This window comes from Ylistrum balloti, unplaced genomic scaffold (genome assembly GCF_031769215.1).
Source record: "Ylistrum balloti isolate Yb309-2 unplaced genomic scaffold, AGI_CSIRO_Ybal_v1 Utg370298, whole genome shotgun sequence".
Taxonomy (NCBI): Eukaryota; Metazoa; Mollusca; class Bivalvia; order Pectinida; family Pectinidae; genus Ylistrum; species Ylistrum balloti.
Window position 1 is genome coordinate 538,399 of NW_026782224.1, and position 284,102 is coordinate 822,500.

General features: G+C 36.6%; 5 protein-coding genes across 5 annotated transcripts; 4 read left to right on the plus strand and 1 right to left on the minus strand.

The window, feature by feature from the left end:
• Positions 1–131,530: 131,530 nt before the first annotated feature.
• LOC132553094 (uncharacterized) lies at positions 131,531–133,285 on the plus strand. The gene has a single exon (XM_060217304.1). It carries the CDS (start codon positions 131,531–131,533, stop codon positions 133,283–133,285), a length of 1,755 nt encoding a protein of 584 aa, XP_060073287.1.
• Positions 133,286–149,717: 16,432 nt separating this feature from the next.
• LOC132553136 (uncharacterized) lies at positions 149,718–154,242 on the minus strand. Its single transcript, XM_060217350.1, has one exon. It carries the CDS (start codon positions 154,127–154,129, stop codon positions 152,354–152,356), a length of 1,776 nt encoding a protein of 591 aa, XP_060073333.1. The 5' UTR covers positions 154,130–154,242; the 3' UTR covers positions 149,718–152,353.
• Positions 154,243–155,787: 1,545 nt separating this feature from the next.
• LOC132553097 (malignant T-cell-amplified sequence 1 homolog) lies at positions 155,788–162,340 on the plus strand. The gene is made up of 5 exons (XM_060217309.1): positions 155,788–155,877; positions 156,780–156,932; positions 158,067–158,167; positions 158,598–158,799; positions 159,540–162,340. The coding sequence occupies exons 1-5, from the start codon at positions 155,867–155,869 to the stop codon at positions 159,619–159,621; spliced, it is 549 nt and encodes a 182-aa protein (XP_060073292.1). The 5' UTR covers positions 155,788–155,866; the 3' UTR covers positions 159,622–162,340.
• Positions 162,341–166,878: 4,538 nt separating this feature from the next.
• LOC132553111 (uncharacterized) lies at positions 166,879–203,842 on the plus strand. The gene is made up of 25 exons (XM_060217323.1): positions 166,879–167,015; positions 168,625–168,803; positions 170,404–170,538; positions 170,790–170,911; positions 171,493–171,551; positions 171,774–171,860; positions 172,597–172,635; positions 173,473–173,560; positions 175,555–175,656; positions 176,187–176,372; positions 176,786–176,906; positions 177,818–177,855; positions 178,288–178,371; positions 182,668–182,706; positions 183,917–183,979; positions 185,431–185,570; positions 186,683–186,768; positions 187,122–187,335; positions 187,608–187,612; positions 193,088–193,147; positions 193,692–193,798; positions 195,105–195,173; positions 195,658–195,742; positions 200,102–200,220; positions 202,732–203,842. The coding sequence occupies exons 1-25, from the start codon at positions 166,879–166,881 to the stop codon at positions 202,759–202,761; spliced, it is 2,394 nt and encodes a 797-aa protein (XP_060073306.1). The 3' UTR covers positions 202,762–203,842.
• A 2,129-nt stretch (positions 203,843–205,971) lies between these two features.
• On the plus strand, positions 205,972–238,518 carry LOC132553113 (transmembrane protein 144-like). Its single transcript, XM_060217324.1, has 11 exons — positions 205,972–206,119; positions 208,196–208,315; positions 224,159–224,258; positions 224,820–224,900; positions 227,136–227,229; positions 228,053–228,136; positions 229,156–229,244; positions 234,259–234,356; positions 234,522–234,573; positions 237,335–237,443; positions 238,405–238,518. Exons 1-11 carry the CDS (start codon positions 205,972–205,974, stop codon positions 238,516–238,518), a joined length of 1,089 nt encoding a protein of 362 aa, XP_060073307.1.
• The last annotated feature ends 45,584 nt before the right edge of the window (positions 238,519–284,102 follow it).

A 284,102-nucleotide genomic window follows, 5' to 3' on the forward strand; every position in this document is an offset into this window, starting at 1 on the left:
TCAAAATAAAACAGGACCAATAATGAATCAAAACAGAAGCAAAAACGATGTTTGTCATTGCTGATTACTATGTACATCAGTTTGTAGGTAAGCTACCTTATCTATTCACTGGTAATATCTCTACTGTAGTTAAAACAGAGACTACCGAATCATATCTACTTTGGTCAAATTGACCTGTCGACTTCATTAATGATTGCTAACATCAAACTTTAGTTACACTGCAAAAATATTGACGGTAAGTTTCAATTTCCCGTTTAAAGAATAATGTCTAGATAACTGGAACATTTATCAATATTTTGTCAGATGTCTTTTCCAAAAATATGATCGAAGCACTGAATGACAATAATAAGGAACTATAGATACTGCCTTCAGGTCACATAAATGTTGAACCGTGACCGAGTCAAGTACTTGTTAAACTCTGATCAAATTCACATGCGTGTCGAATCATGACCAGAGTTACATATGTGTTGGACCATGACAGGGTCATGGACGTGTTGAACCTTGATCAAAGTCTAGACCAGCGTCATTCGTGTTGGACTATGTACAGAGTCGCAGACACGTTGGGCCGTATACACCCTAGACTGTGACACATGTAATAGTATTTGATCTGGTGTTATTTCTTTTACGTGGAAATATAAAAACTTGCCGTCCGCAACGAATGATTTTCACGCATGTAAATGATTTTTAAAGCTAAACGTGAAATTGTGGTTTGCTATTTGATGAAACGTATCATGCCACAATTAATTTGAGTTGCTGCATAACGTAGTATGTAGAATACACTTTGAAGTCCGTTATTCAGTGAAGAATGAATTTCCTTATAGCAAATGATAAAAGTACATATAAGGGAAATCGATTTGGCAAATATTTCTGATGCGTTTATACATGTGATGTATGCTACATATCATTTCCTTTCAAACTCATACAAACCATCGAATCGGATTGACAACAATCCAAAGGACTCGCAACATATGACGGATATAGACGATCCCAGCGCTTTTCAGCTCTAAACATTACTTTTTCATCCCTTTTTGGGGTCAGCAGACTCTCACTTACAGAGCATCCAAAAATGTGGTTTGAAATATTAATGGGGATTGTAATAAACGTTTGAGAAATGTCCTGAATGCAGATAGAAATGTTCGCTCTTATGATGAAGTTATAGTCGGTGACCTAAAGCGACAGATGACCTAAAGCGGTATTAAGTATATCACTTGAAGTATAAAATCTGTCACAGTCTATCGAATTGCTGTAAGCTATCAGTTGTATCAAACAGCAATTTCTTAACCATAGTTTAAAAATGTTGGTCCATTCTCAAGAAACAATATTTTCGAGTTTCGGGTATATCTCTCATATCAAAAGTCAATACATCCGGTATTTTATAGTTTTGTTTCTCTGAACCAATACATTTTCATTGTTATGATGGTGTCTCATGGAGTTGTCCTAGATATTGCTTCACAACGAGTTATACATTTTATAATGTTAATGGTGGTCAACTACTGAAAAACGATAGCGACAATAAAACTTTCCCAATTATTTCATCAACCTCCATATTATGAAACCCTGTGTTACAAGTTTGTCTTTGAGTTGACAACTTCTCTGCATATCATAAAGAATATTTAAATATTTTTCATATGTTTGTACTTGATCGTTAATTTAAGTTTATCCGTTTCTCAGTCTGTTAGAATTGCTTTCGTATGAAACAGATCAATTACAATTGGTCTTTAGCATATGATTTCAGAATGACACTCGAGCTCTCCCCTGGTAAATGTTATGTAACGGTATCTAGTATATATCCGAGGCAATTACGCCATTTACATGTGTGTGTTTCTGTATACCGGAAATTGTTTACTTATATTTCCAGTTTTCCTTACCTTTGCTACTGATGCCTTTTTGTGTCATTAATCTCTATTATTTACCTGTCTACATGTCAGTTTGGACAATGGTCAGCTCCGTTTTATATATTCGTTTTAGAGACCAATCTGGCAGTTGGATTATCAACCATCAAGAAGACAACACTACAGATTACCGAATGTGATTAGAATTCTGCCATAGGACTTATGAATTTTACATATTTGGACTTCCGTCTATAAATCTTATATATATATATAGTTTGAAATACCATTCTATCCAGACTTTATTATCATCACTCTCCAAACTGTCATCATATTGTGATTACAAAATTTAAAACAAATGCTTTGAAGAATAACAACCATCATCACACACGAATTTTGAAGTCCTTGTTTTGTGTCTCATCACACAATATACCAGACAAATCATAACAAGCGGAAACGAAAAGATGTATATAAAACACGTAACAATGGGGATAGGTGCTAAAAGAAGGGCAAAATATTAAATGCAAGAAAGATTTACACGGAGACTCCAAGATGTTACTGTAAACGGAAAACAGATGATAGAGTAGAAGAAATGATGAATGACAGAGGACGGAGATGGACAATGATTATCTCAGCATCGCTTCGTGTCTTCGCTTGTTTGCGACTGCCTCTTTCATGCTTAGTTGTATAAACCTTATCTCATCATGTAACAGACCATACAATATACACAATCATGGCCGTAAAGTACTATTTCATGGAAGTTGAGGTAATATATGTCTATTTTTACTGTTGACAGTGTTATTTGTACCTGTCGGGTAAAGATCACTACATTCATGTGCAAATTACACTAATAATTACAGTAATAAAACACATACATAATAAATTTTGAACCGTTATTTCTATCTCATATCTATGTATGACTAAAGCACAGACCATGTTAGAACAGTGGCTCATTTGATATTGTGATGTAGTGGGACATTATGGCCTAGTGGCATTATTTGATGGTTCCAGTGAGAGAGAATAGAACCATTACGTAGCATAATTATGTACTTTCACATGTGTGGATTCTGTAAACGTTAAATGTTGACAAAGTAAAACAAATACCTAAGCATATAATGACAGCATATTAAAACCTAAGGACGCGATAGAGCAAGGCACGTCTTTAACTATGCAGTATCATTGCCTCCTTATATAGACAAATTTATAAAAAAAATACCAAGCCTTTTGAAAATAAAACAAATTATAGGGACAGAATAAAAGAAGAGTTTTTATAACTCGACCAGCAGTAGGTTAGAGTGTGACGTTTCGGTAACTACACGGTCACCTTCATCAGACAAATAATCAATGTGGAAGGTACTAGAATTGATGTACGTAGTGTAAGGAATCAACCAACCTTTTCGGCTGCACTATAATCCTATGTATGTTAAGGTTGAAAACAGTGTGACGAGATGGTAAACAGATTACAGACCAAAGTGATATAGCAGATGGTAACAATGTACCGTAGACAATTCGGCTACGCTTTCTTTAACACTTGGTCATTGGTGTTCAGATTTATTGATCTGGAACTGTGAATGTTTTCGCTCTGATCTAGTGATTTTTTTCCTTCTTGGGATTCCGCGTCTTTTTGATGTTCATTGAGTCGGACCCCTAATCCCCCTGTCTGTTTCCCTGATATATGATATCTGTTTTTCAGAGGTTTCCTGGCCGCTGCAATGCCATAGCCCGGATCAATCCTCTGAATGGTTTCTGACAGATGCCTGTGATATAAAGAATGACAACTTGTTCTTTCGTTTTGTTTTTTCCTTGGTGTTTCGTCTCTTAGTCTTTTTGGTTACATCAGAGTCATTGCTAACATTCTTAATTGCCCAATCAAGGTACCCAGATGTTTTCATGGCGCTATGAATGTGGTTTTGGTCTTGCTTCTTGTCTTGTTCTTCTGTGATCAAGGTTCTTATAAAGACCAACTTCTGGTATAAGGGGTGGTGAGATCTGAAGTTGAGATAATGGTCCGTGTGCATCTTTTCCCTACAGACTAATACTTTGATAGTACCGTCATCTTTCTTTACTATGCGGGTGTCAAGGAATGACATAACGCCATTGATTCTTCCGCACAGGTGGATTTGTTGCTTTTGATGGTATCTACGGTATTCATATACTTAGTCAAATATTTCTGTGATCCTTTTTTAATGTTTCCAATATACCATCAACATACCGTTATAGCCTCTTTCTCCATGTGTTCCATGAACAAGTCCGCCACAATTGGAGACACGGGGATAGCTATAGCTTTGCCAAACCGTTGCTGATAGATGGTTATTTCGGAAGGCAAATTATATTGTTGTAACTACAAATTCTATAAAGTCTTGGATAAGAAGTTTGATCATTTGTCTGAGCATATGACCATGTGTTCATCGAAACATCACACTCTAATCTTCTACTGGCTGTGTTATAAGATGAAAGTGACCATGTTGTCATCGAAACATTACACTCTAATCTACTGGCTGTGTTATAAGAACTTCTATTCTATTGACATGTCCAACCAGAATAAAATGTTCCAATATATATATAGGTCGTACTTGACTGTTACAAACTCCTCAAATAATTACAATATTAGAAACACGTTTCCTCCGAAATGCACTCTAAGAAGCACTTTATACATCCTAACACATGATGGCCAACATTTGGATGTGTCAGTAAGTCTGGAAGTTAATGTTTTTATATATCTGTGCAAGGCATTTAAGAGTACAGGTTGTTTACGAGATCAGGCAGCAGAAAGGACAGTCCAATTCTCCTTATACATACCGAGTTCACTGTCTTCGTTGGGGAAAATAGCGTTAATGGTTGATTTTATATCAGAAGATATAATTTAATAGCTGTACCCGCACCTTAGCAAGTGTCCATAAATAACTTACGTAATTTATTTCATAAATAGCTTCCCCGGGGACTGTCACGTGAAATAATCCAATGTGTATTTATACAGGTCTTATACTGGGCTTTGTGATATTGAATAGTTGTCATTATTGCAGTAATGCGATCACAAATTGGCGTCCCCGTGACATTGACTGAAATTGCTTGCAGTGCGGCGAATTATAGTGACTTGCTCGTTAGCTAAGGGCCGAAGTTCTTAAACATTTGATATCTGTATTGATTCAATCATTTTAAAGGAGACGACCTGATGTCTGAACTATGTGCACACCATAAACAGATATGTGTACGATATGCTAGATGTATAGGAGCTGCAAGCCAGCTGGACCATATTATGATAGTGCGACAGTCCTACAGACCTTCACAACCATGTTATGGTAATGCGGAGTACCTGTAGGGCCACCTCATGGTAATGTGAAGGACCTGTAGACCAGCAGGACCATATGAGTGTAATGTGAAGGACATGTAGACCAGCAGGACCAGATGAGTGTAATTTGGAGGACCTGTAGGACCATATGAGGGTAATGTGAAGCACCTGAAGGACCTGTAGGACGATATGAGGGTAATGTGAAGCACCTGAAGGACCTGTAGGACGATATGAGGGTAATGTGAAGCACCTGAAGGACCTGTAGGTTCATATGAGGGTAATGTGTAGGCCCTGCAGACCAGCAGGACAATATAAGGGTAATGAGAAGAACCTGAAGGACCTGTAGGTTCATATGAGGGTAATGTGTAGGCCCTGCAGACCAGCAGGACAATATAAGGGTAATGAGAAGAACCTGAAGGACCTGTAGGTTCATATGAGGGTAATGTGTAGGCCCTGCAGACCAGCATGACCATATGAGTGTAATGTAAAGGACCTGAAGGATCTGTAGTACCATATGAGGGTAATGTGTAATCCCTGCAGACAAGCAGGACCATGTGATGGTAATGTGAAGGACCTACAGATCAGAAGGACAATATGAGGGCAATGTGATAGACCTTTTGAATCGTTCCTCTCACCTTTGGAATATTTCATGCCATTTGATTATTTTTGAGCGGGTTTCAGGATGACAAAAAAGACCAATCACAGGCTGGTACACTCTTTGTAAAATAACAAGGGACACCCGACTGCAAAATCTGTACAACAAACCGTTGTGTAACCTCGAGATTTGGTTGATGAACGTTAAAATATCAAACCATTTTTCTCGTTGTATCTACGTGACACATGGAACCTTCAATTTCGTCATGAAATGTTCCAGGGGTGAAGAGGGCGATAGTGAGCAAGATCCCTGAAGTATCAAGGATAATGTGACGACATAGAAAACCTTCTTTGCAACATTGAATTCACGCAATTGTCATCAAACTAAAAACGCATTCGAGTTAATCCTTAACGTGGACAGCTAAGTATGATAATGATGATGAGGAGGAGAGGATGATGTCGAAGATTGCACAGTGTATGATTACAAATAATCTTGTTTTGTAAGACATGCAATGACCAAATACATATGTGCACCGGTGTGTTGATGTGTGAGGGTGTGTTTGTGTGTGTGTGTGTGTGAGGGTTTGTATATAATATCCACCATGTAAAAATCTTGGAAAAATACAACATTATAAAAAAAACAAATGGATCTCTCTCTCTCTCTCTCTCTCTCTTCTTCTTCTTCTTCTTCTTCTTCTTTTCTCTTCTTTTCTCTCTCTCTCTCTCTCTCTCTCTCTCTCTCTCTCTCTCTCTCTCTCTCTCTCTCTCTCTCTCTCTCTCTCTCTCTCTCTCTCTCTCTCTCTCTCTCTCTCTCTCTCTCTCTCTCTCTCTCTCTCTCTCTCTCCTCTCTCTGGTTTTGTTTCCTTACGTTACTTTGAAGGCTTCATAAACAATACCTCTCATAACACTAATTGATGTCTGCCATTATAATTTTGGTTATCACTACGCACGCGTTGGCACTTCCGGTGTCTGAGAGCATGTTGAAAATTATGTACTTGCGTTGGTTCTGTTTATTGCACCCTTCTTCGTAGATACAATTCAAGATTTACACATAAATTTTCTAAGGATATCGGTTATCAAACCTGGGACACATTATTGCTCTGTCTTCAACAGCGTTTCTGAAGAATTTCCTCTGAATGAATAAGATAACGTGTGACAATGGTATGGCCATTGTTATAGCCCTCAAAAGAGAAATGCATCCTATCTTTCCTAACGGGAGACTTCCTTGCACAACGATTCTGTAAATTTACAGATAATTAAATTGCGTATTTCCAACAGAGGCTATTGAACATGTAATGGTGGGTGTGGGTATTTAGGTTAGAATACTTTTCCGAAATTTGATATCATTATATTTAAAGGGGGGGGGGGGTCTGAAAGAAGTAGAAGAAACCTGCTGTGGTAGGGGAATAAAAGTCACTTTCAGTGTCTAGAATATCTGACCTGATCAAATGAAAACATAACATTTGGAAAACAGGGTCCATACTGGAAAGGAAATTTTGTATCATGAACACATTTTTCATTTGACTATTGGGACATGGCGGTAATTGCTGATGGGGCCGATGGACAACGTTTGATTTGTTCTATAAAAAAGCCTCTAAGTGACGCTCGGGGATTATTTGGTAACAAATAGAGATAAACGTCACGATTAAGCAGTTTCTAATACATCTCCACGAAATACTGGATTGGGCATTGCTGAACAAAAAGAAAAAATCGACAGGTCAACAGAATCTCCATGAAACTTGATGATGATGAAACTAGGACAAAATAACGACAGAAAAAAAAAGATTTTTAAGGAAACCCACGACAAAGTTTAGGAAGATAAAAAGGTTTTCTGTTTAATCAACAACACTTAAAAAGGGGTGATTCAATGTTGCCATTTCGTTCCCATGTTAGGTTTCTAGTATTTGCTGATGTAGATATGTCCGTTTAAACTCAGATATGATTAATTATCAAATGTATTGCTAGATCGCACACCTCAATGTTTCGTGTCGCTACATTTAATGTTGTATACAAACTGTAGACGAGATTACTGTTAATTGCAATGATTTGATCTACGAGTGAGTAGAGATAGATACCTTCCTAGTCAACAAAAACTTCCAGCAGTCACAATTAGTATCTATATACAGACATATCAGAAGTTGGAGGATTTAAGTAATTTTTGTAAACGTCGTTTGCTAGGTATCGAACCGACAATTCACACATTCCGTTATAAACAAAATGTCCTTGGGATCGTTATCACTTACTGACAGAAACTACTTCATTTGCTGATTTCCATACGCCATTTCATTCTGATGAACATCACATTAATTCACTCCATGACATGGAAACGACAATAATTCCCGAGACTGTGCATGTCGCTCTATGAAATCTGATTGAAAGCCACTTCACACCTTATCTGATATCAGCAACATTTTATGACATTTTAATGAAATTTATAATTGTGGACGTTCTTTTATTTGAACTTGCTGATGTCAGTAATTGGCTAAAAAGATAAAAAGTTAAACGCATTATTTGTTTCTGTTGACGCATATGAAAGAGATGAACGTTAAAATGAAATATTACCGTATAGCAGTACACAGTCTACATAAAAAATCTTAAGGAGGAATATTAATGGAATTCCCCACATGATAATCTGTAATAACCCACATTACCTGTGCTGCATTCCATGAAAGGCGACTTTCGGGTTTTTTCTTCTCCAAATCCCTATGTGATATTTTTACTACTAAAACTGTTAGTATTTATCAATATTATTCAGTTTGTATCAAATCATCTGTGGTACACCAATACCCTTTACTTTATTCCTTCATTATCTAACTGATGTTTATATATGTTATATTAAAGAGATGGCTATGCCTGATGTCCGTTTACTTTTGTCGGTACAATCAGGACAATACTAGTATCTTCTTACTATTTATTGACAAAATGAAGCAACATTTAAGTGTGCAAGCCGATTGTTGTGATCTAATAGTTATGATACTATATTAGATGTAAAATGCTGGCTAATAGCAAATAAAGCTGTCCCAAGGAAATATCAACAGATTTTCTACAACTATAAGCATGCTTATGGTTGTAGGCAGGTTCCATTTCTCAAGAGACTGCCGAAGTTTTAAGATATCGAACTCAATGGCAGCTATAATTGTAAAAGTGTCTAAGTCACTGCAAACCAGAAACTGAACTGCGAGCTCAGGACTCGTATTTATGAAACCATTCTCATACTCAAGCATAGTTTTGTGCTCAAGCAAGCTTTTCTAAAATTCACCTAAATCATATAAAATAATACAAATGTCAAATATAATCATTGAATATAACTTTGACTTGAAGTCCTTTTAATTAGTTTTTAATCTTTGGCAAAATCAGCCTTATCTATTAATTTTTAATTTAAACAAGACATAAGGCTTGAGCATAAAATTCCTGCTTGAGCATGAGAACGGTTTCATGAATACGGAGTCAGATCTGTTTTAAAGCTGGTATAGGGTATCGTAGGATACTTTGATTCCATGAATATCTTTATGGCACATCCCTTCACCTGGTGAGTGGAGTGTGACCTTATGGAGAGTATTACATGTTACTACAAATTGGCAGTTAGAACGTTAGATGATAGCAAGCTGTCAAACTGAACTAATTACAGCGACATTGTCGTTATGACCAGGCTCGTCAATATTAATTTAACTCTGTAATTTTCCTGCAGTAACACATTAAGTTAAAACAAATTGAAATTTCTTTTTTCCATAATCATTAGAATATTCAAATATAAATAAAGAGTGTTAATTGTACCATAACTATTTTTGGGGGCCAGCTGTAATAAACGTTTATTCACATTTGTAAGGACGTCAGCGATGTTACGCCAACTACTGTATACAGGCAACAGCCATATTCAGCGTCAGTCATACACCGAAAATACATAAAACTCAGCGGTATCAGGACAATTTTATATGACAGTTAGGCATGTTTAGATCAGCATTAACCAAATATTTACTGTTACACCGACTGTAAACTGTAAAAGATTCCTTGACGCTGATCATCATTCACATGAACTATCAATCTCCTTCCAGTATAAATCTTATATTTTGGAAAGTTTTCTTCTGATTGCTTATATCAAAAAATTAGAAGTTCTTATAACACAACCAGTAAAGGATTAAAGTGTGATTTTTCGATGACAACATGGTCACCTTCATCTTATAACACAACCAGTAAAGGATTAGAGTGTGATGTTTCGATGACAACATGGTCACCTTCATCTTATAACACAACCAGTAAAGGATTAGAGTGTGATGTTTCGATGACAACATGGTCACCTTCATCTTATAACACAACCAGTAAAGGATTAGAGTGTGATGTTTCGATGACAACATGGTCACCTTCATCTTATAACACAACCAGTAGAGGATTAGAGTGTGATGTTCCGATGACAACATGGTCACCTTCATCTTATAACACAACCAGTAGAGGATAAGAGTGTGATGTTCCGATGACAACATGGTCACCTTCATCTTATAACACAACCAGTAGAGGATAAGAGTGTGATGTTCCGATGACAACATGGTCACCTTCATCTTATAACACAACCAGTAGAAGATTAGAGTGTGATGTTTTGATGACTACACGGTCACCTTCATCTTATAACACAACCAGTAGAAGATTAGAGTGTGATGTTTCGATGACAACATGGTCACCTTCCTCTTAAAACACAGCCAGTAGAGGATTAGAGTGTGATGTTTCGATGACAACACGGTCACCTTCATCAGACAAATGACGTACATAGTGTACGATATGGGAAGGAATCGACCAATTTTTTTGGCTGTACTATAATGAACACATGTTATAGACAAAAAATTACACAAGGTGGTTACAATGTACTGTTGTCAATCCAGCTACATTTTGTTTAATACTTGATCACCAATAAATCAAATACACTGTACTAAAGTTTGTCACACGCAGCATTACACGAGCCGTCATCAAAGCTTCGTCAAAAATATTAATTTGCGTGATACGTAAACTTAATCAATATCGAAAAGATTGATATAGGTTTTTTGACGTGATTATCGCATTTTCTCTGACAGCCTATTTCTTTGATAACGATTGACGACGAAAGGTGTTATGATCGTTCAAATGAAAACCACGAAATGAAGCAATATGGCGGCTTCTGACTTATGTCTCACAAGACTCCATACTCTTCTGCATTGGCTAATTGGCTTCTTCAGTCAATTTGTAAAAGTCTCCTGTAGTTTTGTTTGGAAAGAGAGAAGAAATAAAAATAATAAGAAATTAAAATTGATAGGAAAACAGGGTATCAAGTCATACTTAGCAGGCAATATGTGTATTCATCAAAATTACCAGTCGTTTGCCGATAGCATCGGCTCAATTGTTGCGATTCGCAGTGAGCACGGACGTACATCTGGGAATGGAGTGATACCGGAATTTAAGATATTTTAAAACATAAAATGTATATTAAAGAGCCTTAGTTTGTAGGCGTATTATGAAATATCTGCGCTGCATAATGGAAATAATCTTAATCTATAATCAAATGACCCATTAGATCGCCATCACGAAAATCAAAAAAGCATTTTTAGCTATACACACGATACTGATGCATCATTTAGCATTCACCAATTTTGAGAACGTGGTTACAGCATCTCGAATTCCTAAAAGAATACAGGAGTGGATGTATAAGTACCCTATTAGTATATTGGTCCCTCCAACACACAGCGCTGTGGAAACTTAAGGAAACAACCAGGATCGTTTTATTGTTTCTATATAAAAGGTTTTCCTAAAATAATATTCTTTACCAAAAACCCTGTCTAAATCAATATTCATCATGTCGCGTATTCTACATCGCTTATATACGTCCGTAGGGAAAGTTATATTTAGTATTACCAAACTATAGCTGGTCTTGAAATCTCCCCCGACGAACGATTGACGCAAGCTTCTTTCAGAAATTAACTGCCTGGGGAATTTAAATGCGATTAAACCGTAAATCCGTTAGAGCCAACCGTGTTTTCTCCCAGATCAGGTGAACACACCTTCCAACAACACGTCTTTTGGATTCTAACACAACAATATCCAGCCAGTGTTGATTTCCAGGAATTGCACGACACGTCCATACCAAAAGCAGTACCAAAAATAGTCAATCATCATCTGTTACGCATGTTTCATGCTTAAAATTAAAAAAAGAAAACGAAAACAAAAACATCAGAACTACCTTTAACTGAGACATATAAATGAGAGAAATAGCGTATGGGGGTGAACATTGGGTTAATGATAATGTACTTGTTAAATATGTCATTTTCTGCTTTGTGCTATGTTGGCACTGAGTTGTGCTCCATCACGATATCTATACTTTTGCTTATTTTTCGTTCTGTCTATAGTTTTGTTACGTGAAGACGATATTGAAAGGTAAGGTTGACACTGTCCTGTGTCGATATTCCTCGATTAAAGTCATAAAGTAGGATGGATTCGTTTTTCGACCGACATTAAGAAAACAGTTTGTATCTATCTGGAGTGTGTGTGTGAAACAGTTGTGTTCGCTTTAGAATAATAACATTTCTGGAGTGTGAGAAACAGTTGTGTTCGCTTTAGAATAATAACATTTCTGGTGTGTGTGTGAAACAGTTGTGTTCGCTTTAGAATAATAACATTTCTGGTGTGTGTGTGAAACAGTTGTGTTCGCTTTAGAATAATAACATTTCTGGTGTGTGTGTGAAACAGTTGTGTTCGCTTTAGAATAATAACATTTCTGGAGTGTGTGTGTGAAACAGTTGTGTTCTCTATAGATTAATAACATTTCTGGTGTGTGTGTGTGTGAAACAGTTGTGTTCGCTTTAGAATAATAACATTTCTGGAGTGTGTGTGTGTGAAACAGTTGTGTTCTCTTTAGAATGATAACATTTCTGGAGTGTGTGTGAAACAGTTGTGTTCGCTTTAGAATAATAACATTTCTGGTGTGTGTGTGAAACAGTTGTGTTCGCTTTAGAATAATAACATTTCTGGTGTGTGTGAAACAGTTGTGTTCTCTTTAGAATAATAACATTTCTGGTGTGTGTGTGAAACAGTTGTGTTCGCTTTAGAATAATAACATTTCTGGAGTGTGTGTGTGTGAAACAGTTGTGTTCGCTTTAGAATAATAACATTTCTGGAGTGTGTGAAACAGTTGTGTTCGCTTTAGAATAATAACATTTCTGGAGTGTGTGTGTGAAACAGTTGTGTTCTCTTTAGAATAATAACATTTCTGGTGTGTGTGTGAAACAGTTGTGTTCGCTTTAGAATAATAACATTTCTGGTGTGTGTGTGTGTGAAACAGTTGTGTTCGCTTTAGAATAATAACATTTCTGGAGTGTGTGTGTGTGAAACAGTTGTGTTCGCTTTAGAATAATAACATTTCTGGTGTGTGTGTGAAACAGTTGTGTTCGCTTTAGAATGATAACATTTTTGGTGTGTGTGTGTGAAACAGTTGTGTTCGCTTTAGAATAATAACATTTCTGGTGTGTGTGTGAAACAGTTGTGTTCGCTTTAGAATAATAACATTTCTGGTGTGTGTGTGAAACAGTTGTGTTCGCTTTAGAATAATAACATTTCTGGTGTGTGTGTGTGAAACAGTTGTGTTCGCTTTAGAATAATAACATTTCTGGTGTGTGTGTGTGTGTGAAACATTTCTGGTGTGTGTTGTGTTCGCTTTAGAATAATAACATTTCTGTGTGTGTGTGAAACAGTTGTGTTCGCTTTAGAATAATAACATTTCTGGTGTGTGTGTGAAACAGTTGTGTTCGCTTTAGAATAATAACATTTCTGGAGTGTGAGAAACAGTTGTGTTCGCTTTAGAATAATAACATTTCTGGTGTGTGTGTGTGTGTGAAACAGTTGTGTTCGCTTTAGAATAATAACATTTCTGGAGTGTGTGAAACAGTTGTGTTCGCTTTAGAATAATAACATTTCTGGTGTGTGTGTGTGTGTGAAACAGTTGTGTTCGCTTTAGAATAATAACATTTCTGGTGTGTGTGTGAAACAGTTGTGTTCGCTTTAGAATAATAACATTTCTGGAGTGTGTGAAACAGTTGTGTTCGCTTTAGAATAATAACATTTCTGTGTGTGTGTGTGTGTGTGTGAAACAGTTGTGTTGTGAAACAGTTGTGCTTTAGAATAATAACATTTCTGGTGTGTGTGTGAAACAGTTGTGTTCGCTTTAGAATAATAACATTTCTGGTGTGTGTGTGAAACAGTTGTGTTCGCTTTAGAATAATAACATTTCTGGTGTGTGTGAGAAACAGTTGTGTTCGCTTTAGAATGATAACATTTCTGGTGTGTGTGTGAAACAGTTGTGTTCTCTTTAGTGTGTGTGAAACAGTTGTGTTTGCTTTAGAATAATAACATTTCTGGTGTGTGTGTGAAACAGTTGTGTTCGCTTTAGAATGATAACATTTCTGGAGTGTGTGTGTGTGAAACAGTTGTGTTCGCTTTAGAATGATAACATTTCTGGAGTGTGTGTGTGTGAAACAGTTGTGTTCGCTTTAGAATAATAACATTTCTGGAGTGTGTGTGTGTGTGAAACAGTTGTGTTTGCTTTAGAAACAGTTGTGTTCGCTTTAGAATAATAACATTTCTGGTGTGTGTGTGTGTGTGAAACAGTTGTGTTCGCTTTAGAATAATAACATTTCTGGTGTGTGTGTGAAACAGTTGTGTTCGCTTTAGAATAATAACATGTGTGTGTGTGAAACAGTTGTGTTCGCTTTAGAATAATAACATTTCTGGTGTGTGTGTGAAACAGTTGTGTTCGCTTTAGAATGATAACATTTCTGGTGTGTGTGTGAAACAGTTGTGTTCTCTTTAGAATGATAACATTTCTGGAGTGTGTGTGTGTGAAACAGTTGTGTTCGCTTTAGAATAATAACATTTCTGGAGTGTGTGTGTGAAACAGTTGTGTTCTCTTTAGAATAATAACATTTCTGGTGTGTGTGAAACAGTTGTGTTCTCTTTAGAATAATAACATTTCTGGTGTGTGTGTGAAACAGTTGTGTTCGCTTTAGAATGATAACATTTCTGGAGTGTGTGTGTGTGAAACAGTTGTGTTCGCTTTAGAATAATAACATTTCTGGTGAGTGTGTGTGAAACAGTTGTGTTCGCTTTAGAATAATAACATTTCTGGTGTGTGTGTGTGTGTGTGTGATAACATTTCTGGTGTGTGTGTAGAAATAACATTTCTGTGTGTGTGTGTGAAACAGTTGTGTTCGCTTTAGAATAATAACATTTCTGTGTGTGTGTGTGAAACAGTTGTGTTCGCTTTAGAATAATAACATTTCTGTGGTGTGTGTGTGAAACAGTTGTGTTCGCTTTAGAATAATAACATTTCTGTGTTCGCTTTAGTGTGTGTGTGTGAAACAGTTGTGTTCGCTTTAGATTAATAAAATTTGGAGGTGTGTGTGTGTGAAACAGTTGTGTTCGCTTTAGAATAATAACAACATGTTTGGATAACATTTGTGTGTGTGTGAAACAGTTGTGTTCGCTTTAGAATAATAACATTTCTGGTGTGTGTGTGAAACAGTTGTGTTCGCTTTAGAATAATAACATTTCTGGTGTGTGTGTGAAACAGTTGTGTTCGCTTTAGAATAATAACATTTTCTGGAGTGTGTGTGTGTGTGAAACAGTTGTGTTCGCTTTAGAATAATAACATTTCTGGAGTGTGTGTGTGTGAAACAGTTGTGTTCGCTTTAGAATAATAACATTTCTGGAGTGTGTGTGTGTGTGAAACAGTTGTGTTCGCTTTAGAATAATAACATTTCTGGTGTGTGTGTGAAACAGTTGTGTTCTCTTTAGAATAATAACATTTCTGGTGTGTGTGTGTGAGAAACAGTTGTGTTCGCTTTAGAATAATAACATTTCTGGAGTGTGTGTGTGAGTGTGTGTGTAACAGTTGTATCTGCACATGAATTGTGTGTGTAAAGTTGTGTTCTTTAGAAGGATAACATTTCAAAGTATATGTGTGAAACAGAGACGTGGACGGTGTGTGTGTGTCACAAGACAACCATTAGAAAGACATAACGTAATTATACAGTTTACAGTACACTGAATATCGGTAGGAAATCTGCGTGCTGAAGAAGATCGGAAAACTGTTTATTTCTCGAACACACGCGCGAATAAATGTTGTTGGCTATAACTGCTTCGTTTAAAGCAATATTTAAACTTCAGTTTGCTAAAAGTCCAATGGCGTGTTTTCCTGTCATGTAATGTACGACATTTCAATAACAGACAAACGCCGTAGCCGAGTGATGTCTAGACAAGATCCCAATAGTTCACTTCCGATATCCATCTGCCGCGGTTTATCACCTGATGCACGTACTGTCGATTGAAATATACAACTGAGCAGTGGTTGTTCACCTTCTGTGGTAAAACAATTAACAACCTATTAACACAGTCGTGTAGAACTCTCCCAAAGTACAAGTAATATAAACCCTTTAACAACACCGTCAGTATAGTCATTTTACCAATATTTAGCTCTGTACATTTTACTTACATTACTTCCTTAATATTTGTTGTATGATGGTCCAGTTGTTTAATCTAACTTGTACAAAGAGCCGCCATTAATTTCCCGAATTGATCGTACGCCCGTGTAAAACAAGTAACCTCCAGGAAAAGTAAGATTATTATCCTGTCTGATAATGAATCTCTTGGTTTCTAACCGTGATACGGGGTTGATATAAACCTGCATGCACTGCATACCACAGTTGCCAATTCTTCGACAGGTCACGTGAACCTTATCCGTATTTCACAAAAAAAAAAAAAAAAAAAAAAGCAAGGAAATATTTACATCTCAACATTCAAAATTCAATCAAAGTCAATAAAACTGGGGCAAACTATGAATAAAAGAAGCTTTAAGCGGAGACTCCAGTTCAAGTACAAGGAGAATACGACTAGGTGTTCCGGAAGAATAAGCGACTTCTGCATCACCGAAGACAACCCCCATGTAAACCTTGGTTAATCCAAGTAAGTAATGTCACGTTCTCAAACGTGAACATGTTAAAAAAAACAACGGAACCAACCGGCATACGGACGAGCATCAAATACATACAGCTTCATATCGTGCTCAATGATACCACAATGACAACCGTTACACTTCCTCATAATTCTTATCAACCTGCATCTTTTGAAACCTTGTATTACGAGTTTATCTGTTAGTTGACGACTCCTTGCACGAAATTCGTGATAAAGGGAACAGGCCCTACAATGTCGAATAAATTGCGACAGGTAAATACCATATGTTGGCGATGCATCATTCCTCTTTGCTTTGTAATCCTCCGCCATATGTGAGAGTACCAGTAATTCGCTGTAGTAATCTGTAATATAATCACACACGCAAATATTCGGAAAAGGTGTTGCCTCAATTTCTGGGCTGGGTGAATGCTTCTTTATGATTATGAAGTTCTTTTTTGCTTTTGATGGATTGCATAACAACCAATATACATTTCCGAAATGAACACCAATATGTTTTATATATTTTGTATTTCTCACGTATGATAGATAACGAAAGTCTAGTTACAAGTTATCCTTTCACATAAAAAAAACAACAACTTGCAAAACAATATCACCGACAATGCCATGGTTGGCTTGATCGACTAGCACTCGTAAGGCTGAATTGGAGTTCTGGATTGATCTAACGACTGACTTTTGGAGGAGATGGTCGAGATGGGAGAACACACTGGAGTTTAGTGGCGACATTGGTGTTTTGACTCGGCTGTAAGCGCTTAGTCTTCCGACATTGATATATTCCGGGATGGAATCTACCAACAGAATCTGACTCTTCTATATCCTAGGCGGAAATATCGCGAGAGTTCCTTTTCGTTATACGATGTGACGAATGATAAAAAAAACAGCAACGACTTTCACCCTTTATTGTTTATGGTGACTGAAAAAAACATAGCATTGATAGATCAGTCTACCTGCAGTGGAAAGCGTTGAAGGAAGAGTAAAGATGAAAACACGTACATGGAAAGGAAACAGACTTGTGTATATTCTTGAGATTGCAGGGGCTATAATCGTGCTTGTAACCTGCATGCCATGTTATAATTTATTCAAACAGAGGCACAGTTCAGAATATACAAATGCACATGATGGTCTTTTGAAATTATCAAATGTATAAAATTAAAATCCGAAAGGTGGGTTTTCCAGCATTGCTAATTATCCCTAGAAGTCAGCCTAAAGATGTTTTGACCACTCACCGATACATTGCTGTGTGCTATCAAAGTCGGTTCCCTTGACATTTCATTAATTCGGTAATGGACTTGCCTAATTAACCAAATTACTACACAATGAATTTTAAGTTTCACAAACGAAATAGGAAAGTTCTTACCATAAACTAAATACCAAACTAATAAAACAGTAAGTATGCCGCCGATATTTTTTTATTGTTTAAACATTTAATGAGAAAAACATAAAATTAACAACTGATATTTTGACTGTCGTCCATATTCAGACCATTCAAAGAAATTCAGTTTACAGATCGTTTTATCGCTTGTTGTTTTTGGCTGTAAGTCTGCTAGATATATACTCCCCTGCACAGTTGGTTGTTTGATGTTTTCAAAGCAGATAACTTTACTCATGGTTAAGAAATCTGTATGTGTGCTATATGTTTCAAGAATGATCAGAAATTATCAGAGCCACAACCGGAAGGTCAAAACGTTGGTGTTGATGATAATACGTGGCGAAACTACACACTATTATCCATGGAGGATCTATTTTGTGGCCAGCCTTTCCACGCAAAATACACAGTATGTATAAAGAGTTTCAATCCAAACTCGACCATATTGCCCAAGCATGCTAGAAACCAACTTTGCTTTCATCACAACCTGTGTTGTCCATGGTCCTCACTTACCCTAACGTTGAAATGAACACTGATGAAAGAGAAATGTTGACTTTCCAGCTACCTCCCATATGAAAGGAAATCATCAATGATCTTTTAGAGACATCAAATATGCTATCAAAGCAGGAGTCTCGCTTTGCTATGCGTTTCTCCTCTCTGGATAATACAGTTTGCACAGTCTGGACTGGTTGGACAAGAACACGGTTTCTAAATATTGTCTTCGCATTGTCTTCCCTGATGCTTACATCCTGGACACAGTAAGACCTTTTCCTGGAACGATAATGGTTCGAAGATTACAAAAGTCATCATAAATAGTCTCTTCTGGCTGGAAAAAAATGACAATGTGGTTTTTGATCAAGGGTTTAGGGATTACTCAACATGACTACTGACAAGCTAACCTTGATAGATCCATAACTAAATCCAGATGGATAGTCGAGCCATATCATGGACAATACAAACAATGACTGTTTTTCAAAACACAATTTGCCTCCAACTACGCCATTGATGTCAATGAGACACTCGTTAGAATAGTGACAACCTGTCTCTAGAATCCGGGGACCCATAAATGTTAAAACATAAGATTGAGACGTCAATGAAGTCACTATTTGTCATACTAGATGCTACTGCAGATAATTGTGACCTTCCAAGGTTAGACTTGGAATACCTTCGGACAATATCCTGTGGCACATCCCAAATAGCATAAGCATCTCGGTGATGATGGTGACTACGAGATCTGGATCTATCGGCACTCACGAGACATTGTACGATGTCGGATCTACTCGAGGCATGATAGCAGTGTAAAGTACGATATTTTGATCCAGAATGACAGCTCCGACGCAATTAATCCCATAAAGGAATATTATTGCCAGTGCCCTACTGGACAGAGAACCATGGGGTTATGTGTCCACGCACAGTATCCTATACGGTTTAGGATACTACAAGCATTTGGAAACCAGTAAGCCTTTGCATCCAAAAGTCAAAAAGTTTAAGACGAACTTAAGTAATGTAGAATTCGCTGCTAACCGTCATCTTTAAGGCATTAGGTATAGTCGATTTGGGCAATTAGAACTATAAATCTGTACGTTGTAGACAAACACTGGCATGGCCAATAAGATTCTAGGACAGAAATGCCTTGTTGTATTCCAGATTAAGTAGTTTAATGTGGAAACCAACTTATATCTATCATTTTGCTTTCTTGTTAGAATATTGATTCAGCAGTTGTTAGAACGTTGAATTTTTATTGTTAGCAAGGGAACATGACGACCATTTTGAAGACTGAACTTTCACTTCAGTGAGTTATAAGAGGAGGTGACAGTCCCTTGGTCCTGATAATACCAAGTGTAAACATTTTATTTCAGCTCCCTTTACCATACTTCTTTGCTTGTTTCTCATTTAAAATACATAGCAATATTGTCAATCAATTTTAACTCCTTTGCATGAAAATTCTTACTTAATGTTAATGGGTAATTTATTTTATATTGTTTGAAGATGTGTTGAGCATATAGGAAGTAGTATTTTTCACCTTCAGATAATTTTGCATAACGTAAAAAGAGCATGTTCTTTCTCAAATATATCAATTTTTTATCTTCTGTTTCAAGAGTACATTCAAAACTGTGACTTCTTGCTTTGCATGTATGATATCTAACAAGTCATTATCAGAATGTTATTCTTAACAAAGTGAAGAAATTCTATTTTAGTATTTTCCCCCTAAAGATGCCTTAAATACCTATTTGTAAACGTGCGAATACAGTGACTACCAATAGCTGTTGTATTCCCTTTTTAGGCCATATTTAGACCCCATCTTTATAGAATTATGAGGCTAGAGCACCTCGCCATCTAAATTTTTACACATTTTTCGATTTCCTCAGTCGCCTTCTAAATTGTGAGATACGAAATTTAAGGCCTTCAACATACCTGACGAGTCCTAGATGGACAAAGAATGATGCAGTTCAAGAAATTATTTAGCTCAGCTTTATCTTACTTGTAAACTGTATTAAGATGCTATTCAATAGTGTGTCTTTTGTACAGTCATTGAAAAATGGTGCAATTCCCCGATTAGACATTTCATTTTTTGCTTTTCCTAAGAAACCTCCTTTTTCACCACTGACGAGTTCTAAACGAAACACATCAAGGAAACACCAACATGTCGACATTATCACAATCCAATATCAGATTCTATAAAATAGGTCAAAATATGACCAAAAGAAAGATTTACACAAAAACACCCCTGTACATACAAGGAGAAGAGGACGAAACAGCTGTATGGTGTCTTTCATTTATCATATGTGTCACGCTGTATTTAATTCAAAAGTACTAAAAGGTGCTATACACGTGTGTGTCTTTTGTAAGTTTGTTGTATGAAGGTGATATTTAGCCATCACAAGAAATCTTGTTGCCCTTCTGTATTACCTAATTCTGGATTTGTGCGTCGGGGATTTTTGTTCTCAGAAGTTCGCTTTTTTTCCACATGTGACGCAAATCTAATATTATTTAGGCTGTAAAATAACGTTCTTCACCATCGCGTCATACTTGTGTCTACACAGATTCGCCCACTGATTTAGTTACGTTGTTTACTGAGTAACAGTTCCAGACTGGGTTGTTCTACATAATTCTACAAGCCTTCCACACTGATCCAATAGCCCACACTTAACTAACGTTCACCAGGTTTACATTTAACGACGTTCGATAAAGTCGTGTCTACGCGGCCATGGGTCGGACCGTGGGTGTTTAGCTGATATAGACTGTTGATAAGGCCCAAACAGGAAGTGACGACCACCTGAACAGGAAGTGACGATCACATACTAAAATCCGCCTACGTTTGTTCCGAACCAACTTTATTACTAATCTATTTCTGTTGAAATGTGAGGATTAATCCTGCTATATATGTATGTGTAATTCATCAATATCCGGCATCGAGATAGGAGATAACGAGATCCAGGCTCGTACTTTTAAATCTATTAACAAGAAGGCACTTTTATGCCGATTTTAGACGATGGAATCATAAGGGAATAGGAACCTTCTAAACTGCGTAAGACATATCTTCATGGATCTTAAAAGCGCTAATATTTATAAGTTATAAATTCTGATATCATTATGATACCATTACTTGTTGAAAGGTTATGCTTTTGACAATGGTTATTGTTTTCCCATTTGCGATGTGCAATTTACCTGTATAGGGAATTAACAAGGCTTGTTAATCAAATGAGGAACACCTTTGCCTGGTCATAAATCTGCGTCTTAGAAATCAAAAGCTTTACAGGAATTTATCTCTCATTTCATGAGTTCGGGGAATAACTCAGTTTATCAAGCAGACATTATTTTCGCCATATCATACGCACTACTTTGACCGTATTCCTATGTTGAAAAGTACGCTGTATGTTGTTGACCACTGGAAATGACCATACAGTCATCAAATGATGACACATATTCATGTGACAATTCGTTATAAATTTACGTTTTGTAAATTTGAAAACATTGTCTCGACATATTGTGTAGGACTGTGGCTTGATTCGTTAAATACACATTTTGATTAAAGGTTCCCTTGATAAATGTGTGATTCAATTGGTTTTTTTTTATTCCAGTGTGGTTATTGGACCATTAATCTGCCCTATAAAATCGCTGATAGCATTCAGTAAACTTTTATCCTGGAGACAGCGATGACTGTATAACAGACACGATCGAAAATAAACCTTTAATACAAATCTAGATGATGTAACAAATTTAAAAAAAACGGATTGCATCATATGATTGCTTCGTCTTTCTAGGACTCACCAATGAGGACACGGACCTTAGTTGTCACGGAGCTATATGATCCATAAATACATATATACATTTGTATGTGCATCGGCCTCAATCGCAGCCAGCAATTCTTGATTTTTTTTCCAAATTGTATTGATTGTCATTACCAAAGCATCTCTACGTAAATCAAAACCAACTGTACACATTAAGCATTATCGCGTGTACGATTTAACCTTGGAAAATACCAATAACAGGGAACTTAAAATCCAAACATTTGTTGTTTTTTTTCTTTATTTGTTATTAACTTGATATATTTTAATAGACTGTCGACAGCAAGGGTCTACGATATGATAACATAATGTGCACTAAAATATCAAGACATTGAATACGCATCTTCCGTTAGATAACACATAAATAGGTATTACAAAATATTCCCATTGGTACAAGGATAAATTTCTCCGACATAATTTAATACGCTTTCCTGTTCCACTAATTAAATGGTTACACAACTTAAAAATGTTCACTGCAAATATGTGAACAATCTGAGTATTCCATCAGCATTAAGCATGGGGTTACATTACAACATCCTCTCCACTGTTTGTCCGTTGACGCCTGTGTTTCCTATTCTATCCTCTCCGTTGTTTCTCCGTTGACGCATGCGTGTTCCTTTAATATCCTCTCCATTGTGTTTTCCGTTGACGCATGCGTGGTCATTTAATATACTCTCCACTGTTAGCCGTTGACGCACTTATGTTCCTATAGCATCCTCTCCATTGTTTTTTTCGTTAACGCATGCGTGGTCCGTTAATATCCTCTCCGTTGTTACTCATTGCCGCCTGCGTGTTCCTATTCTGTCCTCTCCGTTGTTTCTCCGTTGACGCATGTGGTCCTTTAATATCCTCTCCAGTGTGTTTTCCGTTGACGCATGCGTGGTCCTTTAATATCCTCTCCATTGTTAGCCGTTGACGCACTTTTGTTCCTTTAACTTCCTCTCCATTTTTTTTTTTTTTTTGCGTTGACGCAAGCGTGGTCCTTTAATCCTCCACACTGAATCTGCGTTGACGCATGCGTGGTCCGTTAATATCCTGTCCGTTGTTAGGTAAGCCGTTGACGCACTTATGTTCCTATAACATCCTCTCTATTGTTTCTGCGTTGACGCACGCGTGTTCCTATATATGTCTACACCTCGTTTGATTTATCAGTAGTCTCATAAGACCCACTGTTGTGCCAATCCTCTTTGTTACAGAAGTAATGGTCGGTTTATGGTCATTATTTTGCAGTTAAATGTCAGACTGTAACAGATTTAGAGCGTTTTAGTTGCTCTATCGTTCCCAAGGTTTCCAAAGTGTCCTGGAATTTTCAGATGAACGTTATCCGATTTGTTTGGAAATACGATGACTGTATTCCGAGTAACAAATTCTTATCCAAAGCATTTTATGGCAATGTCTCTTAAATGGTTTGGTATTGATAAGGTTGTCTGACGTACATGTAATCTGGACAAATCTATCATAGAATATCTAATGATGTAATGTTTGGAAATCGAAAATGAATTTGTATCAGTTGGAAGTAATTTATTGTTTCAATTCATTGCATGAAAATTGCTCGAGCATTTATTGGAATAGTGGCTAATGTCCTTTTTTTACTCATTACATTAACACGGGTGTACATATAATGTCTTATTTCAATGGTTGGTGTACTGGCGTACGAAAGAAATAATGAAGAAAGGGACCCCTCCCCCCACCCCACCCCACCCCCAACCTTAAGGTAGCACTTAGGATCTTTGTGATTTTCTACTATTCAGTCCCCTCTTGTTATCTGTGCCCAACTTACATTTCTTTGATCCGTTTTTCATACTCGTCTTCCTTTGACTCTTACTTTAGTTAGGACGTCCAACATCGTTAAACAGAAAACAAACAAGATTACTCAATCGCTCTTTTGAGTTCTCAAGACTTATAACATAAATGTAACATTACTTTGGTAGCACTAACAGAATTAGTAATAGACCTGGACAAAGCCTTGACATGCAAAGTTTATTCATGTGAGATCTAGACGTTAGAGTGAGCATGGGCGATCAATATTCTTTTTACGAATTGGCAATCCGAATAATTGAAAAAAAATGAAGCATGCTTTACTATAATGTCGTCCTTGAAAAGATAAGACAATGTGTATGTATGATTACTTTGTTTATCTCGAAAGCCTTATTCGTTTCATTTACTACCTTGTTGGCATGGTGATAAGGAACTGGTGCTTTGAACTGTCGTGTTCAAACTTATTGCAATGTTTACCGTTGTATGTGGTGACGTATTGATATGTTATATAAATAGATGAGTTTGAATATTTGAGACCTGTTCTGAAGTAGGGTAATGTTTAAAAGACAACAGCTGATTTTGTTGTTATCGTTAATAGAAAAATTGATAAATTGTGCTGAATTTTGGCTTGTCGTACAAGGATTTCATTTTTTTAACAAATGTGCGATTTGCAAATGCAAAAACTTGATTTCTGCTTATATTTACGCTCATAACATTCTAACTGTATAGACCTCCCCACCCCCACCCACCCACCCCTCCCCGCACAAATCCATGACACGCGTATATTTACGAGATGCTGTTTTTGAAATCCCCCCATCTTTAAAACTGTGAGATTCTATTAAACAGTGTGTCTCTCAATCCATATAACTTATTTACGTTGATGACCGCCTTGGTTTGAAGAATTTTGAATCGCTCGAATGATCGATGAATGAGGGCGACACATCTGTATGATACAATTTGATGTATTATTAGGTATTCAGTATTTAAAATAAGAAACAGGAAGACAAACGTTACGATGATAATTACAATCGGGAAATCCGAGTTTAATCAGAACAATCAGAACAATCTTGTCTCGCGACTCGAGGACAGTTTGGCTGATAGCCACAATGTAATGACTATCACATTGAGATAGATCTGAAACTGACCGAGACGAATTAAGCATATATCGACCTTCATAAGACAAATTCGTGTGTGGAATAGTTCAATAGATATGTTTTATTAGAATGTTCGAGTTGTATTTTTAAGAGATGAGGGGGGATATGCATTCTCAATGTTAACGAATGCATCTGCGGAGAAATCTCGTTGTGCACGACACCAAATTAACTGAACAAGAATCGGGAACGTAACTTTAATGTTACTGCTCACTCAATATCATGAAATTGAGTTAATCTCACAGGCGCTCATGTAGTTGAAAGTCAGACAAACTTCGTCACCACATTGATCTGTATGCATAGCACACATATTTCGGGGCCTTCGAGAAACCCTAATGATACTTTAGCATGGGCACAATCATTATTCTCTCCGGGGAGGTTTAGATCGCCATTAAGTGATTGATAATAATTTAGAGTACGTGATTTCTTCCATAAATCATCGTGAGACTTAGCCGGTAATAGTGGTCTTTATATGGTAACATAACACATCTCTGTTGCTGTTTAAAGCGTTTTATAGAGACATAAATTTAAACCAGAAAGCTCATGTTGTCATAATATTACGATATCCGTAATCGATAACGATTTCAGTTCAATACTAGATTGTTTATGACATGCTTTCTCGGCGACATGCTCTACAACTAAACTGGAACCAATTGAATAACTTGCTCAAGCTTATACAGTGAAAAAGATCGTTTACATAACAGGGATAACATTTACAGTCACGCATTGTAAAAGCAAAGTCTAAACGTTCGTTATCTCTTTTGTGTATGTTATGGCGTTTAGTACAATCAAGATTTCGAATTTTGGAACTATATTAGAATAGGATAATTCATCCTCTCACTTCATTGAAATATGTGTATTACTGTCACTTCAGTGAAAGACGTGTACTGCTGTCACTTCATTGAAAGACGTGTACTGCTGTCACTTCATTGAAAGACGTGTACTGCTGTGACTTTATTGAAATATGTGTACTGCTGTCACTTCATTGAAATATGTGTATTACTGTCACTTCATTGAAAGACGTGTACTGCTGTCACTTCATTGAAATATGTGTACTGCTGTCACTTCATTGAAAGATGTGTACTACTGTCACTTCATTGAAAGATGTGTATTACTGTCACTTCATTGAAATATGTGTATTACTGTCACTTCATTGAAATATGTGTACTGCTGTCACTTCATTGAAAGATGTGTACTGCTGTCACTTCATTGAAATATGTGTATTACTGTCACTTCATTGAAATATGTGTATTACTGTCTCTTCATTGAAAGACGTGTATTACTGTCACTTCATTGAAATATGTGTACTGCTGTCACTTCATTGAAATATGTGTATTACTGTCACTTCATTGAAAGATGTGTATTACTGTCACTTCATTGAAAGACGTGTACTGCTGTCACTTCATTGAAATATGTGTACTGCTGTCACTTCATTGAAAGACGTGTATTACTGTCACTTCATTGAAAGACATGTACTGCTGTCACTTCCTTGAAAGACGTGTACTGCTGTCACTTAATTGAAAGGCATGTACTGGTGTCACTTCATTGAAAGACGTGTATTACTGTCACTTCATTGAAAGACATGTACTGCTGTCACTTCATTGAAAGGCGTGATATAATATTATATTACTGATGTGTAACACCGTGATACAATATTATATTACTGACGTGTAACACCGTGATACAATATTATATTTATATTTACATGACAGTATCCTGATATTCCGTGTTATGATACTCGCCTGGGTATCAGTAATGGAAATTACACCAAGGCGAGAGAAACAGATAACAACAAAGATCCAGAATTGCCCTCTCTTTTGTATTTTTCAATTCGCGAGGACGTTAGTCATTTTTTTTTTTTCAAAGTACACATTACAATTTTTATCTCATGAGGAATTTTTGTTTTGTTTTATTGACAACGGAACGTAACGTTACTGTTCCTGTTTATTAATTCGATTGACCTTCAACGACAAAATGAGTTGTAGGATTCTTTCATGATTATTGTCTGGTATAATCTTCATAAAAGTATACAAAATTTTTGATCACAAATCATCATTTTAATGCGCTGTATGTATTTTTCATTAATCTTGTATCAACATCTACGACAATTTTTCTGACAAATAGCTGTTACGTTTTAATCCATTCGAATGGTGGAACAATTTATAATATACATTTATTGACGTTCTTCTAATATTACTAAATATTTTTAAAAAATCCTTATTTTATTGAATAATGAGGCTAGTGTCCCCCCCCCCCCCCCCCCCGCCATCTTTTCTTTGGATCACTTCCGGTTTTCCTCAACCACGTCCTAAGCTTCAATATTTAGGCCCTAAGGATCGCTGACGAGTCCTATATGGATGAAACAGCTGTGTGTTGCAATTCAATTCATTATTTGGCGCTACTGGATCTTACTCTGGATTAGTAATCGAATGTGCTTTTTAGTTGCGTTTCAGTTGTACAATCATCGTCAACTTGTTCGTTCGTATTATAAATATATATATCGTTATTGCTTTCTTAGATTTTACATGATGATACATATATAAAAAAACATGTTACACAACCAGAAACACAAATAGAGATAAACAAGAAGAAAGCCAGCTGTAACTCAGGGACCTGTACACCCAACCCATGAAATATTACAAAAATCACAGAGCTGCAGGTAACGAGAAAACTTCCTTGAATTCATGCATCACTCCTAATTAGTATTGACTCCTTGTCGACATTCCTTCTCTGTGGGACTGCTACCACTGCCACAGAAACAAGGTATCGGTATTTAATTTAGAGCTCTTATCTGGCAGCCCGCTTAGGACATGATGGCAAACTATGTAATGTTCATTAATCTACACTGCAGGTAACCTATTTCTGGTCGATGTTCTAACGGATCTACAGTTTTGGTTGTTTTACATGTATACACGTAGCTTCCAGAAGAAGGACAGTCATAACCTCTAGTTTTATGTTTCTCTTCCGTTTTGAGAATGGCTGGTGAAATGATCACGTTCTAATAAATACTGCAATCTAGGTTTACTAATTATAGGGAAAGCATGCTGTAAGTGATCACGGGCAGACCGAACGAAGCGAACATGACAATATCATATATGTCTAGCTTCATGGCGGTACCATATAAAAATCAAGCTATGGACAGACAAAGGTTCGTTTTACAAACATCGCATGACATAACACTTGACACAAATTAATTGAAATAAAACATTGGTAATTTGCAAGACAATGTGCATGATGCAGGCTGACAGATGCGAGCAGCAGAGTTTGTTCTTTAATGAAGCTTGCTGAATATCGTGTGTTTGCTACATTTTGATGACTGCTGATTCCAATAATTACTATTATAATACATGATATTAGAATTAGCTTATTATGGTACCGTTTCATTTTTCATGGAGACTATTTTGAGACAAGAACAAAGCAGAACAGGTCCTTACTATTAATAGTGCTGTCACACTGCATTCGTTGTCATGGAAGCTATGACGTCATTGCCATGAAGTCTCTCTTGGAAGACGTGAAACGTCTCTCCTTGTGGAATTACATTGCCGCTCCCCTCCCGTAATCGCATTGTCAAGTACAAGGTATATGCCGCATTTCTCTACATGCCGCGTGTAATTAATTGGGATTGGATGTGAATGAGATATATTTAGCCACGGGAAAAAAATGAAGTCAATCATTGAAATGATTCGGAATGCTTTTCATAAGCTTCTTTAGCAGTATTTGTGGCATTAGCGTTTAGTACATAGCTTGTACATAAACCTCGCCGTTTGCGTGTGGCTTTAGTGGGTAAACAACCCTTGTCGTAGATTTAGAAATAAAAGACAACGTGAATATTTCATACATCTCTGCGAATTAAAGATGTTTATCAGAGAGAAACAAAATAGTAATTGCAGTGTGTTTTTACATTTAATGTTGTTGTTACGGCGATGCTTTCCAAACGGCTTGTTTTATCATTTGTTACTTTCCTCCAGAAAAGTGTTTTATGAAGAAAATATTACTGATTAATTTCCAAGTTTATGCGTAGTGAAGTATCTCACTGCGAGAAAAGGTATTGAATTTGATTTCATGGAAACGAAATATGGACAAATAAGTAAACTTATTTGGTAGAAAACTGCTATTTCTCTGTAAAGCTCTGGTAGGCGAATTGTCAATGGTCATCACAAACGGAGAAGAGAAAATTTCACTTTTTACAATTAGATTGGCAAGAGTAAAATTTATTGCGTGTTAACTTTTCAGGATAAACTTAATTATTAATGTTTCTTTTTTTCCAATTCAGACAAGTCTGAAACAATTCTGACAACACATCCTTGTCTTTTAGAAATGTTTGAATTATCTACGAGAACTGTGGCATAGTTCATTCAACAAACGCGGCAACAAGAACACGTGTGAGTGTTAGATGTAAAAGGCGAAAAATAGATATAATCTATGTGAGAATGCATATATGTTTAAAAAATATGTAACATAATACATTTGTAAATACTTTGATATTCCTCTATTGTGACGTACAAAAATTGTCTCAAACGTTGTCACTATTAAGGCAATACGTGACACTAAAACGTTCGGTATTTACCATAAAACCGAAAAAATAACAGATGACCACAAACAAGCATGCAAACTTTAACAGGTGTAAGATTACGGAAAATCATCAAACACGTATAGAACAGAAGAAAGTATATAAAAATTAAGAAAACAAAATGAAAAATGCGTAACAAGAGACATAAAAGGGGATATGTTTTTGATGAAAAGTCAATGTGTGTTTTAGGTATAGAACAAGTATTTCTCTCAACAATCTGCAGACTTTGTAAAACTAGTAAATTACACGTGGTAGTAATTGTTATTTCAGCAGTCACGTTTGTTTTAAATATAGGATACGTCTTCACAATGTGAAGTAAGTTCTGCTCAAAGTTTCCTTGATCATCATGTAGGAGCCAAACTGCCTCGGTACAGCTAGGGGTATTATATTGAAGTGTTAAAGTACATGTATAATACCAACACTTCCGGTTGTGGTCAAGTCTTCAAGTCAGAGTGTCTCAGGTGTAGCTATTGTTTACAATTACAATTAAAACAAGCTAAAACTGTGATATATACACCCTTCTATGGGCTTATTGTTCTCCGAGCGGAGATAAATACAGGTATACACACCTGAGCAGGCTGTCTTTCTATATTTAAACACCATGCAGTGTAGAATTAACGACATGTCTAGGAATTACCAAACAGCAAGCATATGACCTAAGACACATTTTAATAGACGTACATATGTACATGTGCATAAAGGCCATCATGTACACAAAAGTGTATGTTAAAATGTAAATCGTAAAGAAAGAAGAAGATTGATTACTTGGTTCCACTTGACAAATATTTAAACAGAACGAACATCTTTACGATCAGGGAGACAACCTAATAGAGAGGTTTACCACTACAAGTGACCTTTCAGCGTGTGTCATAGATAGCGAAGGTCAAACTTGTTGTCACAAGAAGTCAGATTACTTGTTGTGTTAGAGACAGATTTATAGTTTTGCAGTCAAAGTTGTTTTCCGTTATCGTAAAGATCTAGATTTAGTATTATTTCAAACGCAGAGGACATTCACGACAAACTCAGCAGGTCTGTTAAACACAATCATTGTACAGTTATGTTATCTAGAAAAAATCTCAATGTTTTTATTCATTAGACCTACACTAGCGGTAAAAATATTAATTATCATATGTCTTGTGACGTCACAAAATACAAACACTATCCACACATGACGTCACACACTGGTGATATCACACAATACAAACACTACCCAACCATGACGTCATACACTGGTGATATCACACAATACAAACACAACCCACACATGTCGTCACACACTGGTGATATCACACTATACAAACACTGCCCACACATGTCGTCACACACTGGTGATATCACACTATACAAACACTGCTCACACATGTCGTCACACACTGGTGATATCACACAATACAAACACAACCCACACATGTCGTCACACACTGGTGATATCACACAATACAAACACTACCCAACCATGACGTCACACACTGGTGATATCACACAATACAAACACTACCCACACATGTCGTCACACACTGGTGATATCACACCATACAAACACTGCCCACACATGTCGTCACACACTGGTGATATCACACAATACAAACACTGCCCACACATGTCGTCACACAATGGTGATATCACACCATACAAACACTACCCAAACATGACGTCACACACTGGTGATATCACATAATACAAACACTGCCCACACATGTCGTCACACACTGGTGATATCACATAATACAAACACTACCCAAACATGACGTCACACACGGGTGATATCACACAATACAAACACTACCCACACATGTCATGATATCTGATATCTGATGATGTCTGACGACATGTTAGAGTAGTGTTTCTACTACGTCATGTTACCAGTGTGTGACGACATGTTGGAGTCATGTTTCTGTCGCGTAAGATATAAATCAATGCTACTTCAGTGATAAAAACGTCTGCCGTTGACTGGTGTCTGTTGATTATACATTACCATTGGGACAGACTATAGATTCTAAATGAAAGGCAGCCATTTAAGCTGAATCCAGTATTTTTCCTAAATGTTTCTATTGCTGAAACGCCATCTGTAAGAAAAACTCCTTACTTTGTTTACACATGTGACATGATGTAGGTCGAAAATGTGTCTCCACACCCCGGTGTTAACATGTGATATAATGTATGCCGAGAGTGTGCCTCCACCCCCCGGTGTTAACATGTGATATAATGTATGCCGAGAGTGTGCCTCCACCCCCCGGTGTTAACATGTGATATAATGTATGCCGAGAGTGTGCCTCCACCCCACGGTGTTAACATGTGATATAATGTATGCCGAGAGTGTGCCTCCATCCCCTGGTGTTAACATGTGATATAATGTATGCCGAGAGTGTGCCTCCACCCCACGTGTTAACATGTGATATAATGTATATAATGTTAACATGTGATATAATGTATGTGTGTCCACCCCACGGTGTTAACATGTGATATAATGTATGCCGAGAGTGTGACTACACCCCACCGAGGTAAAAAAACGGTGTTAACATGTGATATAATGTATGCCGAGAGTGTGCCTCCACCCCACGTGTTAACATGTGATATAATGTTGGTATAGTGTGCCTCCACCCCACGTGTTAACATGTGATATAATGTTGGTATAGTGTGTCTCCACCCCACGTGTTAACATGTGATATAATGTTGGTATAGTGTGTCTCCACCCCACGTGTTAACATGTGATATAATGTTGGTATAGTGTGTCTCCACCCCACGTGTTAACATGTGATATAATGTTGGTATAGTGTGTGTCCACCCCACGTGTTAACATGTGATATAATGTTGGTATAGTGTGTGTCCACCCCACGTGTTAACATGTGATATAATGTTGGTATAGTGTGTCTCCACCCCTCGTGTTAACATGTGATATAATGTATGCCGAGAGTGTGCCTCCATCCCCCGGTGTTAACATGTGATATAATGTTGGTATAGTGTGTCTCCACCCCCCGGTGTTAACATGTGATATAATGTTGGTATAGTGTGTCTCCACCCCACGTGTTAACATGTGATATAATGTTGGTATAGTGTGTCTCCACCCCACGTGTTAACATGTGATATAATGTTGGTATAGTGTGCCTCCACCCCACGTGTTAACATGTGATATAAGTTACTGAAGAAGTTGAACCAGGAAATATACAGTTAGAATTTTTTACGTTATGAAATAAATAACTTAACTATGTGGTATCGAAATATCTAAGAGATTTCGAAACTGATACGTGCAGTTATATCAAGTAAGATTCTATTCAAACAACACTGAATCATAGGTATATTGATTTTCCTGTTTTATATGCTGAAAGCATTGTTGTTTGTGGTTGATAATAGACTGTTGTTGTTCCGATGCAAGGGATGTGTGACGACAACTTCCGGTCCAAGATTAATCCACGCTGTAACCTTCCAAAGATGAAGTGCAACGTTGAACACAAGTCGCTGAAGATTTCAATGTTTCATCAAATATTAGTTTATATATATTAATTAAAAATAAAATGCTTAATCAATTAACGATTGTAAAACGATTGCCTTTTGCAGCATTAATGATTCGTAGTTGTTCAGCAAAGTTGTAAAATATGTCATTATATGACAATTCACATCATCACGTACTAAAATTGTTTTGAACGGTGACCTGTACTTTCAGGAGAAACTTGATACATATAATTTAATCGTGATTATACAGTTTACCGCATGGCGAGGTTCAAAGGTCCTCTGAGCGACGACAGATATCTCAAACGGCATTGCCTTAACATAGAATTAGCTTTATAGATAATGGCTTAATATGGTTAAGACTTCTTTGTTCTTTTTTTTCTGTTCCGTTTTATATATACACTGTATATATATATATATATAATACGTATTAATATCTTTCATTATCTCCATTGTTTTCAATGGGTTCGGAAATAAATAGATATAGTGCATTTTACTTTGTAATATTTTATGGTGTTAAAATGAGTTGTTACATAAGCATTGATCAATTCCCCATTGTCATAGTTATTCTCAAATAACGAAATCCTTTGGAAAAGAACCCGTTAAGACCGTTGTAGAATGTGGAGAATTTCCCCCGACTTATGTTAGTGCCCGTTCATTCCACAGCCGATTATAAGGATAATGTGACCCGGTGGACTATTTCGTGTGCATGTCCAGGTCCTGACATTTAAGTGAGATGGTACTTAAATGTGGCAGGACTGACAAAAAAGGACTCTACATACATGTGAATTATCTTACAATGTAGTAAGCAGAAGTTTCCGATGCTAATACGTGTGTAATAGGCTGCCTCATGCTGAGTATTATAGTAGTATCGGCAGACACTTTAATTGAGGGACAGGAAATTGGTTTACTTTTTCTTGAGACATTCTGAAATTTACAGCCAGGTCACCGGTGAGTACACTTGTTTCTATCAACCGTTCAGAAATCACACCATGTAATGTGTAGTCTGCTGAATTCGTAACGTAGAGTCCAGAGGTTAAACAGAGGCTTGGTATCCTACCCTCTGCGCGTGGAAGACCTCTTGTCAACCTTTGATCACTTCAAATTAAACTTGGTACCTTACATGTACTTCTAAGTGTTTGGGTCTGCTTCCACTATGGACTTAGCTAATTGCTTCGCGCATGCGTAGCGTCTTTTTACGTCGCTAAGTAGACTTTGGACGAACCATTTAATAACACTGTAAATTAAATTGCTGTTAGTTTTCATCGTAAAGATTCACCAATGAAAGGTATCATTTCTGATTTCAAACCTTTCGAAGCATATTTAAGAATTCCATTCATATCAGAACTCTCATTTCCAACTAACGAATGGTGTAATTGGAGAAAAATGATTCCTAAATAGAGTTATGTAGAGCACATCTGGGTATTCATACATGTAATTGATCCCCTATTATAAAAATTACTTTCTGTAATACCGTACCATACAATCTATGCATTGATCTCGTAACTCTTGTTTTGTCTGGGTTACCTAAACGCTCTTACTCAATGCCCTCGAAGTACTTGATCCCTTTACACTTGTTTTGTTTGGGTTACCGAAACGCTCTGACTCAATGTACTCGAAGTACTTGATCACTTTACACTTGTTTTGTCTGGGTAACCGAAACGCTCTGACTCATATCTTCGTAGTACCTGGTCACTTTACACTTGTTTTGTCTGGGTTACCGCAACGTTATCGTATCGGGAGAAAAATCTTGTTTCGAGATAATACTTGTGTGTTTATACATCCTCTATAATCTGTTCTTCCCTCATGTTTTTGTTGCTCGTTTGAACCAGTGGTATATGTGACACCTTAATCGGTTATAGTTATAGATACAAATATTAAAAGGCGTTTCATTAATTGAAGCAGATAACTAATGTTTAGATTTCCGACATTTACTCTAGCATATTTATATCTCAGAATGTCAACGCCACTGTGCAATAATCTTACATTAATGTCACACTGAAAACTAATGTAAAATAAAGCTGAACTAATTGCATGCATGAGTTTACAAATAAACAAGCTCAATCGATCCTGTCGATATTCCTCAGAAGAATCAAATAAATTGTACCATTATAAGTTGAACAAAGACACGGGCCTTGTTACTGAATCAAAATAGCGATAAACATTTTTATTCCACAAAAACATTCCTACATTGTAATCGATTTTCGTTTGGATTCGAAAAAATGTTATCAAGGCTTGAGTTATTATGAGTAATTATATAAAAAAAATTGTAATCAAGAATGGAGTTATTTTGAGTAATTATATAAAAAAATGTTATCAAGGTTTGAGTTATTATGAGTAATTATATAAAAAAAAATATTATCAAGGATGGAGTTATTTTGAGTAATTATATAAAAAAAATGTTATCAAGGATGGAGTTATTATGGGTAATTATATAAGAAAATTGGTATCAAGGCTTGAGTTATCATACGTAATCATATTTTAAAACATGTTATCAAGGAGGGAATTATTGTAAGTTATTATATAAAAAATTGTATAAAAGACCCTGAAGTAAGAAAAACTTTTCAATACAAATGTATCATACGATACAATAGAACAAAATAGCCAGTAAGACTGCATCATACAGCAAACTCATCGTAACACGGTTAGAGCTATACGCTTTAATTGTACCTGTATCTAGTGCTATGGATCTCGCAACGTAACGCTGGGTAAAATCCTAGAACAATACAATGTTCACCCTGACAATAGCCTGCGAGAGCCGTTTGTCAAATGATACATCTGGTAGAGAGAGGTAGGCTAATTATTACAGTAGACAAGATCACATAACAGATCATCGGGAGTATGTTGATAATGCTACCGATCATTGTTCAAACGACCAGTCCCTTATATGTCTAACAGCAAGAGGAATGTGATGGGGAGGATCGCCGCAAGGATGCACAAAGGCGCGCGCAGTACGTCAATTACAATTTGACTTGTCAAGCGTTAAAGCGACTAATCACAAATATGTATTGTGCTAGTCAATAAATCGTTGTGTGTGCACTGAATAATCCCTCCCTAAACAGGCAGATTATAACAGAAATACATGTATATTTGGCTTATCTAATGCTACCGAATAGAATCTCAAATGAAAGGACGAAATCTTCCCGGAATGAATACTTGATCTAAACAGTTCCCGGGACGCGATGTCGAAGCTACAACAGTCTGTTCAATGACAGACTATACGTGATCAAAGGAGATGCAGATGCAAATTCGTTGTAGCACGTGCGAAAATTGCATTTTGTTTTTTTTAAACAAACACATTAACGAAAAAAAAACTGTCAAAAACTTCTAATGAGCTGAATGCACTTTCGCATGCTATTTTTCCATGCTGTGTCATTATCCCGACGTACAGACCCCTGGGTACTTAAATGTCAAAGCTAAGATTGCTCCTACTCTAAGAAAGAGCATGTAACAAAGGCAGCCAATCTGTTGTCGGTGCCTCCCGGTATAAACAGACAGCTCAGGATCGCAGTCAATGCGACAAGAATGTGCTCTGTTGTCCTTAAGGTAGATGCCAATAGATTCTCAAACTCGGATATGGAAAGTCTTTGACTGTGTTGTATTTACAAATTGTAGCGCTATATTGAGTATAAATGTATGTAAAGCGATCAGCAGTTTTGAAGTTTCAAATACCGTGTTCATCTATCATCAATTTTGGGCTGCTGGAGATGATGTTTCGTAGGTTCATTTCTTCCTTATTAAATATCTTAATAAATCAGTCAGCTTCGTAAGTAATTTTGGTCTATTGGGTGAAATTTCGGAATATGATGTTACATGAAATTTTTCTAATGACTCACGGTCTCCACTATACCGTAATGACACCGACTAAACTGACATTCTGTAATACACCATGTCTCATCTTAACTGTCATGGTATTTATTTAAGTTCATAATTTTTTTTACGTTAGTGAGTTCAATTATAATCATACAGTTTATTGCATCCTAGAATCAGAACGAAATTTACTCGTGGAAAGTATCCTGCGAGAAAATTTCTAGTAAATTATTATCCTATGTAATTAAACCTGTACCTAGGGCTTCTGTAGAATCAGCGCAGGGAGATACATGATACACATAGGTGAATTACAATATAGAGTCACAACCATATACAGTGAAGCAGAGGAAGAAGTCATCGTTATTGTTCTTGAGATCGTTAGCATAACTGAGAGGCCATCGAAAGGTTCAACATCTTTTTTGATTAAGTTGAAAATTAAGCAAATAATATATCTATTACTCATTGATATAAAAAAATTAAAGTTGTTGTGATTAATAAACAATTTAGGCAACGTTTTGTATATCGAGGGAAAATTGGAAAAAAACAATCCCGACAGAAAAAGTTCTGTTATCAAATCTGGCATGTTTGTTTACGTTGCGCTGCTGATCAGCTGTTTGTAGAAAAATGTTTTCATTTGAGGAAATGACAGCAATCCGTAACATGAGATATAGGTTTGGCCATGGAAAAGCAAACGTTATGTATTTTCTGACAAAACACTGGCTGTACATAGAACAGACTGATGGCGATGCAAGTCCTTATCTCACGTACACTTACACCTGTATGCTTTGGATACAAACACGGAAAGAATCTCACAGCAATCAAACGTATTTAATTTTGTCGAATCCAAACACTCCACAACTACCTAATATTGCTAACTAGAGATGACTTATTGGTAAAACTCTCGTGATTTCAGGACTCGTGCAACGGAATCAATCAATTATTTCTTTAATATCTTAATCTCATGATTACTGACAATTGTCTAGATTCAAACAAACATTTCTGGCCAATGCTGCAAATTTGAAATAGCAGAAACTATTTATTGGGTCACTTTATATCAATTTGAATTTAATATTGTTTCAAAATTATACAAATCTGTAATCTGTAACTGGTTACATATACGCTAGAGCAAATTTGATTGGTCAGTCTTTTCACGGTTACTAAGATTTTTGATATTACTACGCATTGAAATACTATTCGCTTCGTAGTAAACATGGACGACACGATATTGTTTCCGGCGAGCACATCCGTTTAAATTGATGACAATTAATGTTGACAGTGGACACTTCATTATTTACGATAAATATGATAACTTACCTCCATGACCACTTAAACGTCGGATTTAGACAGCAAGTAAATTTCAAACAACTTTAGCTTACGTCACGGTCACAACATTAAATGTTATGACGTCACAAACTGGATCAAACTTTTGATCAGGGTACTGAGATATCAAATATTTGTTCAACATATTAAATGTGATGACGCATTCAAGCTCACGCATACCTCAACGGAATTGGGTGATGCTGTTTGTTCGATGTTTAGACAGAAATTGTTGTATTTTCATTATGTGAAAGAAAGTATTTGAAATTCGTTTACATTTCATTTTATTTACGTTATAGGATTTTAAATCACTCGTCCCGAAGTTATTTTTACATATATAGACTTGAGGTAGATCCTTTCTACACCCACCAGTATTGTAAAACCCGAAGGGAAAGACAAAGTTTTAGAAACATATGGAGTCAAAGATAGATAAAACATTCCGCAGGACCACGTGCGGGAATCGTCAAGAGGTATCTCGAGAGGTTTTCTTTTTATTATTGAAACTGTGTTACAAGTTGACAGCATGTGAATTACTTCAATAGAAATGGGTACTGTGCGTGTCACACAGACAAAGGGAACTTTTTATTCCGGTCTTGAACCCAAGGAAACGCGTCCAGATAGTTATAGGTTTGACGTAGAGATAAAGACCAGATATGTGCTAAAGACGTCAGCAGAAACTGTCGCACGGAATAAAGCTATATATACTCTGAACCAATATCAAATACGACGACAGTTTATTGCAACAAACAATAACAAGTAAACACAAACATATCAACATAATTATAATCCAAACTCAAATTCAGTCAAACTAGGGCGAAATATGAACAAAAGAATTATCTATACGGAGACTCATGAAAAAAGTTAATTGAGAGAAAGACCATTCAAGAAAGGATACACACCACTGCCTTCCCATGCGTTGTTTTGTGTCCTGGCTCTATGAAGCTGGGATTAAAACCTGCCGGTAGCAGTGCATCACGATTGTCACGGGCATTTTGTATCTACGATAAGGTCAAATGTATCATTAAATCACCAAGACAACTGCCATTAAAATTGACAAGAGTAAAGCGCAGAAAGCCTTTATAATAGCATCATTTGCAAATCTGTACTTGCAAACAACATTAAAAAAATCTAAGAAACTTGTTTTAGAACTATGGTACGAAAATTGTGCCTAATATTTTTCAAATGACTGCATTTTGAAAACGGTCTAATCCTTTCATCGACTTTGAGCTTGAATTAAGATTATGATAATATGTCGGTATCTTCTCCGTTTTTTCTTATATCTAGAACTCCATATTAACGAACAATAGAGCCTGTAGTCGGCATCGTAAATATCCTTCGTTGGTCCCATCATACATACAGAAACAAAATAATGTTGCACTGCCCCAATCCAATATCACACATACTTACATGCTGGCTATTGACACATGAGAGATGAGAGCTAAACTGGTCGTCACTAGCCATATCAACCGAGATCTCAATCCTCTCTTATCAAAAGCAAATAACGGAGCAATGTAGAAATTGATCCGGAGCAAAACGTTTGTCACACATGTTGGTTCCGTCGGTTTGTCACTGTACGTGAGGCCATTTAATCGACCCTCTCTGCTTTCATACCAGACATATAGTCAATAATGATGTAACGTTTTAAATGTGATCGAGTACATCGTCAATTCTCAAGATAAAAACAAAAAATAGGTGATGAATTTAAAATTTCCACGAACCCAGAGGAAATGCTAAAAAGCGGCGTTTGAACTGGTGAATTGTATTAACCGCAGTTAAGTGAGTGTTGTACTAACTGGATTATTGCCAAAGTTAAGCTAACTGAATTGTTGTAAACACTAAATGGATTATTGTAAACGTTTCACTTACTTGGGTGTTGTAAACGGTACACTAACTGGTTTGTTGTAAACGTTACCCTAACCTGGATGTTGTAAACGTTATCTTAACTTGGATGTTGTAAACATTACCGTAACCTGGATGTTGTAAACGTTACACTGACTTGGATGTTGTTAATGTTACCCTACCCTCGATGTTGTAAACGTTACACTGACTTGGATGTTGCAAACGTTACACTAACCTGGATGTTGTAAACGTTACCTTAACCTGGATATTGTAAACATTACCCTAACCTGGACGTTGTAAACGTTACCCTAACCTGGATGTTGTAAACATTACACTAACTGGATATTATAAACGATACACTGACTTGGATGTTGTAAACATTACACTAACTGGATATTGTAAACATTACACTAACCTGGATGTTGTAAACGTTACACTAACCTGGATGTTGTAAACGTTACCCTAACCTGAATGTTGTAAACGTTCCACTAACCTTGATGTTGTAAACATTACACTAACTGGATATTGTAAACGTTACACTGACTTGGATATCGTAAACGTTACATAAACGGGGGTGCTGCAATTGTCGCATAAACTTAAATGATCGCAGTTCAATGATAGTTGCAAAAAAAGAGTGGTAAGATTCGTTAACCGGGTTGTGAAGAATTATTGACCAGAGGTTATGTTGATAATTGTAGTGATCAGAGAGTGGTGAGAGATACAGTGTTATATACAGTTGGGCCAAGTTTCTTGATGAGGTGATTGGCCATGAAGGGAGCTGTATTCTTCTGTGAAGCTGAGTTTAACGTTGGTAGCAATCTAGTATTACAATCTCCACTGAAAGACGAGGATAATAAAATTTTATACCTGTTATTACCTAAAGCGACTTCTTGAGGCAAGCGTCAGAAATCTCAATCAACCGATTGCAGTTATGTGGCTTTCATTGTGTGTCATCTCAAGGAGAACACAGAAACTACATAAATCAGATTGATACGCCCATTGCAACTTTCAGTATCGGTACGAGTTCACTACATCCCGTGCATTTTCCTTGAAGCGCCTTGAGATAAATATCATAAGGTCTAAAACGCCTCAGATACGGCTACATTGTGAATTGTTCGCTATGCTACATACGTCAATTACCTTAATTTTTGCATCATTTTTACCTCCTAGTGAATTGCCAACATAAGGGATCGTTTCAATGCCTATCGTGTCCAGTTAATGACACTACAATAAGATACAAAATGCAACCTCAAACACAAAAACAAATAAATAAGTATATTGACGTCCCAAATCCCTTTGCATAAGCATTTCGAATGTTGAAATTTGAAAGGTAACTGAGGAAAATCCAAATTTGTAAAAATAAATATCAAACTTCCAAGGAGAAAATTAATAACTTTTAATGTTCTTTTATATGATAATTTCAAAAGAGCATTATACACATTTTAAACCGTACTGAATTAAAACATGTCTCGCAAGTTTCGGCATCTCTCAAAGATATAAAAAAAAAATCACCACCAGTGTCCACCACCAGCAAGCTCAAATGCACAAAAGACGCGCAAGTGAATAGCACCTTTCATTACAAAGTTTGAAACAGGTGCGTTAGATACAAGTAATATACTGCGTCATGTGGCAGTTTCGCCATTCATTCGATAAGCCAGGGAGGCAAATTCAGATTGATCGAGACAGAAACCAAAATCAAAGTTAGGACGTCAATCACAAATTTATGAATTTCTATTAAATCTTAATATTGAATTATTTGAAAAGAATGTCAAGTAACAGTGTTACTTTTAAAATAAAATGAAAACGTGGGATGCGTACTATTTGTTATCAGATGTCATAAAGATTTAAATTTCTCTAGATGAAGCTTACCTACCACAACGTTTGTATAAGTTGATGTCAAGGAATGGCGATAAGAGCTGGACAGGAGTACACGTGTATGTCCACGAGATGTTTGTTTACAACCCAACATTCTATGACAGTATGGTTCAAATGTGAAGAGATAAAACATCTAGATGTAATGTTACATCATACATGCATATTCAAAAATAATAACGGACAAAAATGATATAAAAACAAACTTTAAACTTATTCATTTATTCTTGGGTTTTCCGCTGTTTGCAACCGCAATGATGTGGATGTGGCGCCACCTACTGTCTCCGGTATAATATGGCTTTGTATTAAACTCTTCAGTGATGGTCTAACAATGTATTTGCGCTTATTTGGTTTTAATGTTAAATGAACAATCTTATTTATTTTCAAATGATATATACTTTTGGGTACATACTTATCTGATGTTCTAACGCATACCAAGCGATTTGTCGTTACCCAAACTGCAATGCAGGTACAGAAAATGAAACAATATAATTTTCCTTGAGAATATTATCACCATTACTGTTTCATTTATGTTTGAGCGTGTATAATCAACATGCACAACCACCTGTTACAAACCTTGCAGTGACACGTGCTCTCATTATGCTCTAGTATATGTGACGTTGACATGGATACCCATGTGTGTTATTTCCAAGTATTGTATTTACACGTGATGTCACCTCTATAGCTTCCTGTCACAATATTTACATGCAGTGCCACCTGTATTGTCGCCTGCCAAAGTGCGTCATTATAAAACGAGGTTGAATGCCAATACCGGCACGGTACACCGGTCGCAGCTACAGTCTGAACCAGGTGTGTTGTACACACTCATTCTTTCTTGTATCGGCATTGCCAATGGAAAACGTTGCTTAGGTGAAAAAGTGTCCATATCTTGGATGTGAGATTTTGCTGTACTGAGTATATAACGCGGGAACTAGGAGTGTCGTGGTACATAGTGTCGCCAGAGAAAAGACATCGGATTGCTGGCGAGCGTCGGCGTGGGTGCGAGATTTCATCGGAATCGTTACAACAGCAGGAATCACGGACAGAGCTGATTAAATGGTTGATATCTAATGTGTCACAATTATCTGGGAAATATATTACGCACTGTTCCAAACCCATTACAGGATCATAACATTATGGATTACAAAAACCCAACACGGTTATATATGTAATGGAAGTCTTCTGTGTGTCTTTGGACGTGTAAAAGGTGAGTAAATTACTGACGACAAGAAATGTCCGTAGTTTACAACAATATCAATGCAATATGCAAGTACATATTTATACAATTTGATGTTTTTGTTGTAGTGTCTTTATACATGAAGCATGCAGCTAGTTTGTCACTTAATTTCAGGTAGTTCACCGTTGATCAGGGATAAGCTTATACCATCCCATTATGATTGCTATTTGGTAACAGCGGTGTGTGGAGAGGGAGCGAATCAACACGTGTTCATTAAAGCAATATATACGAATAGAATCGTTTATAAGTTTATGTTAATGAGCCTTTGCCTAAAGTCTTCAGAAGAATATCGAGAGTATGCACGCCAGATCCTTTTGAGGAGTCCTTGGTTAAATAGACACATTTGTGGTAAAAGGAAGCCAATATTGGTATTTTATATCCTAGCCATATATTTCGGAACATTTTAGTCATGTTGGAAATGTCTATATTAATAGAATTGAAGTTCTTAAAACACAACCAGTAGAAGAGTTTATTGTGACATTTCGATTACCTATATCCTAGCCGATTAGGTTTTTGATTCCGTAATGGTTTACCAAAAATCCACTTTTACTAATAACAGTTGTCCTATCTTGGCCCATACGGCTGGAACAGTCATAGATACTTGAAACAGGCCCTCGATCGCTCTCTTTGTGCAGATGTCATAGCAGAAGAAAGACTTTATTATTCGCAATACAGCTGTTTTTGTTTTTGTTTTTGTTTTTTTTTTAATTTTTTTTTTTTTTTTTTTGGGGGGGGGGGGGGGGGCTGGGGGGCTGGGGGGGGGGGGGAGGAGGAGAAAGCGAGAGATATTCTGAGTAAACTAATAATACTTGTTCATTATTTATATGTAAATTTCAGACCAACAACTCGTATGTTTTTCTGCGTCAATTTCGGTTTGTATCTTGTCTGTTTGCGACAACGCCAGCTTTTTAAATTTCCTCGTGACATTAACAATTATATATATATATAAGATACTTAAAACTAAACCTGCCCTCATTATGTACAATTATGTACAATGTAACATGCGACATACAAACCAATGCATGTTTAATATATATTAAATCATTGCTGATTATTTACGAGCCTTTCTACAAAAGCTTGTTGTTACGCCAGTTTTGACCATCAGGCCGACAGGACAAAGTTGATGCGTGACGTGATTTTGCTCCCGTGCCTTCGTGTGCGAGATAGAATTAATACCACATCGGGAATCAAAGAACGGCTGGAATACAATGCCCACAGATAAAACACACATTACTTATAAAATCGATGGTCGTGATTGGATCGTACGAGTATATCCAATACAGAGTAGCTAGAGGTGCACTACCGACCCCCGGACGTCTAGCGGGACAAATCCCCCAGTGGACACGTAGCATTGCTTTTCTTATTACTCCGTACAGACCTAAATTAAACCCATAGCAACGCTTTCGCTCAAAATTTCCATTTCCGATAGTGTACATGTACAAATATTGTTCGCTTAATTTCGCACGTTGAATATTTTGGATCAGCTTGACGGACCTTTCCTTTCATCACGATTAAACGTTCTCCAAAGCGAAACGAATTTATCGAAATTCGAGTAAAAAAAAAACATTAAATCGCACGTTTTGATGTCTTTGCCATAATTATAATAATTAAAATGGGAAAATGTTTTTAAAAGGGTTAACATATTACCCGTCCTAGGATCCGGAACAAGAAAATACATGTGTAAAGCCTAATGAGTTCCATTGTAACAGAACATACAGGAAGTGAAGTCGCCGCGATGGATTCGTTATTAAGACTGGCAACCCTAGCATCCATTGGCAGCCAAGTAATGTCTTCATCAGCTCTCACGCCGACATATTGTAATGGCGATTCTTCTGGAAATCATTTATGTTACTCAATTAAGATAAATGGAGTACCGGCTATCACCTGGTCCTCACAAATTGATAACGACATCCAAGTGTGATTATATAGCGTTGTGCATCACACCGTTGATTTCATTGTCATGCGTTATATAAGGTGGTATGAAAACACTCCCTAATGACTGAGGTCGCGTTTCACGCTAAAAAAAGGCGACTTTAAAATTGCACTGCCTTACTAAATATAACATTCAACTGTCCATATGGAACCTAAACCAGCTTCATCAGTATGTATCCTAACCAGGAGATGTTAGGGTTATGGTAATATGTTGAATCAATATATTTTGTCGATATCATTATTCTCAGTAATACTTACAACATGGGATTTCGAGGAATGCATGGTATTTGAAATTTGGACAACACTTAGGTCGTGTTTATCCCATGTTGATCCCAATTCCCGTGTGCAATATGGCGTTCAGCGACATGGCCAAAAGATCGGCATTCCATATTTATGTCTGAGGGTTTTGCAGTGACATCTAGAACGTGACCTTACGCTGGAATTGGCCTACATGCTGCAGGTTGTCAGCCTAATTGAAGACGTGATATCTCTGATTGCCTTAATTATCCCCAAATAACGTTTTTGTGTAGTCACCTTACGTCTCTTGCACGGCATCATGTTGCTGATTGTTGACAATTTGTACCCATGCAATTAATACATACAATGATACATACACAACACTATAGTCTACACATGTTCCAGACTAATACAGTAAGTATCTTGCTCATCAACCAGCGCACAGTACGGTTTTCCAATTTTAGGGTTTTGGAAAATTTTCTATGTTTTTCCTGTTCACCTGAGATACCCCTCGTGCTCAAATATACCGTGTCTACGTTTTACCTGCGCGATACGAAATATGTTCTGTAATTATCATGTCAAGGTCCCATCATCCCTGACAGAATTCACCTTGATGTGAAAAAATCTCTTATAATTAAATATATATTAGTATTGGAAGTGATATGTTTCGAAGTATAGGTGTGTTTTTTTTAAAACTCAATAAGGACTTCAGTGGACCGTGCCATTGCTAGATTTTATATGTTACAGTACTGGGCTTCTCTGGTAATTACTATTATACAGTGTGATTGATCCAGACTGGAGGTTCAATGTATTCCATTGTGTCCTAGTTTCATATTGAACGAGCACGTTATTGCTCTTTCTATTTCCATAAATGAATAATTAGTGGTATCAGACATCAATGGAATTTGTATGGTTATCAGTGCCAAGCGTCAACGCCAAAAGAAAGCAGAGAGTTCCATTACTTTTTTGTCATAAAAATGATATGAGATGAAATATTGTGATATCACGTTAACGTTTACATTTGTCAAGTGACAAAGTATAAAATAGTTATGTCGGGCAATCGTTATTACATTAATCTTTTTCTTGTTTGTACGACTTCCTATCACTGTGAGGGTTTATATTTGATGTTATGACATTGAGGTGCGCTATAAGGCAGTATTTTATAAGGGTTGAATTGTAGAGGGGATGGTATAGACCGTGTAGCCACATACACGAGGGTTTTTTGAGAAGGGGTCACTCGCCCCCGGAACAACTCCAGACACTGATATCAGATTAGACATCAGACATTAGGCTAAGTTGTCACAAATTCCCTCATCATTGTGTCTGTTTATTCTCGAGATGATATCTCAGAGAACGCTGGGACATTTTTATCCATCCCAAATATCGAACGTAATTGCCCATTATATAATAGTGCCCTGATGGATATTTTGATTTGATTTGGGACGATTTGTCTATGTGAATGGACAATAAATAGGTTTGCACTTTAACGTCCGTTTTGCAAATGATTCAGTCTCGTTTTTGTTTCCTTCAGAGATCGGCGTATTCGCTTTTGTAGGACGATGTATGTTTTTCATCTGGAAATATATTCCTTGTGAAACAACAATTTTATGGTTTCAATTTCATATTCACACAACGCTATTAGGTCACTGTTTCCTCTCTCTGAAAGCATTAATGAATGCTATATCGACATCTCGTTGTTGTTTCAGTTGGCCTTCCACGACCTAATCATGGACGTGCCAACCAATTCAACTCGAATATCTTACTGTTATCGAGTTTCTGATTTTTTATCGAGTTTGGTGGACTGACCTTCCAACAGACTATTGGCATACCTATGGGAAACAATTGCGCCCCTCCGATGGCTGACTTGTTTTTGTTTTCATATGAGGCTAAACTTATTGAAGAGCTTATCAAAATTGGTCAAAAAGACCTTTCACAATCGTTTGATTTCACTTTCAGATATGTTGATGACGTCTTGTACTTCAATAACATGAAATTTGCCAACAAACTCCATCGTATAAACAGAAATCACACACAGACAGACCCTCCTACATTAGCCGCCTACCTCATCTTGTCTTACAACGAGATCGACATGGACTAGTTCCACCAAAATTATGAATATTCCCTTTCTTGATAGCAACGTCCCTGCATTCCCAAATTACACGTATGATGTATACATGTCGCAATTGATTCGATAATCAAGAGTCTGTCCCCATTATCTCGATCTCCGTACGAGAAAATTATGATTTTATGGTCGTCATAGTGATCTCATTGAGAAATATATTTTTTGCTGTGCGATATCTGATTTAGGGTGCCCGTGGGTTCCGTTGTTGTATACTTTTTCTCATTTGAAAACGTGACATTACTTTCTTGGATTGACCATGGTTTACAAGCAAAAGACGCTTACTTTTCTGGAATACTTGGTTTTATTCTCATTGCACTTTTTTAGGAGTCTCCGTTTTGTTAATATTTTGCTTCAATTTTATTGAATTTTTAGAGTTTGATTCTGTTGACATGTTGGTATATATTTACTTCTTTTTTTCTTTGGGTCACATCACAATGTTAAATATAGGAATTTCTATCTCACTCAATTACTATTAATTAAATTAGACTTTCTTTCCAGTCTTTTTAATCTCTCAATAGTAGTTGAAATCGTCCAGATCGAGTGGTGTGCTGGAAGTGACACAGTCCCCGAGGTAACGCGCTATTCAGTGATGAACAAATCCAACTGTGGCGATGATGTTCATCACGATTGTATTAACTCTACCTGAAGCCAGATCCTAAGATTGTTAATCATTGCAATGTTTGACCATGGGATACGAGACATTCTATTGGTTTATTGATGTGGGCAGTCCTACTGGGTGCTGCTTAGATTGTTTTAGTATCAGTCTATATGGACAACACCGCTGGCTGTGGAGTAGATTTTGTTTAATGCAGACCTGTATGGGCAGCAGGATAAATGCTGATGAATGTCTCTGTGGTGAATATATACTTTTTTCAACATGAAATCGTTTACTTTTTGCATTAGATTGATAAGGCGAAAACATATCACCAAAGAATGGTCCCAAAAAGCAATCTGTATCAAATGAGACTCTTTTTGTATAACCAAGTTAGTAAGAACAAGTAGACAAAGAATATTCACACACAGCGATTTGTAATAAGATTAAACTCTCTCAATAAAACTAGGTTTGTGAGAATGAAATCGTTGACAAAGAATATCTACACACAGCAATCTGTATTAAAATTAGACTCTCTCAGTAAAACTAGGTTTGTGAAAATGAAATCGTTGACAAAGAATATTCATACACAGCAATCTGTATCAAATGAGACTCTTTTTGTATAACCAAGTTAGTAAGAACAAGTAGACAAAGAATATTCACACACAGCGATCTGTAATAAGATTAAACTCTCTCAATAAAACTAGGTTTGTGAGAATGAAATCGTTGACAAAGAATATCTACACACAGCAATCTGTATTAAAATTAGACTCTCTCAGTAAAACTTGGTTTGTGAAAATGAAATCGTTGACAAAGAATATTCACACACAGCAATCTGTATCAAATGAGACTCTTTTTGTATAACCAAGTTAGTAAGAACAAGTAGACAAAGAATATCCACACACAGCGATTTGTAATAAGATTAAACTCTCTCAATAAAACTAGGTTTGTGAGAATGAAATCGTTGACAAAGAATATCTACACACAGCAATCTGTATCAAAATTAGACTCTCTCAGTAAAACTAGGTTTGTGAAAATGAAATCGTTGACAAAGAATATCTACACACAGCAATCTGTATTAAAATTAGACTCTCTCAGTAAAACTAGGTTTGTGAAAATGAAATCGTTGACAAAGAATATTCACACACAGCAATCTGTATTAAAATTAGACTCTCTCAGTAAAACTAGGTTTGTGAAAATGAAATCGTTGACAAAGAATATCTACACACAGCAATCTGTATTAAAATTAGACTCTCTCAGTAAAACTAGGTTTGTGAAAATGAAATCGTTGACAAAGAATATTCACACACAGCAATCTGTATCAAATGAGACTCTTTTTGTATAAAATTAGACTCTTTTTGTATAACCAAGTTAGTAAGAACAAGTAGACAAAGAATATCCACACACAGCGATTTGTAATAAGATTAAACTCTCTCAATAAAACTAGGTTTGTGAGAATGAAATCGTTGACAAAGAATATCTACACACAGCAATCTGTATTAAAATTAGACTCTCTCAGTAAAACTAGGTTTGTGAAAATGAAATCGTTGACAAAGAATATCCACACACAGCAATCTGTATTAAAATTAGACTCTCTCAGTAAAACTAGGTTTGTGAAAATGAAATCGTTGACAAAGAATATCTACACACAGCAATCTGTATCAAAATTAGACTCTCTCAGTAAAACTAGGTTAGTAAGAACGAAATCGTAGACAAAGAATATCCACACACAGCAATTTGTATTAAAATTAAACTCTCTCAATAAAACTAGGTTTGTGAGAATGAAATCGTTGACAAAGAATATCTACACACAGCAATCTGTATTAAAATTAGACTCTCTCAGTAAAACTAGGTTTGTGAAAATGAAATCGTTGACAAAGAATATCCACACACAGCAATTTGTATCAAAATTAGACTCTCTCAGTAAAACTAGGTTAGTAAGAACGAAATCGTAGACAAAGAATATCTACACACAGCAATCTGTATTAAAATTAGACTCTCTCAGTAAAACTAGGTTTGTGAAAATGAAATCGTTGACAAAGAATATCCACACACAGCAATTTGTATTAAAATTAGACTCTCTCAGTAAAACTAGGTTAGTAAGAACGAAATCGTTGACAAAGAATATCTACACACAGCAATCTGTATTAAAATTAGACTCTCTCAGTAAAACTAGGTTTGTGAAAATGAAATCGTTGACAAAGAATATCCACACACAGCAATTTGTATTAAAATTAGACTCTCTCAGTAAAACTAGGTTAGTAAGAACGAAATCGTAGACAAAGAATATCTACACACAGCAATCTGTATTAAAATTAGACTCTCTCAGTAAAACTAGGTTTGTGAAAATGAAATCGTTGACAAAGAATATCCACACACAGCAATTTGTATTAAAATTAGACTCTCTCAGTAAAACTAGGTTAGTAAGAACGAAATCGTTGACAAAGAATATCTACACACAGCAATCTGTATTAAAATTAGACTCTCTCAGTAAAACTAGGTTTGTGAAAATGAAATCGTTGACAAAGAATATCCACACACAGCAATTTGTATTAAAATTAAACTCTCTCAATAAAACTAGGTTTGTGAGAATGAAATCGTTGACAAAGAATATCTACACACAGCAATCTGTATCAAAATTAGACTCTCTCAGTAAAACTAGGTTAGTAAGAACGAAATCGTAGACAAAGAATATCTACACACAGCGATTTGTATTAAAATTAGACTCTCTCAGTAAAACTAGGTTAGTAAGAACGAAATCGTAGACAAAGAATATCTACACACAGCGATTTGTATTAAAATTAGACTCTCTCAGTAAAACTAGGTTAGTAAGAACGAAATCGTAGACAAAGAATATCTACACACAGCGATTGGTATTAAAATTAGACTCTCTCAGTAAAACTAGGTTAGTAAGAACGAAATCATAGACAAAGAATATCCACACACAGCAATCTGTATTAAAATTAGACTCTCTCAGTAAAACTAGGTTTGTGAGAATGAAATCGTAGACAAAGAATATCCACACACAGCAATTTGTATTAAAATTAGACTCTCTCAGTAAAACTAGGTTAGTAAAAATGAAATCATAGACAAAGAATATCCACACACAGCAATCTGTATTAAAATTAGACTCTCTCAGTAAAACTAGGTTTGTGAGAATGAAATCGTAGACAAAGAATATCCACACACAGCAATCTGTATTAAAATTAGACTCTCTCAGTAAAATTAGGTTTGTGAGAATGAAATCGTAGACAAAGAATATCCACACACAGCAATTTGTATTAAAATTAGACTCTGTCAGTAAAACTAGGTTAGTAAAAATGAAATCGTTGACAAAGAATATCTACACACAGCGATCTGTATTAAAATTAAACTCTTTTTGTAAAAATAGATTAGTAAAAACGAAATTGTAGATAAAGAATATCTACAGACAGCAATCTGTATTAAAATTAGACTCTCTCAGTAAAACTAGGTTTGTGAAAATGAAATCGTTGACAACGAATATCCACACGCATAAAGCTATAGTAATATTAGACTATGTGTGTGTAAAATTATGTTAATAAAAACAAAATCGTTGACAAATAATGTCTTCACATATCAATATATCGTTATATTAGGTCTCGAAAACTAGGTTAGAAAGTAGGAAATCCCAAGATAAAGAGAGAGCAGGAAAACGTAGATATTAACGGTGAAATTATTACTCGTCTGAATCAGGGTATTGACAATCAAATGTCACATTGTCCATCTAACCGCATCTCCAACATCCTGAGGTGTAAATTATTCAACAGTCGAAACGTAATAAGTTTGTCACTGAAACGTATAGATGTAGTTTGATGGTATGGTAAAGTTTTTTTGATTGGTAGATGAATATAAATATGTGATGTTACGATATGAAATTATATTGTTGATGGATCGAGATATACATGTAATTTCACAGTATTGAATAATCTTTCTTATTAATGTTTCGAGATATGTGATTTTCATTATGTTATAATCTTGTGTTTGTATCGAGCTGACGAGAGGATACGTTAACACTATACTAATCTCCACTTTTATCATATCGTTCAATTTAAGAAGTAGATTAGTCATTGGGATCGGATTCAGTGAAATAAGAATATAAATTCCTCATTATTTAATGAAGATATTAAATTGATATATCTAACAAGGAAATGGTAGCACTTGTTATAGTAGTCGTTATCGTTCACGTTCATGCTTGTTATTAACTCTTCTTTGTGACAAGAAAACAGGTCAGCCTTGAAATCGATAAACCGATAGTGTATTGAAAAATCTAGAACAAAACACACAAAAAAGTCAGGTAGAGAGTCGATAATATTAATGAATAATTTTCAGCTTATATGCTGATGTTAGCTAACTTGGATATTCAACATGTACGTATGAAGTCGTCCTTATGTATTAATGGGGTGACATTTAACTGCTTGACATGTAATCGGAGCGAATAATTTATTAGGAAGTTGATTATGTTAAGATGGTAACATGATTTCCGACATCAGATGATATACAGTTACCGTTGTAACTGACTCTACAATCTAAGCTTTGCTTTAACACTATTCCACTCGAGAGTACGAAATGATATAACGTTATGAATGAAGGACTTTGGCGTGACGTTATCGCACACTGGGGTTGAATTTCACGCGTTTTAAAATGCCGCCATGAAATGAAGTCCGTTAGAAATATGGTCCTTATGCCAACTATTGGAGGTTTTCTTTAATAGATTAATTGTTGGAATTGTCATTTTAGCAGATGAGTTGTGAATATACGTGGAATACTAAGAACAATGATGTTGGTTTGTTTTACGGTGGTATGAGGAAAACAGAAATTAACAAATTTTCTGTCATCTTGTAATCATACTCTTCATAACAACCTGAAGATCAAGGCTGATGGCATAATGCCTTTAAAGTGGTAGATGTAAATTTGTTTTCCGTGTAAATCTATTTTTTGCTAATATTTTGCTAATATTTTGCATATTTTGTTTATCATAGTTTAGGTTTGATTAGGATTATGTTAATATGTTGGCATTTTCTGGATTTTTTTTTGTAAGGCGTTTACAGAATTGCGTCTTTAGAATTAAGGAATATGATATAGTCGGCCATTCAGGTTTTACATTACAAGATGTTGTATTAACTATCACCATAATGTTACTGTTTTAATGCTTGATCAGTAACTACCATAATATTATTAAGTTAATCCACTTCTAGTATCTGTTGTATTCGTTGATTTATCATATGTTATCCTGTGAAAACCCTGATAATTTTGCCATCATATACATTAATCTTCTCTGGTGAATGTTGTTCTATAATAATGTACACTACCTTAGTAATTCAAATAAATTGTTAAGTAATGAGGAACAAAGGTATGTGATTCCCGCAGCACATGTGACATGATGTCAAAAAAAATTGATCTTACCGAGTTTTAGTTAAGTATTGAATGACAGATAATGACATTTTGTACAGAAAATGTTCACATATTTACTTACTCCATACATTCACCACGATCTGTACAGCTCACAAAAAATATGATCATATAACAAGTTCCCTGACGTAGGCTTTCGTAAATGGATTCAATCAGCGTTTACTTCAATTTACATAATTGAGGATCAAAGTGAAAGGCCTACTTCAGAAGCTGCATACATCGGTGTTTAGCGCCTGGAATAGAACGTCTGGCCATGTTGTACATCTATAATGCAGTGTCTGTGCAGGTTACCATGTATTATGTCTGCGTAGTTAGAACACCGAACAATTCAAATGATTTTGATAACAGAATTCATGGAACGCGAAGGAATCAAATCCGTTATTTAACACTGGTAGACTTGAACGTTCAAATGTCGGCTTCCTGATATTGGTTTTTGTATCGATGTGTAAATGGCAGATACTGACTGAAACGTAACGCAATGGTTTTGAATATATGTTTCATGAATAAGAGGCCTACATCCAGCTTTGCTGTAAAACGTGTGTATTTGTCACATACTGATTCATTTAAAAATTGCATTTTTTTCAAGTCCTTTAGAAACTACCTTTTACTGTAACTGTTGAGAGTTTGTGTTTAAAACGTCAAATGGATATGACCTTTTTATAAGAGTCAAAATCTTTCTTAAAAGCAATGCCGTTTACATATCATCTACATATACCTTTAAGTTACCGACATCGTGGTACCTTTCTGATATAGAGACAACTAGTGACATTACATTGTCGTGCATTTGTCTCGTCTGTGTCCCCAATATTGATTCATTGCAGCCTACTCTGCAATATTTCTGTCTCTGATTAACATGTAACCGCTGTTATAATGTCCGCTGGTATATCATATGTCGATCTTAAGGCGGGAGACCTCAGTAATATTGTATAGAGTAGCCAACGGGAGAATTCAATCTTGTTGCAATAATAGAATGTGTGATTGTAGATTTTCGAACGAGAATATCTTCTAATTGAGATATTACAGTATCACAGAGAGCTGATCTACTTTATTTGCCCTTACGAACTTCATCAGAGATCTTCTAAACAAAATGGTCCAATGAATGCCTCAGGAAGTACTATGCTATTCAAAAAAATTGTGCTGTCAAATCTATCTGTAAGATGACGATATTTGTTTCGCGGGAATCTCAGTACTTGGAACAAGTTTGATACATTGAATTAGCTCTTACATTATAACACCAGAGGTTGCGAAAGCAGATGGTTGTTCCTATCTAGAAATGGAAAATTCACAGCAGGGAAAATTAAAGTCAACTTTTTTCGAATTTGTCACTTAAATACCAGAGGAACATTTATTCTTTGTATGTATAAACTGACGCCATTTTATGAACTTAATATCGTGTTGAATTATCTCAATCATTCATCAGCTCATGAGGATCATTAACTAATAATAGTTTTGCTTGTTTGTTTAATATCACTATGAGGGAATTCGGTATATTTCTGGTATAGAATAATGACATATTATTTTACATATTGTGTGCATATTCTTCGGGAGTAACGTGCTTGGTTATATGCATACACTGTAGATAAGATCATGATTCTTTTTTGACACAAGCATACTATATCCATCCTGAAACTACTAGCTTCGTACAATGATAAAAAGTCGCACTATCACATAAAACAAAAACCGACATCTACAAAATCCTCTAAATAATATTCACATGTATTTGTGGATTCTTGATGTACATATTTGAATTTAAATTCAGTGGTAACGACTCTGATATAACAACAAATTGACCAGCCTCTTTCAACGAGTTCTTAGACTTGAGACGGAAATCAGAACATGTAAGACAGATCTTAATCCTCGTTCTCTCCTTCTAGTTATTCGATGTAATGTCGTCATCATGAATTTCGTCAATACTAACATCGATCATCTGTCTTAACCTGATATATGGTCATCATGTTTTGCCTAGCGTCAGAATACTTGCCATGACAACGTATTGGCAATTCGTGTATAAATCGGTGATAAGATCATTGCGATACAGAAATGTTTGATGTCAGCTTCATTTTAGAATGTATCTTTAGGAATCGAAAAATCGTGTGATTATCTTACCAAAGTAGTTATATTCTGTAAACATATCAGGTTTTGTAAACATGATATGATTTATGTTATCTGTGTAATGAATGACTTTGTGAGATGGTTTATAAAAAGTTCTGATGTGTGTTAGATGTAAACGTCATCTCTATGTGAATGTAATGTTACCTTGTTTCAGCAGACGCCGTAATGATACCCTGTACATATCGACGTTAAGATCCTTCAATAGCAACAACTCCCATCGTTAGCGGTAGTGAAAGACAACATATAATTGAATGGTGATCTTATACTACTCTCCTATACAAAATTCTGGAGACTTAGGAATATGATCTTATACTACTCTCCTATACAAAATTCTGGAGACTTAGGAATATAGATTTTTGTCAAGTGTACTAAGGTTTAATGTGCATTAATATTCGTGTAAGTATCATGATGATAGGGTAAATACAAAGAAACAAACGTGTTATTCCCCAGACCGTTACAAACTAATATCACCCTGATAAACACAGTCACGTTCAACCTCGAGTCATTACAACATAACTCACAAACAAAACACGAAGTAACAGAAATGTTTTCTTTAGGGCATTAAAAATATGATACCCAAATAAGTACAAATCACCCCTGGGTCATTACATAATATTTCATTCCAATAAACACAGATTATCTAAAGTGTTCACCCTGGGTTCATTATATACTAATTCACTGAAATAAACACAAATTAACGAAAGTGTTCATCCGGGGTCATTACATACTAATTCACTGAAATAAACACAAATTAACAAAAGTGTTCACCCTGGGGTCATTACATACTAATTCACTGAAATAAACACAAATTAACGAAAGTGTTCATCCGGGGTCATTACATACTAATTCACTGAAATAAATACAAATTAACGAAAGTGTTCATCCGGGGTCATTACATACTAATTCACTGAAATAAATACAAATTAACGAAAGTGTTCATCCGGGGTCATTGTATACTAATTAACTGAAATAAACACAAATTAACGAAAGTGTTCACCCTAGGGTCATTACATACTAATTCACTGAAATAAATACAAATTAACGAAAGTGTTCTCCCTGGGTCATTACATACTCATATTAATACAAAGCAACAAATTTACATTTTTTAAATGTAAATAATTTTGTAATAACAGTACCCACTAAATCTCATCAGTAGAAACATGATGATGTTCGTGATATGTAATTCATCATATATGATATTAAGTTTCATCACAATCTATATTATATATGACCTAGATTCTAGACCTGCTGTGATCATAATTCTTCTGTTTATAATCCAGGATCTAGCGCAATGCTTAGCAGCGCTCTGTTTACAGGCAACGTCAACATAATCGTATTAGAATTGTCTTAATAATATTGATACAAAAAATTGATGATAAATCATTATATTACAGCTGTATATAACGCATTCTGTTGTCATATTTTAATATATTCCTGTTATATTCATACATATATCTGTACTTTTGTATGACTATTTAATCAATTTCAGCACGTTCTATATTAAGATAAAATGCAATAGATATCAATATCTATATCAATATAAATGTTTACCAAAGTTCTAACCGAGATGTTATATCATATATCATTGATGTAAATAACAAGACAATTGCTCATCCTATCTATCGGATACACTCTCAGAAATGACATCGTAAACACAGCAGATTCATTTATAACGACCAATAACTGTGATTGTTACTTAGAACGTGGCCAACAGAAGATCTTTTTTTCATTTTAGGATACTTGAAATCAACTTCCAAGCTCTATTGTTTTAACATGTCATAATGGATTTAATATGCAAGTGAATGATCCCTTTATAAAAGTTTTCCACAATGTTGGGTTTTTAAACGATGCAGATTGTATAAAGACTATGGGATCACTGCATCATCGCTATCACTTAGAGATATTATTTTGATTAATAGTGTCCTATTAATATCACGGATGCGTGCGGGAAACTAGTAAATATTTTTATTACATTTTTAAAGGGAAAAGCGAATGAAAACAACTGGAGATAAATATACAACAAACGAGTGTTCAAAAAAGCAAAAATTGTAATAAAGAGTTAGATGATTTCATTTTTAATAAGTATGTGGTGTTAGTGTTGTAAGCTAGGGTTATTGAATAGCTATTTTTATGACAAACAACTTCAACACATCATCAGTCAAATGAATGACAACTGAGTGATTTAACGATAAAATGTTTGGCAGGTGTATAGATTTCGTTAGACTGGAACGTGTAAATAAGTGTGTAGATTTCGTTAATCTGGAATGTGTAAATAAGTGTGTAGATTTCGTTAGACTGGAACGTGTAAATAAATGTATAGATTTCGTTAGACTGGAACGTGTAAATAAGTGTGTAGATTTTGTTAGACTGGAACGTGTAAATAGGTGTGTAGATTTCGTTAGACTGGAACGTGTAAATAAGTGTGTAGATTTCGTTAGACTGGAACGTGTAAATAAGTGTGTAGATTTCGTTAGACTGGAACTTGTAAATAAGTGTGTAGATTTCGTTAGACTGGAACGTGTAAATAAGTGTGTAGATTTCGTTAGACTGGAACTTGTAAATAAGTGTGTAGATTTCGTTAGACTTGAACGTGTAAATAAGTGTGTAGATTTCGTTAGACTGGAACGTGTAAATAAGTGTGTAGATTTCGTTAGACTGGAACTTGTAAATAAGTGTGTAGATTTCGTTAGACTGGAACGTGTAAATAAGTGTGTAGATTTCGTTAGACTTGAACGTGTAAATAAGTGTGTAGATTTCGTTAGACTGGAACGTGTAAATAAGTGTGTAGATTTCGTTAGACTGGAACGTGTAAATAAGTGTGTAGATTTCGTTAGACTGGAACGTGTAAATAATCATGATTTAATAACCCCTATTGATATTTATCATTGTTTACATCTAATTGTGTCGTTTGCTTCCCTGGAGACGGTGCGATCTATCACTCCTGCTTAAGGCACTGATCTTGTGATAGTCTTGTACCTCTATGTATAGTGGTATGTGTAATTTTATCTGCACATCTAGTCAGCCTCGTGTTATATCCAGATAGGTACCCATGTGAAATCTACGGTAATTTTAAATCGATGCGAGATTAAAGTGTGATTTTAGGCCGCATATTGAAGTGAGAGACTAACATGACTAGCCCAGTCACTTGGGTAACATATGTGGTTCACGGATTATCTCACCCTAAGGATGTCATACATGTTGTTTAGAAATTGTTGACGAATCGATTCCGTAGCATTAAAAACATATTACTGCACTTTTCAGTCTGTATAAATTCTATACACTGGTATTTTCAATAATTATCATTTTGCACATGTTAACTCATTGTTGAAAGCTTCCTCATGTGCAATAAATACGCATTTTGTTACAAAAGTAAATACAACCTTATCTTTAATAAACATAATATGCACATTTGTTTACCAAATATTAAACTGTCATTAAAAACAAAGTGCAATGTGTTTACCAATTCTGTTGATAAGTGTAAATTGTTAATATATACAAGTTTGCTTAAAATTACTGAACAAGGAAGGACTTTATCTCTCTTCTTCCTATCTTTTTCTTCTTCATTGCATCACTTAAGACACCTTGGCCTTGGTGTTAAGTGTTCTAGGAGAAAGGTATGGGCTCAACATTCTGGCCAATACAACCAATGGTTCTTGCTGTCCTCTGCGTGATGTTCAGCTTAAAGTGAATTAGTGGCAAGCACTGATGTTTAACGTGTTAAGATGATGGCATTTCGGTTTGATTTAGGTGTATAGCGTCTATGAGTGGTCCTATCATCAGAAGACATCTTGTAACTTAGGCCTGTACCTCGGATACAAAACCATCCAGCATTATAACAACTCTCATTTAGATATGTTACATTGCCTATTTACATACACCAGGCTTTGAATGACAGTCACGTATCGTTGATGAAGCAGAAAAGACTTATCGTTCCGGAACAGCTGGTCGTATTCTCCTTGTCTATTTTCAAGGGGTCCGTATGCGTTTTCTTTTTGTTTATGTTTTGTCCCAGTTTCATCGAATTTAAGAATTAATAGACTGTTGGTATTTCTGTGTTATCTTTGTTGTTGTAGTATTTACACGGTTGCTTTATGTACTTGACATCTGATCAAGTAACAACAGTTTCTATTACAAAGTAACAGAAACATATGTTTCTGATCAGCTCTAGTGTTTACATATTGTAGTATTCATGTAGTGTATACTCATATGAAATGGGCAACTGTGTGTATTATTGATGACTTGGAAACGTTCAATAATTGATTTGATATTACTTGTCACAGGACATTTGCTTAAACAAATCGAAATATATAAACGTGTTATATCCTGTTATCGGCTATTCAGTGGATTTATTCCCAAGGTGCCCAGGAAAGAAAGAAAATGATAAAACCTGTATGTTTCATTTACTGGCAGTGTTACCTTTATTGATTTTAATTGATATTCCCGAGTTTAAACGGAATAGAATTAAATAACAAAAAGACGACGAATGATTAATTTAAGAACGCTTTAATGCATATGCCCAATTACCTTAAAGTTAATTGCCATAAAATGCGATTGAAGCAGAAAATAACCCCCAATCAAATCAATAATTAGCAAATTTCATTACCAACCGGGATGCCCAACTAATTTTCCTTACTTCCTGTAATACGGTTTCAAGTATCCCGCCATGTTGTGACTTAGATGTGACAGTAAATTGGATAATATTAGTGATAAGTTATTCACTACATATAATGAAATATGTAGTGTAGATAATAATTTCCCATGATTAGCCTTGCAGCTTAGATGGAAAGAAATCTCCCAGACCATGAAATTGAATAGAGTAGTTAGTTATTTGCTGAATTTCAAACCCGTGTTAGAATTAAGAAAATCAAAGGTACATCTCAAATCAATGGCAGAACAGGGTTCACTTACTCATTAGCAAATGAAGTCGACATATTTCAACACGAAAAGAAGTCATTCGTTGTTGTATGTTTGCGTGTGACAGGTTAACATTAGGTCGGCCGTTCATTAACGGTAGTCGTTTATGTCTTTGTAGCTTTGTTGTCAGGAAAAAAGAGAAAATTAAAAGGTTAAGAGTCTATATCTGCTACAGCGTCATTCTCGTTAAGTCGGACCTAACAACACAGGCACTTTCTATTTCTTAACAGTAGCATCCCCGCTTCCACACCCTCCGTTATTCACTAGAATATCAGCTAACCCGTTTATTTGCAATGACCATACCTACTTATCATGTAACACCTGTTAGGTCTGTAGGAACCAGATTCTGGATACTTACTTAAATAAGAGTGTTTTCGACGGGAAATAAAACAGTAACAAAGCATCGTATCACAAATATGGGACATTAAACAGCAAGTTTGGTTGTTCATCCATATCAAATAGAGGTAACTCTTCCAGGTATACATACTCTTTATTCTATACAAGGTATAACATTAAAATTAATATTTCGCCTTTCGTAAAATCGTACATTTTTCATTTCTTAATTTATTTATTTTTTCGCCAGACAAGATCAATAGTAGACTAATTTCCTACGAATTCCTGCTCGTTGGCGGTGATATCTCGGGAGGGGACTAGGGGCATGACAATCACGGCCGTTCATGCCAGTGGTTATCAACGATTATGTCGACCTTATCAAAGTAATACAGTTACAGAAACCAAGCTGCACCTCTGATATATCATTCTGGCGGGACTATCGATAACGCAATAATCATCATCATCTGTAATCATGGTCTTGCTTTCTGTCGTGCTTTGTGGTAGAAGAGTTAACGTAGAACTATACTTCACCTTGGTTTAAAAAAAAAAAAAAACGCTTCAGTATCGGTACGATAAGGCTCTAACATGAGTCAAAACTTTAACACAGAATAATGATTGCAACAGAAAACTTAGGCACTATCAAAACAAATTAAGGTCACGTAAGCGTTATAGAAAGTGAGAAAATGGCAAAACAACATAACAAAAGTATAAGACAAGCGAAAAAGAGGAGATTGAAGCGTAACGGGAGGAGAAGACAGCGGAACTGAGAGGTAAACAAAACAGAAAGAGGAACTGGAGAGAGAGGTAAACAAAATAGAAAGAGGAACTGGAGAGAGAGGTAAACAAAACAGAAAGAGGAACTGAAGAGAGAGGTAAACAAACAAGCTTGTTAGAGAACTGAAGAGAGAGGTAAACAAAAAAGTATGTTAGAGAATTGAAGAGAGAGGTAAACAAACAAGCTTGTTAGAGAATTGAAGAGAGAGGTAAACAAAAAAGTATGTTAGAGAACTGAAGAGAGAGGTAAACAAACAAGCTTGTTAGAGAACTGAAGAGAGAGGTAAACAAAAAAGTATGTTAGAGAATTGAAGAGAGAGGTAAACAAAAAAGTATGTTAGAGAACTGAAGAGAGAGGTAAACAAACAAGCTTGTTAGAGAACTGAAGAGAGAGGTAAACAAAAAAGTATGTTAGAGAATTGAAGAGAGAGGTAAACAAACAAGCTTGTTAGAGAATTGAAGAGAGAGGTAAACAAACAAGCTTGTTAGAGAATTGAAGAGAGAGGTAAACAAAACAGAAAGAGGAACTGGAGAGAGAGGTAAACAAAAAAGTATGTTAGAGAATTGAAGAGAGAGGTAAACAAAAAAGTATGTTAGAGAACTGAAGAGAGAGGTAAACAAAAAAGTATGTTAGAGAATTGAAGAGAGAGGTAAACAAACAAGCTTGTTAGAGAATTGAAGAGAGAGGTAAACAAACAAGCTTGTTAGAGAATTGAAGAGAGAGGTAAACAAAAAAGTATGTTAGAGAATTGAAGAGAGAGGTAAACAAAAAAGTATGTTAGAGAACTGAAGAGAGAGGTAAACAAAAAAGTATGTTAGAGAACTGAAGAGAGAGGTAAACAAACAAGCTTGTTAGAGAATTGAAGAGAGAGATAAACAAAAAAGTATGTTAGAGAATTGAAGAGAGAGGTAAACAAACAAGCTTGTTAGAGAATTGAAGAGAGAGGTAAAAAAAAAATATGTTAGAGAATTGAAGAGAGAGGTAAACAAAAAAGTATGTTAGAGAATTGAAGAGAGAGGTAAACAAAAAAGTATGTTAGAGAACTGAAGAGAGAGGTAAACAAAAAAGTATGTTAGAGAATTGAAGAGAGAGGTAAACAAACAAGCTTGTTAGAGAATTGAAGAGAGAGGTAAACAAAAAAGTATGTTAGAGAACTGAAGAGAGAGGTAAACAAAAAAGTATGTTAGAGAATTGAAGAGAGAGCTAAACAAACAAGCTTGTTAGAGAATTGAAGAGAGAGGTAAACAAACAAGCTTGTTAGAGAATTGAAGAGAGAGGTAAACAAAAAAGTATGTTAGAGAATTGAAGAGAGAGGTAAACAAACAATCTTGTTAGAGAACTGAAGAGAGAGGTAAACAAAAAAGTATGTTAGAGAACTGAAGAGAGAGGTAAACAAACAAGCTTGTTAGAGAATTGAAGAGAGAGATAAACAAAAAAGTATGTTAGAGAATTGAAGAGAGAGGTAAACAAACAAGCTTGTTAGAGAATTGAAGAGAGAGGTAAAAAAAAATATGTTAGAGAATTGAAGAGAGAGGTAAACAAAAAAGTATGTTAGAAGAGAATTGAAGAGAGAGGTAAACAAAAAAGTATGTTAGAGAATTGAAGAGAGAGGTAAACAAACAAGCTTGTTACAGAATTGAAGAGAGAGGTAAACAAAAAAGTATGTTAGAGAATTGAAGAGAGAGGTAAACAAACAAGCTTGTTAGAGAATTGAAGAGAGAGATAAACAAAAAAGTATGTTAGAGAATTGAAGAGAGAGGTAAACAAAAAAGTATGTTAGAGAATTGAAGAGAGAGGTAAACAAACAATCTTGTTAGAGAACTGAAGAGAGAGGTAAACAAACAATCTTGTTAGAGAATTGAAGAGAGAGGTAAACAAAAACGTATGTTAAAGAACTGAAGAGAGAGGTAAACAAAAAAGTATGTTAGAGAATTGAAGAGAGATGTAAACTTAAAAGCCTGTTAAACAAAAAAAGCCTGATGGAGGACTGAGGAGAAAGGCAAACAAAGCAGTCTGATAGAGAACTGAAGAGAGAGGTAACAAAAAAGTCTGTTAGAGAACTGAGGAGAGAGGTAAGCAAAAAAAGTCTGTTTCAGAACTGAGGAGAGAGGTAAGCAAAAAAGCCTGTTAGAGAATTGAAGAGAGAGGTAAGCAAAAAAGCAGCTTAGTGAACTAAGGAGAGAGGTAAGCAAAAAAGACTGTTGGAGAATTGAAGAGAGGCGTAAGCAAAAAAACCGATAAGAGAACTGAAGAGAGATCTAGGAAAAGACAGGCATTAAGAGAAACTGAATCAAACAGTTAGATGAACCAGAGAGAGTTTTACGAACAGCAAGAGCACGAAAACCTTGTGGAGAACTGCGCAGAGAACCGGACAAAAATGATCATCATAGGGACTGTGGAAATGGTCAACCGAAAATAAACATTAACATGAAGTGAGCAGAGAGGCAAACAAGAATGACAACTAGAAGAATTGAGAGAGTGAAGTGAAAACTGATAGCCCGATACCCAAATAAACAATTCCAATTTTTACGAACATGTACTAAACTAAGGCGTTTTTAAATGACAACCCACAACGTTACTTTTAGAAAAAATGTGTTTTAAAGATAAAATATTCAAAATTGATGATATCACTGGTATTCAATTCTAGTATTGTATGATAATGATCGTCAGTTAACTCGAGATGGGCTTTATAAGGCGTTGTATGAAAATGCCCCTTTGCTTGTCTTCAAACACACCATCAAATTAAAGAACATCTCAGTTGCTTTCAGCACATGTAAAAGGTTCATTTATGACGAGCATTTCTTGAAAAATGACAAGTTCATTAGTTGTGACTATAATGGTGTAAAGGTCATTAGTTGTGACTATAATGGTGTAAAGGTGTAAGAGAGAGAAATGTTTCTAAGGTTGTGGTGATTTAGCTGTCACGTTTGATATCGTCGGTGTTTGTGTTGAACAATTTGTTATTGTGACATGTTCTGTTTATCATTGCAGATTTCCACTTGCAAAACTATAGATATCTATAATATTTTCGATACATGTAAGTACAACTGGTCACGTGTTTGTCATGGTATATATACATACAACTTGTCATTTATGCGTCATAACAAACAATTTATTACGCATTCGCCATGATACATAACTGACAACTTGCCCTGTAGTTTAAATGTACATCTACAAACATTTTGTCTAGTATTATATGTCATGTTTGATAAAATCATTGCTCATTTGACAAATGTGTATCGTTTTTATAAGTTATAAGACATCTGTGGCCTCTTACCGAGAATAGCTTACCTATTTATATGGTATAAAACGATTACATTAGCATCTGTCTCGTAACTCTGTAATAGACAGGGATTCCGAGATAACAAAATATCTATCAACTACGTTGTTTTTAGCTCAATCATATCTCAAAATAAAATTTCAATCAAATTTTATGAACCAGATGGATTGCAACAGATGGGTCATGTTCTCTTATGTTACAAGGTATATAGAGGTGGAAAGGCTTTTAAGTGTTACACACATAAAGTATAATGTTTCTTTCTGCCCATTTATTGATCATTTTATATAGTCTATGATACGGATTCAAGTGTATGATATTGTGTGGAGGAAATTCTGTGTCGCTGTCTTATAGTATCAATCATTTCGTCGTGTTGAAAATTCCAAACATTTTAATGTTGTCTTTGGTACAATCACCTTGGTCGTTGACCGATTGAAGTGTCAGACAACGGTTTGTAAATTAGGACATCCAATGTTTGAAAGTGAAACTTAAATGACCAGCCAATCTATGTAAAGGTTGTTTTTTTTTTATTAGAGAATAGACGATGTCTCGAGAATTCTCGACACAGTCACCTGGTCACAACAAACCGGATAAAGGCTGACAATACAGAATGATACCCTGCATCACGCCTAGACATTAAACAAATGGACTTCCTTTAACTGTCACTTAGCGACACCCTTTTCAGGACTGCCCGACATCGCGTAAACAAGAAATAGCCATTCGTCCTCTGTCAATTAGAATTCCTCGGCTCATGGCTGTCTGGTCAGTCATTTTCGTATTCTTGTCCAGTCCGATCTTGTTAGTTACACATCTAGATAAACAAGGCTATTAAAACAACAGTTTATGTATAAACGTATAATGGTTAAGTATATCATTATAGCGTTGGTAGTAATTACGTGTTTACAATGTAGATAGTTGGACACTCACAGCTTGGTCAGATAAACCGATTAAACATCATCACATTAAAAAACCATTAAATACACGAGGTTGGTAAATTACCCTACCCATACTGGTAAGTTTCGAGAAATTGTAACAGTTCTTGAGATGAATGGAAAACATTTAGTATATCAATACCATAACACATTTATGTGCATGTTTATCAAATGGCATGTGCCCTACCAGACACAAAATCTCAATATTTAAAAAATATAAGACATTTCCTTTATATTTCATTACATTTCAAAGGAAATACTTGGTACCTGGATGAATGTTTCAACATACTCCTATTGTGTATTCAAGGTTAAGTGTTAAATATCTATCGATGTTTTTTTACTACATCATCTATCACTTGTTTTCCTACAACATCGCAAACATTCTGTAAATAACTATGACCTGAAATAGGCTGTACTCTACAAGACAACAATGTTTGTGAGTGGCCTCATTCACTCTAAATTTGAGAGTCCATCAATTTGAAACCATCAGAAACACAATTGTTTGTCTGTTCACTTTATCATCGTGACAGGCCAATAATATCACCCGGCTCGGAGGCGTTAGCCAATAGGGCAGACACATAAACGTACAGTTTACAGACGCAGATAATACGACAGACCAGTCACAACGATGTCATGTTAAAACCAATTCAATGGCATTTATAACAGGGTGTCGCTTAATCACATATATACCGTGGCATGTATCATCAAAAAAGGAAGTGATGCTGTTCATCATACTTTGTCAGTATGGACATGTTAAGAAATTATTCTTTAGTATACCGTTAAGTCGAAAAGCACAATTCTCGAATAGTCTAACTTCACTTCAGTGTTGAGCGTTGCGAGCAATGGCTTAATTCGATGTTTAAACCCGAAAGTGTGCGTACACTTCTAATTTCTAGTTATTTATTTTTACTTGTAACAATGTAGAGAATAACAGTCAAAGAAGTGTACTTCGACAAAATTTCTGAAATTGTTGATGGTCGGAAAAATGCACAATCCAAGATATGGCCTGGGTGCCTTGTTGATTTTGGTAGCACCATTGAATTTAGGTCAAAAAATTATAATTGCAACAGTTTACAGACCAGAAACGGGGAGGGGCGTGGAAAATAGATAGTTCAAATCAGTCTGAAGCTTCCTCTCTTGTAAATGGCTGTATCATTGCAACATTTTACTCCTTTCGTGTCATACTGATCATGATGAATCTGTTCATGATGCAATGTGATGTACGAAGACCTTAGCTTTACCTTAGGCTATACTGAAATACATCGAGGACGAAATCTTTGCACTGATTGGATGTTGAGTCGATAACATCTTTGTCGAGCATTGTCACAAAATCCAACAAGTAATTGACATGCCTTTGGGAGCAAGCTATCACATTCTTTTAACCAGTGAACGTGTATTTGATTTTGTATGCGGCTAAATTGAAATCTTTTAAGGAAATTAACTTTTGCATATCAGAATATCAATTGCTTCGATACAGTATTGTACATGTTCAAACTGCGTCCAACAATGTCAAACAGGCTGACTCTGTCATCAGCTTGTAATCAATAGCTAATCACTAAACTTCTCCTAAACCATATGGTTCATTTCTAATGATAAATATGTTCCTTGTGTTGATTGTAATTTTTTTTATAATGTTACAACTTATTATTATTTTTTTATTTTTTATTTTCCAAGAGAGAGTTTTAACAATGTAAAAACAATAATATTATCGAAACATCATACAGTACATTCCTCGCAAATTTCCATCCATACACCATAACTTCATATTCAAAACTTATGAACATTTTTTTTTACAACTGATTTTAATTTCTGGAACTAGTTCCTGATATCACGCTGACCGTGAGAGATATGAAGAGCTGACGACGAGAAAATTCAATTATGAGGCATGTAGATGAATGAAATGTACGTTATAGTTTTAAGGTCGTTACAGACTTTTTTTTATTGTCCTATATCAACATCAAACTTTTCTTTACTTCTATTCAAAGTTCAGTTATCATTGCCCCAGTTTACCTGTTGACCATATATGGACTTGTTTTAATTGTTATTATAGTGGTAATGGTTTGTGACATAGAAAATGATTTGACCTCCGAAATTCATCTTATCTTAATAACTAAAACAACATATTCTGTGTAATTTGTTTTGGTTATATATATTTACTCGAGCTGTTTGTTTGTTTGTTTGCTTTTCTTTCTTCGTTTTTTATAAAATTAAACTAAGATTTTTCTTATATATTCGTATTTTTAGTTGTTTTGAAGGGAAAGACAGCTTGAACATCAACACCATATTAAATGTACTTGCATGTGACGTCATTAGAGAAATGAATGTTAATGTATTGTTGACAATCGTATCTATTTGTATATTACGCAGTGTTGTAGAACCGTCACACATGTGTTTTTTTGGAAATGTATTTCATTCTAATATCTTAGATTAGAAGGTTCAGTCGTCAGGAAATTTGCAGACTTGGCAAAAAAGTTTTCCAATACAAGATAAATTTTGACCATAAATGTTTTCGTAACTAAATAAATCACTTCTGACACTGAATGAACGAGTTGTAAACTGAAACACAAAAGTTGACGATTGTGGTCAGTAGATCGGACTCCAGATTCTGTATCGGCGATTCAAATTTCTGACCATTTTTGGGTAACAATAAGGACTGCATAAATTTAATGCACTGTATACCTGGAAAGGATTATAAAACCTTTACACTATTGTATATTGTGATGTTGTAAGGATGGTTGATACAAAATCCTTCACAGAATTAACGCTGGTAGGTGGTAACGGTATTGTCAGTGTACACCGGTATACGATCGCTGTCTGACAACATCTCCAGGTCCGGCGGAGTCGACACTTTAAAGACTGGGCCAGTGATTAGATTCTCGGACCAGAGTTAATTAGATTCCAAGACTCGGATTTAATTGGTAGCCTTAACAGTGGTATAGAGGATCAGTGACATGTCCCCGGAGTGGTTGGTAGGTTTATATCTATCACGGTGAGACGGCAAGGACAGTCAATACACGCTTTGTCTACTGTTTAGATTGCTCATTAATTCTACAAGCAGAACATCGAAGATGGCAGTTATTGGCGCTAGAGGTAACATTTGCATATCCATTATCGATGCTGCTGTACACAGAATACAATTATTTTTTTATCTAAGGAAAAGAAGGGATTTTTTTAATGGCGTACGTGTAACTGCGGTTAACACATCTAATCTATCAAAGGGTCATTGGAGGTCAGGTACTGAAGCTGGACTTCTCTGGACATCGCATTGACTAAACTGAAACAAGAGTTCGGGACCTTTACCGCATACTCTCTACTGAATCTTAAACAGAGGTCAGAGGGTAACGGAGGACATCACTGAATACCGAATGTTCTAGACTTAATAGAACACAAAAAATATGGACGCAAACATGACAATTCCGTACACCGCATAAGCTAGCCTGATTTGAAAGACTAAGACTATATACCGCACGTGTCGATTTAATCAAAGGAGGGAACTATACGCCATGTTGTCGACTTAACAGAGTAGAGACCTACACACCATGGTGTCGACTTAATCAGAGGAGAGACCTACACACCATGGTGTCGACTTAATCAGAGGAGGGACCTACACACCATGCTGTCGACTAAATCGGAAGAGGGAATTATACACAATGCTGTTGACTAAATGGAGGAGGGAACTATACACCATGGTGTCGACTTAATCAGAGGAGAAAAATACACACCATGGTGTCGACTTCATCAGAGGAGAGAACTTCACACCATGGTGTCGACTTAATCAGAGGAGAGAACTATACACCATAGTGTCGACTTAATCAGAGGAGAGAACTATACACCATGGTGTCGACTTCATCAGAGGAGGGAACTACACACCATGGTGTCGACTTAATCAGAGGAGAGAACTATACACCATGGTTTCGACTTAATCAGAGGAGAGAACTATACACCATGGTGTCGATTTAATCAGAGGAGGGAACTACACACCATGGTGTCGACTTAATCAGAGGAGGGACCTACACACCATGGTGTCGACTAAATCGGAAGAGGGAATTATACACAATGCTGTTGACTAAATGGAGGAGGGAACTACACACCATGGTGTCGACTTCATCAGAGGTGGGAACTACACACCATGGTGTCGACTTCATCAGAGGTGGGAACTACACACCATGGTGTCGACTTCATCAGAGGTGGGAACTACACACCATGGTGTCGACTTCATCAGAGGTGGGGAAGGTGGGAACACACCATGGTGTCGACTTCATCAGAGGAGAGAACTACACACCATGGTGTCGACTTCATCAGAGGTGAGAACTACACACCATGGTGTCGACTTCATCAGAGGTGAACTACACACCATGGTGTCGACTTCATCAGAGAACTACACACCTGCATACCATGGTGGCGACTTAATCAGAGGTGGGAACTACACACCATGGTGTCGACTAAATCAGAGAAGAGACCTACACACCATGGTGTCGACTTCATCAGAGAAGAGACCTACACACCATGGTGTCGACTTAATCAGAGAAGAGACCTACACACCATGCTTTCGACTTAATCAGAGGTGGGAACTACACACCATAGTGTCGACTTAATCAGAGGAGAGACCTACACACCATGGTGTCGACCTAATCAGAGGAGAGACCTACACACCATGGTGTCGACTCAATCAGAGGAGAGACCTACACACCATGGTGGCGACTTATTAAGAGGAGAGACTACACACCATGGTGTCGACTTCATCAGAGAAGAGACCTACATACCATGGTGTCGACTTAATCAGAGGAGAGACCTACACACCATGGTGGCGACTTACTTAGAGGAGAGACCTACACACCATGGTGGCGACTTATTAAGAGGAGAGACCTACACACCATGGTGGCGACTTAATCAGAGGAGAAAAATACACACCATGGTGTCGACTTCATCAGAGGAGAGAACTTCACACCATGGTGTCGACTTAATCAGAGGAGAGAACAGAGGTGGGAACTACACACCATGGTGTCGACTTCATCAGAGAAGAGACCTACATACCATAGTGTCGACTTAATCAGAGGAGAGAACTATACACCATGGTGTCGATTTCATCAGAGGAGGGAACTACACACCATGGTGTCGACTTAATCAGAGGAGAGAACTATACACCATAGTGTCGACTTAATCAGAGGAGAGAACTACACACCATGGTGTCGACTTCATCAGAGAAGAGACCTACACACCATGGTGGCGACTTATTAATAGTTGAGACCTGCATACCATGGTGGCGACTTAATCAGAGGTGGGAACTACACACCATGGTGTCGACTTCATCAGAGGTGGGAACTACACACCATGGTGTCGACTTCATCAGAGAAGAGACCTACACACCATGGTGTCGACTTAATCAGAGGAGAGACCTACACACCATGGTGTCGACTCAATCAGAGGAGAGACCTACACACCATGGTGGCGACTTATTAAGAGGAGAGACCTACACACCATGGTGTCGACTTAATAAGAGGAGAGGCCTACACACCATGGTGTCGACTTAATCAGAGGAGAGACCTACACACCATGGTGTCGACTTAATCAGAGGAGAGACTACACACCATGGTGTCGACTTAATCAGAGGAGAGACCTACACACCATGGTGTCGACTTAATCGAATACCGTATTAAGATACGGTATTAAGATATCGTATTAAGATATCGTATTAAGATAACGTATTAAGATATCGTATTAAGATACGGTATTAAGATACGGTATTAAGATAACGTATTAAGATATCGTATTAAAGATATCGTATTAAGATATCGTATTTAGATACGGTATTAAGATACGGTATTAAGATATCGTATTAAGATACCGTATTAAGACACGGCATTAAGATATCGTATTAAGATACCGTATTAAGACACGGTATTAAGACATCGTATTAAGATATCGTATTAAGATACCGTATTAAGACACGGCATTAAGATATCGTATTAAGATACCGTATTAAGACACGGTATTAAGACATCGTATTAAGATATCGTATTAAGATACGTATTAAGATAAGTATTAAGATATCGTTTAAGATATCGTATTAACGGACACGGTATTAAGATACCGTATTAAGATATCGTATTAAGATACGGTATTAAGATATCGTTTAAGATATCGTATTAAGACACGGTATTAAGACATCGTATTAAGATACCGTATTAAGATATCGTATTAAGATACGGTATTAAGATATCGTTTAAGATATCGTATTAAGATACGGTATTAAGATATCGTATTAAGATATCGTATTTAGATATCGTGTTTAGATATTGTATACAGATATTATATTTAGATATCGTTTCCAGATATCGTATTTAGGTACCGCAGTTTCCCAACAGATATGTGATAAAGCAGCACTAAAGATCAGATTTTCAAAATTGTGTAATAAAATCCTCCGGATTAGGTAACAGCAACGGTACAGTAATACCACCTAACTCAATATAAACGAAACTACCAGCATCATATCAGTACTCGACAAGTATTTTGTTACGTACAGATATTTGTGGTAGGTGTACCTAATTACCGCTGTGTGTTACGTACAGATATTTGTGGTAGGTGTACCTAATTACCGCTACGTGTTACGTACAGATATTTGTGGTAGGTGTACCTAATTACCGCTTTGTGTTACGTACAGATATTTGTGGTAGGTTTACTTAATTACCGCTGTGTGTTACGTACATATATTTGTGGTAGGTTTACTTAATTACCGCTGTGTGTTACGCTTACGATAAAGTACCAGACAGTCTCGTTACCTGCCCTTCATGTCTTCACGGTTTGTGCAGTTTACATAGGAGCTGTGTTGACAGACGTCTACCGTTTCTTCATCCCATGCATCGCATACGCACAGGTGTTTTTTAGATCGGATGCCACGATTTTTAGATTGCATATCCGGCTGCTACGGAAGACTGTTGGTGTTATCCTAAATGAAATAATCTGCAATAAAACCTATCTAAGTTTACAAACGACGCCGTAAAAAGTCCTTTTTACGACGAAAAACCTATCTTAATATTCAATAAATAATATTAGCGGTAGACATTCTCTAATCTGTGGATATGTTTCCGGTTTGGTTTCGCAAAAAAGGCAGGATGTTTTTTGAAAGTCTATAGGATTTATATTTCAAACCCTACATGAGCACACAATAAATGTCGCGTGCATGCTGGTTTGTGTAATCGTGAATAATCGCATCAATCAAACATGCACGTGACTTGGTTAATATCGTCACTATGACCTACTTACCTGTATATAAATACTAATTACTTAACGTAGTACACAGCACGTGTGGATGTAGAAAACACAATACAATGTGTACTACTGAATACTGGTTATTGTTTCAAACACATCAGATAGTTGTTTTTTTTTTAATTTCGGTTATTGTCGATGAAGATATAATATGTTTTAGATTATGTTCTAACTTTACAGATTATAATGTATGTAGATAACACTGAGAGTATATTCCAATTCTAAAACTCACGTCTTCTGGTTTGAATATTGTACGATCTACAAATCCGATCACATACACTCGGATGAATAATAATACCTTCGGTCATTTAAACAAATTGTACTGGTCCTAATGCTGAATCTCTGACTGTAGGTCAACGAATTTGTTTCATCCAATGTCCAATCTCTCTGACCAACACTTCACCCTGACCAACACTTCACCCTGACCAACATCTCATTCTGACCAACATCTCTCTCTGACCAACACTTCACCCTGACCAACACTTCACCCTGACCAACACTTCGCCCTGACCAACACTTCGCGCTGACCAACACTTCACCCTGACCAACACTTCAACCTGACCAACACTTCACCCTGACCAACACTTCACCCTGACCAACACTTCTCTCTGACCAACACTTCACCCTGACCAACACTTCACCCTGACCAACACTTCACCCCGACCAACATCTCTCTCTGACCAACACTTCATCCTGACCAACACTTCACCCTGACCAACATCTCATTCTGACCAACATCTCTCTCTGACCAACACTTCACCCTGACCAACACTTCACCCTGACCAACATCTCATTCTGACCAACATTTCTCTCTGACCAACACTTCACCCTGACCACCATCTCATTCTGACCAACATTTCTCTCTGACCAACACTTCACCCTGACCAACACTTCGCCCTGACCAACATCTTATTCATTGTCTCTCTCTGTCTCTGTGTCTCTGTGTCTCTCTCTGTCTCTGTGTCTCTCTCTGTCTCTCTCTGTCTCTCTTTCTGTCTCTGTCTCTCTTTCTGTCTCTGTCTGTCTGTCTCTCTCTTTCTCTGTCTCTCTCTGTCTCTGTCTCTCTCTGTCTCTGTTTCTCTCTGTCTGTCTGTCTCTCTTTCTCTCTGACCAACACCTTTCTGACGAACACCTCACTTTGAACAATATCTCACACTAACATTTCTGTCTAGTAAATTAGAAACTAAGAAACGACATTCGATATCTTGATCTAATTCATATATCATCTCCCAGGAGAAACCGATGCTACATATTGGTTACATCAGGCCTAAACCGTTCTTTATCACATATCCGTCAGGTGGACAAAGGACACAAGTATACGGTGATATCATTACCACATTAAATGATGAGAACCGTTACGTTTCAGTATACGAACCAAACAAGTTTTCATTTCTTATGTTCATTGACCATTCTAATACGTCATAGTAGTTATATTACCTATATGCTTCCTATAATATGTATGCTAGTTGAGGTTTACGTCGAAAGCCAGTCCTGTGATCTATTTTTGTATAAAACGATCCTTAGATTTGCCAAAAAAGCATATTTCTGAACTGACAATCTATAGCTGATGCGTTTAATGTAGATATATCTCGATATCGTCGTTACGTCTTTCTACTGAAGATAACATTATTGTATTCATTGTGCCACTTATTCACTTCCTGTGTCTATATACTAAACTTTTTGAGAAGGGAAATAACTCTGACGAGATGTGGTCAAAGACGCGGTCAGTTTAGATTCAATTTTATTTCTACCCAATCTTCCACTTTCCGCTTTCTGGAAATTTCAGTCAGTTTCTACTCAGTTATGCTTTCCGTGTTTGAGAGTTCCTTGGAGGGGATGCGGTGGTATTTCTGGAGAGTAATGATACCGATATCCATTTCTAGGCAGTGATCAGCTGGCATGGCTTTACCTTCATAGTAACTGTACAACCCTACTGCTTACATCTCTCAGCAGTGATCTGCTGGCATGGCTTTACCTTCATAGTAACTGTACAACCCTACTGCTTACATCTCTCAGCAGTGATCTGCTGGCATGGCTTTACCTCCGTAGTACAACCCTACTACTCACATCTGTCAGCAGTGATCTGCTGGCACGGCTTTACCTCCATAGTAATTGTACAACCCTACTACTCACATCTGTCAGCAGTGATCTGCTGGCATGGCTTTACCTCCGTAGTACAACCCTACTACTCACATCTGTCAGCAGTGATCTGCTGGCACGGCTTTACCTCCATAGTAATTGTACAACCCTACTACTCACATCTGTCAGCAGTGATCTGCTGGCACGGCTTTACCTCCATAGTAATTGTACAACCCTACTACTCACATCTGTCAGCAGTGATCTGCTGGCACGGCTTTACCTCCATAGTAATTGTACAACCCTACTACTCACATCTGTCAGCAGTGATCTGCTGGCACGGCTTTACCTCCATAGTAATTGTACAACCCTACTACTCACATCTGTCAGCAGTGATCAGCTGGCACGGCTTTACCTCTTTAGTAATTGTACAACCCTACTACTCACATCTGTCAGCAGTGATCTGCTGGCACGGCTTTACCTCCATAGTAATTGTACAACCCTACTACTCACATCTGTCAGCAGTGATCTGCTGGCACGGCTTTACCTCCATAGTAATTGTACAACCCTACTACTCACATCTGTCAGCAGTGATCTGCTGGCACGGCTTTACCTCCATAGTAATTGTACAACCCTACTACTCACATCTGTCAGCAGTGATCTGCTGGCACGGCTTTACCTCCATAGTAATTGTACAACCCTACTACTCACATCTGTCAGCAGTGATCTGCTGGCACGGCTTTACCTCCATAGTAATTGTACAACCCTACTACTCACATCTGTCAGCATGATCACCAGTAACTCATGTTTTCTGATTTATCACCATCAAGTACTCCAACAATTAAACGTTTTAGTCTTGTTTTCAAACCACAAACAGTTGTTTCACAGCAGGTTTAGTAGTTAATCTTTCCACTGTTTTTTAATGCTGGTGTAGCATATAGATTGATGAATGCTTGAGTTCTCTGACGTACGATCACTTCAACAAACCTGTTTTACTGGTCGTTTACAAGTTCCATTCTCAATAATGTTTTAGTTGAAGTAGAATTCATATTTTGAATTATTTTCAATATGAAAAACGTAGCTTCACCGATGACAATATAATAATACCCATGTTTTAATTGGCAATCATTGAATGAATACTGGAATGCTATATCTTAATCATTCAATTAGACCCACATTTATAGCTAGTGTTTGAATGTTTTGATAGCGCCTGATGTTAGGTACACGGATTCTATGAAAACTACATGCCACGTTATGTTATTGAGGCGTTTAGATCAGACTTTTAAGAAAGTGCATCCCTTGAAACCTTAAATTGTGTATTTCACTGAGTCAGATTATAAGGGGCTAGGCATTGTGTCGACATCTGTGTAAGGAGGAAGTTGATGTGTCGCAATCAGTGTATGGAGGAAGTTGATGTGTCGCAATCAGTGTATGGAGGTAGTTGATGTGTCAAAATCTGTATACGGAGTTAGTTGGTGTGTCAACCACTGTATAAGGAGTTAGTTGGTGTGTCAACCACTGTATAAGGAGTTAGTTGGTGTGTCAACCACTGTATAAGGAGTTAGTTGGTGTGTCAACCACTGTATAAGGAGGTAGTTGGTGTGTCAACCTCTGTATAAGGAGGTAGTTGATGTGTCAAAATCTGTATACGGAGTTAGTTGGTGTGTCAACCTCTGTATAAGGAGTTAGTTGATGTGTCAATCTCTGTATAAGGAGGTAGTTGGTGTGTCCACCTCTGTATAAGGAGGTAGTTGATGTGCTGACATCTGTTTAAGGAGGTAGTTGATGCGTTGACATCTGTTTAAGAAGGTAGTTGGTGTGTCAACCTCTGTATAAGGAGTTAGTTGGTGTGTCAACCACTGTATAAGGAGGTAGTTGGTGTGTCAACCTCTGTATAAGGAGGTAGTTGATGTGTCAAAATCTGTATACGGAGTTAGTTGGTGTGTCAACCTCTGTATAAGGAGTTAGTTGATGTATCAATCTCTGTATAAGGAGGTAGTTGGTGTGTCAACCCCTGTATAAGGAGGTAGTTGATGTGCTGACATCTGTTTAAGGAGGTAGTTGATGTGTTGACATCTGTTTAAGGAGGTAGTTGATGTGCTGACATCTATTTAAGGAGGTAGTTGATGTGCTGACATCTATTTAAGGAGGTAGTTGATGTGTTGACATCTGTTTAAGGAGGTAGTTGATGTGCTGACCTCTATTTAAGGAGGTAGTTGATGTGTTGACATCTATTTAAGGAGGTAGTTGATATGTTGACATCTGTTTAGGGAGGTATTCGATGTGTTGACATCTGTATAAGGAGGTAGTTGATGTGCTGACATCTGTATAAGGAGGTAGTTCATGTGCTGACATCTGTATAAGGAGGTATTCGATGTGTTGACATCTGTTTAAGGAGGTATTCGATGTGTTGACATCTGTTTAAAGAGGTAGTTGATGTGTTGACATCTGTTTATGGAGGTAGTTGATGTGCTGACATCTGTATAAGGAGGTATTCGATGTGTTGACATCTGTTTAAGGAGGTATTCGATGTGTTGACATCTGTTTAAGGAGGTAGTTGATGTGCTGACATCTGTATAAGGCGGTAGTTGATGTGCTGACATCTGTTTAAGGAGGTAGTTGATGTGCTGACATCTGTATAAGGAGGTATTCGATGTGTTGACATCTGTTTAAGGAGGTATTCGATGTGTTGACATCTGTTTAAAGAGGTAGTTGATGTGTTGACATCTGTTTAAGGAGGTAGTTGATGTGCTGACATCTGTATAAGGAGGTAGTTGATGTGCTGACATCTGTATAAGGAGGTAGTTGATGTGCTGACATCTATTTAAGGAGGTAGTTGATGTGTTGACATATGTTTAAGGAGGTAGTCGATGTGTTGACATCTGTATAAGGAGGTAGTTGATGTGCTGACATCTGTATAAGGAGGTAGTTGATGTGCTGACATCTGTATAAGGAGGTAGTTGATGTGCTGACATCTATTTAAGGAGGTAGTTGATGTGCTGACATCTGTATAAGGAGGTATTCGATGTGTTGACATCTGTATAAGGAGGTAGTTGATGTGTTGACATCTGTTTAAGGAGGTAGTTGATGTGTTGACATCTGTTTAAGGAGGTATTCGATGTGTTGACATCTGTTTAAGGAGGTATTCGATGTGTTGACATCTGTTTAAAGAGGTAGTTGATGTGTTGACATCTGTTTATGGAGGTAGTTGATGTGCTGACATCTGTATAAGGAGGTATTCGATGTGTTGACATCTGTTTAAGGAGGTATTCGATGTGTTGACATCTGTTTAAGGAGGTAGTTGATGTGCTGACATCTGTATAAGGAGGTAGTTGATGTGCTGACATCTATTTAAGGAGGTAGTTGATGTGCTGACATCTGTTGACATCTGTTTAAGGAGGTATTCGATGTGTTGACATCTGTGTAAGGAGGTAGTTGATGTGTTGACATCTGTTTAAGGAGGTAGTTGATGTGCTGACATCTGTATAAGGAGGTAGTTGATGTGCTGACATCTGTATTTATCCGAAAATCTGATAAGGAGGTAGTTGATGTGCTGACATCTATTTAAGGAGGTAGTTGATGTGTTGACATATGTTTAAGGAGGTAGTCGATGTGTTGACATCTGTATAAGGAGGTAGTTGATGTGCTGACATCTGTATAAGGAGGTAGTTGATGTGCTGACATCTGTATAAGGAGGTAGTTGATGTGCTGACATCTATTTAAGGAGGTAGTTGATGTGCTGACATCTGTATAAGGAGGTATTCGATGTGTTGACATCTGTATAAGGAGGTAGTTGATGTGTTGACATCTGTTTAAGGAGGTAGTTGATGTGTTGACATCTGTTTAAGGAGGTAGTTGATGTGCTGACATCTATTTAAGGAGGTAGTTGATGTGCTGACATCTGTATAAGGAGGTATTCGATGTGTTGATATCTGTATAAGGAGGTAGTTGATGTGCTGACATCTGTGTAAGAAGGTAGTTGATGTGTCGACCAAAGCTCTGTATATGGGGTTAGTTTGAATATCAACCACTTTATAAGGGGTGAGTTTGAGCGTCGACCACTTCATAAGAGGTTAGATATTGTGTCGACCGCTATATAAGGAGGTAGTTGATGTGTCGACCTCTGTTTGTTTTCCTTATAAACTTGTATTCTGTGTTATCTTCTATGTATGTCTTGTAATTTTTGTAATATGTGTTTTTGTCTTGATATAGGGGCAACTTGCCCCGAAAATTTGACAATTCACTTGTCAGTACTGTCGTTATTACTTCATTGAATATATATATACATATATATGAGATACTTTTGTTAAGTAGATAGACTTCATACTAATATGATATTGATTAGCATCGGGCATTTTTATAATGATTTAAAATCTGAAAAATCAATGGTATAATTTCTAAACATATTTTTTTTACAAAATGCGTTATAAACTTTCAAAGTAGAAAATAAAAGATGCAAGTAAAATGAGATGTTGAGGACCAACAGGTAATTTTTACAGGTAGATTTACCTGTTGAAACTGACATTTCTTTAAAGGAAAAGACTATAATCACCATCAAAACAAATTGCCCTGTTGGGAAATGAAAAATGTTCAGAGATACATCTATTTGATAAGTACATCAAATGACAAATTAAATGATTCGTTTGACATCACGCAATTTCAATCACATTAGATGAGTTTTTTATCAGCAGCTTCAACTACATAGCTTATCAATGTGTTCAGCATTAACACTGTTGTACAGGTAGTTTTCAATCCTCGAGCACCTGTGCCGTGTCTTATTTATATATAATGACGAAAATGAAGAAGAAATGTAATGTTATAAAGGATGTTCTATGTTAATTTATGATTCCGAGTTTGAAAAAAAAACTATTTACAGAAGCAAAAGATTTATCCGAAATTATCTTAATAGTATACCACGATGTATATTGTATATACGTTATGTCACTATAAGACAAGGTAAAATCTACTTCATTTGTAAAATAAGTTCAGTCCCAGACATTTGGTCCTGTATGTTTCACTGTTAAGACGACCCCAACATGAACGATTCCCATTTACCGCTAGTACTAGTTACTACTACATAGAATTAAGACAGTATATCAAGTTTAACACTGATTGATTTTACCTTTCAGGACGTATAATTCACCGAGTACATCTGGTGTTAGATCGATAATATCGATATGTCAGACTGGCTTGTGTATTAGTGTAATTGTCATTGTATCACATAAGAAAGTAATTTGATAAAAATAATAGCCCTGCCTGTAAGGACCATTTTAGCCTTGTCTGTAAGGACCACTTTAACTCTGTCTATACGGACCACTTTGACCCTGTCTATAAGGACCACTTTGACCCTGTCTATAAAGACCATTTTAACCCTGACTATAAGGACCATGTTTATCCTGCATATAAGGACCACTTTAGCCCTGCCTATCAGGACCACTGTAACCCTGTCTATAAGGACCACTTCAACCCTGCCTACAGAACCACGTAATCGTACTATGACCTTGGTCCTAGTTCTACGTTCTGGCTAGATACTAGCGGCCATCGATGATGTCTCTCTATAACCGATATTGACACAAAAAATGACAGTTCACTCGTCTGATAAAGCCAAGCATACTAGGTAGATGACCGGTCACTCGGCAGTTAATAATGACCAGTGATAATGTGTTACATTGTACTTAAAAACTAAAATCGACCATAAATGACAAGCTACGAGACAGATTCTATCCAAACTACTGAATACCTGTCATCAAAGATGAAGACCAGATCAATCCGACCAATGGCGTGAGGAGCAATTTAATAGCTCATCTCGACAATTATTGAAGATCTATTCAACAAGTCATATCGTTAAATGTTGAGGGGATAATTAATTGCTAATACTGACCAATGATAAGGGGACATTCAACAACAAATACTGACCAATGATGAGGGGACATTCAACAACTAATACTGACCAATGATGAGACATTCAACAACTAATACTGACCAATGATGAGGAGACATTCAACAACTAATACTGACCAATGATGAGGAGACATTCAACAACTAATACTGACCAATGATGAGGAGACATTCAACAACTAATACTGACCAATGATGAGGAGACATTCAACAACTAATACTGACCAATGATGAGGAGACATTCAACAACTAATACTGACCAATGATGAGGAGTCGTTCAACAACTAATACTGACCAATGATGAGGAGACATTCAACAACTAATACTGACCAATGATGAGGAGACATTCAACAACTAATACTGACCAATGATGAGGAGACATTCAACAACTAATACTGACCAATGATGAGGAGACATTCAACAACTAATACTGACCAATGATGAGGAGACATTCAACAACTAATACTGACCAATGATGAGGAGACATTCAACAACTAATACTGACCAATGATGAGGAGACATTCAACAACTAATACTGACCAATGATGAGGAGACATTCAACAACTAATACTGACCAATGATGAGGAGACATTCAGCAGCTAGCACCGACCAATGATGAGGAGACATACAACAACTAATACTGACCAATGAGGAGACATACAACAACTAATACTGACAAATAATCTCAGCTATCATCAAGAAATAATGATAGATAGACAATCTTACAGTTAAAAATACCGACCAAATATTAGATAATACCGACCAAATATTAGAAAATACCGACCAAATATTAGAAAATACCGACCTAATATTGGATAATACCGACCAAATATTAGATAATACCGACCAAATATTGGATAATACCGACCAAATATTAGAAAATACCGACCAAATATTGGATAATACCGACCTAATATTAGATAATACCGACCAAATATTGGATATCACCTACCAAATATTGGATAATACCGACCAAATATTGGATATCACCTACCAAATATTAGATAATACCGACCAAATATTAGATAATACCGACCAAATATTGGATAATACCGACCAAATATTGGATATCACCTACCAAATATTGGATAATACCGACCAAATATTGGATAATACCGACCAAATATTGGATAATACCGACCAAATATTGGATAATACCGACCAAATATTGGATATCACCTACCAAATATTAGATAATACCGACCAAATATTAGATAATACCGACCAAATATTGGATAATACCGACCAAATATTGGATATCACCGACCAAATATTTGATAATACCGACCAAATATTAGATAATACCGACCAAATATTGGATAATACCGACCAAATATTGGATATCACCTACCAAATATTGGATATCACCTACCAAATATTGGATATCACCTACCAAATATTGGATATCACCTACCAAATATTGGATATCACCTACCAAATATTGGATATCACCTACCAAATATTGGATTTCACCTCCCAAATATTGGATATCACCTACCAAATATTAGTTAATACCGACCAAATATTAGATAATACCGACCAAATATTGGATATCACCTACCAAATATTGGATATCACCTACCAAATATTAGAAAATACCGACCAAATATTAGATAATACCGACCAAATATTGGATAATACCGACCAAATATTAGATAATACCGACCAAATATTGGATATCACCTACCAAATATTGGATATCACCTACCAAATATTGGATATCACCTACCAAATATTAGAAAATACCGACCAAATATTGGATATCACCTACCAAATATTAGTTAATACCGACCAAATATTAGATAATACCGACCAAATATTGGATAATACCGACCAAATATTAGATAATACCGACCTAATATTAGAAAATACCGACCAAATATTAGTTAATACCGACCTGATATTAGATAACACCTACCAAATATTGGATAATACCGACCAAATATTAGATAATACCGACCAAATATTAGATAATACCGACCAAATATTAGATAATACCGACCAAATATTAGATAATACCGACCAAATATTGGATATCACCTACCAAATATTGGATATCACCTACCAAATATTGGATATCACCTACCAAATATTGGATATCACCTACCAAATATTGGATAATACCGACCAAATATTAGAAAATACCGACCAAATATTGGATATCACCTACCAAATATTAGTTAATACCGACCAAATATTAGATAATACCGACCAAATATTAGAAAATACCGACCAAATATTAGTTAATACCTACCAAATATTAGATAATACCGACCTGATATTAGATAATACCGACCTAATATTAGATAATACCTACCAAATATTGGATAATACCGACCAAATATTAGATAATACCGACCTAATATTAGAAAATACCGACCAAATATTAGATAATACCGACCAAATATTGGATAATACCGACCAAATATTGGATATCACCTACCAAATATTAGAAAATACCGACCAAATTTTAGATAATACCGACCTAATATTAGAAAATACCGACCAAATATTAGTTAATACCGACCAAATATTAGAAAATACCGACTACAGTGCAATGATAGTGCATTCGTTGTTACTAAAAATCTACATAGAATACAGCTATAATGGTGGATAATATGAGAGATTATTTCAATAGTATACAGACACGAGCGTAATATCATTACCGATTTTTAAATATGTCCCTTTACACTTCCATTCTTTAGGAGTATCACTATATATCGATTTATCGCCGTTTGTCTACATGATACTGTTGAACAGGATTACTTCAAAGTTCAGTAACATAATTGACCGGAAATAATTTACCAGTTACATGATTAACTGCATGCTCATGTTCAACGTTATTAAATTTACCTATTAATATACTCTTCAAAGCAACTGTTACCAGTTTTAATCGAAACTGCAACTGAAACCAATTATTTTCATATACAGTGAACTCCTGTTACAATGTGTCGTCACTGAGCTGAGAGACACAGATTTCCCTACATTTGAATAAAAAAGAAATGTTACAATACAGGAACCGTAATGTCATTTGTTATTGTTGTAAATGCCATTCATAAAAGTGGAAAACTACACTCAACAAAAATAGAAACGCACAAATTTCTCACTGCAGTACACTTTAGCTGTAAGGAAATAATGGAATATTTGGTCAGGTATTACATCAAGAATATCTCCCTTCTCGACAATATATCCTAAAATCAGCCAAGCGTGACAATATCATTGTCTGACTATGTGAGCTTCTTTAGTACAAATCATGCGGCGTGATCAAGCCATGCCGGATTTTTCAAACGAATACTATCATGGGATACCCCAAGTTCAGCCACATTAATATTCCCCGTTGGCATTTTGATTTCGCCATTGACCGATATGCCAGTTCAGAGGGGTAGAGCAGTTGCGGTGTTTAAGGATGGTCATAGCCAGTCTGTCTATATACATTGTCTTGCTACTGGGTTGGTTTCCGATCGTCCCAGGTGCGGTCTTCCGACATGGCCCGAATAGGTTTGGGATTCGTCGGTGGAGGCGTTTGATGTTCACCGACGCGACGAGTCTAGATTCTGTCTGTATCGTTCAAAGGGAAAAGAATATATCACAGACGTTGCGCCGCCGACACATGCGTTGTTAAACGCGATAGATTCTAAAATGTTTTTGGGAGGAATCTCCCATGTAGTAAAATCCCCCTGATTGGTTCTTGATCAAAACATCAAAGCCGTTCGATACAGAGACCAGATCCTCCAACCACATGTCCTTCGACTTCTCAGACCTCATAACCAAATTTTTCATCAAGACTATGCTCGACCGAATTTTGCCAGAGTCTGTCGTGATTTTGTCATGGCAAACAACTTTCAGCCTCTAAAATGGCCCGCATGTAGCCCAACATGTCTCCCATTGAGCATCTTAGGGATGAGCAGGAGAGGCGTATTAGAAAACGTCAAAAACCCCAAACTAACCGCGCCCAGTTTGTCGTAGCATTAACACTAGAATGTAACAACATTCCTTTAAGTCGAATTAATGTTCTCATGAATTCAAATCCGTGAAGTCATTCGTGCATGAGGTGCCCACACTAGGTACTAAAGTGTCATTATGATTTTCGCGTGTATCCCACTTTGAGTAACAATTAACGACACGTTTGACGTCACACAGACTTTCGGTATTGTAAAGAATAGACTTCACATTGATATAAAATTTTGTACAAACTATCACATTGATATAAAAGTGTGTTTTTTTGTACAATTTTCCTAGCATTGAATATCATTGTGACACCACCATAATCATTGGAAAACATAAACATAACTTAAGTGTGTTTTTTTTATGGTATAGAAAAATTCCAACATGTCAACATCATAACTCGAAACTCAAATTCAATGAATGGACGATTCACACGACAACTCTTGAAAAAAAAATATAAGGAGATTAAGACCAGGTGTTCCGGAAGTGTAAACGTCTTCTGCTTCATCGACGCCATCAGCCAATGGTCAATCCAAGTAATTAATGTCACGTTCTCAAATGAGAACAAGGTAAACAACAACCGAACCGAGCATAAAATACGTCCTTCATATCGTACAAATAAATAGAATATTTGTCAGTGAGATCACTATGACGACCGTAAAACTTCCCCATAATTATCCTCAACTTGCATCTGTTGAACCCCTGTGTTATGAAATTGTTAGTCAGTTGACGAGCTGTTGTGTATATATAAACGTTTAATGTAAAGGCAGTTATCTAACGTAGAACGTTTATTGTAATAATACTCCGTGTCATAAAAACTGAATATTGTGAACTTTATTTTCTGAACGCATATGATTCGTCAAGGAAAATAATTTCCGACAGTATCACCACGATTTCTTTTTTAATTCAGTCGCCTGGTAGCAAGTGTTGGCCTAAAAATATACCGCATTGGACAAAAATTAACAAATGCCTTATCACAAAGTATGATGTTCCAGCTGAAATGTCTTTGTATGTAAGATACTGGTAAGCGAACACATACATCAGTCTATATCAACTACGAGGTTTATAAAGGAGGCACAAACAAACAGATGATTCACCATTCATCCAACTAATTCTAATGCTTATGGGATATCTTCACTATTTTTTTCGTACTAAGGTTTTGAATAAAATACATAATATAAACAGAATCACTTTGTAACAGATATTATATTAACTGGTAGTTTGGAATTTAATCATTCTAGATTATATTTCTCAGCCAATTTAAGAATATACTACTTTTAGAATTGAAAAATTGAGAAAAAAAAAATTGAAAATCATTTTTTTAAAAAATTACAATTTTAGGTTTTCTCGATGACAATGAACAATTTAAATATATATGGTATGATGTTTGAATATCGTAGGAATGGATTTACATATAGATGTATCACCTTCATGTTTTTGTTTACATGTACCAATGTCAATATAATCATAATCCAAACTCAAATTTAATAGAATAATGGTAGAATATTAACAAAAGAAAGATTTACACAGAGGCTCATGCAAAAGTATTCTACACAACTTCTCTAAACTAGAATCTTACTCTGTCTGGTATTCTACACAACCTCTCTAAACTAGAGTCTCACACTGTCTGATATTCTACACAACCTCTCTAAACTAGAATCGTACACTGTCTGGTATTCCACACAACCGCTCTACACTAGAATCGTACACATTCGGACAATCTACATAATTACTGACTACCGTGACATAATCTTGACTTCCCTATATAAATATAAACTAGAATCGTACACTGTCGGGTATTCCACACAACCTCTCTAAACTAGAATCGTACACTGTCGGGTATTCCACACAACCTCTCTAAACTAGAATCGTACACTGTCGGGTATTCCACACAACCTCTCTAAACTAGAATCCACGTATTCCACACAACCTCTCACTGTACACTGTTATTCCACACAACCTCTCTAAACTAGAATCGTACACTGTCTGTTATTCCACACAACCTCTCTAAACTAGAATCGTACACTGTCGGGTATTCCACACAACCTCTCTAAACTAGAATCGTACACTGTCTGGTATTCCACACAACCGCTCTACACTAGAATCGTACACTGTCTGGTATTCTACACAACCGCTCTATACTAGAATCGTACACATTCGGACTATCTGCATAATTACTGACTATCGTGACATAGTCTTGACTACCCTATATAAATATAGATTAAAATCCTTCCAATACCTGTCATGTAGTTATTGATCCAGTAATGCCAATGTTCTAAATGATAAAATTGTTAAAAACGAAACCATCAGTCATGTTAACAGCAACAAACATGTCAAACCTAATATCCATCCAAATATCGAATATTTCTCAATGAGATCATTAGGACGACCAACCTAATCTTCATCAGCCTGCAGTTCTATGTTGTTTGTCAGACACGTTCCACGACATGATGATATTGTGAACAAACCCTTGTATATCCGATCGACGTGTAAACACCAGATATAAGGGATTCACGTATCTTGCTGTCCACAAACGGAAAGTTCACAAACAGGGAATATGATTTATCCTATTTATCTCTTAGCTTGATTGAAAACTGTCCTTGTTGGTTTTGTTGTAATAAAGATCAAAATAAGAGGCTGATATTGAAGAATCGTCCGTGTCCTTGATTTCTAATTATTGTGGAAATGTATCCTCGTGTCATTGATTTCTAATCATTGTGGAAATGTATCCTCGTGTCCTTGATTTCTAATCATTGTGGAAATGTATCCTCGTGTCCTTGATTTCTAATTATTGCGGAAATGTATCCTCGTGTCCTTGATTTCTAATCATTGTGGAAATGTATCCTCGTGTCCTTGATTTCTAATTATTGTGGAAATGTATCCCCGTGTCCTTGATTTCTAATTATGGTGGAAATGTATCCCTGTGTCCTTGATTTCTAATTATGGTGGAAATGTATCCTCGTGTCCTTGATTTCTAATTATTGTGGAAATGTATACCCATGTCCTTGATTTCTAATTATTGTGGAAATGTATCCCTGTGTCCTTGATTTCTAATTATGGTGGAAATGTATCCCCGTGTCCTTGATTTCTAATTATTGTGGAAATGTATCCCCGTGTCCTTGATTTCTAATTATTGTGGAAATGTCTCCCTGTGTCCTTGATTTCTAATTATGGTGGAAATGTATCCTCGTGTCCTTGATTTCTAATTATTGCGGAAATGTATCCTCGTGTCCTTGATTTCTAATTATTGTGGAAATGTATCCCTGTGTCGATTTCTAATTATGGTGGAAATGTATCCCCGTGTCCTTGATTTCTAATTATTGTGGAAATGTTTACCCATGTCCTTGATTTCTAATTATTGTGGAAATGTATCCCTGTGTCCTTGATTTCTAATTATGGTGGAAATGTATCCTCATGTCCTTGATTTCTAATTATTGTGGAAATGTATCCTCGTGTCCTTGATTTCTAATTATTGCGGAAATGTATCCTCGTGTCCTTGATTTCTAATCATTGTGGAAATGTATCCTCGTGTCCTTGATTTCTAATTATTGTAGAAAATGTATCCTCGTGTCCTTGATTTCTAATTATTGTGGGAATTAATTCTATACAGCACGATATCGCCATTAACATAACGCCTATACAATGATAATGACTATTATGACAATAGATATTACCTTTAATTATTAAAATTAGTTCGCCTCATACTTTTACACCTACAAAGAGATCCAATAAAACAGCTACAAAAAGTAGTACCCAGTATTAAGACATACAATAAGGCTGAGTCATGTTTTTAGATTTACGGCTGTTATACAAACTGGTTTAATAAAACAGCTACAAAAAGGGAAGGGGAGACGAGTTAGATGATAACAAGATCGGGATTACATCTTCGTGTGATTTGTGTGGGAGATAGATGATAACAAGATCGGGATTACATCTTCGTGTGATTTGTGTGGGAGATAGATGATAACAAGATCGGGACTTTGTATTCGTCTTCAATGTTGGTTAGTATATCTGGTGGTTTGTTTGTACAACATTAACCTTAATGTCCCTCAATGCTGGTTAGTATATCTGGTGGTTTGTTTGTACAACATTAACCTCGATGTCCCTCGATGCTTGTTAGTATCCGAAGTCTTTTACATCACAAACGAGTCCTCGAGGGCAAATCTTCAATCATTGTTTTTACAATATTGAAAAGCGCTATATAACTTAATGTAGTAACCGCCGTGTTTTTAGAAACTATGTGATCTATCAGCTTTCTTTGTAATTAGCGTTCACCAACCTCACAATGTGTATTCATCATCACATCACGTGTTTTTATAATCACACTCATGATATTTTCGCTGTGATGTGTTTTTGTCAGTACAGTAAATTATCGTTTTACAATCGTCCCCATCGTCCAACAGTTGCAGATTCAGCAGAAATTGATATTTGTAAAAATGCGCGATGCATGCGATATATTAAGAGACCGTATTGCCGTGTTGGGTTTTGTCTATGACTAACCTGAAGACTTTCACTCCCTGAACCCGGACGTCTACAGTACATTGCCTCTACGTGGGGGGATGGTAAACTTTTGTTACTTACATGGATGAGTCATGTAGGTTTTAAAACAGACGGAACATCAAAATTATCAGCAGGCGAAAGTAAGATTTCCCAGGCGGAGATGTGATAGAGGAGCTAAGTATCGCTCAATTGATCATTTCTGTTGTTTTAATCTGAGGATTTCGTCTGGAGATGGACTCCAAGATACAATTAAATCATGGTCGTGCACGTGGACTATGCACGTGGTTTGACATCACTGGTACGTGCTATATGGTATAATCAAACACTGTTAATCAATTTTGCTCATATCGATTACAATTGTTATGCTGTGGCTTAAGAGTCGAGAGATAATATAGAAATATTTGTTATATAGTGTAACACTGATCAAAATGCAATATCGGTAAAGTCAGAGAGGAATTTGGTTGAAATAGTCCAGAAACAAAACGACAGCCGATAGGAAAATTACTTCATATATAACATTTCATCAATATATCCTAACAAGCATTTATCCTTGTATAGCACAAAATGATACTATACAAAAATGTTGTAACTCAGCTGTTCGTGTTACTAAAGTTGTGGTACAGAAATGTTTTAAAGAATCTCTTCGTGTTACCGAGATTACGATTGAGAAACGTTATAAGTGAACATTTCGAGTTGCTGAAGTTACGACAGAGAAATGTTGAAAGTGAAATCTATCGGTTACTGAGATTATGATGCAGAAATAAGGTAACTAAAACGTTCGTGTTACCGAGGTTACGATAAAGAAACGTTATAAATGAACATTTCGAGTTGCCGAAGTTACGACAGAGAAATGTTGAAAGTGAACTCTTCGTGTTAATGAGGTTACGATATAGAGATGTTGTAAATACTTCGAATTACTAACACTTTGATATTATAAACACTTTAAGCAACTAAAGCTCAGATAATGAGGTTTCCGACTAAAGTTAACTAACGAGAAACTTAATTAACTAAAACTGAAATTTTAGTCTAGCTTAAGTGTTTTACATGAAAGACGGTGAAGAGATCTTTTATCGGACAATAATTGCGCCCATGCTGTTGACTAATATAAAAAAGAAAGCCCCGAGGAACAAGATGGCTGATAACCAAGCACTTGAAAACACGACCCTGACTGTGCAGCGGTAACGACGTACTGGATCCGAGCCACGTGGTCAGGTTTAGCACCAGTACTTGGCAATAGAAACGAGAATCACCCACAGTGTTCGGTCACATTATGCTTAAAATCACACGTAGGGAATGTCACACAGGTACTTGATGTTCATTGCATGTCTATAGGTATATCATGTGTTAACGTTAAGGTAAGACGTCCCCGTGGCCGGTAGGAAACATTTACCCTAGCAGTAACACACACATGCCATGCTCCTGGCTGTTGACGATATATATATGTGATAATTGTCCCTGAATCATTTTCTGTAATTGGAATACGCCACTGGAGTGCTGTGATCGTGCTTCGTTTTGCCGCGATTATAGATGATATTGATGTGTGTGGGTTGTGATTCTGCATTGAATGTAAGTAACGACCTTTGGGTATCATACTAAAAAATGTACCGAATGTATGTATCTGATGAAATACAATCGCGCGCGCATGCTCGCCATCATGGACTCTTTTAAGATATGTATATTTCATTTGTGCTTTAAACATAAAAAAATGAACGGAACAGAATTTCGATGTTTATCTTGTAATGGATTTTTGTTTTTGTGTTGATAAACTGTTCTGCATTTAAATACAGGTGTATATAGAAACATGTCTGCTGCATTATAGGAACCAAACATTCAAAACAATTTTATGTTAGTAAAAAAAACATACTTAGATAGACATGTCATTGTTTTTTTCTCCGTTTCAGATAAGTTGCTCGGATTGGGCTGATGTTTCTTTTCTCGGATACCAGACCTAAATGAACGACTTAGTTTGTGGGTAAGTTATCAGGATAAGTGAATGCATGTGTGTCTATTCTATAGGTTGTATCTATAACATCTATTAAGTGTTCAAGAAGGGCTGCTGTGAGGAATTGGTTTATGGTAATGTCAGAAAACGGATTCCTGGACATCAACTCATCGATGATAAATGGAATTCCGTCAGAGTTGTGAGAAGTATAGGGTTGTAAATTGATGAAATTCTTTTCAGTAATATTAAAAGAATTTTCATTGATAATAAATTTAAGTAAATTCTTTGAATATTCAAAGCTTTCTGTTTCGGGATTAAAAATTATGGCACAAAGAAGAACAGATCTCGTCAATGACCGTTATGTACTTACATACGTTCAAAGTTTTAATTTTAAAAAAGTTGTTGATATGATGAAGTATACGTATGATGTACTCCCTTGAATCTTGGAGTAGCGGTTGGTACGATAATAGAACGGTAATCCTTAGTTTAATTTACTGTTCATTAAACCCTACCCTGCTGCGATCTGAATCAGATGTAGGTACATTTCATCAGGGCTGATATCCTCTCTGTGTAGTTCTCTCAGCGTTACGGCCACAGTACTCAGAAGTCATCCACAGGATCGTAATATGAGGACATTGATTGGGAAACTCATGCTGCCATGTTCGAAAATATGGCATTCCCTCATGAAAATCAATTAAATAGGCGCAAACTACGAACCCCCCTCCCTCCACTATTCATCCAATAAACAAATACACCTTAAACGATATCCTTGAAAAGTGATGTCCAGTTCTCAAAATAGAACAAGGTGATGAATCCAACACATTTAACTTGGATCGTTCAAAGAAAATAAAGCATCCCAGTAAGATTATGACAATGACCATAAATTGGTTTCCGTTAAAACTGTGTTGTAACGCGCTCAGCTGTCGACAACTTTTATGATTTTTTATAGGCCATCTATACAATTGTGATACATAGAAGTAAGTTATTCCTGTTGGTTGCGTGGTAAGGTTGAGGTAAGCGGCTGGTGTGTCAGATTTGTTATACAAGTAAGTTATTCCTGTTGGTTGCGTGGTAAGGTTGAGGTAAGCGACTGGTGTGTCAGACTTGTTATAGAAGTAAGTTATTCCTGTTGGTTGCGTGGTAAGGTTGAGGTAAGCGGCTGGTGTGTCAGACTTGTTATACAAGTAAGTTATTCCTGTTGGTTGCGTGGTAAGGTTGAGGTAAGCGGCTGGTGTGTCAGATTTGTTATACAAGTAAGTTATTCCTGTTGGTTGCGTGGTAAGGTTGAGGTAAGCGACTGGTGTGTCAGACTTGTTATAGAAGTAAGTTATTCCTGTTGGTTGCGTGGTAAGGTTGAGGTAAGCGGCTGGTGTGTCAGATTTGTTATACAAGTAAGTTATTCCTGTTGGTTGCGTGGTAAGGTTGAGGTAAGCGACTGGTGTGTCAGACTTGTTATAGAAGTAAGTTATTCCTGTTGGTTGCGTGGTAAGGTTGAGGTAAGCGGCTGGTGTGTCAGATTTGTTATACAAGTAAGTTATTCCTGTTGGTTGCGTGGTAAGGTTGAGGTAAGCGGCTGGTGTGTCAGATTTGTTATACAAGTGAGTTATTCCTGTTGGTTGCGTGGTAAGGTTGAGGTAAGCGGCTGGTGTGTCAGACTTGTTATAGAAGTAAGTTATTCCTGTTGGTTGCGTGGTAAGGTTGAGGTAAGCGGCTGGTGTGTCAGACATGTGGTTTATTGCCTATTCTGTAAAGTAAATACACAACAAGATACCGGCGGTATACCTTAAGGTGACACGTAACAGCATGACGAGGCCCTTCTTCCCTGTTAAAAGCCCATCAAGAAACCTCGTATGAAAATAAGATTACAAGACCTCATCAGTATATCTTAAAGTGAAATGAGAGGACATAACGAGGTCTTCATGTTTGAGAGATGTACGGTTGTTTCCCACGGGATCGCATTGAAGACTTTACCACCAAACTAAATGGAAATATTATCAATGAGAGATATTTTTACAATTTCATCAACTGACGGACAAACACGTATCACAGGGAATCAAAAGATGCCGTTTGATGGAGAAGTTTTACGTCTTCATAGTGATATCATTGAGAATTATTCTATTTTGTGCGATCTGAAGCAGGACGTGTTTCATGCCTGTTAGTTTCCTTGTTGTATTTTTTGGTCTCGTTTGTTTGAGAACTTGACATAATTTACATAGCGGGTGTTGTCGATGAAGCGGAAGACACTTACTCTTCCGAAACACCTGGTCTCATTCTCCCTTTGTGAGGTTTGATTACAGACCAGCATTCCGAGATTAGGTTATGTAAATTCGCTTTTAAATTCACACGTATTCATCATTTCAAAATGTAGTTTACAACATTGTCTCTCTGCTACAGTATATTGAATTACTCACATTTACCACCAGTCGGCTATGTAAAATCATTTAATTTATAAATGATTAACGACCAGTTATAATTCCACGTGAATATACGTCCCTTTTAACTCGTGCACGTATAATACCTTTCTGAAAATCAGCTCAACAAATTGAAAGTTTAAACAAGTTAGCAACATGCAAGTGATCTTATCGTAGACTTCTGGGTGTAGTGTATAAGGAATCACGTGACTTGATATTATCCGTCAGGTTGTCATTTTGTGACCTAGGCGGAGAGGAAAAGCACGGTCAAATATGTTTATGTGTTTATAGCTCTTGTCAGAGTAATTATTTTTAAGCTTCGTTCGATTTTATTCTAACTTTTTTTTTTTGTCCGCGTTATGTTTTTCAGGTCCGTTGATGTTTCTAAAATAATGTGAGTAAAGTTAGATTAGTATAAGGCAGACCTTCAGTACGTGTAATTAAATACCGTTAATATAAAATGTAAATAAACACGTTAACTGCCTGAAACGTTTAGTGATACAGCCAAAATGTCAAGGTAGAATGTCGGCTCTGTAACACAGCAGAAATATTTCATTACTGTCTGAAGATCCCAACATCCATTATTAATAAGGACATATTGATCAAAGTGTTCAACATATTCTGCTTAGTTACATCTTTTTTATTTATTTTTATTTATTTATTTATTCATTTTTTTTGCTTGTTTTTTTTTTCGTCATCATATCAATAATTGTATTGCCTACCGTTAGGACAAGACCTTTACCTAGAGTACACCACATGCATCTATTATCTAACGCTAACTGTGTACTGTCTTAGACTTAAAAATAATACGCCTTACTCAGATCTAAATTCTTTTAATTATATTTTAATGAGGAATTTATGATGTCTAAGGATTTTTTTTTAATTTAATACCATATACCCTCAGATATACACAGCTGAATGATGGAACATTCTAATAAATGACAATTCATTTTAAGTGGAGTGGAGGTAGAACCAATGTCAGATAATATATATACATATGTCGGGGACAACTACATCACCTACAACTTTCCTTGTGTATTTAGTTGCATCGTGAAACTCGAGAAACATGTGTTTTGATAAAAAAAAAAAGAGCTTGAGTCGGTAACTTTATATGCTGTCTGATGATAGGGGCAGGTTGAAAAGCCATGGTGGTGCTGGAACCATATTGATCATAAAGACCGCTTACAACAATGATAAAAGACGTGACATCACTCTATAAAGAGTACTAGTGCGCTTAAATACCAATTGTATAGTCCTAAAACAAGTGGTTCCTTGATGCAGCCCTGATCCCTCTGATCAATGGTACGTGTGTCTGTGAATACTCCGTCTGTTAGGGAACCTAGGTCGCTGTGGTCTGTTTAACAATATATCATAGAATAGAAAACCAGGGTCACGTGGTACCATTGTTTCAGAATACATTGATAGGGTAGTGAAAAGGGTCACATGGTACAATTGTTAAACGACATATCGATAGGATGGTAAATTAGGACCACAGGTCATCTAGATTGATTGATTGACAGGTTTTCCGCCTCCGTGACTCCCCACGTGTCCGCGTATTGTCTCACGTGACGTGGAGCACTCTTAGTGTTGAAACTTAAACATTATTCGGTTGTGATAAGTAAAACTGGCCTGTTCTTGGGAACCGTATTAAACTTCTCTCCAATCATTTCTGTTGCTATTAAAGCTTTCTCTCCAAATTTACTGCTTTTGCATTCATATCGTTAAGCTACAGACGGAGAGGTAAAACTATCGGAATGTGGATTCACAAGTTTTTTTATAAACTGATATATTTAAATATAGTGTCTTCCGTCATAACAGTTTTCTCTTTCTGCAACACTGTCCTCTTGTTAACATATATTTCGGATTGTAAATATTCAGATATGGAAATTTCACACGTTTACCATACAGCTTGGTGGACAGCTGTTCATGTTGGTTTCGTTGAAGGAAAATATCGAGATGGGCAGCTGATAGCAAAGAGTATGTCGTATCCATGATTTCCAATCCTGATAGGTATACATATTTATACGGTGGACTTGGTCATTTTTTTTTTAATTTACAGACAAGGCATCTATCTCCAAAAGAAATGAAAGGACTTTGCAAGGTTTTCTGAGCTGTTGTGATAATTTGTACAACAGATTCAGTCTGATATGAAATATAAAAAATGTCACCCAAAAGAGTAGCATGGGTCAAAATTTGTCAAAATCTTAGGAAACAGCTTCAGGTATGTCTTTTCATAATAGTCGTAAGACATTCACATTCATCGCAGAACAGATTTATATTATATAGCATATGTTCAGGATATACTAAGGTTTTATAGTTGGTTGTGATAATGAATATTCCAGCAGACAATAACGAAAACATACATGTAGCTGTCGTTGAACCGTGACACTTTTTGGCTACCATAACCTTGATCTTAGTCATAACGACACATATGAACACATTATCGTTACTTTAAATCTGTCATCTGCCCAAATGTTGGCTGGAGTTAATAGAAGATCGTAAGATGGTAAACATTTACTTGTACTTAAATATGATGTCGAACATGTAGGATTCATCTCAGAAATTGGTTTGGTAGAGATAAAGTTTCACATAATTACAAAACCTGGGATATATACAACTTAAAACATTCATAAAAACGATGGTTTAAAAAAGATGTCCATGTTGAAATGCAAACCAGAATAGAACAAATAGGTAAAACATCACAAACTAAATTTGGATACCTCGACGTTTTAGTCCGAGGAATGACGTCAACAAGTCCACTATTTTAGGATCTCTTAGTGTCTGTAGGAAAAGAAATACCTGTTAATTTGCACATAATTACATCATCGATTGTGACCAGACAAACTATATATCTGTTTCTGGAACAGTTCATCACGATCCTTATGTATATTTCAACCAGACAAACGGTATGTCTGGTCATCAGCGTCGACAAACTCTAAAAAGGCCATCAGTGTTATAAAACTTATTCTCTATTACAAATCCAATTTTAACAATATACGTTTGATACAGTGAAAATTATTAAATTTGCTATTTCACACCCCCCATCTCTTTCTTTCTCTCTCTCTCTCTCTCTCTCTCTCTCTCTCTCTCTCTCTCTCTCTCTCTCTCTCTCTCTCTCTCTCTCTCTCTCTCTCTCTCTCTCTCTCTCTCTCTCTCTCTCTCTGTCTGTCTGTCTGTCTGTCTGTCTTCTCTCTCTCTCTCTCTCTCTCTCTCTCTCTCTCTCTCTCTCTCTCTCTCTCTCTCTCTCTCTCTCTCTCTCTCTCTCTCTCTCTCTCTCTCTCTCTCTCTCTCTCTCTCTCTCTCTCTCCCTCTCTCTCTCCCTCCCTCCCTCCCCCTCTCTGTCTCTCTCCATTTCGTTTGATATTATGATCATTCAGCGGTTGTAAACATCACAAACGAAAAATATTTTAGTACGAATTTGTGATAACAACATCAAAGAACTGTTTCGTCTTTCTAGATAAAATATCACAATACGTTCTCTTTGATACTGCCTTGATCACTTTCTGCTAACTTAACCTGGTGAGTTTTCTAAAGTGTCAGTACATTCGTTATTTGTTGTTTGTAATCTTTGAATATTAAAAGAAATAAAATATTGGTAGTATTGCATTTTTATCCACAAGGCCTCGCAGTATTTATTGTTATCAAAGAATGAATCTGTGCTGAGAAATCATGAATTGTGGTCGAATTTTTATATCTGATTCAGCTGTGTCAAGTGACAAACGATTACACGATATTGCAAGGATTTGTTCGAACTAATTGAGAAACATACGGAGGACGAAATCATAAAATCATTCGCTGGCCGAGTTTTTTTTATACGATGAAGACTTTGTCGAAGGGCTTATCGCAACAAGTGACAAAGACCTTGCTAAGTCGTTTAATTTCACATTCAGATATATTGATGACGTCTTGCTTTCAGGTAACAAGAAATTTATTGACTATCGTATATACATGTACCCTCCTGAGTTTGAAATCGAAGACACGACAGACTCTTCTATACCACTCGCTTATCTCCATCTTTTCTTTCCACCAAATAAAGATCGACATCTTCCTATTAAGCTGTACAATAAGCGTAATGATTTCAGTATTCCTACTTTGAATGTTCCATTTCTGGATTGCAACATCTCTGCATTCCCAACCTATATTAATTACATGTTGATTCGGTATTCATGGACTTGTTTTGAATGCCAACACATTTTCGTGCAAAATATCGACAGCTGGCAGAAAAACTCACAACACATGGTTTCACCAGAATTCAGATCGATGAAAGTTATATGGAAGTTTCATGGTCTCATTGAGAAACATTATTTTTCTTTGTGCAATATGAAGATGCATTTGTGGAACCCTCGTTAGATGGCTTGTACTCGTTTTGGAATGTGATATTGCCTATTTGGATTGGCTATGATTTACTTGATGCGTGTCGTCGATGGGGCAGAAGACACTTACTCTTCCGGAACACTTTACTTTGTTCGTACTTTTTTTGCGTCTCTGTGTAATATCTTTTATTCATTTATCATTATTATCCGAGTTTGGGTTATGATTCTGTTAACAGGTTGATCAATTCTGATTCAATAAATTTTGTGCTTAAAACACGAAAAAATGCGTAATACACTTGCAATGACATAAATGGTAATCAATACTTAACAACATTGAGCCTAATCATATTTCAAACTCAAATTCAATAAAACTTGGGCCAGATATGAACAAAAAGATTTTCGTGGAAACTCCTGATAAAATACAAGAGATGCATTCTAATTGTTTCAACATCTACTTACGCTCCGACAAGCCATTAAAAAACTTTCCCCATACATGTATGCCCTTCCCGTACTAACAGGAGTCATTTCCTCCCTATCACGAATCTTTTCCGCCCCGAGACATTTCCATTCAGCTACGTGCAGCTCCCAGTATTGTTCCAATGTCACCGTCAGACCGTTGTTTCGAATGTCTGCTTTCTGTCCAATCTATCGTTTGACTTGGCTGACCTATATATTTGTTATGTTACCAGCAGGAATGAGACCTCTAGTATGGTGTTATCTAATTACGGTAGGTGTTATATTTGTTTGGAAGATCACCATAGACCAGTCACCTACAGTCACCCAGACAGTCATACGCAGTGCCTGAAAACACAATAGCGTCTAGTACACTCGATACTATCGCAACAAAAAAATAAAATAAAACAAAACAAACGAAAAACAATGTAATTTGGACCTAGATTCCTGACAAGTTGGATTTATATTTCTTCTGTAATTTCGTTTATTTTGTTTGTTTAATTGTCTTCCAAACGAATCGCTTTCTTTCATTGATGTAACAGTGGTTAACGCCTTTTGATCTGAGATATGTTGTAAACCACGGCTGGATGACTAATTTTACCTTCTGAATTATTGGTGAGACAAGAAGACCACCAAGATGTGTTCTGTACAGAAAGGTAACTATCACTATTGCTAAAACCGTTAGTGATGACTTTCGCTAAAAGTTCGAATAAATTCTGTACCTGGAGGCTTCCTTACATACAACAGACATTGACACAGTTTGAATAAATTCTGTACCTGGGGGCTTCCTTACATACAACAGACATTGACACAGTTTGAATAAATTCTGTACCTGGAGGCTTCCTTACATACAACAGACATTGACACAGTTTGAATAAATTCTGTACCTGAAGGCTTCCTTACATACAACAGACATTGACACAGTTTGAATAAATTCTGTACCTGGGGGCTTCCTTACATACAACTGACATTGACACAGTTTGAATAAATTCTGTACCTGGAGGCTTCCTTACATACAACAGACATTGACACAGTTTGAATAAATTCTGTACCTGGGGGCTTCCTTACATACAACAGACATTGACACAGTTTGAATAAATTCTGTACCTGGGGGCTTCCTTACATACAACAGACATTGACACAGTTTGAATAAATTCTGTACCTGGAGGCTTCCTTACATACAACAGACATTGACACAGTTTGAATAAATTCTGTACCTGGGGGCTTCCTTACATACCACAGACATTGACACAGTTTGCTAAAGATGGTTTGCAATATCAATTTGGTCTTTGGTGTAGGGTGTTTATATTATGGGTACGTTATTTGGTGTAGGGTGTTTACATTATGGGTACGTTATTTAGTGTAGGGTGTTTATATTATGGGTACGTTATTTAGTGTAGGGTGTTTATATTATGGGTACGGTATTTAGTGTAGGGTGTTTATATTATGGGTACGTTATTTGGTGTAGGGTGTTTATATTATGGGTACGTTATTTAGTGTAGGGTGTTTATATTATGGGTACGTTATTTGGTGTAGGGTGTTTACATTATGGGTACGTTATTTGATGTAGGGTGTTTATATTATGGGTACGTTATTTAATGTTGAGTGTTTATATTATGGGTACGTTACTTAGTGTAGGGTGTTTATATTATGGGTTTAAATTATGGGTACGTTATTTGATGTAGGGTGTTTATATTATGGGTACGTGTAGGGTGTTTGATGTTATTTGGTGTAGGGTGTTTATATTTACGTTATTTGTGTAGGGTGTTTACATTATATTATAGGGTGTTTATATTACGTTATTTGATGTAGGGTGTTTATATTATGGGTACGTTATTTAATGTTGAGTGTTTATATTATGGGTACGTTACTTAGTGTAGGGTGTTTATATTATGGGTACGGTATTTGGTGTAGGGTGTTTACATTATGGGTACGTTATTTGGTGTAGGGTGTTTACATTATGGGTACGTTATTTGGTGTAGGGTGTTTATATTATGGGTACGTTATTTGGTGTAGGGTGTTTATATTATGGGTACGTTATTTGGTGTAGGGTGTTTACATTATGGGTACGTTATTTGGTGTAGGGTGTTTATATTATGGGTACGGTATTTGGTGTAGGGTGTTTATATTATGGGTACGTTATTTGATGTAGGGTGTTTATATTATGGGTACGTTATTTAGTGTAGGGTGTTTATATTATGGGTACGTTATTTGGTGTAGGGTGTTTATATTATGGGTACGTTATTTGGTGTAGGGTGTTTCCATTATGGGTACGTTATTTAGTGTAGGGTGTTTATATTATGGGTACGTTATTTGGTGTAGGGTGTTTACATTATGGGTACGTTATTTAGTGTAGGGTGTTTATATTATGGGTACGTTATTTGGTGTAGGGTGTTTACATTATGGGTACGTTATTTAGTGTAGGGTGTTTATATTATGGGTACGTTATTTGATGTAGGTTGTTTATATTATGGGTACGTTATTTGGTGTAGGGTGTTTATATTATGGGTACGTTATTTGGTGTAGGGTGTTTATATTATGGGTACGTTATTTGGTGTAGGGTGTTTCCATTATGGGTACGTTATTTAGTGTAGGGTGTTTATATTATGGGTACGTTATTTGGTGTAGGGTGTTTATATTATGGGTACGTTATTTGGTGTAGGGTGTTTATATTATGGGTACGTTATTTGATGTATGGTGTTTATATTATGGGTACGTTATTTGGTGTAGGGTGTTTATATTATGGGTACGTTATTTGGTGTAGGGTGTTTATATTATGGGTACGTTATTTGGTGTAGGGTGTTTATATTATGGGTACGTTATTTGGTGTAGGGTGTTTATATTATGGGTACGTTATTTGGTGTAGGGTGTTTATATTATGGGTACGTTATTTAGTGTAGGGTGTTTATATTATGGGTACGTTATTTGGTGTAGGGTGTTTATATTATGGGTACGTTATTTAGTGTAGGGTGTTTATATTATGGGTACGTTATTTAGTGTAGGGTGTTTATATTATGGGTACGTTATTTGGTGTAGGGTGTTTATATTATGGGTACGTTATTTAGTGTAGGGTGTTTATATTATGGGTACGTTATTTGGTGTAGGGTGTTTATATTATGGTACGTTATTTAGTGTAGGGTGTTTATATTATGGGTACGTTATTTAGTGTAGGGTGTTTATATTATGGGTACGTTATTTGGTGTAGGGTGTTTATATTATGGGTACGTTATTTGGTGTAGGGTGTTTACATTATGGGTACGTTATTTGGTGTAGGGTGTTTACAATATGGGTACGTTATTTGGTGTAGGGTGTTTATATTATGGGTACGTTATTTAGTGTAGGGTGTTTATATTATGGGTACCATTATGGGTACGTTATTTAGTGTAGGGTGTTTATATTATGGGTACGTTAACTTCTGGAAGCTCAGAGTCCCTGCTGGCCTTGGCTAGAGGGAAAGGCTTGATAAATCACAGCTGTGTCGTCACAACCTACTATCATCTTGAATAAATGCAATATCATAACTTTTATGACTTTGTCGAGAGCACTATCAATATTTAATCACATGTCTTGCTAGAAATCAATATGACTTAGACGGATAATTGGTCATTTACTGACAGCTGTCCGCGGAAGATCAATACGATAATATCCCCCTTCACCAAGAAAGCCATTGTATAATCGTCCTGGAATTTGTTAAAACACTGATTTTCTCGGTGATGAATTTGAGTTCTGTTGGAAAATTATTTTTTTCGGTGATAATTTCAAAGTCTACTCGGACATTAATTGTTCGGTGGTTAATTCGACGTCCGTTAGAACATTGATTTTTCTGTGGTTATTTTGAAGTCCGTTAGAACATTGATTTGTTTGGTGATAGTTTCAATGTCTGTTAAGACATTGATTTTCCTGTGATCATTTCGAGGACTGTTAAGACAATGATTTTCGTTGATAGTCATGAGGTCTGTTAAGAACACTGATTTTTTCGGTGATAATTTTGAGGACTGTTAAGACAATGATTTTCGTTGATAGTCATGAGGAGTGTTAATAACACTGATTTTTTCGGTGATAATTTTGAGGACTGTTAAGACAATGATTTTCGTTGATAGTCATGAGGAGTGTTAATAACTCTGATTTTTTCGGTGATCATTTCGAGGACTGTTAAGACAATGATTTTCGTTGATAGTCATGAGGTGTGTTAAGAACACTGATTGTTCTGTTAAAATTTTAAAGTCTTTTATGACACTGAATACCCGTTAAAGTCTGGTGACGAAAATGAAAAACATATAGATCATACTTGAAATGTCAGCTTTAACCAGATGTTTGCGGCGATTTAAGATTGATCTATCATCTCCCAGGTGTATACCGTGGCTCTCAAATCCAATCTGCTATTTACTTGGGTTGAAACTGTGTTTTTCCTTACCATGAAAACTTCGTAATTAATCATTACCTAAAAACAATTAAATACAAAGAGAGATACCGCAGCTAAGTTGACGACCATTACACATGTACCCATATGATTACAATATGATAGCTTCCGAATTTCCAATTGCTTTCCCAACCAAAAGTGTAACATACCGTAGTGTATTTGTTACATAAGGCCCCGTCGTAAGTATCACAGTATCCGTTGAATGTATTGATAGCTGATGTGAAATCGAGCAGCATCGTTATTTCGAGTGTAGACTGCGAGATAACAGGGAAAATATATACGCCGTCATAATCTCATTTCGAAACACTCAATGTGCAGTATGAGATAATGGACAGTTGTTAACTTGATGGTTTCTGTGTCTCTTCCCCGACACACATTTTGAGGTCATGAAAATACTCAGATTGATCAAGATTTATACTGATCGATGAAGCAGAACATGTGGTATAGTATTTAGTGCCTCTGATGATGAGAAATGTTTAGTTATAATACATTTTATAACTTTTTAGTTGGTATATAAACACACAAACTAAAAGACAGCGCTTGGGATATCTTACATGAATCTGGTTAGTCACCACAAAACCGTAAATTGTCAAAATGACCTTATCTAAACACATAATTACACACACAGTACAGATAGATGTTCTGGATCTCAATCAGCGATCAAACAGGACACGTTAACATCATCTTTGTGTTTTACTGCCGTGTGAACTTCCTGAGATACCACCGATCTGATAATTACTATTGACGGTGTGGCTTTATATTAAACCGTAATAGTGAAGATTTCTGTCGGAATTAACGGGTGTGCTTGTCTTATCGATTTTACTGATGTAAACAGTGAGTAAAGGTTTATCTTGATCATTTCTGCCGCACTAGAACATTGCATACATCGTATCTAATTAAAAAGTGGCTTTTCAGAAAATGTGGTAAGTCTTCTTGAAATGAAACCTCTATAATTCGATGTCTAGTTCACCTGTAGTTTGATATCTAGTCCACCTGTAGTTCAATATCTAGTTCACCTGTAGTTCAATATCAAGTTCACCTGTAGTTCAATATCTAGTTCATCTGTAGTTTGATATCTAGTTCACCTGTAGTTTGATATCTAGTTCACCTGTAGTTTGATATCTAGTTCACCTGTAGTTTGATATCTAGTTCACCTGTAATTTGATATCTGGTTCAGCTGTAGTTTGATATATAGTCTACTTGTAGTTTCATATCTAGTTCACTTGTAGTTTGATATCTAGTTCACCTGTAGTTTGATATCTAGTCCACCTGTAGTTTGATATCTAGTCCACCTGTAGTTTGATATCTAGTCCACCTGTAGTTTGATGTATAGTCCGCCTGTAGTTTGATATCTAGTTTACCTGTAGTTTGATATCTAGTTCACCTGTAGTTTGATATCTGGTTCACCTGTAGTTTGATATATAGTCTACTTGTAGTTTTATATCTAGTTCACTTGTAGTTTGATATCTAGTTCACCTGTAGTTTGATATCTAGTCTACCTGTAGTTTGATATCTAGTTCACCTGTAGTTTGATATCTAGTCCACCTGTAGTTCAATATCTAGTTCACCTGTAGTTCAATATCAAGTTCACCTGTAGTTCAATATCTAGTTCATCTGTAGTTTGATATCTAGTTCACCTGTAGTTTGATATCTAGTTCACCTGTATTTTGATATCTGGTTCACCTGTAGTTTGATATATAGTCTACTTGTAGTTTCATATCTAGTTCACTTGTAGTTTGATATCTAGTTCACCTGTAGTTTGATATGTATAGTCCGCCTGTAGTTTGATATCTAGTCCACCTGTAGTTCAATATCTAGTTCACCTGTAGTTCAATATCAAGTTCACCTGTAGTTCAATATCTAGTTCATCTGTAGTTTGATATCTAGTTCACCTGTAGTTTGATATCTAGTTCACCTGTTGTTTGATATCTGGTTCACTTGTAGTTTGATATATAGTCTACTTGTAGTTTTATATCTAGTTCACTTGTAGTTTGATATCTAGTTCACCTGTAGTTTGATATCTAGTCTACCTGTAGTTTGATATCTAGTTCACCTGTAGTTTGATATATAGTCCACCTGTAGTTTGATATCTAGTCCACCTGTAGTTTGATATCTAGTCCACCTGTAGTTTGATATTTTGTTCACGTATTACAGTTTGAATGCAGAACAAATAATTATTACATCTATTGTCGACCTTGACGAACCATGTTGTGAATTGAGTTCTTTACAGGTTTTAAGAGTCTGATATCACAAAACATCAATTCACTTTTGTGCAAATTTTATACTGATATCAATTCTCAGATTACACAGCTGCACAGTGTCTGGCTGACGCAGCCAAACGTCTGTTGTGTGTTGACATATAACTCACTTATTTATCTGTTGTCTGTCGACTCCACAGATACAATATTGTTTTATCTTGTTCAAGCCGACCTGTAATATCTATTGTATGCAACGATCAACATCACTTTAGTTTAATGTCATCATGGCCGCGTCGTCTTTCCTCCGACGTCGTGTGCCATCCGCCGTGCAAAAACGTTTACATATTCAAATTCCATAAGTAGGATTGAGCTTGTCTGAAATGATCCTAGGATAGTCCTGAGTGTTGTGATATTTTGGGTCAATCCGAAAACCAATATGGCCTCAATCTTAAACGATTATAACATTGTTAGCGTTGAATTGATAGGGGCTGTTAAAGAAAGGGAGGCCATTAAAAGCTATTAGTTTTCGGTCTCATTAACAACATGCCTTTTTGTAACAATCATTGCTTCCGTGCACATGACATATTTTAAACATCTTCTGAAGTTCAACACATTGAAATTAGCTGAAACTTGCCTGAAATGACCCTGAGATGGTCCTGACCAAGAATTGGTGTTTTTTCGCTTCAATTTAAAATACAATATGGCTGCTGTTGTCTCAAGATTAAAACACATTTGACTACAAGTACCGCTGACGCAAATGTGCTAAATTTTGTGAGGATGAATCTCCAATAAAAAGTGCTATTCTGCTGAGTATTCCGAACTGTTTTCAACATTCATAAAATGTTCCTACCACTATTGCTGATGGTACATCCTATGTAGGTCTTTAAAGTGCAATAACCGTTAAGGCCCATGGAACTATGTTTCTATTCTTTGTAAAGCTCAATTCGATACCTTATAACGAAGGAAATTAACTATAAAATGTGACAACTGTGACTTCCTTCAAAACAATCGTGACCAATTTCTGAAGTCAGCTAGTGCTGAAGTTCTGCGGTGGAGTTCAAGTGGTTCGTGTTGCTACAGTTTGTACTGCTGCGCTAGCCAGGGCCATGAAAGGCCATATTTTAGCTCAACCATTCTCACGGTGACTAATAAATTACAAGTTGATCAAATTAGGGTACTTAAACGGGCCCGACGAGAAATTCCAACAGATATTATGTCCGACCCAGACATAATAGGTTCTCGATGGCCCATCCGCAAATATTTTTGCATGATTAATAAAACCTCAAAGATCAAGTCAGTGTATTCATTCTCGGGCCATGTTGCAGAAGTCTTTCAACGACATTTTGGGGTTGGCAAGGAGATTTGGCCGATTTAACTGACCTCTGATGCGATAACCTTGTAGTTCTAATTTACATCCGATCTCATTTCACGTGAACATTAATTATTTATATTTCATTTAAGAGTAACCTGATTACCTCTCACGTTGTTGACTTACACGGGATCTTCATGGAGGTAATGCCTTTGTTTGAAGAACCAGAACATAAAGATTCCGTTCCATACTATGCACAACGGACAGTCATACCGAAATATCGAAATTCGTTTTGAAAACGTAATAGTTTTTGTGTGTCTGGATGCAGTAATATTAATGTTCAGCAAGACTCTTCCTTTAAACTATACCTAATATTAGCCAGCTAAATAGAAATGTTATACAGGGAAACAAAAAAATCATAGACAAGCTTTGTCGTCACCCGTCCTAACAGTGAAAAACAACATAGAGTAGATATTGAATAGTCTTATCTATTAGAAATATATGTATCGCAATAGGGATAGATATTGCGCGTGATTATGACGGATCTATCGAAGTGAAATCGTCTCATGTGTGTACATGATGTGTATTTACAATATCTTTAACAGTGTAGGGCGTTTTTATAAATTATAACCGTACTTTTAAACATACGTTTATGATGTTGTATTTATAGACAGAAGAAAAATATTTCAGATCTTATATTTGGAAAATAAGAGAAAAATGTAGACTTGTATGAATATATATGATCATCGGTGACTTTATCAGTATAATTATAGATTACTTAATATAACAAGGGTGTAGATTATCTTTATTTATTGAAATACGTTTTGTTATGATACTGTCATATTCACCGTAACCCTAACAGTCCGTGTTTTGTTCCCTTAAATTGAATAATATAAGATTTGCTTGTTATCATATCCCAGTTAATATAATGCATAGATAATTGATGTGGACTTCCGAACGTCTGACTAGTCTTAGTCTTCCAAACGTCTGATCAGTCTTAGCCTTGCGAACGTCTGTCTAGTCTTAGCCTTCCGAACGTCTGACTAGTCTTAGCCTTCCGAACGTCTGACTAGTCTTAGTCTTCCAAACGTCTGATCAGTCTTAGTCTTCCAAACGTCTGATCAGTCTTAGTCTTCCAAACGTCTGACTAGTCTTAGCCTTCCGAACGTCTGATCAGTCTTAGCCTTCCGAACGTCTGACTAGTCTTAGCTTTCCGAACGTCTGATCAGTCTTAGCCTTCCGAACGTCTGATCAGTCTTAGCTTTCCGAACGTCTGACTAGTCTTAGCCTTCCGAACGTCTAACTTGTCTTAGTCTTCCGAATGTCTAACCAGTCTTAGCCTTCCGAACGTCTGAATTATAGCCCTTTCAACATCAATAGAGCTAATTACAGCTTTCCGCAAAAATACCACTTTATATGACCGGTAGTTGAGAATATAATAAACAATTAGTCGAATCTATTGGATAACAACGACATGGTTTTACACGAACATGATGACGTGTAATGGTTTATAACATTAGAGTTTAAAGATAAAACATTTCTAAATACCTACAAACTCACTCTATTTGTAGTATAATCTTAGAAATGGCCAATTTTAGAATTTCTAAACTATGTTTAAATGGAAAGTATTATCGGAAGCAATTGGAAAATGGAGAGCAGTTGGTCATGTTGCAGCTTGTATTCTGAGTTGAAATGATGTGTATACTGATTACAGATAAAGAACTCAGATACTCTAAAAGTGTAGGGAGTCGAATGAAAGTTTTGGCTGATTAAAAAACATTCAAGCGTATCTATTCATGTCATATTCATTTATCGATATATTGATTGATTTTTTTTTATATTTGAATTATTCTGTTGGTTGGTCAATCGAAAACAACAGGAATATACCGACATGTTAATATAGTCATAATCTAAGATCATGTAGAAAGATGATAAGATAAGGTTTACCGTTATCTGTTTCACTGACGGTACCTGTCGTGTAAATCATGGTCAATCTTAGAAGTGATATCACGGCCTACCTAGACATACTAAGAGGCACCTAGCACATCTACCTTCATATTACATTGATATTAACACGATGTGACTTATTTCTCATCGGCAACATTCTTACTTTTTAATCTACCTTCAACAACAGAGTGAACCACTTTAAGCCGTTTTAATTAATTGGCTGGTGTTTCCAGCAGCCAGGTTACAAAGATTTCTACTTCGAACAATCGATTGCCTTGGACTGGTTTCCCATGCAATTCGCTCGTTCACAAATATCGTTTGATACCAGCACAGCGTTAATCATTTTCGGCCAATGAACCAAAATATCCCATCGGGAAAAGTCATATTTGAGAAAAAGATAAATATTTTCAAGATATTCCCTTTATCGGTATAACTGTAACAACATTGAACACATCTGTCTTTATATTACACAATGAAATACATTGCTTCTCAATGAAATGATGATGACGACCCTACGGAATTAACCTTATATCTATCCATCTCTACGAGGAGTTTAAACAATTTATCAAAGAGCTAATATTTAACTATCAGCCAGTCCAGTAAATTAAATTGTCATTACGACGACCATGCAATATCCATGCAAAGAAACTTTCTTTGAACATCAGGAAAGCCGACTTTCATAGGTCACAGCTTGGAGCCTTAAACTAGGACATGACTGGTAGAAAGTCTCCGAGACTGTTATACAGGGACGCAAACACATACTCTTTTGCTATCGATTTTTGGTTTTCAACATAAAATTCACCTCTGCCACTAATTAGACTGAAGGATTAGGTCTCCGATGGGAGTTTATGTTGTAGTGCCTAAATTTTGTTTGTTGAAGTCAAGGTTACTAAATTTATAGTGAAAAGCACTAAATGTAAATCATCCCAATAATCTTGATCACCGTATCATAAATCAGTAATAGTCGCGCCTCGACAGTACTCGTCAAATAGTCACACTCTTTCTCAAAAGTTGTCATATTGTTCTAAAATGCTTTCAATCAGCTGTTATCTTCATCAAACCTCCAAACTGTTTTCCTTGTCAAACGACAAAACTGATCTCCTGTCTGCTCATTTGCCCCACACTTGTCCTCTTGACAAATCCTCACACATATCTCCTCTCGATTGTCTCCGTCTTTTCCCCCTGCCAAACCTTTACACTGTTTCTAACCCTTAAACATATCACGCTCCGTGGCCTTACACTTTTCTGCTTGTCACACTGGTACCCTTATTAAAACATCACTTGCTTAACCCTGGAATATACTCCGTCGCATGTCCTCGTACTTCTCTCTTTGTCAAACCAGTACTTTGTACATGTATCTTCTCTCCATACCTTCCGTTTTCCTTATAACCCTGGCATTTGCCTCAAAGCCTCAACACACATTGTCTCTCTTATCAATACCCTGACATTGTTCTCCTTTCCGAACCCTGACACTTTTCGCCTTGTCCAAAACTCAATACATATCTCTTCTCTCCTTACCCTCACACTGATCTCGCTAAGCCATGCCATTTTCTCCTTGTCTAAATCTCAACACATCTCTTCTTTTCTTCTCCCCTCTCCATACCCTTCCTCTCTTCTCCAAACCCTGACTCTTTTCTCATAGTCCTCAACACATTCCATCTCCTATACACACTCTTTACGCTAATCTATGTGCTTAGCCAGGACATGTTTCTCCTTGTCCAAAAATCAACACATATTACCTCTCCACACCCTTACACTTTCTTCATTGTCAAACCTTATTACCATGTCTCTGATTAAATCATTGATACCAGGAGTGCAATCTTGGATGACTGTTTTATTGGTGAAAACAAACCCTATACACAATTATACGTTTTTGTTGCTGATACAGGAAAAGATGTTACATCTGAAAATGTCAAAATGTTATCAAAAAAAAAAAGTAGAAAGCTCTAGGCTTTGTTTTTCCGAAAGGTTACAATCTACAATATCAGAATGTCTGTATCCAAGAGGACAGTTTGTTACATAGGACAACAGCACTGTAAGAAGTTTGCCTCAAGGATCATGCTAGTCTCGCCGATTGGTCTGCAATACTTTCTATCTAGGGGTTTGTGGCTGTTGGTTATGAACACAGACCGAATGATGACGCCTGGATTATATGCTATCTTTAGGAACAGAAGTTTCAAATAATGCATGACAACGCTTGTACTAAGACTGTCGGGTTAAGATAATTGTCAATTTTAACTATTAAAAAGACCAATCATGTTAGGCCGGAAGTTCATGCTCTTGAAATACAATTATAGCTTGTACAAATTTGTATTTTTTTTCTTTCTATTAATCATTGAGTCCGTGCAAAAACAAATGTACATTTACGTAAACCATGAAAGAAGCTGTTTACTGTGATTTATTTACAAATTTATATATTGGATTATAAACAGATATCGTTGGAACAAGGAGCATATACATGTAGATAAAGACAAAAGGCACGATCATGACATATTCAATATAGAATTTGATTCAAGAGAGGAAAATGATGTAGTCGTAGTCAGTGATACAGTGGGCCGCATCTACTGAAGACAAAGTCAGTCTAGAGATCGCACAAAAGACACAAAAATGAATAAGTTCTTTCAGACGTCAAATTTTTTATCATCAATAATTATCAATACATTTAATCAAAGTTGTGGATTATGAGAGACAAGCAACGTTACCGAAAATGTGCCGAAAACGACGGAAAGTCAGTTATTACTATCTAAATAAGAAACAAAAAAACATATAGTAAATGTGTTTCTGAAATAGTGTGCGTTAAATAAACAACCTTTACATGTCATCAAGACACTCAAGACCTGAGAACTCATTAGCATATATCGCAATCAAAACCGATGTTAATAACCAACTTGAACATCGGGACAATCATATTCTCGGATGTTCTTATTTCCTAGCGTAGACTGTGAACAAGGAGACAGTGTTATCCTCGGTTATCCCTGGTGATGTATTACGTAGTGTTAACTGTGAACAAGGGGACAGTGTCATCCTCGATTATCCCTGGTGATATATTACGTAGTGTTGGCTGTGAACAAGGAGACAGTGTGATCCTCGGCGATGTATAACGTAGTGCTGACTGTGAACAAGGAGACAGTGTCATCCTCGATTATCCCTGGTGATATATTACGTAGTGTTGGCTGTGAACAAGGAGACAGTGTGATCCTCGGCGATATATAACGTAGTTTTGACTGTGAACAAGGAGACAGCGTCATCCTCGATTATCCTCGACGATATATTACCTAGCGTTGGCTGTGAACAAGGAGACAGTGTGATCCTCGGTGATATATAACGTAGTTTTGACTGTGAACAAGGAGACAGTGTCATCCTCGATTATCCCTGACGATATATAACATAGTTTTGACTGTGAACAAGGAGACAGTGTCATCCTCGATTATCCCTGGTGATATATTACGTGGTGTTGGCTGTGAACAAGGAGACAGTGTGATCCTCGGCGATATATAACGTAGTTTTGACTGTGAACAAGGGGACAGTGTCATCCTCGATTATCCCTGACGATATATAACGTGGTGTTGGCTGTGAACAAGGAGACAGTGTGATCCTCGGCGATATATAACGTAGTTTTGACTGTGAACAAGGAGACAGTGTCATCCTCGATTATCCCTGACGATATATAACGTGGTGTTGGCTGTGAACAAGGAGACAGTGTGATCCTCGGCGATATATAACGTAGTGTTGGCTGTGAACAAGGAGACAGTGTCATCCTCGATTATCCCTGACGATATATAACATAGTGTTGGCTGTGAACAAGGAGACAGTGTCATCCTCGATTATTCCTGGTGATATATTACGTAGTGTTGGCTATGAACAAGGAGACAGTGTCATCCTCGATTATCCATGGTGATATATAACGTAGTGTTGGCTGTGAACAAGGAGACAGTGTCATCCTCGATTATCCTCGGCGATGTATAACGTAGTGTTGGCTGTGAACAAGGAGACAGTGTCATCCTCGATTATTCCTGGTGATATATAACGTAGTGTTGACTGTGAACAAGGAGACAGTGTCATCCTCGATTATCCATGGTGATATATAACGTAGTGTTGGCTGTGAACAAGGAGACAGTGTCATCCTCGATTATCCATGGTGATATATTACGTAGTGTTGACTGTGAACAAGGAGACAGTGTCATCCTCGATTATTCCTGGTGATATATTACGTAGTGTTGACTGTGAACAAGGAGACAGTGTCATCCTCGATTATCCCCGGCGATATATTACGTAGTGTTGGCTGTGAACAAGGAGACAGTGTCATCCTCGGTAATTTCTGTTTTGTAGTCTTGACGTAACTTGTAATTGGATTTCTTATTAAGATCGTATATAAATCGCAAATCTCTGAAATAGACCACAATTCAATAAGTGTGTTACTTGTAACGAAAACGACCCTTATTCAGATTCAAATACATTTGCAAACAAACACAACTTACGGATAAATAAAGAATAAATAGGGTAGATTGTATCACTAACCAGGGCCGTCATCTTGTTGCATTGTATGTAGACTGTTTTCAATTGATCCTCTACAAAACGTGACAATGTCACTCAGAGGAATGATTATCGATAGATATGTGTGGGGTTGGTATGAAATTGTGGCGAAAAGCTTTCTCTATATAGATCATTTAAAGTTGTTTTGGTCAGAAAATTTCACTAGCATATTTATAAGGTATAACCGGTTTCTATCTGTTTGGTCGTCCTCGATACTCCAGGGGTAACAGTCACTTTCGCTCTCCGCACCCCTGGAACCATCCTCGACACTCCAGGGGTTACAGTCACTTTCGCTCTCCGCGCCCCTGGAACCATCCTCGATACTCCAGGGGTTACTGTCACTTTCGCTCTCCGCGCCCCTGGAACCATCCTCGACACTCCAGGGGTTAGTCACTTTCGCTCTCCGCACCCCTGGAACCATCCTCGACACTCCAGGGGTTACAGTCACTTTCGCTCTCCGCACCCCTGGAACCATCCTCGACACTCCAGGGGTTACAGTCACTTTCGCTCTCCGCACCCCTGGAACCATCACCGATACTCCAGAGTTACGATCACTTTCGCTCTCCGCACCCCTGGAACCATCCTCGACACTCCTCGACACCCCTGGAACATGTCATGGAAAAATTGGAAGTGTGCAATACCTTGTGGACAAAATGAAAAGACTAGTTTGATCATGTGATGTTTATTATTGTGTAATCTTCAAAAGGAGCATATCACCATGTGATTGGTCAGTTTTTTTCTCCTTGAACCAATGAAGTTACTTCGCTCCTGCCTTCAACTTTGTCATGACAAATCTCAGGGATGCAGGATGCGAAAGTGATAATAGCCATTAGAGTATAGAAAATGCGGTTTGATGAGAGACACGAAATGAGTCTAGTACCATCAAGAGCTCTTTGGTAGTAACTGCAACCCCGTCTAGTAAAATCCAGGGGGCTTGAAAACACTCTCCAGATCCTAAAATGAGAAAAAAACCTACTGCAACATATTTGAGAAGTCGTTATGAAGTGACACATGTTGTGTTCGTTCAACATGTCGTTACGATATTAGTATTACATGGGGTGGGGTTACCACATCACACTGCCTACACAGATCTAAATAATTGGTCTCATTCTCAATAAATAAGGGCTAAAGAGATTCTAGCCCTGGTTGTTCAAAGGCTGGTTTGGGATAACAAGTGGTTGTTCAAAGGCTGGTTTGGGATAACAAGTGGTTATTGAAAAGGCTGGTTTAGTATAACCAGTGTTTAGTGAAAAGGCTGGTTTAGTATAACCAGTGTTTAGTGAAAAGGCTGGTTTAGGATAACCAGTGTTTAGTGAAAAGGCTGGTTTAGTATAACCAGTGGTTAATGAAACAGCTGGTTTAGTTTAACCAGTGGTTAGCGTAAAGGCTGGTTTAGTTTAACCAGTGGTTAGCGAAAAGGCTGGTTTAGTATAACCAGTGGTTAGCGAAAAGGCTGGTTTAGTTTAACCAGTGGTTAGCGAAAAGGCTGGTTTAGTTTAACCAGTGGTTAGCGTAAAGGCTGGTTTAGGATAACAAGTGGTTAGTGAAACAGCTGGTTTAGGTTAACCAATGGTTAGTGAAACCCTGAAGCAAACAAATTTTCATTAGACTGTCTTTATCATTTCACAGTTGCAGATTTGTCAGGTCAGATTGATATATATCTAGTCATACTTTTTCGCTCTTGTTTTTCAGTAGTAATATTTTTTTTCATTAACCACTGGTTAACTTAATATGAGGTACCAGGCCTTGCAGGTTAACCATCCGGGTCAGCAACTCTGCCAGATATTTCCTTCCACCTAGGTTTTGCCAACTCTCGCCGAAAATAATCCCCGGAAAATAACGATATAGTTAACCCACACCACGGAAGTATTGTAACATAATACTGAAATATTTAATACGTTTATAAATACTTATGGTAGAAATTGATACATAGTCTCCTTCAGTTGTCACAATTCAAAAAATCTGGGACAATGCAGTCAGCAACAGCCACGACTTTCCGTCTAATATCATACATGTCATTTCAGTATATCACTTATCGATGTCTGCAATACATCTAAGCGTCTGACTATTAAGGTGCACCTTTTATGTTCCAGTTCGAAAATTACGTGTAATTATCGAAGCTAGTTACAATTTTGTAGGAAATTAATATATTCATATTGTTAGCTGTCTATCTTCATCGACAGTAACGAGGTCTCTTACTGAGCGTGTTCACATTTCGTCCAGAGTTTGCCGGGGTACATTAAAGCTGTCGCTACTTGTACAGACTCTAACAGACGCACATTAATGTCGCTCCTAGAGAGTGGTGTCTGTAACACACCACGCTCCGTAGATCACCATAAAAACTCTAAATTATACTTACATAGGTAGATGATGATATATATCATATCGTGATGAAACAATCCAGCTTGGTCCGTATTCATGAAACCATTCTCATGCCCATGCATAGATTTTGTGCTCAAGCAAACTTTTTTTTAATAATTCGCTTAAATAATATGAAATAATACATATATTAAATATAAACATTGAATATAACTTTGATTTGAAGTCCTTTCAATTTTTTTTTTTAAATCTTTGGCAAAAATCAGCCTTATCTATAATGTTTTAAATTAACCAAGACATAAGGCTTGAGCACAAAATTCATGCTTGAGCATGAGAACGGTTTCATGAAAACGGTCCCAGGTAGGATTTGGAAGACACGTTTGGTGTTATTGGAATGGAGGCTTGGTGAGGATATTTAGGCACCAAATTATCATAACAAGACGCTCTTTAAAATATACCTTTATACAAGCAATGAGCCATCAGTGTCCATTTTTTAGAATCAACTTATGAACATAACACTGCCCGAATTTTTTAAAAATCCTAATCATATTGATCGGGAGCGCCTAAAATATTAAAATCTTATTGATTTAGTAATTAAATGTACATCCCAATCAGCATTTGCAATTGTATAATTAAGCTTCAAGGGGAAAAGGACGAGCTCTATTTACCATGTTGTTTTAAAGGTCATTAGGTCATCTCGTGTAATCCAATTAAATAAGATACAGTAAACCTCGGATAAGTCGAAGTCGATGGGACCAAGTAATATATTCGACTTATCCGATGGTTCGACTCAACCGTGGTTTTGTCTATCGCCTGTAATAATAATAAGATGTATGTGGATGTCAGTACTTAGTTACAATTGAAACGTGATATAAGATGTGACATCTTTTATATCAGTTCCTTTATCTATATCCAACCCTGGTCCCTGAACTTCAGAATATCACAAGAAAGTGATGAACTTACATATGTAGTTAGTTTCTATCTAATCTAAGAGAACTCCTTAACACACTCGCAGAATATGATTCTAAATTTTATAATTTACATGCCAATTCCAATTACTTAATTTCCACCTGAATTTACAGGTATAAAGATCTTATCCTCCTTCTGTGTGATGCGCCGGTGATTGATTAACTCCCACAGGTGAATTACATTGAGATACATATCGGAACATTTGTTTTTCAAGTATGTTTACTTTTCACTGCACGTATGAACTATTTTGTGTTTGATATCTTCATGGTATGCTAGTTGAGACTCATGCTCCATTAATTTCCTGATATATTTATTTATTCATTTATCTAATCATGGGGATGCTGAACATCCCAAACTAGATTTTTACTCTTCTTCCGATTACATTGGACTTTCCTTTGTCTCCTGGGCTTCAAACTTGCGGCCCCTAGCATCACGGATGATCCCTTTGATGACGAAACAGTTGTAGATGCAGTTAAATTCATCGTTTAGCCCTGCTTTATTTAGCTCTAAATTATCAAAAGGTGCTATTCACTTGTGTGTCTTTAGGACAATCTTTAATCAATAACATAATAGGTGTTCAGAATGTCACGTCGTGTTGATTTAACAAGATATTGTACAATACATCTTAATAAAACCCCAATTTCTTAATAGAATCCAGTATCAAACTCGGAAAAACGATAGGGAACGTTAAACAAGTTGACTTTGTTTTATTCGCAGAAGAGACGTGTCTTACAACGTGATACCCCATGTCTACCACGTCTTTTAATCAGAGTAATGAACATTAATTCCCTCGGGAACATTTTGTAACATTACAAAATGTCGATATGGTCCGGATGATGTACGAGGCTAACATTAAACCTTGCACCGCCTTCATTATTTCTCGTCCCTTGACGTTCTGTGTGGGATGATTTTTTTCCATCAACATGAAATATCGCAATAAATGACAACCCTATATCCGGCAAGCAGGATAGATACTATCAAGAAAGGGTGGTCTGGTGGCGCAGTGGTAACGCACTCGCCTTTCATCTAGCCGTCCGGGGTTCGACTCCTGGAACAAACGTGAAAAGGTTAGGGGTCACATGCCCGACCGCGTAGGTTTTTCCCGGTTACTCCGGTTTCATACCACAATAAGACCCATCGCGCGCTTACATCCGGACAGTTGTTGTAAAATAAGTAAAGTTTATAGTTTATAGTAGGAAAGGGATCTTTCAGGACCATTGTTGTAATCGCCATCTTAGTAATCAGGCAGACTGTATGAAAAGTTTAAATGATTACTTCAACTTCTGGATCAAGTCACGCAGGACAATGATTTGAGTGTCAAATTTTGATCTTCATAGCGTACACTTGTGTTCCAGTTTAAAACTCCCTAACCTCTACTTGAGAAAGGAAAGTAAGAAATAATTTTTTTCCTGTCACATTTTTAAAATGTTCAGATATAGAAAACGTGAATATTAACAACTCAGTGAGATTGGCCTTCGTGTTTACCTCGTTACTTTACATTGAACTGACCCATCAGATATGTTCCGAAGGTGTTTTATCTCGTTACTTTACATTGAACTGACCCATCAGATATATTCCGAATGTAATAATTTAGGTTCGTTGATAATGGCACGTCTCGTTCCTCTGTTGATGAGAGGTATTCCGAAAACGATGACAAGTTATCAATGATTTTTGTGTGAACAGAAAGAATCCTGATCGACATTTTTATTACAACATGCTGTCAGTATATATGTCGAGTTGAGCCTTTCCATGTCATCACCCATCTTACTTGATTAAGCCTTGGCAAAGTTTGTGAAAATCTCTCATTTTTTGATAAATTGATATCGGTTCGCAAATCATTTCCTATCATACTTGGTCGTTGTGGTGCGAGTGGATGATGTATCTCAAGCTCAGATCTTGAAGTGTTTGTTTGTGCCTGTAAATAAACCATGAACTGTTATAAGTGGGCTCCTTTAGTCCCCGAGGTTTGTCGTAACCCTGATGACTATTTGTCATCTTCAGAAGAAGAACCAGTTTTAATTTTACACAAAAACTTAACGTATTTAAAAAATCATCAGTTATTTTACGAATTATTTCATTAACATTAAATTATATGATTGTTGCACATCCTCTGCTCTACGTGTATTTCCAATTTGATAATACCTAAAATTTTCTTAAATTGCACTCTGGATTTCGACACTTTTGGCCCTGAATCACTCAGTCGCCATCAACCTGAATCTAAAGAAATCCCGATACTGTCCTCTCAGCAGTTGGAAAATTCCCTAGTTATCAAGCAAGACTTTGATTTTTATACAAGAAAGAAGTGTGTTGAGTGCGTATACTTATATATATATTCAGCATACAGTTAGCCGTCAACACAAAACAAAGCCCCTGTCAAATCAACATCTTACTGAGTAGATCAATATGTTTATCACAAACACCTGCTTTTATTCTCCTTGTACATTTTCAGGAGTTTCCGTACATTTTTTTTTGTCATTTTTGACATAAGTTTTATTGAATTTGAGTTTAGACTATGATTATGTTGACATATTGATATTTTATTGTTGTTTTTGTTGTGACATTCCGAAATGAAATATATTGATGGACGCCGATACGGACTTACACATTGACATCTTAAATAAGATATATTCTGCAGAAATTAATTCTCATAGGTCTTATCATTAAGTATAACTCAATAGAAACTCGCTGAAATACTAGAAAAAAATTCTCAAGACTAGTGTCATCATCTCCCCCCCCCCATCCCCCTTTAACACTAACCCTAAACATATCCATAATTTCCTATTGAACCAAGTGATCTGCAGACTACCACAACCCCTCCCCCCACCCCACCCACACCCCTCTCCTAAATAAAATCGAAGAAAATGTATGGATTATTATTAGAGTCCTGGTCTACTTCCGTGGTGGCCATCGGCACGAGGACGATGACCGCTAGTTTTTCTACTTTCAGTTTTAAAAGGAGTCTGTACGGTCAACATCAATATATCAATACTTATGATATTATATTGATCTTTCATCAGCGTTAGTTTTACATAATGTACATGTCATTTTTTCCAACATAATATTTGGGTATGCCTACACCACGACCCCTGACACGGCGCCCTTAAGACCATACGTTGTTATGGTGTAGCCTCTTAATGTGGCTGCAATACTTTATAAATATTATCGAAACTTATACACAAACAGCGATACCCACTTATGAACTTTGTATATGTGTGAAAGGTCGGCTGTGTTATGGTATCATGGTAATGTACCCCATCGCTTACTAAGGCTACACAGACTCTCGAACAGCGAGGTGGGGAGTGGTTCTTTGAGGCCAATAACCATCATATAAACAAACAAGACGGTGTCTGCTGACGTCCGATTACCTTGTAACTAAAACTTGTGCCAAAAGACGGCACCAAGTAAGCGTTCGTGGTCAGTCACGCCTACAGAGGAACTCAGGCATAACGGGTCAATCAAAATGTACTTCACAACTAAAACGTGCATGCAGTGATTAGTGTTTGTGAAATGGATTAGCGCGGTTGACATCTAACATTGTGTGTACGTTATCTAAGTCAGTCCTGATTAGCTGATTAATGAAACGCGGGCTGAGGTGTAATCCCTTAATCTAGATCCAATTATAAGTGGAAAATGACAAACGTATAAATCCCGGTGTAGACTTTATGGACAAAGCGTGAGTGGTTATCCCGGAAAAATCAAACAAAAAAACCTCATTGACGCATCTAGTGGCATGGTAACCGGGACACTCGAGACTTCCGGTTTAGTTTCCCGCCAGCTCGTGTCGGTTTGACGTCCGCCATGTGTCTCGACAATTAAGCCCTATTTAGAAAGTGACACGGGTCATTCGTCTCACTAAACAAAACGGGTGAAGACGGGTGTAAATTATGTTCTAGGCTTAATTGGTGTTGAGAGTATTTCCAGCTGCACCTGATCTCGATGTCTGACGTCTACACCAGCATTTATATCCTGAAATGACGAAAAGAATGATGTCTCTGGAAATATGAGCGATTTACAAACAACGGCAGTGAACTAACATTATATATATCTCTGTTATCGTTGTGTGATAGGTCATTCACCTCTACTCGAACGTGTTAAATGTGCAGGACACTGACCTATGAGCAACTTGAACAAAAATAGCTTTTACCTCTTAAAAATCATTGAATCCCGTTATTTCTACAGAGTAGTTACCAGTGAAAATATTAAGCACGGAAAAAGTCAATGTTCCTGTCTATTTCTGACTAACTAATTATGGTTAATGACAGAAGATGTTTGCTGGCGTGCCTTAAACACTGGCCTTGTGTAATTATGCCAGAAAAAATTAGGTAATCGTGATATTGTGTGTGTATCAATGCAGTCAACAAACCTATATCAACTTGGTGTGTTGATAAAGCTTACCTGTCTAATTGTCTCTATATGGTAGGTCGGTTGAAAAGTGTTACATTTACAAGCTGATTTAAAACATGTTATATTGTATCAAACAATCGGATTCGGTTCAATTTATTATAAATCATACTGACACACACAGAGGCGATCAATTCGAACAATTTCTGTTTTGTCTGTAAAATAAAACCTGTTGACGGATTTTATAAAATTGATCAAACCATTTCTTCTGTGTCTACAAACGGATGTTCTTTGTTAACTTTATAAGTATATACAAAACCAAGATTTAGAAAGAGCAAGCGTCTCTTTAGTTCAATTGGGGGAAAATTGTGAAAGACATTTCCCTAAGTGTTTCCACGGCTATGGGTATGGCCTCTTTAATCGGAACTCCGCGAAGACTTGTGTTAATGCAACTAATGAAATACAATATCGGACAAATATTAGTTCAAAAAATATATTTTCTAGCTATTAAAGATCTGGAGAAAATTTAACCGGAAGTATGTACAGAGCGTCCTATGGCGCTATAATGAAGCGGACGCGTGTTTCAGCTGTGTCCTGTGAGCCGTACAGCCCTTCTTTAATTACATGAAAATCGATTTCATAATTGCTCACATACAGTAAACAGTAAATATTTATGTCTTGCAAATAATTCGATTAGGCTCGTGATGGTTTTATACCGGCACCAGCACACTCTCCCGATATCGTTAGGCTACCAGGCGGACAGGCGCTGAAGCAGTGCGCGAGGCTCGCTTGATCTCTGGAGGAGTGTTCGATATATGATAGATGATGGTTAACGTGCTGTTTACACGGAAATAACATTAAGATGATTCATTATTGGGACATATCGCAAAGGTAAGGTTATGTCTTTTAAGGTCTTTCGCTACATAAGTGTTGAGACCATAATTCGATAAAGTAGTGACTGTTTTTTTTTCTTTATAAAAATCGTGATTATATAATATTCAGAATCGCGGAATTTCGAACAAAAATGCCGTAGGGTTCTGGTAGAGTTTGAGTGTCCGCCTGTTCAGTCGTTCATTTCTTACCTTTGTTTAGTGTCACACAACATTTTACTACTTTTCCCACAGTGATGATCAGTAAAAACTTCAGCATTGTGTCATAGAACTACTTCAGTTCTACACGTGGCTAAGACAGACGTTAAGCAACAGACTTCACATAACGCTGTGCAGTGAATTGTGTCTATATATAACACATTATAACCATTGTAATTATATTTTCGCGTTTACGTTGTGTCTTTAGGGATTTTTCATATATTCTACGACTCGTTTGCACGTCTTCTTTTCTGAAAACTAAATTTCCCTCGTCTACACTTGGTGAAAGAGTTTTTCGTTTCCCACTAAAACGTGCATTGATAAGGCTGTCTGTTAGTGTGGAAAATAGGTAAGTGTGTGTTACATTAATATAAATTAACCAGTCGTCTCCCAGTACTGGGTAACTCTATAGATGTTGTTTGTGTAACTTTGTACATGAGTACGCGCCAGTAAACATCTGTTTTAATTATTGATCTGTAATCTTAGAAACAGATCGATGTGTGTTCAAGGGTCATGTCCAAGCGTGATTAATTCGGCAGCTACATGTACATTGTATACACTGTAGAACGAAGTGGCAAGTAAGCACATTTACATATTGCATGAGCATGTAATTTTTCTATCATTCGAACAAAAACTCTATATCATCAGCGATCTATGATAATTTGTGTTAGTCACAACATGGTCGCGTCCGTAGTAATACAAATTAAGGAGGAAAATGAATACTTTTGATCGGCGCGTTCGTCAAATCGCTCAAGCTTACACCACTTGAATTGTAACCAAGGCCACTGTTATTTAGTGATACTGTGTGATGTCGACACATTTTGGGATCAATTAATAGGAATAAATGCTAAAATTATTACCAACAGAATGTTGTTAAAAACGTAAAATACATTGACCTTTTATGAAATCTAGCCAGTTGACGTATAGTGAGTTATAATTAACAAGTTGAATATTGTGACGTCATCAAATGATACGGAAATGACGCCACATTCTTGCATATATGTATATAATTATATATACTGCTTCTGTCATGACTTTGTCATCAACAGAATATGAAATAGGCACTGCCTAAAACCAAGCACAATTTGGTCAACAAGATGCACATTTTGAACTGCCTGATCCATGTCTGCGCTGAAGCGTGTTTTTAAAATTTGTTTTATATTTTTTATTTTTGATAAAACATCGGTACATACATATGTACCGTGCACCGATGTATCATCATCATCATCATCATCATCATCATCATCATCATCATCATCATCATCATCATCATCATCATCATCATCATTTGTCATCGTCATCGTCGTCGTCGTCGTCGTCATCGTCGTCGTCGTCGCCGTCGCCGTCGCCGTCGCCGCCGCCGCCATCTTCTTCTTCTTCTTCTTCTTCTTCTAGAAAACAATGCATCGTCATGATCAGGCGGTGGTTTGGTGGCATAGTTTTAACACACTTGTCTTTCCCAGCCGTCCGAGGTTCGATTCCCAGAAGGGATACGGGTTTCCTCCCATAGTCAGACCCCTCGCTTGCTTACAACAAGTGTGATTGGTTTAAGTTAAAATAATTAAGTTTCCATATGTAAATAAGTCATACCCATACAATCATGAAGACAGACAAAGAAGAACAAAACAAAAGACTCCATGAAGACAGACAAAGAAGAACAAAACAAAAGACGACAAGATAACGCAAAGCGTGGCATTATCCCCGCGTACCGCTGTTTAAAAGAAAGACACACAATCATATACATATATATAATACTACAACAAGTTTAATTTCTATTTGTTATCTTAAATTGTTCCATAAGAAGTACAAATGTATTGAAATTGAGAAGTTCTGCTAGAGCATTAGCATGATGTCTGTACAAAGTTTTGAGTTACGGGTAAAAACCTTGAATGATTGAAGAGAACTAGTCTGAAAAAAAAACCCTGAACTTTGTAATTTGGCTTATCTGTTTCCATGATAACAGAAACAGTATTAAAATGGTGAACTTCCCCATAGCAAAAGATACTACTATCTTAATAAGTATAAAAAGTTTTGGGCAATTATCTTGAATGGTTTCAGAGCATTGGGTCAGAAAAACTGGAATTTGTGAAGAGGGTTATCTGTTTCCATGGTAACGGAATATGTATGAATAAAGTCTTTGACAACATATCTAGACAACAAAAATTGTTAAAAATAATATTCAAAATAAATGTACTTTAACAGTTACAGAGATTGCAAGGACGACTATCTATCTTCTTTGATTTAAAAAAGAAATGAGTTTGTAGTCAAAATATGTAGAAAGACAATATAGTTTTAGTCGGATTTGTAAAGGCGGTGTTATATGCTTAATCAGTTTTCATCATTAAAATCAGAATGCTCTGACCTACCGTTTTCTTTTCTCTTTGCTATTGAGAGTTTCGTTCTGTTAATTAACAAATCATAAAATGGTTTAGAAGCTCAGTTTTTTAAAGCAATGTTGACTTGTCTTGAAATAAAAAAGAGGGTAAAGTTGTAAACACTGTTGAGACTATTCAGTTATACATTGTAATTCAGAAAATTAATATAAATATATGTATTTAAATGAAATTCTTATTAAAGTCACAATATATTACATAATCTGCCTTTTTCTGTTTAAAAACCTCACCACTAATAATTATCATTGAGCCTTAAAAGATTTTGCTGAAAATTTTCTAAACATTCAAATAATTGATCATAATTAATTTCAAACAGTTATCGAAAGAACATGCACGTCTTGCAGTTTGAATGTAGTTTGGAGACGGAACAGATTTTACGCCAAATCGGGACCTTTCGGCTGCTTCCGTGTAAGAGACGATGTATTGCTCGATCACGGAAAGTGACGAAAGTACAGGAAAGTTAAACCGGAAATCAGGTACATCGGAGAACAAACGTGCTGTAATCTTGAATGGTTAAAATTGTAATTTTTCAACGAGATATTTGTTATATGCGTTCCAAACCATTAAAGTACATGTTTGTTAAATTAATTTGAATTATTTAAAACTTTTAGTATGATTTCATTTCCACATGAAAGCTTAAAAAAATATTTTGCAGGTCGAAATAATTTTTAATCCATTCAACTGGTCAGCAGTTCTTATTGCGTTATGCGGTAAGTGTATTGTGGGTAATTAAGTTCCAGCCACACTTCCATTTTAAGTTGATCGTATGGGCAGGTTGTTGGAGGTGAATTAGCGCACACAAATCCATAAAGCGCTCGCTGCGCTCGCTAATATATAGAGAATCGCATATGAGGTTCCATGAGATTTACGAACAGAGCCTAAGATATGCTTCCTTTTACCGGGTCATATAAATTGGAATAAAAGATTCTGATAATGATATAACTTTAATACTTTTTGGAAGCATTCTTGAAATTGAAATTTTACAAGACGGAAAAAGATCTAAACTACTGTATATTTATGATGTCACAATGGGAGTCTTCATGCAATCACAGCTCCGCTTAGTATTATCGCACATGTGTTCTTACCAAAATCATATGTAGTTTATAACTGTCAGGGTAGTAATGCAATGGTTTTTTTTTCAAATTCACGTCAGAAGAAAATCTTACCATCCCATTGGTACGATGGCTTATTCGGGACATTGTAATATCCCGAAGCGAGACCATGATACCGCGAAGCGAGTAGGGTTAGAGGGTTAGGGAAAGGGTCTCGCTTTACGGTATTACTGTCTTGCTTCGTCATATCGTGGTCTCGCAACATCACGTTCCCTAAAAGTGATATTACGTTGTCCCGAATCAGCCACCATACATCGGAGACCATTTTTGATACATGGCAGCGCCCAATGTAAAACTATTACTTTGCAATCTTTCCTCTAATGTTCAATATTTTTTACCTAGAAACCAAGCTACATACTCCCGGTAAAGGGATATAACATGCATTCTTCAGATTGCTCCAAATATAGACGAATTCACTACCTTCATGTCGAGAATGTTTATTAATGGAATATACATTTATGTGGTCAGTTACTATTGGCCAAAGGTATGTCGACAGTAATGGTGGAGCCTCATTCCGAGTGCATTGTTTTCAGTCTTGCTTATCCGTGCCGTCCCCGTTGGTTCCCCTCCTCGTCACATGGGTTTCGTGAAAGGCACATAAATCGACCCCATGTAGGCTACCTTAATATTATGTAATATTACCGACTTTGTATAATTCACTGCATGATAAGATCAAAGTATAATTATCTCTGTTATATAATCTAAACAAGCCAAGGGATATACCGTTACATCGCTGTGTTCCGAGTTGCTGAATCAATCGTGGTGAGTGAGAAGAGTGACAACTCTGCGTAACGGATTACGTACATACACCTAACGATATCTAGTACAGTGCATCAGAGAGAGAGCGATCTTATCACTTTGTATTTTAGGTATACGTCAGAAAAATATTGGAAAGTGACCACCAGATTCACAGACACATGTTAAGCAAAGGCTACAATTTAATATTAGTGGATTAAATAACATTTCAGACTTGAAGTTTTCAAATCACTTTCTACATTTCAATTTTTGTAAAATAATGAAAATATTTACGATGGTAATCTTTATATTTGATCATTTTTTGTGCAAATGGTACCGATCTGGCCCCGGAGTTTCAAAGCTTAATCTGTGTTAACCATCGGTTAGTGAAAAATTCACTAATTGATGCCACGTAAAGGGCTTTAAAAAGCAAACTTGAAACTCAAAAACATCAGTTTAACCTGTCTCAACAAATTTATAGCCGTGCGATGAAAAGATGAAAAAATGTTTTGGCAATTAAGTTTAACCATGTTTGAAAGAGTTTAATAACTACTGTTTAGTTCTAACTAGTCTTTGAACAAATAGGGTCAGAGGTCAACCGGATGTTAACAGTAAAAACTAACTACCCTTTTAGGGAAACACGTACATTTCACTAAATCCTCACACATATATTAAAATGTGCTATAACTAAACATTTAATAGAGGCCAATTACTTCCATAAGAAAATCTGTCACCATTTAGGAATCGAACCTTCCTGGGGCAACATGTTTTACGGAATCTAGATTCAGGTTGGGACATAATTGGTATGATTGCGTGGGTCCTGGAGCTTACCAGTTTTGACCTCACTCTGATAATCTGTGGTCTTTTCCCGTCATGTCAGTCTTATTAAGAAAACATCAATTAAAAGATTTATCTTACTTGTGATTCCATTTGATGATTGTAAGCAGGTAGCTGGTGGTGATATCTGTCGGTATTGACCAGTCGCCAGAATTTGGTGACACCGATTGCATGCCGGGAGTTTTCGTAATCATTAGTTGTGCCTATGTGTTGATATGATTGTTTCACGCTGTGCGTATTTCTATGCTTTTAAAAAACACATCATCGCAGTCATCATGTTTGATATAGTAGCAGGTACATAGCTAATATTTAGTAGGCGACCATTCAAATGTTGGAAGCCTAAGATTATAGCGGACCCTGAGTAAGTCACACAGTCGACATAACCCAGTCACACAGTCGACATAACCATGAGTAAGTCACACAGTCGACATAACCCTGAGTAAGTCACACAGTCGACATAACCCAGTCACTCAGTCGACATAACCCAGTCACACAGTCTACATAACCCTAAGTAAGTCACACAGTCGACATAACCCAGTCACACAGTCTACATAACCATGAGTAAGTCACACAGTCGACATAACCCTGAGTAAGTCACACAATCGACATAACCCTAGGTAAGTCACACAGTCGACATAACCCTGAGTAAGTCACACAGTTGATATAACCCTGAGTAAGTCATACAGTTGATATAACCCTGAGTAAGTCACACAATCGACATAAACCTTAGTAAGTCACACAGTCGACATAACCCTAGGTAAGTCGCACAGTCGACATAACCCTAGGTAAGTCACACAGTCGACATAACCCTGAGTAAGTCACACAGTCGACATAACCCTAGGTAGGTCACACAGTCGACATAACCCTGAGTAAGTCACACAGTTGATATAACCCTGAGTAAGTCACACAGTCGACATAACCCTGAGTAAGTCACACAGTCGACATAACGCTGAGTAAGTCACACAGTTGATATAACCCTTAGTAAGTCACACAGTCGACATAACCCTAGGTAAGTCGCACAGTAGAGATAACCCTGAGTAAGTCACACAGTCGACATAAACCTGAGTAAGTCACACAGTCGACATAACCCTAGGTAAGTCACACAGTCGACATAACCCTAGGTAAGTCACACAGTCGACATAACCCTAAGTAAGTCACACAGTCGACATAACGCTGAGTAAGTCACACAGTTGATATAACCCTGAGTAAGTCACACAGTCGACATAACCCTTAGTAAGTCACACAGTCGACATAACCCTAGGTAAGTCGCACAGTTGATATAACCCTGAGTAAGTCACACAGTCGACATAACCCTGAGTAAGTCACACAGTCGACATATCCCTAGGTAAGTCTCACAGTCGACATAACCCTAGGTAAGTCACACAGTCGACATAACCCTAAGTAAGTCACACAGTCGACATAACGCTGAGTAAGTCACACAGTTGATATAACCCTGAGTAAGTCACACAGTCGACATAACCCTTAGTAAGTCACACAGTCGACATAACCCTAGGTAAGTCGCACAGTTGATATAACCCTGAGTAAGTCACACAGTCGACATAACCCTGAGTAAGTCACACAGTCGACATAACGCTGAGTTAGTCACACAGTTGATATAACCCTGAGTAAGTCACACAGTCGACATAACCCTTAGTAAGTCACACAGTCGACATAACCCTAGGTAAGTCGCACAGTCGACATAACCCTAGGTAAGTCACACAGTTGATATAACCCTGAGTAAGTCACACAGTCGACATAACCCAGTCACTCAGTCGACATAACCCAGTCACACAGTCTACATAACCCTAAGTAAGTCACACAGTCGACATAACCCAGTCACACAGTCGACATAACCCAGTCACACAGTCTACATAACCATGAGTAAGTCACACAGTCGACATAACCCTGAGTAAGTCACACAGTCGACATAACCCTAGGTAAGTCACACAGTCGACATAACCCTGAGTAAGTCACACAGTTGATATAACCCTGAGTAAGTCATACAGTTGATATAACCCTGAGTAAGTCACACAGTCGACATAACCCTTAGTAAGTCACACAGTCGACATAACCCTAGGTAAGTCGCACAGTCGACATAACCCTAGGTAAGTCACACAGTCGACATAACCCTGAGTAAGTCACACAGTCGACATAACCCTAGGTAGGTCACACAGTCGACATAACCCTAGGTAAGTCACACAGTTGATATAACCCTGAGTAAGTCACACAGTCGACATAACCCTGAGTAAGTCACACAGTCGACATAACGCTGAGTAAGTCACACAGTTGATATAACCCTTAGTAAGTCACACAGTCGACATAACCTTAGGTAAGTCGCACAGTTGATATAACCCTGAGTAGGTCACACAGTCGACATAACCCTGAGTAAGTCACACAGTCGACATAAGCCTTCTAAAGTCCCACAGTCGACATAACCCTAGGTAAGTCACACAGTCGACATAACCCTAAGTAAGTCACACAGTCGACATAACGCTGAGTAAGTCACACAGTTGATATAACCCTGAGTAAGTCACACAGTCGACATAACCCTTAGTAAGTCACACAGTCGACATAACCCTAGGTAAGTCGCACAGTTGATATAACCCTGAGTAGGTCACACAGTCGACATAACCCTGAGTAAGTCACACAGTCGACATAACCCTAGGTAAGTCGCACAGTCGACATAACCCTAGGTAAGTCACACAGTCGACATAACCCTAAGTAAGTCACACAGTCGACATAACGCTGAGTAAGTCACACAGTTGATATAACCCTGAGTAAGTCACACAGTCGACATAACCCTTAGTAAGTCACACAGTCGACATAACCCTAGGTAAGTCGCACAGTTGATATAACCCTGAATAAGTCACACAGTCGACATAACGCTGAGTAAGTCACACAGTTGATATAACCCTGAGTAAGTCACACAGTCGACATAACCCTTAGTAAGTCACACAGTCGACATAACCCTAGGTAAGTCGCACAGTCGACATAACCCTAGGTAAGTCACACAGTTGATATAACCCTGAGTAAGTCACACAGTCGACATAACCCTAAGTAAGTCACACAGTTGATATAACCCTAAGGTAAGTCACACAGTTGATATAACCCTAGGTAAGTCACACAATTGATATAACCCTTAGTAAGTCACACAGTTGATATAACCCTTAGTAAGTCACACAGTCGACATAACCCTAAGTAAGTCACACAGTTGATATAACCCTAAGGTAAGTCACACAGTTGATATAACCCTTAGTAAGTCACACAGTTGATATAATCCTTAGTAAGTCACACAGTTGATATAATCCTTAGTAAGTCACACAGTCGACATAACCCTTAGTAAGTCACACAGTCGACATAGCCTAAGGTAAGTCAAACAGTGGACATATATAGACGATCATCAATCGGTGATTACAGAAACAGCTTGAACAGGACATCAGATCGTCGTGTCGTCATCAGCTGACTCTCAGCTCTCATTCAGCAATCGCCGTCACCACTGTAGTGATCGTACGACTGATAGGACTATTCAAGATGGCGGACCAACGTAACACCGGAAGGTAAGCTCTGCTTTCAAAAAGTAATATCCATAATTTATATACTCACTATGATCGTGACACATATTGTATCTGATTCGCAAATAGTGCTAATATTGTTGTACGTATCTATTTGGATGATGATAAACTTAAAATGCAATGAAATCTGCATGTAGACTTTGTCAGTATGCCGATTTGTTAGATCCAAACGGATGTGAGCTTAACTTTTGGCCCTAGCTAAAAGTATTAAATACATCCAGTCAGACTTTTAATGTTAAATTAAAGATTAGATAAGCCTCTATTAGAATGACAATCTTCTCTTGCGGAATCGGAAGCGTGATTGGAGAGAAAAAACACAGGAAATTTTGACCATGAGATGGCTCGGTCTCCGTACATTTTGAGATGAGACCGAGCCTTGCATGGTCAAAATTTCCTGTGTTTTTTTCTTCAATCACGCTTCCCATTCAGTCACAGGAGATTGTCCTTCGATTAGAGGCTTATCAAATCTTCAACTTGAAATTAAAACTCTGACTGAATTTGTTCAAGTGTTTTAGCTAGGGCTGATAGTTGAGCTCACACCCGCTCGGATCCAACAGATCGGCATGTTGGCGAGGTTTACACGCAGATTGCACTACATTTTAAGTCTATCATCATCCAGATAGATACGTACAACAATATTAGCTCTATTTGAGAATCAGATACAATGTGTGTCATGATCATAGTGAGTATATAAATTATGGATATTACCGTTTGAAAGCAGAGCTTACCTTCCGGTGTTACGTTGGTCCGCCATCTTGAATAGTCCTATGCATCGCACGATCACGACAGTGGTCACATCTCCTTTTATTTATTTTTTTAGTAACATTTTCTAAATAGCCATTTTTATAATCTGGTCTCATATTTGGTAACGTTGAAACAGTATGATAAATACAGAGAAAAGTGATAACAATGTTTTAATTCAATGTTATTATACTTACAGCCTCATGACGAAATGATAAGAGATGATTTGCATACTGGAGCAACCGGAAGCTATCAAAATGCCTCTAATTTGGGAATGTACCACGTGACTGTCAACTTAACGACGACGAACAGCAACAATGATACGTTAAGGCTCTCTACCGGAAAGTCAAGCAACGCCTCAGCTCCTGTACTTTTTGGTTCGGAAGAATGGTATCGCCAACAGCAAGCACAGTTCTATCAATCTTACGATCCTAGTGTCGGTTACAACACCGCAGCAGTTCTCGGTGGCATGTTAGTACTACTAGTTATATATGTATTCTACCGGACTAAAGTTAGAAAGCATTTAATAAATCTGGTCAGACACATCAAGGCACAGTACAAACTAAAACACCAAGCCGAATACGGTGCTCCGGAGTCTGCCGAACAAATGACATATTCATTCGGAAACGGACCTCCAACCTCAGACGGAAATGACAACTGCGATGGTAACAACGCCGCTCAAAGTGAGATTAAATCGAAAGGTTCCAACATCCCGGTTCAGTTTCTCAGTTTTGACAGTGGTACGTTATCCGAGCATGCCAACACCGTCGGTGCTTGTAACAGGGATGAGATATTGAGGAGAGTTCGGCCTACCATATCATTTGACCGACAGCATTCTGAGGATGAATCGAAACAACTTCCCGTTGTTGTCATGGACATGGAAATAGCCACAGCTGACTGGGTACAAAAACAACATCAATTACAACATCAGTTTCTTAGTCCGGGTGGAATCATTTTGAAAGTGAAATCAGACACCATATGTCCACCCAACAACGATAGCTACCCATCCGCCCAAACGTTACATCCTAATGCTAAGTGTTGTGCTAACCGTCAGTGCTTAAATGCCAGGCGACGACAATACAGTTGTGGTGCCCGTTCACATTATTCTTTGGATCTTAATAAAAGCATGCCGTTTTTGGAAGTTAGTGATCCTACTTTGAAAGGGATAGAGCCATGTCTCCATGGTAACCGTAGGAAAGTACAACTTAAAGCCACAAAATTTCCAAGTGTTTCATCGGAACCAAAAACTCCTCTATTGATTAAATGTACAAAATTTTCAAGTTTGTCATCCGAACCAGTGCGGTCGGGGCGACCATCAGATCTCACGTCACAGCCTAGCCAAGACAGTGGACAACGCACGCCCATATGTCGCACCCCTCAACCGCAGACACCTGTACCACGCTCGCCCCTACCGCAACGACCACATACATTAGTGAAACAGCATACATTGACACTTCCGGTACAGCAGCACACTTTAACAGTGCCGTCACAAAAACTTAACCCGCCATCACCTCATCTCTTACGACCACCACCTCTACAGCACCGATCCCTACAGGCACCGTGTCATAAAATGACGCCATCATCTCAAAAACACACTACCCCTCAACACATTACGCCAATTATAAAGATTCAGAATTATGATAAATCACAACGAAGAACGAACTCAGTGTCGAGAAACGAAAGTGTTGACCATGATTCGGTAAGCTCTAGTTCGTCAGAGGACGCCCAAATCTACCGTATACCGGCCGAACAGTGGCAGTCCCCTAGACCTCCTCGAAGGGGCATACTCGTACGGGAAAACGCCGTGACGAGTCTAAGTGCCTGTCCTGTTTGTGATAAGATTCAAAGTTCCCGATCTCCACGGAAACAAGTTAGCCTGGACACAGGTTTCCACCAACTTCGCCTCCCCTCTCCCACACCAGGGTCGAACTCGCATCATGTGTCCAACATGGAGACTCCATTATAACAGTGCGTGTCTATCATATTCCACACGTGCTTGGTTTCATAAGCATAACAACTACCAGAGCCCCGATCCCGATTATTGGAATATACATGCATTAATGTATATTAACACAGTTTTTCAGCATGTTCACGAACGTCAAGCCTTTTTTCCAAATTGTACCGAACGTCAATATTTCAGGTAGCTGAAACTTTTACTTAAATAACATTTTCCGGATTATATAAGACGTTTTTATTCCACTGGTTCGCATCGATTACAATTTAAGAAAACTACAATTGAAATGCAAAGATAAATTCAAAAAATAAATATGTCATTTTCTGTGTTTCCACCTCGGTATTTAATCAGGGATTTATGGTAATCGTGACACTGATAATTGTATACTTCCATTTAATTTGGTGATTGAAATCGGGAATGCAGCATTAATTTTATCCGCTTATGAAACCCAAACACTGTCCCCATGGTCCCTAAATGGTCCCTGTTGGTCGCGGACGGTTATACATTGTATAAATCAGGCGGACTGACTTGTTGGTAATTCACTAGAATGGTTCCTTGTGATCAGTGTTTTGATATTTTTGTATACCAGAGATGAGTTACATGTGTTGTAAGTGTTTATACGTCATTGTATGTTTTAAGACACAAATGCGACTGTTCTCCTTGAGATCGATATCTTATAGATTTCATTTTTATTGCTTGTAGATTTTAAGTTTGTTTGATTTGTATACGATTGTCTACAAGTAATAATTTAAATTATTTTAACTGGAGACATACAGTAGTCGTTCAGAAAGAGAAGTGACCGTTGAGATAACGAAGTGACCGTTGAGATAAGGAAGTGACCGTTGAGATAATGAAATGACCGTTGAGATAACGAAGTGACCGTTGAGATAGGAAAGTGACCGTTGAGATAGGAAAGTGACCATTGAGATAATGAAGTGACCGTTGAGATAACGAAGTGACCGTTGAGATAGGAAAGTGACCGTTGAGATAGGAAAGTGACCGTTGAGATAATGAAGTGACCGTTGAGATAACGAAGTGACCGTTGAGATAGGAAAGTGACCGTTGAGATAGGAAAGTGACCGTTGAGATAAGGAACTGACCATTGAGATAGGGAAGTGACCGTTGAAATAAGGAAGTGACCGTTGAGATAAGGAAGTGACCGTTGATATAGGGAAGTGACCGTTGAGATAGGGAAGTGGCCGTTGAGATAAGGAAGTGACCGTTGAGATAGGGAATTGACCGTTGAGAGAGGGAAGTGACCGTGAAGATAGGAAAGTGACCATTGAGATAATGAAGTGACCGTTGAGATAACGAAGTGACCGTTGAGATAGGAAAGTGACCATTGAGATAAGGAACTGACCATTGAGATAGGGAAGTGTCCGTCGAAATCAGGAAGTGACCGTTGAGATAAGGAAGTGACCGTTGATATGGGGAAGTGACCGTTGAGATAAGGAAGTGACCGTTGAGATAAGGAAGTGACCGTTGAGATAGGGAATTGACCGTTGAGATAGAAAAGTGACCGTGGAGATAGGAAAGTTACCGTTGAGATAAGGAAATAAACGTTGAGATAAGGAAGTGACTTTGAGATAAGGAAGTGACCGTTGAGATAAGGAAGCGACCGTTGAGATAACGAAATGACCGTTGAGATAACGAAGTGACCGATGAGATAGAGAAGTGACCGTTGAGATAACTAAGTGACCGTTGAGAAGGAAGTGACCGATGAGATAACGACGTGAACGATGAGATAAAGAAGGACTTTTGAGATAGGGAAGTGACCGCTGAGATAGGGAAGTGGTCGTTGAGATAAGAAAGTGACCGTTGAGATAAGGAAGTGACCGTTGATATAGGGAAGTGACCGTTGAGATAGGGAAGTAGCCGTTGAGATAAGGAAGTGACCGTTGAGATAGGGAAGTGACCGTTGAGAGAGGAAAGTGACCGTGGAGATAGGAAAGTGACCATTGAGATAATGAAGTGACCGTTGAGATAACGAAGTGACCGTTGAGATAGGAAAGTGACCGTTGAGATAAGGAACTGACCATTGAGATAGGGAAGTGACCGTTGAAATAAGGAAGTGACCGTTGAGATAAGGAAGTGACCGTTGATATGGGGAAGTGACCGTTGAGATAGGGAAGTGGCCGTTGAGATAAGGAAGTGACCGTTGAGATAAGGAAGTGACCGTTGAGATAGGGAATTGACCGTTGAGATAGGAAAGTGACCGTGGAGATAGGAAAGTTACCGTTGAGATAAGGAAATAAACGTTGAGATAAGGAAGTGACTTTGAGATAAGGAAGTGACCGTTGAGATAAGGAAGCGACCGTTGAGATAACGAAATGACCGTTGAGATAACGAAGTGACCGATGAGATAGAGAAGTGACCGTTGAGATAACTAAGTGACCGTTGAGATAAGGAAGTGACCGATGAGATAACGAAGTGAACGATGAGATAAAGAAGGACTGTTGAGATAAGGAAGTGACCGTTGAGATAGGGAAGTGGCCGTTGATATGGGGAAGTGACCGTTGAGATAAGGAAGTGACCGTTGAGATAAGGAAGTGACCGTTGAGATAGGGAAGTGACCGTTGAGATAAGGAAGTGACCGTTGAGATAAGGAAGCGACCGTGGAGATAACGAAATGACCGTTGAGATAACGAAATGACCGTTGAGATAACGAAATGACCGTTGAGATAAGGAAGTGACCGTTGAGATAAGGAAGTGACCGTTGAGATAGGGAAGTGGCCGTTGAGATAAGGAAGTGACCGTTGAGATAGGGAAGTGACCGTTGAGATAAGGAAGTGACCGTTGAGATAAGGAAGCGACCGTGGAGATAACGAAATGACCGTTGAGATAACGAAATGACCGTTGAGATAACGAAATGACCGTTGAGATAACGAAGTGACCGATGAGATAGGGAAGCTACCGTTGAGATAGTGAAGTGACCTTTGAGATAGGGAAGTGACCTTTGAAATAGGGAAGCTACCATTGTGATAGGGAAGTGACCTTTGAGACAGGGAAGTGACCTTTGAGATAGGGAAGCTACCGTTGAGACAGGGAGGTGACCTTTGAGATAAGGAAGCTATCGTTGAGATACGAAAGTGACCGTTGAGATAAGGAATGAACTACTGACTCTTGAAACCTTAATATGTAAATTATAGGTTTAGTGATTATTGTCTTAGTATCAGTTGAAATTAATATTAGTACCTTGCGCTAAATAATGTGTACGCAATCAGTATGCTATATTGTCCTCAATAAAAGATGTCTTATTATGTTAGAGACTGATGTGGAGACTAAAGGACGGGATAATTTACAATAAGCTGTATCCTGCTTGGGATTCTGTGAACATGGTAGGTAATTAGTAGTATAAAGATGAATAAGGAACTCCCGACCAAATCTTAAACCTAGTCAAGATATTGTTTGTCTCGAACTATTAGTCCAGCTGGTACACGTTTTTATTGGAATAAAGTATTAATGTCCTTGACGATTTGTTGTACATTGTACAATGTATACAAACTTACAGTAAACATTATGTCCATCCGTTGGCTTTTAAACAAAGCAATTAAATGATATCTCCTCATTCAGGTATACGGTCCCCCATGTTTTTTTTATTGTTTGGCTATTTTCAATCCTTTTCTTATCGATTTATTTATTGGTAGATATTGTTCAACCATATCTTCGTTCAACAATCCTCATTATTGTGTTTTTTTCTGAGCTGATAGGTACTCGTTTGACCAGCAATTAGACACTATGTATTGTGTTAACGGAATCTTTCTCTGTAGCGTTTATAAACCTGGGACTATTTAAGATCTGCATTTTCTCTTTAGTGTTGCCTGCTTACGCTTAAGACATATATTGCGGCAAGGTATGAATTGGTCACGATTTCGAACCCTTGAGTGTTACCGCTTTTAAACATTTCCGTTTTCAAAATTTTGTAGTGTAGTGTCCCTCTAATTTGATAATTTGATGGACGAAACCTTCAATGATTTAAATTCTGCAGGAGGGTCATTGTAGTTCTATGGCAGGAAGATTCACCGAAGGTACATTGTACCAGAATCTTGTTGACAGAAACAGGCCTTTTAATACAAATTAACACATATAATCATTTTTCCCTCCAGACAGTAGTTATCATGCATGAAACTCAAGCCATTATAACTAATATATTTTCAGAGACATCTGTCGTAAATAACTTCCGATCAAAAAAAAAATTTAATTCAATTCAAAGATGTATTTTGGACAGATATTATGTTTTTGATGTTAACCTACCGTCTCACATGGAGAAATACTTGGTCAGTATATCAAGGGAGGTTTCTTCGTTGTTAAATAATCCGAGATCATTCCGTTGGCATGAAGTATAAATGAAGCATATACATTGGCAAAATTGAATAAGAAAAAACTACATATATAAAGATTTCATTAAAAACTTCGGGACAAAACCGTTTAATGTTTAAAAGGAGCTCACAAACACAGCTATAGCTAAAACACACGCTACATAAATGACATGTTCCAGTGCTGATGGATTGAATGACGTGTCTAACATTCATGTTACCTCTCCGTTTGTCGGCTACCTCATTTCTCCTACAGTTTTAACAAAATTATGTATTTAGGGCAGATATTTGCTAACGATATCAGCTAAAGAGCCAGTTTTTTTTATTGAAAAGTCTATTAGTTTGTTGTGCTGTATAATGTTCTATGATATTTATGTATGTGTCTTATCCATATGCCAGAAGAACGTACATGTTCTAGATTTCCACTCAATTTAACGTTTTGAAATATAATTTGTGAAACTGCAGGAGATATGGATTACAACTTCAATCTATTGATTGGTGTTATAGATGTTATTGCCAATGTTAAGTGATGGTTTACTGATGTTAGTAAGGTTAACAATTGTTTTGTATAAACCGTACTTATCATCGTCAAAGATTATGTTTATATATAAACTCTTTTTAACTATTGTTTATGTTACCGTTTCCATGAAACCATCGATGTTGCTAACTGTGGTTAGGTTTTCTTTATGTTATCGTTTCTATGGTAACTATAAACAACGTTTAAATTATTTTGTTATTATTTGTATGGTTACCATAGACGACGATGTTAATAACTTCCGTGTGGTTAACTATTCTTTGCGTTAACGTTCCTGTAGTTATCATGGTCACTGATGTTACTAACTATCGTTAACTGTTCTTTACGTTATCGTTTCTATAGTTACCATGGTCACTGATGTTACTAACTATCGTTAACTGTTCTTTACGTTATCGTTTCTATAGTTACCATGGTCACTGATGTTACTAACTATCGTTTACTATTCTTTGTGTTATCGTTCCTATAGTTACCATTATCGATAATGTTAATAACTATGGTTAACTATTGGTTCCGTTATCGTTTCTCTGGTAACCATTATCGATGATGTTACGTACAGTGGATAACTATTGTTTACATTATCGTTTCTATGGTTATCGTAAACAATGGTACTAACTGTGTTATTGTTTGTGTTTATCTGTTTTGTGTTAAACTGTACAGTGGTCACTCAGTAACCATTGGTAAATGATGACGAGATGGATCTGTGTGTCTATAAACATTGGTAAATGATGGTGAGATAGGTCTGTGTGTCTATAAATATTGGTAAATGATGGTGAGATGGGTCGGTGTGTTTATAAACATTGGTAAATGATGGTGAGATGGGTCGGTGTGTCTATAAACAATGGTAAATGATGGTGAGATGGATCTGTGTGTCTATAAACAATGGTAAATGATGGTGAGATGGGTCTGTGTGTCTATAAACATTGGTAAATGATGGTGAGATGGATCTGTCTGTCTATAAACATTGGTAAATGATGGTGAGATGGGTCTGTGTGTCTATAAACATTGGTAAATGATGGTGAGATGGGTCTGTGTGTCTATAAACATTGGTAAATGATGGTGAGATGGTTCTGTGTGTCTATAACCATTGGTAAATGATGGTGATATGGATCTGTGTGTCTATAAACATTGGTAAATGATGGTGAGATGGATCTGTGTGTCTATAACCATTGGTAAATGATGACGAGATGGATGTGTGTCTATAAACATTGGTAAATGATGGTGAGATGGGTCTGTCTGTCTATAAACATTGGTTAATGATGGTGAGATTGGTGTGTGTGTCTATAAACATTGGTAAATGATGGTGAGGTGGGTCGGTGTGTCTATAAACATTGGTAAATGATGGTGAGATGGGTCTGTGTGTCTATAAACATTGGTAAATGATGGTGAGGTGGGTCTATGTGTCTATACCATTGGTAAATGATGACGATATGGGTCTGTGTGTCTATAAATATTGGTAAATAATGACGAGATGGGTCGGTGTGTCTATAAACATTGGTAAATGATGGTGACATGGGTCTGTGTGTCTATAAACATTGGTAAATGATGGTGAGATGGATCTGTGTGTCTATAAACATTGGTAAATGATGGTGAGATGAGTCTGTGTGTCTATAAACATTGGTAAATGATGGTGAGATGGATCTGTCTGTCTATAAACATTGGTAAATGATGGTGAGATGGATCTGTCTGTCTATAAACATTGGTAAATGATGGTGAGATGGATCTGTGTGTCTGTAAACATTGGTAAATGATGGTGAGGTGGGTCTGTGTGTCTGTAAACATTGGTAAATGATGGTGAGGTGGATCTGTCTGTCTCTAAACATTGGTAAATGATGGCGAAATGAGTCTGTGTGTCTGTAAACATTGGTAAATGATGGTGAGGTGGGTCTGTGTGTCTATAAACATTGGTAAATGATGGCGAGATGGGTCTGTGTGTCTATAAATATTGGTAAATAATGACGAGATGGGTCGGTGTGTCTATAAACATTGGTAAATGATGGTGAGATGGATCTGTCTGTCTATAAACATTGGTAAATGATGGCGAGATGAGTCTGTGTGTCTGTAAACATTGGTAAATGATGGTGAGGTGGGTCTGTGTGTCTATAAACATTGGTAAATGATGGCGAGATAGGTCTGTGTGTCTATAAACATTGGTAAATGATGGTGAGATGGGTCTGTGTGTCTATAAATATTGGTAAATAATGACGAGATGGGTCTGTGTGTCTATAAACATTGGTAAATGATGGTGAGATTGGTGTGTGTGTCTATAAACATTGGTAAATGATGGTGAGATGGATCTGTGTGTCTATAAACATTGGTAAATGATGACGAGATGGGTCGGTGTGTCTATAAACATTGGTAAATGATGGTGAGATGGGTCTGTGTGTCTATAAATATTGGTAAATAATGACGAGATGGGTCGGTGTGTTTATAAACATTGGTAAATGATGGTGAGATTGGTGTGTGTGTCTATAAACATTGGTAAATGATGGTGAGATGGATCTGTGTGTCTATAAACATTGGTGTGTGTGTCTATAAACATTGGTAAATGATGGTGAGATGGATCTGTGTGTCTATAAACATTGGTAAATGATGGTGAGATGGGTCTGTGTGTCTATAAATATTGGTAAATAATGACGAGATGGGTCGGTGTGTTTATAAACATTGGTTAGTAATGGTAAGATTGGTCTGTGTGTCTGTAAACATTGGTAAATGATGGTGAGATGATTCGGTGTGTCTATAAACATTGGTAAATGATTGTGAGATGAGTCTGTGTGTCTGTAAACATTGGTAAATGATGGCGAGATGAGTCTGTGTGTCTATAAACATTGGTAAATGATGGTGAAATGGGTCTGTGTGTCTGTAAACATTGGTAAATAATGGTGAGATGGATCTGTGTGTCTGTAAACAATGGTAAATGATGGTGAGATGTATCTGTGTGTCTATAAACATTGGTTAATAATGGTAAGATGGGTGTGTGTGTCTGTAAACATTGGTAAATGATGGTGAGATGGATCTGTGTGTCTATAAACATTGGTAAATGATGGTGTGTGTGTCTGTAAACATTGGTAAATGATGGTGAGATGGATATGTGTGTCTAAAAACATTGGTAAATGATGATGAGATGAGTCTGTGTGTCTATAAACATTGGTTAATAATGGTAAGATGGGTGTGTGTGTCTGTAAACATTGGTAAATGATGGTGAGATGGATCTGTGTGTCTAAAAACATTGGTAAATGATGATGAGATGAGTCTGTGTGTCTGTAAACATTGGTAAAAGATGGTGAGATGGATCGTGTTTAAATATATACGCTTCTCTGGTTGACCACTGTCAGAATGAAGTGTTTCATTGTCAATTCTACTCTGGTTACTCATTTTTTCTCTGTCTACTTTTATAATTACGTTAACAATACTTTCTGTTTCATTGCTGTACGTATCATTTAATGCCGCTTGTCTAGAATCATAACAACTTAATATACTCAGAATCCTGGCGTGTTGTATTTGATAATGGTAACACCTTAACGACCCTGCCAATAATACAACAAACTCTCTAATACGGATACAAACATACGGTTATTCGGAATTCCGAATTGTTCAGAATGCCATATCCTTTTACAGACTATCGAATCCTTGTCCAAAGTAATGAGACATTTTCTAGGGCAGCAACTCATAGTTCGGAACACCATTATTGTCTGGACTAGCAAGATCTAACTCATTGGGAGATAATCTCCACTTAATTGGTTATTTTTTTTTCAGTCAGAACAGAAGAGAAATAAGAACCAGCCTTGTTCAGTTCATTTGAAACTGCAGGATATACACTAAGTAAAAACGATTTGTGACGAAGACGCTGGTTTTAATTAATTCACAGCGTTGGAGCGAGTGAGTGTGGGAACAAGACATCTCTAAAGTGTTCGAGGTTATTTTCCCTATTATTTACAAATATAAGTTTGTCAAACAATGAAAATTAAAAGCGCCTGATTGTAAAACTGATATTGTGTCTTTCAGGATCTGTATGAATAAAACAAATGGCGATGATTATCGTGGATCTGCTCTTATGTTGTCATTCGATATTGGTATTATTACAATCATTATCTACATGTAGATACCAAAAGTCTTGAAATATCTGAAAAAAATCCATAATGCTGATAACCACATAAACTAATGAAGCCATCTTTTAGATGAACAAACGTGTATTTTGCAAAAAAAAAAAATGATACAAATTTTAAAATAGAAAAATGATCAAATACTTTATCATTGAGCACAATAATCTTGAACTGTTCTGAGCTGTTTAAAGGTGTTACTAGGTTACCGCAATGCACTGTGGGAGATATTGACATCGGTGCACGTTAGCGGCAAATGACAGGTGTACTTATGTCAGTTCAGACTTCCGACATCAGCCGAGAGGTAACCTAAAGTCAGGTCAGACCTCCGACATCAGTCGAGAGGTGTACTAATGTCAGTTCAGACCTCCGACGTCAGTCGATAGGTATACTAATGTCAGTTCTGACCTCCGACATCAGCCGAGAGGTGTGCCAATGTCAGTTCAGACCTCCGACATCAGTCGAGAGGTGTACTAATGTCAGTTCAGACCTCCGACGTCAGTCGATAGGTATACTAATGTCAGTTCAGACCTCCGACATCAGCCGAGAGGAGTACTAATGTCAGTTCAGACCTCCGACATCAGTCGAGAGGTATACTAATGTCAGTTCAGACCTCCGACATCAGTCGAGAGGTAACCTAAAGTCAGTTCAGACCTCCGACATCAGCCGAGAGGTATACTAATGTCAATTCAGACCTCCGACATCAGTCGAGAGGTATACTAATGTCAGTTCAGACCTCCGACATCAGTCGAGAGGTATACTAATGTCAGTTCAGACCTCCGACATCAGTCGAGAGGTAACCTAAAGTCAGTTCAGACCTCCGACATCAGCCGAGAGGTATACTAATGTCAGTTCAGACCTTCGACATCAGTCGAGAGGTATACTAATGTCAGTTCAGACCTCCGACATCAGTCGAGAGGTGTACTAATGTCAGTTCAGACCTCCGACATCAGTCGAGAGGTGTGCCAATGTCAGTTCAGACCTCCGACATCAGTCGAGAGTTAACCTAAAGTCAGTTCAGACCTCCGACATTAGTCGAGAGGTGTACTAATGTCAGTTCAGACCTCCTACATCAGTCGTGAGGTGTACTAATGTCAGGTCAGACCTCCGACGTCAGTCGAGAGGTATACTAATGTCAGTTCAGACCTTCGACATCAGTCGAGAGGTAACCTAAAGTCAGGTCAGACCTCCGACATCAGTCGAGAGGTGTACTAATGTCAGTTCAGACCTCCGACATCAGCCGAGAGATAAACTAATGTCAGGTCAGACCTCCGACATCAGCCGAGAGGTGTACCAATGTCAGTTCAGACCTCTGACATCAGTAGAAAGGTGTACTAATGTCAGTTCAGACCTCCGACGTCAGTCGAGAGGTGTACTAATGTCAGTTCAGACCTCCGACATCAGTCGAGAGGTATACTAAAGTCAGTTCAGACCTCCGACATCAGTCGAGAGGTATACTAATGTCAGTTCAGACCTCCGACATCAGTCGAGAGGTGTACTAATGTCAGTTCAGACCTCCGACATCAGTCAAGAGGTGTACTAATGTCAGTTCAGACCTCCGACATCAGTCGAGAGGTGCTCTAATGTCAGTTCAGACCTCCGACATCAGTCGAGAGGTGTACCAATGTCAGTTCAGATCTCCGACATCAGTCGAGAGGTAACCTTAAGTCAGTTCAGACCTCCGACATCGAGGTGAATTGCTGATGTGTCCCTGTTTATATATGACATCGTAACAACGTAGCAATACCTTGTGGCTGTTTAAATTGGAGAGAAAAATAAAGTAAAACCTCGTTACTCTATATATAGCATATGTAAACAAAGTAAAGAGATAATCCCGCTGCAAGAGCCAAGAAGCATATATTTATTTTAATATCCCCCGTAAAATTATGAAAACAGACTCACGAGGAATTGACTCTTGGCCGACGATATACTCCCGTTGCTCTTAAAACATGTTCGAAGGGATACAACTCGTGCAACTTACGATGTATGGCCAGCGCTATTCCACATCAAATCGCAATCTCAAGGACTGGCGCAAAGGTTTTGGTTTCAACATAAAATGGATTTCGTCCAAGTAGGTTAGCTATAGGTAGCAGGCATTTTTGAGTCAGAGGCTAGCATGAATCTCGGTGATTGGCCGCCATGTCCTCTGTGTTTTGCTAGTCTGACACAAGAAGCACAGCCTTGACTTCACATTCTGAGATATTGTAATTCGTTTCACTCTGTAGCGATAAGCCTGACAGCTGATGGGATTTGAAAATGAGGTTTCAAGTGTGTCTCATTAACTGATATGTAGGTTTTGATAAATTTCCTCTCACTGGCAACATACACTGATTTGTTGAAGTTGTCTGTCTCGAAAGGACAAGGGAATGTTCCCTAGAATCTCTACTTTGTCTCTGTTTATTTTGTTTGCTCGTAATCGTGATTGTCATACTATAATCCAAAACAGACGTGATATCAGGGTAAAAAACACACACCCCACAAAAAAAAAAAAAAACAACGAAAATCTAGTATATAAATATTTCAAATATTTTTACAGACACCTCTTCCAAACTTGTTAGAGGCCTTCCTAAGTGTAAATACTAACACCAAACTTGTCAGAGGCCTTCCTCAGTGTAAATACTTATACCAAACTTGTCAGAGGCCTTCCTCAGTGTAAATACTTATACCAAACTTGTCGGAGGCCTTCCTCAGCGTAAAGACTTATACCAAACTTGTCAGAGGCCTTCCTCAGTGTATAGACTTATACCAAACTTGTCGGAGGCCTTCCTCAGTGTAAAGACTTATACCAAACTTGTCAGAGGCCTTCCTCAGTGTAAAGACTTATACCAAACTTGTCGGAGGCCTTCCTCAGTGTAAATACTTACACCAAACTTGTTAGAGGCCTTCCTCAGTGTAAAGACTTATACCAAACTTGTCGGAGGCCTTCCTCAGTGTAAAGACTTATACCAAACTTGTCGGAGGCCTTCCTCAGTGTATAGACTTATACCAAACTTGTCGGAGGCCTCCCTCAGTGTAAAGACTTATACCAAACTTGTCGGAGGCCTCCCTCAGTGTAAAGACTGATACCAAACTTGTCAGAGGCCTTCCTCAGTGTAAATACTTACACCAAACTTGTCGGAGGCCTTCCTCAGTGTAAAGACTTACACCAAACTTGTCAGAGGCCTTCCTCAGTGTAAATACTTATGCCAAACTTGTCGGAGGCCTTCCTCAGTGTAAAAACTTATACCAAACTTGTCAGAGGCCTTCCTCAGTGTAAATACTTACACCAAACTTGTCAGAGGCCTTCCTCAGTGTAAATACTTATACCAAACTTGTCGGAGGCCTCCCTCAGTGTAAAGACTTATACCAAACTTGTCAGAGGCCTTCCTCAGTGTAAATACTTACACCAAACTTGTCGGAGGCCTTCCTCAGTGTAAAGACTTATACCAAACTTGTCGGAGGCCTTCCTCAGTGTAAATACTTACACCAAACTTGTCGGAGGCCTTCCTCAGTGTAAAGACTGATACCAAACTTGTCGGAGGCCTCCCTCAGTGTAAAGACTTATACCAAACTTGTCAGAGGCCTTCCTCAGTGTAAAGACTTATACCAAACTTGTCGGAGGCCTTCCTCAGTGTAAAGACTTATACCAAACTTGTCGGAGGCCTTCCTCAGTGTAAATACTTACACCAAACTTGTCAGAGGCCTTCCTCAGTGTAAAGACTTATGCCAAACTTGTCGGAGGCCTTCCTCAGTGTAAAGACTTATACCAAACTTGTCAGAGGCCTTCCTCAGTGTAAATACTTACACCAAACTTGTCAGAGGCCTTCCTCAGTGTAAATACTTATACCAAACTTGTCGGAGGCCTCCCTCAGTGTAAAGACTTATACCAAACTTGTCAGAGGCCTTCCTCAGTGTAAAGACTTATGCCAAACTTGGTATGGAAAACATAATCGACCGTTGAATCAGAAAAAGCTTATAATCACGGACAAAGTCAATAGGTTAATTTCTAGTCTTTACAAAATCCACATGTACTTTATTCAGTACAGCTCAATAGCTACTATTAGTTCAGGAGTGAGAGTCCAGACAAAATATGCATGTACTTTATTCAGTACAGCTCAATAGCTACTCTTCAGAAAGAATAATCTAAACACCATCATATGATAATTTATTTAAAGAAAATGCATACAAAACATACAATCATACTCTGACCCATTCTATTGTAATATATTTTAATTTTTAAACACAGTTTAAACTGTGGAGATTTGTTGAAAAGATTTTGGAATTATTTATGTACAAGTACATGATGTCAACGATTCTCTGCTGTACATATTTAATATAGAAAGGTCAATCGCTCCAACATTCATTGTGCATTAATTGTATGTTCAGAACCTGTTGACAAGTATCTACTGTTCATATATTGTCACCAATCATGTAAATATTACCTGTGTTTTTCAGAAATCCCTACTGTAAATATTACCTGTGTTTTGAAAAAATCTCTATTGTAAAGTTTACCTGTGCTTTGAAGAAATATCTACTGTAAAGTTTACCTGTGCTTTGAAGAAATATCTACTGTAAAGTTTACCTGTGCTTTGAAGAAATATCTATTGTAAAGTTTACCTGTGTTTTGAAGAAATATCTACTGTAAAGTTTACCTGTGCTTTGAAGAAATATCTATTGTAAAGTTTACCTGTGTTTTGAAGAAATCTCTACTGTAAACATTATACACAAATCTAAAATGTCAAATTAAAATTTTGCCATCAATGAATCTTTATTGTTCAATGCAAATGCATTGTCAAAAATTATCTACTGAAAATTAAGATGTCTGCGTATATTTCTCTTGCCTAGCAGTCTTTAATGAATGGTGTACAATTGTTGTATCTACCTGTACTGTTAATGAATTGTCATTGAGATTCAATGTCTACCTGTACTGTTAATAAATTGTCAATGAGACTCAGTGTCTACCTGTACTGTTAATGTATTGTCAATGAGACTCAATATCTATCTGTACTGTTAATGAATTGTCAATGAGACTCAGTGTCTACCTGTACTGTTAATAAATTGTCAATGAGACTCAGTGTCTATCTGTACTGTTAATGAATTGTCAATGAGACTCAGTGTCTACCTGTACTATTAATAAATTGTCAATGAGACTCAGTGTCTATCTGTACTGTTAATGAATTGTCAATGAGACTCAATGTCTACTTGTACTGTTAATGAATTGTCAATGAGACTCAATATCTTCCTGTACTGTTAATGAATTGTCAATGAGACTCAATATCTACCTGTACTGTTAATGTATTGTCAATGAGATTCAATATCTACCTGTACTGTTAATGTATTGGCAATGAGACTCAATGTCTACCTGTACTGTTAATGTATTGTCAATGAGACTCTATATCTACCTGTACTGTTAATGTATTGTCAATGAGACTCAATATCTACCTGTACTGTTAATGTATTGGCAATGAGACTCAATGTCTACCTGTACTGTTAATGTATTGTCAATGAGACTCTATATCTATACTGTTAATGTATTGTCAATGAGACTCAATATCTATCTGTACTGTTTATGAATTGTCAATGAGACTCAGTGTCTACCTGTACTGTTAATAAATTGTCAATGAGACTCAGTGTCTATCTGTACTGTTTATGAATTGTCAATGAGACTCAATGTCTACCTGTACTGTTAATGAATTGTCAATGAGATCTTCCTGTACTGTTAATGAATCTTCTCAATATCTACTGTTAATGAATTGTCAATGAGACTCAATATCTACCTGTACTGTTAATGAATTGTCTACCTGTACTGTTAATGAATTATCAATAACTCAGTGTCTACTTGTACTGTTAATGAATTGTCAATGAGACTCAATGTCTACCTGTACTGTTAATGAATTGTCAATGAGACTCAATGTCTGCCTGTGCTGTTAATGAATTGTCAATGAGACTCAGTGTCTACCTGTACTGTTAATGAATTGTCAATGAGACTCAATGTCTACCTGTACTGTTAATGAATTGTCAATGAGACTCAGTGTCTACCTGTACTGTTAATGAATTGTCAATGAGACTCAATATCTACCTGTACTGTTAATGAATTGTCAATGAGACTCAATGTCTACCTGTACTGTTAATGAATTGTCAATGAGACTCAATGTCTACCTGTACTGTTAATGAATTGTCAATGAGACTCAATGTCTACCTGTACTGTTAATGAATTGTCAATGAGACTCAATGTCTACCTGTACTGTTAATGAATTGTCAATGTCAATGAGACTCAATATCTACCTGTACTGTTAATGAATTGTCAATGAACTCAATGTCTACCTGTACTGTTAATGTATTGTCAATGAGACTCAATATCTACCTGTACTGTTAATGTATTGGCAATGAGACTCAATGTCTACCTGTACTGTTAATGTATTGTCAATGAGACTCAATATCTACCTGTACTGTTAATTGTCAATGAATATCTACCTGTACTGTTAATGTATTGGCAATGACTCAATGTCTACCTGTACTGTTAATGTATTGTCAATGAGACTCTATATCTACCTGTCTGTTAAATGTCTACCTGTACTGTTAATGAATTGTCAATGAGACTCAATGTCTGCCTGTACTGTTAATGAATTGTCAATGAGACTCAATGTCTACCTGTACTGTTAATGAATTGTCAATGAGACTGTTAATGAATTGTCAATGAGACTCAATATCTACCTGTACTGTTAATGTATTGTCAATGAGACTCAATGTCTACCTGTACTGTTAATGAATTATCAATAACTCAGTGTCTACTTGTACTGTTAATGAATTGTCAATGAGACTCAATATCTACCTGTACTGTTAATGAATTGTCAATGAGACTCAATGTCTACCTGTACTGTTAATGAATTGTCAATGAGACTCAGTGTCTACCTGTACTGTTAATGAATTGTCAATGAGACTCAGTGTCTAACTGTACTGTTAATGAATTGTCAATGAGACTCAATGTCTACCTGTACTGTTAATGAATTGTCAATGAGACTCAGTGTCTACCTGTATTTTTAATGAATTGTCAATGAGACTCAATATCTACCTGTACTGTTAATGAATTGTCAATGAGACTCAATATCTACCTGTGCTGTTAATGTATTGTCAATGAGACTCAATATCTACCTGTACTGTTAATGAATTGTCAATGAGACTCAATGTCTACCTGTACTGTTAATGTATTGTCAATGAGACTCAATATCTACCTGTACTGTTAATGTATTGGCAATGAGACTCAATGTCTACCTGTACTGTTAATGTATTGTCAATGAGACTCTATATCTACCTGTACTGTTAATGTATTGTCAATGAGACTCAATATCTACCTGTACTGTTAATGTATTGGCAATGAGACTCAATGTCTACCTGTACTGTTAATGTATTGTCAATGAGACTCTATATCTACCTGTACTGTTAATGTATTGTCAATGAGACTCAATATCTATCTGTACTGTTTATGAATTGTCAATGAGACTCAGTGTCTGCCTGTACTGTTAATAAATTGTCAATGAGACTCAGTGTCTATCTGTACTGTTTATGAATTGTCAATGAGACTCAATGTCTACCTGTACTGTTAATGAATTGTCAATGAGACTCAATATCTTCCTGTACTGTTAATGAATTGTCAATGAGACTCAATATCTACCTGTACTGTTAATGAATTGTCAATGAGACTCAATATCTACCTGTACTGTTAATGTATTGTCAATGAGACTCAATGTCTACCTGTACTGTTAATGAATTATCAATAACTCAGTGTCTACTTGTACTGTTAATGAATTGTCAATGAGACTCAATGTCTACCTGTACTGTTAATGAATTGTCAATGAGACTCAATGTCTGCCTGTGCTGTTAATGAATTGTCAATGAGACTCAGTGTCTACCTGTACTGTTAATGAATTGTCAATGAGACTCAATGTCTACCTGTACTGTTAATGAATTGTCAATGAGACTCAATGTCTGCCTGTACTGTTAATGAATTGTCAATGAGACTCAGTGTCTACCTGTACTGTTAATGAATTGTCAATGAGACTCAATATCTACCTGTACTGTTAATGAATTGTCAATGAGACTCAATGTCTACCTGTACTGTTAATGAATTGTCAATGAGACTCAGTGTCTACCTGTATTTTTAATGAATTGTCAATGAGACTCAATATCTACCTGTACTGTTAATGAATTGTCAATGAGACTCAGTGTCTCCTTGTACTATAAATGAATTTTCAACGTACTATTTATATTTCACACTATAACAAATGAAGACTCATTTAAAAAGACAATATTACTATAAGGCACTTACATTAAATGTTTCCTGCTTTATCAACAGATTTGTAAACATGTTATTTACTTTCTATTTTCACACACATCAACAAGCACTACTACAAAGTGATCATTACATGGCATGTGGTTGTGTCAAAAAAAATCCTAGATATTAGATGATAATAACTCATTATGATCTGAATCCATTCAAAGATCACACTGGTACACCTATTCCAGCTTCAGGGTTAAAGGTCACACTGGTACATCCATTCAAACTTTATGGTTAAAGGTCACACTGATACATCCATTCAAGCTTTAGTGTTATAGGTCACACTGGGAGATCTATTCCAGCTTCAGGGTTAAAGGTCACACTGGTACATCCATTCAAGCTTTAGGGTTAAAAGAAACAATGGGAAAGCTATTCCAGCTTTAGGGTTCAAGGTCACACTGGGAGATCTATTCCAGCTTCAGGGTTAACGGTCACACTGGCACACCCATTCCAGCTTTAGGGTTAAAGGTCACAATGGTACATGACGTCAAAACAGAGATCCTGACATATTCAATATGGTAAAATACACGTCTCTTTGACTTCAATTTTTATAAAAACCACTGAATTTTTACTTGATTTTATGAGATAAATAGGACATGTTCCAATATGAAAAAAGCTTTATATTTATCTAACTTGAATTTGTTAAGATTTTGACACTTAAAAGTCTTATTTCACATATACTTCACAAGGTGATACCATAGTCTTTAGGAACAACTCTATCTTACATACTTCACAGGGTGATAGGGTTACTAGGGATACCTCTATCTTACATACTTCACATATTGATACCATGGTTACTAGGGATACCTCTATCTCACATACTTCACAGGGTGATACCATAGTCTTTAGGAACAACTCTATCTTACATACCTCACAGGATGATACCATGGTTACTAGGGATAATTATCTCACATACTTCACATATTGATACCATGGTTACTAGGGATACATCTAACTCACATACTTCACAGGGTGATACCATGGTTACTAGGGATACCTCTATCTCACATACTTCACAGGGTGATACAGTGGTTACTGGGGATAAATCTTAATTTGTAGCATAACCATGTCGCAAACTGCTGAAACCAACTTTGATGTAATTTCATGATACATTTATGAGGGAAGTATGAAACTTTTTTTTATTGTTTGTGAGAAAAATAATCAAACATGGGTTTATTTCTTGGACAGGGATATTTCTACTTTACTGTTCACACACAGGTTTAAATGTCCCTGTCCGTGGAGCTGATCCATATTCAATTTGTCTATGGCTGTAAAAAATTACTCATAGTTCTCAATGATCAATTTCCAAGTATATAATTATACATATAATTAGCCTTTCTAACCTTTAAGCAACATATACCTCACACCAACAACAACAGACATAGCAATCCTTAAAATAATCAAATGTTCTACTTGTATCAAAATTCTTGATTGTCATTTTTATGGTAATATCTAAAACTATTCATGTCTACCTTTGTAAGATGTCGATCGATTAGCCAAACCAAAAGTGAAAATGAATGGTTAACAAACACTGTATGAAAGATTTTGCACAGAATTTAACAATGTCATTTTACAAACATTGAACATGTACACGTACAATGTAAATATTTTTACTCTATACACATTATATACAATACACCTTTACAACCAATTACTGTATCACAAGTAACCTTAATCTCAACAAAATAACACTTCAAATTTAACATTATTTTGTCAGCTCAAATGACCACTTTATCAGTACTTCAAAACAAATAAATAAAAAAGCAAGAAAAGGTAAAAAAACATCTGTATTCTTTCTGAGGAGCTTATGGTGCTGTATTAGGACTGGACACCATGAGCTTTAAACATGTGCCTATATCTACTGTCAGATCTTGTAAACGACTTTGGACAGAGTTCACATCTATATGAACCTGCTCCTGCTGGGGAGCAGATTGTCTTCTCATGTCGACTTCTTGTACATTTCATGGTAAATCCTTTCCCACAATATCTACAGAAAAACAGTTTATCGTGCCCAGCTCGTGCTTCCTGACTCGTGTCCAACAGCCCAACCTTGTACTTACTATTACCGGTGCTCGGAATGAAACTGTCGGAAGGTGGGCAGTTAAAGTGTGTTTTAGAGTCAATGCTAGACACCAACGACTTCTGATTCTTCTTCGTGTGTTTTGAAGAAAAATTTGCACTTCTGGGCATCACGACTGAAGTCGCACGCTTGGCATGTGATAAGGCACTGGTTCTTCCTTTGTTATTGTAATTACTGTGAGGTCTAATGGACGAAGAGAGTCTTGATTTTGAACCAAGCAACTGACTACTAGCACTTGACACACAAAAGCTGCTTGAGTAGGAATTACTGTTGTAATTATAATACGGTGATGACAGACTTGACTGTGTGTCGGAACTGAAGCCACTCCCTACACTTGTTGATGACAATCCAACAGGATGAGGAACAGGCATAGGATCCAGTGGAGCCAAAGGTAAACTGAAATTTTGAAAGACATTTGGATCGAAATCCTCAGTATTTGGTTTTATTGACCCAGAGCTTCGTCTCTTTGACTTTTTGTTTGTCAATTTTGTACAACTGGGATCTAGGACAACAGAATCCTGAGAATAACGGTCTTCTGTAAGATCATAATTCACATCTGTATGATGATTCAGATCAGTTACATCCTGTGTGGATGGCATGTGATGACTGTCAACAGAACGTGCCATAGAATCTCTTTGGGAAAAACTGCTTCTATCCCCAGGCTTACAGTTATTGATAGATGGTTGGTAAGGATATGTTTCAGTACAGCTAGTGCTGGGGTGAAAATCTGTAGTAACCATGTACATTGTGTCATTGCTATCATCTACAACAGACAACTTCTCCACAGAATCCTGACGAATATAGCTGCCGCTCTTTGGAGAGAAAGATGCTGTCTTTAAAGTTTGGCTACAACAACTTTGAACAATATTGTTGTCCTTTAAGTTTGCCTGCTCTTCAGCATCCAAATCCTCTGGCTCCACTTTAACTATCACATAATTTCCTTCCACAGATTCTACAAATTGTTTCTTTCTTTTGTTTGTACCTGCACCAGATTGGGGAGATTCCTTTTTAAGTTTGGTACCATTCTCCATTACTTCACACAATGTTTCATTTTGGGCTACATTTTCCTCAATATTTTCATCACTAAACCTTTCTACATGTCTATTGGAATCAAACTGAATAGTGATATTTTCCTGTTCATTGTAAGATGAAACATCAATGTCATCTTGAGAAGCAGAAACCACACTTTTATCAGAAATTCTGTTGTAATTTCTACATGGAGATTGGGTTTTTTCTTCATTTCCTTTGTCTATATCAGTATTCAAACAATCACTGTGATTCTCTCTCCTAGCAGTGGATTCCTCCCTTCCTTTTCCTAACCTCTCGTGTATTTTAACAACATGTTGGTCATAGGAATTGGAAAAGGAAATACAGATGATGCCATCCACTTCCATGTTGCTGTGAGTGATTCCTGCATATGTCTGCTCACAGAATTGGACGACTGCTCTTTGAAGCTGTCCACAAACATCTGCCTTCTTTTTCAAGATCTCATCTGTATACACCATCTCCATCATTGATATGTCACATAAATGTCCGAGATATGTCCTATTTGGATAATCTAATAATAGTATGTTTCATGTTAAGCTTTCTGTATTGGATGCAAAGGTATCAATGGTCATAATCAATGGGACGTAACTCCACAGTTCACAGTTTCTGGCTGCAACAAAGGCAAAAATAAGCAATGAATAACTCAATGATAGCAGATTACATTGTTAATATACATGTACATTGTCATACAACAAATTCTGTAATAGTATAATCATTTATTCCACTTTAACTTGATTACTACTAGTTAGGACTTCATTCATTAATACCAGGATATATACTTTTGTACATTTTAAACAATATGGTTTGCAGATTATATATTAATTTAGAATCAAATGATTTGACTTTGCAGATATTCTCAAACTTGATGAGCAGTTTTGGATATAACTATATAATAGAACTTCAGGTCATGTACATCTTGACTTTTGTCTGGAAAAAATAAAATCTTTCGACAAACACCATTTGAATGCTGACCCAGAAGTTAGATCTTTTGCCTTGTTTTCTCTTCTCTGTTTTAGCTATCAATGAAAAGAAATTTGAACACTCCTTTGCAGAAATAGTGATAATCTCTACCAACCAAATCCCAAATGGTCACTTGGAAGCTATTCTGTTTCTACTGGTCAGTCACAAAATCAGTCGGGCAGAAGTAGAGACCGAAGAGAATATATATATGAAATTTGAGAGAGATCCATTCACTACTTCAAAAGAAATATGGATAACAATCTTTACTCAGCGAAATCCAAGATGGCTACCTGTCGGCCATTTTGTTTTTCAGATAATGGTGGGCTAAAAAGTTGATAGAATATCATAATAATTATGACTATCTCTCCTTTTACATGTACATCTATGCCTTGTTTCAGTCCGATGCATCTGGTTCAGTTATTGTAAACACGTATGCAGTAAGTTAGAAAATGCTATGCTCTTTATTGGTTTTTCATTTTTCATCTAATTCAATCAAAATTTGATAATTTTACGAACTTTCGGTGGTATTGAGCAATAGTTCATCACAAAATCAAATTTTCTGAGAAATGCAATTCACCTAATTAAGACATTTCACAATTTTCAATTATTAGTTGATAATAGAGTCTTATTAACTAATATAATAATGGGTTATTAGCAGGTTATATTCCACTACTGTAAGCAGGTCTTTTGCAGCCGTGTATTGGTTCAGTACGTATTCACTATCTAGTAATATAACTTTAGTTACAGAAACGAATCATTAGTAGATCATCAACACGTTACAGTTTTTTGGCGTAAAAATATAATGCAGATACATATATAATGTATATACCACAACTTACACAAATGAAGTACTTAAAACTCACCCTGGAAATATCCTCCATTGACGTCGAGAACCGGAACTTGTCTTCGAGTTCTAAAGTTCGGAAAGTTCAGCCGATGACAGACATCCGGGGAAATATGAACGGGAAAAGAAATATTTACATAATTATTGATAAATAACCAATATTTCATTTGGTTTAAAGTTTTCCTAACCGACATCTTATTGATAATGTGGACGCATGTGTGATGGGAATGATTTTGCTAAAAGATATATATATGGATATTCCGTCCGGTTTCTATTCTTTATTAGTTTCTTCATTTTCCGGAAGTTGCATGCTTCTAAGCTCGACAGACTGGCATAGCTTCGGATTTGACCAATTGTTGAAAAAGCGCTGTTAATAAGTGTGTTGAAATCAAATCTTAATATGTTCAAAAAGTAAGTATCACTTATACAATGGTGTACTTTAAGCCAAAAGGGGAGAAATCACAGAACATTTTAATTATGTCACACGGACAGGAGTTCTTACAAGAGTATTTGGAAAAACCCCGGCGTTTTACAATACCGTACAGTTTCCATAATTGGTTCAAATGACGTACCAAGAGCCTCGATACCGTATATGTAACAGGAACGATAGGGGCCCAGTTGTTTTATTAAGCCACTCCCTGAGTAACTTGAACTGTTGCAGATGGAAAGCAAACGGCTTGAATATATATTTATAATTAGAAGTTTACTACATAGAACACGGATATTTACAACAAACTGCACAGTAGACAGTGACAGTAACACCACATAAGGGTAATTCTAGAGTACATTCCAAACTTACTAAGTCCCATACTAATGTTACATATCTGATACAGTATATGTGTAAATGATCATTGTCATTATTCATATGCATTATGCTGTTGTTAAACGGCATTTTCACTGATTATGTTCATTTTAAAGCATAACCAGTAATAGTATGAATATCAATAACTAATTTACTCATTTAAAACTCTGTAGTGTCAATGGTATCAAGATTGTTCTTTAAACAGGAAACACATGATTCAAGAAACTAAGAAATACACAGCTCACAGGATTAATTATGTGCTCTACCTAAGCATTGGAATAGCTGATTTTGAGTAGGAAATGTTTCCAAAATTTATTTTTTCACACATTTCTGAGTATCTTTTGAGGATAAACAGCTTAATCATTTAAAGGATATCTACATCAATCAATGTGAATGGTAAAAACCTGTGTTATTTGTCATTAAAAGTTAAATGCAAATTACCTAGACAAGTTTTTATTGTAGCTTAATATATGTGGTTATGTACTTATAATAATTATTGCATTCATTTCAGATTTGAGGACAAGGAGTGTGTAACAGGGGTGAATCAGGCGAAATCTACAGTACAGAAAGGAATCCGTGCTTCTCTGCTTGAAATTTACCCTCATATTAAAGATTACATCGACCAGATCATACCGAAAAAGGGAGATCTCAAAGTTGTTAAATGGTACAATTATAATCTTGCTTTTCAGGGATCTGGTTTTTTCTCTGTATTCTCTAAATTATATTTATGTTTGCTCAGAATACTTAGTGTATTTGAGGAAAAACATTTATTGGAAAGTATATCAAGATAATAAGTTTACCTGTCAATTAAAATTTGAAAATGCATCTAAAAGTAAATAGAAACTACATCAATATTTTCAGCCCACCATCATCAGTTGATTGGCTGTTTATCTGTCTATGGTTTGTTTGCCTGTCCTTAAACAATGCTTGTTATTGCTATTACTAGAAAAGTACTGGGTCGATTATGCTCAAATTTTGTGTGCACTCCTGGTATGACCCCTTTTTTTTAATTATTGAGCCCTAGTTGTGCATTGTGTAATATTTTGATTGATTAGAAAGCCTAGTGAGGTTCCCTTTGATCCCTGGTTCTGCATTGTCCATACTAGACCTGATCAATATTAACACCATGGCCAACAGGCAACCATCATGGATTTTAATAGTTTCTGTTTGTTTTCACTAAGGACTATTTCAGTAGAACATCTATCCCACCCCAGGACTGCAGATTTTCTAAGGGCTACCATTCATAGAATTGAATTCATAATTTGCTCCGAATTAAATGCAGGAAACTGAACCTTGTTGAAATAAGAGATTTATTTTGGAGACTGGGGTCTAGTACCAGGTAGATGTGTTTACGGGAAGTCCTAAGAACTACTGGGTATGTCATTCTCAAATATATTATAAAGATTCCTCTTATCCATAGTTGAGAATTGTCTATTTCTGGGATTTATCAGAAATCTAAAGTGACAGACAGGTGGCCATTTGATAGTTGTTGTTTTTTTTTATTTTATCACTACTTCCTGAAAAGTGCTGAAGGGATCTTTTTCAGATTTCATGTATAGATTTTCCATGATCCATATTTATGCAATGTCAAATTTCATATTCAATGTTCCCCTTGGTCGGTGATAGTAGTTGTGCGTTTTAAATTTTGGAACCAAGTATAAGGACACCTCTCATTCTTTAAATTCATTTGTCATTTTCTCTTGTTTAATATTGTTGCAGTATGATTAATTCACTTTGCAATATAACATGGCAAACATCATGATTCCTCTGAGATTTTTTGTTTCCTGTTTTCTTCTAGTCGTGATCACATAGAAATACTGGCCAGCTCTAAAGGAGAACCATTGTTTTTTCGTCATAGAGAAGATAAATATGTTCCAGCATTAAAGCTGCTTCACAAATGTAAGTCTAGCTATCCATTAAAAAATCACTATTGTTCTTCTCTGTGGAATCTGCTGAAAAATCTAAAGAATGGCAATTTTTTAGTAAAAATTATAAAAGCACATGATATGTGTAGGGCTGTATTGGTATGAATTACATAATGAATTTAATTTGTTGTGAAACATTTTGTAAATACCTTTTGTGGTTAATGATAGTATTTTATTTTTTGATACACGTCCTTTGTTTCAAATGGTTAATTAAAATGCATTAATTACTGGATACTTACAGCTAATATCAGAAATAATAGTATATGCTTCAGTAATATTCAGATTGTATAAATCCTACACAGATGCCCAATCATTTCCGGAATTGTGAAAAAGTGTTGTATCATTGCAACATGAAAAATCATTGTAATATTCATGAAGTCTGATATGTGTGGTACATATTTCAGATCCATTTCTGGCCCCACACATGCAGGTGGACAAAGGAGCTATTCGTTTTGTGTTGAGTGGAGCCAACATTATGTGTCCAGGTCTTACCTCTCCTGGTGCAAGAATGACCAAAGTTGATGCTGATACTGTAGTGGCTGTGATGGCAGAGGGTAAAGAACATGCAGTAGCTGTTGGAGTTACAAAAATGTCTACAGATGAAATGTATGCATCCCAGATTTATATGTTTATTGTAAACATTGGGGTTAATAACATCTAACAATAAGCAATGGTTAATGTTTCCTCTTAACCATGGGGTTGATGTCTAATATATGTTAACTATAGTGTTGATCTTTACTGTTAACTATATGGTTAATGTCTGCTGTTAACTATAGGGTTAATGTCTGCAGTTAACTATAGGGTTAATGTCTGCTGTTAATTATAGGGCTAATGTCTACTGTTAACTACAGGGTTAATGTCTGCTGTTAACTATAGGGTTAATGTCTGCTGTTAATTATAGGGCTAATGTCTACTGTTAACTACAGGGTTAATGTCTGCTGTTAACTATAGGGTTAATGTCTGCTGTTAACTATAGGGTTAATGTCCGCTGTTAACTATAGGGTTAATGTCCACAGTTAACTATACGGTTAATGTCTACTGTTAACTATAGGGTTAATGTCTGCTGTTAACTATAGGGTTAATGTCCGCTGTTAACTATAGGGTTAATGTCTGCTGTTAACTATAGGGTTGATGTCTACTGTTAACTATAGGGTTAATATCTTCTGTTAACTATAGGGTTAATGTCTGCAGTTAACTGTAGGGTTAATGTCTGCAGTTAACTATAGGGTTAATGTCTGCTGTTAACTATAGGGTTAATGTTACTGTTATCCATGTTTAATTTTTAGGGTAGATGTTTACTGTACACTAAGGGTTGATATCTACAAATGATTTTTTTGTTGTTTCAGTTTGGAGAAAAATAAAGGAATTGGTGTGGAAAATATCCACTACCTTAATGATGGACTATGGAACATGAGGAATGTGAAATAACGAAGTACTGATCTTTAGGAAATTATCTATTATCACAGCCCAGGGGGATGGACTCTGAAGTGATGCCCTTTATTAAGGGTTCAGTTACACTTGCTGTGTTACCTGGTTGTTCTTTATCAGACTTTGTACACAACTGAAATCAATTCTATTTTTGGAAGACTTATTTTTATTATGACATTTATTATGAAAATTATCTTAATCTCAATTTCCAAAAACAGTAATTGATATCATCACTCTCACTTACAGTTGAGTTTGAACAATAACCATATTTTATGGTAAAAACACTCAACATGTTACATGATTTCGTATGTGGTACATGAGAACTGGTGCTTTTTATTGAATTAAGCAGGGTTTAATGTCATTAAGTAGATATTTAATCTTCTGACTGAGAGGTCATATTGTGTGTATTATGAATCTATGTTCTTAAAGAATGAATTTATATTACATACAGTATATGAGTGAAGTGAAAAGATCTGATAGATGTTGAGAGTACAGTGAAACCTCACCTAACAACCACAAAACTACAGCCATTATTGCTGGCTTCCATTTTCAGTCCCATCTTTCCTCTATGCATCCTCGATACTCCAGGAGTTAGGATCACTATAGCTCTCTGCAGCCGAGGAATGTGTCATGGCGAGATTGAGGATGCAACAGAAGTAATTTGATTGCATTTAGGAGAAGAATATGACCAATAACAGACTGATATACTTCTATTGAAGATTACAAAGGAGATTCGTTGATGTACATCAAATGATCAGACTAGTCTGTATGTCTTGTCCATAAGGTGTCACACATAGAATATTCAATTTTGCCATGACAAGTTCCAGGGGTGCAGAGGTTACTTTCCTGATGTCCACTGATTAAAAGAAATTGACCCCACCTGGTCATCATTGTTTTTGAGACAGAGCTTTGGCTAGTGGTCAAGTTTACCTAGTGGACAGTTAACCACAAATTACTCATGTGCTTCAATCTATTGATTCTAACAGAACTTATCAATGTAGCCACCAGGTGGCGTCATATATAACATCTGCTTACTTACCTGTGTCAGGCAGATATTAATAGCACTTTGTTTATAAGACATCTATTTATAGATCAGAGGATATATATATATATCCGGGTAGTTGTATTCATTTTTAGATCTTACTTGCTCCGTATTTCATATAGAAATACAATACCCTGGTCGACCAAGTTATTCTGATCGCAGTGTAGGGGAGAAACACTTAATTATTTATTCAATATCCATTTATGATTCTTTATTATTTATCAAAGGAAACGTGTGTGAAGTAGAAGGATGCTAGGGTGATAGTATGTTAGTTAACAAACATTAAGAATAAAAGATGTTACAGAAAATATATCCCAGGACATCTGTGATGTATCGCTCATTAAATTGTACCATTAGTAGCATGTTTGCTCTCAACAAGAGTACAACAAATATACAGAAAATACAATACAGTGATTTCAGTGCTTAGCCATCAGACGGTGGATCAGTCATATCACTCTACATCTGTGGTCTGTGACCCGTCTCTCTTGTCATCGGTCCTTAAACAATTTTGTTATTGATATTTCTTGAGAATTACTTGTGGGTCTTTCTAATTTCTCATAAAATTTCCCCTTAGTCCCAAGTGATGCCTTCTCGATTTTGGGACTTATCTGAAAGAAAAAGCTGCTTATAGGAAACCATCTTGGATTTGTACTATGCACGATTGTTATCAGAATTTCTGGAGAAGTACTGAATGTATGTTCTTCAAATTTTGCTTTGTCCTGGTATGATGTAATGCCCTTGAATTTAAGACTGATTGGAAAACAAAATGACTGACATGCAGCCATCTAACATTTAGAAAATTTCATTTGTGTTTCTTGAAATAAGTCAAGATGGATTTTTTTTGCATATTTCATAAATTATATAGGTTTCCCTAGTGTCTTGTATAAATCTTTAAAAGTAATGCATGTGTAGCCATCTTGGATTTTGACAAGGAGTATTTGTTATCTCTATTTCTTGAGAAGTGCTGAATATTTCTTGGTTCCTCTTGATCTCTAGCCTTTCGGTGTTGAGTCCATTTTGGAACTGATCAGAAAAAATAGCAGATAGGTAACCATCTTGGATTTTCCAAAGTTCTATTTATAATGAGCAAATAGAAATCAGAAATAGAAATTACACCTCCTATATAGTACAGGTACATATATTGAGCAGAGTTACAGTTCCAGATGGTTTATCAAACTACTAATACTGTCCCACAATTCAGACCACTTTCACACCACAAGCCCCTCCCCCTCCCTCAAACTTGTACTAATAGTGATGTTTCACTGTATTTATTGATACTGTGTCGTGAAAATCACTCCTTGATAATATTTATTACTATACACAGTATTACACATCCCTGGACAGTTCAGTCAACCATTTAAACAATTACAAATAACATGTTATACTTAGTAGATTTATGAAGCACAAGGGAGGTAATACACATTTAGGGTTTGTTTTAGGCAGCCTGATGACCCTAATATTGAAATTTCCTGAATAAGGACAACAACTTGGAACATTGCATGTTTACTTCAGTAGTTGTAAAGTGAATAATAGTTTAAGAGACATTTTTTTTCTGGAATCCATGCTTTGTCAAATTGTAAATTTACATCAGTTTCCAGATGTCTGTAATTCAATGTCTCTAGTATGACAACCTAAGTCATCAGTATATGTCATTTTGAATACAGAATGTACCAGATACCATTTGTTTCTCTTTTTGATTTGGGAATGCCTTAATTTCACTTTTCTATTTGGTTTTATTAACAATGTCTTCATGGGATTGGTTGCCTCATCAAGATCCTCGGTCAGAAAAAGTTGTTTCCATCTCATTCACCTTCACTGTGTGAACATCCAATATTAGGTGCATTGGGATAAAAGGAGAATGTGGAGCAGTACAGATAAAACAAATCAATGTTTAGTTATTTATTAATTTATTGTTTGTAATGTTGACATAACAAGGAAACTTTCATGATAGAAATGACTGAACGCCATGCTTGCTTGGAAGGGGAGAGGGGTGGGGATACAAGTGCTGATTTGCAATGCCACAGACATTTTGTGATTCGTGAGATTAAAGCCCTGTTTTGCTTTCTTTCTAATTGATATTACATGTGATATCAACAAATGTTTATCTATTTGAGCATGATAAGGGGCTACAAAAAACAAAAACACAAAAAAGAGACTAAATTCAAGTCCTTGTACCTTCAAAACCACATGGGAAGCTTTGCCTCTTACACAGACAGCACACAAGTCTCTCATCACCAGGGACTTCTGTAAAATAGCAGTAAGGAAAACTGTCAACAATGGAATATAATTCATATTGTATTGCTATAATTATCAGCAATAGTATTGGGAAAAAGTCATAATATCTAAGCCCTTTCCCTAAACAAATTCTAATTACAGCGTTTGGCAATCCAAGGGGTCATGGAACTTTAAATTTTATTGATACTAGAAAGTTACGTTTATGTCAGAAATAAGAACACAAATTATAATAATGCAAGTCTAAATTTTAAAACAAGACTACATTTCTGATATTAGAGAAAAGTAAATGTCTCCTGGTCATCATTGGGACAATCAAAGAAAAAAAAAGCATATTCACCAAGGTTTCCACATGAGCATTCGGTGTCGTTACACCAAACTTCAAAGAAACACATCCCTGATGAACTTTGTGTGAAGTATATTTAACTTCCTGTCACCAAATCTATAGTAGACCAAGGGTTTTAGCTGGTTTGGAGATAATTAGAAGATTTGAAAGTTTGCAATGATGGCGAAGATGTGATATTAAGTGTATCACATAGTTAAAGTGTAGAAAGAGGAATTAAGATTTAGGTAGTCTGTTGTCAATACATTACTAGATACAGCTTCGTTTCACCAAAATGTTGGAGGGAATAAGAATTTTAAACAGTCAGAAGCCAAACCACTTTTCATCTTATACAAAACATGTAACTTCTTTCTTTCCCTTCCAACCAAAGGTACTATAAGAGTTGTTTCAACATAGAGAGAATTGTTACTTGCATAAGTAAGTAACCTGTATTGATATGTGCTGCCTGACGCTGGTTTTTTTCCCCAATAAATCGGAGTCATCCACACTACTTCCCTACCGTAATTTATTAGCATGTTCTTACACTGGTAAAGTCAAAGACCTGTATATTTTCAACAATGTATCACGTTGCATGAAGCGTGCGTGCATGTTTCATTATCACGTCAACATAATATATATCCTGAAGTACCAATGCTACTACGTTGTAGCGATTTAAGTAAAACTGCGTGTTTAAATAGGCGGAGAAACGTTTTAAACGTGCCGAACACCAACCTTTTTGAGAGACTTTTGAGAGACAATGTAGACTGCTTTGGCGATTTTCCTGAAATTGCGTTTCCCGGGGAGCTGAGATCTGTGCTGGTGTGTTTATGTTCTAGGGCGAATCATTTTAACTTCATTGCACAGAATATCGTGCGACGGGCCTCTTGCATGTTGTTCAGTGAAATTGCCATCAGCTGATACAAGGAGACCCCGTAACACGAAGAACATAACTCACACAGACAATTTATATCATTTTCACTGGCCTTGGTACTCGCCCTTGATCAAACTTACCTCCGACAGAGCCTTTGATATCAACCACAGTTTAGTATCATAAAGAATATGTTAAGCAAATTTCACATATCTTAAATCATAAACATGCCAGTATATACTTTAAACATTTAGCTATAGTGATGCAGGCGTTAAGAATGCTTCGTCTTGTCAGCATCTAATTCAGCAGCTATTGCAGACGTTACAGTATTCAGCTCCATTGACAAATGACCCAGACACTGGAGTCATTGACTTATATCCTACATTGAAGACGCAATATTGATGTTTCACTAATGACATTGCCTCTTACTTCAGGTCTGATAAAAGGCACATTGTTAAGAAATTAGTTGAGTGGTTATCCCCCCGAAATACATGAGGGGAGGTGTATTAAAATCTAGTGTGATACACAAGGAAGAATGACGCAACTCTTAATGTAATAACGGCGCTAATGTTATAATTGTTACATTAAGCGTTGCGACCGTTACGCTTAATGTAATATACTCATCTTCATTACATTAAGAGTTGCAATTGTTACGCTTAGAGTAATACAAAATAAATCATTACACTAAGCGTTGTGGTTGTATTTAAATTACCGCTAATGTAACAATCGGTGGCCGAACGGTCTAGGTCATTGTGCCCCGTGATCGTTGTAGCCTATCACCTCCAAGGTTTTGAGTTCGAAACCCGTTCAGAGAAGATGATGATTTTTAGGGATTTCCTTTCCTTGTGGTCGAAATTTGGCAGTTACTTGCTGGAAGTCGGTGGTTCTATGCAGATATTCTAGGGTCTTCCTCTGCAACTTAAACAGGCATATCCGTAAATGACCTGCAATGTGTTGACCGGACAATTAACCAATTAATTATCCTCCTCAAGATATGGCAAGATATATTTAACTTTATCTTGAACATCCTAGGAAAGAAATGAAGTGAGTAAATTGGAAATATTTATGCGAGATGGACCGCGAAATGACAAATTGTAGGCATAGCATATGGCGTACGTTTCATAGCTTTAGGTATTACGATCCGGCCGAGAATCGAACCCCACGATTACTAATTATTACATTAATGGTAGGAGAAGCAATGGAGTCCCTACTGCTAATGTAATAATTATTACATTAACGGTAGAGACTGCATTGCTTCCCCTACTGCTATGTAATAATTATTACATTAACGGTAGGGAGTGCATTGCTACCCTTACCACTTGTAATAATAAACATTGATGACACCAGTATTAATTTTGGTGCAGTGTATGTGCACATTTCATAAATAAATTACTCGTCAGCATTGCTCGAGATCAAATATTTGATGTTGTAAGTGTAAAATGTAAAACAGTTATATTCAAGTAAAAATTGAAAAATGCGTAAACAGCAGCAAAACAACAGCAAAACAGCAGCAAAACAACAGCAAAACAGCAGCAAAACAGCAGCAAAACAACAGCAAGACAGCAGCAAAACAGCAGCAAAACAACAGCAAAACAACAGCAAGACAGCAGCAAAACAACAGCAAGACAGCAGCAAGACAGCAGCAAAACAGCAGCAAAAACAGTAGCAAACAGCAGCAAAACAACAGCAAGACAGCAGCAAAACAACAGCAAAACAACAGCAAAACAGCAGCAAAACAACAGCAAAACAACAGCAAAACAACAGCAAAACAGCAGCAAAACAGCAGCAAAACAACAGCAAGACAGCAGCAAAACAGCAGCAAAACAACAGCAAAACAGCAGCAAAACAACAGCAAGACAGCAGCAAAACAACAGCAAAACAACAGCAAAACAACAGCAAGACAGCAGCAAAACAGCAAGACAGCAGCAAAACGACAGCAAAACAGCAGCAAAACAACAGCAAAACAGCAGCAAAACAACAGCAAAAACAGTAGCAAACAGCAGCAAAACAACAGCAAAACAACAGCAAAACAACAGCAAAAACAGTAGCAAACAGCAGCAAAACAACAGCAAGACAGCAGCAAAACAACAGCAAGACAGCAGCAAAACAGCAGCAAAACAACAGCAAAACAGCAGCAAAACAGCAGCAAAACAGCAGCAAAACAACAGCAAAACAGCAGCAAAACAGCAGCAAAACAACAGCAAAACAGCAGCAAAACAACAGCAAAAACAGTAGCAAACAGCAGCAAAACAGCAGCAAAACAACAGCAAAACAACAGTAAGACAGCAGCAAAACAATAGCAAGACAGCAGCAAAACAACAGAAAAACAGCAGCAAGACAACAGTAAAAAACATCAGCAAAACAACAGCAAAACAACAGCAAGACAGTAAATGATTGATTTTTTTCGGTCAACACTACATATCTAAAATAATAATAATAAAAAAGTAATTTTGTAAGCGAAAAATGTAACTTTTACAAAAAGATAATGTGATAACTTAAAGAAATACGATAATTTGATGTTTTGTGTGTCAGTAAAATAGTTATACTTTGTAATAAAAAATGTAAGAACTATGTTTTGCAGCTTTGTTTTGTTCGTTTGTTTGTTCAAGAGGCAATTTATGCAAGTATCATTTTTAAAGATGTATACTATAATTTTGTTTGATTACAAGATTAACATTGGCGACAAGTGACAACGTATTATATACGTTCCACCAAAAATACTTTTAAATACTTTGTTTGATTCGTTTCGTTTCATTCAGCGAGTGTTTTTTTTAACAACCTACGGTCAACAACATGGCGGCCCCCATGCGATATGTCTGCAAGAAGAAACCGCCAGTTTCTTTTTGGAATATCCGATTAATGAAAGATTTCCTGGTTGCATGTCGGGAATATCTCCATCCTAATTTATATAATTCTCGACAATTGATCAGGTATGCATATGGCCTAGGGGCAGGGGTGGTGTCGCTTGTATATAGTGGTAAATGCAGTGTCTCTATCACGCCAGAGACCTAGGTTCGATTCCTGGTCGGGGCACTCGACAGGAATGTGTATTTTCCTTGCTCTTTCATATTTGTGCCCAACGAAATTCCACGAGTTATGGTATGTGAAGTCGCGTGTTGAAATTTAGGAAATCTCAAGAAAAACAGAGATTTGTGTAATAGGAGCGCATTAGTGTGACTTATATGTAGTGTTAAATACAGGTCCCTGTCACTCAGCTGACGTGTCGATATGGCTTGTATATAGTGTCAAATACTGTCTCTGTCACTCCGATGACGGGTAGGTGTGGCTACAGGTCCCTGTCACTCAGCTGACTGGTCGGTGTGGCTAGTGTATAGTGTTAAATATGGTCTCTGTCACTCAGTTGACAGGTTGGTATGGCTTGTATATAGTGTTAAATACAGTCTCTGTCACTCAGCTGACGGGTCGATGTGGCTTGTATATAGTGTTGAATACAGTCTCTGTCACTCCGCTGACAGGTTGATGTGGCTTGTATATAGTGTTAAATACAGCCTCTGTCACTCAGCTGACGGGTCGGTGTGGCTTGTATGTAGTGTTAAATACGGTCGCTGTCACTCAGCTGGCAGGTTGATGTGGCTTGTATATAGTGTTAAATACAGTCTCTGTCACTCCGCTGACAGGTTGATGTGGCTTGTATATAGTGTTAAATACAGTCTCTGTCACTCAGCTGACAGGTCGGTGTGGCTTGTATATAGTGTTGAATACAGTCTCTGTCACTCAGCTGACGGGTCGGTGTGGCTTGTATATAGTGTTGAATACAGTCTCTGTCACTCAGCTGACGGGTCGGTGTGGCTTGTATATAGTATTAAATACAGTCTCTGTCACTCAGCTGACGGGTCGGTGTGGCTTGTATATAGTGATAAATACAGTCTCTGTCACTCAGCTGACGGGTCGGTGTGGCTTGTATATAGTGTTAAATACGGTCTCTGTCACTCAGCTGAGCGTGCTTCTTTTGCTCAGTTGGTAGAGCCGGTTGATTACCATGCCAGATACTCAGGTTTAAATCCTGGTCGGGAAATTCAACAGGACTGTGTATTTTCCCAGTTCTTTCACATCTTTATTGATTGGTACCAGCATCACATTTCTGTTGTTTATTGTGTTGTCGACATATACATGTATGTTTTGGCTCACTGCAGGCTAGCAATCATCAGACTGATCATATTTGGAATTCTTCCTTGGGACTCAGTTGGAATGTGTGACAGTGTCCCAAGGAGGATTCTCAGGAGGGATTATCATCAGACTAGTATATAGATATTGCTGACATTGACCTTATAGTTAATATCATACCTCTGCCAAGCAATTTAGATATTACTGGCACTGTAATTATGATTATAGCTCAGCCATGACTTTATTGCCTGTACATGGCATTGTACACGAACCATATATCTGGCCCAGACTGGTAGAATGTATTTGCTAAACAACAACATGTTGTACATATTTTACACACAATATGAGCATTTGTCTTTTTATGCATTTATATTTAAAATGTTATTAGCATCCTAGTGCCTTGGTTTGTTGTAGAAATTTGTCTACAATGCAGTCAATGCGAATTCCTACACAGAAGGTTCATAGACCCTTTCCCAACACTAATGATGAAGTGGAGGCCAGCTTGTATAAGTTGAAAAAAAACTTGCAGCTTCGGCGATATATTCCTATAATACCTTTCTCCAAAGTTTGTAAATCATTGGAAGATAGAAGAGGTATGTATAACTTTAAGCTATGAGTTTTTTTCAAACTGAACAGTGTTTAGTTCAGTAATACAAAAAGCATATAACACATTTGTCAGCCAAAATAATTTTTGACAGTAAGATCATTGATAAATTATGTAAACACAAAGCCTATCGAGTATTTGTTAATTATTTACAGAAATATTATGTATACATGAAGCCTGCTGAGTATTTGTTATTTATTTACAGAAATTGTCTCAGGAATGAACTTACTCGAGTCTGAGTACACACTTCTTCACTTTCTGCTCTTCTCATCACCACTTTCTGCTCTTCTCATCACCACCTTCTGCTCTTCTCATCACCACTTTCTGCTCTTCTCATCACCACCTTCTGCTCTTCTCATCACCACTTTCTGCTCTTCTCATCACCACTTTCTGCTCTTCTCATCACCACTTTCTGCTCTTCTCATCACCACCTTCTGCTCTTCTCATCACCACTTTCTGCTCTTCTCATCACCACCTTCTGCTCTTCTCATCACCACTTTCTGCTCTTCTCATCACCACTTTCTGCTCTTCTCATCACCACTTTCTGCTCTTCTCATCACCACTTTCTGCTCTTCTCATCACCACTTTCTGCTCTTCTCATCACCACTTTCTGCTCTTCTCATCACCACTTTCTGCTCTTCTCATCACCACTTTCTGCTCTTCTCATCACCACTTTCTTCTCTCTTATCATTCTCTCATTTCTTCATGTATATTCATTGTGTGCTTGATAATTTAGAGATTTTAGCCTGTCATCGTGAAAAAGTTTGCTGTTTGAATTGTTATTAGTCTGAAGTCTGTCTTTCAGTTCTCAAACAATTCTTGGTATTGTTATTTTTTAAGAACTACTCGATCATTTTCATTTGCAAGTTCCCCTTGGTCCCTACATGTATATGCTCAATTTTGGGACTGATCAGAAATTTGTAGTTTTGTTTTGCTATATCTTATGAAGGACTGTGTGGACTTTTCTTAAATTTCTATTTTACTGGGTGGGCTGCTTTTGGTTCCATGTTGTATTTTGTCAACTTTGGTACTGTTGGAAAATAAAATTGCTGACAGGCAGCTGTATTACTGTATTTTGAAAGTTGAAGATTGTTTTTGCTATTTCTTAGAGAGGACTGTGTGGAGTTTTTATCAAACCTCAAAGTAGATACTCCTATGTGGCTTGTTGTGCATTTTTAAATTTAGAAAAACAATATGGCCACCAATAAGTCATCTTGGATTTTGATAGTTATAAATTGTATTGCTGTTTCTTTAGAGGTTTTGGATGGGTAGGTCATTGTTAAGGTCCTCCATTGTTCCTAGTTATGCATTATTCATTTTGAGACTCATCAGAAAAATACAATGACCCGTAGACAGCCATCATTAATTTTGAATGGGTATTGATTTAAATTTGTTTAGTTCTGGATGGAACATTCTAAAATGTCAAATGTGTGTTCCATCTAGTCCCTTGTTGTGCATGCTTGATTTTGGGATCAGTTTGAAAGAAAGAAAAACGATTCAACTGATGCAGAATTCAAAGATCATACAATGGCATGTGCCATTAAAGATCCCTCTGAGATCTCTAATTTACTTTACTATGCCTTGGTCAGCACAAGGTGAACCAGTACTCTCCAGCGGAAAGGGGAGTGAACTCCTCAGTATGACAGGAGAAGTGTTAAATGTTACGAAGTTTCGACGCAAAAGGACAACTACAAAGGTCTGGAATCTCCTGAAATCTTGGAAAGGTTGGTCAAAGATTCTTAAAGTGTCATGCAAGTACATGAATAGAATAATTGTATAGACCTTAATGAATAAAAGAGAATTAATTTGCAGAAAATGTTTATTTCTTATATTAGCTGACTATCAATTATTATAAGATTCGCTGTTGTGCTTTCTGGACAACACAAATGTATAGAAGAACATGAATCTTTCAGATGACTGGACATACATGACAAGTCAGATACAGTAAAGGTAATTAACATGTTTCTATCATCAGGATACACACTGGATTTATCTAATTACACAAATTATGTAATGGCCTGCAAGGAAAATGAGATGATGGTTGATGTCACAAATTTGCAAGAAGAAATGAGACAGGCAGGTCTTAGCCAGGACCAGGTAGGCAGTGATAAAGACAGGTGTCTTTCTAGACCATGTAGGTCTTGATTAATTGATACCAGATATGATAAAGACAGGTGTCTTTCCAGACCATGTAGGTCTTGATTAATTGATACCAGATATGATAAAGACAGGTGTCTTTCCAGACCATGTAGGTCTTTAACAGGGACTGAAATAAATGTTTCTGTGTGACGAGGTAAAATAGACTATGTACACACAAGAAGTGTGATAGGGATATGGTAGACAGGTTTCTAGCTGTTCTAACCAGGTGGAGTACACTATGTTTAACATGTAGAACAGTACAAAATTGCTAGGCCAATGTACCTTATAACAATCAGCTAAGTAAGCCGTAATTCAAACATATCAGCTGTGACAATTTCTGTTAATGTTGCGGAAATTATTTTGATTCTCAAACACTTCAGGATTTGCTTGAATATAATGCAGGTTACTTTACATAGTTTAGACACATAGTGGTTTTGTTTATATGTCTGGTAACAAACAAAATAATATTAGTCTCCAATGTACTTGAGTTATCACTTTCATCTGTGTTTCTTTTTTCCTGTTTAATTTCATTTTTTTAGGAATTCTTCGAAGAATTGATTGGATACCATAGTGCACATGGCGAGCTTGATTGTGTTAAGTAAGTTATTGGTAGAAATCACTTTTCACTTTCATTGATAGGTTTGATCAAATCCAGAGTAATCATGAGCTGATGTTTTCAGACGTTAGCAAAACTGGTATCGATAATCCCTTGAATAGTCACCTATATACATTTCATTTCTATGTTAGAAAAGATGATTTCTACCACACAACTGATGGAGTATCATTCAGTTTTCATTTATACAACTTCTGCTTTATCCAGGAGGCTTTTGAAAGAAATGAGATCTGCCAATTTCCAAATGACTGCAAAAACTGCCAGCAATTATATTTGGGGAGCATTTAATGCCGGGTAAGTTAATTGCCATACGCATGTACTACTAATTGATATCACAGTCGATTTCCTCAGCTTCATTTGCTGTGTTTATCACACCAGGAACAGTCTGATTCATTTTGAGGCAGGGTCTCGTAATGACTACCTCAACTCCGCTCTGTCTGTGCATTTTCCTGCTTCATTTACACATGTATGATATGTAATATTATACATTCAAACTGAAGGCAGTGTTCAGTATCTATATTCTTTGTGGTATGTATCATGTAATGGTACATGTATTATTATGTAATAGACTATGTATCACACATATTACATGTAATAGTACTTGTATTATTATGTACTAGACTACGTATCGCACATATAACATGTAATAGAGCATGTATTATTATGTACTAGACAGACTTTAGGTCAAGGTTATGTATCACACATATAACATGTAATAGTACATGTATTATTATGTACTAGACTACATATCACACATATTACATGTAATAGTACATGTATTATTATGTACTAGACAGACTTTAGGTCAAGTTTGCTGTCGTAAATAGATATCGGGGGATTATTATATATTGACACTGTAGGTAACTATATAGTGTTCTGATAGGTATATCATGTGTAGTGTTATGTATTAACTATAGGTAATATTCAGACTGTATGTTGATACATGTACCAGTATAAGGACATAATACTATAACATAGTCTTGTTCATTCACTTGATTTACATCTTTAGAAAGACAATTTTCTGTTGTAGCTGTGAAGATGAAATGTCTACCATTTTTGAATCCATGGGGTAAGTTCTGTACTTTTTGATTAAAAACTATTATTTTGATGTCTAATGATACAAAATTGAATGGTGGGTTAGAATTGTAATAAAAAAAAAAACTGACCATAATTGTAGAAATACAAGACACCAGACTGTTGTTGTAGAAATACAAGACACTTGACTGTTGTTGTAGAAATACAAGACACTTGACTGTTGTTGTAGAAATACAAGACACTTGACTCTTGTTGTAGAAATACAAGACACTTGACTTATTGTAGAAATACAAGACACTTGACTGTTGTTGTAGAAATACTAGACATTTGGCTGTTGTTGTAGAAATACAAGACACTTGTCTTATTGTAGAAATACAAGACACTTGACTGTTGTTGTAGAAATACAAGACATTTGGCTGTTGTTGTAGAAATACAAGACACTTGACTGTTGTTGTAGAAGTACAAGACACTTGACTTATTGTAGAAATACAAGACACTTGACTGTTGTTGTAGAAATACAAGACACTGATTGTGACAAGACAATGACCTTTACGCACTGACCGGTAAGTTTTCCATTGTAGGGTGTATAGAAACACCGACCATTTTGATCTACGTTATAATTTACTTGACACTAAACAATAACATCAACATCACAGGTAAAGGATAGTGAACACACTGTTTTAACATGATTGTAGATTTATAAGACAAAAATGTTTTTAAGAGTTTACATTATTCAAGAGACCTTGACTGACCATGAGGTGTTACAGTTTAACTTACAAAACACTATCCGGTACAAGTTTAGCAGAAGCAAATGCAACTTGGTAATCTATATTTGGAAATGTTCTCCTGATCATGCTGTGATGTGTTTCAGCTCCTATGGCATCTTGCCTGACTTGAACTGCTATATGACTATGATGAAGTGTTACGCAGTTAAAGGAGATCTCAAGAAGATCAATCAGGTATATCTTAATATTACATTACCAGGATAATAAGCTTTTTGTGTTACCATGGAAACATCATCAAAAACCAATAAATTAGTGTTAACTTTCCTTTCCTATAAAACTTCATGTATATATTAGGTTAGTTAACAATGTTTTTCAATAAGCTTGTTTTTTTCATTTGCAATTTTCCACTTAAATCATGCCAACTTTGTTGGTTTTATTAGCCCACCATCATGAGGTGATGGGCTATTCATATTGGCTGTGGTCAGTCGTCCGTACGTCAATCCCTCCATCGCCTGTCTGTCCATAAACAATTTTTGTTATCGCCCTTAATTGAGAAATACTGAATGAATCTTTCTCAATTTGCATATATAGGTTCCCCATGATCCCTAGTTGTGCCCATTTGATTTTGAAACTGATAAAAAAAACAAAATGGCTGATAGGCAGCCATCTTGGATTTTTTTTAATGAAATTTGTTATCACATTTTCTTGAAAAGTAAGAGATGGATCTCTCACAAATTACAAATGCAGGTTTCCCTTGGTCTCTAGTTGTGTCAATTTTATTTTAGGACTGATCAGAAATATAAAATGGCCGAAAGGCAGCCATCTTGGATTTTGACTTTGAAAATTTGTTATTGCTATTTCTTGAAAAGTACTGGATGGATCTTTCTTAAATTTCTTAGATTTCCCATGTATGTTTCCCTTGGTACCTAGTTGTGCCAGTTTGATTTTGGGTTTGATAAAAGAACAAAATAGTTGAAGGTGGCTATCTTGTATTTTAATGTTCATACATAGGTTCCCTTTGGTCTCTCCTTGTGCTTGTTTTATTTGGGACTGATCAGAAGAAACAAAATGGCTTCCAGATGGCCATTTTAAATTTGGCAGGTAAAGATTATCATCTCTATTTCTGCAAAAATGTTCAAATGTCTTATCATTAAGAGCAAAAACAGAGAAGAGAAGAGAAAAGAAGGAAAAAGATCCAACTTTTAAAGACATATAAAGATCAAACCATGGTGGGCGTCAAGATCCCTCTGGTATATCTTGTTTCAATGAAGTTTGTTATCATTTTTTCTTGAAAAGTAAGAGATGGATCTCTCACAAATTACATATGTAGGTTCCCCTTGGTCTCTAGTTGTGCCCATGTTATTTTAGGACTGATCAGAAAAATAAAATGGCCAAAAGGTGGCCATCTTGGATTTTGACTTTTAAAGTTTGCTATCACTATTTCTTGAAAAGTTAGTGTTGAATCTTTCTTGAATCTCATATGTAGGTTCCCCTTGTTCCCTAGTGCTGTCAATTTCATTTTTGGACTGATCAGAAAAACAAAATGACTGACAGACAGCCAGACATCTTTGATTTGGATTTGAAAGTTTGTTATCGCTATTTCTTGAGAACTACAGCATTGATTTTTCTCAAATTTCATGTGTATGCTTTCCTTGATTACTAGTTGTGCCCAGTTTGATTTTGGTACTGATAAATAAAAAACAAAATGGCCTGTAAGCAGCCATCTTGGATTTTGATTTCGAAAGTTTGTTACCACTATTTCTTGAGAACTTTTTTTGTAGATCTTTCTCAAATTTCATGTATAGGTTCCTTTAGGCCCCTAGTTGTGCCTGTTTGAGTTTGGGACTGATCAGAAAAACAAAATGGCCAACAGGCAGCCATCTCGGATTTTGCCTAGTAAAGAGCATAAAGATCAAACAGTTGTGGGTGTCAAGAATCTTTTGTTGCTAACCTAAAATTGTTTTCCTGAAGAGCATTTTGCAGAAATAATTTTTGGAAGAGTTATTTGCACCTCTTCATAACTCTATTCTTTTTGACTCCAAAGTCATTTGCTCTTAGGTATATGGGACAGGCATATATTGTTCAGCCCTGCATTGTTTATGATATAGGTGAAGCGAACAAAAATTCTTTGGAAAAATTGTGCGTGTATTTTAATATCAGTTTATAACCTTCAGCATGAACATTTTAACAGCTATACAACATCGCTTAAACACTATGTTAATTTACAGTTAATCAAGAGAGCAGAATCAGAGGCAGGTATGAGACGGGTTCATCAACTCCAGCTGTTATTGCCACTACTTATGAATGGTCATGAAATTCAGGCAGAAAAGGTAATATACTTGGTTTTGATCCATGTTCTTGTATAGAATAAAGTCATGTCTATCAAGGTCTATTCATGTATGGAGTACATGTGTCTGTCACTGATGTCTGTTACTATATATAGAGTACAGGTGTCTATCAATGATGTCTGTTACTATATATAGATTACAGGTGTCTATTACTGATGTCTGTTACTATATATAGAGTACAGGTGTCTATCACTGATGTCTGTTACTATATATAGATTACAGGTGTCTATTACAGATGTCTGTTTCTATATATAGATTACAGGTGTCTATTACTGATGTCTGTTACGATATATAGAGTACAGGTATCTATCACTGATGTCTGTTACGATATATAGAGAAGATATTTCTAACACTAATTTTTGTTACTATATATAGAGTAGACATTTTTCATCACTGATGTATGTTATTATATATAGAGAAGACATTTGTAACTCTAATGTCTGTTACTGTATATAGAGAAGACATTTTTCATCACTTATGGTGTCTGTACAGTAGACATTGTATTTTAACAGGTCTTAGATGTTCTCTGTATGGCCTCTGATGTGGATAAAGAGGATAAGGCTGAAATTGAATACCATGGTAACCAGCTTGTTGTCCATTCTTTCCTGCCAGAGGGATTTAAAGTGTATAATTTGTCACAGCATACGGCTGTATTCTTTATACGGTCCTTTGCCAGAGGACTTGGTATGAAGTCAAATGTAAGATATTATTCATACTGGGATTTATGTGAAAATGATTCTGTGATCAAGGTTCTTCGCTTTATCAGATCTAGTAACAAGTTTACAGACCACAGCAGTCTGAGATATACTACCGGTGTAGAGGTTGTCTATTATGTCTTGCATGTCGCTAATTCAAACATGGAGACCTGGGTATGGATAGATCTTTTATTGGAATAACCCTCTAAAAACACTTCTTTACTTCATAATTATATTAAACAGCCAAACCTACTTTATATCATTTATTTAAAAGGTTTTACATAATACTTTACATATTGAATCCTACTTTATACAGTAAATCCTACTTTATACAGTGCATGATTTATGATAGTGTCACAGTTTGAACAACACTTCATCAACAAAAAAAATAACCCAGCATTCATTTTATTTCATAGGTCCATTTTGAAGGTTCTCGTAAGATCAATAAATTAGCTGCCAAACTGACCATCAAAATGGTGCAGGATAATGTAATCACATTGAACAGAATGTTTCTGGAAGCTAAAACCATCAGTAAAGGTAAGCCAGCATTGTTGTCTGATAGACCCTGCGTAGGTAGAGCCTTGTAAATCCTTTTCTATTAGATAGAGTATCTAGCTGTAATAAAACAAAGGATATGTGTCTACAAAGCAGCTGAAACACTCTTGATATTCAACATTTCAGTGGTTCTGGAAATGTGTAAGTGCTGACAGTTGTTAGAACGAAGAGAGTGACACCATCCAATTTATCTATCTAATAAACTTAATCATATTATTCAAAGTTTATATATATGTGTATTCATCAAAATTAGACAGAAAAACTTGATGTTTCAAATAACTTTTAATATTTCATTTGTTATCACACTGTATACAGGTAACCATGATCTAGTATCATTTTTTCTTCCTGTGTAGCATCCCACCTAAAAATTTTTAGATGAATTTTGTACATTGATTGACATATGACTGAGTCAAGGGCAAATGACTTACTTTTCTTAGTTGTTTTATTCAATTTTGGGAAAGTTATCATACTGCACAGAGATTGTCCTACTTCTAAGTCCATAAGTACATCCCATGCTACTCCTACTTGGATGCAGATTTGTTTTTGAAAGACTTTAAAGTTTATAGATATACATCCCACACCCCTCCTGTTTGTCAGGCAAAATAATTATTGTTGTTATCATTATATAAGTGATTTGTAATGAATGCTGTTTTAGATTTTATAATTATTATTTCAAGTCTTTCACCCAGCAATAATGTGACAAGGATATATCATTGATCTGCTTCCTCTGTCATTATTGCACTAACAGATTTGAAAGTCAGTCCTTATATAAACCATTAGATATTAATATTTATATTAATATTAATTTTTAAGTGAAAAAGAAAACAAAAACAACTAAATACAGTGAATGACATGAGGTAGATGTTGATATTTATGTGTTTATTTATTTGTAGATTATATGACCTGCGTTGTCATGGAAATGAAGAAACAGGTATAACAGATTTTTTACAAAATCAGTTTCTGTCAGTATTTGATTAAAGTTAAAGGGACATATAATGTTTCATGGAACTTTCATCTTTATTTGTGTATATATGTGTAAATCACTGCACACACATGTAAAATCTATTTAGGTTTTATCCGATTAAACAAAGCCTCAAGGAAAATTAAGAAATCACTCTGGCAAAAAAAGTATTCTTTCGCTTTAAATAGCAGATATTTACATTTGTGAAATATATTTTTCCATTTTAGAATCGTTGATGGATGATATAGTGTGAAGATTTCCTGTTGATATAAGTCCTACATTTACCAGGGTCACTTCTGGTCTCAGTTGTACTACCATTGATTCTCTTTGTAACATCATTTTTCTTTTGTTTTACTTCATGGTTTGTTTATTTGGTATTTTAATTGTTTGTGTTTTTTTCAGGGGATTGTTGAATCCCAACATCAGTTCTCTTCGATGATTGAAAGTGAGCCTTGTTCTTCTCATCTTAATGATCAGTCCAAAAAGGTAATGTCACAACACGGTATACACTGTGTGAAGTAGAACTCTCTAGTAGTATACACTGTGTGAAGTGGAACTCTCTAGTAGTATACACTGTGTGAAGTAGAACTCTCTAGTAGTATACACTGTGTGAAGTAGAACTCTCTAGTAGTATACACTGTGTGAAGTAGAACTCTCTAGTAGTATACACTGTGTGAAGTAGAACTCTCTAGTAGTATACACTGTGTGAAGTGGAACTCTCTAGTAGTATACACTGTGTGAAGTGGAACTCTCTAGTAGTATACACTGTGTGAAGTGGAACTCTCTAGTAGTATACACTGTGTGAAGTGGAACTCTCTAGTAGTATACACTGTGTGAAGTGGAACTCTCTAGTAGTATACACTGTGTGAAGTGGAACTCTCTAGTATACTGTGTATACACTGTGTGAAGTGGAACTCTCTAGTAGTATACACTGTGTGAAGTGGAACTCTCTAGTAGTATACACTGTGTGAAGTGGAACTCTCTAGTAGTATACACTGTGTGAAGTGGAACTCTCTAGTAGTATACACTGTGTGAAGTGGAACTCTCTAGTAGTATACACTGTGTGAAGTGGAACTCTCTAGTAGTATACACTGTGTGAAGTGGAACTCTCTAGTAGTATACACTGTGTGAAGTGGAACTCTCTAGTAGTATACACTGTGTGAAGTGGAACTCTCTAGTAGACACTGTGTGAAGTGGAACTCTCTAGTAGTATACACTGTGTGAAGTGGAACTCTCTAGTAGTATACACTGTGTGAAGTGGAACTCTCTAGTAGTATACACTGTGTGAAGTGGAACTCTCTAGTAGTATACACTGTGTGAAGTGGAACTCTCTAGTAGTATACACTGTGTGAAGTGGAACTCTCTAGTAGTATACACTGTGTGAAGTGGAACTCTCTAGTAGTATACACTGTGTGAAGTGGAACTCTCTAGTAGTATACACTGTGTGAAGTAGTATACACTGTGTGAAGTAGTAGAACTCTCTAGTAGTATACACTGTGTGAAGTGGAACTCTCTAGTAGTATACACTGTGTGAAGTGGAACTCTCTAGTAGTATACACTGTGTGAAGTGGAACTCTCTAGTAGTATACACTGTGTGAAGTGGAACTCTCTAGTAGTATACACTGTGTGAAGTGGAACTCTCTAGTAGTATACACTGTGTGAAGTGGAACTCTCTAGTAGTATACACTGTGTGAAGTGGAACTCTCTAGTAGTATACACTGTGTGAAGTGGAACTCTCTAGTAGTATACACTGTGTGAAGTGGAACTCTCTAGTAGTATACACTGTGTGAAGTGGAACTCTCTAGTAGTATACACTGTGTGAAGTGGAACTCTCTAGTAGTATACACTGTGTGAAGTGGAACTCTCTAGTAGTATACACTGTGTGAAGTGGAACTCTCTAGTAGTATACACTGTGTGAAGTGGAACTCTCTAGTAGTATACACTGTGTGAAGTGGAACTCTCTAGTAGTATACACTGTGTGAAGTGGAACTCTCTAGTAGTATACACTGTGTGAAGTGGAACTCTCTATTACTATACATAGACACTGTGTGAAGTGGAACTCTCTAGTAGTATACACTGTGTGAAGTGGAACTCTCTAGTAGTATACACTGTGTGAAGTGGAACTCTCTAGTAGTATACACTGTGTGAAGTGGAACTCTCTAGTAGTATACACTGTGTGAAGTGGAACTCTCTAGTAGTATACACTGTGTGAAGTGGAACTCTCTAGTAGTATACACTGTGTGAAGTGGAACTCTCTAGTAGTATACACTGTGTGAAGTGGAACTCTCTAGTAGTATACACTGTGTGAAGTGGAACTCTCTAGTAGTATACACTGTGTGAAGTGGAACTCTCTAGTAGTATATATATACACTATGTGAAGTGGAACTCTCTAGTAGTATACTCTCATAGTATACACTGTGTGAAGTGGAACTCTCTAGTAGTATACACTGTGTGAAGTGGAACTCTCTAGTAGTAAACACTGTGTGAAGTGGAACACTCTAGTAGTATATATATACACTGTGTGAAGTGGAACTCTCTAGTAGTATACACTGTGTGAAGTGGAACTCTCTAGTAGTATACACTGTGTGAAGTGGAACTCTCTAGTAGTAAACACTGTGTGAAGTGGAACTCTCTAGTAGTATACACTGTGTGAAGTGGAACTCTCTAGTAGTATACACTGTGTGAAGTGGAACTCTCTAGTAGTATACACTGTGTGAAGTGGAACTCTCTAGTAGTATACACTGTGTGAAGTGGAACTCTCTAGTAGTATACACTGTGTGAAGTGGAACTCTCTAGTAGTATACACTGTGTGAAGTGGAACTCTCTAGTAGTATACACTGTGTGAAGTAGAACTCTCTAGTAGTATACATAGACACTGTGTGAAGTGGAACTCTCTAGTAGTATACACTGTGTGAAGTAGAACTCTCTAGTAGTATACACTGTGTGAAGTGGAACTCTCTAGTATACTGTGTGAAGTATACACTGTGTGAAGTGGAACTCTCTAGTAGTATACACTGTGTGAAGTGGAACTCTCTAGTAGTATACACTGTGTGAAGTGGAACTCTCTAGTAGTATACACTGTGTGAAGTGGAACTCTCTAGTAGTATACACTGTGTGAAGTGGAACTCTCTAGTAGTATACACTGTGTGAAGTGGAACTCTCTAGTAGTATACACTGTGTGAAGTGGAACTCTCTAGTAGTATAGACTGTGTGAAGTAGAACTCTCTAGTAGTATACACTGTGTGAAGTGGAACTCTCTAGTAGTATACACTGTGTGAAGTGGAACTCTCTAGTAGTATACACTGTGTGAAGTGGAACTCTCTAGTAGTATAAACTGTGTGAAGTGGAACTCTCTAGTAGTATACACTGTGTGAAGTGGAACTCTCTAGTAGTATACACTGTGTGAAGTGGAACTCTCTAGTAGTATACACTGTGTGAAGTGGAACTCTCTAGTAGTATACACTGTGTGAAGTGGAACTCTCTAGTAGTATACACTGTGTGAAGTGGAACTCTCTAGTAGTATACATAAACACTGTGTGAAGTGGAACTCTCTAGTAGTATACACTGTGTGAAGTGGAACTCTCTAGTAGTATACACTGTGTGAAGTGGAACTCTCTAGTAGTAAACACTGTGTGAAGTGGAACTCTCTAGTAGTATACACTGTGTGAAAACACTGTGTGAAGTTGAACTCTCTAGTAGTATACACTGTGTGAAGTGGTATATCTCTAGTAGTATACACTGTGTGAAGTGGAACTCTCTAGTAGTATACACTGTGTGAAGTGGAACTCTCTAGTAGTATACACTGTGTGAAGTGGAACTCTCTAGTAGTATACATAGACACTGTGTGAAGTGGAACTCTCTAGTTGTATACACTGTGTGAAGTGGAACTCTCTAGTAGTATACACTGTGTGAAGTGGAACTCTCTAGTAGTATATATATACACTGTGTGAAGTGGAACTCTCTAGTAGTATACACTGTGTGAAGTGGAACTCTCTAGTAGTATATATATACACTGTGTGAAGTGGAACTCTCTAGTAGTATACATAGACACTGTGTGAAGTGGAACTCTCTAGTAGTATACACTGTGTGAAGTGGAACTCTCTAGTAGTATACACTGTGTGAAGTGGAACTCTCTAGTAGTATACACTGTGTGAAGTGGAACTCTCTAGTAGTATACACTGTGTGAAGTGGAACTCTCTAGTAGTATACACTGTGTGAAGTGGAACTCTCTAGTAGTATACATAAACACTGTGTGAAGTGGAACTCTCTAGTAGTATACACTGTGTGAAGTGGAACTCTCTAGTAGTATACATAAACACTGTGTGAAGTGGAACTCTCTAGTAGTATACATAAACACTGTGTGAAGTGGAACTCTCTAGTAGTATACATAAACACTGTGTGAAGTGGAACTCTCTAGTAGTATACATAGACACTGTGTGAAGTGGAACTCTCTAGTAGTATACACTGTGTGAAGTGGAACTCTCTAGTAGTATACTTAAACACTGTGTGAAGTGGAACTCTCTAGTAGTATTCCAAGTTAACATTGTAATAATATTGTATATATTTCTAGTAAGACAAACTGTAATAACCAGTGCACTATTATAATAGTTGTGTTTATACATCCTATTATCAAATGTGTACTACGTATATATGTTGTATGATTAATGATAGATACATCAGTTACAGGTAATGATATATACTTCTCATTGAAAGTTGATTACATGTATACAAAGTGATACAGTAAACTTTTTGTAAGTGAATGTTTTTACTTTATTACTACAGACATTGCTGGAAATTGGAAAAGCTTGCTTTGACAACGACGTAAGCATATTTTAATATATCATTGTTTGGAAGTAAACCTAGGCACATTTGTGCCATCAAGGCTATTAAGAGTGATTTATATAAATCAGAATGAAATAAAGTTAAATTTACTTTACACATAGTGAGTTGAATTACACAGATGGTTAAAGAGACAGACTTGACATAAAGATTGTACAGACAGATATACTGAGAAGGAGTGCATTATTTACAGCACTGATATAACAGTTTATTGACTAAAAGCTAAAAGTTTCTTTCCAGGGGAAGGAATTGATAGGTTTCTAACCTCCTTAATAGGTAATGTTTTTGTGGGTTTGTGAAAAAATGATCAGAAAATCAAAAATGTACACATTCAGACTGCTGATTAGGATAATGAACACCAAAACATTAAACTTTACCTGTGTAGGTCAAACTTTATCTGTGTAGGTCAAACTTTATCTGTGTAGGTCAAACTTTATCTGTGTAGGTCAAACTTTATCTGTGTAGGTCAAGCTTTATCTGTGTAGGTCAAACTTTATCTGTGTAGGTCAAACTTTATCTGGTCAAACTTTGTCTGTGTAGGTCAAACTTTATCTGTGTAGGTCAAGCTTTATCTGTGTAGGTCAAACTTTATCTGTGTAGGTCAAACTTTAACTGGTCAAACTTTACCTGTGTAGGTCAAACTTTATCTGGTCAAACTTTATCAGTGTAGGTCAAACTTTATCTGTTTAGGTTAAACTTTACCTCTGTAGGTCAAACTTTATCTGTGTAGGTTAAACTTTATCTGTGTAGGTCAAACTTTATCTGTGTAGGTCAAACTTTATCAGTGTAGGTCAAACTTTATCTGTGTAGGTCAAACTTTATCTGTGTAGGTTAAACTTTATCTGTGTAGGTTAAACTTTATCTGTGTAGGTCAAACTTTATCTTTGTAGGTTAAACTTTATCTGTGTAGGTTAAACTTTATCTGTGTAGGTCAAACTTTATCTTTGTAGGTTAAACTTTATCTGTGTAGGTCAGACTTTATCTGTGTAGGTCAAACTTTATCTGTGTAGGTCAAACTTTATCTGTGTAGGTCAAACTTTATCTGTGTAGGTCAAACTTTATCTGTGTAGGTCATAAAGTAATGTTATGGAATGATTTTCTGATTTCATGTCCTTTTAGAGCTTTTCTCTGAAGTAAAATCTATGTGTTTTGATTTTCAGCCAGAATGGTATTGAATATTTCTTGTTTACAGAAACCAGCAGTTGAGGTGACAGACACCATGATGCAAGAAAACGCAGCACACCGAGGACATTTGGTAGTATTATTTGTTAATCCATTTCCATAATTAAAAAAGACACATGTTCATTTATTTTTTGTTTGCCTCAATTACTTTTGTTTGTACAAAAGTATTAGTTATCCTGGCTGGCATTGATGATAAGAACTATTGCTTTGTAACACTTCTATCTTGACTATATTTAATGAGAAGTATCACCTAGTTCGGACTGGAGAGGTACGTATGTATCACCTTGACAGTAAGTTCTTATTTCACAGCAGAGAAAAGAGAAGTCCTTACAGCTGTTTGATAGGGGCAGCAATATTGTTCTAACCTAACAGTTTATTCCTCAATGTTTACAGACTAATCAAAGATAGAATTAAAATGATCCACACATCATTCCTGTTTGATAAAGGTTTGTAAATATAACGAAACAAACAGTTCATTGGTTAAATGAATTTAATGATTAAAAGTACAGCTGTAACTCTTTTTTATCCTTTAACTAAAAAATACTTTAAATACACTGACTATTTGGATCTGTTGACGTCTGTTCAATCAACATATACATGTTTCCTGATCTAGCTTTCACATTAAAAATAGATTTTTCTTCATTATATGTCTGTTCCTATTGTACCTTACCATGTTCCTATATATCAGGTTATGATGTTTCAGCTATATATTGATCCTCAATTAGCCAAAGCTTTGAACAGTGAGGTAAGTAACATTCTAACTCCAGATAAAACAAAGTATTATCTTACTAGGATCATACAAGTAAACAATGGACTTAAATGTTGTCAGCTACCTATGCTGGTGTTAAATATTGTCAGCTACCTATCCTGTTGTTAAATGTTGTCAGCCACTTGTGCTGGTGTTAAATGTTGTCTGCTACTTGTGCTGGTGTTAAATGTTGTCAGCTACCTGTGATGGTCCTACATGTTGTCAGCTACCTGTGATGTTCTTACATGTTGTCAGCTACCTGTGATGTTCTTACATGTTGTCAGCTACCTGTGATGGTCTTACATGTTGTCAGCTACCTGTGATGGTCCTACATGTTGTCAGCTACCTGTGATGGTCCTACATGTTGTCAGCTACCTGTGCTTGTGTTAGATGTTGTCAGCTACCTGTGATGGTCCTACATGTTGTCAGCTACCTGTGATGGTGTTAAATGTTGTCAGCTACCTGTGATGGTCCTACATGTTGTCAGCTACCTGTGATGGTGTTAAATGTTGTCAGCTACCTGTGATGGTCCTACATGTCAGCTACCTGTGATGGTGTTAAATGTTGTCAGCTACCTGTGATGGTGTTAAATGTTGTCAGCTACCTGTGATGTTCTTACATGTTGTCAGCTACCTGTGATGGTGTTAAATGTTGTCAGCTACCTGTGATGGTGTTAAATGTTGTCAGCTACCCGTGAATATTGAGCAAGTTTAAAAGAAACATCACAACGAAAATTCATATTTGCATGAGTATATAAATATTATGCCTTTTTTCAGAATGACGATGAGGTTTTAAGGAGATTTGTTCAAATCAAATTGGAAGGGAGTGTTAAAACCACCATGACAGCCAATATCTTAAGGCAGGCATATATGTATAGAAAGAAATTCAAAAAAGCCATCTACTACCAGAATGAAATGTAAGTATGGTTTGTAAACTGATAACAGTATTAATAATGTGATTGTCAGTCATGTTAATTATCAAAATATTTCCTTGAATATATAATCACTTTTAATCACATACAATCTTATAATCACATACAAATGCCTTTGGAATTAATATAACAAGGATTGTGATACACAGATTTCCTGGATAAAAAATTGATGAAAACTGTCAACGTGGTTTCAGAATTTAGGGTTTACTTGTTAATTCCTTGGTTAAGTATTACGGGACCATTAGTTAATTCATTTGAAAAGTATTAAGGTTAAGGGAACAATAGTTAATTCCTAATTTAAGTATTAAGGGACCATTAGTTAATTCCTTGGTTAAGTATCAAGGGACCATTAGTTAATTCCTTGTTAAAGTATTAAAGGGCCATTAGTTAATTCCTTTGAAAAGTATTAAAGGACCGTTAGTTAATTCCTTGGGTTAGTATTAAGGGACCATTAGTTAATTCCTTTGAAAAGTATTAAGGGACCATTAGTTAATTCCTTGGGTTAGTATTAAGGGACCATTAGTTAATTCCTTGGGTTAGTATCAAGGGACCATTAGTTAATTCCTTGTTAAAGTATTAAAGGGCCATTAGTTAATTCCTTGGGTTAGTATTAAGGGACCATTAGTTAATTCCTTGTTAAAGTATTAAAGGGCCATTAGTTAATTCCTTGTTAAAGTATTAAAGGGCCATTAGTTAATTCCTTGTTAAAGTATTAAAGGGCCATTAGTTAATTCCTTGGGTTAGTATTAAGGGACCATTAGTTAATTCCTTGGGTTAGTATCAAAGGACCATTAGTTAATTCCTTGTTAAAGTATTAAAGGGCCATTAGTTAATTCCTTGGGTTAGTATTAAGGGACCATTCGTTAATTCCTTGGGTTAGTATCAAGGGACCAGTAGTTAATTCCTGAGCTAAGGATTTAAAGGGATCGCTAGTTAATTTCTGAGTTTCGGATATAAAGGAACTATTTGTTAAATCTTGTACCAAAGATTTAGGAATACTCTCTGTCATTGATTTCTCTAACAGTACGATGTTCTATAACTGTTTTGTTGCACATCTTTAGTCCTTTTCTCCAGAATGGGAAATGTTTCTGTTTCAGGATTCGAGCCATGCCATCGTTTGCATACAATATCAACAGAGTTACCTTCCTTATGTCCAAGATGTTGGAAAGTGATGAACACGATGGTAAATCTGTTTTAAAGATGTCTATGGTGACAAATCAGTATCTGATATTTCCAACAGATTTTGAAGCGTCATTGTTATCAGTTTTTAGAACTTGTGCATGAAATTAATTTTGATCTTTTATTATGAAAAATTGAATGTAAATGTATTATGTCCAGCGATGGAAAAGCCGTGTATGTAAAATGTATTGTGTAATATTTTGGTTCAAAGCAAGTTCTATTAAGTTTTGCATTTGCAAAAATGTGATACGTAAAGGACACGAAATCTGTCCAGTGTGAACTGAATATAAATGATTAAAATTAAACACTTGGGTTAATGATTGACTTGCAGTAACTAAACTTCTTTTATTTGTCCAGGAATTGTACAGTGCATCAAGGATTTCTCAGCTGTTGTCAGAGAAATGAAGTCTGATATGGCTGTCATTCAACCTGATCAACTTACATTAATACTAAAGATTCTAGTTAATTTTCTTAATCCTGCTGAAGTTCTTCAAATCACAGAAGGGCTGACTCCACTTCAGAGGTTCATTAAAACAGAGAAGAAAACGTTCCTTAGGCTTTACCTACAAAGGTGATATTTTCATGGCTGCCACTTTGTCTATCCCTCTGTCTGTCTGTTCATTATCATTCTGTCTATCTGTCCATTATCATAGTTCTGTTCGGAACATATCACAAAAATCATAAGAGGTATCAATATGAAACTTCATACTAGAATAGATAAATAGATCTCAGTAAAGAGAAGTGCAGTGTACCACAACAGTAACTATCTGCATAATTTACGAGTTATTGAAACTTGGTGTATACATTGGTCATATTAAGTTTTCCTGATTTTTCAGATTTCAGATCTTGTAACATCTTAATATACTGTACTGACTAGGTTATTATCCTGTACTGACTAGGTTATTATACTGTACTGACTAGGTTATTATACTGTACTGACAAGGTTATTATACTGTACTGACTAGTGATATATACTGTATTGACCAGTGATATATACTGTACTGACCAATGATATTTACTGTACTGACTAGTGATATATAATACTGTACTGACCAGTGATATACACTGTTATTATACTGTACTGACTGGGTTATTATCTACTGAACTGACCATATATATTTCCTGTACTGACCAGTGATATATACTGTACTGACCAATGATATATACTGTACTGACCAGTGATATATACTGTATTGACCAGTGATATATACTGTACTGACCAATGATATATACTGTACTGACAAGTGATATATACTGTATTGACCAGTGATATATACTGTACTGACCAGTGATATATACTGTACTGATCAATGATATATACTGTACTGACCAGTGATATATACTGTACTGACCAGGGATATATGCTGTACTGACCAATAATATATACCGTAATGACCAGTGATATCTGCTGTGCTGACCAATGATATATACTGTACTGACCAGTGATATATACTGTACTGACAAATGATATATACTGTACTGACCAGTTATATTTACTGTACTGACATATACTGTGCTGACCAGTGATATATACAGTACTGACCAGTGATATTTACTGTACTGACAGGTGATATATACTGTACTGACCAATGATATATCGTGTACTGACCAATGATATATCCTGTACTGACCAGTGATATATACTGTATTGACCATTATACTGTACTGACCAGTGATATATACTGTACTGACCAGTGATATATACTGTACTGACCAGTGATATATACTGTACTGACCAATGATATATACTGTACTGACTAGTGATATATACTGTACTGACCAGTGATATATACTGTACTGACCAGTGATATATACTGTATTGACCAGTGATATATACTGTATTGACCAGTGATATATACTGTATTGACCAGTGATATATACTGTACTGACCAGTGATATATACTGTACTGACCAGTGATATTTACTGTACTGACATATACTGTGCTGACCAGTGATATATACTGTACTGACCAGTGATATTTACTGTACTGACCAGTGATATCTACTGAACTGACCATATATATTTCCTGTACTGACCAGTGATATATACTCTACTGACCAGTTATATGTACTTTACTGACCAATGTTATATACTGTACTGACCAGTGATATATACTGTACTGACAAGTCATATATACTGTACTTACCAATAATATATACTGTACTGACCAATGATATATACTGTACTGACCAGTGATATATACTGACCAGTGATATATACTGTACTGACCAGGGATATATACTCTACTGACCAGTGATATATAGCCTACTGACCAACGATATATACTGTACTGACCAGTGATATATACTCTACTGACGAATGATATATACTTTACTGACCAGTGATATATACTGTACTGACCAGTGATATATACTGTACTGACCAGTGATATATACTGTACTGACCAGTGATATATACTGAACTGTCCAGTGATATATACTGTACTGACCAGTGATATATACTGTACTGACCAGTGATATTTACTGTACTGAAATATACTGTATTGACCAGTGATATTTACTGAACCGCCCAATTATATTTCCTGTACTGACCAGTGATATATACTGTACTGACCAGTGATATATACTACACAGACCTACTGACCAGTGATCAATACTGTACTGACAGGTGATATATACTGAACTGTCCAGTGATAGATACTGTACTGACCAGTGATATATACTGTACTGACCAGTTATATATACTGTACTGACCAATGATATATACTGTATTGAACAGTGATATATACTGTACTGACCAATGATATATAATACTGTACTGACCAGTGATATATACTGTACTGACCAGTGATATATACTGTACTGACCAGTGATATATACTGTACTGACCAGTGATATATACTGAACTGTCCAGTGATATATATTGTACTGACCAATGATATATACTGTACTGACCAGTGATATATACTGTACTGACCAGTGATGTATACTGTACTGACCAGTGATATTTTCTGTACTGTCCAGTGATATATACTGTACTGACCAGTGATATATACTGTACTGACCAGTGATATATACTGTACTGACCAGTGATATATACTGTATTGACCAGTGATATATACTGTACTGACCAGTGATATATACTGTATTGACCAGTGATATATACTGTACTGACCAGTGATATATACTGTATTGACCAATGATATATACTGTACTGACCAGTGATATATACTGTAATGACCAGTGATATATACTGTACTGACCAGTGATATATAATGTATTGACCAATAATATATATTGTAATGACCAGTGATACATATTGTACTGACCAGTGATATATACTGTACTGACCAGTGATATATACTGTACTGACCAATGATATATACTGTACTGACAAGTGATATATACTGTATTGACCATTATACTGTACTGACCAGTGATGTATACTGTACTGACCAGTGATATATACTGTACTGACCAGTGATATATACTATAGTGACCTACTGACCAGTGATATATACTGTACTGACCAGTGATATATACTGTACTGACCAGTGATATATACTGTACTGACCAATGATATATACTGTACTGACCAATGATATATACTGTACTGACCAGTGATATATACTGTAATGACCAGTGATATATAATGTAATGACATATACTGTGCTGACCAGTGATATTTACTGAACTGACCGGTGATATTTACTGTAGTTTCAGGTGATATATACTGTAATGACCAATGATATATCCTGTACTGACCAGTGTTATATACTGTACTGAGCAGTGATATATACTATACTGACCTACTGACCAGTGATATATACTGTACTGACCAGTGATATATACTGTACTGACCAGTGATATATACTGTATTGACCATTATACTGTACTGACCAGTGATATATACTGTATTGACCAGTGATATATACTGTATTGACCATTATACTGTACTGACCAGTGATATATACTGTACTGACCAGTGATATATACTGTACTGACCAGTGATATATACTGTACTGACCAGTGATATATACTGTACTGACTAGTGATATATACTGTACTGACTAGTGATATATACTGTATTGACCAGTGATATATACTGTACTGACCAGTGATATATACTGTACTGACCAGTGATATATACTGTACTGACCAGTGATATATACTGTACTGACCAGTGATATATACTGTATTGACCAGTGATATATACTGTACTGACCAGTGATATATACTGTACTGACCAGTGATATATATTGTACTGACCAGTGATATATACTGTACTGACCAGTGATATATACTGTACTGACCAGTGATATATACTGTACTGACCAGTGATATATACTGTACTGACAAATGATATATACTGTACTGACCAGTGATATATCCTGTACTGACCAATGATATATGCTGTAATGACCAACGATATATACTGTACAGACCAATGATATATACTGTACTGACCAGCGATATATACTGTGCTGACAAATGATATATGCTGTACTGACCAGTGATATATATATACTGTACTGACCAGTGATATATATATATGACCAGTGATATATACTGTACTGACCAGTGATATATACTGTATTGACCAGTGATATATACTGTATTGACCATTATACTGTACTGACCAGTGATATAAACTGTACTGACCAGTGATATATACTGTACTGACCAGTGATATATACTGTATTGACCAGTGATATATACTGTACTGACCAGTGATATATACTGTACTGACCAGTGATATATACTGTACTGACCAGTGATATATACTGTATTGACCAGTGATATATACTGTATTGACCAGTGATATATACTGTACTGACCAGTGATATATACTGTATTGACCAGTGATATATACTGTACTGACCAGTGATATATACTGTACTGACCAGTGATATATACTGTACTGACCAGTGATATATACTGTACTGACCAGTGATATATACTGTACTGACCAGTGATGTATATTGTACTGACCACTGATATATACTGTGCTGACCAGTGATATATACTGTACTGACCACTGATATACACTGTACTGACCAGTGATATATACTGTACTGACCAATGATATATACTGGACTGACCAGTGATATATACTGTACTGACCAGTGATATATACTGTACTGACCAGTGATATATACTGTACTGACCACTGATATATACTGTATTGACCAGTGATATATACTGTACTGACCAGTGATATATACTGTAATGACCAGTGATATATACTGTACTGACCAGTGATATATACAGTACTGTATTGACCAGGGACATATACTGTACTGTCCAGTGATATCTACTGTACTGACCAATTATATTTCCTGTACTGACCAGTGATCTATACTGTAATGACCAGTGATATACACTGTACTGTACTGACCAGTGATATATACTGTACTGACCAGTGATATATACTGTATTGACCAATGATATATACTGTACTGACCAGTGATATATACTGTACTGACCAGTGATATATACTGTACTGACCAGTGATATATACTGTATTGACCAGTGATATATACTGTATTGACCAGTGATATATACTGTACTGACCAGTTATATATACAGTACTGACCAGTGATTTATTCTGTACTGACCAATGATATATACTGAACTGTCCAGTGATATATACTGTACTGATAGTGATATATATATACTGTACTGACCAGTGATATATACTGTACTGACCAATGATATATACTGTACTGACCAATGATATATACTGTACAGACCAATGATATATACTGTACTGACTAGGGATATATACTGTACTGACCAAAAATATATGCTGTAATGACCAATGATATATACTGTACTGACCAGTGATATATACTGTATTGACCAGTGATATATACTGTATTGACCATTATACTGTACTGACCAGTGATATATACTGTACTGACTAGTGATATATACTGTACTGACTAGTGATATATACTGTATTGACCAGTGATATATACTGTATTGACCAGTGATATATACTGTATCAATGATATATACTGACTGACTGGGATATATACTGTACTGACCAGTGATATATACTGTACTGACTGATATATACTGTACTGACCAGTGATATACTGAGGTTATATATACTGTACTGACTGGGTGATTTATACTGTACTGACAAGTTAATTATACTGTACTGACTAGGTTATTATACTGTACTGACTAGGTTATTATACTGTACTGACTGGGTTATTATACTGTACTGACTGGGTTATTATACTGTACTGACTAGGTTATTATACTGTACTGACTGGGTTATTATCCTGTACTGACTAGGTTATTATCCTGTACTGACTAGGTTATTATACTGTACTGGTTATTATACTGACTAGGTTATTATACTGTACTGACTAAACTTGTGCGGTACGATGATCCAACTCTAATTGATAAAGGTAGGAATCTTCGACTGTACTGCTGTTTGTAATTAGTGACTTTGAAAGATGGTTCATATTCATGAGATAAAGTATTGTATGGAACCTTCCTGACTTTAAGAGAGTCCATGCTATATAAAAACTTACATTGTGTGGCCCTCCTTGGTCAGAAAAAGGAACAGGTGGTGCAGGTTAATTCTTCTCTTCATCAGGATGATGGAATTTTAAATTTTACTTAGAAATTTTTTGAGGAAGAGGGAGAAAGCTGGTTGCCACTTCTAATAGTTTATACAATGGAGGACTTACATCATTTCACATTTTAAATTTACAGCATTCCTTGATCAAAGTTATATATTGATGAGGACAAGGCTTGATAAAGAGATGAAACACTAACAGTAATTGTTACAAAAATACATTGATGTTAAATAAATGCTTCTTAGGCAAAGAGAGTAACAATAAAAATATGAGAAGGTTTAATTTTTAGGTCCGGTGTGAAAGTTCTGATTTACACACTCTCTGGTAGTACTATTTAGTTCAAAGTTCATGACTAGCAGTCTTTCTTCAGTCTACAGTACAGTGAAAAGAAGGGAAGGAGAAAACTCTGCTAACGTTTTACAGACTTGTGCCTACCTAATGAATTACCAAGTGCAAAAAGCCAGACAAATATGTGAGGTAAATTTTCACCTTTTTATCTGATTAAGATGTGATTATTACCACTTCAATTTTTAATTAAGTTTGTGATGTTTGTGTGATTGTAAGATCACCTAGCATGGAGTATCAATATTGTACATGTTGTCCATCTTAGTTGATAGAGATCCTGATCAGTATTCACAGAATCAGCTGTTTGATAGAATTCGTTACCTGCTATCACCTTTTTCTCGAAAATTTTAAAGCTACCAAGATGTAGGTGAGTTAACAAATTATGATAATTACAGAATGAAACAATGTCCATCACAAATTGGTGTTCCAGATTGAGCAATTCTGCAAAACTTTTATTAAACACATTTAAAGAAAGAATTTTGATAAGTCATTCTATGTTAAGGAAACAGATATGCTTTGTTCAGAATAAAGTAGACATATCCAGGTACTTTAATGTAAATGGAATAAATGGAACAAAACAATTATCAGGATTTAAGGAACTGATTTATTTGGAAAGACTGAAATGCCTAAAATTACCAACATTGGCATTCAGAAGGATTCGTAGGGATATGATTAAAGTCTTCAAAATTACGAACAATTTTTGTGATAGTAACGCTGCTGGTTTCCTTAAATTGTGGATCGACAAAGTTCAAATTCAGCGAACAAGGGGGTCACTCCAAAAATCTTTACATGCAGCACTTTAAACTTGACATCAGGGAACATTCTTTTTCTTTGCGTGTGGTCAAAATATGGAACAATCTTCCGGAGTATATTGTATCAGCATCAACAGTTAACTCTTTCAAAAAGAGATTAGATGAACACTGGACAAATCAAGAACTGGTATATAATTATAAAGCAGAAAATCTGTTGTTCCTGGATCTGACGTCTCAAATGACAATAATTATAAACATTATCATTGTATCACTGAGACCGGTATAGAGGATCGTAACGATCCTGCACTGGTAATAAACTAAATCAAACTAAATTAATAAATCATTGCTGGCTACATAAGGGATTCAAAACATTCATCAGAAAGTAAAGGATCGTTTAACATTTGGTTTGTAGAATTGAAACTAATGAGAGGATAGTCCTTGATACAAAGGGTTAGACATTTATTGTACATTCTGTTACCTAAGGTTAGAAAAATGCAAAGATTATGTGAACAGAAGTGATATTAAGAGTCTTTCATTTGAAAAAACATTGAAATGGTCTAAGTAATTCTAAACATAGGCTGTTTGTGATGTCATAAGGCTTACAGCATATTTTACTTACAGACTACAATATATGTGCTTATTATTAGACAGATAAAATTGCTAATTGTTGTATGTTTTGTTCATAGACACCCCAGACTCACCAGCATGTAAGGTTTTCACATATCAAAGCTTGTCTTTGCCAGCTACAGGATAAGGTAAATCCTATGTAATTATGTTCCCATGTACACACTCTGATACCCTTTTGTTTTTTAAAATGGAAAGTAGATTCTATTGTAAATTTTGACATAACTATGTTATTTAAATCATATGTGTAAGGACTATATCTCTCTGCTGGTAAGTTTGTACGATCTCCCTTTGATACGCTTCACTTACGTAAAGAAAATATATATATAGTAATCACTTTGTCTTTGATGCCTAGGTGCTTGGCATGTATTCATGATATCCTTATGGTCAAGATCTTGTGATCAGATTTGATTCATATTTACAACATAACATCATACCACCAAGTCTACAACTAGTTAAACTTCGTTGGTCATTGGTAAAGGTTAAAGTTCAAAGGTCACCCTTAACCTTTTGTAAACAAAAAGTATGTGTACAGGTTGGGGATGGGGAGTATGTGAGCTCCTTCTCACTGTATTAGTTCAGTGATGTTTAAAAATGTTATTCTTAAAACTTCAGCCACATATGCTGAGTGAATTTGTGGAGTTACAAGACTCACCGCTCCTGCGTAAGATTCTGTCTGAAGTGCTCAAACGTGACACTGGTAAGTAATAGGTTTACATTTTCACTCATACTAGTAAACTCTTTTTTCAAAGCTTGGGTAATGTCAGCAAAATTGAGTCTGCCTGAACTGTCTCGATTCATGTGTATCTGGCTTCATTTGCCTTTAGATTCCAGGTATCACTAAGAAGATAGCATCATGTATGTTAGGATGGTTAAAAGTGAGAGATATGGATCTATTTGTATAAGAATTGAAATATCATCATTTAGATTTTCTTTTCAATTTTGATACTTCACATTATTGCTACCCCAGCTAAAATTGTAACCCTGGAGACAATGTCGGATTCCTCCGCAGGAGATGGAAAACAGAACCCTGGTTTACTTGTGTTAGGGTTGTATTTCGACAAGATAGTACCAGGACACATATTATAAGAGGGTGACATGTGTATGTGTAGTATTATACGAGGGTGACATGTGTATGTGTAGTATTATACGAGGGTGACATGTGTATGTGTAGTATTATATGAGGGTGACATGTGTATGTGTAGTATTATACCAGGGTGACATGTGTATGTGTAGTATTATACCAGGGTGACATGTGTATGTGTAGTATTATACGAGGGTGACATGTGTATGTGTAGTATTATACGAGGGTGACATGTGTATGTGTAGTATTATACGAGGGTGACATGTGTATGTGTAGTATTATACGAGGGTGACATGTGTATGTGTAGTATTATACGAGGGTGACATGTGTATGTGTAGTATTATACGAGGGTGACATGTGTATGTGTAGTATTATACGAGGGTGACATGTGTATGTGTAGTATTATACCAGAGTGACATGTGTAGTATTATACGAGTTTGACATGTGTATGTGTAGTATTATACGAGGGTGACATGTGTATGTGTAGTATTATACCAGGGTGACATGTGTATGTGTAGTATTACGAGTGTGACATGTGTATGTGTAGTATTATACGAGGGTGACATGTGTATGTGTAGTATTATACGAGGGTGACATGTGTATGTGTAGTATTATACGAGGGTGACATGTGTATGTGTAGTATTATACGAGGGTGACATGTGTATGTGTAGTATTATACCAGGGTGACATGTGTATGTGTAGTATTATACCAGGGTGACATGTGTATGTGTAGTATTATACGAGGGTGACATGTGTATGTGTAGTATTATACGAGGGTGACATGTGTATGTGTAGTATTATACAAGGGTGACATGTGTATGTGTAGTATTATACGAGGGTGACATGTGTATGTGTAGTATTATACGAGGGTGACATGTGTATGTGTAGTATTATACGAGGGTGACATGTGTATGTGTAGTATTATACGAGGGTGACATGTGTATGTGTAGGGTGACATGTGTATGTGTAGTATTATACCAGGGTGACATGTGTATGTGTAGTATTATACCAGGGTGACATGTGTATGTGTAGTATTATACGAGGGTGACATGTGTATGTGTAGTATTATACGAGGGTGACATGTGTATGTGTAGTATTATATGAGGGTGACATGTGTATGTGTAGTATTATACGAGGGTGACATGTGTATGTGTAGTATTATACGAGGGTGACATGTGTATGTGTAGTATTATACGAGGGTGACATGTGTATGTGTAGTATTATACGAGGGTGACATGTGTATGTGTAGTATTATACGAGGGTGACATGTGTATGTGTAGTATTATACGAGGGTGACATGTGTATGTGTAGTATTATACGAGGGTGACATGTGTATGTGTAGTATTATACGAGGGTGACATGTGTATGTGTAGTGTACGAGGGTGACATGTGTATGTGTAGTATTATACGAGGGTGACATGTGTATGTGTAGTATTATGTGTACGATACGAGGGTGACATGTGTATGTGTAGTATTATACGAGGGTGACATGTGTATGTGTAGTATTATACCGAGGGTGACATGTGTATGTGGAGGGTGACATGTGTATGTGTAGTATTATACGAGGGTGACATGTGTATGTGTAGTATTATACCAGGGTGACATGTGTATGTGTAGTATTATACGAGGGTGACATGTGTATGTGTAGTATTATACGAGGGTGACATGTGTATGTGTAGTATTATACGAGGGTGACATGTGTATGTGTAGTATTATACGAGGGTGACATGTGTATGTGTAGTATTATACCAGGGTGACATGTGTATGTGTAGTATTATACCATGGTGACATGTGTATGTGTAGTATTATACGAGGGTGACATGTGTATGTGTAGTATTATACGAGGGTGACATGTGTATGTGTAGTATTATACGAGGGTGACATGTGTATGTGTAGTATTATACGAGGGTGACATGTGTATGTGTAGTATTATACGAGGGTGACATGTGTATGTGTAGTATTATACGAGGGTGACAGACATGTGTATGTGTAGTATTATACGAGGGTGACATGTGTATGTGTAGTATTATACGAGGGTGACATGTGTATGTGTAGTATTATACGAGGGTGACATGTGTATGTGTAGTATTATACGAGGGTGACATGTGTATGTGTAGTATTATACGAGGGTGACATGTGTATGTGTAGTATTATACCAGGGTGACATGTGTATGTGTAGTATTATACGAGGGTGACATGTGTATGTGTAGTATTATGTGACATGTGTATGTGTAGTATTATACGAGGGTGACATGTGTATGTGTAGTATTATACGAGGGTGACATGTGTATGTGTAGTATTATACGAGGGTGACATGTGTATGTGTAGTATTATACCAGGGTGACATGTGTATGTGTAGTATTATACAAGGGTGACATGTGTATGTGTAGTATTATACCAGGTGACATGTGTATGTGTAGTATTATACGAGGGTGACATGTGTATGTGTAGTATTATACGAGGGTGACATGTGTATGTGTAGTATTATACGAGGGTGACATGTGTATGTGTAGTATATATACATGTGTATGTGAGGGTGACATGTGTATGTGTAGTATTATACGAGGGTGACATGTGTATGTGTAGTATTATACGAGGGTATTATACGAGGGTGACATGTGTATGTGTAAGATTATACCAGGGTGACATGTGTATGTGTAGTATTATACGAGGGTGACATGTGTATGTGTATTATACGAGGGTGACATGTGTATGTGAAGTATTATACCAGGGTGACATGTGTATGTGTAGTATTTTACGAGGGTGACATGTGTATGTGTAGTATTATACGAGGGTGACATGTGTATGTGTAGTATTATACGAGGGTGACATGTGTATGTGTAGTATTATACCAGGGTGACATGTGTATGTGTAGTATTATACGAGGGTGACATGTGTATGTGTAGTATTATACCATGGTGACATGTGTATGTGTAGTATTATACATGTGTATGTGTAGGGTGACATGTGTATGTGTAGTATTATACGAGGGTGACATGTGTATGTGTAGTATTATACGAGGGTGACATGTGTATGTGTAGTATTATACGAGGGTGACATGTGTATGTGTAGTATTATACGAGGGTGACATGTGTATGTGTAGTATTATACGAGGGTGACATGTGTATGTGTAGTATTATACGAGGGTGACATGTGTATGTGTAAGATCATACCAGGGTGACATGTGTATGTGTAGTATTATACGAGGGTGACATGTGTATGTGTAAGATCATACCAGGGTGACATGTGTATGTGTAGTATTATACGAGGGTGACATGTGTATGTGTAAGATCATACCAGGGTGACATGTGTATGTGTAGTATTATACGAGGGTGACATGTGTATGTGTAGTATTATACGAGGGTGACATGTGTATGTGTAGTATTATACGAGGGTGACATGTGTATGTGTAGTATTATGTGTAGTATTATACGAGGGTGACATGTGTATGTGTAGTATTATACGAGGGTGACATGTGTATGTGTAGTATTATACGAGGGTGACATGTGTATGTGTAGTATTATACGAGGGTGACATGTGTATGTGTAGTATTATACGAGGGTGACATGTGTATGTGTAGTATTATACCAGGGTGATGTGTGTGTAGTATTATACCAGGGTGTATATCTAAGGTGATATCTACATTTGTAAAATGTTGTTTTAAATTAAAAATACCCAGGGGAAACAAATCAGATGACCTCAACATTCGTGCTTGAAAAATATTGAAATGTTCTGAAGTGGTAGGTACATTTATGTTAATTGTATATTAAATGATATTAGATATGTCCATTGTTGTTTATTGCACTCTAGAGGGATTTCCTATCTACCTGATGTAAAGTGGGTTTACAATGACTTTTGGTACATTTTATTTCACACATAGCCCAAATGAAGAGCACACCAGTCTTGTCCCATGAAACATCGAGATTGTTGCTTCAAAATCTGCTTATACAAGAGGTATTTTAATATGTATTGTAGGATCATCCTATGGAAAAGTGAAGCAAGTCATAACAGAATACATAATTACGAACCCAGATTCGACCTTGAGTACAGTGTGCTCACATCAAATGGAAGCTACACAACTAGAACTGGAAAAGGTGTGTTGTACTGCTTTAAAGTAATCATGTCACAATATCTGTTTATCATTTGATACAAAGAAAAGAGGCATCATAACAAAGTTATTAGCAAATTGTTAGTAAATTGCATTGTACATTTGTGTATATATATAACACTTTAAATGCATTGATTAATCTCTACTTCAACAGTTTCATTAGAAAGTTCTTCTTAAACATGTCAGTTAACTTATTTACCTCACCTTAAACACGACAAGTTACTCAAAAACTCTCCATAAACATGTCAGTTAACTCATTAACCTCTCTGTAAACACAACACTTGACTCATTAACCTCTCTGTCAACACAACAGTTTACTCATTAACCTCTCTGTCAACACAACAGTATACTCATTAACCTCTCTGTAAACACAACAGTATACTCCTTAACCGCTCTGTAAACACAACAGTTTACTCATTAACCGCTCTGTAAACACAACAGTTTACTCATTAACCGCTCTGTAAACACAACAGTATACTCATTAAACTCTCTGTAAACACAACAGTTTACTCATTAACCTCTCTGTTAACACAACAGTTTACTCATTAACCTCTCTGTTAACACAACAGTTTACTCATTAACCTCTCTGTAAACACAACAGTATACTCATTAACCTCTCTGTAAACACAACAGTTTACTCATTAACCGCTCTGTAAACACAACAGTTTACTCATTAACCTCTCTGTAAACACAACAGTTTACTCATTAACCTCTCTGTAAACACAACAGTTTACTCATTAACCTCTCTGTAAACACAACAGTTTACTCATTAACCTCTCTGTAAACACAACAGTTTACTCATTAACCTCTCTGTAAACACAACAGTATACTCATTAACCTCTCTGTAAACACAACAGTATACTCATTAACCTCTCTGTAAACACAACAGTTTACTCATTAACCTCTCTGTAAACACAACAGTATACTCATTAACCTCTCTGTAAACACAACACTTGACTCATTAACCTCACTGTAAACTCAACAGTTTACTCATTAACCGCTCTGTAAACACAACAGTGTACTCATTAACCTCTCTGTAAACACAACAGTTTACTCATTAACCTCTCTGTAAACACAACACTTGACTCATTAACCTCTCTGTAAACTCAACAGTTTACTCATTAACTCACTGTAAACACAACATTATTAACCTCTCCTTAAACATAACATATCATTATTAACCTCTCCTTACAAATAACACATGATTTATTAACCTCTCCTTAAACATAACATATGATTTATTAACCTCTCCTTAAACATAACATTTGATTTATTAACCTCTCCTTAAACATAACATTTGATTTATTAACCTCTCCTCAAACATAACATATCATTATTAACCTCTCCTTAAACATAACATATCATTATTAACCTCTCCTTACAAATAACACATGATTTATTAACCTCTCCTTAAACATAACATTTGATTTATTAACCTCTCCTGAAACATAACATTTGATTTATTAACCTCTCCTTAAACATAACATTTGATTTATTAACCTCTCCTTAAACATAACATATGATTTATTAACCTCTCCTTAAACATAATTTCATTATTAACCTCTCCTTACAAATAACACATGATTTATTAACCTCTCCTTAAACATAATTTCATTATTAACCTCTCCTTAAACATAACATTTGATTTATTAACCTCTCCTTAAACATAACATTTGATTTATCAACCTCTCCATACACATAGCATATGATTTATTAACCTCTCCATACACATAGCATATGATTTATTAACCTCTCCTTAAACAAAACATTTGATTTATTAACCTCTCCATACACATAACATATGATTTATTAACCTCTCCTTAAACATAACATTTGATTTATTAACCTCTCCTCAAACATAACATATCATTATTAACCTCTCCATACACATAGCATATGATTTATTAACCTCTCCTCAAACATAACATATCATTATTTACCTCTCCTTAAACATAACATTTGATTTATTAACCTCTCCTCAAACATAACATATCATTATTAACCTCTCCATACACATAGCATATGATTTATTAACCTCTCCTTAAACATAACATTTGATTTATTAACCTCTCCTTAAACATAACATTTGATTTATTAACCTCTCCTTAAACATAACATATCATTATTAACCTCTCCATACACATAGCATTTGATTTATTAACCTCTCCTTAAACATAACATTTGATTTATTAACCTCTCCATACACATAGCATATGATTTATTAACCTCTCCTTAAACATAACATTTGATTTATCAACCTCTCCTTAAACATAACATTTGATTTATCAACCTCTCCTTAAACATAACATTTGATTTATTAACCTCTCCTTAATATAACATATGATTTATTAACCTCTCCTTAAACATAACATATGATTTATTAACCTCTCTTTAAACATAACAGTTTTTTTAGTAACAGTTCCTTACATCCCACAGATTAGTAATGTTTTTATTCTTTACTAAGTTGTTACTTTTTTGTATTCTTTTTTTTTTGCAGTTGAAATTGAGCATGACAGAAAAAGTGTGATGCAGTCAACAGATCTACTTTGCTTAGTTGTTCAAACTGTTTACTTCAATTTGTGAAAACCTGGTGCTGATTAAGTGTGTCACTGTATGTAACGTAATGGTAACACACGAGTAGTCAGTGACACGTATTTAGGAAACAATTTTGTCAAAAATTGTGAACAAACTTGTCCCCTTCAAATGACCAGAAGAAATACCTATCAAAAACGACTGAAAAGTAATTGAGGATTTGTAACTTATTTACAGTGAACAAAAAATGAATCTGATCAATGACTGGCAACACGCCTTCTGTCAAGAACTGGAAAATCGTTAACGAATAGCGTCCACACTCAACTGATGGAAACATTTACTGTTATCGACGATTGTAACACATTTACAGTCACCGACTTTGTGTCACAGTCACCGACGGTTGTGACACATTTACAGTCACCGACGGTTGTGTCACAGTCACCGACGGTTGTGACACATTTACAGTCACCGACGTTGTGTCACAGTCACCGACGGTTGTGACACATTTACAGTCACCGACGGTTGTGACACATTTACAGTCACCGACGATTGTGACACATTTACAGTCACCGATGGTTGTGACACATTCAGAGTCAAGGAATGAAAATCTAAAGTGAAGGATGACTGTAACACATATATAGTGAAGGAATGAAAATCTAATCTTTTCGGGGACACATCTATAGCAACTGAATAAAAAGATTTAAGATGATGGACAATTAGGACACATGTGAAGTCAAGAAATGATAGAAACTGTTGTGATTGACAATTAGGACACATGTGATATCAAGGAAAGGAAATATATCATGATCGATAACTGTGACAGTTATAGTCAATCAAATGATATCAACAATTTGTGATATATGTGTACAACATATCTTACAGTTACATAAACCATAAAATGAACTAAAGGTTACTTTTTCAGTAGTTATAATAAAAAGCCAATGTGGGGTTAACAAAAAAAAACCGCCACAAAGACTTGACAGAATGTCTTCCCCACAAAACTGTAAGATATGTTTTTAATTTCATAAATAAATACAAAGTCACCCTCTCTGTAAGGGTGGCCTTTTTCATTCATATTCATTGTTGTGTCGTTTCTTGTCGTAGTGTGCAGATACATAAAAGCTGTTTTCTTCTCGTGTGTCGAGTGAGCGAGGGAGTGTGTCGGTGATGTAGCATGGGATATTGATTGATAAATGTTAATGTGACTTTTAAAATGTGAAAACTTACCGAGTGTATCCTTAAAATTATATACGTCAATACATCAAAATACACCACACCTGTTGTTCTTAACTCTGAATGTTGGAGTCTTACAGACCCATATCAAATATAACACGAAGCATTTCCGTGTATATAAGAGGAATGGCGTTACGAATATTGGCATACCTTTGGCGACTAACTAAGCGCCTTTGTTGACTGCCTTGATTGCGAAGCTGAATTCATCAAAGAGCTTATCAAAACAGGTCTGAAATACTTTTTCAATGTCGTTTGATTTCATTTTCAGATATATTGATGATGTCTTTTTTAAATAACAAGGGAAATATTTATTCACTTCTTCCATCGTATATACCTGCTGAAATTGAACACCAAGGACAAGAATGACACTTCTACATCAACCACTTAGTAATATCTTTTCCTACAATGATATCAACATGGACAGTTTTTCCTGTTAGCTGTATGATAAGCTTTTTGATTACAATTTTCCTGTTGTAATTTTCCATTTCAGGGTAGCAGTTTATCTAATAATAATAATAAATTTTATTTATTTTACAACAATTGCGAAGCAAGTTTTTCCAACTTATATAGATCACTCTTGTTGGCTCGGATGGAAGCGCGCGAGTGGTCTTAGTGTGGGAGGAAACCGTTTACCTGCATCCCGAACCTATGATGTATACATATCGTAGTTTATTCGATAATCAAGAGTCTGACCCTGTTATCACGATTTTCGTGTAACAAAGTCTAACGTAAGACTTAATAAAGATCATCGAAAACATCTTACATCTTACGGTATGACATAGAATTAGAAAATTTTCAAACGCCTGCGTCATTCGAAACCCTGTGGTGTGTATCTGCTAGATGTCAACATCTCGCAAGGAAAGCATGATGTTTGGAACAAAGCTCTCCCGTATATACTGAATCAATTGCGCAAAACCACCATGGATTTGGAAAGCATGGATATTGCTATCTATTTTTATAGAAATAAAGAAAACCACTATCGAGAAATCTTAATAGTCAAAGACAGTAAAAATAATACCAACAATTCAAAATAATCATAATTCAATTAAATAAAACTGTGAACCAAAGAATGATTTACTCTGATGTTCATGAAATCGTGTGAGGATGATAAGACCCGGTGTTCCAGAATAGTAAACGTCTCCTGCTTCATCGATGACTCCCAGCATGTTAATCTTGGTCAATCCAAGCCAGTAATGTCTCGATAATGAGAACAAGGTGTACGGCAACAGGCAAATTAACGAGCATTAAACACGTCCAGCTTCATATCGCACAAAGAAATGGAGCATTATGCATCATACACAAGTGTACATGAACTGCGTCGGGTAATTTGTCTTGGATGGCAAATTCGGATTTCTGTTTCACAAGTTATTTGCGGTGAAGATGCTGTCACCATTATTGTACGGGTTGAATATATCAATACATTTCATTTTATCATACAGTATTTGTTATCAATAATAAAAAGGGCAATGTTACACTGCTGTCCAGTAGTAGGAAAGTCAAACATTTAATGTCATATGATGAACAAGCCTATCTCTGTAATACAGGTCAATACATACTGCTACTTATGGGTTAATCATGCGCACTAAGGTAGACGTCCCGATATCGCATAGTGATAACTGAGTAAATATATGATAGCGGAAAGAGGGTGAGTACTGCATGTATACAATATCACAGTTTTTATAATGAAAATAGAAATATACTTGGGAGAGATTCATCTTAACTGGAACGTATGTCATACGTATGTATCTTGATTTTTAAAGTGTATTCATAATTTCTATAACAACACAGCTGAAAAACTAGAGGATGAATTGTTATCAATAGTAATCTAGGGCCAATAAGTGTGGCACACTCGTCCTATTGTTGGGCCGAGATGGTTTAATAATACAACGTTAATCTGACCTAATTCCTTATTTAAGCTGATCGAGTATTTATGTAAAATATATATTTTTCATGTTGCCATTAGTGATTCGCCATGACGACAGACATTCCAATTGGTAACTCCACAGCCTGCAGTAGTGAAAACACACTCGCTCCAGAATGGGGATATATCTCGGCTCTTGTATCTGTTCTCTTTTACGGTAGCAACTTCGTGCCCGTAAAAAAATACGAGACTGGAGATGGTATGATTTCATTAGTAGCACAATTCATCATTAATACAAACATATAGCGTTCTCTTCACTGATAAACAAGACCGTGTTATATAAACCACAGCTACATATTTATAAGATCGTTTAACTTATATAACCATGTAGTAGTTAGCAGTACGAGATCACATGCACCTACCCATCTTTGTTTTAACATCATTTCGACCAATCTTGTCCTTCTTCATTCGCATCCTAGAAGTCATCGCTTTAAGGCCTTTCCCATCACTGAAAACTCCTAGGACGAATCAAATGCAGTTTAATTCCTTATCTTGGCTTGCATATTCTTACTAAATGAACATGTAGTGTTGATTCATTTTACACAATCCCTTTAAATGTTTAACGGATATATATAACAATACAGAACTCGTATTATTGTTTACACAATATTTTTCTTTGACATGAGAGATACACACAATATGTACAGATCGAGGTTTTTCATAAACATACCATCGTATCATCTCCTTTATAAAAAGAAAGAGTAGAAAAATACCAACATGTCAACATAATCATAATCCTAACTCCAATTCAATAAAACTTGGACAAACTATGAAGGAAACTTTGCACGGAGAATACGACCTGATGTTAGAATAAGGTGTCCTCCTCTTCATTGACGTCACCCACCTCGTAAACCTTGGTTAATTCAAGTAAGTTATGTTACGTTCTTAAAAAGAAGAGTACACGACAAAGAATGCCGATGTATACATGCGAACTTTATACTTCCTTAACAGATAATATACATTACAAATTTATCCCTGACATAATAACTGACTGTTCACCAATAGTTTTGAAGTTTTAGAAAGCCGTTTCTGACGATTGTAGAATTGAAGTCGAATGACGATCTAAGTGATGATGCTGTTGTGCCTTTAGTTTGAAATCTCGGCAGATCATCTCTTAATATAAACGCCGCTAATCCTCTTTTTCCTTTTACAAATATTTCATCTGATACGGTTTTTCTCGAAACTTTATTTATTTGTTCTCAACAAAAAACTGAATTTGCTAGTTACCAAGTAAATGTTGTACTACGATATGACATCAACTGATATGTTGGATAATCAGAATTAATCATATATCTGTTATGTATATCACACCGGCCTAGATCGCCACGCCCTAACACGTGCATCGTGATGTTTTCAACATATATATGTTAGTATTCTGTATGATACTGTTTGAAACACTTGCACGACACCAACCCATCAACGCCTTGTCACATTTTGCACGCTGCACATTGAATATGTGATATCACTTCAATATACTAGTAGTAATACCTTTAGAATGTATTACTGGTATCGCCATTCATCATATCAAATTATCGGTTTCGAGATACAAATTAGTACAACAAAGCGTAGAATGAAAACCCTTAGAAATGAATATAGATAGGCTCGGTATCATCAGGGAAAACTTTATGCTTCATTAACAGATAATCTACATTACAGATCTGTCCCCGACATAACAACTGACTGTTAACCATCAGTATATACCAGACAAGTTTGTAAACAAACTTTATACTTCATTAACAGATAATCTACATTACAGATCTGTCCCCGACATAACAACTGACTGTTAACCATCAGTATATACCAGACAAGTTAGTAAACAAACTTTATACTTCATTAACAGATAATCTACATTACAGATCTGTCCCCGACATGATAACTGACTGTTAACCATCAGTATATACCAGACAAGTTAGTAAACACAAACTTTATACTTCATTAACAGATAATCTACATTACAGATTTGTCCCCGACATAATAACTGACTGTTAACCATCAGTATATACCAGACAAGTTAGTAAACACAAACTTTATACTTCATTAACAGATAATCTACATTACAGATCTGTCCCCGACATAATAACTGACTGTTAACCATCAGTATATACCAGACAAGTTAGTAAACACAAACTTTATACTTCATTAACAGATAAACTTTACGTATCAGTATACTGTTCCATAATAATGATTAATTTTTTTTGTCTTATAACAGAGTTAAAAATTATACATAGAATATCTATGAATAATTTTGTTGTGTTAACTAATTAACTTATTTCAGGTATGTTTTTCCAATGGGTAATGTCTAGCGCCATTATCACGACTGGAATTGTGATTCAGCTGATCCGTCAGAGCACATTCTATCCTCTCGCGATGACTGGAGGTGTAGCCTGGGCAACAGGTAGGATCGGAAATGTTTAACATATTTACTATGATGTCGTTAATCAATCGATGATCTAAGAACATTTTTTTTTACATTTATGTGAAATATTTGTCATATGTACGTCCATTTTTTACACTTGATTGTATGGGGAAGGTGCTGTTCATTTGTATGTTTTTTGTACAGCTTTTTTTACAATCTGATTGTATGCGAAAAGATCTCTTCTCTTGTTAGGTTACTTGAAGTCTTATGGTGACTTTTTCTAATACCCTTCATCCGGTTTCGTGCGTCGTGCGTCCGTAAACAATTTAACACCTACGACTTCTCAAAAACCCTTGGCCCGATTTCAATGAAATTTTACAGAAATAAAACAGTCCCCACCCCTCAGGGGCCTGAAGGACGGGCCAAAAGTGGGCAAATTGATTCGGATTTTAAAAACGTTTTCTCAGGACCCAGATATGGCAGAATCAATAACTGTTCATGAACGAAAGCATATTAAGGTGCTTTATCCAAATTGTGAATTTCATGGCCCCGTGGTCTCACAATTTCCCGTGAGGAGGGGATAAAGTTGAATATAGTTTATATAGAAAAAACTAGATTTTTGGGCATAATTTGTTTAATTTCCATTGGAAATATTTCAAACTTGGTTAGATTTAAGAGTGAAAGATGGTATGCCCATTTTCATCCTGACTGACCACAAAGGGCTGGAGCGCGGGGCCAAATGGGGCAAATTGACTTAAATTTCAAAAATCTTCTTCTCGAGACCCAGATATGGTGGAACCAAATACTCTTCATGAATGGAAGCATCCTAAGGTGCTTTGATTACCAAAATGAGTCTCACATATCTTCCTGGAGACGAATATCGTTTTATACTTTACTGTAATTTTCATGGAATAATAACATTTTTAAGCATATCGTTGGTTATTTCCCAATGGAACTAACTTTATAAGAGTTATCAGTATAGGATGACAGTTTTGATGATATTCAGTGTCACAATTTCTGTTTCATGACACTTGATAACTATCCTTTAACCTATATATTCAATATTGCTGATCTCAGGTGACCGACAAAGACGCTAGACCCCTTGTGTATCTTTTTGTATGGTCTTTTTTTTTACACCCGATTGTTTGATAAAAGTACTATTCGCCTGCGTGTCTTCTTTTATCAAGTAGAGAACGGAATGCCGTTCCTGTTAAAATGAAGTTGAATGATCAGCACGCAGCGACAAACGGTAGTAGTAAGAAATTGCCGGTATGAGAGCATTTTCAAATTAGGGTTGAAAACCAACCACTAACACATCCGACTCAACAAGCTCAAAACCAACCACAACCATGTTTAAACATGGTCTAAATGACTTAAAGAAAAATGATGTTTCTAAAAATGACTTAAAGAAAAAACATTCTATAATGTAACGAGCGGCCTCACAAGCTCGACTATCTCCTTATTGCTGACCCATGAATTGAACGTCTCTGGATAACCCTTCCACTTGACCAGCGACCTCGTTTTACCTTTCTTGACGACTTTTTCTATCCTGTATACCTCTTGGCTCGTCTTCTGCAACTCGGGTTCGTAGAAGGTACCCCGAATTTCTTCTCCGTTTTGGTCGCTAATCTTATACGTTACAGGCGACGTGCGTTGTACCGCCGTTATCGTGAATACTTCTTCCGTCCATCTCGGTTGATAGCCCTTCTCAAAGGTTTTCTTTTTCTTGCTTCCGACGGAAAACTTGGGGTGAATTATCCTAGGCTCATCATGGTTGGGGTATAGATTCATCCACACTCGGGTTTCATTTTTCTTCTTGCTGGCTTCGGTGGGTGTATGTTTTGTTGACGAGTGTGTCGTATTATTGTACTGATCGACAAGTTCGTCGAGCACATTGATGTAGACACTCGTGGAATTGGAGGAAAAATATTTCCACATTTTTTCCTTCATCGTTCTGATCCATCTCTCCACCACACTCGATTTTTCCTCGTTTTCAATCGAGTATAACTCGAATAAACTCTGCACGTCTTTATTGTAAAACTATTTGCCCTTATCCACCCAAATCTTTTTCGGTTTCCTCCCCTTGAGTATCTTTTTCAGTGCAGCTGCGACCGATTTCCCCTTTTTATCTTTTAATGGCACTAACCAACCGTACTTGGAGAAAATGTCGATAACGGCAAGGAAATACTTGGTGCCGCGATTAAATTTCGAGAATGCCTGCATGTCTACCAAATCTGCGGCCCAAATTTTATCGATGCCATTAACACGTACCCTCCTTCTCTCAAACTTTTTTCTCACGGGTCTGTGTAATTCTTCAGCCAATGCTTTGAGTGCTGTAGGCGTTGAGCTCATCTCCTCAACCTGCTGCTTTTTTTTCCCTCCCACCCCCATTCCAAACCTCATCTTAGTGCCAATGATCTTGTCCACAATAGATCTATCCAACCTCTCTCTAAGTGTAGGGTTAACAATTCCACCCAGTTCAGCTAACATATTCTTGTCACATACCCTATTTCTTGTATTAGTGTCCTTGTTTTTCAAGTAACACACATCATGATGGTATGCAACATTATCAACCCTGTTGATAGGTTTACTCCATTCCTTTGGTGTGGGGTCTGGTTTCAGCCTTTTACCGAGATTAGTCCCAGGTTCCGTAAAATTATGTCCCGGGAGATGCATTTCAAACGGTAAATGATTGATGGCTTCATTCACCATTGATCCGCCTACAAATTGTGTTTTTGTTATCCTACACACGACACATTTACCCCGCTTCATATTTCGTCCATTTTTAGAAACAGTGTTTTGAACATCACTTGTTTCAGTAACTCTTTTGCATTTCACGCAATAAATTATGTTTTTTTTTATATATATATAAAAATATTTATATTAAAAATATGGAAGTCAAAGATTTATCGTGGAATGAAATGGTATCAAAACGGTTCAATCACAAGCTTCTGCCAAAGAGCATAAGGGGAATGATTGTAGGCAAATCGGGGTGTGGTAAAACCACACTTTTGCTCAATCTTTTACTGAGACCGGGTTGGCTTGACTATAACAAGCTAGCAGTATTCGGCAAGAGTCTATTCCAACCTGAATACCGCATCCTCAAGAAAGCTTTTGAAGAGGAATTGCCAAAAGAAGCTATTATGCGCTTGTTTGCCCTGCGCGATGAGGTAATGAAGTCAGATGTGTCACCCTCAGCGCTTGTTGAGGCATGGTCTAAACAGATGAAAGACAAGTCGGACATACAATGCTACTTTTACGAATCTGCCGAAGACGTCCCAGACCCCCATGATTTAAGTTCCGAAAACAAGAATTTAATGATATATGATGATTTGCCGTTGGAGAAACAGAATAAATGTGAGTCTTACTATATTCGTGGAAGACACAGCAATGTAGATTGTTTCTACTTTTCACAAAACTACTTCAAGCTACCACGCCAAACGATAAGAGAAAATGCAAACTTTATCTGCTTGTTCCCACAAGACCTGAAGAATATCAACCATATCTATAATGATCATGTGAGTCAAGACATGTCAAAAGATGGATTCAAAGGTCTGTGCAAGGTAGCATGGGAAAAACCACATGGGTTCGTAGTGATCGACCTGACCAGTAACAGGCAGAACGGTAAGTACAGAAGTGGATTTGATACATTTTATATTCCGAGTTAAAAAAAATATTATATTATAAAAAAAAAAAAAAAAAAATGGAATCAATACTTGAAAAAATAGCTGAAAACACTGAGCCTAAAACCTCGTTTCAGATTGTCCTGAATAGCAACAAGACAAGATTTAAAACTAGGTTCAATCCACCAATTCAACTCGACAAAAAGAAAAAGCACGAGATGGCACTCGTCAATCTCGAGACTTACTACTCTTTTCCTAACATTGATGCGAGTAATAATTATTTTAGATACTCGCCCGATGGCGGAACAACATGGTTCGAAATTTATTAACCAGAAGGTATCTATAACATCGATGACATTAACGACACAATTCAACAAAAGATGAGGCAGAATGGACACTATGGCAGTGTCAATGAGGAATATTACGTTACAATTTCTGCAAACACGAACACACTAAAGACTGTCCTTATTTTAGATAATAATTACCAAATAGACTTTAGGCATCCCAACTCCATTTCCAGTGTGTTAGGATTTAACCACGACATTTACGCACTAGGATTTCAGGAGTCTGAAAATGTCGTCAACATTCTTAGTATTGTCAGCTTGCATGTTAATGTTGACAATATCTCAGGGAGCTACGTTAATGGAGCTTCACAACACACGATATACCCCTTCTTTCCAAATGTCACCCCTGGACATAAAAAAGTTGAAACACCACGAAATTTGGTGTATCTTCCCGTGACACTAGACACCATACACAGTCTTGAGACTTCACTCACCGACCAAAATGGCACGCTGCTAAATTTAAGAGGAGATAATTTATCATTGAGGTTTCACATCAGACAAGTGTAATAAAAAAAATATTCGTATATATAAAATGTCACGATATACGAATGTTAAATTGAATGTTTCAGAAGGGCAGAAACAAAAATTACGAGAGGCCCTTCAAAACGGTTGTCCTGTCAGTGTCCGTTTTGGTCACGAAGATTTGAACGGTGAAGATGTCTTAACACTGACAGACAGACAAGTGAAGAGATTAGCCAAAGCCTATGAAGGTGGTAAAGGAATAACTATCAAAATGAGTAAAGCTCAACTCAAACACAATATGAAAGTTGAGGGCGGTTTCCTTGGGATGCTTGCTGGTTTGGCAGCGCGTGCATCGCCTGTTTTGGCAAAGACGGTACTTCCAGCATTAGGCATTGGCGCTCTTTCTGGTTTGGCTAGTTCGGGAGTGCAAAAGGTGGTTGGGAACGGGTTGTATCTCAAGAAAGGAGGTTGTGTTTGCCAGATAGAGACAGACGGAAAAGGACTTTATTTAGGACCCGCGACCGGTTCGGGTCCAGAGGCCGTTGGTGATGGACTTTATATAAATAAAGAAAGGAGATGGTATAATGGGAAGGGTCTTATCCTGGGACCTAACAGCCCATTCAACAACATTCCGATCCTCGGTGCAATATTATGAGTGTTTCATGCATACGTGGTCATGAACATATATATATTAAAAAAAGAATGCCTGTTCACAAATTTGGTGTAAAACCGAAAAATTGGTATAACTTGCCAAGACAGCTGAAGACGATTCACTGGATACCGGTAATGGATGTAAAACATCCTCCACAGAAGGTGCAACCAGTAACGTGGAAAATTTTCAATTAAAATAAACTTACTATCGGACCAAAAGAAAATAAAACGATTAGATTAAGGTTTGGATTGAGGATGACTAGTGGTATGGTTTTAACGGCACTAAAGCAAAGCCTTAAAATGAGGCAATGCAGTATACAAAATGAAGCCATTCTCGAAAGTGTTGATGATGTGGTGATAAACATCGCGAACATTTCGAACGGGGTTGTTGTTATTGAGGAAAACGAGCCTCTATGTCTCATACATTATATGACATAAAAAAAAATCTCACACATATAAAAATATGGAAATCAACAAAGTGAATAATGATATGGCGCTTTATCCAAAGTTGCCAACAGCTCCCCCTGAAGATGAGGGACAAGGTTATCGTTTACAGAAAATTAACGAGATTCAGAGGATTCTCGAGAAAGAAAACAGCGTGAGACCCTCAGCAAGAAGTACCAAAGAGCCGTGAAGATAGTGGATAATGTCGATGTTGGTTTTATCGGCATCACCATGGGGCTTGGCATCGGTGGTGTTAGCCTTTTATCTACGGTAGTAGCAGCACCGATTGTTGTCGTGATGGAGGGCGTTGCGCTTGCTACCGGAGCTCTGAGTATCGTCGGAAAATATGTGAATAGGAAGTGTGCGGCCAAAGCCGAAAAGCACGAAAAGATCAAGGTTTTGGCACAAGCAAAACTGAACACGATATCGTCGTACATCTCGAAGGCGCTAGCCGATAATGCAGTAAGTGATGAGGAATTTCAACTCATACTAGCAGAGTTGGTCAAGTACCGCGAGATGAAGGAAGAAATAAGAAAGGTTTCCAAGAAGCACATGGACTACGACCTACAGCAATCCCTGATCGAACAGGGAAGGCAGGAAACCCACGAGTACTTCCGCAAGTTGTTCGAGAAAAATAATCGAGATGAAAAGTGAGATGAAAATCGAGATGAAAAGTGAGATGAAAAGTGAGATGAAAATCGAGATGAAAATCGAGATGAAAAGTGAGATGAAAATCGAGATGAAAATCGAGATAAAAAAAATATTATCTTTAGAAACAAAAAAAAATGTCATTTCTAAAGATTACAGATCCCGTGAAAAGGGATTTAATCGTAAAAGAGTTTCTCAAGCTGAAAAAGAGGCTCCAAAACAGAGAGATAGAGAGACGGACTGGTGAACGAGAGTTACAAACAGATCTCAGTAAAATATTCAAACCCATAACGGACGTACAAAAAAGTACGGCAGAAGACATAAGGTCTGATATTAGACTCATCAAAGAAAACATATCGGAATTGAAGAAAATCACATTTCCAGCGTTTCCATCTATAGAGGGGTTTCAACAACAAAAGGAAGATACTGATACGCAGTTTTTCAGACCAATCGCGCAAGAATATTTAAGGAAGTTCGCTTCCAAATCCGAGGCTGATAGAACGTACGGGCTATACGATAAGAACGGCAATTTTTATATAGGCAATAAGCCCGTCGCCTTTGTAGATGATAACATAGTAGTGGATGGTGAAGAGTACCAAGGAACATCGGGATTGTGGGAACTCATCGTAACCAAGAATCATATATACACCGACCAGGACTACGAAATTTACGCGAAGATGATGATTGAATCGAACGCTCTCAAAAAAGGCAACGATCCAGAGAGTAACAGACCAAAGGCCAGCAAGGGGTTGAAATGGAAGAATGTGCTTAGAACCATTTGGACTAATAGGGATTATTACGAAGGGAGCGGCACATCTGTTGTTATTCCTAGCGATCCTAATGCATTGCTCGAAAGACTAGACCTGCTGATGGCAAGCAAGGCAGCGGGTAACACAGGCGTTCGGAACGAGCTTGTATCGATTTGCGATGAACTAAAAAGACAAAAGGTGCTGGACGTCAATGCATATAAAAAATAATATCTAGACTATAAAAAATAATGTTTATAGCAAAGAATCGTGGATTTAGAAGACAGTATGTCTATGGCGGTGCTGGAATGTTTGATAGCATCGCAAGTATTTTCACTAGATTATTTACTAGCAATGCTGCGAAGCAGATTGCCTCTACCGCTCTAGATGCTGGTAAAAGCGTTGCTAAGGAAGTTGGGAAGAAAGCTATGGATGCTGGAAAGACTGCAGCTCTTGATACTGGAAAGAAGTTCCTTGAGAAAGGAGTGCGCGGTCTCGCACGTAAAGCTCTTACACCCAAATCTCAAGCAATTTTACAAAAGCTTGTTGGTACACCGGCGAAGCAGTCATCCCCAGTTGATCAGAATATCCATTCACTAATAGATGGGAGCGGAATGCAGCAACAGAGGGCGATTGCGATTCATGACCTCATCAAAAGATTGAATCAAGGATCTGGTCTAAAATTGACTTAAAGAAAAATGAAATCTATATTAAAAAAAATGGCTATCGAATTCAAGCGTCATGATTACCAAACGCGATTCATGTATTTTTGTCAAGAATGCAAGGATCAGCCTTGAAGGGTGTGAATTCCTTGGAACTGAAGATGTAAATGGGCATCATAGAGGTGTTGTCTTGAAACTATCCGAAGAGAAGGTAGACAGGATGAAGAGATTGAGGGAGAGGTTAATGATTATCTTTATAACGGTGATTTAGGCAAGATAAAGCTTGTCTACGAAAACAAAATTTGTGCAATGTATTGGAAATGTACTCCTAAAGAACACCTTGATAGTATTGTGTTGTCGGACGTGTATGTTAATAATGCTGGCAGGGCGCTCGCCCATTTGTGGGTTCTGTAAAATTTTTTATATCTGTAAAATGATATAAAAAAATTTTCTCTTGCTAATAAAAAAATAAAATATGATGAACATTCTAAATGTTACTGAGGCTCCCATGAAGGATGAGAGCATCGAAGAATACGAACACCATGAGCACGATCCGATTACCGGTACGAATCTCAATAACCCAGGTGAGCTCAGGATCAATATTGAAACACAAGATCTGTTTACTCACCCAAGCGAGAGCTATCTGATCATCGAAGGGCGTGTGACAAAAACTGACGGGACCGCTTACGCAAACGATGATAACGTTACACTGACGAATAATGCTCTCATGTATCTTTTCAGCAACATCAAGTACCAGCTTTCAGGACAGGAGATTGAATCTCTCTTTCATCCAGGACAGGGTACAACGATGCTTGGTCTGTTGAAATATCCAGATGACTTCTCCAAGTTGCAGGGCTTGAATCAATTGTGGTACAAGGACACATCAGCTGCAGCATCTGCAGCTGCAGCAGCAGGCAATGCCGGATTTAGCGTTCGCCAATCCTATATAATCAAATCTCCTGATCTAAAGGGCACATGTAGTTTCAGAGTACCACTCAAGCACATCTTTGGATTTTACGAAGACTATGACAAAATTGTGTATGGTATGAAACAAACCCTGACTCTGGTGCGGAAAACGGACAACGATGCGATCTTCAGGAATGCAAATGTTGATGATGGGAAAATTACCCTCGAAAAGGTGTCGTGGTTTATGCCTCATGTACTACCCGCAGATGCTGAAAAATTTCAGCTTTACAAGACACTCGATTCAAATGCGCTTCTACCCGTAATGTACAGGATCAGGGAATGTGATTCCACCTCCGTACCACAGTCAACTAGCTTCACCTGGAGACTATCTGTCAAATCAGCGCCTGAAAGACCGCGCTATATCATTGTCGGTTTCCAAACTGACAAAGACGGTGACCAAGAGCAGAATCCTTCCATCTTTGACAACGTCAATGTGAGGAATATATTTGTCATGCTAAACTCGGCTAGATACCCCGCAGTTGACTACAACCTCTCCTTTCCCAAACAGCAATTCAGTCGGGCGTACGGTGATGCAGCACCCTTCAGGTCAGTTTTACAACATGGACGAGTTGGTTTCAAACCCCAACATCACCCCCCGCCGATTACAAGACTCTTTTCCCACTGTTTGTGTTCGACGTCAGCAAGCAGAGTGAGCGACTGAAGACCGCAGTCACTGACATCCACATAAAAATGCAGTTTAATGCCAACGTGCCAGCGGGTACCGAAGCATTTGCTGTTGTGATTAGTGACAAGATGATAAACTTCAAGACCGATGGGAAGAAGGTAAACGTTGTATATAGCTAGATTTCTACATTTCTTGAAAATGACTTTAAGAAAATAAAAATCTATAATAAAAAAACAATGTTGAAACTGTCTGAATTGAAAACAATTCTTCGTGAGAATAAAATCAAAGGTTATTCTCATTGCGGCAAGAAGCGGCTGATCGAGCTGTTGAAAGGAAAGGAATTAATACCAGAGGAACCACCCAAACCAGTGAAGACAAAGAAAGAGGTAGATCCAATGGCAGTTAGAAATAACCCCAAACCTGTTGTGTTGAGGGATGTTAATACTGGAGAGGAGATTACATTTCCATCCATTTATAAGGCATCTCAATTCATAGACAAATCCTCGAGGATAATAACCTTTTGGGATGGAAGGGTGTGGAAAAACAAGTATGAGATTAAAGTGGGTGACCCCAGAGGAATTAGCAAGATGTAAGCAAAAAACAATGTTGTATGTGGGTTAACATATACAACATTCATGAAAAAATAAATTTTTTTTGAAAATGACTTATAGAAAAAAAATCTATATATAATAAAAACAATGAGTCTTTTCAGAAGAATTAGTAATGCGGCTATGAATGCTGCAACAAACATTGCTAGAGGAGCAAGACGACTGGCATCGGCTTTCATCCCACAGAGGAATCCTCCAGATCAAAATTTCTTAGATGCAGATGTACCTCGCATCAATGTGCCGACTCTTCAACCTGTCCTTATCCCTACAACCAGGGACAAGGTTAAACAAAAAGTAAATAAATCGATCAAAGCTGCTGTAGATTGGGTTGAATGGCTGCATGATGCAGACAGAGAAGTTGTTAAGAAGGCCCCATCGAAATTAAAAGCCTTGAAGGAAAAAGTAGATGCTTTATTCAGAAAGCAGCAGATGTTTGAAATCAGAGAGACAAGATCTGCTCTGAGGAAATTTACGACTCAATATACCATAGATGGCAGAGAGGGGTTTGATGCTCAATCGTTTCTCAACACAGCCCGACAAAATGTAGTTAACCTCTTGAGAGGAATCCGAGGCACTAAGGTAAAGCTAATTCTTAGATGTAACATGGAAAAAGTGAACCTTGTTAGTGCCTCGGAAACAATCGTAGAGCCTGCAGCCTTTCACTCTAATGTCGAGATTAACCTCGAGGGAACAGATGCAGATGAGCTGTATGATGCAATGGTAGATAGAGTCATGGAGGCCATGGCGACATTCCAGTTGCGAGGCAGCAACTGGACATTTAAATCTATCATTGCCATTGAAATTCATACAGTTGCTTATGAACCGTTGAGGGGGAGCTCTTACATCCCTACTCCGGAGGCCCTTGCACATCCTAAGAAGGGAGTGATCAATGTCAAAAATGATGACAACAGATGCTTCCTCTGGGCACTGGCTCGAGCATTACATCCCGTAGAACGTGACGCTTGCCGCATAACTAAGATGCTGAGAATGCAAGCAGAAAAACTCAACATGGACGGTATTGATTACCCAGTTAGTCTTAAGACAATAGATCATGTCGAGAAGCAAAACCCAGACATATTTATTAATGTCTTTGGCTATGAAACTAGTGTTTACCCCCTCCGAATAAGCAAACACGTTGATAGGGTAACAATAAACCTTTTATTGATCTCTGATGGGGAAAAGCAGCATTACTGCGTCATCAAAGACATGAGCCGTTTGTTGTCCAGCCAAACCGGAAACCACCAACACAAAAATTATTACTGTCTCAGATGTTTGAACCCCTTCTACTCACAGGAATCGTTGAATAAGCACATGGAATACTGTTATTCAAACGAGGCCGTCAAGATAGAGATGCCAGAAGAGGGCTCGACCATTTCGTTTGGGCACATACACAAGTCCATGAGAGTGCCGTTCACAGTGTATGCTGACTTTGAATCTTTCATCAAACCCGTAGATACGTGTGAACCGTGTCCGGGAAAGAGCTACACGAAGAAATACCAGAAACACACCCCATCGAGCTTTTGTTACTACATCAAATGCTTTGATGATGGTGTCTTCTCTAAAGATCCGGTTACCTACACCGCGAAAACTGACGACGAAGATGTCTCCCAAATATTCGTAGAAATGTTGGAGAAAGACATCAAAGAAATTGGCAAAATTCCGGCGAAACCAATGATTTTTGGGGAAAATGACAGCAAACAATTCCAAAAGGCGACAAAGTGCTGGATCTGCCAAGGTGAGTTCAGTAAGGATGACAAGAAGGTGAGAGATCACTGTCACTTTACTGGGAAATACCGAGGTGCAGCTCACAATTGTTGTGACTTGCAGTACAAGAAGCCGAAGTTCACTCCCGTGGTGTTCCACAATCTGAGCGGCTATGACAGTCATCTGTTCGTCAAGAACCTCGGTAAAACTGAGGGGAACATCAACTGCATCCCGAACAACGAGGAAAAGTACATCAGCTTCACCAAGGAGGTTGTTGTCGGTTCTTATACTGGCAAGGACGGGGAAGAGAAGGATGTTAAGCACCAACTCAAATTCATCGACAGGCTTCAAGTTCATGGCCTCTAGCCTGGATAAGCTGTCCGGTAATCTGGATCAGGACTGCTTCACTATCACTTCGAAGTACTATAACGGAAAACATCTTGACTTACTAATGAGAAAGGGTGTCTACCCATATGAATATATGGATTCACTCAAAAGACTAGATGAAACAGCCCTTCCACGAAAAGTAGCGTTCTACTCCAGACTCAGTGGAGAAGAGATTAGTGACGATGACTATGAGCATGCACAAACTGTGTGGAAAGAGTTTGGCATGAAGTCACTCAGGGACTACCACGAACTGTACAACCAGTCGGACGTGTTGCTCTTGGCAGATGTCTTCGAGAACTTTAGAGACGTCTGCATCAAGAACTACGATCTTGACCCTGCCTGGTATTATACAGCGCCTGGACTAGCATGGGACGCTGCCTTGAAAATCACCGAAGTGAAGTTGGAGCTGTTATCAGATCCAGACATGTTGCTCATGGTGGAGAAAGGTATCAGAGGCGGGATATCGATGATCAGCAACAGATATGGCAAAGCAAACAACCCATACATGGGTGAAACATTCAACCCCCATGATCCTGCGAAGTATATTGCCTATTTGGATGCCAACAATCTCTATGGTTGGGCCATGAGCAAACCGCTCCCTACACACAGATTCGGGTGGATGACAGACAGTGAACTGGACTCTTGGAAGAACCACAGCTGTATACTGGAGGTTGACCTTGAATATCCAAAGGATCTGCATGATCTCCACAATGACTATCCACTCGCTCCAGAAAGTCTCAAAGTCCATAATGTGGAAAAGCTTATTCCCAATCTCAATGACAAAACTAACTATGTCATTCACTACGAGAACCTCAAACTATACGAGGGCTTGGGAATGAAGATTACAAAGATCCACAGGGGCATCAGGTTCGAGGAAAGTGCATGGTTGAAGCAATACATCGACCTGAACACCAATCTCCGAGCAGAGGCAAACAATGAGTTTGAAAAGGACTTTTTCAAGTTTATGAACAACTCTGTTTTCGGAAAGACTATGGAGAACATTAGGAGCCGAGTGGATATCCGACTAGTCAACGACGAGACAAAAGCGAAGAAGTTGGCAGCAAAACCCAATTTTAAACATTGCACCATCTTCGACGAGAACCTGGTTGCCGTACATATGAAAAAGACGAAACTGAAGTTCAACAAGCCCGTTTATCTCGGGATGTGCATCCTCGATCTGAGCAAGACGTTGATGTACGACTTCCATTACAACTACATGAAGACAAAGTACGGAGAAAAGGCAAAACTCCTGTTTACCGATACCGATTCCTTGGCATACGAAATCCAGACGGAAGACTTTTACAAGGACATCTCTGGTGACGTGGCAGCCAAGTTTGACACCAGCAACTTCCCAAAGGATCACCAATCGGGCATCGAAGTCGGTCGTAACAAGAAAGTGGTGGGGATGTTCAAGGACGAGGCAGGAGGTAAGATCATCCGAGAATTCGTGGGGTTGAGAGCTAAGTTGTACAGTGACAAGTTGCTTGAGGGGTATGAGGAGAAGAAGTGTAAGGGGGTGAAAAGGTCCGTTGTCAGAAAGAGTATTTCGTTTGAGGATTACAAGAAATGTTTGTTTACGGGTGAGGATCAGTTGAGAAAGATGAACGTCATCAGGAGCCACTGTCATGATGTGTACACCGAAGAAATTAACAAAATAGCTCTTTCGGCAAATGACGACAAGCGAATCATCCTCCAGGATGGGATGCGCACACTAGCCCACGGACACTTTAAACTTTAATAGATATATATAAAAATGAACATTTCAGTGGGAAAAGTCGTTCTGCCAAATAAACCGCTAAGTAATATCGAGTTAACGAGGGCTGCAGATGAATTGAAAATACCAAACTTTAGAGGAGTATTTCTGCGCGATACACTTCCGAAGAGACCAAAGAGAAATGAATGTGGGATTCTGAATTTAGATTCTAGTGACGGAGGAGGAACGCACTGGACCGCCTGGTACACACAAGGAAAAAATAAATACTATTTCGATAGCTATGGCATACAACCTCCGAATGAGTTGATATCCTATTTGAAGCGAGGGATCTTGTACAATACAGAGCAGGTTCAGCCACCCGATCAGGTATTTTGCGGTCATTTGTGTTTATACGTTCTAAAAGAGATGAGCGCGGGGAGAGAGCTTCAAGAGATCATAAACGGATTGTATTGATTTATAATATATATATATATTAAAAAACATGCCTATTCACAAATTTTGATATATGACGTGCTAGCACCAACTAAAGTTTTGAAAATGGGTACAACGCCAGAACACCAGAGGCTGGTGTGTCCTCGTGGTTAATGGTAGTAAAACAATGTAAAATTTTAAAGCCACAAGGGGAATTTAATCACGTTTCGGATGTGAGAGGAATCAGTTTAAATGTAGGTGATGTGCTCAACTTTGTAACCAACGTAACAACAACAAAAATTACCGGAGCTAGTATTTCACTTCTATTAGAAATTAATTTATAAAAATATACATATTCAACATCCCACCACCAGAACCCGGTGTGTCTCTGTCGTACGTCAATAAGAATATGGTAACTGGTTCCATCGATATGGCGGGAAATACGTTAACGAACGTGTCGGATCCCGTGAACGCGCAAGACGTCTCTACTAAGAATTATGTCGATGGTCAAATTGTTAACCCTACACCCGTAACCACCCTCGTTACAGCAGGTTTGTATAATCTGGATGATACGTATCATATTATTCTAGCAGATACCACCAGCGGAAACGTTGTGCTAAAATTTCCGCCAACAGCTACCGTCGGGAAAGAATACTTAGTTATTCACGAAAAAAACGGTAATCAATGTTCAATGTGGGATGATGAGAATAAAATAGTAAATCCGGATGACAGTACTGATACATCTGTTGGGACTTTACAATCTTTGATTGTTTTTGGTGGAGAATCGAGAACATTTACGTGGAGTGGTAAACATTGGATGGTTACTTCAAAGTCCATTCGTGAGGTAGCTAGAGTTAGTAAGAGAGGAGACACTATGACTGGATCTTTGCATATGGGAGGCCATGAAATAACTGGCCTATCCTTGGCTCAACCCTCGACTGATGGTCACGCCGCAACAAAAGGTTATGTGGATGCTGTTTTAGTTGACTCGTGGAAAATTTATGGTCCATATACTTATTTGCACACTCAAGCAGAAACTATCACCCCATCAAATACGACAACTTATCAAACTTTACCTTTTATAACACTAACGATCCCAAATGTAAAGGTGGGGGATTATTTAGAAGTTTCCACCTACCTGGGTGTGGATTATAGGAGTTACTATTTTATTGGTGATTTGGTGATGGTAGACGTTGAGACGGGGGATGGGTTGTTTGAAAACGCGCCCCTGATAAGTCAGTTTGCGGCTGCTAGTAAAGGTACTAAGGTAAAAACAAAAATCGGCCTACATGATGTATATGTCACCCGTTCCTATTACCCGTGATGCAAATGCTGTATGCACAATTAAGGTGAAAGCAAAAACAATATCACCAAGAGTATATAAAGAAAACCGGTGTGGATTTTATGTGAAGCACATGAAAAAATTTACTACCTAACACGGAGAAGACGAGCCAAGAGGTATACAGGATAGAAAAAGTCGTCAAGAAGGGTAAAACGAGGTCGCTGGTCAAGTGGAAGGGTTATCCAGAGACGTTCAATTCATGGGTCAGCAATAAGGAGATAGTCGAGCTTGCGAGGCCGCTCGTTACATTATAGAATGTTTTTTCTTTAAGTCATTTTTAGAAACATCATTTTTCTTTAAGTCATTTAGAACATGTTTAAACATGGTTGTGGTTGGTTTTGAGCTTGTTGAGTCGGATGTGTTAGTGGTTGGTTTTCAACCCTAATTTGAAAATGCGCTCATACCGGCAATTTCTTACTACTAACGGTGTGGAATTAAAAGCCTGTAAAGTAAGCAGCGTTCCCTTTTCCTCCTATGCTATGCTCCCCACATAAAATACTTCAGCTCTGTGACGGCGTGTATTATCATAAACATACCATTTCCAGGAAACATCACCGTCGTTCCAATCATTAAGACTATCGGTATGGGACTCGGCCTGTGTATTTGGGGTATGTCAAATCTTCTGAGCGGCTGGGCGACAGGAAGGTAGGTCTGAAGGGCATTCATTAATTTGAAATCGATGCATCATTTACCTTTGATGTTTATTTAGATAATGAAACTGCTACTAATAAACAAAAAATAAAAAAACATGGGTGGCTCAAAGACAGAAATGCATACCACGGAAAAAGAACACGTAGTTACATATATTTTGCCTTTGCCTTATAAGATATTTCAATACTGGTGCTTTCGTTTGATTATTTTGTGTGGAATTGTTTTTGCAAGGCGTCACTTTGTAACGAGAAAATGTCTTTATATGTTTTTACTGCGCCAGACAAACCAGCTGGTAGTGTACAACATCTTGGGGAATTTGGGTGACACCTGCCGTGCTATTTATTTATATTCAGTGATATGTCAATTTCCTACGAAAACCTAATTCTTTTACTTTCAAAGTCACTTATTATTTTGAAGATCTGTAAAGCAAAGGCGCTAACGTGTTGTGGAGCGGGGATATCCAAGCCTTACAGACATGGTGTAGTTCACTTCATGTATACGTTGTGTAAAATCCTGAACTGTATCTTATAATTTCTGTGTGTGATATATTTGTAGATTTGGGTTTTTTGGCATTACTCCAGAGGTTCCAGAAAAAGTAACATTGAACTACATTGGAGTGTCTCTGGCTGTATTCAGGTAAACATTTCAGTTAAATGGGCGTAACCATTACGTAGATAGATATACATTTATATTCTAATACGCTTGACTTGCTTAAGATTCTGGCCTCCCTTTGCGTTCCTGTGACTTTTAAATGCAAGCGTGCGCTCCTGTACTTGTTAGTTGTTTTTTAAAACAATCCCTGTCGATGTAATGTACAACCGTAAGAAATGTCCAAGAAAAATAAACACCGTAATAATATAATAAGAATCAACATCGAATTCATTCGGTGACGCTAACGAACATCGATAGCAAAACTGGAATTTGATAACAAACACACTGGTAAGTATATAAAAGAGATCATTACAGCATTATATCAGGGTGGTTGTTTTTAGCTCACCTGGCGGGAAGGGTCAAATGAGCTTATGCCGTAGCGTCTGTCGTCCGTCCGGCGTCAAGTTTTCACTTCAAACAACTTCTTATTCATAATGTCTTGTTGACAGCCCTTATTGTTATCACTGTAAAACTGATATTGAGACTATAATTCATGCGATATGGGAATGTCAAGAGGTACAAGCATTTTTAACTGACTTTGAAGCAGTGTTAGATCTATTATTAATTCCATTTGCTTTTAATAAAGAATCCTTCATATTTGGTTTCTTTGATAGGAAAACTAATGTTGACAATTTAGTCCTACTTATCATAAAACTTTACGTCTATCAGGCAAGATGTCTGCAAACTGGTCTGTCACTTTCAGCTTTGAAGAATTTGATTAAAGATACATATAACACTCAAAAATACATTGCTACAGGATATGGGGAAAATCATCTCACCAATTTTAAACAGGAATGGAGAAAATGGAAAAGACTACTTCAGACTCTGTAGTGAAATTTTAAATCATTTTTGGATTATTTTCTTTTTTAACTTTGTTAGCTGAATGTATCAAAAATGAAATAAAATAATAAAGCCCCTGTCAGATCCTACCGGCACCATACTCATCCTCTCCCTCTCTCTCCTCCTTCATCTCTCTTACTGCTACTTTGCTCATTTTTCCCTTTTCGCTAAAAACGGTACACTATAACATAGCACTTACTTTAGTATCAATCTTAATGTCAGGCTTTCATTTTTTACTCTATTTACATTCCTTTGTACCTAAGTGAAAATGGCCATGTGTGAGTGGAATGTTTGATGTGTTATGTTTCATGTATTGTTGAAAATCTTCAAAAAATAAAAAAAATTATAAAAAACCAAAGGAAAACACAGGGTGCTGATATTGGGCCTGTGACATGCTAGGATGGAGGGCTACCAACTTTGTTTAAATGAATGACCTTGGCCTACTTTCAAGGACACAAGGATTTATATATGAAAATCTGCAAACGAAAGTCCATATTGAGCCTTTTAGAATACTGAGAAAAAAAGACTATTGGTATTGTAGAAATAGATTAACTCGATCCACTTTCAAGGACACAGGGGTCAAACTTCTCAATAACAAAAAGGCCCAGGGTACTGATATTGGACCTGTGGCATGCTAGGATGAAGTGTTACCACGTTTGTTTAAACGAATGACCCTAACCAACTTTCGAGGTCACCGGGATCAAATATCTTATTTTTTTCTTCTCAATAAGAGAAAGGCCAAAGGTAATGATATCGGATCTTTAGCATACTGGGAAAAAAGATTCGCTGAAGGAGAATCAATTATGTAAAAACGGTGGGTCTCGACCCCTTGAGGCGGAGCCCCAGTAGGGGAAATAGGACAAATTCTTTAAAATCCTACTCCTCCCGTAGAAATGATTAGATTTTGCCCAAATTTAGTCTGAAGTTTGCCTTTGAGTTATGTACTGTAATATTTAGAATTTAGTTTTCTTTACTTTTAATGAAGAAATTTCAACTAAACAAAGCCAGGTGAGCGATGCAAGACCTATGGACCTCTTGTTTTGAATTTGAGTTTTGATTATGATAATGTCCAATTTAATATTTTCATGTTGTGTCAGCTACTTGTATTTCATAAGTTCGAACGGGGACACAAAATTAAAATCATTCCACACAGAGGAGAACACTCAGCTAAAGCTACATAAAGGGAGACATTAGTACTAAAGACTGATTGTTTATAAAGAAGTAAAAATACCATTTCTAATTCAGTCGCCTTTTACCGTTATGGTCTGTGGGCGGCAAATACAATTCTTACTGAAAGGAAATGCCATGAATATGCGTACGCATATTTTGTATTATGTTTATTTATTTTTTTTAATTTCTAACAATGGTTGTATATTTCAGTGCTTTCATATTTGCTCTGATAAAAAATGAGCTCCACCTTCCTGACAGCGATATAGACATACAAGAGGATAAACAAGGGCTTCTAAGCGATCACGTGAGTATTGGGTCTTCAAATTTGATTGGTCGTTAACATGTGGTGTTATAAGTCGTCCTTTACGAAGTAGCCGTGTTTATAACACGTCTATCTGACGGGTGAGGTAAACATGTGTATACCTCGTAAATATAGGTAAGGGTACATGTACGGCCAGTTTTAATATTCAATACTGTATTTACTGCAGGAGATCTGTATGGTATCTAGATTTGATGCCGGACTGCTATTGGTCATCATATGAGCCTAATTCTGAATCGTAACCACCGGCATTTTGATGAAAGTATAGTTGTTTAATTTTGATATTGTTCTTCATTTGATTAGAAAATATACAATGAATATTATAATCATTTCGCACACAAGACTGGATCGATATTCGGTATTGAGAGGGATCAGGTCCTTTATGACGAGATGATACTATCCCGTACACCGCAATTTCGTTTGGTTTTAAGAGCTGATCAGTTTTAAGAATGATTGGTTTCGAAAAATGACACAGATATGACATACATCTTTATGATATTCCGAACTGCAGTTCTCGTGTTCCTTTCATTGTTATTTCTGTTCTTGGAGAGTCCATAGCAGGAATGTGTTAATTCCTGTCGAAAGCTGTTATTTTTACACTGCAAATTTATGTTTCACATTCAAAATGAAATGTCCGTGAAGGAAACACCTTGAAATGATAATAAAGTGACTTGAAGGCAAACCACTTATATCCATCTTATAGCCCTCGAGGTTGAAACGAAATGTAGATCTAACCGTTGAGCCATCATACCTATACAAAGATTAAACTATCTTTAAAATACCTGTATTGATGTGTGCTATGTTTTAGACAACAAGCTATGGCTCCAGTACTACTGAAGATCTCTATACAACAACTAGTACACAGAATGACCGAGTCTTCAACAGGAAAAGGGCTAGTATCTCGTGAATTACGTCCATACTTCATTGCTTAATGGGTTATGTGGTGTATCACGTCCGCAGTTCTCTACTGCCTGGGTTAATGTTGTGTATCACGTCCGTAGTTCTCTACTGCCTGGGTTAATGTTGTGTATCACGTCCGTAGTTCTCTACTGCCTGTGTTAATGTTGTGTATCACGTCCGTAGTTCTCTACTGCCTGTGTTAATGTTGTGTATCACGTCCGTAGTTCTCTACTGCCTGGGTTAATGTTGTGTATCACGTCCGTAGTTCTCTACAACTTTGGTTAATGTTGTGTATCATGTCCCTATATCTCTTCTACCTGGGTTAATGTTGTGTATCACGTCCATAGTTCTCTACTGCCTGGGTTAATGTTGTGTATCACGTCCGTAGTTCTCTACTACCTTGGTTAATGTTGTGTATCACGTCCGTAGTTCTCTACTGCCTGGGTTAATGTTGTGTATCACGTCCCTATATCTCTTCTACCTGGGTTAATGTTGTGTATCACGTCCGTAGTTCTCTACTACCTTGGTTAATGTTGTGTATCACGTCCGTAGTTCTCTACTGCCTGGGTTAATGTTGTGTATCACGTCCGTAGTTCTCTACTACCTTGGTTAATGCTGTGTATCACGTCCGTAGTTCTCTACTGCCTGGGTTAATGTTGTGTATCACGTCCGTATATCTCTTCTACCTGGGTTAATGTTGTGTATCACGTCCGTAGTTCTCTACTACCTTGGTTAATGTTGTGTATCACGTCCGTAGTTCTCTACTGCCTGTGTTAATGTTGTGTATCACGTCCGTAGTTCTCTACTGCCTGGGGTAATGTTGTGTATCACGTCCGTAGTTCTCTACTGCCTGGGTTAATGTTTTATATCGCGTCCGTAGTTCTCTACTACCTGGGTTAATGTTGTGTATCACGTCCGTAGTTCTCTACTACCTGGGTTAATATTGTGCATTACGTGTACCAAAGCGGTGATAATTTATGTTTGATATCACTGAATAAATGTATATTACAGAATAGTTCTGTAAACCGGTTTGACGTGCAGGGATTGGACCCAGACGAGTCGTTCATTGACAGGATGTCACCACTGAAGAAACGGGTCGTGTAAGGTTGCTTTGTATAAACCATTCATTATCAACAACAGAATTATGTCTTTTACGTGAAAAACCCTTGAATATTGATCTTATCATTCGTTGTTTTTTATGCTGAACGTTGAATCTTGAACAGAATAGAAACCAATATATAACTGGATTTTAAAATCTAAACATTTTTAATATTCAGTTGTTTTGGCAAATCTTAATGCAAACATTCTATTCATTTAAATTTCTGAGTTATCTCGCAGGTTTCAACTTTAAAGATGATTAGCATCATTGATGAGTCCCAGGAAGACAATAAAGCCTCTATTATACCGATTCACATCAGTTTGCTATACTCTATCTAATTATATCAGTCCAGTTGTTAAGAGCCATATTTCAAGCAATACTTCACTTTGTAGGGAAAGCATGATACAAGTCATTTTCGATTAGGGCCCACTTCAGAAACACCCCCTGGTGGCGGCCATCTTGAAATCAAAGATGGCGGACACAACAGGAAGTCACGAGTAGTTTCATATAACTCTCTGACCATGAAAACATTGGGGGTAGCCATTGAAAATACGTGTGTATTTACCTTAACAACGGAGTTATTGAGGAATACATGCACCAGTTTGCCGCCATATTGATTTTCAAGATGGCCGCCACCAGGGGGCGTTTCTGAAGTGGGTCCTAATCGAAAATGACTTGTATTGGGATGCGTTACCTACAAAAAAAATTGCACGCTTTCCCCACAAAGTGAAGTATTGTCTCCCTTAAACGCTGGACTATATTGAAAGGCGCGGTATTAGCTTGTGTGTTCTTCGTGCAATCCTGTATATCTGTATATAGACCTGAATTCGAAGTGTGCTATTTGTACAACTCGTATCCAAGTATGAATAAGCTACCAGGTGATCGTATCAAGTAATTAGACAATTTGCCACGATGGTCATTACAGCTTCCTTTATTGGGTGTGTCGTGAGGATGGTGTATTGGTTAGGCTGTTTGGCATTGCTTGACTAGGCGATTTGGTGCCATAGATCGTCAGTTCGAGACCCGCAGAGGGAACAACTCAAACATCATCTTCCTTCATTAAATGTGTAACAATGTCCGAAATTTTTCACGGAATTTTCGCATATATAAAGTAACTGAATGTGAAAATTTCATATGCATTTGATGATATTGGGTTCTATTGGATGGTCGGGTGGCACAGTGGTAACGCATTCGCCTTTCACCTAGCCGTCCGGGGTTCGATTTCCGGAATGGATATGAAAAGGTATGGGGTCACCTGCCCGACCACGTGGGTTTTGCCCCGGGTACTCCGGTTTCCTCCTACACTAATACCCCTCGCGCGCTTACATCCGGGCCAACAAGAGTGATTAATGTAAGAGAAAAAAACTTGCTTCGCAATTGTTGTAAAATAAACAAAGTTTATTATTATTCTAGTGAGTTTGCAATGTGAATATAAAAACTGAAATAATCACTTTAATACCGGTAAAACATCTGTGAAAAAAAGTTTATATAATCTTCGGCTACTCCTGTTTATGGACCACGAATGTGTATTTTCAGGGGTATTGGACTGTTACTTATATCGGGCGTACTTGACACCGAATGTGTATGTAACGGGAGTACTTGACACCGAATGTGTATGTAACGGGAGTACTTGACACCGAATGTGTATATATCGGGCGTACTTGCGTACTTGACACCGAATGTGTATATAACGGGAGTACTTGACACAGAATGTGTATATAACGGGAGTACTTGACACCGAATGTGTATATATCGGGTATATATCGGGAGTACTTGACACTGAATGTGTATATAACGGGAGTACTTGACACCGTATGTGTATATAACGGGAGTACTTGACACCGAATGTGTATATATCGGGCGTACTTGACACCGAATGTGTATATAACGGGAGTACTTGACACCGAATGTGTATATAACGGGAGTACTTGACACCGAATGTGTATATATCGGGCGTACTTGACACCGAATGTGTATATACGGGAGTACTTGACACCGAATGTGTATATATATACACCGAATGTGTATATATCGGGCGTACTTGACACCGAATGTGTATATAACGGGAGTACTTCACAGCGTATTCCTAGTTACCGGCGGTAAGTGTTCTGGTATGTGTATATAACGGGAGTACTTGACACCGAATGTGTATATATCGGGCGTACTTGACACCGAATGTGTATATAACGGGAGTACTTGACACCGAATGTGTATATAACGGGAGTACTTGACACCGAATGTGTATATATCGGGCGTACTTGACACCGAATGTGTATATATCGGGAGTACTTGACACCGAATGTGTATGTAACGGGAGTACTTGACACCGAATGTGTATGTAACGGGAGTACTTGACACCGAATGTGTATATAACGGGAGTACTTGACACCGAATGTGTATATATCGGGCGTACGTGTATGTATACGGGAGTACTTGACACCGAATGTGTATATAACGGGAGTACTTGACACCGAATGTGTATGTAACGGGAGTACTTGACACCGAATGTGTATATAACGGGAGTACTTGACACCGAATGTGTATATAACGGGAGTACTTGACACCGAATGTGTATATATCGGGCGTACTTGACACCGAATGTGTATATAACGGGAGTACTTGACACCGAATGTGTATATATCGGGCGTACTTGACACCGAATGTGTATATAACGGGAGTACTTGACACCGAATGTGTATGTAACGGGAGTACTTGACACCGAATGTGTATATATCGGGCGTACTTGACACCGAATGTGTATATAACGGGAGTACTTGACACCGAATGTGTATATATCGGGCGTACTTGACACCGAATGTGTATATAACGGGAGTACTTGACACCGAATGTGTATATATCGGGCGTACTTGACACCGAATGTGTATATAACGGGAGTACTTGACACCGAATGTGTATATAACGGGAGTACTTGACACCGAATGTGTATATAACGGGAGTACTTGACACCGAATGTGTATGTAACGGGAGTACTTGACACCGAATGTGTATGTAACGGGAGTACTTGACACCGAATGTGTATATAACGGGTGTACTTGACACCGAATGGGCGGGAGTACTTGACACCGAATGTGTATGTAACGGGAGTACTTGACACCGAATGTGTATGTAACGGGAGTACTTGACACCGAATGTGTATGTAACGGGAGTACTTGACACCGAATGTGTATGTAACGGGAGTACTTGACACCGAATGTGTATGTAACGGGAGTACTTGACACCGAATGTGTATGTAACGGGAGTACTTGACACCGAATGTGTATATATCGGGCGTACTTGACACCGAATGTGTATATAACGGGAGTACTTGACACCGAATGTGTATATATCGGGCGTACTTGACACCGAATGTGTATATATCGGGCGTACTTGACACCGAATGTGTATATAACGGGAGTACTTGACACCGAATGTGTATATATCGGGCGTACTTGACACCGAATGTGTATATAACGGGAGTACTTGACACCGAATGTGTATATAACGGGAGTACTTGACACCGAATGTGTATATATCGGGCGTACTTGACACCGAATGTGTATATAACGGGAGTACTTGACACCGAATGTGTATATATCGGGCGTACTTGACACCGAATGTGTATGTAACGGGAGTACTTGACACCGAATGTGTATGTAACGGGAGTACTTGACACCGAATGTGTATGTAACGGGAGTACTTGACACCGAATGTGTATGTAACGGGAGTACTTGACACCGAATGTGTATGTATGTGTATGGGAGTACTTGACACCGAATGTGTATGTAACGGGAGTACTTGACACCGAATGTGTATGTAACGGGAGTACTTGACACCGAATGTGTATGTAACGGGAGTACTTGACACCGAATGTGTATGTAACGGGCGTACTTGACACCGAATGTGTATGTAACGGGAGTACTTGACACCGAATGTGTATGTAACGGGAGTACTTGACACCGAATGTGTATATAACGGGAGTACTTGACACCGAATGTGTATGTAACGGGAGTACTTGACACCGAATGTGTATATAACGGGCGTACTTGACACCGAATGTGTATGTAACGGGAGTACTTGACACCGAATGTGTATGTAACGGGAGTACTTGACACCGAATGTGTATATATCGGGCGTACTTGACACCGAATGTGTATGTAACGGGAGTACTTGACACCGAATGTGTATGTAACGGGAGTACTTGACACCGAATGTGTATATATCGGGCGTACTTGACACCGAATGTGTATGTAACGGGAGTACTTGACACCGAATGTGTATGTAACGGGAGTACTTGACACCGAATGTGTATGTAACTGGAGTACTTGACACCGAATGTGTATGTAACGGGAGTACTTGACACCGAATGTGTATGTAACGGGAGTACTTGACACCGAATGTGTATATATCGGGCGTACTTGACACCGAATGTGTATGTAACGGGAGTATTTGACACCGAATGTGTATGTAACGGGAGTACTTGACACCGAATGTGTATATATCGGGCGTACTTGACACCGAATGTGTATATATCGGGCGTACTTGACACCGAATGTGTATGTAACGGGAGTACTTGACACCGAATGTGTATATAACGGGAGTACTTGACACCAAATGTGTATATATCGGGCGTACTTGACACCGAATGTGTATTTTCAGGGGTATTGGACTGTCACTTATATCGGGCGTACTTGACACCGAATGTGTATATAACGGGAGTACTTGACACCGAATGTGTATATAACGGGAGTACTTGACACCGAATGTGTATTTTCAGGGGTATTGGACTGTCACTTATATCGGGAGTACTTGACACCGAATGTGTATATATCGGGCGTACTTGACACCGAATGTGTATGTAACGGGAGTACTTGACACCGAATGTGTATATATCGGGCGTACTTGACACCGAATATGTATGTAACGGGAGTACTTGACACCGAATGTGTATGTAACGGGAGTACTTGACACCGAATGTGTATATATCGGGCGTACTTGACACCGAATGTGTATTTCAGGGGTATTGGGCTGTCACTTATATCGGGCGTACTTTACGGACAGATGTTTACCGGAGCAACATACGTACAGGATAATGTGAACGGTGCAAGTCAAAATGGTAAGTTCATTCAAATGTTTTCACTCATTTCTCCTGTACTCTTTATGGCGGGAGTTGTCGATAAAGCAGAAGACGCTTACTCTTCCGGAACGCCTGGACATACTCTCCTTGTACTTTTTTCAGGAGTCTCCATGTAAATCTTTCTTTTGTTCATTTATGCACTAGTTAGTCCCCTACCGGTGAAGCCGGAGGGGACTATATTTGTCTCCGCCCATCCGTCTGTCTGTTGTCTGTCCAGATGCCGGTTTCCAGACATTTTGTTTTGTTTTCTTTTTAATTGAAGTATGGGTCTGTTTCTGTTTTTATTTTAATTTGACTATGGGTTAGCATCTGTTTTATTTTAATTTGAATATGAGTCTGTTTCTTTTTTTAATTTGACTATGGGCCTGTTTGTCATATAATGTAACCAAGAAATGGACAATACTTGATAGCGTACAGATGTACAATTTTGTTGATAACATGATGTTGTTGTAACAATGTTATTTTTTCCTGTTCTGTTGATATGAACAATGTTCCCTTTTGTTTCTGTTTGTTGATATGAACAATGTTCCCTTTTGTTTCTGTTTGTTGATGTGAACAATGTTCCCTTTTGTTTCTGTTTGTTGATATGAACAATGTTCCCTTTTGTTTGTTTGTTGATATGAACAATGTTCCCTTTTGTTTGTTGATGTGAACAATGTTCCCTTTTGTTTCTGTTTGTTGATATGAACAATGTTCCCTTTTGTTTGTTGATATGAACAATGTTCCCTTTTGTTTCTGTTTGTTGATATGAACAATGTTCCCTTTTGTTTCTGTTTGTTGATGTGAACAATGTTCCCTTTTGTTTCTGTTTGTTGATGTGAACAATGTTCCCTTTTGTTTCTGTTTGTTGATGTGAACAATGTTCCCTTTTGTTTCTGTTTGTTGATGTGAACAATGTTCCCTTTTGTTTCTGTTTGTTGATGTGAACAATGTTCCCTTTTGTTTCTGTTTGTTGATGTGAACAATGTTCCCTTTTGTTTCTGTTTGTTGATGTGAACAATGTTCCCTTTTGTTTTGTTTGTTTGTTTGATGTGAACAATGTTCCCTTTTGTTTCTGTTTGTTGATGTGAACAATGTTCCCTTTTGTTTCTGTTTGTTGATGTGAACAATGTTCCCTTTTGTTTCTGTTTGTTGATGTGAACAATGTTCCCTTTTGTTTCTGTTTGTTGATATGAACAATGTTCCCTTTTGTTTCTGTTTGTTGATGTGAACAATGTTCCCTTTTGTTTCTGTTTGTTGATGTGAACAATGTTCCCTTTTGTTTCTGTTTGTTGATATGAACAATGTTCCCTTTTTGTTTCTGTTTGTTGATGTGAACAATGTTCCCTTTTGTTTCTGTTTGTTGATGTGAACAATGTTCCCTTTTGTTTCTGTTTGTTGATGTGAACAATGTTCCCTTTTGTTTCTGTTTGTTGATATGAACAATGTTCCCTTTTGTTTGTTGATATGAACAATGTTCCCTTTTGTTTGTTGATATGAACAATGTTCCCTTTTGTTTCTGTTTGTTGGTATGAACAATGTCCCCTTTTGTTTCTGTTTGTTGATGTGAACAATGTTCCCTTTTGTTTCTGTTTGTTGATGTGAACAATGTTCCCTTCTGTTTCTGTTTGTTGATGTGAACAATGTCCCCTTCTGTTTCTGGTTGTTGATGTGAACAATGTTCCCTTTTGTTTCTGTTTGTTGATATGAACAATGTTCCCTTTTGTTTCTGTTTGTTGATATGAACAATGTTCCCTTTTGTTTCTGTTTGTTGATGTGAACAATGTTCCCTTTTGTTTCTGTTTGTTGATGTGAACAATGTTCCCTTTTGTTTGTTGATATGAACAATGTTCCCTTCTGTTTCTGTTTGTTGGTATGAACAATGTCCCCTTTTGTTTCTGTTTGTTGATGTGAACAATGTTCCCTTTTGTTTCTGTTTGTTGATGTGAACAATGTTCCCTTTTGTTTCTGTTTGTTGATGTGAACAATGTTCCCTTTTGTTTCTGTTTGTTGATGTGAACAATGTTCCCTTTTGTTTCTGTTTGTTGATGTGAACAATGTTCCCTTCTGTTTCTGTTTGTTGATGTGAACAATGTTCCCTTTTGTTTCTGTTTGTTGATGTGAACAATGTTCCCTTTTGTTTCTGTTTGTTGATGTGAACAATGTTCCCTTCTGTTTCTGTTTGTTGATGTGAACAATGTCCCCTTTTGTTTCTGTTTGTTGATGTGAACAATGTTCCCTTTTGTTTCTGTTTGTTGATGTGAACAATGTTCCCTTTTGTTTCTGTTTGTTGATATGAACAATGTTCCCTTTTGTTTGTTGATATGAACAGTGTTCCCTTCTGTTTCTGTTTGTTGGTGTGAACAATGTCCCCTTTTGTTTCTGTTTGTTGATGTGAACAATGTCCCCTTTTGTTTCTGTTTGTTGATGTGAACAATGTTCCCTTTTGTTTCTGTTTGTTGATGTGAACAATGTCCCCTTTTGTTTCTGTTTGTTGATGTGAACAATGTTCCCTTTTGTTTCTGTTTGTTGATGTGAACAATGTCCCCTTTTGTTTCTGTTTGTTGATGTGAACAATGTTCCCTTTTGTTTCTGTTTGTTGATAATCACCTCCTGTTGGTACCTATAAATCTCTGATTTTTTGTGACATAGGCAACTGATAGATTATTTTTTTCCTGATCCATTATGTTAAGTATACACAGACTTGTCCAATTGATATAACATTCCATACATATTTTTTATCGAAACTACAATTGTCTTTTTGCCAACTCCTCTTTTGACGCTTTCTTAAAAAATATTAATCCGAATATGTCCGATTTTGATTGAATCTGTGGAAGTCACTGTTTATAAAACATGCATTCTGCTTAAATAGAATCGTTGACAATTGATGCATATCTGCTGACACACTGTACTGAGAAGTATTGTGTTATATCTCATTGTATCAATAATTTGACATTACACTTTTGTGTACCAAACAGGTTCCTCGCTAACAAGGTCTTGTCAAATGCCGTGGCATTTCCTATTGTTACAACTATTCCTGCAGTGATAGCTTCAGTATGGGGAGTGTTTGTCTTCAAGGAGATTAAGGTTGGAACGCAATTTTCTTTTCCACGCATGAATTATCTAATTCAGGAATTTGAATACAAACATCGGGTTTTTTCGTCCCCATGTGTCTTCAAATCCTTTAAAACGACTTCTTTTCTTAAACGCCAGACTTGTAGACTGCTTGACTGAAGGACTACAGGATCCTGATAGATTTTCAAAGTCACGAGGTTCAAGTCTTTAGACGATTTCTTCTCAATAACTGGAAACGTCAAGGATACTGTAATGTTTTTGGCTTGTTACATGTTCAAATGAATGACCTTCGACCTTTACATGGTCAGAGTCTAAATATGGCTAAACTTTCATATCCAGTACATAATATTTTCAGATGGAACTAGAGAAATATTTTTCATTTATTAAACCGTATTTAAATTTTCTTTTTCACTCAGTGCTGAAAGGTTAAATTTTAGTTATACAATGTACAACCAGTCTAATTGAAATATAAATCTTAACTATATATATACAACATTGTACGAAGTGAGAACGTTTTAGTGAAAAAAATTCTTTCGCATGTGTAAGGAGGATTTAATCTATACAAACTCACATAAACGAAGAATGTTATTTTCATCACTTTCCCTTCTCGTCACATTAAACATTATATCGGACAAAAACGAAAGTACACACTTGTGTGTTTTTGGAAAGTGATCATTCTGAGTGGATTTGTTTCCATAGAAACAAAAACATTTCAGAGAACAATGGGCTTAGAACTTAAATATAATTCAGTCTTAGTAACATCACGTTTACTGTAATAATTGAAATCAATATTTTTTTTCTAACTTTGTTTATTCCGTGTAACATCTATATACATTAAAACGAAGTTCAATATACAAGAAACGAAACTAGTTTCCAGAGACGTACAGTGATGAATGTATGTAGTAAGTCGATGTTGTACATGTTAACTTTAAAAGTGACATTATGATGTATTCCTGAAATTGTATATTGACAGGGGGTCCGGAACATATGCATCCTCCTTATTGGATTCTGTTTTAGTGGAGGAGGTGCGATATTGGCTGGGTTTTCCAAAGGTGGCGCCGGAAGTAGCTTACCAAAGTGTTCCTAAACGACTGTCATGTCATACAACCAGGATTAACGAAAACAATCACATTTCTCAAATTTTATCATTGTTGTTCAACTCCTCCGTACATCTAATACGTGTTGTCTCTTATTTACGACAATAAGTTATTTCCTGTTTTGATTTGCGGCATTTATACAAATGTGACACGTACAGAAATATAGCTTAGGAACGCTAGAGAGTTTCGGTATAGACAAAGATGAGTTTTACTGTAAGCTTAGGAACGCTAGAGAGTTCGGTATAGACAAAGTTGTGGTTTACTGTAAGCTTAGGAACGCTAGACATTTTCGGTATAGACAAAGATGAGTTTTACTGTAAGCTTAGGAACGCTAGAGAGTTCCGGTATAGACAAAGATGAGTTTTACTGTAAGCTTAGGAACGCTAGAGAGTTCCGGTATAGACAAAGATGAGTTTTACTGTAAGCTTAGGAACGCTAGACATTTTCGGTATAGACAAAGATGAGTTTTACTGTAAGCTTAGGAACGCTAGAGAGTTCCGGTATAGACAAAGATGAGTTTTACTGTAAGCTTAGGAACGATAGAGAGTTCCGGTATAGACAAAGATGAGTTTTACTTTAAGCTTAGGAACGCTAGAGAGTTCCAGCTTTGAATCCAGTTTTGTTTAGAGAAGTGTGAAACAAATTTGGGAATAGATATTTTATCTGTTTTTACAAAGACTGAAGCAACGTGTTCTGTTCTTTTCTCTTAAAAAAGGCTAGTTTATATTTAACATAGGTTAATCAAATATCTTTCCCATTTTAACTGTGTCATTTCCTCATTTTCATTTAATAACTTGACAATACATGGCTCACTCTTCGAAACGCAACAGAAAAACAATAGTTGCAATATATTAAGATCAACTTTTAGTTCTCGAGTTGTTGTCGTGTAGAGCTGTTATATTTAGAGTCTTCATTGACTAATCACAAGATAATCATAACAATGGCGGTTGAAAGATTGAAATGATACAAAATATCACTTTGTTACATTCTCTAAAAACGTAAAGTGATATAATTGTTTATATACAACATGAACATCATTTAAATAATCACGTGGTTTGTACATATTTGACAGATTCTTTACATCAGAGAATACGGAATTATATAACAGAGTTAAAACACAAATAGTACACATAATATATATTAATTTATAAATCATCATAACCAATTGTTTGTAACAACCACAAGGTTTAATCCACTCTGTGTTGTTTAAATCGAGTACACATGAAAGTAGATGGAATATATATTAGGACTCAAAATTTGTTCCGCAACTTTCATTCAGTAAATAATAATGTGTAAGGAGGCGAGACAATTACTTTCATCACCATCATGTATTTTTTGTCCATTGTAGAATGTACAGGTAATACAACATATTAATGTGTATTTGCTAATTTGTACATTTTAAAAAATCTGTCCTGTATTTTGATGCATCAATATAATAAATCCAATTGAATGATTGCGTCTTTTTATTCATCCATATTACGGGATTATTGTTACCAGAGTTACTTCCCTTGATTCTGTTTTTTTATTAATCCATATAAGGGCAGTATTCTTATCAGAGTTACTTCCCTTACATCGCTGCATAGAACAGATTTCTTCCTCAATTCCAACTAAAACCACTGATTAGAGTAATGAAAACAAAGAGAATGATATACTAATCACAACCAACAGTATGTTATACTAATCACAACCAACAGTATGTTATACTAATCACAACCAACAGTATGTTATACAACCAACAGTATGTTATACTAATCACAACCAACAGTATGTTATACTAATCACAACCAACAGTATGTTATACTAATCACAACCAACAGTATGTTATACAACCAACAGTATGTTATACAACCAACAGTATGTTATACAACCAACAGTATGTTGTACTAATCACAACCAACAGTATGTTGTACTAATCACAACCAACAGTATGTTATACTAATCACAACCAACAGTATGTTATACTAATCACAACCAACAGTATGTTATACTAATCACAACCAACAGTATGTTATACAACCAACAGTATGTTATACTAATCACAACCAACAGTATGTTATACTAATCACAACCAACAGTATGTTATACTAATCACAACCAACAGCATGTTATACTAATCACAACCAACAGTATGTTATACTAATCACAACCAACAGTATGTTATACAACCAACAGTATGTTATACTAATCACAACCAACAGTATGTTATACTAATCACAACCAACAGTATGTTATACTAATCACAACCAACAGTATGTTATACTAATCACAACCAACAGTATGTTATACAACCAACAGTATGTTATACTAATCACAACCAACAGTATGTTATACTAATCACAACCAACAGTATGTTATACTAATCACAACCAACAGTATGTTATACTAATCACAACCAACAGTATGTAATACTAATCACAACCAACAGTATGCTATACAACCAACAGTATGTTATACTAATCACAACCAACAGTATGTTATACTAATCACAACCAACAGTATGTTATACTAATCACAACCAACAGTATGTTATACTAATCACAACCAACAGTATGTTATACAACCACCAGTATGTTATACTAATCACAACCAACAGTATGTTATACTAATCACAACCAACAGTATGTAATACTAATCACAACCAACAGTATGCTATACAACCAACAGTATGTTATACTAATCACAACCAACAGTATGTTATACTAATCACAACCAACAGTATGTTATACTAATCACAACCAACAGTATGTTATACTAATCACAACCAACAGTATGTTATACTAATCACAACCAACAGTATGTTATACTAATCACAACCAACAGTATGTTGTACTAATCACAACCAACAGTATGTTATACTAATCACAACCAACAGTATGTTGTACTAATCACAACCAACAGTATGTTATACTAATCACAACCAACAGTATGTTATACTAATCACAACCAACAGTATGTAATACTAATCACAACCAACAGTATGCTATACAACCAACAGTATGTTATACTAATCACAACCAACAGTATGTTATACTAATCACAACCAACAGTATGTTATACTAATCACAACCAACAGTATGTAATACTAATCACAACCAACAGTATGCTATACAACCAACAGTATGTTATACTAATCACAACCAACAGTATGTTATACTAATCACAACCAACAGTATGTTATACTAATCACAACCAACAGTATGTTATACTAATCACAACCAACAGTATGTTATACAACCACCAGTATGTTATACTAATCACAACCAACAGTATGTTATACTAATCACAACCAACAGTATGTAATACTAATCACAACCAACAGTATGCTATACAACCAACAGTATGTTATACTAATCACAACCAACAGTATGTTATACTAATCACAACCAACAGTATGTTATACTAATCACAACCAACAGTATGTTATACTAATCACAACCAACAGTATGTTATACTAATCACAACCAACAGTATGTTATACTAATCACAACCAACAGTATACTAATCACAACCAACAGTATGCTATACAACCAACAGTATGTTATACTAATCACAACCAACAGTATGTTATACTAATCACAACCAACAGTATGTTATACTAATCACAACCAACAGTATGTTATACTAATCACAACCAACAGTATGTTATACAACCACCAGTATGTTATACTAATCACAACCAACAGTATGTTATACTAATCACAACCAACAGTATGTTATACTAATCACAACCAACAGTTTGTTTTACAACCAACAGTATGTTATACTAATCACAACCAACAGTATGTTATACTAATCACAACCAACAGTATGTTATACTAATCACAACCAACAGTATGTTATACTAATCACAACCAACAGTATGTTATACTAATCACAACCAACAGTATGTTATACTAATCACAACCAACAGTATGTTATACTAATCACAACCAACAATATGTTATACAACCAACAGTATGTTGTACTAATCACAACCAACATCATGTTATACTAATCACAACCAACAGTATGTTATACAACCAACAGTATGTTGTACTAATCACAACCAACAGTATGTTGTACTAATCACAACCAACAGTATGTTGTACTAATCACAACCAACAGTATGTTATACTAATCACAACCAACAGTATGTTATACTAATCACAACCAACAGTGTGTTATACTAATCACAACCAACAGTATGTTATACAACCAACAGCATGTTATACAACCAACAGTATGTTATACTAATCACAACCAACAGTATGTTATACTAATCACAACCAACAGTATGTTATACTAATCACAACCAACAGTATGTTATACTAATCACAACTAACAGCATGTTATACTAATCACAACCAACAGTATGTTGTACTAATCACAACCAACAGTGTGTTATACATTTACACACAAGGAATGATAGAGCAAATATTATGGATTGACAATTGAGAATATTTATGACATTCATTTAAACTGTTGTCAGTGAACTATATCATAATACACCATGGTACTTTTAGATTTAGATTTGTGGCATGTATATCATGTATAACATTTGTTTTTGTGTTTGATGTCCTACACTACGCCTGGTGGTTCCATTAATGTGACATTACTTTGTTTCCCTATAGTACGCCTGGTGGTTCCATTAATGTGACATTACTTTGTTGCCCTGTACTACGGCTTGTGGTTTCATTAATATGACATGACTTTGTTGCCCTATAGTACGCCTGGTGGTTCCATTAATATGACATCACTTTGTTTCCCTCTAGTACGCCTGGTGGTTCCATTAATGTGACATTACTTTGTTGCCCTATAGCACACCTGGTGGTTACGTTAATGCGGTTGTTGGCCCTGATTCAAGCTAATGTTTTCGTTATTGATAAAGATGTTCGATCACCCTACATTGAAGGGCGACGTAAACATTTAAATCAAATCTCAAGGGGGAAATGTTGATGTCCCTGATCTTTGTCTTCCCTTTTTATGAACTTTAAATAATTTCATACGTCAACCTAAACTGTAATTTCTGCTGGAGTTGCGGTCCTTGGTTCGGTAACTTTACGTAAATCCTATGCATGACTGCATCCTGATGTGTAGGTATGCCTACAAGCCGTTATACATAAATCTGTTCTTTAAGGATATGAAATTGATATAACTTATGTTTTCACCAGACTCTGAATGATTACACTCACGTGACCGTTTTCGAAAGAATACGCGTTATTTGGCGTCATTTGGTTCATCGATGACACCCGCGATGTAAATCTTTGTCAATCTGGGTAACTTATGTCACGTTCTCAAAAAAAGAACAAGGTAAATAACAACGAAACCAACAGGCAAATTAATGAGCATCAAGCACTCTCTGCTTCCTTTCATTCAAGGAAATATAATATTTCACAATGAGGTCATTATGACGACCGTAAAACTTATCCATATTTTCCCCATCAACATACATCTTCAGAAACCTTGTATTTAGAGTTGCTGACTTCTTGCACGAAAATCGTGATAATGGCAGCAGGCCCTTTAATATCGAATTAACAGCGATGTGTCCTTTGAATTATCATACTTGGATAAGGTACTTTTTATTACAAATTAAAATTTGACTAGTTGTCCATGATAACATCCTAGTATTGATCCATATATCAAGAGTTTACTTTAGATAATGTACATGTATGTAATAATGATAAAACATATAATTACTTGAATTTGTACTGAATAATAATTGGGTTACCTCGTACCTTCAGAGATGAATGTAAAACTTGAATTCACTATTGTATAAGGAGTTTACATAGATATTTTGTTCTCTCCTATTTTCTCTTAATCTGTTCACGGTTTATAAATTCATCGTGTTAAAGAACAAGAAAGTACAAATGTATTAATATAATCTGAATTCAATCTCAAATTGGCCGATCGACAACGCAAAGATAACCACGCTTACCGAAAATAAAGGGAGGCTACTCTCACCATCTCCGACAAACAAAGTGTCGTCAGCATTGAACGTCATTCCCGATGATATCGGACTTAATTATACTTCTAGCGTATCGTTGAAGAAAAATTAAAAGCGAACGGTTTCGTGTCTGGGTCATACTTTCAACGAGCGTCCTTCCAAACAAGAGACGATGATACAGTTGAAATTAGTGGCCATGTTTTCCCCAGTCAGCGGAAAAATTTGGGGATATATACCATCTACGACCCGTTCTCAGTCGAATATGTATGAGGTTTTCCTTTTCAAATAAGGTTAATATGGCAAATCACTGCATTTATTCAAAGACAATATATACACCAATCAATAGGGAATTCAAAATACTAAATTTGTATCTATGAATTACAGCCCTTTCCGTTGTTGAAGGAGTAAAAACTGTCTTTTTCATTTGACGCATATTGCCAGAACCCAGTAAGTCGCCACATTACTACGATCCGTTTTTCAGACGAGTACTTTTTAAACTAATTTTATATGTGGTAGCAGTGCAATAATGAAATAATGAAATATACCGGTCGTTAGGGAATTTAATAATCTAAAATTATGTATATCTATTTTTTAGCCCCTTTCCTCCTTGAATGACTTAAAATAGTCCATTTAAGTAGTCACGTACTTTCATTTCCCTATACTCGCCATGTTAAATCGAGTCGATTTCAGTCTCTTTTGGTATACTGTGTCTTCACTGGTCACTTATCGGGTTTTCAGATTTTTACTCAACTGTTTCCGTGAAATCGATAATTTTGCCATTTTAACAGTCAATGTCACTTTTATGGTTCATCTTTGAAAATTTTTATTTCTTGTAAAGTGGTCACAGTAGCCTATATTTTCATATATAAAAAAATATTTTTCGCTGAAGATACCCTTTAAACACCACACAATGTTGAATCTGTTTATGTTTTTTTCCTCTTTACATTTTTGCTAATAATTAAAAACAAAACAAAGGTCAAGTGGTGTGATAGTTTTCTATGGAGCAGAATTAATGAAATAAAAATAAAAACAGTCGCAACGCAGGGTTAGCTCAGTTGGTAGAGCGTAGGCTCCACGACCAGAAGGGTGCAGAGGGCCGGGTGGGTTTGAATCCCGGCAGCAGCAATTTCTTTCACCTCTGTTTCAAGTGGGAAGGAAGTGGTAAACAAAACAAGTTTGCTTTTACAGTCATAGAAAGTCTTTATAAAATGGCCACCAAGATACATCACTGATATAATGGTTACTTTCTAAACTGGCATTAAATTCTTAATTTTTTGTTGTTTTTATTTATATCATGTTAATGGGGTTTTTTTTTCATCAAGAATATTAATACCTTATTGGAAGACTTTAAGATTTTATTTCAACTGTTTAACCATAACAGTAAACACTCATTTTATCACAGACCGTTCACAAAGTAAAACTTTTTAAAAGAGCAGAAACATGTCCAGATAATTTCATTTCCCTTCAGTCAATAAATATCCGAAAATGGTCAGTCCCAAATCAAGCTTGTTTATAAATACACACATTAACATGCGACTTATTAGCACATGAGAGAGGATTATAAAACTTATGCTAGCAAAATTTTGAGTGAAAAACAAATACTGATGTTCATTGCAATATTGTACACGTGAGTCTGTGAATATTTACGCACTTTTGAGCAGACATAAAAAAATGCTTTCCTTTAGAAGAACACCGCAGGATCTCCTCGTTAAGTTGATACTTAGGCCGTCCGCACAATCGGAGCCAAGATTTGCACTTCTCATGCTTCATCTGAGATTTGGGAAACGGTATGAACACAACACCTCCCTATAATCGCTCGGGGTAGCGAAATCGGTGTTGCAAGTTCCCCTGCAGCAACGTATCACCATTGTCGGAGAATGTCGGAGTAGCGAAACGTAAACAAAGAGGCGAATACTACCCGCGATCTGATTGGCTAAACCGCACTGTCAATCAAAAGCTGTCGATCGGCCAATTGAATAAAAATGGGACAAAACACGGCCCAAAGAAATTTTTGAAGGAAAATTCGTGAAAAAGTATAAGGATAAAGAATAATACTAAGCGTTCCGGAATAGAAAGCGTCTTCTGCTTCATCGACTACAACCGTCATGTACAATATGGTTTATCTGATTGAGTAATGTTAGAGCAACGGAACCAACATGCGAACAACTCCGACTTCATATTGCACAATGATGTAGAAGTTTTAAAGGTTAGTATTTTCTATCTTATCACATTCCCCCTTATTTTTACCATTATCAATGTTTTCAATCTGATGATGGCCATATCTGACATTAAATTAGGCTTCATTTCTTGCGTTTTATATATAAAAATCCTTGTACAACTTTTCTTAAACTTCAATACACTACTGGCGATCCATGTCTTCATAAAACAAAACTAAAACAAAATATTCAATTTGAAAATAATTTTATTATTTCAGAAAAACAGAATATGAAATAAAATTTGTAACGAAAAAGTCTAAAGTGAAATGAATAGAAGAATGGCTGTAGTTATTAGATGGATTTCAATGAATTTTGAAAAATGAAATAATCTGATAAGTGCATGGATTGATATCTGGAACTGGGATGTTAATGAAATGAATGTAATATTTCTAAATAATGTTAAATGCAAAACAAAATCATACAATAAGTATCTAGTTGTTTTCTGAATGAAAAACATTAACTGAAAACGGTCCTTTAAATACAGATGATGGTCATCCATAAATGACATCAGAATTTAAATTCAGTTGATGGTCATTGATTAATGACATCTGAATTTTGATACGAGTGATAGCCATTTTCAATGACACCTGGATTTAAATACAAATGATGGTCATTTAAAGATGACATCTTTTTTTAAAATACAAGTTATGGTATTTTATAAATAACATCAGAATTTGAGCATAAGTGATGTTCATTTAAAATGACGTGAGAACATGTTCGTGCACCTATATGTAGATCAATGGAGAAACAGATTTCTTTAATGTTCACGTTTTACTCAAAACATTTTATAGACAAAAACACACTTACATATTACTTAGTTTAGAACTGCATGACACCAGAATATTTTAACATTGGGTGTTTCACAATTCAGAAACCAACCCCAAAACATCGGAGTGTCCCCCGCTATCTCTGCCTCTCCTTGGGCTTTTGAACATCATGAATTATTCTTATACATATATCTAATCCCAAAATCTGGTTGGTCCCAAGATAAAAAGGGCACAATAAGGGTTCTAGAGGAATGATACGAAGTGTTTTGTGATCTGAATCGGAATCTCCCACACTCACACCCCACCCCCACCCCCACCCACACATACACCACACATACCCCACACGCCCCCATACACACACACACACACACACACATACACACACAAACACACCCCACACACACACACACACACACACACACACACACACACACACACACACACACACACACACACACACACACACACACACACACACACACACACACACACACACACACACACACACACCCTCACACACACACACACACACACACACACACACAGAGTATACATTACACAAGTGTGATCTCTTATTGAAGAAACGAAGTATGCATTCTTCGTGGGTTTTTTAAATAGCCCGTATTACAATATAAAATGATTCTTTCAGTATGTGTTAACTTTTTCCATGAATTATGTATAATCCTTACAAAAGCACATCCTTACTTTAAGTCTTTGTTACTGGCTGGTGACATCTTATTTAATGAAATATAAACAAGTTCATTTTAGTTTCAACAATAATGCAAAAAGGGTTTAATAGAAAATAAAAAGGTAATAAGTTAATCTGCAGTTGTTTATGTTCCAATCACTCTCAAATTAAAAACTAACCTTTCTAGTCCTTGTTTATTACTTTTCTTATAATATGTAGTATCTAATCTAGCGTAGACCGAAAACATCGGGTAAAATCTAATTTGCATTTTTAAATAACTCATTTAAATATGCTGTACACTTTGAACATAGTGACATTTAAATGTTCCATTTTGAGACAAAGACACTCCCACCGTCCCCTCTCTTAGGTGTATTTTAATATTGTTTTCCTGAAGTCGTGTATGTTGGTGAAGAGTCATTAGCAGACATGTTTGTTCCACTTAAAATGGAATGCATTGAATAAAAGCAACCTATCGAGAGGTGTTAAAGTTAAAAAAAACCCAACTACGTAGCAAAATTTTCGCAATAAATAAAAGGAAAACTAAAGCTGTAACATGGGAAAATTCTAAAGCTAATGTATTCTGGTGTAGTGGATCTGTTTTACATACGTTCAATATACGTTACCTTTCTCATGATTCACAACGATATCATCTAAAATTATTTAAAAACAATTAGTTGAAAGGGTACGGAAACCTAATTTGATTATCATAATTTACAAAATGTAATACCCGACATTACTTTGCTGATTCTTAAAATAGTGTATTTTGAAATGAATGGTTTGAAACATCGCGTTTAAGACTTTTTCCTGTGGTATATATAGAATAACAAAAGCAGGATTTCAACACGTCTTCAAAACGAAGCAAAGCGTGATTTTCCTGGCAAGCCTGGATTGTCAACATGAACAAAGCTACCGAAAATATTGTTCATTATGTCCCTGTAGTCCTAATCGCTATTAAGAATTCGGACGTGCTAAATTCGTTACGGTCTGCTGAATTTCGATACACTCTTGATGTTTTTGTGTAGGCTTGTAAGATTGTTGTTAGCCTGTGGTATTTATCAATTTATCTCCCTTCTTCTCTGTACATGATGTTAATTTGTATGCGTAGTTCCAACAGGTTTTTTTCAATCCGTTTATTGAATTTTTAAATAGTTAGCGTAAATTGCATCCGGTCGCTATGTGGTATGATTTCAGAACACTAAATATGGATGTCACCCACATTAGTTTATATAGACATATTTAATACGACCGCGAAAAATTGATAACATCACGACAGTTTTTGTTCTTCTAATAATGAGAACATTCTGTTTGTGTATTTGTGTACATCAGAAAAAATTGAATATTTCCATTATACCAAACCCTGTAACCCACGCCCTACACCCCCCCCCCCCCACACACACACACACGTAAATATATTAAAGAAATCGTTGTCGTATAGAAACATTTTATTATAAAAAATGATGAACATTATGACATGTTAACTGAGTTTGTTGCTTGCTACCTAAATCGAGTTATTTATTATGAACCGTCATTCCAATTACTCACAGAAATGAAATCACGTGACTTATACGGCTACTATATACGTTAATGTAACACACGTGTAACTGTTGACAATTGCTGCGAAAAGTTGTAGTGCGCAGTGACAATGTTTGATAACACTGATGACAAGTTTCCAGGCTATTTGGTTGATCTTTTAACTATCGACTCTGATGAAGGATACTTTAAGTAACACCAGAACGTTGTGTTGATGAAAACAGTCTCGCAAATATCGTAATATGGCTGTGTTCCTGATCGTAGGTTGTACAAAAGACACTTAAGTGAATAGCACCTTTAACTGTAAGTCTAGAGCTAGATACAGCAAAGCCAGAAATGGTTTTTAACAGCATCATACAACTGTTTCATCCTTCTAGAACTAGTCGGTGATGCAAGGGGCTTAAATATTGAAGCCGAGGAGGTGACTGAGGGAAATCCAAAGTGATTGGAGTCATTAGTATCGTAAATGTGAGCTGTCACTCTGAGTATCAAACTTCCGGCATAAATCAATTGCAAAGGTGATCACAAAAAAAAAACGTGTTTTGTGCATAACATAGACCACACACAACTTTCCTTAATAATGCGTTGGTCTTTCTCAACTGCAGCAGCTCTGCGGAACGTTCTTGTCTACACATAGAAAGGGACATCAGGCCAGTTAAACCATGACCATTGGCTGAAGAGAGAAATAATTTGATAACATATCGATAAATCTACTAACCATAAAAAACATATACATGTAACAGCAGAATGTTCTGCATTCAACTCAAATATTGATGGAAACTTTCCTGTCTGATTTGGAACGCTGACAAATGTAATTCTACCTTCATAACTATATCACGTGAACTAAGTATTGGTGATATTGTCAACCTGATGTAAATAGTTAAACCGCATCGGTATAGTATATTCTTTATGCTTGTTTATTACAAAACGAAATTTCTATTCCTTCTGTATGTCGCACGGTAGTAATCATATAGTTGTAGTTATTCACATACTCTATTGAAACAGATGATTCCGAAGTGGAAAGAGATCAGAATGGATCAGAAGTACCAAATGTTCAAACCATATAAACATATTAACACACGAAACTTGTGCTATAAAGTATTTAAAGTAACGGAAATACTATAGTTTACTTACCAAGAACCGTAGAACTGTGTAATAACAAAGCCATGGTCATTCCTATACAGAGTAGCGTCCAGCGAGGCATGATTCTGTCCTGTTATCCTAGGTTTTACTTCAAATTGTATGTGAATTCTGAACGATAAATATCATTAACACAGCATTTATAAACAATTTGTTAGTGTAGGCTTATGAAGCGTAACGTTCATTAAATTATACATGAGAGAGTTCCGATATAAAATTGTCAACGGTTTGTCCCGGTACATATTTGGTATCAAGTAAACATTTACCATTGATTGGTTTAACATTTAATCTGATATATTGAAATACACCCACAAATACCGCACACAGTCCGCCTAGTCGTCATAACGTTACTCTTTCATCGTGAACAGTTTGTTATACGTGGGTATTGTATGTAATTGTAAAGGAGGACAAATCATTTACATGTTTCTGAATAATTTTGTTGCACGGAAATATCATATGATTTTAGGGATTCACTTCATTTTAGTCAATATATAATATGTTATACACTCATTGACTTTTAATCTCTGAATAAAGCAATTGAAATTCAATGACAATAACCTTAGAATATGAATTGCTCACCGAATTTTCACATGAAGGAAGATATCCCAGATCTCAGCCCGAATCTCAATATTAAAATCTATACTTGGTGAACACTATATTGATTCACTATGATGATATTTGTGTGGTAGAAAGTTGACATAAATGAACAGGAGATCACTATCTTCAAGTTAGTGTTACCAATAGAATACAAGTCCTGAATCTTGTGTACTTTGATTTTAGTCAATATATCACACTATTTATGACATTAGTGACTTTTAAACCTATTTTTAAAGCTTGTAAATTAGGGGTTGCTTACCAAAATGTTGACTACAAAAGGCTAAAAATACATAATAATTATAAAGGAATCGACCATGTTCTTGTCGTAGCTTTAAGCATACGGTGACTGATTTTATCAGGGCCAACTGCTTTACCAGTATCAGGAACTGACAAAACATCAAATACATCTTTTTCAGTAACAATAATATCAGTTAAGGTATTGAAACATTTGCTAAGAAAAGGGGGTAAATTTGCACCAGTAACATCAATGTTAGATATGGAAGAAAAGTGGTCATTAAGTACTTCGGCTTTTTCTTGGTCGTCGTATGCATACTTATGATTACCATTCTCAACATACTGAAGTGAAGGAAGCGTAAAGACGTAAAACTTTTAAGTATTTTCCAAAAGTAACGGGGGCTAGCATTTCTTGATTCATCAACGTGTGACTCAAGATTACAGTAAAAACGTGCTTTGGCTTCCTTTTTCATATCATTTACGGTATTTCTGGCTTTCTGATAATTCTTCCGATCACTAGAATTACTAGTACTTAGAGCCTTCTTCCTGAGTTTTTCACGAATTTGACATTGTTTACGTTAAGTTGAGTCTAACCATGGTTTATCAGACGTACGGATCGTTACATCGTAGTTAGGAATACAAGTACGAACAATTTCTAAAAATTTACAAGTAAAATTAGAAGTAGCGGAATCAATGGAAGGAGCATCCATAATAACTGCATGCCAATCATCCCTACTCAGCAGATTATTTAGTTTATCAAAATCAGCTTTTTTTTTATAATTCCAAACTTGCCTGTTATAGGCACACTTACAATTGTACGAAAAGGCCATAGATAAATAGGTAGCTTTATGGTCGCTAATAGTGTTGTCAACCCCTAACACACCGCTATTGAGACACTTAATATTATTAGAAACGAAAATAGGATCTAGTAGTGTCGCTGATGTAGGAGTAACACGTAATGTGAAGTAGTGTCACGGTGCCAATAAGTGAAGTCACGGCGCCAATAATGTGAAGTAGGTGAACTTCTTTGTTGAGAATGAAGAGTGGTGCAGTGTTGAGTGGAGATGAAGAAATCCAAACGCTGTTTAGGTTGATGTAAATTTATTGTGTGTAGACATGGAGAGGTGGTACACTCGCATGCCTTCAGGAACCGATTCGACGACTGGCTAGAAACCTAGTCGTATTTATACTAAAAGTCGTAGACATTGATAATCTAATATTACATATTTGCTAACAAGAAGTGGATAATACATGAGTTATTTACATGGTCTAATACACACACATAGTGGTAGATTAGGTTGTTTACGACAAGCTAAGGTTTTGCTGACCTGTCCTTCTAGACGGTATTGGTAAGCTTATGTAATTAACCCGGGAGCGAATGTATACTGGACATGTGTGATAGATTATTAACAGAAAGTATGTTCTGGCTTCTGGACAACACGTCTGACTTATGTCTAGTAGAATACAGTTTTGGATAGTTTAATTTAACTTACATATTAACTTTTAATAGTTCATTCGTCCCTTTGTATAAAATTGATTTCAAATTAGTTATAATTTTGACATCATCTATGAAAATATTAATAGTTCGTTACGTCCCTTTGTAATAAAACCATGAATAACCATGAAACTTGCTTGTTAACGATGTACATTTTGATAAAAAAAAACGCAGAGAAGAGAAAAAAAAAATCAAGTGGATAGTAAGGCTTTCGCTCGACTTTGATAAATTTCAATTATCGACAAATGTTTTCATTGTGCTGTGTTACAATTAATGAATGAAAAAATATGTAAATATACTTAGTTACGACGTACCACCGTCTTTTATGCTAAGTCATGACGTCACGCTCACAATAAGGCTATGACTAGTACAATTGATGAGAAAATGAAATAAAATCAGAAAGTTCCTTATCATTAAGTTATTGATATATAAATGTATCGGGAATGTTTCATCCGCATAGAAATATGTATTTGTGTAAATATGTATTTGTGTAAATATGTCTTATGAGTAACAAAGTCTTTCATATGAATATTGTGCGTGTACAACCACGTCACTGACTTTGACATAAAATGGTAGAGTTTAAACATTTAAATCCTCGTGTAATATCACGTAGGCGAAACTCTCCAAATAGTATGTGAATAAAAGTTGTGTGAATATGTTGAAAACATAATTGATTTGGAACTCTCTAAGGATAATGATATGTAAAACAGCACAATTTGTAACATTTCAAGATAACATTTCCAAAAAAATAAAAAATAGATCATTGAGATCTGATAAAACTAGTAATTGAAAACTTTTGTAAATCATAACGATTAATTATTGTTATTACCCGATTAAGGGATGGTTCCTTATAATTAATAGACATAGATATATAAAATACTACTTAAGATGTAACATACATAGGTAATGTACGAGGTCAATATAATATTTAGATATAAAAACTTACATGTAATACATGCAATTTTACAATATTTGCAATAGAATAAACATAAAAGTATTGTATACTAATAAAGAACTGAGAACAAAATATCGAAGTCGGTAATGATATTGTCTAGATGACATAATTTGTTTCTAATACTTCTGATATTTAAGTGAAGAACACTTAAATCAAATTTGTCAGGGCCAGGGTTCGTTTCGATATCTCCACTGAGCAGGAGCATGATAAGAATAAAGGGGAAATCAGATTCAATTAATACATTGTTTATAGTTCTCCGTATTACTCTTACGGCAGGACACAAGTTGACATTTATCAAAATAGCAAGTAATGTTAATATTGTAGTGATACCAAAAGAATTTTTTGATGAAGTAGTGGTTAAATAATATTTACAGTGGAACAATCCGATCGAAGCCCTGCACAGTTCAATAGAATTACCCACAATCTATAAAATAACAAACAAAGGAGATCATGTACATGGCATCGACCGACGGGCAACCAGAACGGGACTGTAGATTGGTACGAACAAGGGGGTCATTCAGGAAAAGAATGGGTTTGAGGGAGGGGAAAATGTAAGGGGAGGAAAGAAATAGAAAAAAGTATATAATACAAAATGTAGCAAAAAATGCATGATCATGTGATGTATGAAAATATACACTGATGAAAAAGTGTGTAGGAATTGAACTGGAATACATACAAATATGCTGTGTCACCCGTCTTAAAAGGTATACGATTAGAGACCATTGTGTAAAATAATTGTCAAATGATCAGATAATACAATAACGAGTAGAAAGTAAAATAAAGGATTATCAATACATGTTTGGATCGTGTAGGTGGTTTCCGGATACAGACAGCTTCAATAATAAACTGATCAATTTCCAGTACTTTCAACTTCCAAAATGTTCGTCACTTCTCGTGCCACGATTGCTTTCTCCGTATTCGTTCCATCCGTACTTAGGTATACATTCCACATTACCGTTGGAATCCGGAAAGACCAGCGACACAAGCAATAATTAAACATTTGAATATATTTCCTTATTATCTACACATATTTTAAAGACGGCTACTGATCACTGGCCTTACATAGAAATTGACAATATATGAGGCAGTGTACTGACAAGTCGGGTGACACTGTAATTGAGTGAGACAAATTTGTATCAGAATGGCGTTTTGGGCAAAATTAATGAACTAAATGATGCATAGGTACAAATATGTGTACATAAATAATATAATTATATTTTGTAAATAATGAAAGCAAAACAAGTCTATAGTCACCTATCGGTGGTAGCAACCCCAATCCTTCAGGAGATAATCAGAAACTAACCCAATCCCCCTCTCCAGAACGGAGCAAAAACGTAACTCAGACTGTGGCAACATCTGGTGACGTCAGAACGTGATCGAAACCATCACTAAGTAGACATACCGCTTGTAGTTGTACACGTGGTTGACATACTGCAAGGGGTTTATGTACCACTAGTAGTAGACATACCGCTGGTAGCTGTACACGTGGTCGACATACCGCAAGTGGTTTATGTACCACTACTAGTAGACATACCGCTGGTAGCTGTACACGTGGTCGACATACCGCAAGTGGTTTATGTACCACTAGTAGTAGACATACCGCTGGTAGCTGTACACGTGGTCGACATACCGCAAGTGGTTTATGTACCACAAGTAGTAGACATACCGCTGACCCTAGACATATCGCTTGGGATTGACATACCGTTGGCGGTTGATGTGTCGCTAGTGGCCAATGTACCGCTGGTGGTACCCGTTCCGCTGGCAACATCCATGCTGCGCGTGATTGATGTGCTGGAGGACACACTGCTTGGTAGAGAGGAGTTTGGACGCAATGGGTCCGAATTAGAAAATGTGGCTTCCGAGATAATGCGATCGACACAGGCATGCGACACTATCAGTGTCACAAAAATCCGACCATCCATAATCCAGTGAGAGGCAATTATATTGTCCTTCCATACTTCGCCTAGACGGTTTACAATACTCTGGCGGTATCTAGCCAAAGACTCCGTGATAAACAATTTGTCCTTGTTGGGTCTCAGACTGGATTTCGCACTATAGACACGTTGACGGTCTGTATACTTAATAACACGTGCTATAATAGCAACCTTCTTGTAACGGACTTTTTGAGTGTGGGTGCGCGATAGATCGTTGAGTGTGATATGAACCCCAATTTCTTCACAAATATTAATTACGGCTTGATAAGTGTCAAAGTCTTTGACGGCACAGACAATGGGGACGTTATGAAATTTTAGGGCTGTACGCCTCGAGTACTGCTGTTGCTCGTCCAGCTCGTTCTGAAGGGTATTCACTGTGTCTCTCGGAGACTCATTCTCAGACGCCTGTCTCTCAACGATAATTTGAAGCGGAGTTACACACTGAATAATTGTCGACTTCAGTAAGTCACTGATAGATAATGCTAATTATACGGCTGCCTCCACTTGGGGCTTCTAGACTCTAATAATAAAGATGAAACCATATTGGCTAGAGTAGGTACCAACATTTGCGAGAACTGCGAAAGAAATTCCGGCGAGAACATTAGTTGCTGAGGACAATGGAGGGTGATGGAACATTCTGTGTACATGTATACGTCAGACTGGGCTGGCCGGGGGTGATGATTTAGTGAGATCGAGCGTTGTCACATAAGTGGTGAGCCGTATATTAACTGTGTCCATAGTATCATTAGGTGACACTGGACTACACAAAGTCTTCCTCTTGAGCAAATCTGACCGGAATGGATTAATGGGACTAGAATACATTGCGGCTTGCTCAGGTGTAATCGTAAATGAACCAAGCTCAGACATACCTGATGTACATGTATGTCTATAAATAGAAACGTGCACAATGTCACGTAGACCACACCTGTCCTCCGTTAAAATCGTATAATTCACAACTGATAAAATAAGGTTTTTTTTAATCCCTCAGCTCAGCAATCGTTATTAGGGGCTGCCAGAGTTGAGGAGCTCTGGGTTCAACCTCCTTTACAAAATATTGCCATCACACAGGAGGGCTTTCATTCTACATTCATCACTTTCACTCCTTATAACATAATTATTTTTAGCAAGATTTATTTATATAATTGTTAAAATTCAATTACTGACATACAAAAACTTAAATACCCATTCTCATGATGTATCTATATACATCCTCACGCACACACCATCACACACCCATACATACATACAGTATATATATGTACATACTTGTGCATACACAGAACACAAAATAACCTATTGATGGACAGTGCACACAATTTGTACATATCTCTAACACTACAACAATTTTGTTCCTTTATAATAATTGCCTGTGCATCTAACACTTAAACATCAGGAAAAAAGAATAATTGAGGTCATTCGAACTGGCCCCCATAGGCATTCAGCAATTAAGTGACACATATATTTCAAATACAAATAACTCGAAAGGGACTTCAATATTCAATATCTGGAAATCTTATTGCATTTATAAATTTAATTAGTACTTTCATTATTCAGTATTTGTTCAAACATTCCCCATTTGTTTTGAGAATCTACTATATTCCTATTTCTGACTGCAATATACTTTTCCAATCTCATTGTTCTCTTTAAAATAGTCTTACAAATGCAAAATTTAGGAATACTCTCATTCATACGGCAACAATATATGTAATATTTTATTAAAAGAAAACAGTGGTTAACTAGTGAGTCAAAAGCGGGGTAACCAAATAATATATCACTGTCATTAAAGTAAATGGAATCATATTTATGGTCATGCTCTGCATACCAAAAGTTGAACTCTTCTATTAGTTTTACTGTATAATAACATTGTGTGAAGATATGTTCAATTGTTTCTTCCTCCCTCTTACAAAAAGTACATAAGCTATCTTCAACTAAATTTATTTTTTCTAAAATATAATTGGTAGGTAATATTCTGTGAGAAATTTTGTATTGAAAAGTCTGTAGTTTACTTTCAACTGTACAATTAAATGGATTCTTGTAAGCACCCTCCCAGTTGTATCTTCCGACATGCTCATCTATTGGCAGGTTTATTTTTGTCGACCATTTCTCCTGATTTGATAGTGGTTTGACCATAATTTTTTTAATAAATTCTCTATAAATAAATTTCAACTGTGTTTTTGTTAAGATGATTGACACTATGTCTTCCTGTTTCTCAGATGTTATAGTATTTCCCTCAATTACTTTTTGCCTGTATTCCATTCTCCATTTTCTATCAACTTTGTTAACTATTAAAAATATTTGATGTAATCAAGACAAGGAACATTTATAAAATCATTATAACTCTTGACTACACCGTTTTGGAATAAGTCACCAATCACATTAAGTCCATATTGTTTCCATTGAAAACCGTGTTTCATCTGACAAAAGGACACCAAGTTAATGATACTTTTACCAAGATATTCTTCTAATGCTGTTGGGTCTCTTTGTAATTCTGACAGAGCTTTACATACATCCTTCCAAAAATGATTTTTGGTGTGATTTGCTATTTCTTTGAACTTTACCTGGTCTAGTTCGAAAAATAGTTCTACACTAATAGGTATTATGTCCTTTAACAGTACTCTCCAAGGAACAAATTGATCCCCATAAATTTTCTTTATCCATTTAACCTTGAGGTATTTCATGAAAGATGTTATGTGTGTCATATTAAGGCCCCCTTCCCCAATACTAGCAATGAGTGTGTCTCTTTTAATTCTTTCACACGTAAAGTTCCATATAAAATTAAATAAAATTTTATTGAGTTTTTATGACAGATTGTGATGGGTTTGGGAGACTTATAAATAAGTGAACAAACATTGGTATTACAAGTGTTTTTAGTATTGAAATTCGTCCAATCAGGGTGAGGTCTCTGTGGGTCCAATATCTTAAAAGTTTATTGACTTGTTGTAATTTTAGTTCGAAATTCAGTCTTTCCAGTTCTTGCAGATCTAGTGAAAATACAATACCAAGTAATCTAAAATTAGCTGTAGACCATTTAAGATTCAAATTTTCACATATTCTTTCCTGTGAGTACTTTTTATTTCCTAACCGATACAGACTGGATTTATCTAAATTTATTTTTAGTCCAGATACAACTGCAAAATTCTCTAAGGTACGTACTGCTGAGTAAAGAGTGTGACTTGTGCCATCAAGTAACAAAAAAAGCGTCGTCTGCATATTGTCCAAGTAAAAACTCGTTTCCAGACATAACTATTCCTTTGATGCCATTATTAGATTTCAATGATAGAGACAAAAGTTCTAAACCTATTATAAACAGATATGGAGAAAGTGGATCCCCTTGACGACATCCACGTTCTAAATTAAAAAAGGGAGATAAATGACCATTGTTAATAACACTACTTTTTGAGTTCTTATAAACAAGTTTAATCCAAGATCGTATTGACTCACCAAAATTGAGGACCCCAATGCTTTATCTATAAATCACAATTCTATTGAATCAAACGCCTTTTCAAAATCTAATAAATACAATAATCCAGATTGGTTTTTTTCTTCTAACATAAACATTAAATCATACAATAGTCTTGTGTTATCAGCTATACATCTACCTTTTATAAAACCTGTCTGGGTTACACTTATCATACTAGGGAGAGTTTCTTTAATCCTGTTTGCTATTGCAGCTGAAACTATTTTGTAGTCTACATTCAAAAGTGAAATTGGTCTCCAATTTTTCAAATAACGTCTATCTTTATTTTCTTTTGGAATACATGTAATTATACCCTGATTTTGAAATTCTGAAAGTCTCCCTGTTGTGTATGAATAATTGATTGATCTGACCAAAAATGTTCCCAAATCTTTCCAGAAAAACTTATAGAATTCAGCCCCAAATCCATCTGACCCTGGGCTTTTGCCATTTTTCCTATTTTTTAATGCTTTAGCTAATTCCTCGATTCGTAGAATACCCTCACACTTCTCTTTTTCTGTATCCTGAAGTTTTACCTGATGTTGGAAAAAATGAGAATCTGTAATAGAGTCCGGGTCTGGGAGTCTACTAGTGTATAATTTTTTGAAGAAATCAGCTTCCTCTCCCAGTATTTCTTCCTGGTTATCTAATACATTCCCATGTTCTGTAATAAGTTCTGATATAGATTTATTCACATAATTTCTCTTTTCCAAATTGCAAAAATATTTTGTGACTTTCTCCCCATTTTCATACCAGTTTGACTTTGACCTTAACATTAATTCTTCTAAGCTGTTGTTTCTTACTCTCAAACTGTTCATATATATTATCATTAACATTAACATTCATTTTTGTTTCTAATGTTGTAATTTCTATCTCTAAATATTTCTCCTGTTTCCTTTTCTGTTTTGCTTGTGCTATTGAATAAGTGATTGTTATGGATCTTATTTTCATTTTCAAAATTTCAAAAAACAATTGGTCGTTGATACTTAATACTATATTTTCTAATGATTCCTTGTCTCCCTCTACATAGTATTCGTCTATTGTCTCAGTAATGCAGTTTTTGACTTTTTGTATATAGGTTATGTCCCCCAAAAGTGATGTGTTGTGTTTCCAGTATCCTCTCCCCCTTTCAGTGTTCTTAAAATTTATTTCTAATACAATGGCTGAGTGATCTGTTTTATAACCTGGCATAATCTTTGCATCTTTAGTATAAGAAAGTATGTCATCTGAAATTAAGAAATAATCTAATCTACTCTGCTGTATGGGTTTTTTTCGTCTCCAAGTGAAATTTTTCAATTCAGGATAAAACTGTCTCCATGGATCAACAAGTTCATCTGTATCTATTATATCCTTTATCCTCTCCTGAGCTTTAGGATTGTTATTATGTCTAATGTTGTGTGTGTCCATGTCTTTATCCAGTACGACATTCCAACCACCACATAATATTACAGAAGAATTGTTGAATACATTTAAATCATTAAGAAAATTTGTAAAGAAGTTTGGGCAATCCTGAGTTGGACCATATATACTAGCTAGTGTAAGTCGATTGTTATTAATAGTTACATCCAAAATTATAAATCTCCCTGAATTGTCTGTTCTACTACCATGTATTGTACATTCAAATATATTTCTAAGACAGATTGCCACACCTGCTGATCTTGAATTGAAATTACTAAACACACATTTATAGCCCCATTCCCTTTCCCAAATTTTCTCCACATTTTCCTCACAGTGTGTCTCCTGAAAATAAATAATATCTGCACGTTTTTGCTTGACCCAATGAAACACATCTCTACGTTTAGATTTGTCTGAGTATAGTCTCCTAACATTCATAGATAATAGTTTTATACTACCCATATTTACATGCTAGATACATATAAAGGCCATCCAAATGTCCCCCAACTACTCCACCCAATGTTTTCCTGTGATCAATTAAAGAGATACACATGCACACACACACACATCCCTGTTATCTGATCTTACATATGGAACAAGAAACAAGTAAATACACACAACATAATCTTTCAACATCACACTTAAAATGTTGATATGAGCCATGAATGATGAGTAAGAAATTTCAGAACAACCACTCATTTTTTTCTTTATACCAGTTGTACACCGTACATTGGATTCCTTTCTGACACTGTACATAATATTGTCCAATATAATTATCTGGGCATTAAATCATTACCAGGTTTTTTTTTTTTTTTTTTTTTAAGGGAAAAGCACTGAAGGTAGCGAGAAACACCCCACATAGCAACCAATGCAATTCCCTCACACTTTATGTATATACCATATTACCTAATAATAAAAAATTGAAAAAAATGTTTTGAGAAATGAAAATTATGATTCTAGTCTGATGTAATATTTTAGAGAAGAAAGGAATCTCTTGTACAGTGGCTGCAGACCAGCTTGTTTATCTGAATATCATCAAAAAATATAGTCTTACCTTATTGTTTTGTGATCATAGTTTTCCAAGCATTTCAAATCCATTTTCGTTACTTACACATTTTCTTACTGTGATTTCATATTCACTGTAGTTCTGGCACTATTATATTTTAAACACCTCTTCCACATTCTCTAATAAGTCAATCTGTTTTCGAACCGTTCCCCGCTGTCCATACACTCTACCATTGTAGTACCATGCACTGTCAACCAAATGTTTCTCCTTTAGTTTGTTAATAAGCATTACATTGTCTTTTGTGACATCATCAACCAGCCTGATCTTGCCTGGTACAATCTTTTTCTGTTTCCTCAGGTTTCCAATTTCCGCATGACATAGTTCCTGACATCTTTCTGCCAAAATTTCACAACTACTGGCCTTGGTTTTGTACTGTCTCTTCCCGGAATTCTATGTATGGCTGCTAAGTCCTCTGGTGTAATATCAGCATGCACAACTTTTTTAACTTCCTCACAGAAATCTTTGGCAAGTTCTCTGTCTCTCTCTGCATTTTCTCCTGATAATTCATCAAAATCCATGACTTTGATGTTATTCCGTCTACTGTATTGTTCATTATAATTCCCCTTTCTCAAAGCACTGACCGAAATGTCTCTTAACTCTTTAAGCTCTCTCCTTGTGGTTTGTAACTCCTTGTCACACTCTGCCTGATGTTTCCTAAGACTATTTATTTCAGTCTGTTTTCCCTGTAGGGACTCCTGTAGTCTGTGGTTATGGAGGTTTAATTTGTCTATCTCCTCTCTCATCTTTTGTGTCTTTTCCCCTAATTTCTTATCCATCTCTTTAACCAGCTCTTCCTTCACACCTGTCATGATTTCCAGTACCAGCTCTCTAAAATCTGATGTTTTGACCATAGCTGCTGATATTTGGTCCCCCTTCCTAGCCACATCTTTTACCTGTTCCTTTATGATAGCTATGTCCTCTCTGATATCATCCTCCTTAACTGTGCTTGTATGTCTGGTTACTACCCCTGATTTGTTCTTACTACTGCCACCAGTTCCAGCCATTGTGTAGTAAGTATGTGGCTATTCAATGTCCAGTGTGTCCAGGTAAAGTCACTGGTAAGCTGTTGAGTACTATTCACCTCTGAAGCTCACAGTATAGAAAAAGGAATTCAAAACTTCTTTTTCAACACAGTCTCAAATTGAAATTCAATTTTCAGAAACTAATTACACAAACTGATAGCCCACAGCATTATTGTACTGCCTGCCAAAAATCACAGTCAAATACAACCTAAAAAGGCATATATATACAGAAAAAACACAGAGCAGTTGTGTCCACCACTTCTCTACTCAGTGACCATAAGTTTATCAAATATATCCGTGTATAGGGATTCAAATGCCAATTATATTACCGAACTGGACGCTAGAAATAGCGATATTAGAGAAAAAAATACCACACAAATCCTCACCGGTCTTCACCTCTCCGCCATCACGTACGTCAAATTTATAGACGGCAGCATCTGTAGATTATGTAAATGTAACCAATTCATTGTCACGTTATGGCATTGATGCTCGTTATAAATAACTGTCTTGTTGCATGCAATCATATCCTATTGCAAGCGAACAGAACACTATGTTGCCAATCTGTAAATTTTCAAGAAATTTCCAATCGAACGGGAGGTATAACGACACGGTGTTGAATCTCATACGATTCATGAAAGAACAATTATAAATACCTTAAACAAAATGACTAACTTGATCATTGACGACACATTGAAATGTATTTTTGGATATTTTAGATTTATCTTTCAGACAGATTAGAGAGGAAATATAAATTGAATTTCTGATGTACTGACAAGATGTATTTTATCAATACACAAAGCGCTTATTATCAAAATCGAAATTCACGCTCTTAGTCGATGGCTCTCGGGTAAAACAAGATATAACAAACATAATAGGGCCACGACTTCCGGTCATGTAACATTCTGCATTACCGTCGACGCTTGTTATGTACCTATAGAGAAATCCGGGCAAGTGATCTTGTGGTCTTAAATGAGAGGCAGAGTTTTAACAACGGCACCAATGACCATACTCTCATGCATCGGACAATACAACAGTTGCAAAAGGAAACATAATATTTCCAAATGAAATCATGATGGCTTCTGTACCATGTGCAAATTTCCCCTCTCAACCTTAGTATACCAAAATGAAGTTTGTTTGCTGTCACCTGCAGCGTCTTTTACAGATACATTAGTTTGGGAACATGCCCTTTTATATCAACGCGGAAAGGTTGAGAAGAAGGGTTGATGCTGTGTAGAAACAAGCAGCCGTAATATGGAAATTGCAATTGCCACGTTATTCAGACTCTTTTGGTGGAGATATCGGAGCAGATCGATCGGAAATGTAGAAGATTCTCTCTTGACCGTGATTAAGCACGAGTATGCCAATAGTCTAATGGATCCACAAAGTCAAAGGTATTGTCAACCAGCGATTGATGATAGGGAAGTTGACATGAAAAAATATATATTTAGCTGTTGTATTGAATCATAACATTAACTTGTCTGTAATCTGAAATGATTTCAATCTTCTCGTCAATATAAACAACAACTTTAAAGGATACTTTTAAAATGTCAGGGACAGGTTTCGCGCATTTTAAAAATGTCTTGAGGACTGAATCTTTACAGATGACCTCTTGTTTTTTTAATAACGCGAAGCCAATAGAGTTGGTTGGTTTAAAATAAACAACAAAATCAAAACAAGAAGCAAACAAACTTTCGTCTAAACACATTCTTTTATCAAAAATAACTGGGGCGTTACAATTTACTGTTTTTACTCACGACCTCAACATAATTGTATTCATGCAAGTTTTCTGTTATCCTTTATAAAATTCAATTACTGAGAAGTGATGTTTCTATGTCCTTCACTATACATGTATATTCCTAGTACAGCTCCTAGGAAATGATATATTATATATTACTGTAATACGGTATACATAGTGACGATATTTGTTAAAAACTGGTCACATTTTAAATTTGTTAAACAGTTCCTCTGAACTTTGATGGAAAGTCCTGAACTACAGCACAGTATCTTATTAGTTGTAATTTCATTATGTACGTCCGTGGTACGGGATACGTAAACATGTTACATATTTAAGAATTTATTACACAATTCGTTAGTATTCATAAAAACGCTTTTCTCGCATAGCACTGGAAACAAATTACTTCATAAAGTTGTGTGTTTGTCTGTATCAGCTGAGTATTCTTCATTCTTAGTTGATTGCGCTCTCTTTCCAGATGATCTAGCCCTGATTGGCACGCCTTGATGTGCTGCATATTGTCTTTTCCATGGCCACCATCGTCTGCAAAGTGAATATAATCTAATATCATATCGCTACAAATATCAACCGTGGTAACATTTGGTGTCCAGACTTACAATGCAACACACAAATTTTTGACTCTGAACATTGTTTGAGGATTGATAATAACAGTTGAAGAGAAAGAAAAGCGTTGTAGTATGTCACGGTTAATAATAATAATAATAATAGACTTTATTTTCATTCGATTACAAATTGAGTCAAAGACTCTTCTCACATGTGGTCGCAAATATGAAATATACAGTATTTACAGCATGGTTAAAACATAGATCATTACAAAATGTTTGTTAATATCACAGAATATAACATTGATATCACAGAATTTCCGAATTATGAAAGATACATGAGTATTCATTATAACAAATTAAGTATTAAAAGTCATGCATACATAATATCTCATGTGGCATATAAAGTATGATTATAAACACTAAATACCTTAGTGTCCAATATACATATATGCCAATGTGGCAAAGAGTAAGATTTACCAGAATATACGCTAATATAGCATGGATTCAAACAAGAGACCGCTTGAATGTTATGATTATATATATAATCACAGATAGTAAAATAGAAAGCTAAAAGTCTAAAAAAAAAAAAAAAAAAAAGAATACATAATTCAATACATGAAATGTATAACATTACAACCAGCAGTATAATAGAAGCCAAGGATAATTTAGTCACTGACTACTCTAGTTATTCTGACTATCGATTTGATTAAAATGCTTCCCACATTTTACTTTGAAGGAGCTTAGTGACTTACTGTCAGTGACAGTTGTTGGAAGCTCATTCCAGAGGGTTGGCCCATTATATTTAAAGGAGTTTTTGTATTTAGCTGTTTTGTGTTTGGGTATAACAAATTTTCCCATTGTGGAAGATCTTGTTTGAATGGCATGGACACTATTTACTGGAGTGTTACATTTTAATTAATCAGGACAAAGGTTGTTCATTGTCTTAAACATTAAGACACACTCATTGTATTTAACTCTGTGGGTGAAAGGCAACCACTTTAATTTGACAAATAATTGTGCACTAGGACACCGTAGTCAACATCCAAAATAATCCGCAGTGCTCTTTTTTGGACTCGCTCAAGTTTCTTTACTAGTTTCTGTGAGCAGTGTCCCCATATATTTGAGCAATAATCAATAAATTGTACAATAAAACAATTATGATAGGTGATTCTAGCTGACAATGGAAGATATTTTTTGATTCCACAAAGCTGTAGCAATTTAAAATATCTTGAGCTTGTATATCCCAGGATAAGATGTCATCTGTAATAACACCTAAACGTTTTTCTTTCTTGACATTTTATAACTTACAATAACCATCTGAGAAATCAAGAACTTTGGAAAGCCTTTGTTTCTTCTGCCTACTACCAATTACCATGGTTTTAGTTTTTTTTTCCTGAATTTATAACCATTTTATTGACATTGCACCAATTTCTAACTTTGTCAAAGTCATCTTGCAGGCATGATTCAATGACATTAATATTATTGTCTGCTTTTTGCAAAGACGTATCATCCGCATACATAAAGAGTTCACATTGATTTGAACAAAGTGGAAGGTCATTAACATATACTAAAAACATCAAGGGTCCTAGTATGGATCCTTGAGGAACACCAGTTTTGACTTCAAGGGAATTACTGAGTACATTGCTGAATGAAACTTTTTGGAGTCGATAAGATAAGTAGGAAGCAAAGAAACTAATAGTATTTTTGGAACAGCCAGATAATTTCATTTTTTGAAGGAGGATCTTGTGGTTCACTAGGTCGAAGGCTTTACGAAAGTCTGTATACATTACACCTATAAGATTCCCTTTGTCCAGTTCATCATACCATCGGTTGGTGAGAGCAGTAAGGGCAGTCTGACAGGAGTGCGTGTTACGAAAACCAGACTGGTTATCAAGGAGTAAGTTATGCCTGTTTAAAAACTGGTAAAAAGTAGACTGAGTATGTTTCTCTAAAAGTTCAGACAAAACTGGAAGAATGAAAATTGGTCGATAATTACTGACTGAACATGTCTCACCCTTTTTAAAGACAGGATTTATTTTAGCATGTTTGAATTGGTCATGAAAAGCATTCATTTCAATACACAGGTTTAATAGCTTTGTTACGGAATCAGACACAGAATCTGCTGACATTCTCAGATATTTGACTGAAATTCCATCTAGGCCCGTAGCTTTCTTACAGTCAAGATATTTCAGGAATTTGCTAACAAAATTGTATGAAATCTTTGGTATATCATTGAATGTATTTGAAGGGAGCTTTTGAGAAACAAAATTTTGAATTTTGTGAAAATGATGTGCAGGAGTTTCATCACTTGTTTCAGATATGTATTCTGTGACTATGTCAGTAAAATAACTATTAAAGGAATTTGCTATTTCATTCTTCGTTATGACATATCATATTCTAATATAATTTTATCGTATTTCTAAAATATAGTTTATTAGTTTTGCTAGCATGGTGAATATTAGTGAAAATGAGATAAAATTGAAAACATTAAAACCATCAGATAAACGCATTAAACACGTCCGTCTCATATCATACAAGGAAAAAATCTAGCAAGGTTGCTGCCATGGCCATAAACCATCCCTATAATATTATCGACTATCGGATCAATGACAATAGGGAAAATAAGAAATGAGAAATCGAACACATCATATTTATCACATAGCTTAGAGCGTTGTCCACGATGGCTTCGAAAAGAGCGCTTGGTGAAGAAGAATTTACGGTGGACATGGTCAACAGTTTTTTTTTCTCACACTGAAATTAAAGGTCATTGCAAGGACTTTGTCATGAGTTCTTCGATAAAATCAGTCTCGAATATTAAACAAAAAGTCCGGCAACGTAAGGGCACGCTCAGTTCACAAACGACGTGTCGATAGTATGTTGGGAGATCTTACTACCGAACTAAGCGAAGGTATTGTCAACCAGAAACTCAATGATTTTAATTATTTCATCCTCTGAGGCACAGCTAATCTACAGCTGAAAAAGAAGATATTGTTGGTTAATAACAAAATATTTTTTGAAGACTTGAAAACATATGTTCATACAAGCTACTACACAAATGTCATTACTCCGGACCTATTGCTCGCTGAAAAAAAAAGAGATTTTAAGATCTCAACTCACTTAATCCAAAAGACCTTAAATATGGGTCAAGGTAATTTTTTAACAAAATGTGTTGCCCTTTATCCGCTTATATTAAAAAACCAATATCAACAGCCTGGACCTTGTTATTATTGAAAATTCGTTGAAGATTTCATCACATTTGACCCCCGTGACGTTTAGAAAGAGAAAAGGCAATCACATGAACAAAACTGATATTCCATCTCAGCATGCCACATGTCCAATATCAGCACGCTAAGCCTTTTGGTTATTAAGAAGAGCTCGTTTAAAAATCTGAACATATAAGACACCCATTACCTTGAAATTAGGTCAAGATCAATAGTATGAACAACTTGCTAGTCCTTCATCCGAGCATGCAACAGGCCCAATATCAGCGCCCTAGGCCTTTGGGTTATTGAGAAGAAGTCGTTTAAAAATTTTAACACATTTGACACCTGTGATCTTAAACGGTCAAGGTCATTCATTTTAACAATGTTGGTAGCACTTCATCCCTTTATGATAAAGCCTAATATTTGCACCATAGACCTTTGGTAATTGAGAAATTGTTTAAACATTTCCCCACATTTGACACCTGTTATCTTTAAAGTCGGTCAAGTTTATACATATCAACAAACTTGGTAGCCCTATATCCCAGCATGCCACAGGCCTTATATCAGCGCCTAGGCCTCTTCGTTCTCGAGAAGAAGTCGTTTAAGGATCCTCACATATTTGACACATGTGTCCTTGAAAAGAAGTCAAGACCAACAAAATGAAAAACTTTGGTAGCACCGCACCCCATCATGCAACAGACCCAATATCAGCACCCCGGTTCCTTTGGTTATTGAGAAGAATTTATTTGAATGGAAAGTTTTCGCAAAGGGGGACGACACACGACGACGGACGAAACATAATAGCTATACCTGTAGGTCATCCTGACCCTTTGGGTCAAATGACCTAAGAAGAGAATGAAAGCGTTCTTTTAGTTTGAATCGGGTATGATTCGCTTGTTTACAAAAGAAATCTCACCAATACATTATGCAATTATTCCAAAGCAGTGATACTGGCTAATCATGCGTCAGTATTTCAATCGTTTAGATCGCATACTAACGATACTGATACGGACCTCCCTCATTTGTATTAGATTCCTAAAGAATCCATGTAATCAACGTTTCATGTCTTTTATTTTATCAGCTATTCAACCAAACGTTCGCCCAGTCTTCATACTAACATTCTTAGTATTATCGAATCGGGTATGCCTGTCAGGCAAATTTTGAAGTATGGATCTAACATCACGATCGAGGAACGCCGACCTTTGTTTTGCTTTCATTTTATATTTCAAGATGCTAATACTTTTACGATTGACGTACCGAATCAATTTAAATCTTTCAGAAAGTGAATCCAATAGAGCATGTTCTTGTTTCACATATTCTCAGGCATAGCTTTTCACAGATTCACCAATGATTATTTTAACATTCAAATTCCACTTAAGTTATTTGGTTTCAGGATATTTTTGACCATTCATGGAAAGCACGCGTTACATAACATTTTGGATGATGCTTAAATCGGCAGTTACTATGTGTCCAGTTGACAATAGATACAAGTGATAGACAATGAACAAACTGATGGAGGAATAGTTTTTACGTCGTCATCAATAATTCTATGAAACCTCAAAACTAGTTGCCACTGTTCACCAGAAGGAGCTTTAGCTTAATCCATTTGATTTTCTCGTAACACGGATAAGGGAAGCGACTATAACGCAGTTTGTGGCTAAGATTAGAGAAGGAAATAAACCCATTACGGTAATGTTGATGCGTCTAGTACAAATTTCCAACAAAGTTCACAGGTCAATGAGTGCTAAGGCATTTCATATAGTGTTTCTCACGTTATCTACGATACGGTGTTCTAAAAGGGATCATAAATGTGGATAAGTACGAAACTATAGATAACAAATATTTTGATTTCCACGATTTTATAATTTGATATAGATTCACGAGCTGACCTCCAAGGTACGCCACTGTCGTGATGCTGCCGAAGAGCTGGGACACATTGACCATTGCGTGTAACAGTTCATGTCTAGTCTAGCATAGCCAGTGAATTATTGATATTATTTCCCAGTAGTATATCGATATCCAGCATCTGTAATCGCCATCATAAGCAAAATGTTGTCATGTAAAACAAGCCTGGTACATAAATGACTCTAATATGTTGCGTTTCAATTTGTAAAATAGCAAGCAGAGGGCGGTAACGTAGTGACGAGCTGAATCAGTCCCGGATATGTTGAAGTGTGGCCAGGACTGTTCATTACGTACATCAATATTCCATTTTAATTACCAACATTTATCATTTTTATAGATGTGGGAATAATAGGAGGGGTAGGTTTACCGCACATACATTCAATAGGCACGTAGAACATTCTCCTCCATTCTCATTCAAAGCGGAATGATCTTGTAATTTGAGGAATGTCCTTCTTTCTATTGTTCGCTGTATCAATCATGCTTATTATAGTTGTACCGTTATTCATTTTGAGTTTAACTCTTACTCAGTTCTGATGGCGATAATCCTTTATTGCTCCAGTGCGAGTATAGACGTAGACGCAGGCCGAGTATACACGTAGACGTAAGCCGAGTATAGACGTAGACGTAAGCCGAGTGAACAATTAGACGTAAGACGAGTATAGACGTAGACGTAGACGTAGGCCGAGTATACACGTACACGTAAGCCGAGTATAAACGTAGACGTAAGCCGAGTGTACAATTAGACGTAAGACGAGTATAGACGTAGACGTAGACGTAGGCCAAGTATACACGTAGACGTAAGCCGAGTATAAACATAGACGTAAGCCGAGTACACACGTAGACGTAAGCCGATTATACAAGTAGACGTAAGCCGAGTATACACGTAGACGTAAGCCGAGTATACAAGTAGACGTAAGCCGAGTATACACGAAGACGTAAGCCGAGTATACACGTAGACGTAAGCCGAGTGTACAATTAGACGTAAGACGAGTATAGACGTAGACGTAGGCCAAGTATACACGTAGACGTAAGCCGAGTATAAACGTATACGTAAGCAGAGTATAAACATAGACGTAAGCCGAGTACACACGTAGACGTAAGCCGAGTATACAAGTAGACGTAAGCCGAGTATACACGAAGACGTAAGCCGAGTATACACGTAGACGTAAGCCGAGTGTACAATTAGACGTAAGACGAGTATAGACGTAGACGTAGACGTAGGCCGAGTATACACGTAGACGTAAGCCGAGTATAAACGTAGACGTAAGCCGAGTATACACGTAGACGTAAGCCGAGTATACACGAAGACGTAAGCCGAGTATACACGTAGACGTAAGCCGAGTATAGACGTAGACGTAAGCCGAGTGTACACGTAGACGTAAGCCGAGTATACACGTAGACGTAAGCCGAGTATAGACGTAGACGTAGGCCGAGTATACACGTAGACGTAAGCCGAGTATACACTTAGACGTAAGCCGAGTATAGACGTAGACGTAGGCCGAGTATACACGTAGACGTAAGCCGAGTATAAACGTAGACGTAAGCCGAGTGTAGACGTAGAAATAAGCCGAGTATACACGTAGAAGTAAGCCGAGTGTACACGTAGACGTAAGCCGAGTGTACACGTAGACGTAAGCCGAGTATACACGTAGACGTAAGCCGAGTATAGACGTAGACGTAAGCCGAGTATACACGTAGACGTAAGCCGAGTATAGACGTAGACGTAAGCCGAGTATACACGTAGACGTAAGCCGAGTATAGACGTAGACGTAAGCCGAGTATACACGTAGACGTAAGCCGAGTGTACAATTAGACGTAAGACGAGTATAGACGTAGACGTAGACGTAAGCCGAGTATACACGTAGACGTAAGCCGAGTATAAACGTAGACGTAAGCCGAGTGTACAATTAGACGTAAGACGAGTATAGACGTAGACGTAGGCCAAGTATACACGTAGACGTAAGCCGAGTATACACGTAGACGTAAGCCGAGTGTACACGTAGACGTAAGCCGAGTATACACGTAGACGTAAGCCGAGTATAGACGTAGACGTAAGCCGAGTATACACGTAGACGTAAGCCGAGTATACAAGTAGACGTAAGCCGAGTATACACGTAGACGTAAGCCGAGTATAGATGTAGACGTAAGCCGAGTATACACGTAGACGTAAGCCAAGTATACACGTAGACGCAATGTTTGGAATTTCAACTAAATTCAGGGCCTCAATGCCATTTTCAAAGACGTCCTTTTCTTTTCCGTTCAACAAGACCTCCACTACGTGTATGACTTCATCATCAGACCGAAAGTGGATCACGGAAATGGCCTTTTTAAATATTTGCAATAGATGAAAGTCTGATAGAGCGAGATCAAGCGAATAAGGCGGAGGCTCAATCCATGGGTACTTCCATTGTTCAAACTGTTGTTCGGCCTCTGGGGTGAAATGATGGACCAACGTTTCATCCATAGTTACAAACTTCTGCATAAAATTTGGTAGGATCTAAAAGGTTCAAATTAGTCCGTCTGGTGTGCTTCTGATCAACTGTCAAAAGTCTTGGTACCCAACGTGCAGAGAGCGTTCTCAATGCACGATCTTTTACAAGACTGGAATGAACTCTTTTATGTGAAATCCAAACTGTACTGGGTATATATCTCTCTGTAGCTCACCTGCCAGCAATAAAATATCATTGACTTTTCTGGCGCTGCAATAGTAGCAGACCTTCAAGGACGGGCTTCATCCCCAATGCTCTCTGCCACGCTGAAATTCCCCAATCCACCTTTTTACTGTAGGCATATGAAGTGGCATCATTCCCTCATGTTGTTACCATATCAGTATGGATATCCTTAGGTGTCCTTAGGTGTCTTTTGCAAACATAGAATCATTTGGCAAAAGTCACTTGCCTTATTTACTTTAGAGTGCTACATCTTCGCCATAAACTGACAAATAACGCATGTCTTAGGTACACATCCTTAAAAGATCAAGGAAGAGTAGAGCTAAAAAAGGATATTCTAATTTAACTGCTTCAATACAAGACTCACAACTTGTCAATCACTCCTTGAATATCTAGAAAGACCGACCTCAAAAGATTTTACTATAGATATTATATATTGGTGTTCTAGCTAATCCTGTTGTTTTCTGTTTACTAGTTCTTTTATAACGTCCATGTAAAGGTTTAATCAATTATTTGAGACATCACGTGTACTTGATAATAGACGTAGACTTGCATGTAAATTCAATCTTGGCTCTATGGAACTTTGCGAAATATTGCGAAACACATTTCAGACTTAAATAATTCTATATCTACAGTTTTTTGTACACAACCCGCTAACTTTATTAGCTATGATACCATCATGTAGAGCATTGAATCAAGCTTTACGTTGAATTATTGATATTGCTGACTTTCTAACTCTTAGCGGCAATGAATCAGCAGATATGTGTCAGCTGATTCTTTTTTCTGGGGTCGTTACAAATATCATTTTTCCCGGCTAGAAGTCAACTGCGGATGGAAAGAATACAACACAGGATTTTAGAAATGCAGATTGATGAGAAATATTCTGATCAATAAAGAATTTTAAAAAAAAAACAACATTTTATTACGATATGAAGTTTGTTTGTCATTACCATGTCTTGTCAACCTGACTCTCATTTAAATTTATGGTTTGAGGATCGTACAACCCTTCACAACTACCATACGAACATCGTCAGCACAATGAACATTGACAAGATACACAACTGCATCGCACGATTCAAGCAGCGCAGCTGACAATTTTCAGTTAGTTTGTCACAAAGGTAATATTTTATTAATTAAATATTCGTATTAGTTGTCATTGCAATCGAATTACTATCAAATATGAACATTGCTAGTTTGCTTAGCATTATAGAGTTTGCCTATATATGGACTATTTACGTATGCGGTAGTGATTTACCGATCAGCCTACATTGATAGAACGCGCCTTCATATATACGTCAGACACTAGGGATATATTATATATGGAAATATCGAGCTCGAGTAGAGAGTTACAATGGATTACCGTGATTTAGTACCTTTTTAACCCTTCATTACATATGTATGATTTCATTGATTTACGAATCAATGTTGTCAGCAGCAAGACAACATTAATTTTCAACTCAGAATAATGTGTATGAAAACAAACAATATATTTGAATGTTTCACCTGTCTTTGTATTTTGTCTTGTGTATTACTTGTATCATAAATGTTTACAGATAAATTAGATAAATTCGTAGCAAAATAAGAACAAAAAATGATCTATCCGGTGATTCATGAATGTTTCAAAAAATAATTTTTGCTTCACCGACGACAACGGCCATGTAAATATTTGTCTATCCGAATAAAGTCACGTTCTCAAATGGGAACATTGTATATAAAAACCTCCTCATTATCCTCAACAAACAACATCTCTCGACACCGTATGCCGTCATATCGGACACAGGTCTTGTCATATTGAAATAGATACACTATAAAAAAAACCCACCACGCTACTGTCCAGAAATAGAAAATTTAATAACAATAGGGAAATTGAAATCATTACACATATTTTAGATTCATGGAAAGCTTACCGTATTGGTTACGTTGTTGGAAATGACCACCATACAAGTAAGTGACTAATGTAGAAGAGTCAGTCTTGTCCTTAATTTGCAATTCTTATATTGCATTTAAGCACCAAACGAATTTGGCAACAATTAGTACGGAATTCAGTAGAATTATTTAAGTACTCGTTATTCACCGAAAACGAAACAGTGAAAGGTAAGATTTGTGATAAAATAAGCAGTGATATTATGCTACATTTTATTCTTGAATGTCCTGGTTTATACCTAAGGCGGGATAAAATGATGGCTGGTGTTATAAATGCGATTGAGGTTTTGTCATATGTAAAATTTTCAGAACTAAGCATTGAAGATCAATGTAGTTTTTTGCTTGGTGATCGCTCACAAGTATGTTTGACTGATATAGAATGGGAAACTGTGATGATAAACATGGCTAGAAATATCAAAGGTATGGTCCGTGAAATGGAAAGCCAAATATTATAGTGGTTAACATATAATGTATATCTAAGTGTGCATTAGCGTTCAAATCGATAATGTAAAGATTATGTTGCAAGTAGTTTAAAATTATGAATTGTACATGTAAAAAGTAATCATAAGAATATCAAAAACATTGTATATATACTTTCAAATGTATTTCCATATAAAATAAGACTTATTTTGTAAAATGTTTTTAAAAGATATGAAATCTCTGCAAGGAGGAAATAAAGAATGTCTGTCTGTCTGTCTGTCTGTCTGCATTGGGAAATCTTACTACCAAACTCTGCAATCAATAAAGGCGCCCATAACATCAGTAACATTCCTTATCCCATTGTCACGGTTTTGGTGCAAATGACGAACAAACTCGTAACAGAGAAAACCAAAAGATTTTGGTTGACGAAGATAGATAGGAAGTTTTTCAGTCGTTATGGGTATCGCATCGAGAACTATCTGATCTCTCTTAGCGATATCAAACTGGATGTATCTGATGGTCGTTAGTCATAGACACTGTATCTTATTCTTAGTTGTGAATTGACATTACAAACTTGGATTGACCGAGGTTACATAGAGGATGAAGCTGAAGACGTTTACTCTTCCAGAACACCTGGTCTCATCATCCTTGTAATTTTTCAGGAGTATCAGAGTAAATCTTTCTTTGTTTCATATGTTCATATTTTGCCCTAGTTTTATTGACTTTGAGTTTGGATTTTGATTATGTTGAGATGTAAGTATGTCCTTGCTGTTTCTTTTGTATGAAATAAGGAGTTCGGATTATGATAATGTTAACATGTTAGTAATTTCTTTTTTCTAAAAGGAATTGATAAAAGATACAGTAACAACTTCTCACACAAGAATGTGGCATATTGAACTGTCAACAGTTGTGAGGTCAACACCAGGAGTACGCAAATCAAATTAGTATCACATTATATGTAATTACAAGATAGCAAAAACGAGCAAGGGAATGTTTCTTAAGTATATCTGCTGAAGATGGAAGGATTCTCTTACCAAATATTGAACATCATGTCTGCGATGCGGGGCTTTGGGACACCTGAAAGGGCTAAAGGGCAAAAGAAAAAGACAATCATTCACCCATTGTTGATGAAATTTTGGGATATCTAAACTCGATGAATAAGATGAAGCTGCGTGCATTCCACAAGCCTTGGGTTTGCCAACTTCCTTTATCCTTGGATTGAGATCCCCAAATCTCACTTCCAATGTGATGAAATCAACAGTTAATTCTACCTTGTAATAATGTAATGTCTGACAAAGAGGGGACATGATAAAACTTTCCTGGGAAGAAATACGATTCTGAGGTGTCTATTTTTATTTCACAAACGAATAGTACACGTTACTAAAAGGGAACAAAAATGAAAGTTATACAGTAAACGTATCTCCTTCTATGGAGATGAGCATGTCAGCCTGAGCCCTGCCATCTGCGGAAAACCAACCATGTAATTACAACTACATAATGCCCACTGAAACCACATATGTTTGATGATATTAAATGGTGAAGGTACTACGAGCTACTATCATACTATCAGACATGTAAGACCTCTACACGTAGTTATTTATGATTGTTCCCCGCATATTTGCGCAAAACACTATCCTGCGAATATGCATAATTCCTGTATTGATAAAATCCTAAGATTCCTCTTCCGAAAGTATCTGTGACGTTATAAGAAGTCATTACATGTCGATAACAAACGTACTACAATAAAAACACTATCCGCGTGTCTGTCAGATATGGTCATGTTATTAAACATGACGAAAATCCGAAAATTAAAGGATACAATCGATATGAACAACATATGACGGAAACAAAAAATCATGCACAAAACAGTCATTGTTTGGAACAATCAGGCATTCATATTGATATACAATGATAAAGTCAGTCGGATAGTTTTGTGTTGTGTTTCTTTCAGTAACCTTGTAAACAACAATATCGACATGCTAATAAGAAGACTTTATTCAAACTCAAATTCAGATAATTTTCCATCACTGGATACACAACAATCTTCCTCAATACCTGTGTTAAAGTGTTGCAGCCAATCAATGATTAAGGGCTGGCTACCAATGTCATGATTTTCGTGCAAGATGTTGATAACTGTCAGATAAACACATACCACTTGGTTTCGATGTATTTCATTGAGCGATAATATAAAGTTGAACATGTTTGGTGCTCGTAATACGCCTGACGTTTTCGTCAACCCTATTCTCATTTATGAACGAGAAATTTCTTTTTGGATTGCTGTAGATTTACTTGGTGGTTGTCGTCAATGCAGCAGAAGTCAATTTGGAATAGTTGGATTTATTTCCCGTATGTTTTTTTCTTGGTATTATTTTTTTTTAATTTCTTGGTTCATTATGCCCCAATCTTTACCCAAGGTTAAGTCAAATACACAGTTCATTCAGCCGAATTCACTGTATGTCATGTAATTAAAAATAATGTAAACAAGACAAATCAGAGCGAGGTGATAACAAAACACCAGGAAGTTGACGAGCGTTTTGTATTTTTTTTCTATGGAGGCCAAAGACGAAGCACACGAATAGTAACATCACGTCTTACTGCTTCATCTAAAACACTAACCACGTTCACATTGATAAATCCAAATGAGAACAAAGTTAATGTTCACAGCCATCAGACCTACTACCGAGCATCAAACTAAATAAAGCAACTAGGAAAGAGTGATTTCAACATGTGTATGTTCTGATATCAAAACATGAGCAACACAGTTCCCTTGAAATTTTATTGGAATTGCTGTCATGAAAATAGCGTCTATAGTATTCCTAAAAAGTTAAGTCGTCGCGATATTTTTACTGTATAATAACGAAGTCAAGATGGATACATCCAATGTAAAGATTTAAAAGTGATAATTTTTGCGGTTAATCATATAGCAATGTACTAAAGCAAACATAATTCACATCATCAATAATGCGAAATAGAGACGGATAGGTTTGGGGATGGATCGGTTATGGTGTGGGGAGGAATCTCACGTGGAGTTAAATCACCACTGGTTGTGGTAGCATCTAATTTAATTGTCGCTAGTTATAGAGACGAGGACCTCCGACCCCATGTTATCCCATTACTGCAGCAAAATAAGCTCACATCCAGCAGGATAATGCTTGACCCCATGTAGCGAAGATCTGTCACACGACTTTCTTACTGACAGCACTATCCATCCACTGGACTGGCCATCAGACAGCTCCAACCTATTCCCTATTTAGCACTTATGGTACCAGCTGAATAAACCAGTTTGATGACGCCAGAATGCCCCTGTTGCTCTGTCCCAACTGAGAGCAGCCCTCTTGGAAGAATGGGCCAACATCTCCATGAGGAGGATAAACTCACCCATGAAATCCATGACTAGGAGAATCAGGGCTATGGAGAGAGCGAATGGTGGACATACTCGGTATTGACTAACCAGCTCCAAAAATCAGTCCATTTCGATTTCAGATTACAGAGTTCTCTTTTAATGTCCTTCAATTACTCTTTGATCACTTACCAAATACAAATCGTTGATTTTGCAGTTTGTTCTTCATTCTTTCTTAAAAATATTGAACAGTATACTCGACGTCTTGCCAGGAATCATCTTTCCCTGTGTTTCTTTATCCCTTGAGTATACTATGACATCTCGTTACTCGTTATATCTTTATTATTTTTCCCTTATCGGCTAGTTAACGACTGATGACTATGTATTGTGTTTTGCATATAATTGTCCATTAGATCCAAAGTTAGTATAAATCTTATCTGTCTTAATCCAAAGTTAACATATATCCTTCGGTTTGCAATATCTAACTTTATTTTAGGTTTCACATGTCGTAAATTTTCGTGGTTTCTTGGCATACATGTAAACACGAGGTAGTATGCATATGTTCGCGTTGTCGGGTACGTGTGCTACCAACTGGTTTGTCTTGACGTCGGGCAAAGGGTTCCGCAGATATTGGAGGTCGTAAATGGTGTAAACAGGCAAAGCAAACAGGTAGCTTTACGTAACTGCATATTTTCTTTCCTTAACCGGATTTTTTGACGATGAATTTCCGATCGTTTTCTCTCACATGCTGGGAAATTCTCCAAAGCTTCCTCGTCATGTTCTGTAATGAAAGAAGTACTGATATGTATGGTTTGAAATCGATGGATTACTTTAGATCGGGAGAAAATGTGCCCTACGTATGAATACCCCATTTTAGTACCAATTTAGGATTAAATACGGCTAAATACGAATAAACTGCTTCCAAAAAACCTATTTATTACTTCAAGGACTCGTTAGGGATGCTAAGGGACTATTTATAAAACATACGAAACTACTGAGTAAAATTTAAACTTTTCTATATCAATGTGTCAAACCTAGATTGGAAGGTGATTATAATCCAAAATTCATGCGTTTCAAAATTGAATATTCTTAATAGAATATCCTTGGTATACTATACCGAGAACAGCGACAAGCCAGTGTGACAATAATAATAATAATAGTAATAAGATTAAATTATATAGAATTTCCTATTATCTAGTTTGTTTGTAAAGAGTTCTGGGCCCGTATTCATGAAACCATTCTCATGCTCAGGATTGTGTGTTGATGCAATTTTTTTTTTATAATTCACCCAAATAATATAAAATAATACAAATGTCAAATATAAACCTTGAATATAGCTTTGACTTGAAATTCTTTCAAAATTGTTTTTAAATCTTCGGCAAAATCAGTCTTATTTATTAATTTTTAACTTAAACAAGACATATGGCTTGAGCTAAAAACACATGCTTGAGCATGAGAACGGTTTCATGAATACAGGCCCTGTTGTTGTGTGTATGACGTCGATTAAGCCATCAGTATGAATCTTATCAATCATCACATTTATAATATCGAAGATGTTATATATATAAATATATTGATAACCCTTGTGAGTTTCCCTGGGCACTCCGACTTCTGGCCAAAGTAAGACCTTTTGCGCGCTTCCGGGCCAACAGAAGTGTTTTGCAATTGTTATGAAAAAGTTTCATTGCAAGATCTACCTGTGGATGAACACCTTTGTATCAGTTAAAAGTTAAAATATACTTACGGGCCTTTACTAACACTGTTATGGCCAGAATCAAAATGACAGCCAGTATACGCACATCACAAGCAGAATACATTGTCCCTTCTCGGTCTAGCATCAAGGTTACAACTTTTGAGTGTACCCATCTTAGTACAAAAAATCTTCATTTTATACAGTCAAGATGGCTTAATGTGTGGGGGAACTGTATATTGATAGTTTGTATCACAGATACGTCAAATGTAGCTATATAGCGTTCCGAGTCGATATCGAAGTTCAAGTTACGTTTCAGGTTTCCTCTCGAACAACAAAACGACTGTATCTATTATAGTGTGTAACGGAAATATGTTTAATATACAGGTGCGACCTTAAAATCAGACAGCATGGTGTTACATCGATTTATCAATAAATAGTTTACCTGAGTTAATTTGAGCATAACCCCCAACGAAATATGATGAGACAACATCAAAACAGAACTTATCTGATTCTCAGAATGACAAACCTGGAAATAATATTGTTAGGACCAGATACAAAGCAATATATTTTCTTTATTCTCTAACCCAATTCCTAATCAACAGATTCTACAATTATTTATTGATATTTGCTTTCTGCTCGTAGTAGGTGAGAAAAGCTAACGGCGGGCTTTAAATACATAAAATACATTACACAAAATGTTAGCACACGAGACAAAACTGATTATCAAAGATTATCTTAAATTGTTGTTATTTATTAGACTAGAAGGAATGACATAATGTACAGTGCATGTTTTTTTTTCTTTTGCTTGTACTATTAACAGAAAAAAACTGTGATGGATGGAGAACGGTCTACAGCCGTCGATATAAAGGAGAAAGAGAGTGAGAAAAAATTATAATGAAAACAAGAGGACGAGGCATTTTTTATTTTTGATTACTTCTTTATCTACCATTTATCTATTTAATTTACCTGTTTATATATCACAAATACGGAATGAAATAAGCATGTATTCAAAACCGTATCAAATCATCATGTTTAAAATATATAAAGGAAAATGAAAAGGCCACTCCGTATTTCACAGTTTAAGATAACGTGAAAGCTGAATTTTAAACTATAGAAAAACATGTATATTGATTAAGAAATGGTTTGTCCAAAACTTTATATAAAAGTGATTTAACCACATTCTCTTAAATTCTCTTAAAGTTATAGAGTATTAATTTCCTCCTCATCTCTATCAATACATATCTTATGTAATATATGCATCTTGTAATGTGCGTCAGTATCAAGGTCTTGCCGGGGTCGTCTTAACATTTCTAAATTTTTCAGTTTTGTAATTTCTCGAAATACAATTAAGTATTCTCTGGTGTTTTAAATTGTCAAAAAAGCATAACAAGAAAGCAATTTGATGAACTTTGAATGTCACGATGTAAAAATAGGATGATTCCACTAACATTGGAACCTTTGTTATTTAGTGGTTTTTGCTGAAGAAACATGGAGCTTAAAGTCGTCTCCCAGGCAACTTCATCATTTTCAAAAGATTGCTTGTCTTTTCTTTCCAGTAGTAATGATGATAGCATTGTATCAATGCACTAATATTTTGTATCTCACTATCGTCATTGACTTATATAAATCTGTTACAATAAAATATTCTGTTTGAATCAATTGACTAAACAAATCACTTATATCTGTGAAAATACCTGCATTTCTCTGAATTCAAGACAGTTGCTGATAGCGTTTCCTTTCTGATGTTTTAAATGACTACTTACCACCCTATTCTCAATCTTTTTATTAATAATAGTCGAGCATTATCAAGTATTTCCGAAGAAGACTAGTTAATCAAGTTTCAGTATTACAATCACCCAGGGTTAAAGTCTTAATGTAATATTTTACTGGAAAAATGGAATTTATGGTTTGTGGATGTTAAAGACCTCCAAAGAGCTTTTACCGTTTTTTTTTCGTCAATAGGATAATTTGATTTTTCCACTTTTTCTACTACCATATCCTTTGTTGAACTGAAGAGAAAAAAATCACGAACATACCAACATGGCAACATAATCATATTTCAAAATTCCATGAAACTAGGCAAAATATGACGCATGAAGTATGAATATTTACAAGGAGACTCCTGAAGAGTATAAGGAGAATACGACCAGGTGTTGCGGAAGAGTAAGCGTCTTCTGATTCATTGACAAACACCCGCCATGCAAACATTGGTCAATCCAAGTAAGAAATGTCACGTTCTCAAGTAAGAACAATATATACAACGGAAAAAACAGGCAGACTAACGAGCATCAAATACGTTCAGCTTTATAGAATATTTCTCGATGTGATCACTATGGCGACACAAAATTTCTCCTTAATTTTCATCAAGCTGCATCTTTTCAACCCTTGTGTTACGGGTTGTTAGTCAGTTGAAAATCGTGAAAATGGGAACAGGCCCTTGGATATCGAATCAACTGTGACATGTAAATATGTAAGTTGAAGATACAGGAATATTGCTATCCAGAAATGGAAAATTCACAATAAGGAAATAGAATCATCACGTTTATTATACAACTTGATTGAAATATGTTCATGTTGGAAAAGATCGAAATAAGCAGTTGATGTAGAAGAATCTGTTTTATTTTTGATTTTCAGTTTTAGTGGATATATATGATCGACATGGTCAATACTTGTCTTGAAACTTAAAATTAACTTGAAATTAAACGACTTTGAAGGGTCTTTTTGAACTGTTTTGATAAGTTCTACAATAAACACAGCCTTGTATGAAAACAAAAACAAGTCGACTAAAAGAGGTACATAGTTAGTTCCAAAAAGTACGCCAAAAGACTTCGAAGAAGATTTTGTCAAACAGAAACTCGATCATCTTAATGATTTCGTCCTCGTCTATTTCTCCTTTGATTTGGACGTATTTTCTACGAAATACACTTCAGTATAGTTCATAACCATATATTATACCGCCATTCACAGAAAGCTCTCATAACAAGACAACGAACGTGTTCCTTCAGTTTAGAATGGAGTATGATGGTGTACAGGGTGGAATACATAAATGTTCTTATAGAAGAAATGTTTTTAAAAGACAGTGTTGAAGATTGTTAAAAAGGTCATCGGAGTTCTTCAAAATTCACATACACATACACTTCTTGATTAAATACAATAAGACTGTAACTCAGATTTTCTAGTACTTAGAATGGTAGTCAGTAGTTTAGACATAGACTTGGTTGAACAGTTATACGACCCATCTACATAAAACGTTGTTTATATTGATTCTTGTAAAGTTTAGGGATCCAGTATAAACAGATGAGGTCCGTATCCCTATCATTGATAGATGATCTAAATGATTGTTATACCAAAGCATGATTAACTAGTATTTCATCTTTTGCGTAATTTATAGGTGGGGTTTCCTTCGTTATCAAGCAAGCCCGGCCCTTTACGTATACAGGAAATATAAAAATGTTTGCAGACAAGGGTCAAGTTATTGGACGCCTTATCTGCAGGCACAATAACATACCTGTCATGTAAATCTTGAAGTGTGGATTTAATATCAGGATCGAGTAAACCTAACATGCGTTTTGTTTTCATTTCCAAAGCAGCATGTTCTCGTTTCATCCATTCTCTGACTTATCAACAGAATGCATCAGTATCTAGAAATTGACATTAAAATTAACGGACGAGGGTTAACGATATTTAAGGCCCTTCATGAAAGCTCT

What these genes read in the sequence shown, in the direction of transcription:
- LOC132553094 (XM_060217304.1), top strand. Translation starts at nt 131,531, where the DNA reads ATGATAAGAGATGATTTGCATACTGGAGCAACCGGAAGCTATCAAAAT.
- LOC132553136 (XM_060217350.1), bottom strand. Translation starts at nt 154,129, where the DNA reads ATGATGGAGATGGTGTATACAGATGAGATCTTGAAAAAGAAGGCAGAT.
- LOC132553097 (XM_060217309.1), top strand. An exon ending in GATCTCAAAGTTGTTAAATG is followed by an intron (nt 156,933 to 158,066) that starts GTACAATTATAA and finishes GTTTTCTTCTAG; the next exon opens with TCGTGATCACATAGAAATAC. An exon ending in ATTAAAGCTGCTTCACAAAT is followed by an intron (nt 158,168 to 158,597) that starts GTAAGTCTAGCT and finishes TACATATTTCAG; the next exon opens with ATCCATTTCTGGCCCCACAC.
- LOC132553111 (XM_060217323.1), top strand. Translation starts at nt 166,879, where the DNA reads ATGGCGGCCCCCATGCGATATGTCTGCAAGAAGAAACCGCCAGTTTCT. An exon ending in ATCATTGGAAGATAGAAGAG is followed by an intron (nt 168,804 to 170,403) that starts GTATGTATAACT and finishes TGCCTTGGTCAG; the next exon opens with CACAAGGTGAACCAGTACTC. An exon ending in ATCTACTACCAGAATGAAAT is followed by an intron (nt 185,571 to 186,682) that starts GTAAGTATGGTT and finishes TTTCTGTTTCAG; the next exon opens with GATTCGAGCCATGCCATCGT.
- LOC132553113 (XM_060217324.1), top strand. Translation starts at nt 205,972, where the DNA reads ATGACGACAGACATTCCAATTGGTAACTCCACAGCCTGCAGTAGTGAA. An exon ending in GTGTCTCTGGCTGTATTCAG is followed by an intron (nt 224,901 to 227,135) that starts GTAAACATTTCA and finishes TGTATATTTCAG; the next exon opens with TGCTTTCATATTTGCTCTGA. An exon ending in AAGGGCTTCTAAGCGATCAC is followed by an intron (nt 227,230 to 228,052) that starts GTGAGTATTGGG and finishes GCTATGTTTTAG; the next exon opens with ACAACAAGCTATGGCTCCAG.